At 36.9% G+C, this 288358-nt stretch overlaps 2 protein-coding genes across 6 annotated transcripts; both read right to left on the bottom strand.

Annotated features, from left to right (window-relative positions):
• Positions 1-69569: 69569 nt before the first annotated feature.
• On the bottom strand, positions 69570-108584 carry NEDD1 (NEDD1 gamma-tubulin ring complex targeting factor). Of its 5 annotated transcripts, none has more exons than XM_088141905.1 (16): positions 108350-108584; positions 107184-107413; positions 102885-103031; positions 95953-96047; positions 93033-93149; positions 88971-89111; positions 82923-83152; positions 81783-81984; positions 81255-81444; positions 79308-79439; positions 78871-78918; positions 78456-78679; positions 77474-77621; positions 76888-77044; positions 73082-73148; positions 69571-72599 (listed from the first exon to the last, which is right to left on the bottom strand). In XM_088141905.1, exons 3-16 carry the CDS (start codon positions 103021-103023, stop codon positions 72495-72497), a joined length of 1995 nt encoding a protein of 664 aa, XP_087998031.1. In that variant the 5' UTR covers positions 103024-103031; positions 107184-107413; positions 108350-108584; the 3' UTR covers positions 69571-72494. The 5 variants fall into 5 exon arrangements, with proteins under 5 accessions (XP_025022533.1, XP_087998031.1, XP_087998032.1 ...); XM_088141906.1 differs by having other exon boundaries at positions 107184-107514; positions 108392-108584; XM_088141904.1 differs by having other exon boundaries at positions 108392-108584.
• Positions 108585-113863: 5279 nt separating this feature from the next.
• On the bottom strand, positions 113864-273564 carry CFAP54 (cilia and flagella associated protein 54). Its single transcript, XM_088141903.1, has 70 exons — positions 273365-273564; positions 270825-270930; positions 268314-268460; positions 265287-265458; positions 264610-264668; positions 260606-260749; positions 259434-259547; positions 259255-259356; positions 258244-258442; positions 255422-255505; positions 251754-251866; positions 251470-251641; positions 249959-250044; positions 248093-248227; positions 245281-245425; positions 237740-237807; positions 232858-232986; positions 230648-230795; positions 225979-226053; positions 225777-225898; positions 224727-224897; positions 223620-223712; positions 222736-222921; positions 221809-221951; positions 221049-221196; positions 218474-218629; positions 217493-217615; positions 211078-211221; positions 207252-207348; positions 204464-204547; positions 203150-203276; positions 202553-202655; positions 199477-199580; positions 195927-196154; positions 192089-192228; positions 189680-189877; positions 188637-188797; positions 185921-186148; positions 181189-181412; positions 180964-181096; positions 179957-180041; positions 176082-176234; positions 161828-162037; positions 160745-160832; positions 158822-159028; positions 157546-157612; positions 155086-155268; positions 153879-153965; positions 152280-152402; positions 151832-151885; positions 147677-147893; positions 144754-144854; positions 141308-141477; positions 140141-140237; positions 139671-139821; positions 138653-138810; positions 137933-138112; positions 136537-136663; positions 133737-133892; positions 132893-133001; positions 132566-132677; positions 129692-129784; positions 128829-128970; positions 127470-127652; positions 125531-125739; positions 123138-123320; positions 122552-122658; positions 120696-120861; positions 115396-115473; positions 113864-113986 (listed from the first exon to the last, which is right to left on the bottom strand). Exons 1-70 carry the CDS (start codon positions 273562-273564, stop codon positions 113867-113869), a joined length of 9627 nt encoding a protein of 3208 aa, XP_087998029.1. The 3' UTR covers positions 113864-113866.
• Between the last annotated feature and the right edge of the window lie 14794 nt (positions 273565-288358).

Raw genomic sequence — 288358 nt, 5'->3', positions numbered from 1 at the left:
GTTTTCAAAATATTGAATAGAGATATAAAACAAAATGAGAAGACTGTGGATGTAAAGATTTAAAAATCATACAAGTTGAGAGCTTTTGCAGATGACTTGGTTCTGGTTTTGGCAGACACTTTAAAGGGAATTGAACTTTTAGTAAGTAAATTAAAAGAATTTGGGGCATTAGCATGTTTCAAGATTAATAAACAGAAGTCAAAGATGTTAACCAAAAAAATGAAGATATAAGATCAAACCAAACTGATGAATAAAATGAATTTTAAGATTGAGAAGAAGGTAAAATACTTGGCTATAGCTATGGCAAATATGAACTTATGTTATTTCAAAATAACTATGTTATGATATGGAATGAAGTTAAAAAAAGATATGTCAAGATGGGACAAGTACAAATGTCACTGTTGGGGAGAATTTCTGTGATTAAGTGAATACTATTCTTGTTTCAGACAATACCTGTTTTGACAACTGATGTACCATCTAAACAATGGCAGAAGGATATATCTAAATTTGTATTGCAGGGGGAAAAAACTCAAGTTAAATATAAGGATACTACAAGATGCAAAGAAAAGAGAAGGATTGAGTCTACCAGATTTGAAATTATATTTTGCTGCCTGTTGTTTAGTTTGGATGAAAGTGGGTGTTGTTAAGAAATAGAAGACTATTGGAATTAGAAGGACATGTTCTGAGATAGGTCCACCAGTAGCATGCTTTTTACTTTAAAGGCAATTACAGAAGGAAGGTCTGATTACATATGCCAACATGATACATTTAGACTCAAGAAATAGACCAAAGACACAATCATTGCTTAATGAAGGAAGAAATCTACCATGGTTAATGTATTTGCAAATAACTGGAAAAATAAAGAGTGATCTTACAGAAGGAGGAGGGTCCCTGAGAAAGATGACAGAATTTGAAATATTTACACAGAATTAAGAGCATTTATTAGATCATAGTTACAAATTGCTACTTAAATATGATACAGGACAGAACAAATAAAAAATTGTATGATAAAATGGATGCAAAATTTCAAAGAAGCAGTAACAGTGGAACAATGGGAAGATCTATGGAAAAAAATGAATGAAATTTACACCAAGCTACAATCTGAGGGAAAATTGGTACAGATGTTCTACAGATGGTATATAAAATTTATTTATCAACAATTGCCAAGACGGATAAATCATATAACAATATATGTTGGAAATACCACAACAAAGAAGGAATGTTTTATTATATGTGGTGGTTATATTAAAAAAAAAAAAAAAAACCTTTCAAATGTACTGGAAAGAAATACAACAAAACATTCACAAAATTCTGAAGAAAATTGAATTAAAACCACAGATATTTTTATTAGGTATGATCTCAGAGAATATTAATGAAAGTATAATAATTTATTAATTGGCAAGAATCAATCTGGTACAACATTTGAAAAGAAAAACCTTGCCATCAATACAGGACTGGGAGAATAAAATTGAAGTATATGTGGAAATGGGAAAACTGACTATATATATTCACAGCAGAAATCTAACCAAATTTAGGCAGGGAATGGTTTCCTTATATACAATATGTCACACAACAAGGGATGCTAAGACACTTAGAATATTTTTTTTTAAAGGAAAAAGAACTGTTTAAAATAATAATAATAATAATAATAATAACAACAACAACAACAATAACAACAACAACAACAATCCCCAGTGAGGCACTACCTTGATGTGGTTGTGGGGCTTGTGTGCCCCAAGGAGGATGAGAGCTATGCCAGAGGTTCAACCATACTGGACAGGTCTCATCATAGGAGCCAGACGAAAAGTATCTCTCCCATAAACAATATGGTGAGACATAATTTACAGAAACCCATCCCAGATCGATCGTCGTCTGGGTCAACAAGGACTGTGCTAGGTGTTCTAGTTCCTGGACATCTAGTGACAAGTGGGCTACAGGATTCAGGACTGTTGGCTGAGCAACCAATGCCAGCAGCTGTAGAACTACTGGAAGAAAAGTTGTTTACCCGCCGCAAATATTCAAAGACTGAAAACAAAGAAATAATGTTTTGCTACTACAAATCAAGTCCAACAAGAAGAGACTATCTGAAAAGAATGACCAATTCTAGAAAGAGCAACATCCAGAATCAGAAATAACAGAACAGAGAGGCTTCTCCTCAGAAAGAAAGAACAAAGCCCTCTAACTAAAAAAAACAAGAGTAATTGAAAGAAAGAATAACCGAGCATCTAGGACAGCACAAAAACAACAGAATAAGGTTGCCTGCATTGAAGTTTGTTACAGAGAAACAGCTGGCACAAGTATTAAATGATGCCAATACTGTAATATCAAATATACGCACCAGCTCACTGCAAGAAACAAACCAACTGATGTACAGCATCGCTGCAGTTACAATGAATACCTTGGATACAAAATCAACCAACAAGAAAAAAAGCCAAACAGTGCACCACCAAAATAGAAGATCAGGTTAGAAAATAAGATCAGCATGCTAAGATCAGATGCAAGCAAGCTAGAACAGATGAAAGAAAAGAAGGTGAAGAACAAAAAGACCAAAGAATACCTGATCAAGAAATATCACCTAGAAACAAGGAGGATCAAGGAAGCACTGGAAATAATAAAGCAGCAAATAACAGCCATAGCCAAGAATATCAGCAGATTAGAAACTCGAATTGCACAATATAGGCAGAATCTCCAATTTCAGTTTCAGATATTTCAGAATCAGAAATGTTTCTAAAAATCCATTAATGAAAAGACTGCAATGAACTAGTCAGCACCTGACAAAGAAGAAACAGTGCAGTTCTGGGCACAGCTATGGGACAACCCAAAGAAATACAACAAGAATCCAGCTTGGATAAAGGAGGTAGACAAGAATAAAAAAGAAGCTCAAAAGAAAGAACTTGTAATAACAGCAGAAACTGTGGAGAAAAGGGCAAGGAAGATCAAGAATTGGTCAGCACCAGGTGAAGATGAACTGCATGGTTTTTGATTGAAACATCTGACTGCTCTGAACCCACTCATTGTCAAACAGTTTAACAACATAATGGTAAAATTGAAGATTGGTTAACATCTGGCAAGACCTACCTGATAATGAAAGATCCAGCAAAAAAGGCAACACCAGGCAGCTACAGGCCAATTACCTGCTTACCAACAACTTTCAAATTGCTAACTGGTGTGGTAGCTGATGCAGTCCAACAGCATCTAGTTGAAAACAAGCTCTTTCCATCTAAGCAGAAAGGAAACCACCCAAACAGCAGAGGGACAAAAGATCGGCTCCTAATTGACAAGATGATTTTGGAAATTGTAAGAGAAGGAAGACTAACTTGAATGTAGCTTGGATTGATTACAAGAAGGCATTTGACTCCCTGCCACATGATTGGATAATCAAGTGCCTAGAAATAACAGGAGTCAGTAGAAACACCAGAAGCTTTGTGCAAAGATCAGTGGCACAATAGAAGACACAGTTGCTGGTCAATGGTGATAAACTGGGAGAGGTTAACATCAAGAGAGGAATCTTTCAAGGAGACTCACTATTACCACTACTGTTTGTCATTGCATTGATTCCTCTGTTAACAATACTGAACAATTCAGGCCATGGCTATCAAACATCAAAAACATCTGCCAGGCTATCCCACCTCCTTTACATGGATGACTTGAAGCTGTATGGAAAAACACCATCTGAAATGGAATCACTGCTCAACACGGTCCAAATATACAGCCAAGATATTGCAATGGAGCTTGGACTGGACAAATGTGCCACACTTACCATCAGTGGGGAAAATAGTGAAAACTGAAGGAATCAAGATGTCCAGTGGAAATAACATCAAGAGTCTGGATGAAGAAGATCACTACAAATACCTGGGCATCCTTCAAGCTGACAACTTCAAGCACACTAAAGTCAAGAAAAAGGTTGATAGTGAATACATCAGAAGAGTGAAGAAGATCTTAAAGTCCAAACTCAAGTGGCAGAAATACCATCAAGGTGATTAACACCTGGGCAATTCCAGTCATTAGATATACAGCTGGAATAGTGGACTGGACTCAAGATGAACTAAAACCCCTGGATAGAAAAACCAAAAAAATCATGCCCTTTATCCATGCAGCAACATTGACAGACTCAACTTACCAAGCCGCATAGGTAGGTGTGGAATGTTACAAGTACACCAAACAGTTGAAGAAGAAAAAAGGGCATTGGAAGAATATCTGAAGGACAGTGAAAAAGATGCACTGCAGCTAGTATACCATGAAGGTTTACTGAATACCAAAGAAACCAAACTGACCTATAAGAAAGACCGAATGAAGAATAGAAAAGAGATATGGCAAGGCAAAGTATTACATGGCCAGTACACACACACACGGACACACACAAACTAGCAGGCAAAGGAGATAACAACAAGACCTGGTAATGTCTAAGAGCAGGAAAGTTGAAGAAAGAGAGGGGGGCTAATACTGGTTACATAAGACCAAGCCTTAAGAACAAATGCATATAAAGCCAGAATTGAAAAGACAGGCACAGACAGCAAATGCCACCTCTTCAAAGAAGCTGAAGAAACAGGGGACCACCTAGTCAGCTGCTGTAAGAAGATCACACAGACTGACTACAAACAACGGTATGACAAAGTAGCAACAATAGTGCATTGGAATATCTGCGAGAAATACCATTTGCCTGCAAGCAAGAACTGGTGGGACCACAAAACAGACAAAGTAATAGAAAATGAAGAAGCTAAAGTGCTCTGGAACTTTAGAATTCAGACAGACAAGCACCTGCCACACAACACCCCAGACTTAACAATTGTTGATAAGAAAGACAAAAAGATCTGGATAGTGGACATTGCAATACTTGGAGACAGCAGAATAGAAGAGAAAGAACTGGAGAAAATCACAAAATATAAAGACCTGCAAATAGAAGTAGAACAATGATGGCAAAAGAAAGCAAAGACAGTACCAGTAGTAATAGGCGCCTTGGATGCAGTTCCAAAACATCTGGAGTACCACTTGAAGACCAACAACATTGACAAAATCACCACCAGTCAGTTGCAAAAGGCAACTTAACTTGTAAAAGCTTACATCCTGTGATGTAATAATTTCCAATGTTTAAAAATTTTCAAGTAGCAATTAGTGGGGAGGGGAAGAAAGAAAAAAAGTGGGGAGGGGAAGAAAGAAAGAGAAGGGCTACTCTTTTTATATTTTTTTAAAGTCATTTTTTGTTTGTTTTGGTCTTTTTAACTTTTTTTTCAAATCTTTCATGTATGTATATGTATTAAAATTTTAGAAAAGAAAAAATTAAAAGCTATTGGTCATGCACAAAAAAAGCAAAATTAAAGATGAATTGACAGACATCTGCAGTTGTGGTCTGAGACATTTGTGGCATGTTGGTCTTCTTACTGGAACAAATGACAAATACTGTATATGCAGCATGCACACTCATAGCAGTGTTCAACTCTGAAACTAATGATGGAAGCAACTCTTCAGAAATACCTCCTCCCCATTCAATCACAGGAAGAAGTCCAATGAATGAGACTAATATTCAGAAGCAAAAGACAGAAATTATTCTGCACTACTGGAACTCAGAAACAACTTTCTGAGCCCTCACAGAAGAAGCAGGCTCTGAGCATTCAAGGAAAGGAAAAAAGATAGTGCAGAAGAGGAGGGACACCAGATCCCTAAAGGACAGAGGGGATCAACTTTGCCCTATAAGAACACAAAAAGAAGAGATGGTTGTCAGGTTTCACCCAGCTGATTAATCAGTCTCAAAGGCTAGCAAGCATAGCTTCAAGAACACAGCTCTTTAATAAGCTAGTTTTATTACAGGACCTAGAAAAACCATAATAGAGCACAAAATCAGTAACTGCCAACTACGTGCCTCAAGTCATTTGTACAGCAGTCCCAAAGTTCAAAACTTACATCTCTTTTTTCTGCCTGCAAGCAGGTCATTTCTCGGTGGAGGGAGCAGATGGCATTTGTACCTTGTTATTGTAATGGGCCTGTCAGGTCTCAGACTTTTGGTGTCCGTCCTTGGGCCTTCTAGCCCTTACAGTGGTAGCTGGTGACTCATTTTTACAGGAATCAAAAGAAATGTATGTCATTGGCTTATGAAATATACTGTCTACGAGGAACAAGAATCAGGTATGTGAAAAAACAAACTCCAAGACTTATTAAGTCCATTGACAAATGATGCAGACAAAGGATACTATAAAGAACAGTCAGAAACATGTCAGCATGGACTTTAAAAAACTAAGAAGGGGGTCTCAGGAACCTTGGGGATCAAGTGGCATTCTTATCCATCCTTTCAATCCATGGAAAAGCATTGAAAAGGGAAAGGATAATACTGCAAGTGACTGATTGGCTGTGAAAATGGTGTCAATAGGAGAAACTTGGTTTCTGGACCATGGTCTGAATCATCTAGGTGATGGAGTGCTGGCACAACATGGATTACACTTCAGAAGGATTGATCAAAATCTATTTGGCTGAAACATGGCAACTTTGATTTTTTTTTTTTTAATCTGCGCTCAGTCATTACCGACTCTGCAGTGACTGCTTGGACGAGTCCTTGCAGTTTTCAAGGCAAGGTGTTTCGGAAGTGGTTTGCCAGAGCCTCCTTCCTAGAGCAGAGCCCAGCTGGCAAGTGCAGGAGGCGGGGTTTCCGTTGCTTTGCGCCCTTTTCGGCCGAGCGCGGTTCCGTGCTTACCGGCAACTGCTCCCGACTCCTTTTTGCAAGGCGCCGCCAGCATTTTTCCTCCCACCGGTGTGAGAGTCCCCATTTATCTACTCACGTGAGTTTTCGACCTGTTGGGTTGACAGGAACTGGGGAGGAAACAGGAGCTCACCCTGTTAACGCGAAGGCTGGACTCGAACCGCTGAAGCGTCGACCATTTCTGGCCGGCAACTTTCAGCGTCATTAAACCGCTGCGCCACCACGTCCCCTCAACTTTGATTAGGAATCCTTTAAGCTGAATCTTGTGGGGGCTGGAAATGAAAATCCTGAAATAAGGACCTCAGAAAGTGCGCTAGAGAAAATTGGAATGCTGCTGAAATGGGGCCTCTTCCACAACTCAATGAGAAATCAGAAAGAACATTGGCTCACAATGTTCTTGGCCTATATGCTAATACTCAGAGTATGGGAAATAAAGCACAGCAAGCAGGTATAATTAAATAGTTATAATGGATACCTTTGAGAGACTGACTCATGGCTTAATCTCATTATTGGAGTATTGCAAAATGCTCTATGCGGGACTGTTTTTGAAGACAGTGTGGAAGTTGCAGCTGGTGCAGAATATAGTAGCCAGACTGCAATTAAAGCAGTTCAACTGTTGCAGAATTTTATCTGTCTTGATGTCACTGAACTGGTTGCTGGTAAGCTTTCAAGCACAATGTGATAATGTGCTGGACATTACCATATAGTCCTATATGGCATGATAATATGATATATCCGAACTGCATTACCAAGCTTAATTTGGCCATCTGATCCAAACATTGAGAGAGGGTGTGCTAAGAATCCTGCCCCCAAGTGAGGTAAGAGTAGGGTGAACTAAGAGGCAAGCTTTTTGGTAGAAACCCAACGATTATGGAACATACTGTACTGCTGGAGGCAGTATGATTCGCTCCAATACTCCTTACATTTCTGCATCTTGAAAACAAATTCATTTCAAAAGTCTTTGGTTCTTAGTGTAATTATACTTTTGTTTAATTGTATTGTTATGTTATGTTTGAATGAGATGTTGTTAATAATCTTACTTTTTTTTAATTTTGCACCATCCAGAAGCTTTTCTGATTAAGTTTCCCTTAAATATAAGATGAGTTTTCAGATGTGTATCTTGGACTTCAGAAAAGTGGATCTTAATAATTTAAAGCAATGATGAGTAGAATCGATGACAAGAGATGTGGGGAAAAAACAGTTTAAGATAGATGGGAATTCCTTAAAAAGTAGATACTTAAAGCACAGTTGCAGATAATTTCAATGAGGAAAAAATGAAGGATTGGAGAAGAAACCACGTGGCTACACAAAAAGCTTAATGAAGCTGTGAAAATATAAGGCAGGACACGTAAAAGAGATCTAAGGAAGACCAGGTCACTAAGGAAAAGGACAGTCAACCTTTATGTATTGACTCATTTATGTATTTGATGATGATTTCAGGCAAAACTCTGGAACAGACTATTAAGCATTTAGAAAAGAATGCATTGTTTGGCAGGAGCCACATGAATTTATCAAGGAGAAGCCATGCCAAGCCTACCGGATTGCCTTTTGTTTTTGCAGAGGAAACAGTTTATTTGACCCCAGGATTTTGATTTAGCGAAACCACTGATAGTCACGAATGAGATTTTAATAGAGAAGATGGCAGATGAGGAGCAGATTATATTACCATAAGGTAGATACAGAGCTGATTAACAAAGCTGGCTAGAAGGAACTGTCAAGTGGCATTCCACAGGATTCCATTATAGGCTGTTTAACATGGATATAAATGCCTTGGATGAGTGGTTAGAAGGACTGTCAAATTTGCGAACAACACAGTCATAAGGGGGAATAGCAAAAACCTTTGGAGGACAGTAACAAGATTCAGGAGGATCCTGATGAGCTGGAACATTGCACAAAACCTAACAGAGTGAATTTCAGCAGGAACAATGGTAAAGTTCTACATTAGGGCAGGAATGATGAAAGAGAGGAGTATAGGTTGGGAGGGACCATACTGAGCAGCAGTACAAGCGAAATGATCTGGGTGTCTTGGTCAATCACAGGCTGAACATGGGCCAACAGTGTGATGCAGTTGCCAAAAAAGCAAATATAATGTGGGTCAGCATCAGACAAAAGAACAGTATCAAATCAAGAACAGGCATAATTTTTCTCTATTATGTTTTAGTCAGATCACTCCTATAATACTGTGTCTGGACACAGCTGGACACAGCTGAAATTAGTCCTAAATCCAGAGGAGGGGGGTAACTAATAAACACTAGGCTATCTAATTTGAAAATAGAGCTTCATATTTAGATATTAAAAATATAGTTAAAAGTTTGCAGGATAGGAATAGATCTTTCAGGTTGCACTGCTTAAAATATTTATGAGCCTGGTCAGACACCCCTGTATAACAACAGCATACATAATGCCATTTCCAGCCCTGGATAAGTATGTAGGGCTGCGAAGCCTAGGACTCTGTAAACATCCTGAAGTCGGCACAGAATCAACTATGGCCTGTGTGGGTATAAATAATGGTCTCCTTAGGACAGACTTTATCAAGGTCCATTGTGTTCTGTGTTCTGTGTGCTGCAGCACAGAATTTTGCAGTGAGATTAACACTTGGGAAGCTTTTACAGCAGATAATAAAGAGATCGATTGGTAAACCATATGGATTTGTCGACAACAGTTTGCCAGTATTAGTATACTGTGGGCTTGCTGTAGATGTAATATACCTTGATTTCAGTAAAGTATTTGAAAAAATGTGCCATGACATTCTAATCAGCAAGCTAGTTAAGTAGGGGCTGATTGATATCACAATTAAATAGATACACAATGGCTGAACAATCATACATAAAGAGTACTCATTATGGATTCCACATAAAATTGGAAAGAGATAATAAGTGGGGTACCACAAAGTCCTGGGCCCTCTGCTTTAAAATATTATAATTAACTACTTAGGTGAAGAATTGAAGAAATAAGCTGAAAGTAACAGAATGAAACTGAACAAAAATAAGTGCAAAGTTCTTCGCTTAGGAAACAATTTCAAATACACGTATATTGAATGAGAGATATCTGGCAGTACTAGAACTGGAGCAAAAGATGTTGAAATTTTGATTGCACTGTAATGTTAATCAGCAGTGTCAATCAGCAAAAAAGGCAAACCCAATTTTAGACTTCATCAGCAGAAGTACACTTTTCAAATCACAGGTAGTAATAGTTCTAGGCTATTCTGTTTTGGTGAACCCTTCCTCTCCCACCGGGTCTAATGGACACTTCACTTTAGGAAGGCTTTGGGAAAACTTATTCAAAGAAGAGCAAAGACAATGACCAGAGGATCAGAAACTGAATTCTGTGGAAATAGATGAAAGGAGATGGACTATTCAGTCTTGAGAAGACTCTTTCTCAAATGCCTGAAGGAATATTATATGGAGAAATGTCAAGATCTTCTGTTGTTTAACAGTGCAGGACACAGAATAATGAATATAAATCACAGGAAGATAGAATCCAACTGAATTTTTTTTCAAAAAAATCCTAACAACAGTTTGACAGTGGAACAAATCACCTAGGGATGTGTTAGGCTCTTCTATCCTATGTTTAAACAGAGTCTGGACAGCCATCTGTTGGGAAATCTTTAGTTTAGTTCCTTCTCTAAACAAAGGGTTGGATTTGATGACCTGGAGGGCCCATTTAAACCCTCTGGTTCCGTTATGTTATCAGGTAAGTCCAGTCACTAGTTGTGATCATGAGATAGTGGCAGCAATGATGATGATGTAAAGGGAACAATAATACTGTAATACCAGTAATACCAGTTATCTAGCAGGCTGGCATCAGCTCTGATGAGTTATTCTGATGTATATTCATCCTGCCAGGTTATATGGATCAAAGCACCAGCCTGAGTATGCCAACTGTTGGCTCCGTGGCATGAAAAACCTGATACCATTTTGCGCTAGTGTTCCAGCTACCATCCTTTCTGGACAGAAATAGCCTAGACAGAGATGGTGCTGTAAGATCCAGAACAATGTGTCATGTATTAAGAAACTTTATTTCCATTTTTACATATTTGAAAGTCTTGTGGCAAAGGACACATACAATATAGCAGCAGTTCAGACTACCGTAAGCAGGTGGGAACAGAGAAAAACTAAGTGTCCCCTCTCTGATGCGGTAGTGATAAGCTTGCTCTCATCCACATCAGTTTTGTCATTTCAGTGCGACAGTTGTTAAATGCATTTGCATGGCAGTGTTCACAGAATATGCTAGACCAATCAAACAATCCACATGGCTTAATGTGATGGCTGATTCAAACAACATGCTAAGACAGCTTTGATTGTTAATTTGCCCGATGGTTCAGACTGTTGTGCAAACACAGTCCAGACAATATATACTTTGGACCTAAACGCACTGAAAACCAAACAAGGGATACAAAAACAACCTCTGTCACCATCTCCTTTTTCCTCCTCCTCCTTTTTTATGGGCTAAAAGGAGAAGTTTTGGCAGTAAGGCCATCTGCCATTGCTTTGTTTTTCTATCAGGATGCCAGTCCAGTCAAAAGCAATAAAATGTACTTTGCCATTAAAACATGGATAAATTATGATGAACTACCATTTTAAAATGGCCTTCAAAATTAAACATAGGCTCTGCATAATTATGCACAAGCTCACAGCAGCAGAGGTAAAAAAAAAAAAAAATCCAGCCACTGTCAAATATTTCATCTATTTTATTAATGATGTTAACTCTGTAATGAGATACCTACAAGGAAATTTCCAAGATAAAGAACCTAACCGTCATTAGTAATCTATTTATACCTCAGAAAGTTTCTTTGCTTAACACATAGCAAGTCACAGTATTCTTCTCTCTTAGACAAAGTGGCTAGTGGGCAAAGCTCAAAGGTAGTGTTTCCTGTCAAGTGGCCCTCCAGATATGTTGGGATTACAACTTCCAAAATTTGTAACATATTTGGAGGGCATCAGGCTGGAAATATAAAAATACCAGAAATTAAAGTAAAGAGAATGGAACTGTACATATTTCCCGTGTAGAAATGTTTTATGTGAGGCCTTTCAAATATTATTCATCATTTTAATTATACGCTCTATAAACTGTTAAATCATGCAATGCCTTAAGAGACTCAATCATAATTTACCCATTTTATTCAATCTTTTTTCCTAGAAAATTGCTGCCATAGACTGACCACTATATATCAGGCAGTTTTCAGGGATGGTTTTCCCTACCTATTTATCATTTGTGTAAGCCCTGACTAACAACTGAGGTTCTGCTCTAGACCATAGAACAGCCCAATATAATCACCCTTCACATATAAATTGTGTAAAAGGGGCATTTCACAATTACTCAAATTGGCTTAGAAGCACTGGACTTTCCCTGGTTCAAGCATGCTGTCAGTATCATCCACACCCTCATTCAGAGGTAAATCATAGGTAAAGATCGGCCTATAGATTTTATGTTGGTTTCTTATAATGAGGTCTTACTTGTCAAACTAAACTGACAAATCTTTTAGATGTGTTAGGAAACAAAGTTGGAAGAAGTTTGCTCAGCAAGTATGGTCAAAAATAGCTTTTACTTTTGACTCAAAAAGAGAACATGCTGATCTCTGCATCTGAATAGGCCCCAAAGCAGAATTTCAGACAATTGACAGCAGGCAAGCCATGGGATTTTAATGGAAATTGGGTGACATTGCTACCAACATGAACAAAATCAAGGGTGTTCCTCTAAAAATAATTTGTATTCCTTTATTTTTTCATGTTTTATGTATGTTCTGTTTTATTTTTTTTAATGTGATTCTGTTCTTTTGTGTAGATGGTGGGTACGTGAAGTAAGCTGGTTTAATTTTCAGTACATTGCAACCTGCAGGTGGCAACTGGGAGAAAGTTCCCTGAACCAGCAAAATAAAACTTCTCTTGTCTTAAATTTCTGTCCCACAATAGTCATCCCAACATGTGGATGGCTGAAGGTACACACCCAATAACAGAGAAAGGACATCAGCATGGTCCCACTTCTGGTGATCACATGATCTATTCACAAAGGGACTTGAATCTAATACCATTTATCTTGGACCTCAGAATAATCTCAAAGAAACTATGGAATAAAGTACACTACCTGTTAATTGTATGCATTTAGCAGGTCTTATTTTCATAAATAACAGTCATATTCCTGCAAGGTAATCTTTGATTTTTAAAGAAAGAAAATATTTTATTATGTAATAAAGTATTTCTAGTCATTGTTCATGTCAGTATTGAGAGTCCTTAATTCTTCTAACACAAGAAAGAGGAAATGAGACCTCTCCTGTCCTTCTCCAATAGGCATGGTGAAAATGCCTGAAGTGGCTATTCATTCCAAACAAAAGCTTCCTTAGTATCAATGGCACCCTTCCTGTCACTGGAAATGCTTTATTTATGGTGCAATGCAAAGCAAGCCTAACTAGGACCATAGTCCCTTTCCACTAGGATCACAATACAAAGCTCAAGGAATGCTATTGGAATATCACTAGATTTGAATGTTTGTGTCATAATAAGCCACATTACTCTTTTCTTTCTTTCAAAAAGGACAATGACATTGAGGAGGTTAACATCAGCATACTTTCTTCCCAAAAAATTTGCAGTACTGTTCAGCAGAACACCTGCCAATCAATATTATGGCAAATGTGTTATATGCACAGTAAGGATCAGTCTTCTTTACAAAGAGCAAGAAACCCTTCAGAAATGCACACTTTTAACAAACCCAAGTATGTGGTTATGTGAAAATACTGTATTAACATTTACCAATGTAAATTTAGTATCTCTTCAACTTCCATAATGAATTTTTCAAAACACTGCGAATATTTTAATAAGCAGACAATTGCTATATAATTTTTTGATTAGGTATTCATCTGAAAATCTCCTTAATCAAATACTATTGAAGAAAATCAGTGTTCAGATTATCTGTTCATTTGCAAGGTTAATTTTTATGTTATTCTGAAAACTGTATTTTATTACTGGGCAGAGTACATGGTATCTATGCCTGCCCTGTATATTAATTCATCCCACCAACAATTTCAGAAGAGTCACCCAGGCTTTCAGGATTAAAAATCTTCTATCACAGAGAATTGTAGCTTGATGAGAAAAGTCTTTCAGGCCATAAATATTTCTGCAAAATACTGCTTCATCACTGAAATATTAATCAGGATGCCTCTATTATATGAGTCATAAGGAAAAGCAAGTTGTTCCTCTTGTCATATAATTAAGTGACTCACAACCTTCAACTAATGAAAAACACTAGGTGGTATTCCAAAGTTTTAGCTTTGCTTTAAAACAACTAGAATTGCTCTGAAGTCATTCATCCCTACTCTAGCTACTTCCCCACCCATTTTGGAACCCTCACACAACAGACAGCTAACTATTTATCCATAATCAGCTTCAACATCAATCCTCTTAATCTAAAAAAAAGCAAACTACACTGAATAATAAGGAATTATATACATTTTTAAAATTACGGAGTATTGTAGCAACAACTATGCTTTGAAAAAACAAAAACAAAAATTAAATGCTTGATCTTTATGTTGAAATTTTGGGTCTTATTTAGAAAGAGGTGGTAGCTAAACAGGATTAAGAGATATTACTTCTATTTCCACGGGAATCCATAAAAGACAGAATTTCTATCCCCCCTTCATTATTGTACATGCAGAGAATTAGAACTGCAACATTGATAAGATGTACAAGGTGTTTAGTATCTGGTCAACCCTTAAAAGGTATATTGTACCACTAAAAGAATACTGATTGACTAAAAAATAAAAGTTGGGGGACTCTCTGTTTTGGCCATTTTCAGAAACAATGAGAACCCAAGCACCCCTTCCAAGTCTTTATCCTTAATTCTGTAGACAAGGAAGGAGAGTTGGATTTTACTGGATTTCCAGCTGTTCCACCTTCCATGCAAAAATGAACAATTAGAAATTACTACAGTTAATGCCAATCTCAACAGAAAATCCATTTAAATGAGTTGCAGTATCAAACATTTGGCTATTTACAACTCAAAAGGTTATGGAACACCCTAGAATATAAATAATATTATAGAATACAAAATATGCTGTATTCTATTTGTATGTGCTACTAGAACTGCCATATGAGCCCCAGAAGTGACATGAACTGCCTCATTAAGATCAACTGCATCACTTGCCTGATATAAAGCATCATGTTGAAGTGAAGCACGGCCACCTCGCATGAGCCTGAAATCAGATTCATTGCCTTTTCTTTGCCAAAAATGAATTTTATAAAATACATTGAAATGCATGCTTTTCTACAGAGGGTGTGCATTGCAAGTAATGAAATATAAAATTTTAAATCAAATATATATCAACATTGGTAGCAGAATATTGTAACCCCAGAAGCATCCCGTACATTTCCTGAAGCTGTCTTAACAGTCAAATAATAAAATAAAAAATAAAAATCTTGGCTTTCTGCAGCAATATTTTCAAGGGTATTTTACTTTATATACAGAAGGAAATGACACATAATTGGTCTGGTATAAGAATGGAATACAGTGCAATATTCCCGGTGGAATCCCTTCCGAGGATGCTGCTCTACAAATAACATTTATTCAATTTTGATTCGCCCGACTCCAACCAATTCTGGGTGGCTCACAAAAATAAAGAGCAACCTAAAAAAAACAAAATACAATACAGCGGAATGGAACAAATTACAAAAATAACTCTAAAATAATTACAAGATGGCAATCCAGGCAACATATCAAAACGTCACAAACAAGGGAATCCCGTCCACCCTGTCCCAAGGCCTGGGAGAACAGCCATGTTTTCAAGGCCTTCGGAAGGCCATCAGGGTGGGAACCTTACAGATCTCAGCGGAGGTCTCATTCCAGAGGCAGGTACCATTCCAGAGAAGGCAAACATCTTAAGTTCTGAAAGATGACACTGTTTAATCAAGGGGACCCAGGACATGCTCACCCTGCCAGAACATACTGGATGGGTAGAAACCACAGGAAACAGGCAGATCCTCAGATAATCAGGCCCTGACTATTTATTTATTTTCCATCCAAGAAAACTGCCTCATTTTTTCAGTCTACAAAAAAAAGTTTATGCAACATACAATTTCCCACTAGTGGATAGCTCTAAACTGACAGCCTCACCTTCTCTTAAATAGGAAAATAAGCACCTGGATCCCTTTGAAGTATGCTATAAGCTTGTTGCTTTAATTATAATAATTTCTTGCTCTTATCCCCGATGGGAGCTAATTATCTTGCATAAGCCCTATATCAATTTTTCAGATACTTCAATACAGAACAGTGCGTGAGTCAGAGAGAATGGAAAAGTCAGAAGGATAAAAAATGCTAATAAGCACATTTACACATTCAAAGGCAAGTATAGATATTATATTGATATTTAGATTTACAAAGAAAGCAACATGATCACATATCCAACCTGCAGTTTAGAAATGTTAGTGAAATTCACCGAGCTCATAAGAAGGCTGGACAAAGAGGCTTCCTGGAGCGCCTTCTTCCCCTTCCCCTTCATGCCATTCCTGGAGTCTAGCAACAATCCCCTTTCAAAAGAGGAAAGCTTGCACAGCCCAAGCCTGAGCCACGCTGTTGACCCGAGAAAAACAGAGCTCTGAAATGCTGTCTTGCTCTGTTTCTCTGAGAAAGACTTGCAGCGGCTCAAAGTATGCAGACATTCACGGATGTGCTTCACTTTTCAAGGCCTCAAGAGAAGCGCCCTTCAAAGCAAAGCAGCAGACCACATCAGGACTTGCTTCTTTTCGCCACAATGGAGCAGCCATTACTTCCTGCACTGACAGATAATAACCGCTTTTTATATACACAGAGCACAAAAGCTCAAAAACAACATCAGGGAAGGAGGTTTACCACATCACAGCAGACATGGTTACTATCCCAGTTGCTGGGATCCTTGGGAACCCAATGAAACATTAGGTTTGGGTGGGCTTGGCATGGTGCTACCAGCCTCACCTGAATCCCTGCCCAGCACCTCTGTCACATCCACTTCCACTGAGCCCTAAGCCTGATGCGAATCAGGGTTATGGATAATTCACCACTGGCTCTTCTGTCTGGAGACAGCTTCAGTGGGAACTGAGTTGCTACTTCCTTAACAACACACAGTGATGTAGTATGTCATTTTGGACAAAAATATGGAATATGTATTTTAAAATTTCTGTATTTTTCTTCAACAGAAATGTGTGTACCCCTCATTAATTTTCCCCCTTTTCCTTTTTTTCAAATATGCTCTTTGGATTTGTTATTTATTTCTTTTTTTAAAAAACTGATTTATTGATACCTTTTTCTAGTTTTGGGGGTTTTTTGTTTCATTTTTTCTTGCACAATGAAAACTAAAACTAAAATAAAATGCAGTGTTTGATTACTGAGACAGGGTGCGGCATTTTGGAGAATCTAGGACGGCAGCTTCCCATTGTAGACTGAAGTTGACACAAGTGGCTCAGCTCTCCTTCAAAAATCAGTTTCGAGAACAAACACTGAAAAAAGGGTTATGGACTTGTGGCAACAGAGGCAGTGATAGTAAGGGCTAAGATAAGATCATTTTGTATTCCGTTTTATTTTTATTTTTTTTAAGTGAAGTTACTTATTCTTTGTCTGAAGCTCTCATCCTGCCACTTTTGCTAATTTCTGTCATGGTTCTTCTCAGGGATGAATCTCTACACACAGTCATTTAAGAATATGTTTTTCAAACTTTTTGATTCAACCTCCTTGTTTACTTTTCAGGGAGGTGCATATCAGCAACACGCAGAGAAGCCCATTTCAGCATATGATGCCTGGCTCACATACATCACTGAGTTTCAGGCCACATAGGCTATCACCAACCATTACTGTTGCTGTGCAAGTGGACTGGTGTCCATTAAGGGAGATCAGTTTCTTCATTTTCAACTTTTTATAAACCATGCTTCTTAATTCTTCTAATGACAGAAATTAAAAATTCCACAAATGATAACAGTCCAGGTCCCCACTGCTGCTTTTCTTGTAATTCAAACATTACTAGTGGCATTCTTATAAGTTAACACATTGCACTAAATCATAAGGAGGCTTTGGTCCACCCTCTCCTCAAGAAACCATTGCTAGATCTTACCCTTCTGGACAATTTTCATCCAGTTTCCCACCTTCCCTTTCTAGGAAAGTTGGTGGAAAATGTAGTTGTGTGGCAGTTTCAGAGGATCCTGGAGGAAATGGATTATCTGGACCCCTAACAGTCAGGTTCCAGGCCTGGTTATGGAACAGAAACAGCGTTGGTCGCACTTTTAGATAATCTCTGGCAAGAGTGGGATGGGGGTAGTGCATCCACCCTTGCTCTTCTTGACCTCTTGGTAGCTTTTGATACCATCAACCATGGTATCCTTTTGAATTGGCTGCAGGAGTTGGGGCTGGGTGGCACAGGTCTGTGCTGGTTCAGCTCCTTTCTCCAAGGCTGAACCCAATCAGTGTTGATAGGGAGCAAGAGGTCCAACCCACAGCCCCTACTTTGTGGGGTGCCTCAGGGTTCGGTGCTCTCACAGCTCCTATTTAACATCTACATTTGGGTGAGATCATCCAGCACCATGGGATGAAGTACCATTAGTCTGCTGATGATACTCAATTATATTTCTCCATCCCGGGTGACCTAAATGATGCTGTGGCTACCCTTTTGCAGTGCCTGGAGGGTGTAGGGGCCTGGATGGGGGACCACAGGCTTCAACGGAACCCTGGTAAGATGGAGTGGCTGTGGGAGTCTCAAGATCTAGGAGTTTATCATCTTTGGTTCTTGACCAGGTCGCACTACCCCAGACAGACCCAGTGGGTAATCTGGGGCTCCTCCTGGACTCACGATTCCTGTTCGAAGAGCAGGTGGCAATTGTGGCTAGGAGGGCCTTTGCACAACTTCATGTTGTGTGTCAGTTACACCCCTTCCTCGATCAGGAGGCCCTCTGCACAGTCACTCATGCCCTGGTCACCTCCCAGTTGGATTGCTGCAATGCGCTCTACATGGAGCTACCTTGAAGAGTATCCGGAAGCTACAGCTGGTGCAGAATGCAGTAGTGCAGACAATTCTGAATGCTCCCGGGGGCCCATATAACACCGCTGTTACGTGAGCTGCATTGGTTGCCAGTTTGCTTCTGGGTCCAATTCAAGGTATTGATTATCACCTTTAACGCCCTTCATGGCACAGGACCAGGTTATCTGAGGAGCCGTCTCATCCCTGTTATATCAGCCCACCCCCCTCAGTCCAACAGAAGAGGCATGCTGCAGACCCCACCAGTCAAGGAATTTCGACTGGTGGGATCTAGGAAGTGAGCCTTTTCTGCCTTGGCCCCCACTCTGTGGAACAACTTACCACCTGAGGTGCGGTGTGCCTCAACTCTCATGGCTTTCAGGAAGAGCCTGAAATCTTAGCTATGCCAGATAGGCTGGGGGCTGGATAGGGGCTCGCACCAGTGGAAGTGGCTTGTGAGGTAATTGATTTTACTTCCCCATCATCTTGAATGTTTTTTGTTTTTTTATGTATAGTGCCTGTTTTTATAGCCTGATTTTTTAAGTAATTAATTAATTTTAATTAATGTGGGTATTTTTTTTTAACTGTTTGTGATTTTACTTTAATTGTGAGCTCCCCAGAGTCACCCACTGGGGGAGATGGGCAGCATACAAATTTAAGAAAGAAAGAAAGAAAGAAAGAAAGAAAGAAAGAAAGAAAGAAAGAAAGAAAGAAAGAAAGAAAGAAAGAAAGAAAATGGTTGATTTACCTTTTGTTTATAGTGTTGCATAAACTCTACTATTGTGATTTATAAATCATGATTTATTATTTTCTTAAAATAATTTTATTAAAGATTATAATTGCAATAATAAAAACTAATGCAAACTAAAAGAAAAAAGAGTAGAAAAAAGAGTAAAAAGTGCAAAGGAAAAGAAAAAAAGGAAGGAAGGAAGGAAGATAGTAAAGAAAAAGGAAATATATAAAGAAGTGACTTCCATGTTCATCACAAGTGTAAACAATTTTAATAACTTTTCACCTCCTCTTAATTTGCAACCAATGATGTCTTCATCCCATGTCCCATCTCTTATTTATAAACAAATCCATAAAGCATCATCATTTCAGTCCTGGTATCAGCAAATGTCCATTAGGGCTTGCCCAAAATAGCAACATATCTATTTTAACCTTGATCAAATAAACCAACTTTATATTCCTTCCTTTTACTTCTAATAATCTTGATCTTTAGTCCACTCAAGTAATGTCATAGAACTTGATTTCTTTTCTTTTCTTTTCTTTTCTGCCCCTTCTCACAAGATTCATCCAAATTTTAACAAACCTCTTTTGTAAATCCAGTATAAAAGAATTACCCAGGTCATTCTCTTGGTTTTCTTTTTGTAATTCCTTTTTGATTTTTAAGGTATCAACTAATTTCTTTTGTACATCCAATGAGACATCTTTTACCATGCCATTCTTATAGCCTGTTATTTGTAGATCCACTTTCAGTGTCAACTCTGTCTCTATCTTGTCAACAAAACTTGTTCCTCTTCTGCCATTTCTTCAACAACATCTTTTGGATACAATCTATCCATAGAAGCAAATGTAGCTATTGTTACTTTTGATATTAACTTCTGATTCCATTTTTCAAAAGCATCCTTCAGTATTTCCAATGTTATAACATTTTGCGTCATTCTGTAGTTGTTAATCAGGTATATGTATTCTTCTCCTTTAATTAAAATCTTTAGTTCCCTCTAGTTCCAATTTTTAAAATTGCTTACCTCTATTAGAAAAAATTCGAAACAACTCCACCTTCCCATGGGAACAATTCTTTATAAATAATTCCAAAATCTTGTTTCAAATTTATCTGGACCTTTATCCATTTATAACTTTATAAAATCAAAGTCTTAATTGGCTTTTTGCTCTTTATTTCAAAAATTTTAAGTTAAAATCTTAAAGTTGTAGTTAAATTTTTATTTCATTAAGGATTAAAGGCAGACTCAGATTAAAGGCAGACGTTGTGTTTTCAGACTTGTCAATCCAAAGGTCTCTAATAGCTGAAAAGTAGTTAACAAGCAATTTCCAAATGTGATTGTAAAAGGAAGTATGCAAACTTAGCATCCTTTTAAAGGCACCAACCACAATTTGAGCAAGATGGCTATTCCCTCAACTTCCAGTGCTCAAAACCCACCACAGATAACTGTCTTGCAGTCTCCTTGTGAGGATCAACTGTCAGGAGATTTGTGGGCAATCGCCTGTCCTCTCTTTGTCCAGAGAGGTTCAAAGAACCTATTTACTCACTGGCTCTTCATTCTTCACCACGGTCATCAGCTCCACTTCAGTACGCCATTTCTTCCTCTGGAAGCCCTATCATGATTTATGACAGATGGTCCAGAATGTGGTGGCGCAAATATGATCACACCTCAGTAAACCCATGTAACACCACTACTGTGTGAACTGCACTGGTTGCTGGTTGGCTTCCAGGTGCAATTCAAAGTGTTGATGATCATCTTTAAAGCTTCATGGCTTAGGGCTGCTTATTTGTGGGACTCCCTCTCTCCAAATGTCTGCATATTTCATAAGATCCAACAGAGTTGACACGGTCTGGGTCTCCACACTGAAAAAATATCCTCTTATGTGACCCTGAAAGAATGTTTCTCTGTCACTGCTTCTACCCTCTGGAACATCGTTCCCCCACACAAATACCCCAAATCCTCACAGCCCTGATGCTGCTGTCCTTCAAGAAAGCCATAAAGACCTAGCTCTTCCAGAAGGCTTTAGGCCTTGGAGTTTTGTGAATCAACCAGTATGTTGTGACTATTTTAATTTTTGTATTTTCTGGAAAGCTTTTTGATTTCTTTTATTGTTATATTGTGGTTTTAACTTATCCTGTGTTCCACCCTCAATTGTTTGACAATTAGGCACCCTTACAAATCCATTAAATAAATTGTAAAACTAGCCAATGTAGTTCATTCAATAAACCATGGCTAAGCAAACTATGGCTTAAGATAGTGTAGCAGCCCAATCTCTGAGTATACACTAAAAGCAATGCTATTAGAAATTATCTGACTACATCCTAATACATGTCAGAACTTGTTTAGTGGTATGGGATATCATTTGGTGTCTCTCCTTTAGAGAATTACCTTGCAGTTACTCTCATATCCAACAGCTTTAATAAGAGATTGACAATCTAACAACTCACATACCTGCAATATATTGCCTGATGTTGACTAACAGATATAGGTAAACCCAAACTTAATTGTGATTCAATTCTCTTGAAAGGAATGAAACAGACTCCCATTGAATTCAAGACTTTGCAGGACTGTCCCCCAAGTTTCTGGAGCAGTGGTGTATACTCTTAACTAGATAACATAAAGAAGTCTGTCTATTTTCAAAACTATCACGTGGGGTTGTGAAAAACATTAAAGACGCTTTTTACTTCATCCAAGTTTCCATAAAAGCAAAGAACCAAATCAAAATGTTGGATTGCAGCGGCTTCACCACTGATCTGGATACTAAAAAGTGCTTCTGTGTTCATGCAGAGACCTACTTCCACAGCAGCAAAACAATCAGCCTGATCAAGGTGGCCTGCATCTATACTTGACCTTGATTTTCTGAATTTAGTTACTGCCTCACATTGGGCAACTCCAATGGTCTAGATCAAGGCAATGCTTCAATGCAGAGTAGAACTGCTGTGTTATTGGATAAAGGAGAAGAAATCTTAATCGGTCATGAGCTCCTTAGAAAAACAGTGAGATAACATTTTAAGAAAATAACTTCACACGTCAAATTCCTTTCATATCACTTTTCAGATCTGCCATTGCTTCAGCATTTTTAATACTACTTAACAAAATAGGTTTATTATGAACCATTTAGGAATGCTATATTAGTATGAAATATATTGGAAGAAAACTGTATCTTCAATTATAGAAATATTTATTAATCCTGCAGAAAAGAAAGCAAAGGTTCATTATTCAAAGTATGATTTCATTTAAAATATTTACCATGACTCTTTATTAAATATGGATTACCTAACATTCCTCTTTCCACCCTCTCCCCCCATGTTAATTCTTTTAATATAATTGCATGTATGGATCTCCAATAAGAGTTAAGCATACTTTGCTGGGCATTAAAATAAAAACCCTCCAAAATTAACAATTCAGAAAGTTAACAATTAAATTACTTGGCCTATTGCACACTTCCAGCAAACATCTTTCTTCCTTCTTTTATTAAAATTTACTACTAATACTAGGCTATTGTGACAGCTGTGTGTTATAAACCAGGTTAAGAAGGAAATAAGGTTTTATTACTTTTCTAAAGACAAATCAGCAACTTAAAAGTAAAGGAAATCTTATCTAATTTCTACCACTTGTAAGGAAACTGCTAGAAGGGAAGGGGGGGAAAGTAATTCAGACAAAAGTGTCAAAAGCAAGAATTTCCTGACATTTTTAAAACAGTGACACTAGATCCACTCTAGGGTAGATATTACAAGTTGACCTTGAATACACCAAGAAGAAAGAGAGATCAACCCAGGCTACAAAGGCTTACAGAGTGCACTAGAAAAGAGCTTCTTTTCTACACTTCTGCTCTGCGTTTTAATTAATATAAAACTGGAAATGCACAAAAGTCAGAGAAAAGAATCCATGATGAGTTGCAGCTAGTCTTATGCTGACACCTACTCAAGGATAGAGCTCAATTTTGGCGAACATGCACAGAATAGAATTGAAAGGCATCTGCTGAGTAAATGGAAAGAAAATCTGGGCAAACTATGTATGAGTGCTTTTTGATGCAAGACTCTAGTGCCAAACTCCATTAACTGTGAGGGTGAAGCAAATACAGGATCAACAGCTGCACAATCAAGATCTTCAGCTATGTAAGGTGGACAGATGATTCAGATGTAACCTGCACTGGAAGGGGAGCATTTACCTGCTTCTTGGTAAATGGTTACTTGGTCCATTCTTTCTTCTATTCAAGGGAATTTGGGTATGAAATCAGATATGTACAGACTCATTTTTTTCTAAGTGCACAAGTCCCTCCTTGACAATGCATAGAAAACCCTGAGACTGCATATTATAATAAGGCTTATTTATATTTTTATATCTATTAGTTGCCTCTAATACTGTATATGCAGTATACAAATATAAAAGTTATTAAAATAATAATAGCAACAATCAGGTTTAACTTTCAAAACTCTAAAAGAACAGAGAGGCTCACTTATTAGGTATTGACCAGGATCTTTTAAACTAAACAACCATCACTCAAAACTTCAGGAACAAATATTATCAAAAAGCCTTACAAATATTAAATAGTCTGTGAACTATCAACGCATTTACAACTAATGTTAAGAAATAGAAATCATGTTTAATAATAAGCTGTTATTTCTGTTAAGAAAGTATTTACATTGACTATCAAAATATATTTATATTTGTATTTTCTCTCCTTTCAACAGCAGCTAAAGGTTCCATGTGGATACATCACTGAAATCTCAGGTTTTCAGTAAAAGTGTTCGTCACTTTTTGCTTCATCTGAACCCTAGTTTAGCATATACGAGACCTCTTGATCTCATACACCATGGCTTAACTGACAGTCTTTTAAATCACTGAGCATATGAACCATCATTGGCTTTGGTTAGATCCTGTGGCACTCTGAGTACAACAAAGCTATGCAATCCCACACAGAGGAAGAACTGTAATAAATATTTCACCTTGTAAAGACAGCATATCCTAAAAAACTATGACTAAATGAGTAACAAATATTACTATAAGTGTTTGATGTTACATATATCCTTCCCAAAATAACTGCAAGGATGTCTGCAGCTGCTGACAGATTTGGAGGACACCTATTATCTTACCCTATTTAGAGGGCCTGATGGTCACCACTTGGGGTGCTATAAGGAGCTATTTTATCCCCAGTGTTACTTAACATCTAGGTAAAACTCCTGGGGGCACCTGTCAGGAGTTAACAGCTAGGTGTGACCAATAAGCAAACAATACTCTGCTCTACATCCTATAACATGAATTAGGAGAAGCTGCCCATGGACTTATATCAGTGCCTAGATAAAGTAATAGGGTGAATTAGGGCCAATAAACTGAGGCTGAAACCAGAAAAATGGAGGTTTTACGGATGGGAAGTTCCTGGGTATGGCAACTGGAGGGTTTAAATGCTCTGAGTGGAGTGAAGTGCCTGTGTGTATGTTCATATAGGTCTCCAGATAGCATTTGTTCCAGAGTTCCTTCAGTTCTGGTAGTATCACTGGATGAATAGTTGGGTGGCACAGGTAAATACAACTGGGAAAAGGTAACTGGGAATTTGTGCTTTGGTTAATGTTTTAAAGCCACCTATCCAAAAAAAAAAAGGCCTAAACGCCCCAGAGAACTGTGTGATGCAATGTTGTAGCATTATTCCCAGGGATATTCAGGTAGGAGTGAGGGTGGGGGAGCTAGCTAACCCATGGGAATAAAGGAATTATCAATATGAACTATGCATTTCACAAAGATGCTACACATGAAAATGAAACTGAAATCATGCTATATACATTACCGAAAAAAAGCTTATATTTGAGCTTACTCCCAAAGGAAAAGTACCTTGAATCTCACTTTTATTTTCAGCCTGCAGTTTAAAACGTCTAAGCAAGCAAATAAGATTTGTTTGCCTATTTAATGCTAAACAAGCTCAATTGTTAAAATGAAGTCATCTTGCTTTTTCTTCTGTTCTTCTTCTTTCAACTGTAGCAATGGAGCACGGGTGTTTTAAAAACAGAGGACGTGAGCCATCCTCCTGTAGGTGTGTGGTAAGGTCCAATTGCACATGTCTCCCTCTGCTCCATCTACAGAGCTGGCAATATGTGGACCACAGAACTGGCCAACCACAGCATACAAAGATAGGCCACAGAAAATGTCCTATATAAAAAGCTCCCTTTCCCATTCATCTCCCAAACCCCAGTTCCCCAATTTCTTCTGCATCCACAGGAAGATGTATAGTCTCCATGTCTTTGTTGCTAAATGCCAAACCGAAATTCAGCAGCAATGCAACTTAAGTAAAGGTTATTCACAGTTGCTTTGTCTAATAGAAATAATTATACTGTACAGGAAGAAGTGATAGAATTCAGCACGTAATTGTAGAATATATCAGAAAAATATTTTTTCAGACTGTATTTTCAGGAATCTTCCTTAATTGTTTAGGGCCAGAGAATATTATTTGAAAAACAAAGTGGAAATGAACTCTATTCTATTCCAGTGCTTTTGTCTCAGCTAAGTTATTTTATACACTGGGGCAACGTGGCATAAGAAAAATGCCTGGAGACGTTTATGACAATAATAAAAAACAAACAAAAATAAATTAATCACAATATTTTGGACATATCAGCATAACTGAAACTGGGAATATTCACTTTAAAGATGCTGCCATTATTAAGCATAGAAACAAGTACTATTGTATATGAAGGGGATGACAACTAATTCAGTCGTGTCCAGATGCAGCTGACACTGGAGAATTTCTTCTAAGGATTCACTTGGTCACCTAAGGAAACAGGAGGAATGCCTGGCTTAAACATGGCACTAATTCCATGTGGTATCTATGGAGACATTTTCCTCCAAAACACCTGAAAAGCACTAACAGCTAGTGATTCTAATATATGAAAGAAATATTTTATCAGTTGCATTGCAAAGCACAGCAGGGATGAGAAGAACTGTGCAAATCACCTAACAGGGACCAACCTGGTCAGGAAAGGTATGAAGGTGGGGAACTAAATGTATACTTATATGACAGCTTAAATGCAGAACTTACAGAAGGATCGATAATTCAAAATTATATACAAGGAAGTTTTGATTACATTCATTATATACAAGTTTATACAAATCAAGGCTATCAAATATATTTATTTAAAAGACTTGTATAGCCATCTATATTATGAACCATATTATATTATGAAATTATATGGTGTCCATGGTATCCTTCTGGACTGACTCACAGGGTTGGGTTTTGAGGCCCACCAGTTCTAGGACTATGCCAACTTTAGGGTTGGGTTGCACTGCCCCAAACAGACCGCATGTGAAATCTGAGGATCCTCCTAGACTCACAACTCCTGCTCAAAGAGCAGGTGGCAGTCATGGCTAGAGGGCCATTGCTCAACTTCATGTTCTGTACTAGTTGTGCCCATTCCTAGACTGGGGGGCTCTACTTACGGCCATTCATGCCCTAGTCACCTCCTGGTTGTACTACTGTAATGTGCTCTATATGGGGCTGCCCTTGAAGAGTATCCAGAAGCTTCAGCTGGTGTTTCTAGAAGAACACAAGTTACACCTCTGTTCCACAAGCTGCACTGGTTACCAGTGTGTTTCTGGGTCCAATTCAAAGTGCTGGCTTTAACCTTTAAAGCCCTACATGGCATGGCACTGGGTTATCTGAGGGATCACCTCTCCCCAATTACATCTGCCTGTCCCACCAGATCCAGCAGAAAGGACATGTTGCTGGTTTCGTCAGCTAGGAAGCTACATTTGGTGGGTCCTAGGTGGTAAGCTTTTCTGCTGTGGCACCTGCTTTATGGAATATCCTCCCCCCCCCCCCCGCAAAGTGAGGCTGGCTTCACCTCTTTTTACTTTCCAGATATCCCTCAAAATCTAGTAGTACCATCAGGCCTGGGAACCCCAGGGGACTGGTGAAATATTGAGGTGCTTCCATGGTTCTTAACATCTGCTCTTTATCCAATATTTCTTCTCTTTTAGCTTTATGCTTTTTTATAGTTTTAACAACAACAGCAACAACAACAATAATAATAATAGTTTTACATATTGTTTTTTAGCTCTGTTGTATGCCCCCCAAAATCACTTGTGAGATGGGTGGCTGTATAAATTTGACAAATAAATAAACTGAAGTTTGATCTGTAGATTTCACTAGGGTGAAAACACGTAGGTTTTAATGTACTATGGGTATTTTTCAAATGTATATTTCTTGTATTCTGAAGCATTTACAACCAAGACAGAGAAGATCTTTTAAACCCACTTTCACTACAATAAAAATTTGACTTTCAAGCATTCATATAAAATCAAAAGCTGTCCACAACAATGAGCTGGTTCTTTATGGGACTAGTAATGCAGACTTACTCTTTTTCTTGAGTATTAGCAAGCCTTTCCCATTAGAAAGCAGGATGTTGACCACTGCTATTCAGAAGCCCTACAGTTCTGTGGAATTTACTCCTAAATAAATAGTTATTTGGAGTCGAACAGCATCAAATTGACTAAAATAAATAAATAAATGTGTAATGTAGATTTTAATATTTCTTATGTCAGTAATAAAGTCTGGCTTCATTTAAACATAATTTGACTTGATTAACATTAATTTTATCCATAATTGTGGGAAAGGGTGCAATCTAAGGTTAGGGCTATTATTTATACACTTCATATAACTTGACAGGTGAAATCAAATACATTTCATTGTGTACATTTGATCAAGTATTTTCATTGTCACAAAATCCCAGGCTCCTTTTTGCAATGTTCAATTTGAAAAGCAGCCATTGTCAGTAAATAATACCCAGTTTCTTGTTCTAATGAGTCTTACACTGCCTTAACTACAAAATTTTCTACATTATTTCCATTCACCAATTTGTGAGAGAAGATAAAATACTGTCAGTTGGAAAGTACTGTATAATGTGATTGGTGTTTAAGGCTTTTTTCCTATATAAATTTTTATTATTGTTACATTTTATGACTTTATATAGAAAACTGAAGCAGCTAAGCATTTAACAAAAAGCAAAAGTGAATCAAAATAATAACTGTAGTTTGTATAATCATTAGCTTCTTAACTTAGAAGGCTAGCCATTATATAAATTACACAACAGAGAAAGTTGGGCTTTAAAGCAGTAGGTTTGTAAATCAACTAAATATCTCTTCCTTTCCTTTCTTTAAAAAGTGTCTTAGCAATTTTGACCTTTTAAATCAGAAGCTGTAATCAATCCAGGTTGATTTTTCGCTTTAATGTGTGTTGGCAACTAAAGTTTAAATGCCAAATGGCATTTCTTCCTTCATATGTGATGGTCTGAAGGACATTTATTGTAAAAGTGCAACAGAGTGACAGCTCGTTCTGGCTGATGTGTAAAGCTGTTGATTGTACTGGCTTACTTTCTCTCATAATAAGCAGTTAATAAAAATTCACTGACCTGCAATGCAGACTTAATTTATAACAAACAAGCAGTTGATTTAATAGGATTGGAACACAGAAGAACAATAGATTTATTTTCTTTTTTAGTTGCACCTCCTGGTGATCTTTAGATATTTTGTCAGTAACGAAAATCAGTCTTAGCACTTGGAAAGGCCTTTGTGACTTTGAATAATTAGGCTACATTTGCAAAGATAACTGATCAATATACACTAAATCATAGCCAAAGAAGAATCAGAAGATGTCTGTTGTTTATTTCTTTTCAGGTATCAACTTTTTCAGTTTGTAGCTCTGGAACTCCATGAATATAGATCACAGAAAGTATGCATAACATCCCAACTAGTAACCAGTAATACCTATTGCCTAATTCAAAAGCTTCCTCCTTCATGATCAGAATCCAGGTGTCAGCCTTCCCAGGTAGATCAGTCAGGAATCATGACCAGATGAGCTAACTCTACTTGATGGTAAGGCTACATTAACAGAATCTTGCAAGTCTGAAAGTACAAATCTCCCGCAGTCTCTTTTACAGCCTGAAAAGTTAGGGAGGTTCTTTTCTGAGTCTCTTTCTCTTCCAGTTATGCAGCTGTGGGCTATGCTCCCTCTTATCTGATCGTTCCCTAGGCAGCATCTCTTCCCCCCATCTCCCAAGATCATTTCCACATACCATTACACCAGGGGAGTATTTCACCCCAGTTGCACACCATTCAAGGAATAAGGAATGCTCAGCTTTGCAGATATTACTCCTCCAGGTTAAGGAAGGCTAAGGGATAAGAATGAAGAAGCAATGGAAGAGGTACCTCTAAGGGGTTCTTCTTTTCACACAATTTAATTGTGTAGGGCAGCATTTTCAACCCTGTTGCCTTCTAGGTACAACAAATTGCAGAATTCTTACTGTACTGGCTGAGAATTCTGGGGTCTGTAGTCCCAGTTTCTGGAGAAGACTGGCAAAGAGAGGAAATTTTCACTTCATGTTGTTGCTGACATTTTAAAATAAGATTTCAAATTATGCTAGAGTTTGTTCATGAGTCATTCAACTTCAACCTCATTTAAAAAAAAAAAAACTTCAGACTCCTTGCACTATTAACATGAGAAATGTCAGCCTGTGAAATATACCTTTCAAATATGAATGGACTGAATATTTTACTCACTCTTAAAGGTTGGCATATGGTTTGCTTTTGAACTAAATTGCTCTCATTCTTACTCATCAGTTGTTTAAATCCATTATTTTAGATCCAGGATCATTCGTAATTAGCCAGGCAAAAGAATATACTAATTATATATTTTCTTTGTACTTTTGATTAACAAAAAGCAGGATGGTACTGAATCTTCTTTTCTCAGCATTATAATAGATAACTATTATATAATACATTAGAAGATAGAAAAATGGTAAGAAAAGGGTCAGAATAATAGTCATATTGGTTATGAAGCTGGGCAAAATACAAAGATCTTTTTGTGAAGGGTTATTTTGTAACATGTTTCTATCTAATATTAACTGCAGCACTTCCAGTGTAATGATTTTGGCACAATTCACCAGAGCTGGTTATGCTGTCAGTGTTGTTTGCTTAAACATTTACAGCATTCTTAATAGACCCAATGCAAAATACCTTTAAAAAACTATCCCTTTGTTCCGAAACAAGAAACATCCATCCTGCAGAAAAGGACCCCAATCTTCTATGGCCGTATAAGGCTGTAATATAGGTAGCTGGATCTGACTAACTCCCTTACTGTAGTAAGTTAGGAGTTGTCTCTTTCCTCTGCAGCAAAGCAACAGCAGCAAATGGAGGAAACAATAATTCAGTGATGGAACCCATGTTTTCAGCATGCAAAATATCTAGGTTGAATCTCTGGAATTTATGGGCCAGGCTAGGAAAGACTTCTAGCTGCAACCCTGCCAGACAGCAAAGAAAATTTTGAGATAAAATAACCAGTGATCTCCTCAGTGTCAGAAAGCTTTCTGTAAAGGTGCAACTGTTCAGTTTAGAAGAATGAACTTGCAAGGAAATGGCTTACAGTTGGAGTGGGATTATTCTTCAAAATTCCAGCTGTATCCTACAGCCTCCCAAAATGGTTCGCAACTCCTAACTTGTATAAATCCATCAAAACTTCCAAACGAACAGGTTTTCAGGTCCCCATGATGATGCCAAAGGGAGAAAACACTTTCATACTCGAGTCATGACACGGCACACAAGTGCCTAATGGATGGCATTTGTATCACAACATTGTGACAAAAGTCTCATTGCTTTCTCCCTCCCCCATGGATACCTTTAGCTATCAATCAAATGGCATTACAGCAAGTACACATAAGGGAAGGCATGAGAAAGATATATAAAATGGCATGGAAAATACAAAATGTCTCTCCCTCTCTCACAATGTTACTTCACGGTTATCCTCTGAAACTAACTACAGGAAATTCAGGATCAATAAAATTCATAAAGCTAGTCGAGACATATTCACTGCCATCACATGTGATTATGTCCATCAATCCCTTTTTAAACAGACCTGGACAAACTAATGAAGATCAGGCTATCAATGGCAACTCTGAAACACAGGCACAATATCTTAAATACCATTTGATATATAACAGCATTGGAAGAGGGCAGCCACCCTACTGTGACACTTGGGAGTTTTCTGAAACCAACTGATTGATCTTTGCATGATCTAGAATACTGGGTAATAGACCATCTTCTTGATCCAGCAGGACTCTTACGTCCCTCTTTTTTTCTCACAAGAAAAAGGCAATTGGTGGGAAATGGATTTAGTCTCCTTCCACTCAGCAAGAATGAGATGTAGCAATTGCATAATGAACATTTTTTCTTGAAATACTCTAAAAATATAGCACAATTTTTTTTAGTATTATATTCTGAGATCTATTTATTTACCTACTGTATGGCCAACATAGTGTAATGTAGCTTATTTACAACACTCCTTGTTTTCTAGCAATATAGTGTACCATGTGAAATGGAGCTAATTATAAGTCCTTGTTTGATTTAAATCACTAATAAATATTTTGTCCAGTTTCATTCCTGGCATGGCACAAAATCTCAACTCTCCAGAAATACAATCCCACCTTCAGGAACTTGATTACAGAAGAGCAGAAACGTCACAGACATGACATGGTTAGATAAATTGCTTGAGTGCAGACAAGACAGAAGCCGTATATATGCAGAAGCCATATATATGCAGTAGCCTAAAAATCAACACAGAAACCAGGCCCTATATATAAGTCTGCTCCAGAATTCAAATTCTAGGCCTTTTTAACCCCCCTTTTGAATCAACTGAGGTTTGGAAATTGTCACCCAGTCTTAAGGGTGGGGACTAACTGTTCAGCATTTACAAAATGGTTTTGTTTACCTTGAGAACTGCTTGTTCTCATCTTGCCAGCTTTCCCTCCCATTTTTTTTTTTTTTCATTTCCCTTCCTACTGAGTCTCAAGGTACCTGGCCTGGTGTATCCTCCCTCCTGTCATGGCTGACTGTACTTGTCCTTCCATTTCTTTATTGGTTGGAATTGATGGAATTTTCTTCCTTTAAACATCTCTACCTCTGCTTCCTCCTGCTTGAGGATCTCAGGAAGGGGAAAACTCTATTTTTTCTTTAGCTAAAACTAGAGAGATTTCCCTCCTACTAGGTCTTTCTACCTCCTTCCTCCTGACACCAGACAGCAGGAAAAGGGGGCATTTCCATCTCTGTTACTTCTCTATTCTACAACATTCCCTCTCATCATTGGGGAGGGGGGAGGGTCTTCCATTCCTTACTCCCAAAACAAATTACCATGGAGACAAAAGAGAATAAAGGTGTCTTCCATTCTTGATCATATTCTGCTGCAGTTCCTCAAGTTTTCTATCAGTACCCAAGCAGGCCCAGAATACAAAGCCTCTGGGGTGGCTGACAAATGAATGTGTCACGTGTTTCATCTGATAGTCTCTCTGTAAACAGTCAGGTAAGCTTCTTTCATTTTAGCCCACCTCTTGAGCTAACAACTGAAAGTCAGCAATATATTCCGACATGACAGGCCCAACCTATCACACTCAGTTGTTTAAAGGTTTTGTTCATGGCCTTTCTCCCTCACCATCTTCACTTCCATCCAAAATATCAGCATAATATAAATTCTTCCATTTCTTTCCATTCATATAGAACTGTCAGCCAGTAAAGGTGACTGTGAAACATAGTTGGTAGGTGCCCATCAGGACCTACATGCTGTTCTCACTAATCAAAGACAGACAACAGGAGAAATGGAGCCCCACACATGGATATGGACGGTGGGACTGAACTATAGAATCTTTTAAAAAATCAGGGCTATACTGAGCTTGAGCATGCCACTAAAATCTGGAGTTTGAATATTTATTTGGTAAGTTTAAGGTTTAATGTTTTACATTTTTAATTTTTAAAATGTGTTTAGTGGATTTAATAGACATAAATAAAAACAATACAATAGTGATAATACAAGCAAAAAAGTATACATAATAGTTATAAACATAAACTAAAAAGTGGGGGAAAGATCCATGTGATATTAATATGCAACTAATAAGTCTTTAACGTTATTAAATCTAAACCATGCAGAAACATAATGTTCTCATTTCTACAGTATAAACACATGTCTTGAAATATAATGTTTTACCTAAGCTCATTTCAAAATAGGATTTTATTTAAATCAGCCTTTCCAGTTCGGCTCCTTCCAGATGTTTTTGTCTATAGTTCCCAGCACTCCTAGTGAATAAACTAAAATGTCTCCTCCCCTTCTCACTTGTAAAATTAACATTAAATTACAATGATTGGTGATAGCTATAGTCATTCACTAACTATTGATCTAGACATGTCTTGATTTTGCCTGTTGCAGCAATTACAGTAATCCTGTGAAAATGTTCTTCTCTTACATGTAAATAGCAGCTTCATGATGTCATTCTGGAATAATATCCAGGGTCATCTGCAGCAAGCTGAAATTTCATCCAAGTGACAAATTACGTCTCATGATATCACCACACAAACTTCATCCCTTATGCATGTGTGCAACATTGTGATAAAGTACAAAAGGGGTGGAATTTGTACTGTGATGTTGCAACATATTTGCTCCTCTGCAGATGACCATGATAACGTCCTGCTACCTTTCTAAGAACGTTCAGATTCATACTATTTTGCCAGAAATAAAAAAGCTGGAGAAAAAAACACAAAATGTGCTTCTTAACTTTAAAAACTTTATTACTGAATTCTAGGAGATAAATGCAAAGAGTGTTTTTTAGTTCTTGCAACGATGGCTGCAATAATTCAGATAATGAACAAAAGCGATACTTGGTTATGTAAGGGAATGTGTCAAGTAAGTCCAATTTTACAGGAATGGATTACTTATCAAGCTTGGAGTGTAGCTAAAAAGATAATTTGGCATTGTTGGAAAGAAAGCACCACTCCAGATTTAAAACTCCAGATTGAACAAGTATGTTTACTCTCAGACTTTGAACTGGCTTTCTATCAGTGGAACGACAGAATGGAATGGAAGGACTGATCAATATGATTCTTTGTGGGCAAAGCATAATTCACTTTTTAAAAAGGATATGCTTTAATATATCTAGTATGTATATGTCTGTTGTGCATGTATATATACATCTTTCTTTCTACTGGGAATATTTTTTAAGGATTTCTTTACATTTTGTTTTGCAGTTTTCTTTTTCTCTTTCTCTCTTTCCTTTTTTATGATGGATAATTAGACTTTCCAAAAAAGAAGTATGTGGTAAAACAGAGATAGTCCAGAGTGATGTGAATGATATGTGCTAAATGGATGTGAATTGTTAGTGATCGTATGAAAGAAATACATTAGATGGTTTGGTTATAGAGAGAGAATGAAAGAGAATCAAATTTCAAAACTAATATGGAGGAATAGGAAATGGGTTGAGAGAAAAGCCAAAAATGTATACTTGGATGGAGTTGATGAGATCCCAAAAAGAGAGAGATGAGAAGTTCAAAAAATAAAAAGCAATGTATGATGCAGTATATGAATGTAGTGAAAGCAGTGTATACTTTTCGGGACATATCTAGGACCTTTACAATTGATGATACAGCAATTTCTTCCGGCTTACTGACCCACTTGGTCCAATTAAAATTACTAGCCATTCTGACTGACCATCTTCCAGAAGAGTCATATCTGAATTTTCTGAGATTTTTTTTCTTTTTTGCCTGGAAAAAACTAATTTTTCAAACTTGGTGCTGAAGGTACGACAAGATGATCCGAAAACCAAAGAAATGAACCATCTCTACACTCAGTTCAAAACTTCTTCTCCTTCTTTGCTGTACAGCATTTTGGACCATTATAACAGAAACGTGCAGGTATTGCAGCCAGTTTTAACTATCAATAACTTACAGAAAACTCAAGAAGTTGTTTACCACTCAAAAACCTGGTTTGATTGGGATTTCATAAATGCCAAAAGAATTCTTATTAAATATATCAAACACACAGGCACCATCCATGATCCTCCCCCCCCCCCCCCAGCACTTTATATACCAAAAAAACTAATATAAACAGCTGTTCAAAAATAAAAAGAGAGAGGCTGTGAGGATGGCTTGGCAGCAATTGACTGTTGCAACTCAGTCCTAAAACACAGCACTTTTCTGATGTGGGATTGCCTCTTACCCATGCATCAAACTTACCCACCCCAATCTAACTGCCTTATTCCTGCAGTTGTGTGCGTGGACATAATCAGGCATTATGTAAGAGAGATGAAGACCCCATTATTACACTAGATCTGGATTGTCCCCCAGAGTGTCCACTGGTGACTTGTACTGAAACAAACTCCCTGATAAAGCAGCTTAAACCCAGCAAAGCCCCTGGAGATTATTGTAACATCAGAGGTTAATTAGAAACTTGGAATACTGGGCCCCAATTCTGGCTTTTCTTTTCTCTTTCATTGACTCCAGTGCATGTGTCCCCAGAGACTGGAGGTGGCATTAATTATTCCAATACATAAAAAGGATGGGGAAAACCTCCCCCAAACTATGGGCCTAACCCTTTGTTTAAGTGTAGTCCACAAGTTGCATGCCAAACACCTGTACAAGCAATTAGTGAACTAGATGGATTCCAGAAATATTCTGGTGGAGCAATAATGACTTCCAACCAGATCTCTCCATTATACATTCAGCCTTTTTATTGCATCATCTGGTAGACATTCTTCTAAGCTCAGGTGTGCAGCATTTATTGATTTCAGATAGACATTTTACTTGATCTCAGGAGAGAAAGGCTGTCCTGACTCTTTGTCTTAACTATCTTTAGGTGACCAGAATGACACCTTCCCCTATAATGTCACCAAGTTCTGTTTTATAGCCAACCAGTTTTGGCAGAACCCCACTAGAAACAGTTCAATTTGATTGATCTTGCTTGAAATTTAGCAATAATTACTATTATTATTACTAACCCACCTATTTATCTGTTTCTTGTTACAGTTTATGACTTAGTGCTCCTGAAGTCTTAGTGCTAACAGCCTTAGTGCTTAAAATACAGACATACCTCATTTTATTGCGCTTCACTTTATTGCACTTTGTAGATATTGTGTTTATCAGAGAGCACCACATGCTACAGAGAAATCTTTTGTGAAAGGAAGAGTCAATTGATGCAGCAAACTTCACTGCTGTCTTATTTTAAGAATTTTTTAAAATTAAGGTACGTACATTGTTTTTTTAGACATACAGTAATGCTATTGTACACTTAGTAGACTACAGTATAGTGTAAACATAACTTTTCTATGGGCTGGGAAACCAAAAAACATTGTGTGATTTGCTTTACTGAGATGGTCTGGAACTGAACCCGCATTATCTGCAAGGTATGCCTGCAGTTTCTCTGATACCAAGAAAATTATCTGTGGTGGCTGTGTTTATTTAATCGTACTTTATTTTTATTTTATTTTCATGTTATTTTAATTAAGGCTGGTCAACCACCAAATTCAGTAATTTCAAAGACAGTTTGCCTGTTTAATCCCTTATTTATTTCACAGTGTTTATATACCATGAGAATCATCAATGGGCAACTGACAATAAAATATACCATCACAAACACATAATAAAATGATAAAAATCAGGCCAAACCCTAAAACAAAGCCACACCACCCAATACCACACGTAGCAGCCATAATAGCCCCCAGTCTTGCCCTAAAAGCCTAGAATGAGAAAGTCTTTACTGAAAGAGAGCACAGAAGAAGGCATCCACTTTGGGAGGAAACAGCCTGCCTTGGTGCTTCCATCCCCCAGATCACTCAGGGATAGGGACTAGAGACAGACATTCCTGGGCAGAACGCCCAGGTCAGAAGGACGGCTCAAAGGAGATGGTAGGAACAGATCTGTGATTTCTCTTGGACTCATGGCTCCTGGTTGAGCAGCAGGTGGAGGCCATGGCCAGGACAGCCTTTATCCAGCTTCAGCAGAATATCCTGGCATTGGTCACCCATGCCCATGCCACTTCACATTTGAATTACTATAATAGGTTCTACTGGGGCTGCCTCTAAAGACTACTTGGAAACTAAAATTGGTTCAAAACACAGTGTCCTGCCTAACATATTGGCATCAGCTTAGCAGCAGAACACCTATATCGCTGGAGCTATACCTAATGCCAAAAGGTTTCCAGGTACAATTTTAAAAGGTGGCCATTTTGTGTTAAGTCCTTTATGGGTTACTTCCTTTTCACTTGGATTTGTTTCTGTGTTCAGTCACAATCATTCTTTGTTCTCATCGCCAATGCTTTAGGAGTTTCTTCTGGCACTTCAGCTTCCAAAGATCATGTGTGAACCATGAAATACCTTTGGATCAGTACACGTGTGAGGCCACCTGGGGGTAATTTTGTCCAGATGCCTTACCAACTCCATATTCCAGAGACCAGTGATGTATGTGGCAAAATTGCCCACCAAATTCACAATTCACAAACACTGGCACAGTTTCAATAAAAAAGAAGAAAGTCTAAAAATCAACAAAACCTGGCTACCAATCCTGAAAAATACAGCCTGCAAAAGGTCAACGAACTCAGCTCAACCACCAGGACGCGTGAATAATTCACACAATGAACATGCTAATCACCCTCAGCAGCCACTCGTTAGCAACTCAACACAAAAACCAGCCTATCTCCAAGAAGATACACACATACGTTGATCACCAAAACAAGCAGCCACTTGTTAACCCACAACCCCTCTTGCAGGCACCTCATTTATCTCCATAAATACCCACAAAAAGGGTCACATCATCCTGGGCACAGAGAGAACTGCTCCTGTCTGTGCTCCTGCCCTCTGAAGATGCCAGTCACAGATGCTGGTGAAACGTTAGGAACCAAACTTTCAGAACACATCCACACAGCCTGGAAGACCCACATCAGCCACTGTCCACCAAATCATTAGGAAAAATCTCAAGTGCCCACTGAAAACCAATAAATGCCTTATCTGACACAAAACAGAAAGCCAGGCAAATACAAGTCTGAAAGGCTTTATTGCCATGTCATAAACTTTCTGATTATAACTGGGAATTGGGTGAATAATTAATCAGAAAGCACTTAAGACTTAGAAAAGTCAAAGAATCTGTAACCTGCCTTATAACATGAGACATAGTGACCTGCTAGCAGGAGATGCAGAGACATAAGTCCAGGGTTTGAATTCCACAAGCTGCTCTGAATGTCAAGCCTAGGCTCAGAGCAAGGAGCAACAGTCTGGAGTTAAGAGAGTTGTTTCTAGAACCCAGGGAACATTCTTATATTATATAGTCCCAAGTACTGGCATGCTTGATTAGGGATATTGCTGCCCTCTGCTGATCACTTTTGTTCAGTCCTTTATAACTGCTGCTGTGTTCTTGGGCTATGACCCCTGCCAGAATCTGGCCCCTCATTGAGTTTCACCTGCTCAAGCTCATTTTTTGAAATTGCCACAGGTGCTTGATTGCCCACTAGCTCTGCAGGCTGATGATCTGTCTGGTCTGTCTCTTCAACCTCTGACTCAAAAGATTCAACCAGTATAACAACAACAGGATCCAGAAGGCACCTGGGATAGGCCAGCCTAGTGGATTCTCTGTCCCTGTGAAGGTCAGCAATGTTGACAAGTTTCAACAAGATCAGAAAGTGATCTGACCATTACAGAAGAACCTCTGCCCTCTTCACACATCCAGACTGTGGAGGAGTATTGCATCTCTTCTTCTCTCTTTTCTATCCTCCTTAACTAGGATTGTTCTCTAATGTAGGTATTGTAACATCCCTATCTTCATCCACTTTTGGGGGGGAGGGAAACTTTGGTGGATGCTTCTGCTTATTCTATTTTTTGTGCAGTATCTTTTCTTTGTCTAAAATTATTGAGTATATTGTTCACTCTCCATCTTTTATTTCTTAGTGAATAATCTTACCAACCCATTTCAGTCAGGGTATCATGTGGTTCATTCTACTGAGTCAGCACACAGTGATTTGTAATAACTAAGGCAAACCATCATTTATTAGTCTTGGTGGATGGATCTGTTGGTGGCATTTGACAGCACTGATCACTAGATTTTTCTGTCTTCTTTGAGTTCATTAGGTATTGATGGTACAGTATTTCTGGATCTAAACTAAAGGGCTTTACAAGCTATTGCAATACTTCCATCCATAGTCTATCTATGAAACTTCAAACCAAAGTACAGGACGTGAGCTCCACTGCAACCCTCCAAATGGCAATTATTGGAGTGGTAAAAGAAAGGCAGTTGCTCTCTCTAATTCCAGGGAGTCATTAGCCACTGACAATGACCTTGGGTGCCAGCTTCTTCCTCCACTCATTTGCAGTTGCAACTATGATGTCATCAACCCATTTTCTGGCAGGATATACCAGCCCCAACTGCTTTTGTGACAAAGACATCTATTACAGCATAACAAAAATATGAAGTATTACTATATCTCAGAGGAAGGAATGGAAAAGTATAGTGAATGATACTGGAGCAAATCAGTTTTAAATATATTTCCTTTTCTCGTCTCATACATTCAATTTCCTTGAGTACTATTTTTTACTCTTGTTCTTTTCTCTATATCATGTTGTTTACATTTTTAAAAAAGAATAGTGTGAGGGGTATGTCCACATTTAAATAAATGCTGCACATTCCTTTTCAATCTCCCTAGGGAAAATATTTGATTTTTTATAATTGAAATAAGTTGCCCGGCTTGTTTATAAATTGTGTTTATTGCTGAAGAAAACAAATAGGATTATCTCCATAAGACATCTTGTTGCCCACATCTGTAAATTTTCTTCAGTAATATATTCAAGGGAGATTATGATGAAATTCAAGATAAAATAAATAGCAGATTAATCCCACCTGTATTTAGAGCAGACGAGGGGGAGGAAAATCCACTAGCAGAACAATCACCCAATCCATAAGCCTGCAATTCTTCTGTAGCTAATACAGTTCAGCCGGCAGACATTTTTCTACTTCTTAGATCCTGAGGTCAGCTACAAAGAAGTGTATGCATGTAAGAAAAACTTTTAAAATGTAAGGTATCATACATTATAGAGAATAACCCTTCAGCTGATTAGATATCTACATAGTAAAAAATATTTAACTAACTCCTAGTGATATGTAAATGCTGTCAATATGTATCATAAAATTATGTGTAAAATAGAATTCATTTATGCTCATTAAATATAAGATATTTTCTACAAGTTATAAAAATGCTGGAAGGAAAGAAGGAAATAATGAAATAATCTGGTGAGATTGATTTTTCTCGGAAAACAAAGTAATCAGTCTAGGAAACAGTAAGAATAGAATGACCATTACAAGAGTTGATAGAACATGAATTATTCCTCAAACTACCTTTTATTTCTTGCTGTAATGGCCTAGGTTCTTGATACTAATTCTGCAAGACAGCAGTAGGATATGACCTGCCTTCCCACTGTTTGATATAAATCTCCACTGATACAAATTGAGTTCAGCTGCAGCGAACTTAAATGCTAATACTGGAAACATAAGACAACCTGCTGTTTATTACAGGAAGTTTTTAACAATGCCATATTCCCACATACTCCTTTTGTGGTACAAATCAAATTGGCACCACACATTGCACACAAATATCTAGCAATCTGGACACAACATGTTTTCCTTCCCCTCCCACCATTTCTTAAAAAAAAAAAAAAAAGAGTTTCTAGGATTAGTGTAATGGATTTCATACTTCCCAGTGTGAACGTGCCAAACCCGGAAGTGTGGAATTTTGCTGTGAGTGTGTATGAACACATCCCATACTGTGTGTGCTGGACCAAAGTTCCCAATACTCAGCTTTCCCAGTCTAACTTTCTGATACAAAGCTGTAGTTTTGATCTGACCTGATTTTGTTCATAGTTTGCCTTTAAAGCAAATTTACAAGAGAATGCTTTTCACAAAACATCAGTCATTATTATTAGAATCATGATTATTTCTAAGAATTTAGCCCTCTTACCTGAATTCCTCAGTAGGCTCTCCATGGATTAGCAGCAACTTCCAGGGATCTTTCAAATCCTACCTAGAGATTCCAAGACTTGAGCCAAGGAGACAAAGTATATCAGTTAAATATTTAGTGGAGATCAATGCTGCTGGACAGGCATTGCAGCTATGCTATAACGACTATAAACAGACCCTGTGCAATTAAATCTCCCAACATTTTAAAGAGGAAAATAAGCTATTAGGGCATTCACAGAGAAATAAAACCTTTTATTTTATTTTATTTTATTTTATTTTATTTTATTTTCTCCTGCTTTTTGCTCTGACAAGCAATGGAATGCCAGCAGAATGGGGCAGGGCAGGCTCAGGGACAGCATGCAGAACCCGGTTCCTCTTGTGTGCATTTATTGGAAGGATGTGCTTGAAAAGAATTTACTTGTCCATCTATTCCCATGTTTATTTCCTAGCATGAGGGACTAGGGATTTAACATGTGATCTGCATGCAAAGCAGTCCAAGCATTGCTCTCAAGCTGAATAGGGAGGATGCTTCAACTTGGGACCCAATAGCTGAAAACAAGCAGTATGAGCTCTACAGTTTGTGTATCTGTCTCCTGTTTATTTAACTGTAGAATATATTTCTAGCCAGAAAGGTAAATTTCCATTACAACTGTTCTTCAGATTTGTTTGACTGATTCAGACAAATTAAGGCTGAAGATGTTCTGTACCAGGAGGATAAGTTATGGAAGCATCTATCTATAGGATGAAAGTATTCAGAGGTGGTAGATTCTAACTAGAGAAAATTAGGAAAAATATAAGTAAATAGCAGTTGACCCAGAGTGTGCTTTGACCTTTAAAATAAGCCATTTGTTTGAAGTATTATCTTTTTTAAAACATTGCAGAAACAAAAAATTGAAATCTTATTTCAGGCTGGATTGCAAGAGCATTAAAGAATAGCTTCTGGGAAACAACAACTATATCCAATTAAATGTAGATATTACTTATAACCAGTCTAAAGCCCATAAAACCCTAAACAGGTTGCAACTTCTAAAGAGGAAAGACATCAATTGCTTTATTATTATTTTCAACTTAATTTCTACCTAGAGCTAACTTAGAGCTAATAAACAATGGATGCTGTGAGCACCTAAATATATGCATGAAGCCTGGAGGCCAAACCATGAAGGGGGTGTACCAATAGTGGGAAATGTGTCTATAGTTAAGGAAGGACTTTTTAACAGAGGGAGCTGTTTTTTTCTATACAGAATGCTTTAAGCAGGTAAGAAATTAAACCATTCCATTCTGTCTAAATTCTGGAATACAGTGGAACCTCAGGTTAATAACGCTTCTGTTCACGAACTTTTCGGGTGACGACCAGCTCCGGCCGCAAAATTTTGCTTCGGTTCGTGAACTCCGCCTCGGGTCATGAACAGGATCCATGGCCATTTTCCCTCCCGTGACACGGTTCGCAGCCATTTTCCCACCCGTGACACATGGTCCGTGGCCATTTTTCCGCCCCTGACACGTCCGCAGCCATTTTTCCGCCCCGACACGTGGTCCGCGGCCATTTTTCCGCCCCTGACACGTGGTCCGCGGCCATTTTTCCGCCCCTGACACGTGGTCCACGGCCATTTTTCCGCCCCTGACACATGGTCGTAGGGAGGGGGACTCTCCCTCCAAGCAATAGCCACCTCCCTGTCCTCCATGCCAGAATGGATTAACGGTAATTACATTGAACCTTATGGGAAAATTTGCTTCAGGTCGCGACCAATTTGGGTCGCGACCGGAGTCACGGAACGAATTAAGTTCGTGAACCGAGGTTCCACTGTACTTCTAAATGGCCATGGAGTTCTCTGGGTTGCTTAAGTCCTCCCCTTTCAAAATATTTGGTTCTGAGCAAAGGAGAGCTGGTCCAGACTCCATACTTTCCCTGAAGTACATTAGTTCTTTCATTTGTGGCATCTGGCCCAGCAAGATGGAATAACACTGTTGTCTCTCAAAGCATAGTATGACCATATATTATCAGAGCCTCCAAAAGTAGTTTTGGAGTCTCTTCTGTATCATTCAGAAACCAAGGTTTACATCTGGCAATGTCTGAGAATGAAATGTTAGCCATTCCTCAAAAGACAGGAGGGCATCTTGCAGTGCCTGAAAGCAGAACCAAGAATCTAACATTCTTTTCTTTTACAGTAGCTCTTCCCCTTTAGCTTGCCAAACAGCATCATGTTCATGCATGATGCTGTTAAATCTATATTCACCCCACTGGCAATCATACGTGCTCCTTATTTTGAAGGGCTCATCTATGTTAAATGTCTCTGGCTTATTCACCTTGATGGGCTTCTTTCTTTTGCATTTCTATTAGGAAACTGTCAGTCTGATACAGAGTATGGCAAAAGCAGATCTTACTATTCCTTTCACTAATCCCCCGGGTTGCAACCATATACACCTGCCTCTCAGTCAGTTCTTCTTCAATATGTCATCTTGACTCTTTTCTATCTCCCCGACAGATTATTCTTTTTTATGGTATTTCCTTTTTTATATTTCTGCCCATTGCTCAAGTTGTCATTGATGCCCTTCTTACTGTTGTACTAATGATCATCACCCTAACCTTTACTCTTATTTCTTTGAAATTATCTTGCATCTAGTCCTTCTGACTATATTCTTTTCTTTTCTTTTTTCTCCCCTTATTCCTAATTCCAGCTTCTGCTTACCATTGCACAACAGAAAATGGTATCATCTTCTTCTGCTAAAGGGACCAACTTGAAATTGTATTTTTTGCATGGTTTAGCACTATGTAGCTTGACACCAATGAAAACTTTTCTCCAATAGCAAATTGTAGGTACAGGATACGGTTGCAATTTAATTGACACTGCCCTTGGGGCTCCCTCCCCTCTGTCACCTGTTAATGTAGAAAATCTGCTATTTAACACCAAACATATGACAAACATCTAGTTTAGCACTATATTAGAAGTCATTGTTTCCTGTGTCACATTAATATTAGCATGTTACATGAACTGAATACATCTCAAGGGAGAGTTTCTATATATGAAATAATAGGAAGCAGAGCCTCCTCACATTTGTTAGGAGTGAAGTTGGAATGCATGGGAAAAAAAAGATTTTTTGAATTTCTTCAAATTAAAATTGTGATTTCCCCCCCTCTCTTCCCTCTGTCAAGGTATTTATTTATATTTATAGATGAGATTTATCTGCCACTTCAAACCCAAGCTGACTCCTATACACTAAACAAAACCTTTCTTTTCAGTGGCAAGTTCTCCTCCAAGTCAAAGACAAAAACCCATCTTTATGATAGTTTTAATGGGAAAGCTTTTGCCTTAAGCTAAAGGTTACTCAGAGCTAAGTTTCCCAAAGAATATATTTAGCAGCCATAAGCACCTGCAGGAGGGCAGAAGAAAGTGGTGAAACATGTCTCATGGTATCATGATGCAAAAACCACAACTCACAGGCTGGGGTCAGACATCAAGATGCAAGTACACACAGAAAGGATTTGCATCATTACTTCACCATGTTTATGTCATTATTTTGACATAATGTTGGATTGCTCTAAATGCCAATGTTAGTAGCAATAGTCCTTGAAGCCTCTTACATCATCCATACTTGTTAGCTCAGAATCCTATTATTAAATGAGGACAGTGATAAAAGTAACTGATGTACCTCAAAATGACTGACAGAATAGAAATAAACATCAAGCCTAGTTTATAAAACCCAAACTTGCTGTGATGCATTAAATTTAATGAATTTTCCTACAGAGTAAATAAGATAAAGGTATAATATTAGTAGTCACTCAATCTTCTAAGAAAACCATGTGAAAAGATACATGTGGTGCGCCCCCATTGGCTAACCCAGCACCAGGCTTAAGTGGTTTTCTCAAGCTGCAAAACATACCAGATTACAAACTTTCAATGGCATTTCAAAATTAACTTAATATGGGAACAATTTGCCAAGTTAAGTCCATTATTAAACAGAAAAGCTTAGCTGAAACTCCTTGAAAGAAGCTGGACTTCATAACATTTCAGTGATCAGTAACCTGAATGTTGAAAAAAACAAAACAAAAAACAAACCTTCCACTGAATTTGTCCTTCAATAATAGAATTATTGAAGATCTTAATCATGCAGGTTCCAAAACAAGACATGTTATATATGGATTGATCAGCACCTGCATATCTATTATTTGATGAAACTTTCTGACACTTAACATGGCTTCCACTGACTATTATTGTGAGCCACATATAGTAAGCTATCTCACTATATGTGTGACCTATAATATCCATGTCATTGTTTGAAGCCATATTTAAAGTTCCATGTGGGAATAAGTCCTAATTTTGACCTCTAAGTTCTTGACATTGGCTAAGTTTCCTTTTCTCAATCTCACACTGCAGTCCTATGCCCACATACCTAGAATTAAGTCCCATTGATTGATTGATTATGTGTCATCAAGTCATTGTCAACTCTTAGTAACCACATAGATAGATTTTCTCCATTATGATCTGTCCTAACCTGGTCCTTTAGCTCTTCCAATGGTGCACTCATCACTACTGTAACCGAGTCTACACACCTTGCTGCTAGTCGTCGTCTTCTTCTCTTTCCTTCTACCTTTCCCAGCACTAGAGCCTTCTCCAGAGAGCTCGGTCTTTGCATAATGTGTCTGAAATAGGATAGTTTGAGCCTGGTCATTTGTGCCTTGAGTGAAAACTCTGAGTTGAAAATCCCATTAAGTTTAATAGATTTCAGACTATATCACAACTATAGTAATTTTGCTTGCCTTCAAACTTAATCCCATTTTTTTCAAATCTTGCATCTTGTTGTCAAGTTTTCACCTATAAACAAGCATACAGCTTGTGAAACAATATTTTCCATTGTATTTATGCAGTTTTGTAGGTATCTTTCCTTAATAAGTGCATTTTTGTAGATAGTGTTCATAAAAGCTAATTTTTAATACAATTTCTGGGCTGATAGCGCCATCACGAAATCTGAAAAAAGTGCAGCTTGAAGAATACCTATATTCTGATCCATTTTGGAACATACAAGAGCAGTCAGTTTCTCAAAAATACAGACCCAAAAAAAATTCTCCAGCATTCCTGATAGGATTGCATTGCTAATCACTGTTTTCTACAAAATAATTTTGCATTGTCTTTTCTATCTTCTATTTCATATTCTTCTACTGTTTTATGCAGCTGCATTTCCTAACTAATGCTTTTGATAGGCTAAGATTAAAATTTTACTGTGGTAGACTGGCATTTCCAAAGAAAATCAATTTATGATTTCATAATTATTTTGAATAGTACAGCATCAATACCAGGCATGGCCAAATAATGTAAAATCTAATTTGAATTATCAGTTATCATCCAATTCAACTTGACAGATCAAATTGATTCAGAAAAGTGATCCAATTTTATCTAGATGTTCAAATTGAATTTTCAGATTGGGTCAATTTATTTCAGTTATCCAAACTGATTTAGAAAAAGACATTTTTGTGTACATGCAGAAGCATCCAAAATCATTCTGTTTATTTCAGAGGTATCTGATTTCATTCAATGACTGGAATCAACTTTTTGATTCCATTTGAGAAGTTGATTTCATTTGGAGATTTAATTTAATTGCCTTTAAACTATATTTTTGAATAGAATACCTCTATACTGCAGAGTTTCTGCTCCACTCCCACTCTCATTATCCTCTTTTCTGAATATCTCTCTGTGGGATGAAATTAATGCTTAGCTATATTATATAGAAGAGTAGAAAGCTACTGTTTTTCTGTGACTTGGTGAAAATACCAATCTAAGCACATGAAGATGCATTAAGGGGAAAAGCAATACTCAAAGAAGAGTAGTGGAAAAATAGAAACTCATTCAAAAGTTATCACTTATTTATGCTCCCATAGAGCGCTCATCTTCCAACTGTCTCTTAGCAGCCTGCCTAGAATTTCACATTGTCGGACACCCGGGAGACCTCTGGAATGGTTAGACCTACTTAAATTCAGCAATAAAACCATGTTGTGTTTCTTCCAACTTTTTTCCCAGTCAGGGTTTCGTAACTTCATCCTCAGGCAATTTTCATCCCCAAACAGTTTTTTGTTTTGTTTTGTTCTGTTTTTGTTTTTGTTTTAACTAAGCTACTAAAAGCAAAATCTTAAAACATTTTGGTATTATAATATAAAGAATGATTACACTGAAATATACTTTTCTATTACAGGAGGAGGAGGAGAACACAGTTTCTGCATCACTTCTTCAGTATATTTGTGCAAATATAAAACACAAGCCCATCTAGGTCAACGTGTCCAGCCTAGTTGGCAGCTATTCTTCAGGTTTAAGGGTTTACTTTTCCTGCTCCTAAGGCATTCTCCATTATTGCTGATGTTCCCTACACAAGAGGTAAAATGAGCAGATTTAGGTGAGCCTCAAAGCTTGCAGGAATACTCAGTTTTAATTAGACTTTTGTTGCACATCCTAATTAGGCAAGTATTATCTTATTTCAGTCCTGTCACTCCTCAGTCAACTTCCCTTTTCTAAGAAAATCACTTCTGGCTTTTGAATTTACTGTTTCTGCATACAAAGTCAGCCTCTTGAGTTTCTTATTATTTCTTCCTTTGCTAAAAACAACCGTTTGAATTTCTCTCTACAGCATAATTGCCTACAACAAAGTTTGTAGTTTCATTTGATTTAGCATAAACATGATATGCTCCATATCTTTCCTTCTTCCTTTGTAACTCTTAACCTCCACAGTATATTTTCGAGCATTCCTGTGTAACTCTACTGTTTTCCTCCTCAAAAGGGAAAACAAAAGAAAGGGAGAAGAATAGAGAAAGAAAGGTGAAATGTGTTATTTAACAGAGGACAGAATTCCGACTTGCATTTAGTTCTGTAACTTTCGGAATCAGCTGCATTAGAAAGGAGTTTCTAGATCCTTTCCCTTTATTTGTTTGCAATATTTTATGCCATTCTAAGGACCTCAGGAAAAAACAAATGTTCAGCCAACGGTAATCAAATAGATGAAGCTTAAGTCAACAACCATTTGATTTAACAAAATCTGAAAAAAAAAAACTAAACTAAAACCAATTTAGACTAGATCCAGGAGGAAGATTCTTGACCCTTTTGATGTTGTTGGATTCCAGTTCCAACCAATCTCAGCCCACTTAGTCAGGATGATGGGAGGTGTAGTACAACAATATCTGGATGGCAAAAGCATCCTAAGCTTGCACTGGATGATAAAAAGCATGAGCAAGAACAAAATCTTCACCTGAGACAAAAATGACTTTCTTCTTTGTGTTGCTTTTCCCTTAAAAGTTGTCTCCTTTTCAATAATAAGTGCAAAGGCAGTTTGAAAAAGGAACTCTTCTCCATTTCTGCAGCGGTCTTCTACCAAACACTGGGTAATGTTTTAATACACTATTGTACCTAGCTTATTAACTACTTGAATAGACAATAATATATATTCATTTATTCAAAAAGAGAGTAGACCATCCTGTTACATTTGGGGATCCATTGCAGGGATTCTGATGGGAAAATGTACATTAAAAATTGCATCTAATGTGCAGCTTGTTTCCCAACCCCAACATTGAGAGTAAGCCTACTTCAGGTGTGAAGAACACATGAAGAATAATGATATCCAGGCACAAAGATATTTTCCTTATTCATTTCCATTTTAATATAGAATCATACATAAAGGAGAAGAGGAAGGACGTGTGGAAGAGATTTTTTAATACTGCGGCTCAATCTTATTCTAACTGCAACAGGAGTGACACATCAGATCTTATTTAAAAACCTGTTAACATGCAGATCACACAAACACTAGAGATAGAATATATACAGATAAAAAACATGGGCGAGAACACTATAGATATGTGGTTAAAGTTCAAAGATAGAAGTAAAAAAAATGAATTTAAAACAAGAGGTTTTGTATTCCAAATCTAAATTCTGAAAAACAAGATATGATTTGCCCTATATCCAAGGACTAGGACATCTGTAGATGAACATGACTTTGCCAACAATACCAGTAGTAAAAATGGAAATCTTCTAACTTTGAGTTATTCTTAACAAATATTAGTGAAAACCAGTCAGCTTCATAAACACATTGGCTATATTCATACATGGTTTGCTTAACCACTGTAACCACAGTGCATGCTTTTAAACAGCATGTTTTCAACCCTTCAAGGTAGGCCAAGTCACGGAATAGACAATGAAAGAACTATGAGAACTTTAATGTTTTTGGGTATGAGGACTGAATCTTGAAAGTCTGCCAGAGTTTCCTTCTGCCCCTTCTTATACCAAACCAAATCAAGACGGGGTTATTTTGAGTCTCTTTCTTACACTCTCGTTTCTAAGGACTGAGTTGTCATTTACTTTCTCGTAATGGTTCTTGTATTTTTTCATCAAAGTTATCTTTGTACACCTCTGCACCACCTCCTCATCAGACTCAGTCTCCCCGTCTGACATATGAACAGGGTTCAGGCAAGTCACTATACAAACTAACTACAGATTCCCTCTCCCCACCCTCACTTGGTAGCTCCCCAAGGTCAACAAACAAGTCTTACCAAATACAGTCAGATGGATCTGGAAAGTCTTCCCTCCCTTCTTCTTGCATAGCAACTGACACTGGACAGTCTATTGTGGCGGGCAGTGCAGAGTCCTCTTCATCCTGGAGCTCACTGTTTAGTGATTATAGTGGCAGGTTCTCTATAGATGGGGCTTGTGCAGGAATTCTGCATGGAACTAGTGCACAAAGTGTGAAGTGTTGATCATCTGTTGTGCTCTCCCATGACTGCTGAGTTGCAAGGTAGACCTTCCAATGAATAAGATATTCCAAACATTCTTCCTGCCTCTAGAATCCAGAATACATTCCACTTCATATTCTTCTTCCTCATCCACCATCTTGAACTTAAGGGACAGGAGGGCTCCTCACAACAATGACTGATAGAATATCAGCTAATCTTCAACCTCAAACAAAAGACCACTGAATTAATTTTCTGAGTAAGTGGGAAAGGGCCAATAAACTTTAAGTCCAGCTTTTTAGACAGGTGGGCAGAAAGTAAAAACCTAGTGGAAAGCTCCATCAAATCCCCCACTACAACCTTGGTGCTCTCTTGCCTGTGTGGATCTACAGCAAACTTGCTAAATATAACTGTTCTTTTAAGAAAAGCTGAGCAGCCTGTCTTTTTTCCAAAAATTCTAATGCCAGGATTCTGGAAGGCAAGATGTAGCATAAACTGCCTGAGTGGAACACATGCCTACGGAGGAATGTGGTGAGTTGTTATAGGCAAATTCTGCAATAAGCAACAGTTCAGCCCAGTTGTCATGCTGATAAGAGACGTAGCATCTTAAGTATTGTTCTAATAATCAGTTCACTTTCTTCTCTTGTTTATTTGAAGCTGGATGGTGCGAAGATGACAAATGAATCTGAATGGCTAGTAGCTGAAAGAGGACCTTCCAAATCTTGGATGTAAATTGAGATTTATAATCTGAAATGGCATGATTTACTATGAGTCTGTACCTAAAAAATGTGATATAGACAGAGTTATACAATCTCCTGAGTCAATGGAAGGCCTTGAAAGGAATGAAATGAGCCATCCTGGTGAACAAATCCACAGCCACAAAAACATTTGTGTAACCTTTGGATCAGTAGTGAAATCTATTGAAACAGAATCCCAGTTTTTCCATGCTCCCAGTGAACATCTGGATTATGAGTTTTGCAGCCAATCAATGGCCAGCACAATGAGGACATGTAAGGAAGATATGACATAGAGTAGAATTCTCTATGATCATTTATTGTCAGTTGCAAAGGTGTTGCCAAATAGTTGCAAAGATGTTGTGCATTGCAAAATGGGACAAGTTCAAAATACTTGCCTAGCTGTTGTTTCCACAGCATAGCTTTCTGTAACATTTGTGTGGGCAATTTAAACTGTCACAGTGTGGCCCTATCTATGAAATTGACTGGTACACCTGAGTCTACATGAGTGGAAAGTTGTATTTCTCAACCTGAGATTGAACAAAGAATATAGACAGCCACACAGACGAACTTGGAGAAACTATGCAGCAATAGTTGTAAAAAAAAAAAAACATGCTTTAAGCCCAGGAAATGAGGAAAGCATAAAGAAGAAACTCAGGTTGTCTTTTTCTAATTCCCTGGGATATAGGAGGAATGGAAGGAAAGATATGTTCAGGTTTAAGATTCTGTTACTTTAGCCTATACCAATAAAGTAGTATTCTAGTCAAACTGTGGAGTCCATTTTCTGACCTAGGCTACCTAGAAGGGCTAACGCAGGGATAATAAAATGCACTTCCCTGTAATCAGTTGCTTGAGCTCTTCTTAACTGCCTAAGGGCTTCCTGAGAGCAGCCTGCAAAGTTTCCTGAAAACGAAGCTTTGGAATGATTCAGAGACTTGCTTCTGCATGGCCCACAGTTCCACAGGTAAGGAACTTTGCAGATGACTCAGAGATCTGTACATTGGCAGTACAAGTCTTGGCTAGGTGTTCTGAGCATTCACAGTAGAAATATAAACTGAAGTCTCTGTCTCTTTGCTAATGACAGGGATCTTTTTACTGCTCCTATTTGGTACAGGCTCATAAGGACCCATTATAATTTTTAGTACCTATAAACCAGCTGTAATGTAACTCCTGACATGCAGACACACCACCTTTTAGCCAATAAATTATCCAATCCCCGCTATTTGCAAAGCCCCTTTACCTCTGATTTAAAGCTTTTTGAATAATATAACTCACTAGGAGTAATCCAGGATGTCTGTTTTCTTCTCTTTGAGCTCATCCTCACATTCCCTATGAACATGTCCAGAACTGTTTTATATGGTATGTCTTCATGCTGCTGCATTCATCTCATCCCACAATCGAGGCAGCTTAAAGACATTTTTAGCTGTTCCAGCTTTAAAGTTCCTTACTACTTTAAAGGCCTTATGAGCCTGTACCAAACAGAAGCAGTAAAGAGATCCCTGTCATTAGCAAAGAGACAGAGACTTCTCCTGACATGATTTTTGCCATGGATACAATCTAGGATGATTTGTCAATTACGTGGTTGATACTGTGTTCAAGGCCTGGGATCTATCTAGTTTCTCTTGGCCAGTGTTGCCAGTTGGGCAGTTTTCCCACCCAATTGGGCTAGAAATCAGTTGTGGGAAATTTTTGGTGTTTGCGGGTGATGGGGGGGTGGTTTGGCTATTTTGGGCTATTTTAAGGGCGTGTTGCGCTATAACAATTTTGGGCATCTGGCAACACTGTTCTTGACCACTTTAGGCTGCTGTGGGCATGACCCCCCCCACCCCCCCCAGTCCACAGGCACTGTTTTACAGGTCCAATCTGTTTTGGTAGCAAGAAAATCTAGATTTTTTTCAAACAGGCCTCTCCCCTTGTACCCATCAGGTCTCCATATCAAGCCCTGCCTTAAGGACCTGATTCAGCCAGGACAGAAGTCATTTCTCTTCCTCTCTGCTACTTTAGGCCATAACTCCCCACACATACACACACACACATACCTGTCAGCTGTCAGTAAAAACTATTAATATCTATTGCCAGGACTCCAATGGCAGGATAAACTGGGAGACATGGCTCTTTATCTGACAGGTGTCCAACTGCACAGGTAAAGAACTACCTTTCCTATATTTTCCTGCCACTCTGCCAATCTTGTGCCAAACCTGTGTTTAACAATAGCTTAAAAAACAGCTGGCAGGAACACAAGGTGGCAGTGAGAGTTGCTGTTGCAGGTACCTCTGTTAGTTGCGGGCTGAAAAGCAGAAGAATTAGAATGTGGGGGTGGATTGAATGAAGAAGGAGTGACAGAGGGAGCTAATGGCATGGATAACTTCACAAGAGGAAAAAAATGTGCTTCTGGTTAAGGAGGATGTTTGGAGATACAGATGCACTAAACAAATGGAAGCCTCAGCTAAGTGAGCAGGGCTTCCGATGGAAAAACTTATTAGAGGGCTTATTGATAACTCTGTCTGAATGTTTGGCACATGATTCCAGGAATGAACTCAAAGGTATGCATACATGTGCACACACCAGTCAACCTTGCTCAGACTACACAACAACACACATTTCTGAAGTTCTTTCCCATTTAGGAGGTTGTGTCTTTAAACACCTCTAGACTATTGACAGACTAAGCAAGCGGTTGGAACAATTGAGTTTTCTGAAACAAATGATCAAAATAATAAGTTTCCCTATCACAAAATGGGGAACATGCATATAAATTCTAAACAGGTGTGTTCTTAGAGATGAACTATTTCATACATGTCACATTTTATGCCCTTAAGTATATAGATATAGAATGAGGAATAGAACATTCACAAAAAGGATGGGGGAATCTTACATTTCCATTCCAGTTCTGTATACAAGGGCATGAGTCATAAGTTCCCATAATACTCAACCTATTCTATTTCTTCTTTGAAATGGTAGCAAGGGGGAAATTCAACTGGGGGGAGTTTTCAGTGGTAGTCAGGAATATCAGCCAGATAATTGGACAACATCTTCATATTTCTCCCTATTTAAAGAGAGGCAGACTTTACAATGTCAGGAAGAACCTCAAAGTATTTTGCTGCTCAGAGAGGAGAGGAAGCGGTAGCCCTTTCTCCACAAGACAAAGTGCAGAGTTTCCAAGCCATCCCCCTCCCCCCTGCTTTTTTTGGGGGGGATGGCGGCAATTCTGACAGGATATTCCAGAAATGCTCTGTTACTAAACTAAACTTTTTAGTACTCAAATCAACACCTGCAACAGGTATTTCACTCTGGCTAAGTGAAGTCAAACCTGCAAACCAGTTGCAAACAAAATTCAAGTTTCAAATCAAAGTTATTCAAAATAAGTTTCTGCAACCTATACCTATACAAGTATTAATATAATAGAAGAAGCTGATTATTCATTTGATTCCAATGGTAAAAAGCGGTTTAATACAACTTTCCTCCTGCACTTCTCTCAATTTTAGCAATACAAAGCTGCACATATTAAATATGACTGATTGCATATAAAATTGAAGAGACAACTGAATATTTTATATATTCAGTAGCTTTAGTGTCATCCGACACATAAGCAGGGAATGTTGTTATACAGTACATAATTTAAGGTGGCAATGTAATCTGAATCTTTTATTTACTGCTTAGTTTTAGTATATGTATGTGAAATATTGTGCACAGGATTATTCAGAGGTTTCAGTGCAGAAAAGCTTCCCTCTCTCCCCCTCCCCTTTATTCATTATCTAGAATAAATCTCATGCAAAGCCTTCAAACATGCTGTTTCTTAGTGTTCCAGAACAATCGCCTAAACAAGAGGATATATTAATCCATTTCCATTTTTTACAGAGTTGATATTATGTTATTGTTTCCCAAAGTCACAGGCTTGGCTGCACCTGAAACTTTCATTTATTTAATATTTAGACCACCAGGTTAAAAAATATCAAGCATTAGGGAGACAAGAATAAATTACAGGTTTCCCGCTTCTAATGCAATATTCAAAATGCAAATCTTATTGCCTAAGTTTACACTATATCCTGTTCTTTTTTCCCCTGATTTTGCACTCCTGTCAGGGCATCCCAGCCACTTACCAGAAAGTCCCAGAGAGCAGGGCTGTTTACAAGACTTTGGAAAAGCATTTCAAGATCTGGTAAAATTAGCAATGAGGTGATGCTCCAGAATCTTTGGTGCTTGACCCAAGCAATACCAAGCCTCACCTGATGGAAGATTTGTTGCTGCTATTGCTGCTGTTCTTGTTATGCTCTGCTCTGGTTTTAATGCTTGAAAATACTGTTTATTTTGCATTTCTAGCCCAATCCCAAAGGAATCTGAGCAGTGAACAGCAAAACTAAAGGAGAAAAAAGCAATTAAAACAAACCCCAACTAAAAGCAATTAAAACAAACCCCAATTTCACCCCCAATTAATCTTTTCCTCCTCTGTTCAATTTCAAATAAAATAGACTATCTAAATAAAATGAAGTATTTATCTGTCAAATGTATAAGGCTTTCCAACTATATAGTGACTCTGGATGGCAAAAAAGATTAAATTGAAAATAATATAATAAAGAGGAAAGAACAATGATGTCCAAACAGAACAATAAAACATACTATCTAACATACATATTTCCATAAGAGCCCTGCCACATACCCTAACCCAAGGCCTGAGGAAAAAGTCATTTTTAAGGCCCATTTGAACAAGGGCAGGGTAGGGTCCATACAAATTTCGAGGGCAGGTACTACAAAAGGTACTTCCTAAGTCCCATCACTTGACACTATTTGAAGATGGGCAGAAATGATTGCAGACAGCAGCCCCTCAGATAACCAGACTCCATGCCATGAAGGACTTCAAACATGATTACCAGCACCCAGAAGCCTACTGGCAACCAGTGCATTTTACAAAACATTGGTGTTATATAGTGATATGCCCATTACTGCATGCCCCACTGTATTCTGGACCAGCTGCAGTGTCTGAGAGGTCTTCAAAGGCAGTTCTATTTAGGACACTTAGAAATAATCTGCATACAGTACAAGATGACCAAAGAATAAATGGAGGACCTCTCTGTCTCTTTGAGCAGGAGCTGCAAGTCCAGGAAAACCTGCAAATTCCAATCAATCCAAAATAGAGTAGTACAATCCCATTTAGAACTAAAATGAAAATTCTCCAGGACTAGGTGGTCCAAATACACACAGCCACTCACTGTTGCTAGGGATGATCCTGAGCCTATTCCTTCCCCAGATACTGGGCAAGACCTTGACACCACCATTTGATCAGCCTGAGGTCAGGATATACAACTAGGCACCATTAGCATACTGGTACCTAATCTGAACCAATGGATTACCTCACCCAGTGGTGTCATATGCATCAAACCCTCTGAAACTGCAGCCCAACCATCTTCCTTTCCTAAAAAGGGATGGTTGGAGACTGGATTCCCTTCATATCTTCCTCTGCACATACACACATGTACACAAAATATACTATAGCATTATTTACTGTGTTTTCATGTACCATGACAAAGAGGCAACAAAAGCCTTTTGATGTGCTAGCTTTGATTTGTTCATCTGTTTTACATGTTTTGTCATAAGTAGTTAGCTTGAATTTTTCTGCAAGAAAGTAAGGAAACACTGGAGCATAGAGAATAATAAGAATAAATAATAATTTATTAGGTTGCCAAGTCAGAAAGACTGAAAGCAATGTACAGAGTTTAAAATATCATACAAGTACACAATGAATTACAGTAATACTAGCACATTGGGAAACATGCAAACAAAATTCCAACCGCTTATCATCAACCAGGCAGAATCATAGAATGCTCTGGCCTGTTTGAAAAGCCAGATGTCAAAGTTTTCCTAAATGACAGCAGAGTCGGGGCCAAATGAACATCAGGGTGGAACAATATTCAGAGGGAAGGAGAGCAACAAATAAGGCTTGCCCCCAGGATCCCAAAAGATGGCACTGTTTGGTTGATAGGACCTGGAGCATTCCCGCCCTGCCTGATCTTAAAGGACAGCCAGAGTCAATTGAAGAAAGTCTGTCCTATAAGCCACCTCATTCCAAGCCATGAAAGGTTTTATAAATGATAATCAGCACCTTGAATTGCATCTGGAAATCAACTGGAAACCAGTGCTGCTTGCAAGTTAGAGGTGTCAAATAGGTATAGTGAAGCTATACCCATAACTATTCGTGCAGCCACATTCTGGACCAGCTGTAGTTTCTGAGTGGTCTTCAAGGGCAACCCCATGTAGAAAGCATTACAGTAGTCCAGATGAGAGGTGATTATGGCAAGAGTCAGAAAGACCACAGAACTTACCACTGGGTTACTTTGGGCCAATTACTTTGTCTCAGCCCAGCCTACCTCTAAGGGCTGATACTGTATAAATGCATTATATAAATAAATAATATGAAATGGATAAGCATTTGAGAATTTCATTTTGTTGCAAAGTGGGGAAAAAAATAGAGAAATAAGTGACATAAAGATGAATTCCATTCCAGGCTGACAAGATATTGCTATTTTAAACCATTTAAGTGAGTTACGATCAAAGAGGAAGTAGATACAGAGCAATAAACAGATCCTTGCCTGGAATTTGGAAGCAGCTAAACAATCAATATCATTAAGTAGATGTCCTTTCCTTCTGTAACTCCCAACCTGATTTGCACTTTACCTTCATATTTATTATCTACAAATTTAACATGCTATTTAGCTTGTTTTCCCAATCCTAAATAAATATGTTAATTTAGAAAATCAATCCCTGATGCTCTCTCTGGATACACTACAATTTATAATTAACTTATTTATTTTCAAATTCATAAATCAAATACTCATACTAGACTCTGTGAATTTAGATCAACAGGTTTTCAGCACTGCCAAGGAATGTTTACAGTTCTTCATTAGTTTTAATTCCATGTAGTAATCTTCATATCTAAGCCCATTTGAGTTGCCTTTTCCCATGAAGAATGCACTGAGTGTATTATGAAAATAATTTAATGAACACCAGACATCTGTATCAGAAGAAATACTTCCATAGCTTTAATCTTTTTAAAATGAAACTGCTTCATCAGTTATGCAGATCTTTTACATTTTGCACCAGTAAACAAATGGATCATAGTAAGTGTATGATTTCTAATAAAGTGGTAGGTAAATGCAGACATTCACAAAGGTTGCAAGTTTTTTTCAACTTTCAATTTTAACATAATTCAAGACCACTGGGATTATGACAAATTTGCTAGAGCTTCATCTTTTGATCATAAGCTAAAAACATAATTGTGTATAAACATACAGTTATGTGGAAGTCTTATACAGTAGATATGCATAGAACTGCATTTTTTTAATATCCAGAAAATGGCTTCAGCTACTGTTGTTGGCTATTGTGCTTCACAAAGCAAAAAAAATAAATAAAAAATCCCAAAATACCTTCATTCATCCTTTTGAACATCTATAGAAAAGAGTAAACCAGTAAGAGAAATAACTTGCAAGCCAACTTCAGAACCTGTACATTTGTTGAATGAAGTACATTTAGGGTAAATTTCATAGACTTCCAGCTCAGTGAGTTTTATAAAATTTCCTGATACAACTGACCTTTCTCATTTCTTTTTTTGAAAGTGAAGAAGGCTTGATTACATACACAAAATATCATGCCTTTAGTTAATTTATTGTGAACATTTGAAATATAGACATCTCCTTGTAGCAGCTTTATGAAATAATGCTGAATAAAAACACCAAGAAGAATTTTGGGGCCTGCTATGTCACCCAGAATAATTAATACTATGGCAAATTCTTTTGTTGATAAATATTGTAGCACATCAAGATTTACACTTTATTTGTTTTCATATTCACATAAGGACAGGAACAGCAAGAGCTTTCACTCACAGACGTGAAGTATCATACAAACAAGAAATATTATCCTACCAAGCTCCCTATTGTTACAGTTATTCCACAACTGTTGTGTCCTTACTTATGATGACCCTGCTTCTTAGCTGTAAGCACTTTCTAAACTGTCCACCTGAGATTTCATAATGGACAAGGCCAATCTTTAATCTTTCTTATGCATCTTGGTCATAAAAATATTTTGTACTTAGAAGATAGAAAAAATGGCCATATTGAGATACATATCTGGTTATTTATTTTGGTTGGTTGGTTGGATGTATGTATTTATTATGTAGCAGTGAGCCTTAGGCTCCTAGGCTCCCATTCCTTTTTTCTCTGTCCTTGATGAATGAAAGAAATAATTTAATTCTTTTGTTTATGATTTCTGCTTCTGCCAGATATGGAAATAGTCCTTCTGTGAAGCCATAGTTAACAAACCAGAGTATTAAGCCACAGCTTGGAATCAGATTTTGTCATTAATTATGGCTTATAAAAAAATACATGTTTTTCTACTGGATTGAAAAAGAAAAACACTGTTTATCAGAAACCTTGAATAGAAATTTCAAATTTCCATCCATCGTGTTGAAGAGGTGAGAATTCACTGCAGGAGCTCCTAACATACGTATTGTCACATCTGATTGTGACCTACATACACTGAAATTTCCATGGCAGTCACTTCAAGGTATATTAACTAAAGAACAGGCAGAACCACACTATATGTTCAGAACTACTGTATATCTAGCTCCAGTTAAACAGTAATCACTACAAGCTATTTTCTTAAAGCTGAAAATAACAACCTTAAGAACCATTTGGAAAATGTGTTTCAAAAAACACTAAGCATTCTTCTGAGACAGGTATCAACAATGTAAGCTTCTATCAAACTCCAAATGAATCATACTACCTTCCAAATAAAGTAAAATAATAATTTTTTAAAAAATTAGAAATGATCAAAATGTTGTGATATCACTACATCTCATGATGTTTTGCAGATTTCCCAGGAAACCACTATAATTTTCTGAGATTTCAGCTAGTTTGTGTAAATTTACAAACATTTCATGAAATTTTGCAAAATATTTTGGTACTTTGGCCATCTATAAGATTACATAGTGATGCCAAAGTTTATTTTACCCTAACCATTTGGTATCCTAGGTACCTCTAACAGCGTTAACCCCAACATCAAAGCTATAGAAAAGTAAAAGAAGAGCAACCCACAGACACGTTTTTGCCATTCTTAAATTACCCATTAATTATAGTGAGTAGGGTCTATTGTCATGTGAACAAAACTAGAGGACAGTTATTTTGTTCTCCTGACTCCTCCCTTAATGAGAAACTTTTGCTTCTTTCAGTTGATCACAACTTATTATTACATTCAAACCTGAATGTGGATAGATTCAGATTCAGAGAAACTGAAACTTGTTTTGAATATGCTTTCTTTCCTATAGTTAAACTAGAAGTGTTTTGTCCAGCTCTTTCCAATGTAGGGAATTCCATTACTATAAGATTCCTGGTAGGTTGCCACCCATCTACTGCTTGAAAACCTGTAACAGCCCAAGGAAACGTGTATTACTGTTACATACTTTTTACCATCAAGTAATTATTTGCACTGTTAAGCTAAAATCTTATTTTTGTAACATGAATTCACTAGTTCAGGTCCTACACAGTAGATGTTGCTGAACTATAATTCCCCACCAACATGGCCAGTGAAAAGGAATGCTTGGAATCTAGGATATCAACTTCAGCAAGACCACAGGTTCTTCACTCATGATATGAAGCAGTTGAAAACAAATCTTCTTTACCAGTAGCCATTCAAATATTTGAAAAGAAATGCTGTAATACTGTCTCTTGATTGTCTCTTCTCTACAATAATCATACTCAACTACTTCAACTTTTCTCATTAGATTTGAACACCAGTTTCTTTGTTATATTTAGTGGTGATTTCCCTCAACCAACATCTTTTAAAAACAGTGACATAATACTACACACTAATCCATAAAAATCAGAATAGAAGGGTGCCTTCATTTCATGGGATCTGGATTTTGATGCAATCTAGCATTGTATTTGCCTTTTTAGCAACCACATTGCATTTCTGATTCCAGTTTAAATCTCAATCTCTCTCTCTCTCTCTCCTTTTGCATCTGATCATTCTTACCTGAAGACAGAATTTTAAAATTATGTTTATTGAAATTTATTTTACTAGTTTGGTCTCAGTTCTTTAACCTGTAAAGATACTTAAATATGTGTTCTAAAATACTTCCTGTTCCAGCCAGTAAATATGAGCAACTTTTTTAGTCCTTTAGACAAAGGATCCTGTTGCAACCTTTTTTTTTCAATAAGGAGATGGATTTTTTTCTGAGCAACCAGGAACAATTAATTACACCCTTAGAATCCTAAAAACCAAGTACACATCTGCTAACGGTACAATTATATAACTGACATTTTACTTGTTTACCAACAATAATATTATGGGGAAATTTCTTGCTAAAACTGTCTTCTGCCAATAAGCTGTTAGGCTTGTTTTGAAGGACTTGTAAGATAGTAGCTCCCTTTAAAATAAGCAGGTAAGGATTATTTGGCACAATTTTCCCCAACATATTGAGGAAGCAGATCCCTACTCCTTTTTGTATGACAAAGATAGTTACCAAATCAATATATAGTACATTCATTCTAAATGTTTATTATTGCAGCACAGTGACATTTTATAAATTATCCACAATGTGTGCCAAAATTCTCACCTGTTCATGAAGGTAAGATGATTTATTCAGCCAATGTTCTGTATACAAAGCCACATTATGCTAAGGCTGTTTTAAGAACCACCTACATAAGCATGCTAAAATATTTAATAGGTACATAACCATTCACTCTTCTAGCCAATTGGCACTGTCTTCAAGAGTAACCAATTTTGTATGTTGTAAAAATGATATTTCCCATTATTTTTTAGTTTTAGAGGCCAGATTTTCCTCATATTCCAGGTGAGTCCTATTAAAACTTTTTTTAAAAAAAAGATTCTGACAAAAGACTGCAAGAAGGAATTACAAGGAATATCTCCCAGTTCTCCTGACCAAATTATTGACTTAGATAAAGTCAGAACTTAACTGTAGAAGAGAAAGAAAAATCAATTGAAACAGTGTGTTTTTTAGGTTAAAATTACACTTCTTAAAACAAATATAACTGGAGACTTGAACTCCAGGAAAAGGTACCTCTGTAACAATTGAATTTGGTCCTAAATCTCTTTTACAGACACTATACAGAACTAGCAGGAATTGAGCAACCATCAGTCTCCAAGGAAAGAAAGCAAACAGGAACATCAAGGAGAAAGATGGTGGGAACCTGTCCTGCCTATCAGCAAGAGTCAATTCCCCCGATGAAGTCTAATCAACTAGCCATGCTGTTGATTCCATTTATAGAACAAGCAGTTTAAATATCTCATCCCAAAAGTGAATCAGAAAGCTTTCATTACAGCTGTCATTTGGGAAAGGTTGTAAGATACATGTTTGCTGGAATAGTTTTTTCTGTTGCAAGATTCAATTATTTCAGTGGCTGTGTTTTTATTTGATCTGATTGTACAATTTTTCACTGTTACTGCAAATGATTTTAAGCTTTTCAGAAAAATGTCAGGCTTTTCTAAATAAAAGGTAAGAGCAAGTCAGGTTAGGCTAATAGAGCCTGGCTTTTAGGTTGCTTCCAATCTGTTTTTGATAAAGGCAGGCCTTAGGATACCTGCCAGTATTGGGCACAATCACATATATACACATCCAACTTTGAAAGAAGTAATTGTCATAAAACTGAACACTGATTGAACACTTTACTATTATAGAAAAGATCTACAATGCCCCAGAACTGGCAAGAGAGAAGAAGAATCCCAAGAATGTTAAATGGAATAGTCATAAAATTTCTTTTCACAACTTGAAAAAATATAAAAGTGTTATGAACACATAGAGGAAGCAGAAGTGGTACCCAAGGAAATAAATAGCAGGAAACCGGATTTCTCACATTTGCAATTAACTCTTTTGTGAAATGAGTGAAGGGGCAGGAAGAGAGGCTATTGAGGTTTCAAGTAGAGCATGCCATGCAACCTGTTCTGAAATGCTCCTAAGTTAGCCTGCTGCTTTCACATGCAATGAAGGCAACGATTCTGTCACCACAATTGAAATAAAGTGCATCTGTCAGACCGGTTGACATTTGTATGTTGGATGGAAGAGGCATTTTTTTTTACTTTGGACAGCTAAAAGTCTTAGATTAGCTCTGATCATGCACATAGACATTTTAGGAGGAAAGCCATATTACCCTATGGTAGCAGCTCAAAACTTATGCCTTTAATAACATTTGTTTGTCAGAAAAGGTGCTACTAGAATCTTTCTGATAATGCAAGTAATGAACTCGCATGTTCCAGCAATGAGGCTCAGTTGTAGAATAGAAAGCAGTACTGCAATGCATGGACTCCACTAGCACCCATAATTACTGAGACAAAAATATTACTAACAGCAGTATATATTTGAATATTTGCCTTTATTTTATGGAAAGCCGCATATTTTAAAAAGCATATTAGAAAAAAAATGGTTTAAAACAGTATTCCAACACCACCACAAGAGGATTTGGAGGGAGAGCGTTTTCTATTTTTATTGTAGAAAATTTGGCAGAATGGACTTATAACTGAATACCTACAATACTGTCATGGTTTTAGAATGATCCTAAATGGAGACACATATTCCCCACCAGCAAGAATTGTACATTAATCTCTCCTATTAACTGAATTTCAGAAAAATAAATTAAATGTTCTTAAATTATGGGTTAGGTCTGCTCTCTGCTGGAGGAACACCATCATAATCAGCAAAATCCCACAGAAATAAAAGCTTTTGGGAAAGAGTTGAACATTTAAGGTTTTTTTTTAAACTTTATATAAATGGTTCAATAAGTTATCCTTTAGTGTATCATTTTCAAGACACTCAAATATGAGATATATGTAAAACAAAGAAGATTCTGTTCAATCAACTACTATGTGTGGGAGGAACGGCAGCTATGTAACTCAGCAAGTACAGAGAACATGCAGCCTTCCAGTTATTACAGAACTGCAGTGTCCAGCTGCTTCAGCGAGTATAACCAATAGTGAGAGTTACTGTTGAGTTATAGCCTGCAATATTTCAAAGATCACTGATTCCCTGTCACTGCTGTGCAGATTCAGAGTAACTGACCTTCTACAACAAATATCCAAAGCTTCAATCCAGTGCCACTTACACGAGATTAAACCTCAACGGTGGGTATGTATGTCTATATATAGAATTCTGTGCCAATTGATATGGCTACAAACGTATGACATATCAGTGCATATTTTAAAAAGTTGGTCTCCCAAGCTATGGAAACTTTACTTAGGGACTGTACTTCCATAGAAAGTGGAAGTTTCTATATTGTAACAGTCGTTCAGCACAAACTATTTGCCATCAGCACGTGCCTTGTATCCTCCTGTGTTAGCCGTGGCAACAGTAGTCTTGTTCCTCTCTTCAGATTGTTCCCAATGGCAGTGGTATACATCTGTTCCATCTGTTGAAGATATCTCAGGTGCAGCATCCCCTCATTTAATGAAGAATGGCTCAAGTGGTGAAAAACATTCATGCAAGTCTTCTCTGTCTCATGCTCAGAGGCATTAATACTGTTTTCAGTCTTCCTCCACCTTTTTGCCATATGCAGACACATTCATGGTCATAGAGAACAATGAATCAAATTTAATGATAGGAAGAATCTGGCACCAGAGATTTCAGTTTAGAGCTAACAATTTCAGGATATCAGTAATAAACTTGGTAGTATCCAGAGAGGCAGGGCAGGGAAGACAATTTATGAGCCCAATCAGCAATACTTTTCTTCCTCTGAATGTATAAACACATCACTTTAAAGTGATGCCAGAAACAGTTGCCTTGGGATAATTGCTCAACAATGGAATATGGTGTGTTTGATGCCAGCCACGCTGTTTCCCAGGATCCTCTGGGCATCCTGTCCCCATGAGTTGTCATCTTCTTCACTCTCTCAGCAGTCAGCCACTATTCTATCATCACTGAGCATGCTCAGTCCTCTTTGGCCTTTTCTGGTGTTATACTCCAGATTTCGCACCCCCCCCCTTTTGTAAATTTGTGGTTCCCGAAGCCTGAAAATACTTGTTTGTGTGTGAATTGTGTAACATTGGCTACATAAGGAATCAGTCTTGGAGACTACAGGAGCCATTTTCCTGTGAACACAGGAAGCTGCTTTAATGGAATTAGCCTACTGGACCATACAGCCTGTGACTGGTGACACAATGACAATAACAGTCCAAGCTCTCAGACAAGAGGTTTTTCCAGACTGGCCTGAGGAACTGAATCTGAGATTGCCATTTTATTGATGAAATATGGTCCTTCCGCAGTGACTTTTTTCCATGTAAAATAAATATTCAAACCATTGTTTGAAATCTCCTTGGTTTTACAATAATCTGGTAAATGATGATATTCTATCTCACACCATTATTCCAGGCATTCGAGTTTGTTTTGAAAAAGTGAGGTAAATGGGATGTGTATCTTCTCATTTGAGCTCTTTTTAAAAAGTAAACATTATTTTTAAAAGTGAAGAGCCGTTCCTAGCAACCCCGAACACACTCCACTGCTTGCCTAAGCTTGGTGCCAGTAGTTTAATCCCAGCCACAGAGAAGGAAGAACACTTATGGACCATTTGGAAGTTAAATATTTTGCTTGCACTAATCTTAATTTTGTTGCTGTCACACAAAACATCCTTCAATCTGTCTAGCAGATTGATGACATTGATAAATCAATTTATTGTTTGTAGAAGAGTGATCCTGTTTGTTTTTAACCTGGGCATCTTTATTCTAGGGAGCTATGGAACCCATTGTAGGGTTGCACTGAATGCTGACTTTTATACCCAGCTACAGTTGGTGGCTTCACAATAATAGAAACATTAAACCATCCATACATTTTAGTAAGCAATATGACTTGTACTTGCAGAAAAATAGAATATTTGGGCCATATGTATTTTAAAACTCCTTATTCATGATCATACTAGACAGTTTTGGACCTTTATCACTTTTCTTTTGAGAATTTTCCTGGAAAATACTTACCAGCAGCATGCAGAAAGTAAGAACATTGTTAAGTAAAGAGATAGTCTTCATTGCACAGATCTTGTAATCATATTTAAAGCACATTTATGTATTTGTATTGTTTTTGTTCATGTTATATTTTAAAAAGCGTAACTAGACACCTGAAACCATGAAAACTTACAAACAACTCAATACATGCATCTTACTCAAGTATCAGATTTATTTGTAAGGACGGTAAAGGACCTTCTCTGGATTTGTGGGATCATCAGTATGCTTTCTGATTAGCACAAAGAGTAAGGATTCCCATAGCCTGCTTCTTCCCATCAGTCCTCCTAATAATCCTGAATAAGGATTATCCTTATTCAGGGTAATCCATGGATCAAGGATCAATAATATGAGTTTGGTTTAGCAGAGGAATTTTGTAGCACAGAAAACACCTAAAAGGATGTTGTGTCAGTAGTGGCTAGGCTTTAAGTGAGCAATTTTCTGACCATTTTTTGGCTTCTCACTGTGCATTCCAGATACTTCTGAGTACTTAGGCAATTCTGTATATAGAAATAACTTCTTTGCTTTTTCTTGCTTTGGTTTACTTCTAATTATATATAACCACCTGTTATTCACTGAAATTGGATTTACCTCATTCTTCAGCTCTGGGCACAAACAGTATACATATCCCTAAAGTAACATGACCACTCTTCCTTTAAATGCAGAGGTCTAAAAACAGAATTAAGTGAAGTCAGAGTGCCACCTCATGGCAGTTAACAATATATACATGATGTTGGTAGCTACAGAATTTTAACACCCAACCACACCCACACAAAATTAACTTCAGTAAAATATGTGTATTTAACAATCAGTAGTATCAGTCTTCATAGCCAGCCATTTTATAATGGGCCAAGTCCTAGCATTGTATCATTTCATGAAAAATATACTGCAACATCTAAATGAGCCCTACATATAGAACTTGTAGATGTTAATCAGGATTCTGACATTCTTTATGGAGAAACCTATGGCCTCCCCAGTTACCTTTCTCTCACTTATAAGCACATCTGTCAGAAACAGGCCTACCTGGGAAGGGAGTAAACCCAAGATCTACTTTGCCTCAATACTATTTAATTTTTATAATCAATTCAAAAATGAGATATTTAGACAAAGTGAAATACCATCCCCATAAGCTAGCAAGCAAGCACACAGCAATTCTGTTATAGGGATCCCAGTAGGGTTAAGGAGAGTTATGACGGACTGTGACAAATTTAAGCAGGGCCAGACAGGTTATTATTCAGGAAATCCCAGGCCTATGGGCTAGACTGGGAGGTCAAAAGACATCCCAGAAGAATGCAGTGGTCACTTCCAGACTGATGCAAAGAAAATTACATGTCCATGGAATCTCCAAGTGGGAGGATTTCTCTTTTCATTTTTAATAAAACTCATATCCTAACCTTTACAAAAAGTCCCCAAAAGGTAGTCTGGAGCATCAGTTAGCCTAAGATCAAACAAATGGTGCATTTTAAATAACTACATGTGACCTTCCAAGCCACAAAAAGTAAAAACCCTCTATCATCATACACTTCTGAAAATACTCAAAAGTAGAATATTAGCTATTATGATATGCTTTTACATGATGAGCTGAATACCTCTCTGCAGCTATTAAACTATTTGAGATCAAGGTGCTGCCTACTATATGTCTAGGAAGATGAGGATGTTCAGTCTAAAGAAGCTGTTCCAAGCCATGTGCTATGTCTGTATGCAGCACTCTCTATTAAAAAGGGACTGACCTACAATTGAACTAAGGTGAATTGATTCACTATATTTAACATTTTGCCCACAATGTTTGTATTCTCCTGAGTCTTGGGCTGATGTTGGGCTACAAACAGGCCAAGGTAAAGCATACCAAGGATTCCAGTTATGGGATCTTGCATTAGCTGAATCCACACTAAAGTTAAACAGTCTTAAATCAGGTACGTATCTTGATCAACTTACTGTATCTAAATATCAGAGTCTTTACGCTACTGGACTTTAACATGTTACTCTCAAGCAGGCCTAGAGGGCAGATTCAGAATTATTTGGTATACTAACTGAATCTATCCTTTTGGATCCAAACGCCATACTATACTGTGATTTTTATAGAAATCCTTTTCTTAAACATTTTCTTCAACAATCATGTGAAGTGTGTTAACTTTTGTCTGACCAAGACTCAAAATTAATTTCCTGTGATTGTTGAGTTTGCTTGCAATTAACATCTGGTTAATTCTTCTTAATTATCTTAATCTTAGCTGACAATCTTAATATCTGACCATAGTCCTGGCACCATAAACTAATGTCAGTTGGCTTATTTCCATTTTTTTAGTGTTTTATCATTTCTCTCATGACTATACAAACTGTTGTATTATATTTGTTATTTTTATAGAATTAGTTATTCTATATAACTAATCTTCTTGGTGGGATACAAGTATGGAAGGAAGAGGTTAACAGATCCTATAAAAATCTGATTTTTCAGAGAGAAAATGATTTAGAAGAAAGATATAAGCTTTTGTCTCTTGAAGAACAAATATTGCTTTCCCTTTATTCCTATCTCAGTGACTTGTGTCATTTTGTACCTGGAATTTTGCTCTCATAATTTCCAACACACACTAGTTTGAAGAAAGCTAAATTATTTTGCCTTGCAATATGTCAGTGCAAGGATAAGAAACAAAATGCCATATTGCAAAAAAACTAACATCATTTTTCTTAAATATGACATTTCATGGTATTTAGCTACCTGCAACAAAGCAGTAAAAATAGTATATATTAAAAGGTGGCTTAAAAAATAAAAGTATTAAAACAAGAATTCATGTTAGGAAAAGCAATTTAAATTGTAATTATATACACATCTATTCAGAAATAAACCCCACTGAGTTCATTCAGTGGAGCTTACTGTCAGGTAAGCATGCGTAGTGTTGCAGATTTTAAAAACCCTACATTCTTTGCTTTCATCACTAGCTCGCTAGAAATAACTGACCTTAAAGGCTTCTAAACTTTGTACAAAAAAGTCTTAAGGGGCAAAACAGCAACACCAGTCACGTTATTCACTGTTCTTGCAACAGCAGATATTTTGATCAGATTCCTTCACTTGCCCAGGCTGCCCCAGGCTTTCAAACCATTCTATATTAAGCAATTGTATGTTTTGTTTTCACAGCAGAGGTTAGTGATATCCCTGCCACTTAGATCACTGTTTCTATGGCAACAAAATATACATCAGAAAGCAGAGGCTTTCATTTCAGTCCTGTAAAAATAAGCAGAAAACCCCAAAAGGAAAGCACGGATGTTGGAAAAAGTTCAGTCCCACTTCAGGCTCACATAATGCTCCAGAACAACAAAAAGAATCCCAATAAATGTCAAATGCTTTGCTATATTTTGGATAATATCCATTTTCATTCCATTTTGAAGCTGCTTATTTCATCATTCACTCCATAGATTATTCCTTTCTGAAAAACATGTCACTATGGAAACAATGGCTTTAATTTAGAAGCATGTAAAAGAGGAAGTGTGAAAAGAGAAACATAGTTTGTACGTTGCACTAAAATATACTGTGGTTGGTTAAGTTTGGGTTTAGTATGATGTAGCGCCCAAACAGTTATCCAATGGAATATGATTACGTAATATGTGAGCCCAGTCTGGGTGTATGCGTGTGCAACAGAGACACTCCCTTGGCTTTACCTTGAATGTGAAATAAATCAAATGGAAACATCAACCATTGAGATTAACAACTTAACCGCATACACTTAGAATTAGAATATGAGTTAAGTAGAAAATCACCAGCAGAGATCATTGTAATAATTTAAAACTGCTTTTGTGGTCACATGAAAACTACTTTTCATGGACATTAGTGTATGCCATTATTATATTATTATTAATATTATATATTATTATAATACATACATACATATATATATATATATATATATACACACACACACATATATATATATACACACACACACACACATATATATAATTATATTATATTATATTGACATTAGCATATGCCATTATTGATTTTTATTACAACATTTAAATCTCAAAAGTGTTTCAGTTCAGTTTAATATATTACTTTTAATGTAGGCATAACTGCTGTCCATATAAGAAGTCTATTAATTCTAATGCTTTCTTCTCAACATGATTTAAGAGCCACACATTAAAATATTTCCATCCTTCTTCTAAAAGAATATTCACCAATTAATTTTATCTAGATAAAAATCTTTCCTCTCTAAAAAAAGGAACAAAGTCCAGTTATTTTCTTCCCATCATCTTACACCAACGTATTTATGTTTTCTGCCTTGAAATCCATGCTATAACAACAACATGCAACGTAATGGTACCAACCATATAGTTGTGATATATGGCAATAAAAGAACAATATTTGACTTAGAAAAATATTTTAAAAGATAATTGGATTGTATTTATTATATGATATCACACAACACTTTCTCTGTTTAGTAAATGAGCAAAGAAAGCATATTAATCTGAAAAATGGACCAGCATCCCAAAATTCACTCAGAACAGAAACCTGTGGATTTCACAGTAGGAAATTGGTTCAGTAAATTAAGAACTCACCATGCTTTCATTCTGGCTTCCACTCACCAAAGCCAGCATACCCATCAATGTACCCCATATATTGCTTGTCACCATGTCTTATTTTTAAAATCCTGGCTATCTTTCAAAACAAGTTTTCAAAAAAAGAAAGCTATCACAGAGCTCCCATAACAATACTTAGCTGAAGATTTTCCTTTCCTTTATGACAGTATGGTTTTTAAATATACATTTCAACATTTCAACTTTCTTCCCCACAGAGCCTTGGAAACACTTCTATATTGCAGGAGAGGTTCACAAAAGAATATAATAGGGTTGCAGTTTTCTGTAAATGATTTTAAGAGTTCACATGAAAGGCAAGCACCTTCTGTGCCAGATTACTGGGAACAGAAAAAAAGTCAGATCTTTAAGTCAGATATACAAGCTCAAATGTACATATTAATTGGCTATATTGGCCTTGCTGGTTTATAAAGTCAAGAGTTTTTAAAGTAATTTTTATGCAAAAGCACTGAATAGGTTATACTCTGTGTGAAAGCACTTCTTAGTTTTACATTTTTAAACATACTGTGAACAGTCCAACGATTTTGATCTCTGCAGAATACAAAAGAAAGTGACATGTCATGTAAGTTCTCTTACGTCTAGTAAGAGACTTGAAATTAGCAGTGCTTTAGATATTGGAAAAATATAAGAAAGGAAGGAAGATAAGCCCAAGGTTTTGACACATTTTCCAAGTATTTTATATCTTCTGCCAAAATAATATGCCTTACCTGTATAAGAAACTAAAACTGACTCATGCACTTAAACACATTGCCTTTCACAGTACTGTAATTCCCTTAGGTTCAATTTCGTATCATCATCACCAATTTCAGTTTAGAATATCCATCTGCTACAAGTCCCTTATAAAAAGTATACAGTACCACTGCATGCTATTTTTCTGAATACTGTAATTTTCCTATTTTGTGGTGCGAATAGGGAAAGAAAAGGCTTTGATTGAGATGTTTATATTAAATGTGGGACATACACAAGTCTGAAATCAGAACTTTCTTTCCTAAAATCACTGTACTTAATAAATAACTATGCTAGATTATAACAAACTAAAGGACATCTGGAAAAGCAAATTCAAGTTGCATTACTCATATTATTAAAATATTGAAAGCTTCTTACGTTTTGTGGAACTTACTCCAGCACCTGAGGCAGACTATCTTTCAGAAATGTAGTCCAAACTTCCTGTTGGTGGACAAAATCCATTACTACAGTATCCTGAAGCTATCCAATTTGGGTTAACAAAGCTGTAGTAAGTAAGAGGCTGCCACTTTCCAAGGCAGCCTGTTTTTATTCTGGAACGGATTGTATCACCATGTACACATTCCTCATGGATAAACTAAACATTTTTTTCCAGAATTGTACCAATTTGGAACACATTTTTAAAAATATATCACCTGGACTATCAGAAAACAATTTCTTCATCATTTACATCAGAGGCACATGTGTCTGTGATGCAAGTTGCATTCTTTTAAAAAATTTGGTGGCTGGGGTGTGCAGGGGTTAGAATCATTATATAGTAACGTTATACCAGTGTACAGGACATATTTTTCCCATGGGATAGCTAAATAATTTTAGTTATTTTGCTTTGCAGATTAAATTCTTTTAAGCCCATTCAATTCTACAACTGTAACAACAAAAACATAACAAACAGCAAAGTCAAACTGAAATAAACGAGTTTGACTATGGCTGCACTATATACCAACAAATCCATACTGAAAGAACAGCTTGAGGAATTGCTGATTTTTAGTATAGTAATACTCTTGGGTCAGGTATATTTAGACAAGACTACACAAACTGTTTATTCAAACTGTACTCTGAAATTATATAGAGATGCTGAGGGTCTTTTGTTTACAATTGAATTACATATTAGAGTTGCATTCTACAGTTACAAAGTAACCATCATAGGAAAGATAAGAGCTTTCAAAGAGCATGTGTAATATAAAAATCAAGAGTCAGGCACTTGCATTTTTCAGGCTAAAAGGAGAGAGCTCCATCAACAACACACAAGGCAAAGAAGGTTGATGAATTCTTATACAAAATACATTTCCTGTTTAGTTCCCTTTTTTATAAAGGCACTTTATATACAGATACAGAACTGGTTAATAATCCTGTTAGCTTCAGTCTTCAACCAACTTCTTACCATAAAAACACTTTGATACAAACATTAGTGCATTTTCTGTATTAATTAAGTATCTATTGCTTTTCTACATATTAAAAATATTTGGTACTGAAAGAAATACTGAATTTACACTCTACTTCAGAAATGGTCAGATGACATCATGATGTCTTAGCCACTTGGAAAAAAAATTCAACTTATTTTCTTCACATGAATAGGAACCTGTCAGAAGTGGGTTTGCAGTCTTTTATTTTCTTCACGCAGTCTCTCAATTTCTGCTACTAAACTGTCATTTATAGAATATCTTTCAAGTAAGGCATGCATTTCATTCTAGAGAGAAGAAAATAAAGTCAATATGTAAGAGAAGAATATTAAATGATCATTCATATGAAATTCTAACAGCAACATTTTAAAAGTACATTAGATTCTTCTAAAGAAAGGTAGGATTTGCAGTTCTCTAAAAGTAAAAAACCAACCAAAATAGAGTAATATTGTCACATTCCTTACTTTTTAAGTAAACCACCAGCCTGGAACGAGGCAGTGGTGTGCCTTCTTCTCAAGGGACCATTGCTGGACTCAACAATCTTGGACATTTTTTGTCCAGTCTCCAACCTTCCCCTTTTAGCCTGTTGAGAAGGTTTTCCTGATGTTTGGCTCCACGCTCATTATGACTAACAGCAAAGGATCAAGGACTTGTATTTTAAAACATCTGGGTTGCCTTCCCCAGATTTAGGGTAATAAAACATTAAGCACCGTAATGAATAGAAAGTTTGTCAACATATATGTACACCTCTTTATATTTGTATACATACCAGCTGCACATGAAACTGTTTGATCATTTCTACTTGCAAATTTACAATGTCACGATGACAAGCTTCCCTGAGGGGAGAAAAACACCAATTTATGTCACAAGTCTAGTTTTTTCTCTCCAACTCAGAGATTTACTACTACAGAGGTAATTTCAAAATGATAAACTATCATCCCACTATATCCCCTCACTTCAGTGTTAATGTATTTCTTTGATGGAACCTACTAGAAATAAGAGGCTGTTAGGAAGGAAACCATTTCTCCCCATCCTACTGCATTTCCAGTGTCAAGTACCCAATATGACAGCTAATGCATCAGGCTTCTAAATTACTCTGGTAAATGAAATACAGAGAAAAAGTCTGTTTATTTTATTACTTAAGTGTGCAAAACTCTCCTGTTGGAAAACTCTCCTATGGGAAATGCTACAAAATATTACCAACAGGACAAATGTAAGGGAGAAGTTAAATCCATTGTCTTCCACATCCCCTATCAGATGGGCCTTCCAGTCCACTTTTGTAAGGTATAAGGTGGAAATTGTTTTGCTGTAGGGACAAGCTACACATATGTTTGTGTGCACGTGCATGCATATGTGTGTGCATGTGCACAATCCAGCTAGCTGAATCCAAAACTGGAAATTAGGCAAATTGACTATTTCATTTCTTTCCTCTTAGGAAACATGCTGCAGTGTCCACACTGTTTTTCTTCCACCTCACATCCTGTTTTGTATCTACAAGTACTAAGTAATCCCCTAAATTAGAAGTCCTCCTATAGATTAAAAAGTGCACAACTCACCTACAGTACGTGGGATACTCAGTACCAGTGTCTCTATACTAATTTTTACTTTAAAAAGATAGGGAAGTACATTTAATGCACTAAAAGAGTCTATTGTATTTATCTTGAATAAGATTGGATATAGAAGTCTTGCCAACTGTTTGGATTGCTATTACTTGGTAAAATACTGTAATCACACTGCCTAAAATATTTCCTATACATTTCCAAAAAGACCTGAAATAATTACAAATAGAAAAAACTTCTTTTAATTCTCAAGTTTTCCACAAGGCAACTTCTTCTTGATATATGTCGAATAGAAAAATTGGTTGTCTTCTTAATTTTTGTTGCATTTGATTACAGTGTCCGCTTGTTTGCATTGTGCTTGCCTAGTTTATACAGTGAAGCCATCAATGAATGCATGATGTGACAAGGGGTTCTTCAGCTGGTTTGTCACAGAGCATGATACTGTTCTGTGGCCAACAGAGAGAGATTGGCCCAAGGTCACTCAGTTGCCTGCTATGCCTAAGGGAAGACTAGAACCCGAATCTCATTACTCCTAGTCCAATACTTTTACCACACATACTAGCTCTATGGTCATTATATATGTAAAAGCAATATATACCAAATAATAGAAATGAAGTATTTTATGCATCCAGTTTCCATAAGCCGCTACCAGGTGAGACAATGTGTAATACGTAACACAAAAGGAGTTGTTTATACTTTGATATGGCAATATTTACTTCTGTATCTTGACAAACTTCTAGAAAATTGTGAATCTAGGTAGAGGAACATAAAATATTGAAGAAGCAAGGATTGCTCTATAGATAAGGAAAGTCACTATCAACCGCAGAGGAAGACCTTTGATTAAAGAAGCATCTGCAATGCTTTATATGAACAATGTGATATAAACCTATTAACATTGAAGTATTTGTAGTAGCTTATTATATAATGCAAGTAACTTTATTGATTATTCAATTTCATGCTTTGCATTTTGTTTTTGAAGTAAGTGGGCAAAAGCTAAACCAGGCTGGTAAAGAAACTTTAAAAAGTGAGAAATAGAAGAAAGAAAAGGTAAAGAATCAGGCAAAAACAAACCAATTTTTGAAATGTTCTATATTTCAGAATCTAGGAAATACAATATACAGTGGTACCTCGGGTCACGAACGCTTCTGCTCACGACCAATTCGGGTCATGAACAGCACCGTTCGCAAAATTTTGCTTCCGTCCGTGAACTCCGCATTGGGTGATGAACAGGATCCGCGGCCATTTTCCCTGCCGTGACACGTGGTCGTGGCTTCCTGTAGAGAGGGGGACTCTCCCTCCAAGCAATAACCACCTCCCCACCCACCTTCCTGTCCTCCACGCCAGAAGTTACCTTGAGCAAGGTTAGCATTCTCTCTCTTCGTACTGCACTGTACTGTATCTTGTTTCATATTTTTGTGGTTTTAAAAAAAAAACACATATGGTTCAGAACGGATTAACCGTAATTACATTGAACCTTATGGGAAAATTTGATTCGGGACGCGACCAAAATCGGTTGGCGACCAAATTCAGAGGGGTCAGAACGGATTAACCGTATTTACATTGAACCTTATGGGAAAATTTGATTCGGGTCATGACCAATTCGGGTCGCGACCAGAGTCGCGGAAAGAATTAAGTTTGTGACCCGAGGTACCACTGTATTCACATAGCTTAATGCTCTATTTACCATAAATCTCCCAAACTGTTCCTAACAGGTATTTTTATATTTATGAACTAAGATAACTTAATTGCTATGTACGCAAAGCTAAACAGATTCCTGCTAATATTTTTCATTTGAAATAATAATTAATATTATGACCTTACAGATGCACCTATAGATTCTGACTCTGTGACAAAGTGAGTTTGCTCATTAGAAAACAGTTCAACTCATAGTTTTAAAATGTATTATAATGTCAATTGAATGTGTTTTCAATATGTGCAGGAAGATTTTCAAGACCATATTCAAGTGGCTTTCCTATTCCTTCAATTAATTGTAATTCTGTTTCCAATCACTGTACAATAACAAGAGAAAGTAATTCTTTTGCCAACAGCAAAGGCTGGCAAATACCTCAATATTCTGTGATATCATTAGAGCAAAAGAGACATATGAGATACAAATGCAAAGCTTCTCCACTGCCTTTTTAAAACATATTCTGACTACTCAGTCAGTTTTCCTGCGACAGAAAAAAGGAAGTTGAAGTGTTTGTGGACATATTGTGGACATAGCTTTCATTGGAAAGCTATGCTTGATGAAGCACTGCATTGCTGCCTCCTCTTTTTTTCTGGAATCCTATGGATCAGGTATAGTAGAGCCTGAGCAGATTCAGTAGTGGGAGAATCTGAGCCCCCCCTCCCCTCCACCAATTACTGCACTACAACAATTCTCTATCTCCTGACCTGACCTATCTCTGATCTCCCGGCCATACTGGCTATGGCTGATAAACTGGAGTCCAACACCATCTAAAGGTGCATCATTTCTCCAGTCATGCTATAAACCTTTTCCAGATTCATCACCACTGCAGGAACCTGTGCAACCCACTCTTTTTTTGGGGGGGGGGAATCCAGAAACTTGGAGCAGGCATATCATAAGAATACCACAAATATTGCATCCCTGAGGTCTTTCCTTATTTCTTACTAGTACCATAGTATATTTAGCAGCTTTCATCTTCAGGACATGAGGAATTTTCTGCTATCTAGCAAGTTGGAGCAAAGAGGAGACACCTACTGATGCAGTGAATTCCATGAGTGAGAGACCATAAATGTTATATGAGGATAGGGAAAAGATAGCTAGAACGTGCTATGAAGGTGTTATTAGCAGCTGTTTCAAAAATGACACACAACTTTATTAAAGCAGCCATTTCACATTCAAAAAAGCTGTTTCACTCTTGAATCAGGGCACACCAAATTCAGAATGGTTCAATTTTGAAATATTTTGTATACAACATCTACTAAGTAGTAAAACTCATGAAAAATAAATATCTAGAAAAATATAGTAGCATTTGGATACAACCATCTTTACCTGAAATCATCCAGAGTTTCTTGTATCATATTCTGAATGAAATGAATTTGAACTGATGATAAAGGCGCATTCAATCGGCTGCTTCCAATAGTATCTACTATTTTTTCAGATAGTGTACTAGCAACTCCAGAAGTAATATTGGAGGTTATCTTTGGACCTATGCAAAACAATCAAGAACATTTCATTTTTACAGGGGTAAGAAGAAGGGCAGCATCCTGCAAATTAGCATATAGAGCAGACATCTATATCTACTCTTACCATATCATTTCTCATCACCGTCTATACTGCAAAGTAAGTAAGAGCTGTAAGAATTCCTCATTCAGCTTACAAATTTAGAACAGGCTTATGACCAAAATATTAATGATAAAACCTTGAAGAATACTAACTGAAGTCACTATCTGGAAAATACACTATATTCACAGAGTTAGAAACTTATATTGTGTCATATTACCATTCAGCTCAGCAGTGTAGTAGTTAATGATTTTTTAAAATATATATATTTTAAATTACTGTTGAAATATATTTGCATTTTTTAAATTTGGGCATTTCTTGGGTATTATACCACAAAAATGTGAGTTATACATACTTGTTGAGGTAGTACCATTAACTGGTGATTCATACATAAGTTGTGTCTGGATATTCTTAATAAGTCGTTCTCTGGAATCAGGACTCTTGATTAAATTGGCAACAGGTGGAGTATTCAGACTTGAAGAATCAGAGCTTGAGGAGCTCAACTAAAGGGATAGAATAAGCATGCATTAACATCCCATAATAACGTAAAAAAAAAGGAGAGGAGAGAACTGTCAAAGTACAATAAGTGATGAGTTTTGCTACCAACATGGTTGCAGCAAGATAACAATTTCTCTCTTATGTGAAGTTTACTGGAACAGCCTATCAGGTACTGGGACCCATTTGAGATCCAAGTCGCTGGCAGCTCTCAACTGCAAAAGGTACATTTGACCTGTTTATTAAAATTTTCAAGGGGCTGTATACAAGGTTTTTGGGTTGTATCTGCTTATTTTTAAGAATCCACATCTGTTCTTAGCTGTCCATGCAATATCAGTTTCTTTATATGCAGTAGCATCTATAGGGAGGTGAAAACAGGCAAGATCAGGATGCAGAGTTACCAAACAGCACCACCCCTACCCCCATTTTGTACCACTTGAACACCACTGTACTGATAAACTGTCATATCGTGACAAAGTGCCAAATAGTCTAGGAAGCAAGTACCATAATTCTGGCATGTTAGAATCATTCAAGAAAACAAGGGCCAGCTGTCTTCATCGTTCTTTTCCTTCTAGGACCCAATGCAGATACAATAGATGATAGTTCCAAAATAAAAAGGAAGAAAAAGATTTGCACATAGTCACAGTATTCCTGATCTATCTTGGTTACAAAATTAATGCATCTTGGTTACAAAATTGAATGATTCAATCTTAAAGGGTGCTCCTGTAAGATTATATGACATAAGATGTAATAGCTTTTATGTTTTATGCAAGGGGAGAGGAGTTGAAAGCAAAATAAAAGGCAAATTTCTTAATTCACTCACAACTATAATCACACTGTACCTGTTTGATGTGCTCGCTTGATTCTTTTCTTCCATGATTTGTTTTCTTAGCATCAATATCTGGATTCTCATCTTCCTCTTTAATGGGGGATCCAACAAATATATTAAGTGGACTTGAATGAACAATTTGTGAATGTGATCCTGCCTGACTTTTTCTTGCAGGTAAAGCAGTATTAAACTGAGACAGAAAATCCACACTTAAAAGATAAGGCTGAAAATCCAAACCTACAATGCAAAGTAAAAGAAAACTAAAAACAGTCCTGGAAACATGCCTTACACATACAGATGACCTGCCACTTCCCTGATGCATATTCACAATTCTTTTGAAATAGTATTTTACTGCTACTTCTAAGTTTCTGCTATAGCACCGCTACTGTTGTTACTATAACAGAAAGTGTATTATAAAAAGTACTTACCATCACTCTTTCCTGGAACATCTTCATTTGCTTTACAAGCTATAATATCTAAAACAAATAAATAGATATTGACAGTAAAAGAAGAAAAAAACCCTATCAGCCCACTTCTAACATAATTTTATACAGAAATTCTGTTTCTGCCCTCTAAATTATTAGCTATCCCACCCACCTGCAAATGTAATAAACATTTCCTCCATCTCTTCATCCAAGTCATTAATAACAATATTGAAGAAAAGAGGACCCAGATATAAACATTAGTATCTCCCTCCAATTTGATGAGAAATAGTTGATGAACACTCTTCAAGTCAGCTTTGGCTCCACCTAATAGATATGACTGCAGAATGACTGTAATATTCTAACTATAGGAGCCAGAGTTCTAATGCAATAGACAGAGTTCTTACCAATAAACATACAGTTTAGTTTCAGTATCAACCTACCATCGCGAAGTGGAGAAAATAGGTCACCTAAACTATTTCTTCCCAAATCATCAAAATTAGTTAAATTAGAAGTATTCCCATGATCCATTTCTTTGGAAGGAATTACATCCAAACTGCTGCTCTGAGGGAAACCTATAAAGGGAACACGTTTTTTTCAATAAAATAATTGTTTTAACAATAAACTAAACTCTCACCCATACCAGCAACTTCTGTTTTCATAAGCAATTCCATTATTTAAAAGTCACGGCACTAATAAAACAAGTTCAGCAGATTTCAGATAAGGAGTTTAGAGATTTACGATGAGAAGTTGACCTTTAAAAAGATGGAATGCTGCCAAAATATAATTGGGAGCATGTTCCATTAAAACCAATGGGGCTTATTGTTGAGGAAATATAATTAATATTGAGATGCAAGCAACAGCCATAACCATTATTAAGCCAAAGAACCCAGGATACAGTAGAACTTGTTAATAATTTTCATTATGTGGACAGCGAATATTAATGAATTTTGTGCCAAACCACCCACAACACTGGTAGAACGCTATTTTCTCTTAGGCATTAATTAGCAATACAGGAAGGGCTGGCAGAAACATTTGTAGTCTGAATGAAGAACTACACCCATCCTCCCATTCCATGTGCAATGTGTAGTTGAGTATTTCTTCAACATGAGTCATGTGATAGTATCTGCCAGGGCACCTAAAGGTTGTACATTAGTTTATGGGTGCTAACTGAAATGACTATCCCATTTATCCCTATCCCATTTCCTACTGGTAATACTGGCCTTGAATATAACAGAACTTCTTGACTGAAAACATAGTTTCTCTATATTCTGTTATTCAAAACAAGAAAAATACATTAATAAATATCACAGGATAAGTTTAACATATAAAAAAACCATTATCCCAACTTCCAAGCATTTGAAATTAAAAATGCCCAGAGGGGGGATTCTATAAGCATCCACAAGCTTACAACTTTTTGTTTCTAGCCACCCCTAATTTTATTTGGCACACTGAGAAAGTTCTCTAAAATTGCCTGGAGAGCCAAAGTCAGGGTTTAGTTATATTCTATTATGTACATTCTTTTTAAGGTTGTCTTTAAAAAAAGATGCATTTAAAAAAAGAGAGAAGATACTGGTGAAATTACTTTTATCAAAATAGGGAAAAAAAGTTCCAAATAAGCTACCTTAAGAGATAAAGAACCTTGTTTTTATGTTTATTTAGAGCAGTGTTTTTCAATCTTGGCAATCCTAAGATGAGTGGACTTCAATAACCAGAATTCTCCAGCCAGCATTCTGGGAATTCTGAAAGTTGAAGTCCGCTTATCTTAAAGTTGCCAAGTTTGAAAAACACTGATTTAGAGTAACATTCTTGATTCACTGAACAAACACAAAAAAACTCTCACTGATGACCTTACTGCTATGTTTGTCTTAATAGGCCAAGAGTCTGGGTTTATGCAGACTTTCAGTTAAGATGAAAAGATACAATGAGGTTGCTTGACTAGAAGACACATGGTTCTTGAGTTAATAGCCCTGCTCCAATAGCCTCTGGAGTCCTCTCTTCATCAGACCACTATAGTTTTTTGCCCAAATTACCCAAATTAGGCCTTGTGTTTCTGTGTTAAGCCTATGCAATTTGGATGAAAGTAGGGTTATACATTTTTAAGTGTGTGTTGCTTATTCTGTTTTCCCTAGCCCCAAGATGGTCCTGATCTTTTTTTGCTATAGCCCAGATGTGATCTGAGTGAAGGACTCAGTCGGGGAAAAAAAGGAAGACCGCACAGCCCCTGCTAGAGTGAACAATTTTGTACAGCAAAAACAACATTTCAGTGAGGTTACAGAAATGTTAATATGAAATAATGAAATAAGAACTTATATTAATTCTTTGGTAGTTTTTGCATAACGGGATTTTTTTTCCCAACAGCTTTCAAAAGTCCTGAATTCTTTTTTTACCTGATTTATCTGGAATGGCATCAGCTCCTTTAATTTCAGATGTTGGCATGGACTGGGACAGGAAAGTAGCAGGTACATTAGAAGTAAGATTTTTAAAAACACCAACATTCTGAATTCCTCCAGTATTAGTTGTTGATTTGACTTCAGATTTTTTGCAAGTCTGCTTACTTGAATTTGTTTTATGACTAGACTAAAATAAAAATAAGTATGTCAGAAATACTCTAAATAAAACAAAAAAACAGCTACAACTCTGACTAGAATGCTAGTATCAACTATCCTGACATTTGTAATACTGTAAAAATAAAGCATTTAAACAAATATTTTCAAACTAAATAAATGTCAAACCAGTGTGACTGAAAATATCAGCCATTTCGTAGACATACTGTACAATTTGAATACAATTAAAATATTAGCACATTTCAAAACTTAATAAATGTGCATGGTTTATTTATTAGTATTTACCATAAATGGCAAATATTTTTCTTTTTTTAATCAACATTTCAGCAATATATGCTTAAAGTGTTTTACCTTTGAAAAGCTGTTACAATTCTGCAGCGTTATGCATTTCACAGAGGTTTTGTGAGCACTGACTGATTTCACAGGTGCTGTCAACTTTCTTAAATCATAATGGTATATTTTTCCACGAGAAGAGCCAATAGCCAGTGAAGTTCCTTCCGGCATGAATTCTACTGCAGTTAGAGGAGATTCTGCTACCAAAGTCCTCAACTGCCTTTATATGTCAAATAAAGATATTGAACACAAAGTGAGGAAAGGAAAAGAAGCCACAACGTTACATACAGTTTTCTAAATAAAAACTCTTTTTATCTTATTCAATGAGCTTTCTGTAAGATTAGATCTGGTTAAGAGTGTACATCTGGCCCAATATTTTTCAATGGGCTTCATGGTCAAGATGAGACTCAACCTCACATTTTCCTGATACATGACTATCTCTTACACCCTTTTTATCCTTTTAGTTTTATTATTTGGTCATACCCTTATTTATTAATCTTATGATTAAATATTAAAACATCAAGTTAACACACAAAGGTCAGCATTCTTCTAGTGGAAATATATCCTGAATACTGCTGATCATGGTAGCTTCTCAATTTTGACAAAAATTCAAGTATGTGGCATGGGAAAATTGAATTCCCAGAGTCAACGTCTTATACCTAATTTGTGGCTTCTGCTTCTTTTTAATATATATAAATAGAATATAATTTAATTAATTTTTTTTCTCATACACTCTACCATCGGTTTATAATAAAGAACAGATTTTAGGTTTTTACTTGTCTGGGCCTGTAACTAACTAACTAACTAACTAACTTTAGGGCATCAACACTGGATTTTCTCCATTTTCCCCATTTGATTTAATCTAACCTAATGAAGAATTCCAGAGAACTCAAAACTGAGAAGTTTTGACATCTGAGTAATCATTTTCAGGCTATGATCAGGTTATCTTAACTCAAGCAAGCGTTTTATATAAGAAATAAAACATTATAAAAACAATTTTCACAAGCATACATCTCATTTACCTGTGAAATTAAAATGATGTTTAGTTTCATTAGATGGTTCATGATCAGTGTTTCAAAATATTTTTGGCTTGATGTAAATATCTGCTGAAAGCAATATTTATTCTGTAAATAAGTACTCTGACAAGTATATATTTACCTTTTACTTGCTGTGTCATAGAGAATTATTCTTTTATCTAGACCAACAGTTACAAGCAGCAACTCACTGACGGGAGAAAAACAGATTTCATAAGCTGGAGCTTTATGAGCATTTTCAAAATTATGGTATGGAGTTTGATTGTTGACATCCCACAGGGTTACAGTTCCGCTGTCAGAGACACTGCCCAGTAATGCTTTTTTAAAGGGAGAGTATTTCAAATGTCGTATGGGCTGTAAGAAAACAAACAAACAAACAGTATTCCATAATTTCTATTCCAATTGAAGTCTGACTTAGTCAAGATTCAACTCTAAAGGTTTAAGTCAAAATAATTAGCTGCACATATTCATAATGTCTAGTGGGGGGGGGGGGTAACAAAAGACTTATATTTTAAGCTGAAGTATACTTGTGTTAAATGTACATTTCCAAGATGTCTTCAGATTTTCTTTCTAATCCTATTAATGAAAGAGTTGAACTTTATTTTTTTGCAACAGCTCAGGATCAAATAATCAGCTAAAGACTATTTAAGATCTCCAGATACTATAATCACATATGCAAGCAAAGGAAAGTGGTGACGCACATACATACAGCATAAACTTCTGGAGCAGCTTATAAAGTAGCTGTGCAAGCCTGGAGAAAGATGCTTTTTTAATTATTCAAAAAGAATTGCAATATTTATAGATTCCACAGGACCTCTTTCAAAAAACTGGCAAAACTTAACATTTATTAAGAACTGAAAGCCTTTAAGGTGAGACATATTTTCTATTTCAATCTCTACTTAACACGTTTTATGTGATGTATTATTATAGTAATTCTAATTTAGAAACAATGGTGCATAAACATTGTAATATTTCATTAAATGTGTTTCTAAACAGAGCTATTTCATAATCATCACCCATTTAAAGAAACAAGCAACATCTCTTATGTTACACATAGGAGGCCAGAAATTCTTGTTCCAATATAAAATCTATGGAAGTACAGTACACAAGAAGTTCCTGTACAGTCTCTGATTGGAAAAAAGCCCCTGGTACCTTTGCAAAAGGACTTTCTCTGTAGATTATTCCCACTTTTACATATTATGGAAAATCATGAATCCTAATTTAGCCTTTTAATAAAAATTCTACCCTCAGATGTCACCAGGAAGGAAGGGGGCATACTAAGGATGGCTTGTATGGAAGCATTGACTACCTAACTGTCTTTCCCAAAGATGGTGGTGTTTTTATTTTTTCCCAGGATTCTTTTGTCTGCATTTTGTTGCCAGATCTGGCCTATTTTCAAATTCCTTCTTCTGCCAGTTTCTTGCCCTGCACAAAATCTGGCCTTGTTTTATTCAGCGTTATCCTGCTGAACAACAGAGAAAATTCTCCCCTCCTTTACATAATGACTTTCCAACATTCTGCTGAGTTGAAGAGAATAACAAGTTAGGGAAAACATGCAGAGCATGACTTAGTATTTATGTGATACGCACTCATGTCAAAGCACAAGACCCATGTTTTCTCTCACAACAACAACCCGAGAGAGAACAACTGGGTAATGCAAACAGAAAGAATGCGGGGGGCTTAGAGTTAGAGGGGCCAACAGCATTCTGGGCTGCTGCCCAGCTGTCTCTTCCACAGGGATGCACCGGGAGATTTTTTTTTCCCCTCTTCAGACCCAAATCAGAATAAGTCATTTTTTTAAATGTGATCTTTCTTTTGATGGCTTTTGCCACCACACAAATTTGGTTCCAGTTCTCAGACAGAGTTCTGGGCCCTTTTACATTATTTATTTCCAAAATTCTGTTGGGTTGGAAACAGTAAAAACAGTGGGACTGGTATGTGGTTTTTCACTAAAAAGCATCTCCTGTTTTGGTTCAACTCTGTTTGAGGTCATACAGTATAGCACTCAGCAGAGAAGAGATTGAATCTGACACAATATCCAGTAGCGAGAAACAGAAAAAGTAGTACCTGAAAAACCTTTAACTGAACGTCAGCACTGATACCACATCTTTATTACAAGAGCAGCCCTTTCAAATGTTTAGTCAGCAAGTCTGCCATCTAAGCTTCAGTAGAGTGACATGCAATTAAAATTTAACAACTTTTCCAAGGTAGGCAATTCTGCAATAACAATAGAAACTTTTGAATCCTGACAAGAGTGCCAAGCTTAGTGTCTCCTCTTTATTGCTAAGTTTTTTCAAGACTGAGGCTGTGATTCAGCAAGATATATTGAACCTAAAATGGATGGAATAATGGGTTTTTAAACTGAATGCGTTCTTTGTTACCATGGAACATACTTCTAATACGATATTTTCATGATCCTTCATACATTAGGCATTTAGCATGCTCTGAACACACATTTAAAAAGTATGCAAAAAAGCTAGAAGAATATATGGGGGGAGAGGGGGCTGCCGGATTCTCTATACCTCCACTAAGACTGTTGACCACCTCTTCATAATTAGAGGGGGGAAATGTTTTTATTTTATTATATTATTATTAGATTTATATCCCACCTTTATTTAATTCACAGTGGTGTACACGATATCCCTGCCTCCTATTTTCCCCACAACATCTGTGTGATATGGATTGGGCTGAGAGGGAATAACTGGTTCAAAGTCACCCAGTCAGCTTCCATGCTTATAAGACAACCAGAATTCAGTCTCTTGATTTCTAGTCCAGCATTTTAATCACTACTACATACTGAATCTCTAAATATACATATACAGTGGAACCTCGGGTTACGAATGCTTCTGTTCACGAACTTTTTGGGTGACGACCAGCTCCGGCCGCAAAATTTTGCTTCGGTTCACAAACTCCACCTCGGGTTATGAACAGGAACTGCGGCCATTTTCCCGCCCATGACACATGGTCCGCAGCCATTTTCCGCCCGACACATGGTCCGCGGCCATTTTTCCGCCCAACACGTGGTCCACGGCCATTTTCTGCCCCTGACACATGGTCCGCGGCCATTTTTCCGCCCCTGACACGTGATCCGCGGCCATTTTTCCGCCCCTGACACGTGATCCGTGGCCATTTTCCACCCCTGACACATGGTCGTAGGGAGGGGGACTCTCCCTCCAAGCAATAGCCGCCTCCCTGTCCTCCACGCCAGAACGGAATAACAGTAATTACATTGAACCTTATGGGAAGATTTGCTTCGGGTCGCGACCAATTCGGGTCGTGACCAGAGTCACGGAACGAATTAAGTTCGTAAACCAAGGTTCCACTGTACAGTGCATTTGGAAAGTATTCAGACCCCCTTCACTTTTTTCAATTTTGTTATGTTGCAGCCTTATACTACAATCATTCAAATTCATTTTTTTTTCTCATTAATCTGCACTCAGTACCCCATAATGACAAAGTGAAAATAGAATTTTAGAAACGTCTGTAAATTTATTAAAAAGAAAAAACTGAAATATCACATGTACTTAAGTATTCAGACCCTTTACTCAGTACTTTGTTGAAGCACCTTTGGCAGCAATTACAGCCTCAAGTCTTTTTCAGTACGGCGCGACAAGGTTTGCACACCTGGATTAGGGGATTTTCTGCCATTCTTCTTTGCAAATCCTCTCAAGCTCAATCAGGTTGGATGGGAACCGTTGGTGGACAGCCATTGTCCGGTGGCTCCAGAGATGTTCAATAGGGTTCAAGTCAGGGCTCTGGCTGGGCCACTCTAGGACATTCACAGAGTTGTCCCTAAGCCATTCCTGTGTTGTCTTGGCTGTGTGCTTAGGATCGTTGTCATGCTGGAAGGTGAACCTTCAGCCCAGTCTGAGGTCCTGAGCGCTGTAGAACAGGTTTTCATTGAGGATATCTCTGTACTTTGCTCCATTCAGCTTTCCCTCAACCCTGGCCAGTCTCCCAGTCCCTGCTGCTGAAAAACATCCCGCACAGCATGATGCTGCCACCACGCTTCACTGTTGGGATGGTATTGGGCAGGTGATGAGCGGTGCCTGGTTTCCTCCAGATATAACATTTAGAATTGAGGCCAAACAGTTCAATCTTGGTTTCATCAGAACAGAGAATCTTGTTCCTCACAGTCTGAGAGTCCTTCAGGTGCTTTTTGCAAACTCCAAGCAGGCTTTCATGTGTTTTGCACTGAGGAGACACTTCTGTCTAGCCACTCTGGCAGAAAGCCCAGATCAGTGGAGGGCTGCAGTGATGGTTGTCCTTCTGGAACTTTGTCCCATCTCCACACAGGATCTCTGGAACTCAGTCAGAGTGACCATCAGGTTCTTGGTCACCTCTCTTACTATGGCTCTTCTCCCCCAATTGCTCAGTTTGGCCGGGCGACCAGCTCTTGGAAGAGTCCTGGTTGTGCCAAACTTCTTCCATTTGAGAATTATAGAGGCCACTGTGCTCTTGGGAACCTTCAGTGCAGCAGAAATTTTTTTGTAGCCTTCCCCAGATCTGTGCCTTGCAATAATCCTGTCTCTGAGCTCTGCAGGCAGTTCCTTTGACCTCATGGCTTTTGCTCTGATACAGTATCCATTGTCAGCTGTGAGGCCTTCTATAGAGAGGTGTGTGCCTTTCCAAATCATGTCCAATCAATTTAATTTACCACAGGTAGACTCCAATCAAGGTGTAGAAACAGCGATCAAGAGAAATGGGAGGCCCTCGAGCTAAATTTCAAGTGTTGTTTCAAAGGGTCTGAATACTGATGTCAATGTGATAGTTGGTACCGTATACCAACATATGCATCTCTCAGAGGATTCCTGCAGACTATCCACCTCTATGCAAGGCTAAAATGAGCATGTAGCTGTTCTAGAACAACTATACAATGAAATCTGAAGAGTCAGACTAGGTACATGTTACCTGTTGAAGAAATGGTGTGTTCAACACAAACATGCACAAACCCCATTTTAAATTAGTTTACTTCTTCAGAGCTTTATGAATCATGTGTAAGGTTTATTTGGGGAAGCAGAAGTCCTAAAATATTCTGTTCCACTGCTCTCATGTCCTATTATACAAGATTCTTCTTTCCCACTTTCCTATGTTCCATTTTATAATTAAAATAAATAATTAATTCAGGTAGAGTTTCAAATAAACAGCAAGGAGAAAATCTGAAATCTTTAATGTTTCTACTCATAAACTGCATTGAAAAGAATGGATAATTTCATTAGCATTATATATTTTATATAATAACTATTTAAATTTCATTTACCAATTTCATCATAAATATCCGTTTCAGCTTTAGAATTTTCATCTCTGAAGTGAACCATAAATCCCTATATTTTACATTAATACTGATCCAGATTTAAGAGCAATTCAACCTTTCTTCAGCAGTCTATAATGAAAAGTTATAAATGGCAGAACAAACAGCAGCCAGGACAAGAATTTAAAGTACACACAGAAAAGTCCAATTAATGTAATCCAGCTATATATGTCTTTTAGCACCTTATCACTGAAACTCCAATCCATCGTCCCTACTTTCATTGCTTTGGTCTTTAAACAAAATCACATTGTCTATCAATAACTGTCAGACACAGTTTCTCAAATAAGCCACACATAAAGCAAGTGATGACAACTTTATTAGCTCTGCTATGAGGTGGCTTTTTAAAAAAGAGCAAACTGACTATTAAAAAGTTTGCATCAATATAACTGTTGGATGATAACAATGAATCAAAAACAACAGTTTCTTCAAACTGGGCTTTTGCTTTTAATGAACATAACGTCACTATCATATCTTTTGCAAAGTTGTGCACAGGTAATACTTAGTTTATTCAAGTTACTGGAATCGAAAAACAACATTTCTTGTAAAAAAGATACCTAAAAATAGGTTATACCATTAGCACCTGACCATTTTTCCCTGCATTTCTGCTAATGATGTTATGTATCAAAAGGATCCCCCATTTTCATACATATTGTTATGCAAGTTTTATTCAATTAAAATAAAATAGAATAAAATTACTTTCCAGTTAAGTACTTAAAATTATCCCCTTCTGTCACACATTAGAATATGATAGCATCATTTGGGGGTATCAATCTTGGTGCTCAAGTTGTTATGCCTTCTGTCAGATTATAATATAATCCATTTATGCCACTAGGAACAGATTGCTGTGTCACAGATACTTACCTGAGTGCTTCCATGGCCAAATGGAGCGCTGGATAAATTTGTAGCAATACTATGTAGGATAATTTCACCACTCATAGATCCTGAGGCAACATAGCAATCATTCCAATTAAATGACACACAAGTTATTTCATCTCTATGATCCTGAAGAAGAAAATATATGGCAATATATTGTTTAGTACAATACTCATGTGGCTTTAAGGAAATTTTGAGATTACATAATCATCATTTTAAATAGCAATAGCCTCTTTCATGGGAGAAACCTCTACAGAACCCGATGGGATTTATTTTTTAGGTTTTTTATTGTCAATGTTTTTTAAAATATTTGTCACATTTATATAGCTGCCCATGCAAGAATTGCTTTACTATGTCTGATTTTTAACAATCCACATTTTTTAGTCATCTGAATTTAAATTTGTCAAAATCAAGCTAGGGCAGAGCACATACCCTGTGGCCTCAGGATCAAATGTAGATCCTGAAACACTTCTTTGTAGTCCCCAATCCTTCTGTGACCACTATTGATGAAAACTGATGACATAATTTCTCATCATTCTGAAGAAGGAAATATATTAAATAATTGTGCAAATCCTACAACAGGCTTAAAAGAGTTAAACAAAAAAACAATCAAAAGGTAACCCTATCTTTCTAGTGTTATTCTCCCATTGCCTGGAGCTCTTGGGTTCCCCCCAGAAATGTTAAATGCAGCCCTCAGCCTCTAAGAGGTTGCCTACTCTACCTGCCTGTAATGGTTACCATTCTCTATTATAGCTTACATATTCAACCAATATATTTGTATATGTTTTCTCTCAAAGATTATTAGATAGTTTTAGAAAATTCTTGTTTAAATTTCTAACTGTCCATTTCTCCAAAAGCTGAACTTCAACAGGAATAAGACCTGCCCAATGTATTCTGAGCTGGATAAAGGATTTTCCCAAAGCTATAATACAGAGGGAATTTCCTCCCATCAGGCCATTCTTAATTGCTCATATGGTGTCCCCCACATCCCGCTTCTTTAATCAGAGTACCTCTGAATGCTTCCAGGCTTTTCCCATCTCTCACTAAGAGAGATGCAAATTAGATACCAATAAATCCTAGGGAGGAGCCAATCATTCTTTTTACTATGATCTCTGCAGGAAGAGAGAGACAGGGCTTTGATCCCTTTTCCCTCTTACACTACTTAGGGAAGAATCCAGCTCTTGGGTTCAAACTTCCAGATCACCTTTCCTATACTGCTTCTCCATACAAGTAGGACACCTATATGATTGTCTATACTACTGTGTCTGATTATAAAAATCTAGCTTTCCTCCTCACATGTACATTCACTGCATTGCACAATACTGAAAGCATATAATACCAAATAGATTATATTCAGCTGGTATCCCACCAGTGATCATTCTTCATTCTGACAGAAGCTGCTCTTGGAAGTACATGACAATTTTCAGTGATTCTCTCTTCTCTGTAACTCCAGATGCCACCCAAATACTTCTGAAGGCTTTCTCATATCTTTGGAGAGGTGCAGGGAGGACACAGAGATAAAGGGGAACTGTATTGTTCTTCTCATGATCCCAAGTGGTTGGGATGATATGACCCTTCTCTACTGTGGCAAATAGGTGGTGGCCCTGCCTCTCAGAGGACACACTAATTGTCATGTCTTCCCTGCTTGCTTATCTTTTAATTTGATTTGAAATATTTGTCTCCCTTGCAATTAATATATAGGTATATCTTCAGGGAAATTATTTGCTGTAAAGCAGTGTTATCAAATGTCTGATAAATATCTGTAATAGTGTGCATTCTGATATACAGAATAATCCCAAAACAGCATACTACAGTACACACTGCTGTTCATCCAACAAGTTATGCTAGAATCTTTTTGGGGAACAGAGAAATGTCTGATGTCTACCAAATTCTGCTAAAGCAAACACATGCACTAAGGATCATGTTGCTGACCATAATAGCATTTTTAATTTTTTTTTAAATTGACACTAATCTTCAGGATAAATAATGAAGATGGTTAAAGAGAAAATAAGAAGGCAAAACATAAGCATCAAAAGTCAACACAAACCCATAAAGATTCATCTAATTTAACCAATACCATTCAACAAAAGAGAAGATTAAAAGGAATTAGGAGCTGCCTCTGAAGCAAGTGATAGGAATGACTATTGTTTCATATTTACCAATCACCTTTAGCAAAGAATTATCTAATAACCATCAGTATAGTGATGGGAATTAGGCTTTATCAAAGATACTATTTGCAATATCTAGTTATGGTAAACTTCGCTTTTCTAGGTAGTAATGAGCTTTACCCTCAAATTACTGAATGCTTCACTAAGATCCCCAGAGGCCCATTGGCCAGACCCTCCAGAGATATCAAAGGCTAGGCTGTTGTAGAATGGGACAGATATTCTAACTACTTCAGCCCCAAGCTCTTCAGGCTCTAAAAGTTAACAATACTTTGAAATAGAACTGAAATTATGCATCAGTAAAGGAATATGCACATATATACAGTACAATATTGCCATTCCCAGAGTTTACATAAAACATTCCCCAACATTTTGAAAAGATAAAAATTGTATTTTAATAAAGTGCAGTTGCAGGAACTGCTTTTCTTCCATGGAAGAGTTTTGTGTTATTAATGATATTTACCTAACAACTGTCAGTCTTCTCCATAATCCTAAATTTGCATACACATAAATGTCAAAGTATTATGTTCTCAGACAAACGCAGTTATTTAAGGGGAGATTCATTACCATTTTGCAATTATAGAAATCAGCATAACAACTAAATTCCATAATCAAGGCAAAATAGGTATACAGGGATTAATAACAGATTAGGATGATTAACTGCCCCCAAATCCAGTAGACTGTAGTTAAGCTACTATAATTTTGCTATTTTTCTTTGCTATTTTTCATTAATTGTTTTTCCATGCCAACCTTATATTTTAATTAAACCACTTGGAACACTTTATAAAATATACATAAATAATTAAATAACTTTCATTCTTGTGTATTAATATATCCAATGAACACTTTTCATTTATTTATTTGTTAGGTAAAAAACCTTTCTTCCAAGCAATGTAAGCTGCCTAGAGTCACTTGTATAGTGAGATGGGCAGCGTATAAATTTAATAAATAAAATTTAATTTAATTTAAAAAAACAAATAAATGTAAAATAGCACTCCTTCCTCTCATTTCTCTCTGCCCCCAAATCCAGTAGACTGTAGTTAAGCTACTATAATTTTGCTATTTTTCTTTGCTATTTTTCATTAATTGTTTTTCCATGCCAACCTTATATTTTAATTAAACCACTTGGAACACTTTATAAAATATACATAAATAATTAAATAACTTTCATTCTTGTGTATTAATATATCCAATGAACACTTTTCATTTATTTATTTGTTAGGTAAAAAACCTTTCTTCCAAGCAATGTAAGCTGCCTAGAGTCACTTGTATAGTGAGATGGGCAGCGTATAAATTTAATAAATAAAATTTAATTTAATTTAATTTAAAAAAACAAATAAATGTAAAATAGCACTCCTTCCTCTCATTTCTCTCTGCACAATAACTTTGAGGGGTAGGCTAGGCTGAGAGAGAGGGTGACTGGCCCAAAGTCACACAGTGAAATTCTGTGGCTGAGGGTCAACTTGAACCTGGATCTCCCTGCTCCTAGCCCAACATCTTAAGCACCATACTACACTACACTACACTTCACTATATCACATTAGTACATTTGCATTTATCTCACTCTATGGTGTGAGAGATTCATTCAGTTCAAATAAGAATATCAAGATCCATTGAAATGGATGAGATTTAGGCTCGAGAAAGTGGATAACTTTTCCATCTCTGCAATAATCAAGATCTACTTGGTTGTAAAGTCTGTGCAATATAATGATTTAGCACCACTGCTAAATAGCTATCATTCTGCTAGCACAAAAACATCTGTGATGTAAAATATGAGTTGCAATTTGATATTTAAAGATTGGAGTATAAACCTAAAGATTTACAGGTGAGATTAACCTCATATATATTAACTGACAAAAAGCCATAATAAAATATTTTATCTTACCTTAAGAGTTCGGTGAAGTTTTCTATATTTTAAATCCCAGATATTAACAGTGCTATCAATTCCTCCACTTGCAATGTACATTGAATTGGAACTCAAACTTATACATGTTTGTTTTGCCTAGTTGGCAATAAACAAATAAATTAAAAAACCATCAAGATAAAATCAACATAAATTTTAAATTAGGATAGAAAGTTAATACAATCTGAAGCAGTAATATAGATCTGATTAAAATCAATGAAATTCTGCATTTTAATGAAATGAAGAAAACAATGTTCAACAAATATGACATAGAAAAAATAAAATGAAGTTATGGTGATGGAATATTCCACATATAATTTGAACTTAATTTACCAACAGCATACCCCAAAATTAAAGTTAGCAGGGGCCTAATGAAAGCCCATTTTGATATGTTTTTCCTTGAATATAATATGCCCATTTTGAAATGTTTTTCCTTGAATATCAATTCAATTAATTAGACTTATATCCTGTTTTTCCTCCATGAACTTAAGGCAGCATACACTGTACTTTTTCCTCCTATTTTTTCCACACAGCAACCCTTTGGAGTAGCCTGGCCTGAGAAAAAGTGACTGGTCTTAATCTACTCAGCAAGCTTCCATGGCTGCGGGTGAATCTGAATTTAGTCCAACACCCTAACCACTTTACTACTTTTAGCAGGAGGATTAAAGAGGAATACAGTAATTACTTGCTCTTTCAACTATGTACTATGTAACTGATCAGTAATAATCGCTTTGAGTGCTTTTTAAATAGAAAAGCAGGATCAAAATATTTTAAATAAATAAATGAAAAAGGATGTCTGAAGTGAACAATCACAGACCGCACAAGCAACAGCCTGTCTACAAAAGTGTACATTAAGTGGCCCATGAGTAGCTTAATTTATATTGCTGAATAAATCATTTATTCTCTTTCATTGCTTTTCCCTGCAGCCTTCACACCACAAAGAAGTTTGAAGCCAATTATATACTTCCTTTGATGGATGAAACCACACTGCCTGCATTCATAAAAGCAGACACCACGTAATTGTACGCCAGTCTGGAAACAAGTCATTTTCAAAATCAATAACACATGTAAGTAGGTGAGTACAGTCACAATATGGCAACACCAAGCTAGTATTGGCTAATCTCAAAAAAGCTAAGCAGGGTCAGATGTAATTAGTGCTTAGATAGGAGGCCAGCAGGAAATCTCAAGGTTGTAGACTGGAAAATTCTCTTCCTCCAGAATATTTCTTTTCAATGACAAGCAAGTTCCACAATGTTGTGTTAATAAAATTACCAGGAGCTGAACTTGACTCAAAAGAGCCTAGATGTCTTTCTACAGAACTGAAGTCATTGTGGATATAACAGAAAAGGATATTACTAAGCACTGCTTTTGAGAATATCACTGGCAAACTAAAAGAACATTCACTCTCAAACATGTACCAGTTTTAGATCCTATCAGAAAGATCTTAACACAAACTAGAGAAAAGAAAAGAAAATGTTATAGTTAATAATGGGGACAGGTTAATTTTTGAATGCAGCATTATTCATTAATGCAGTTCAGAATTCTTGTAACACCACAGGTAATAATAGCCAATAAACACAGATATGCACAATGGGGCTTTCTTTGAAAATTATGAGAAGAGCTGCAGCAAGTCCTGAGTTCTTATATTTTCATACATGCTGAAGCTCCAGAACTGCAAAGAATTAAGAAAACGTTGCTTTTAGATGGGCTGTAACTTAGTCTGATGTCCAGTAAGAACAAACTATCATAAATCTTATATATGATTTGTTTAAAAAAAGGTTCAAAACAGTTTAGAAAGCTGACTTATTTCAGCCATTCATAGCTGAGACTGAGCAAACTTTGTCTAGGTGTGGACAACATGCTAAACTGCAATTAATCTAAACTGAAGGAGAACTTTCTAATCTCTTCTAGTACTCAATGAGTAATGAATACAGTATTAGGAAACAGCAACTTGCTTCCAGGATTGTTTACAATATTTCCTTGATTTAGATTCCTCCTCAGATGTTACAGTTTCAGAGTACCAGATTTTGTTCCTAGACCAATCCCAATGAATTAGCAATCCATCATCTTTGCTGCTATTAGAGATAATTCCTACATACAAATATGGATCATATTTCATTTTTTCCATTTGGAACATTCTGTGCTAAGACCAGCAGGACTTTTACCATTACTTTGTATTTTGGTGAGGAAGAGAGTGAATGAAACTGTCTTATAGATATAAGTATTAAGTATCTTACATCTTTGGATCTGATTCCAAAAAAGGTGCCTGGAAGTGCAACAGTGGTACCTGTGTGCACTCTTTAAAGCAGCCACATTTTTTTCAGGCCCACACAACAACTCTCTGCTATTGCCATGTCATTCGGGGGTGCGGGGGGGACACAGCTACTATAAAAAATTGCAGTCAGATGCTACATTTGTGACCCTGTGTACTCTGAAGCATCTTTCTGGAACCAAATCCAAAACAGTACTATGAACTACAGGTAGTCCCCAGTTTAAGAACGAGTTCCATTCCCAAGGTCTGTCCTTAAGTCAAATTTGTATGTAAACCAGAACAGTATTATTGTATAATACTGTATAAGTAGTATTATATAATGAACACGAACCATTGTGTATTTAACTCAAATTTTGCTACAGTAGGCTCTGTAAACCAGGCGTTCTTAACCTGGGGACTACCTGTAATAGAAATATTTCAATAAGCGTTATATATTTTTGAAATACAGAACAGATAGTAAGTGCAATACATTTATTTGTAAATCTTATGGGCTGAATCTAGAGGGGATTTACTCCCAGGTTAGCAATGGATAGAATATCAGCAATATTATGCACTGGGAGTTTGGGATTTTGAGCAAATATATATAGCAATGCACTACAAGACTGACTTAAAAAAGGCTGTTCTACTTACCCCGTCAGCTAGTTCAAAGAGCGGAACTGGTTTACCTTTACAATTTGAAACCACTATCTTATCACCAACAGCTGATGTTGTTACAAGAAAGTTATCTGAAACAAGAGTCATGGAACACAGCACAACCTTTTGTTCATGCAAAGTTGTTTTAGTTGGGAAGAGAATCTCTTTTAACTAGGTAGTTTAATCACATACATTTCCAATTAAGAGAACAGTATGTTTTCAAGAGTTGCTTTAAAAAAAAAGATATACGATGGAAAATATGAGCAGGGAGGATTCTGGAATGGAACTTCAAGGTTGCCGGGAGGGGGAGGAGAGGTTCCAGGGAAAGCACCTCCTCAGCCCCCAGCTGGAGTGTGGGAAAGTCAAGAGGAGGAGACTAGCCCCTCCCTAAGGGCATCATGGTTATAGTTGCTGTTGTTGGGGATTAGAATGAGTCTGGCGAGATTCTGTCTATTAGGTGTAAGCTAATAAAGGAGCTGAACTGATTCTGGACTGTCTCACTGTTGTTCTTGGTCTGAACCTGACAAGATGCAATTTATTTTGACAATGACCAGAAATTATGAATAGGTTATGAAAACATTCCGTATTTTAAAAAAATCAGAATGATGTGTCATTTGGCATTTTATCCTTTTTCAAGAGTTTATGATTAGCTGATGATGTTTACAAATTTTATATACAGCCCGATGAAATCTGTTCGTGCCTTCATTTTACTATCATTCTCCCAACATTTTAAAGCAACTTCTAATACATTTGTAACCATGATGAAATATTATGAATGTAATAAACAGTACACTGAAGCACTCTAACATTTATGATCATCATGTTTATTATCATAATCATAGAACAATGAAGGCTCATTATACATTTTAAAAAATAAATAATCTAAACTATCTGGCACATGCAACAGGTTTAGATGTTCTTTCCTGTCTTCCTCTGAACAGATTCTCTATTTCTTGATCTGAATAATTATGCTATACTGTGAAGTCCAATTCATGTAAATTAATGCTAATTATAATCAGAAATTCAAAATGTGTCCTGAAAAGAATCCCAGGCAAGTACCAACAATTTCAATAAATGATTAATCTGAGGATTCTATATACCATATCTGAATTAGGTAATACATACATCTCTCCTTTTCTAATCAAACAAGTAAAATAAAAATTTTATTTTTTATTTTTTACCAGCATAAAAATCCTGTCACAGCAGAAACTAGCTTACATTCAAATCCAATGGCTTTTAACAACTATTGTCACACAATGAAATTTGGCCACTTTTCTGGAGACTTTATAATACTCCTCATTTAGTAGAAAGCACATAGTTCACTCTTGAGAACAATCTAAATAATCTATAATTAGAAAGGAGATTAGTCCTCCAAGAATGATCGATAGGGCATTTCAGGAATACATATATAATTGTTTCAATTTGGTTTCCAATTATGTACATAGGCACTCTTGGTAGGGGATATAATTAGATTTCCTGATCAACAAAGTTGAAGATAGAATCCTAAGTGTACCAGTGTAAGCACCCTTCTATGCGAGGGCACAAAAATATGGTAAAAATATTCAGGGATGGTAAAAGGCAGATATCTGAGCTCTTTATTTATTTATTAAATTTGTATGGTGACTCTGGGTGGCTCACAATTAAGGTAAAACCTGAAAACAGTTAAAAATATAAATATCCACATTAATTAGTTAAAAAGTCAGACTATATAAAAAGATCATATACATAAAAAGACTAAAACATTCAAGATGATGGGGGGTAGAATCAATTACCCCACAAGCCAATTCCAATGGTGTGAGCCCCCATCTGGCCCCCAGGCCATCTGGCATAGCCAAGATTTCATGCTCTTCCTGAAGGCCATGAGAGTGGGGGCACACCACACCTCGGCTGGTAAGTAGTTCCACAGAGCGGGGGCCACAGCAGAAAAGGCCCTCTTCCTAGACTCCATCAGTCAAAATTCCTTGACTGGTGGGGTCCGCAACATGCCCCTTCTGCTGGACCGAGTGGGCGGGCTGATGTAACAGGGGTGAGACAGCTCCTCAGATAACCTGGTCCTGTGCCATGAAGGGCTTTAAAGGTAATAACCAACACCTTGAATTGGACCTGGAAGCAAACCGGCAACCAATGCAGCTTGCATAACAGAGGTGTTATATGGCCCCCCTGGGGGCATCCAGAACTGTCCGTGCCACTGCATTTTGCGCCAGAGGTAGCTTCCGGATACTCTTCTAGGGTAGCCCCATGAAGAGTGCATTGCAGTAATCCAACCAAGAGGTGGCCAGGGCATGAGTGACAGTGCAGAGAGCCTCCCGATCCAGGAAAGGGCATATATTATAGCAGAGATTGTGGTATTGGCTCTATCCCTTTGCACATCAAGATATATAATTCTCTGCATAACCTTCTCCAAGCTTTAGATAGGTGAGCATAGATCAGCACAGATGAAGATGGGAGGAGGTGGAAACCCATAATGAACAGTAATTTCATTTTTCCATTGGGAATGATATCTATCAATATAAGTTGGGCCACAAACAAAAGATTGAGGATTAAATTTAGGAGTTTTCAAGACATGAAAGAACAAGGTGGACTGGGCTGCACCCAATTTAAACTATATTATCAAACCAGCTTTTTGACTTGGATTACAGATTGAATCGTATCACCATATGGCTGAGAGACTTCAACTGAAGGAGAAGGCTTGCATAAACATCTTTGGTTGGATGCAAAGATAAGTGTCCAATCTATAAGAGATTACATGATTATAAAGAGTATAAAAAGTATGAGATAAATATAGAAGAGTAAGTCCATATCAAATGCCCATTGCTTCAATACTAAATATTTATTTTCATTAAGGAGAATGTACAAAAACATTTCATCAGTGGAGAGAGAATAATTTGTATAGATTGTTTTATGAAGGATTAAATCTTGCAAAGACTAAATCTTCTTGCAATAGTCAGAAATGCCTCAGTATCTGCAGATACATAGCATAGGTCAAAAGGAATTATAAAAGCAAGGTGGAACATTTAGAGATCTGACTGAATTTTAAAAGTTTATTGTACAAAATTCTGAACACTTGTTGTGGCTTATTTGTAACCTGTTATTAAAATAGGATTCAGAAACAAAACAAGCCAAAGATAGTATGATTAAATGGATTACAAATTTAAAGAGGACAACTGATATGCAGGAATGGGAATGGAAGATAACTATCAAATTTACTGCATATATTACACTCAGAGAAAATTGTACATGATGTTTTTTCACAGATATGTTACACTGATGTTAACTGCCAAAATAGATAATTCATATAAAAAATTGTTGGAAATGCAACTATCTAGGTGGAACTTTGTGTGTGTGTATGCGCGCGTGTGTGTTTGATGACAACATCACAAAGCTCAACAATCCTAGAACATGCTTCACTGTAAAATGAAAAAAAGTCTTTTTCAACTTTTTTTTCTTAACAGCTGTTTTTTTGTTAAGCATTACTAAACCTCATATCCCTACAAAGTATATAGAATTGGCTCTGTATATGATAACAGCTGTTAAGATACTTTATTTTTCTTATTGGAAATATTACATAATTACTTTCTTAGAATATAGCAATATGCTTCAATGTGAAAATCATATTTAAAAAACAATCTTATGCTTATTTATCAAAAAAACCATTTATGGATTATAATTTTGCACATAAGTTATACTACATCTGAAGCTTGGGTTTCTCCTAACATAAGGCTTTTTAAAATATTAGATTTTGCCTGCTTCATTATAATGACAGACTTTCTCAGATTAGATAGGAACTCCAACTGTTTATTGTGATTGATGATTCTTATTAGAATAGTTGCCTCTGCTAATTACTGAATATTGTTTTGATTTTAATAATGGTTTCAACATGTTAAATTGATATAAATCACTTTTATATGTGGCATTAATCTAATGCTATCTCAGAAATTCTTACTCAGTTTTATACAGCTTATAAATGTCTTTGATTTCTCTTTTGCTCTTTTTTCCTTGCTTGCACTTTCAAATATTTATTAAAATTAAAAGAAAAGGGAAAAAAACTGAGTTAAAAATTTGTCTCCTATATATTTGTTTGACCCAATACTTTAATAGCAGATCCTCAAAAGAGACACATCCAAGCTTTAACTATGAAGTTCATTGGTGAATGGGCAAAGGACTCCAAGCACAGACTGCAAGAATTAGACCACACTGTTTCTAGCTCAGGGATATCCTTGTAGACAAAGCATTGTGCACCATACCACAAGAGGCTTAGAACTTCGGCTTTGAATCATTTAACTGCTGGAGGCACACAGTTATTCCCCTCACAGCTTACATATCTGGTTACTGTATTGGAAACTTTTTGCACCCACAGTGTGAGATTTGAAGATTGACATTTTCAGGAGATAGAGAACTGAAAATAAATGCCTCAGCATTTGAAGGCCTTTACCTTCTCAATTTGGTTGTTTTTAATTTTTCAGATATGCAGGTGATCAGTATGCTGCCTAGTTTTGTGTGAACACTGTAACATACTCTATGTTGGACTACCCTTAATACGTGTTCATAAGATTCTGTTGATCTAGAACACTGCAGCCATAACACTGAACCCGGAAGGTTTGGAAAGCACATGGGTCTTCTGACAACCCACTTATTTCTAGGTACCATTCACTGCATTCACTAATTTCAGCATGTTTAGCCATCCCTAATTCTGCACAATCAGGCCATCTTTGACTTAAATATGCTATATTCTTGTTCTCCATTAGTTAACAACAACCATTTAGCAGTTCAGGTATACAAAGGAACTAGAAAATGTCTGGCAATTAAGGAAGCAGATTAATTCCAGGTTGCTTCTGCTGGGCAAATAACAAAGGACAGAAGTTGGGAAAGCGATTCTAAGTAATGAGTCACAGAAAGTACAGGACTCATTGCCTTAGGTTTATGAATGAACCTATGAACCTTCACCTAGCATGAAAAGGATTCCTACATAAGTTTTATTCAAACCAGATAATAAAAATGATACTGCAAACAGAAATATTTAATTTGAATAGCTAAGAATATTCTTCTCATTCATAAGAAACAACAAGGTTGTTGTGAATGACATGAAAAGCCAGACATTATCCAGACAAGTCAGTTCTATGCTTAACTGGCCATCCATGCTCTTCTTTGACATCACTACAAAACAACAGTAGGACTCTATCAAATATGGCTGTATAAACCTGGCAAGTAACATTTCACATAAATGCTCAAATTAGAAATGTCCATGAAGAGCTGAAATGAAAATTGAATTAATCTTTTATTTATTCATTCATCCATTCATATATCATTTATCTATTCTATTCTATAGCACAAGTGCAAAGCACTTAGAAAGGTTTTTTGTTACTGTTAATGCCAATACTCTGTTCCCAAGGTCTTCATAATCTAAAGTAATTAGTTTTGCAGGATAACAAAAGCAAATGATTCTGTAACACTGAAAACATCAAATCTGTTTCAAGAAACACACATCCTAACATATGTGCTTCTTCAGAGCTCTGACCAGGAGTTAAATGGATATACAGGTAGTTCTTGAGCTATAATGGCAATTGGGACCAGAATTTTCATCCCCAAGCGATGCAGTTGTAAAGCTTGACATCAAGTGACCACACTGCTTAGCGACAGCAATCCTAGCACTCCCCGTTGCCATTGTTAACCAAATTCCACCAGTCATTACCCAAGGACCCACCCCAATCCAAGCCATTCCCAGCTTGGTCCCTCTCAGCCCCGAGCCTCGGTTCTTCCAAAATAAGGGACTGCCTCCCCTTCAATTCCCCCCAACTGCCTATTCTCCCCCATCTCTGCCCTTCTGGCCACCCTGCACCCTGCCTTGGGGGCAGCAAACAGCCCCAAAACCATGCAGCTCTGGGGCTGCTTGCCACTTTGCGGATCAGGGGCTTCTTGGTACACTATGGCTCTGGGGCTGCATGAAGCCTCTGAGCCGCAGCGCAAAGCTGCAACCATCCCAGGAAGCCACAGCTGCCTCAGTGCGGCCCAGCAGTGCAGCATGAAGCCACAGCCACCCCAACCCAGCCCAGCAGTGCAGCAAAAGCCGCAGTCACCCCAGCCCAGCAGCGCAGCACGAAGCTGCAGCTGCCCCAGGAAGTCCCAGCCCCCCAGCCCAACCCAGCAGCGTGGCACAAAGCTGCAGCTGCCCTGGGAACCCCCATCCTCCCCAGCCCCAGCTGCTGTCACCACCCTGCAAATCAGAGGCTCCTACTATCCTATACTCCATCGCTCCAGCTGATCTTTACTGTCCTCTTGCTCCTGCTGATGAGGTGCGCCCGGCCTGGCCCTTCACGAGGCAGCTGCTGCCACGTGAGTTCTTCCCCAGGTCTTGCAAGGAAACCACCATGCATAACCTCAGGAAGAAAGTCTCGTGTGGCCAGCAGCCACCTCATGAAGGGCCAGGCCAAGTGTGCTTGGCTAGCAGCAGAAGCAAGAATATGGCAGCCAGCTGGGGGTGGCAGAGCACAGGGCAGCAGGGGCTGCATAGTGCAGTGGGCCAAAAGGGGACAGAATTGGCGGGGGGGATGTTGAAGCACCCCTGTGGTCATAAGTGCGACCAGGCTGCCAAGAGCCTGAATTTTGATCATACGCCTCAGGGGCATTGCAATGGCTGTAATTTTGGGGACCAGCATAAGTACCCTTCATTCAGCATTGCCATAATTTTGAATGGTCGCTGAATGAATGGTCATAACTCAAGCACTACCAATACTTTGAAATTTCCCCTTAACAGGAGTTTCCACCCCCACCCCCCACCCCCCGTGGCAGCATCCCAGTTGTGGAATTCCCCGTAGAAAGAAATTTGAATGGCTGCATCTCTGATGTGTCATAGGTAGGCAATCAGGACAATTGCTGCTAACAAGTACACTATTCAGAAATATAGCTACAGATACTGAAACAGCAAAGGATACTGTTGCTACCCCAGCATACTGAATTAACTGGGTGTGAAGATGTGTGGGGACTAAATTGGTCCACAACAGTTATAGAAGAAGAGTCCCATATTTTAACATCATCATCTCCTGATGAAGCAAAACGGACACCTTCCTGCATCTCTGCAGCTGTAAAGGAAAATGAAAATGAACTTCTGATTATAAATTAATTAGAAATATATTTCCATTAAATATTATTCTACTTGGCAAATGTGGTTTGTTGCACTTGAGAGAATGATAAAGCTAAAGTATAAAATAAGATTAATACAAGCTATGGCAAACATCTGTTGCCAGATATTGTCAAGAGACATGCTTTTTATTGCCATGATATAGCAGGGCATATACAATTATAAACAAGTACAGTAAACCTAACTTAGTCATCATCATTTCAAATTAAGAAACCCAAACATCAATGCTTATCATTCATAACAGAAAGAGATAAGTCAAATATTCAACAAAAATATTTATGATCTTAAGTTTTGTTAGTTTTCAGTGCTTTCAAACTGTAATTTCTAAAACAGTTAGTTGAAATAAATGAATGAAAAACCTTTGTGTTGGAGACAAATTTGATAGCTACTGAGACATTGCTAAATCTGTCAGGAAATACAACATTTCCAACCTGATAAATTGTGAGGCATCAAAAAGTTCCAGGGGAAAAAAAAACGAACAAACAAAACAAAACTACAAAAAATCCACAAAAATTCTACTCATTCTGCTATTTAAAAATGTCTATCCTTCTTCATAAACAAATTCAAAACAGTTTACATAATTATTAAATAAATTAATAAAAGTTCATTAAAACCGTGACTGAGTTTACATATAATGCTAACTCATGGTTTATTTCTATGATTTGTTGAATAATCCATAATTGTCCTCATTCACAAATTATACTATGTCATAAAGCTTCCTTTTGAAAGGATAGGATAACCATGAAGACTTTTGTCATAGAGTAAAGGCCCAGAGCACAATCATATTGGGTATCCTTACATCAGTTGCACTCATCTGGCTATTGCTCTAATATAATGTATGTGATGGAACAACAGCAGTGTACAGAACAATACTACAGATGAAACACCACTGGCAACATTTCCTACTTTAGCTCTTGATTAAAGCACAGACATATTTCCCAATAAATGGATATGAAGGGATGGCACTCCTCCTATAAGTGCAGGTCAGTGATTTGGGGTCATTCTGAACTCACACCTAGTGTAAGTCGAGGCCATGGCCAGAGGCACTTTGCCAACTCTGTCTGGCACACCAGCTGCAGTCTAACCTGGGGTGAATTACCCTTGCCGCAGTAACTCATGCACATCACATGAGTTTGCTTAGATTACTCAATGCACCCTACATGGGGCTGTCCCTGAAGACCACTCAGAAGGTGCATCTAGTTCAAATACAGCATCCAAAGTCCCTATAATAATACGACACCTGCCTTATGGTGTTATACTGCTTACCAGAAGTTTCCAGATGAAATTCAATGCTGGTTTTAATGCATGAAGAATACATGTCTTGGCACTGAGATACTTAATAATCTACATTCTCATCATGGAAGCAGCCCACTAAACGTGGCACATGTGCTATCATCATCTTTTAATGGCTCCCCAGGTAGGTAAGGTGAAAGGAGCAGTAGCTTGTAGACAATGTTTTTCAGTTGCAATCCCATATAATAGAATAGAATTTCCCCTAGAAATTAAGCTGGCACCCTTGTTATTGGCGTTCTGGAAGCTATTAAAGACAAAAATGTTTTGGAAGGCCTTTTGGGAATGAATGGTCATCATTGTGCAAACTATATTACAATAAAATTTTGTTTTAATTCTGATTTTAGATTTTTACTAAGTTTATGCTTTTATAATATAAACTCCCATTTTGGTTTTGGCAGTATACAAATACAGTAAATAAATACTCAATAATCTACTTTGAATTTAGACTCAAACATGATACAGTCTATAAAACCTAGTTTGGTAGTATACTACAATGGCAAGGCCATGATGCTGTTGCACTAGACTCTGCAATCAAAAACTTGTATAAAAATTACAAGCTTGACCTAAAAAAAAAAGATGTAGGGCAGATTTATTTATTTATTTATTTAATTCAATTTGATGCTGCCTGACTCCAAATGACTCTGGATGGCTCCCAATATAAAACAATACAATAAGAAACAACATGTCAGGTCTAGCCCAAAGAACTCTATTCACTATCTTCTGGAATGTTTAGGGATGCGCCAGCATTGTTCTGGAGACGAGAACACCGTTTTCACCCCCCTTCCTCCATTCCAGTCCATCACACAACAAAACCAAACTGGAACATAAAAAGAACAAGCCAGTGAACCCAGAACCCCAAAACATCCCACCAACATCTAATATTCAGCAGAGGGAATTCCAGATACCCTAGGCCAAGGCATGACAAAACAGCCAGATCTTTACGGTCTTCTGTAACCCCGACAGGCTGGGAGTCATCTGGATTTCAAGAGAAATCTGATTCCAGAGGGCAGGGGCAGTGACAAAAAAGATATGCTTCCTTGGGTCCCAATAGATGGCATTGTTTAAGCAAGGGGTCCTGCAGTACATCAACCCTGTCAGCTCAAATCAGCCATGCAGACACCACAGGAGACAGGCAGTCCCTCAAATAACCAGGCCCTGTGCCATGTAGAGATTTATAAGTCATAACCAGTACCTTTAATCACATCTGCAAGCAAACTGGCAACCAATGCAGCTCATGGAGCAGAGGTATCATGTATCATATTACTGCATTCTGGACCAGTTGAAGCTTCTGAGTGGACTTAAAGGGCAGCTCCATGTAGAGCGTGTTGCAATAATTGAGCTGTGAAGTGACTAGGGTTGAGTGACTGTCTGAAGGGCCTCCCAATCCAGGAAAGAGCACAACTAGCACACCAGATGAATCTGTGCAAAGGCCTTCCTGACCACTTGCTCATCGAACAGGAGCTATGAGCCCAGGAAGACCCCCAGATTGCCACCATCCTTGAATGGGAGAGTACACCATCCAAGGTCAAAGATGGAATATCCCTGGAACCAGGTGGCCCCAATACCCACAACCACTTGGTCTTGATAGAACTGAGTCAGAGATGGTTCCCCTCACTGAGTCCATGAAGACCCCCAGACTAAAATGGTTTAGCAGCGCAACTGAATTGTGTTATTCCATACTTAGTCCAGAAATATGTGCTACATACCATGAAAATTTGGGAATTTCTGAAGCATGGAAAGAGGTCAAATGATGAAAGACACTAGAACTTTAATGAAAATTGCCTACACAGTGACTAATAGCCTTCCACAAAAAATGTTAATTTCAAGAAACAGTAAATGCTTTTGAATGTAAATGAGTGGCTTTCCAACCTTTCAATGAAGGGCATTGGTGCAAAGGCACTTTACACTTCAAGCAATTATTCACAAGTATAATCCTCTTCTAGAATTCTTTGATCAAAGATAACTAATTTTTAAAAACTGCTACAAAAAGCTTTTAAAAACCCGGAACACTGAATAATTTACATGCTTTAAATGATGTTTTGTCAGATCTGACTTTATTATTAATGCTGTTACAAAATGCAGCCCAAAGTGTGTTGAGGCATTTCATCTTGCATGTGGAAAATTGAACAAGATGAGAGGACAATGCCTCAGTTTCATGCAGTAATGAAGTTAATCCTGTTCTAGATATCTCAAGAAAAAAAAAATCATATGCCATATCCATTTGGCAGACAGGTTTCCAGAGAATGAAGTCCAGGAATGGTTTGTTTTTGACAGCACAATAATAGCACATTGTGCTATTTTTGGAACTGAGCAGGCTAATTTTATATATTTGAATCAAAGACTTTTTGGTTGAAAATACTATTATAGTCAATCAGTACAGGAGCTTCACATTTGCAGTAGGTGAAAAAAAATTAAAACCAAATCAGTTTCACAAGTTATCTAAATATAATGACCTCTGCATATCCGAAACAATAGTTTCAGGATTTGGCAAACATTGGAGGTACATACAGTGGTACCTCGGGTCACGAACTTAATTCGTTCCATGACTCTGGTCGCGACCCAAATTGGTCGCGACCTGAATCAAATTTTCCCATAAGGTTCAATGTAAATACGGTTAATCTGTTCTGACCCCTACGAATTTGGTCGCCAACTGATTTTGGTCGCGACCCGAATCAAATTTTCCCATAAGGTTCAATGTAAATACGGTTAATCGTTCTGAACCATATGTATTTTTTTTTTAAACGACAAAAATATGACACAAAGTACAGTACAGTACACTATGAAGAGAGAGAACGCTAACCTTGCTTGAGGCGTGGAGGACAGGAAGCCGGGTGGGGAGGCGGTTATTGTTTGGAGGGAGAGTCCCCCTCCCTACAGGAAGCCACGACCACGTGTCACAGCAGGGAAAATGGCCGCGGATCCTGTTCGTCACCTGATGCGGAGTTCGCGAACGGAAGCAAAATTTTGCGAACGGTGCTGTTCATGTCCCGAATTGGTCGTGAGCAGAAGTGTTTGTGACCCGAGGTACCACTGTACTTAGCAACCAGCACAGAGAGTGAATGTGGCTTCAGTTGATGTATGTTAATGAATTATCAGTTTCATGGAAAATTAATAGAGCTGAACAGTTTATTCTGCATGGATAAATTCCAAAGACCACAGAGAAAAATAAGGTATGTTATACTTTTCTCTCTGCAGTATTTGACCCATTACATAGGCTGTCTTAGTAGACCAGAGTGTACCTAGTGTAGCTTATTTTGCCTTCATGTACAATCCATAAAATGTTGTAAAATTATGCTTACCACAAATTAAGAAAAATGTTCTAAATTCTATACATCATTTGCATTATATTCATCTGGATACACTTGCCACACAGCACATATATTTGAATTCTGGCTCAAAAAGTGTACAAAAGACATTTGTTGCCCACACAGCTTACCAAAAGTCGGTGGAAGGCGTTCATTTTAACTGTCTGCCTACCTGTCAGGTGAACCCCTTCACCTAGTTCTTCAGTGGAAGCATTTCTGTATAAGAAATGCGAGGAAGCCACGGCCAGACTCCTAAGCAATACTGAGCCGCGCTGAACTCGTATTTCTAAGGATAAACCCCACTGAACTAAACGCAGCTTAGTTGAGACACACATATAATTGCAAAGAGAAGCGTCTGCTTAACTTGCGAGGGTTATCCGGTGCGTTATCTGGCACACAGGAGAAACAGCGAAGGACACCTGAGATACTTTCCAGCGGGGAGGTGCAGGGTTGCTGCCTCACGCATAAAGCGCCCTCCCATTCGGGGACCCCAAGAGGCCAATCCTCCCCGGTCAGGGTCCGTCTGTCCCCACAGGCACCGAGGAGAGCCAGAGCCAAAACTCCAGCGAGGGGCCAGGGGAATGGCAGCTGCCGGATAGCACAGCCGGCTCCAGGACGAAGCAGAGGGCGTGCCGGGCTCGCAACAGTAAGTCTATTATACCTATTCCGATTCTGACCACGAGAGATCTCGCTTCTCCCTCACCTTCCCGCTTCTACGGGACACCCGGATAACAGCCTTTTAGCCAGTCCGGATCATTTTTTCTTCCCACCATCCAGCGTTGCCCTTCTACAAACCAACACAACCAGCACACTCGCCCTCAACCCGAAGCGCTCCGAGCGGAGTTTCCGCGCTTCTTACAACTTAGCAGCCCGTCCCAACAGCCACCGCGAGAACCCACTACCCACCCTTTTTACGGCAGCCGAGAAAGAGCAAAACTGCCGAGGCGCGTTCTTTCTCCGTAACTGGAAAGGGAGGGAGGGAGAAGGAAGCCAGGAGGCGGGGCTCACTCTGAAAATCCGGCGCCCCGTGGCGGTGTTTCTTTGCCAGTAGCGGGTGGCACGAAATGGGGCGGGCGAGTTGGAGAAAGCGCTTCGCAGCACGGAGTTCCTCTGAAGACTCGGGTCTCCTAGTTTTCAAATTCTTCTCACCTTACATCTGTGCTCTGGAGAAAGCAGAGCCGGCGTGGGGGGGGGGGGAGAATTCGGGGGCACCATAAAAACTAACGGATTCGAAGAACTAGAGTTCCTTTCATCAAATGTGCGAATCATTGTCTGTGCTGAGTCTAGCCGTGCATATGTACCTTTCAGCAGGTTTTCATCGCGGTTTCTTCCGTTTCTGTTTTATGCCGCTCCTCGTTCCATTTTCTTTAGATGCACTGTTGCCAGCGGAGGACGCTGCTGTATGCAGCTGGGGAACTCTCATTCACAAAATATGTAAGTTGTGATACATTGTAATTCTTAAGGGTCCACAAGTTGGCTTTGTGTGACTTTTGGTTTTTGCCTCCTCAGGCCCTGGTGATGTGTCATCTTTGACTGGATGGGATTGCACTTCCCCAGACTGAGCTGGTGCACAATTTGGGGGTCCTCCTAGACTCGTGGCTCCTGCTGGATTTGCTTTGTGTGTGAGTTGCACCCTTTCTTGGACCTGGAGGCCTTGCTCAAGGACATTCGTGCCTTGGTCACTTCCTGCTGGGATTACTGCAACACACTCTATGTGAGGCTTCCCTTAAAGACCACCCAGAAGCTACAACTGGTCCAGATTGCACCAGCACGTGGTGGTGGGTGCCCCTAGGTTCACCCATGTTAAAACTCCTGTAGTACAAGCTGCACTGCCTCCCAGTTTCCTTCCAGATGCAATTCAAGGTGATGGTTATTATCGTTAAAGCCCCACATGGTACAAAACCAAGTTATTTGCAGGACCGCCTCTCCCTGAGGACGTGCCTGTCCCACCAGATTGGATAGGGTACACATGCTCCTGGTCCCATCCCTTAAATGCTGCCATCTTAAGGGACCTAGGAAGTGTGCCTTTTCCGTTGCAGCCCCTGCCCTATGGAACACCCTCCCCCGAGGTATGGCAGTCCCCTACTCCTTTAACCTTCCAAAAAGCACTCAAGACCTGGCTTTCACCCCAATCACTGGGATAGGGTGAGATTGACATGGGACGAACTTGTGGGCTACATGGAAAAGTTTAGCTGTGGTGCCAGGTCTCAGCTGTTTTTACATTGTTTTTAATTTCATTGTTGATATATATTGTTTTTATTTTGAGGTTTGAGCCACCCAGAGTTTGGCTTAAGATGGATGGCCATATGTTTTAAATAAATATTGCACTGTTTCATATTACTGAAGAGGTTGACAGAACTTCCTCGATGATGCATCTCCTGGGGCTGAATGCAGACCTGCTGTGCCTCTCCCTACTCCCTCCCTTGAATTCTGTAGGAGAAATTAGGCTCAATTTGTTGCCCCAATAAACTGGCACTATCAGGCCTGCAAAATATCAGATGCTCGATAGATGGTGGCAAAGAGAATTTTTGGACAGGCTTTTTGCTTATGAGCAGTTATTCAAAGTGAGAAGTATGCTTTGATATATATGAAATTTTGCTTGAGTTTTATGTTTGCTACAGTTTAGATCAATGTAACTCCACACGCAGATGGTGTATGGTAGAATCTGTGATCTAATATAACTAAGGCAACAGAACAGGGAAAAGGGCAACCTAAGATGAATAAACTTTTATTGTAGGCAAAAAAGGGGGGGATGGGCCTTCACTTTAGTCTAGCACCTTGCAGAATTTAATATTTTGTATTGTTTTATGGTGTTTTAATAGATTCTTGTATTCACAGTATTGCTTTGAATGTATTATAATACACTTCATAAAAAGATGGGTGTAAGTGCAGTTTTGTTGCCAGCATCACCTTTTTGTTTGAACAACAGATTATTTATTGGTGACTAATACTTATGTTTAGTCTGCAGAAGAGACCACTTAAGCTAGAAATGGGTTGAATATACAGGGATGTAGATATATTACAGGGAATTTCCTGATGGTAAGAACTAACAGTCTGTAGAATATGTTTTTTCATGTAGTAATATATTCCCTTTCACTGGAGGTCTTCAGAGGCTGGGTAGTCCAAGAGGTTGGAACTGATAACCTTTGAGGTCACTTCAGAATTTTGATTCTCTGACAGATACATTTCTTCCAGTTTTAGACTTAACATGCCTCTCAGTATCATTTGCTATTTTAAACATGTCCTGCTTGTGATTGTCCCTTTACAGTAGCTGACCCACTGTAGCAACATTACATGGAAGAAGATAGATTTTATTTGATTCAATACAGCTACAAGTAGCCCTCACTTAGCAAACACAACTGGGACTGGCAACTTGGTTGCTAAGTGGAAAATCGTGTTACTGCGACTGGGCTTATGACCTTCTCTTTTGATTGTTAAGTGAAGTGACATGGTTGCTAAGTGAAAAATCACATGACGTCTTATGATTTTACTTCCGCCTTCCATACTGTACAGTGTTACCTCTGCTTGTTGCAAGTGAAAATGTGTGCCAGTTGCAAAGTATGCAAATTGCAATCATGTGACTGAGGGACACTGTGATGGTCATAAATGCAAGGATTGGTCACAAAGTTATTTTTTTTAGCACTGTCATAACTTCAAACAGTTGCTGCACGAGGCAGTCAGTAAGCGAGGACTACTTGTACTGTTTTCATCTCCCAAAAATCCGTACATGAAGCTAATAGTCTAGAAATGCTATTTTCTGTATCAATATCTGGTAGCAGTATAAAGAAATGAGTAAATTTCTGAACATATTTTCAAAAGCAGTTCTCTAGTTTATTCATAAAGTACATTACAGTGGACTAATTGGATTATAATTTTAATCTGTGGTACTAGGGTCAAATTTGACAATCTCCTGGAACAAAGTTGGCATACTAACCTTCACCGCGCAAAACCAAGTTTTTATGACCACCTAAATCAGTTTCATATAGTATCCAGAAGGAATAAAACCAAAGGAAATCAAAATCTTTAGGGCAAATATAAACCCATTCTGCATAGGTTATTGTTCCTTACTCTGTTAACCTCTGGGTTAAGCTTCAATGTATTGTTGCGGTTAACATGTTTATTAATATACCCCTCTTCCTCCCAAGAGAGTCTAGAGCAGTATACAGATTAGTAAAAGAATCCACAATCAAACAACTAAGTGCAGTATTTGCCTGAACAACAATAGTTGAAACAAATTAATTTAATAGGTACTCTGGGCCTGGAGCAATTATCCTACAAATGGCTAGATGAAAGCATGTCAAGATATTGTTGGAAAATGGCAAGGATGGTGAGCAGATGCACTTCCCCTGGGAGAGAGTTAGATAATAGGGTGCTAATGCGCAGAAGGCTTTTCTCCTAATTACTGCACACCAAATCTACAGGTGAGACTGGAGTAGGGCCTACTCAGCTGATCTTAATACACAGGTTGATTATTACTATGATACCACTTTTGCAAAGAAGATTGGCATAGTAAAGAACACTTGCTCTGAACTGTGTTATCAGTTCAATATCCTATTGCAAAGATCTTATTGCAAACCAGAAAGAATGGAAAATGTCATTGTTAATATGGAGGCAGATTAATTCTGTATTATTGATTAATGTGTTTCAATTCCTTTAACTCCATAGGTTATATAAGCCGATGTGTAATCTGCACATGCAAAATAGGGTTTGATTTGATTGTGAGAACCAATTGCAGCAACTGAATTCATATTCAATTTCATGCAAAGAAATTGTGGTTCTAAGATGAACTGCAACTTGGTCTGATGTCCAAAAAGGATAAATTGTGGTTAAACAAGTATGGTTTATTGAAAAAATTCAAAACAGTTTAGAAAGCTGACTTGTTTCAGCTGTTTTCAAAGATGAGAACCAAACTCTGTCCAGATGTGGACAGTACACTAAACTGCAATCTAAAATTGAAATAGACTTTTCTTATCTCTTCTAGTACTCATTGGGTAATAAATTTTAGAAAACAATAACTTGCTTCTATGATTGTTTAGGGCTGTGCAGTGCTTCATATTCAGTTCCAAATAGGTGCTTGGGAATGTGAATACAGCATCTCTGTAATTTTTTAAAGAACTGTATATTTTCCCAGAATCAGATTGCTACCGTATGCTACTGCCACATAATCCTAGGCAAAAACACATCTACCTTAAAAACCACAGTCAGTTGCTACATTTGCATCTCTGTGGGTTCTGACACACATTTCTGGAATCCAATCTGAAGTGCTGCACATTTCAAATATATACTACTTTTCCAGGTTTAGTCTTAGAAACAATCAGAGAAAGGATGAGAGAATTTTACACATCTTTTAAGTCAAGAGAGTAAAGTACTGGTTCTCCTGCTTCTTACTGAATCTTTGAAAACTAAGTTGATATATAGATGTTAATGTGAGGTATTATCAGTTTTGAATGACTTGTACTCTGCATTTATGTCAAGTGCACTGACAGGAATTTGGATTTATATCTTTCTTTAATCTTGTAGTCTGCAGGTGCAATATCAGGGCAAAGATCTACCTGTTTACAGCAACTAAGAAGAATATAATGTATATATTTCTAACTTGCAAAATAAATATTACCAAAAGTAGCAAAAATTCCATAAGCAAGATTAAGGAGGTATTTTGACATCCTAATTCTAACAACATATAATGTATCTAGGATTACAAATCAATAAAATATTATTCAGTGACAAGCTGCAATTCACTGATGTCTACTAGAAGTTGATGGAAGAATATCATATCTGGTGCTAAATAATTACTTTTAAACAGGGCAAACAGAAAAAATATTTTATACAGTTTAAATGGAATGACTTTCATTTAAGAATGCGATCAAAAGGCTGCATAAATAGCTTTCTTTTCATTATTTTTAAAGAAAAAAATGAAATTGAAATAATATTGATGTTTAAAAACCAAGCATCAAAAATATTCTGAACCAAGAGCAACAGAAATTGCAAAAATTAACAGAACATGTTTATTACTTAAATTAGTACTGCCTAAAATATTTTATAAACTTAAAGATTTTTATGGACCAATTCTAGGTTTCAAGTAATAGAGAGTTCCAGCGGTTTCAGAGTAACAGGATGCTGATCCTAAAAGCTGTCAAACTTCAATAAATGTATGTCAGTTTTACTCCTCAAAGACCACTCAAGTGAGCAGAGATACTATCCAGTTGAAAACACTTCCTGCCATTATCACACATCCATTAGTTGGATCAAACAATTTGCTTAAATTCTTTATCGATGGTAGAGTGATGTCAAATGGGATCTGAAAAAAAAGAGAGAAACTGTTGACTAAGCAATATGTTTGTATTCCCATTAGGTTTGTGGCTGATCATCTTAGCTAAAGATAGGGTTTGTGAGGAACATTCTCAATTAGGCACAATTGTTTCTCAGCCATTTGATTAAGATCACATGTACTATCAAGAATCATAACTAAAGAAAATTGAAAAAAATCTGCCTAATATACATACATGGTCTTTAGTAGAAAAAAAAAATCAATTGGCTTACAGGACCCATTAGCAGAAAGAGATCTGCCTGTCACCAGTTCCCCAAATTGGTTTTGAGTAATACAGTACAGGTAGTCCTCAAGTTACAACAGCCATTTGGACCAGAATTTCCATCACTAAGCAATGCAGTTGTAAAGTGTGACACCTTCTTTGTGCCTTCTTTCGCACCTATGCTGCTGGGGTCTTATGCCTTGGCCAGGACCCCCATTTGCATGCCAGCCAGGACCCCCGCGTCCCAGCCAGGGCCTCCATTTGAACGCCAGCAGGCACACAAAAGAAAGCCCCAGCTGTGACAGGGCAAAACAAGGACCCTTCTAGCCAGGTCCTTCTTTCACGAAAGAAGGCCCTGGATGGTGCGCAAACGGAGGCCCTGGCCAGGGCAAGAATGGAGATCCTGGCCCAGGTACAAGAGAGGCCCCAATGGCCCTGGTGCAAAAGAAGGCAGTGCAAAGAAGGCCCCAGCTGACACAGTAGTGGCACGCAGAATGGTGGGCGTGGCAGGGACAGCCAAAAGGCAGTCGTAAATGCGGGTAGGTCCAAGTGGGCCTGAATTTTCTTCATAGGACCATGGGGGCACTGCAACGACCGGAACTTCAAGGACTGGTCATAAGTCCTTTTGCTCAGCACTGTCGTAATTTCAAACAGTTGCTGAACTACATACTACCTGTAGTGGACTTAAAGCAAGGACTACCTGTAGTGTACTGGGGGGAGAGAATCCAAGAAAAATACACAGTGCTATCCTTAGAGGCATCTCCACTATAGCATGTCCTTCCCTTATGATTCAATCTTACATGTTCACAGGAAAAGAAACAACTAAGTTTCAAGTATGTTTTGTGCTTTGCAAAAGCATAGGTATATCTTTTTATTATTTTAGACCATATGAGAAGGAACCAAGCATTTTAATACAATAATGTGTTTCATTAAATTATCCACTAACCATTAATATAACAGGTGACAAACATATACATATTGTGTAATGTATTATACTCTTTTACCTAAGAAGAGCTTATATTCCATACAATGAAAACACTTATAATCATGCTAATACAAACAACTCCCTATTTGGAATGTAACAAGGTATATTTTCCAGAATACTAATAATGATAGAAACATATCAGAAGAGAGTTACGACTGGGAAAATATATTTTTAAAAAACCAAATAACATACCTCTGTAAGTGGTGCAGACTGATCTGTGGTGATAGACAACAAGGCTTTTATTTCAGAAAAACACACTTCAACCATTTCCTAAATAAATAAATAAGAAAATAAGTGCTACTCTGTTATATAATTTTAACTTCTCATATCATACCATCAACATGTTTGGCTGAAGTTTTCTTGAAAACCAAAGGATTTTTTTTTTAACTATTCAATAGGAATCTTTAGGTGGACCATGCCTCAATATTCCAAGCAAAATAAAAGTAAAATAGAAATAAGACATTGCAGATGCTGTTTTTAATTGAAATTTTTGTTCCTGATCATGAATTGTAGATGTGTAACATTTCCCCCCCAGAACTGAGACAACTGACATTACAACTCTCAAGTTTCATTAGTCATCATTTTATTAAAGAAAAGTATAGGATAACATGATTATCTAATTCCTCAACTGAAACAAACACATAACTTATGATCCCTTACAAAAAGGATAATGGACCTGGTGTACTCAGCAGCACATTGAGACAACATCTGGGCTACAGACTGCAACGTAGATGCCAAAGGTCTTCTATGCAATTTGCTGTGTGTTACCCCACTGTTGCTGCCATCTCCTTGCATTTTTCTTATTTCACTCCCTGAATGTGTTATTTTCCCCATCTCTCCTCCAGCTGCCATGAATGTGCTGAGGAAAAGGGCATTCAGGGCATCCCAAAACAGCTGTTTCACAACATTATAGTCTGCTAAGTGATGGGTTTTTGGAAATAAAATCTAAATATGGAAATAATTCTTTCGTATGTCTTCTCAGTTTAAATTATATATCTCCCACCCAACCCAGCTGATTAGAAGCAGCAGGAGGCACCAAATTATATTATAACGCAAAGCAGGAAAGTTTAAATCTACCTTTTGTTTGTGCCTGTATATCTAGGTGACTATATGATATGCAAGTGTGTATATGATGATATAAGTATATATCAGCTTGCTTGAACATTAGTGCATGCAGAGGGGCAGCCCTCGTTAAAAGCTCATTGTGACATATTATCTTCAGGAGCACAAATATTGCCCATCCCTTCCCCTTCTCAAAGTACATTTTGTACTACATTTTTTAACATATTGAAATGAGTACAGTTTATGATTTTACTATCAGTAAAATATACTGTACTCTGTTCACTGAACAATTAGGCATCCATAGCTAACAATCATTGGCTAAAATTTCCTGATAATTGTACTTTAGGTATACTTTCATTTTGTCCAATGAAAACAGTGAAGAAGTATATTATTTCTAAGACATCCATCTTGTAAGAAATTTAACTCATCTACAACTCCTGTTCCCTCATATATTAATCTTGGGATTTTTTCAATAACTTTACAAAATAAACTAAAATATTGTATTTCTGTTTAATTTCTGAAAATCTAAATCTAATATAGCAATAAGTCTTAATAATGTAGCTATGACTGAACAGAAAAAAGCACACTAAGACTTTATCTCTTAGTCTTTCATTAACACTGAAACAATAAGAAAAATACTAAGTTCATAAATGTTGAATTCAAACACAAACATGTTCAAATCTGGGAGACTTGGCTGCTAGGTTCTTGGTATATGCTTCAACTATTTCATCTAAAATAAATCTATAGTACCAGAACAGTAAAATATAAATTATATATAGAAATGGAATTGTTCCTAAGACAGCTGCAAATTTGTAAATATAATGAGAAATCCATTTTCTAATATTTGTTACTATTTGTCTTTGTACAATGTTAATGGCTTTTATAGTTCAACAATGAAAATTCAACCATTCTTGACCTGGCAAACCAGTCCCAAATATTTGCACCCACATAATCATCTCAAAATCACATTATTTTCAATGTCAAAATATCTGAATATTCCACTGTCAATTAAAAAAGCCTTTACAAAATAATACTGCCATTTAAATTGACTATATTTATAATATTGTCTGAAATATTTGTCATCCATTCAAAACACAGTATTTTAATAATAAAACAGAAAACTGTTGTCTGTGCTGTCACAACACCCATCAGATGAAATGCCAACCCATGCCTCATTAATCATATCAGAGTAGATATTGAAGAAAATCTGTCACATAGTAAATGTCTTTTCCTTTGAAAATAAATGTCTACTTTTCTTTGGCATTCATCAACCAGCAAATGTTCTGACAATGCTCAGGCCACAGATTATCAGTAAAAGATCACAAGGAAATTCCTTAATTGACTCTGCTGATTTTGATTTAAAAAGCAAAGTTTATTTAGCCATTGATAAAATGTCTAAAGAGATGGTTACCTCCCTCCTCCATTCCTTGTTTTTCTTCCCTTTCTTCAACCATTGTCCATTTTTTACTCAGAATGGGAAGCAGTTTATAGCTGGATTAATAAACTGAACTTTAACCCAGGTGTTTCAATGGTGTATGCTTGCCCAGTAAGATCAGGTGGAATAGGAGTGCTCCACTCAAACAATGTCATTTATCAGGACCTAGGAAGTGCACCTTTTATGCCACATCACCTGTTCTCTGGAGCTGCATCCTCCTGGATATCTATGACTCCCACCTTACACCAGTTCCAAAAGTCTCTGAAAATCTGGCTTTGCTCCCAGGATTGGGCTAGTTTGTCAGGCCTCCCTGTTTCTCAGGCCTCTATTGGTTTTTTGTTGGTGTATTGGGTTTGTCTTTCTCCAGATATTTTTTTTTCTTTTTCATTTTATTGTTACTACTTTTGAAATGAAAGCCACCCAAAGTCATCTGGGAGTCAGACAGCCTTTAAGTCCAATGGCATGCATGCATGCATGCATGCATGCATAAATACATACATACATACATACATACATAAATGGTGTTTGGTGAAAATCTGTAATCTGCTTTAAATGGGATTTTCCTTCTCCAAAGTTCTGGAATTAGTTAATACTCCTGTGCTTAGTACTGTGCTTAGATATTCAAATAGGCAAGTTGCTCCAATACCTTTTAGCAACTGAATTTATATATGAATTGTGCCCTTCTTTAAGGAATAAAGATCAAATATTCATGATTATCATTTCCAACTTAGATTACTGTAATGTAATTGACATGGATCTGCCTTCTAAAACAGTCCACCAAGCTTGAACAGACTAGAAAGCAGCCACTGAAGTTTTCTTCATTACCAGGATATCAAATTCTACAACTTTTCCTCTGTTTGCTTCTGGGTTCCTGACTGATGCTTCCTGTTCTTTAATCAGTACCTAAACCACATAATCATTCACCTTATTCCATTATTACTCATGTTGTTTAGGACTTTGTTAAGAAACAGTTTCAAAACTTTTCTGAAAGTCCAAAATAAAGTGGGCACCATCATATATGAGGATTTTATGCCAGTTTAAAAGCAGTTCCTGCCCTCTATGATTGTGTGATATTGGCAGTGTTTGATAATTAAGCCAATTTATATCTGGTTCAGCTGTGATATATGGAAAACTTGAACAAAGCTAGTATTTCCTTTTTCAATCCTCAAATTCTGAACTTGTGGGTAATCTGGTTTCTCCACTGGTGGGAACCCTTGCCTTGCCATGCCTCCTGGTTCCTCCTTCATGGGAATCATTACTCTCTCTCACCACCTCCACCAATCCTGTTTAGAATACATTTCCCTGGAACTTCCTTTGAAAAGTAGTTGCTATAAAAATGAAAACAAAACAAGTGGCAGCCACCTGAAGAAAGAAACAGATGGAGCACTTATCCATTTTATCCCTAGAAACTTGCCCTGAACTTGAGAACAGTTGCTTGAGAACAGTTGCTAGGATCTGAAACTATCAAAACAGCTAGGATCAACAGCACCTCAGTCTTGCTACTGCAGTAGCAAGCAACTACAATTACAGCTATATTGTTATAGCTGTATACTATATACTCAACAGTACAGGCAGTCCTTGCTTACTGACTGCCTCATTTAGCAATTGCTTGAAGTTACAACGGTGTAAAAAAAAGAACAGCTTTGCAACCAATCCTCACATTTACAACTGTCACAGTGTCTTGCAGTCACATGATCACCATTTGCATGCTTCCCAACCGGCTTGCAACAAGCAGAGTTAATGGAGAACATGGAAGTAAAATTGTAAGTCGTGGTCATGTGGTGTCTCGCTTACCACCACAGTGATTTGCTTACTGACTGAATGGAAAGTGACATCATAATACTGCCATGGTCATGTGATTTTCCACTTAGCAACGGTGGCACTTAGCAATGGAATTGCTGGTTCCAATTGTATATCAAAATTGTATATAAAAAGCGACAACTACCTGTATATAATACATACTGTTATAAGAAGTTTATGATTGCTGACATGCCTTCATAGGTTACATGGGCTTTGAAACAGAAAAAAATAGTGCCTTTGCAGCCAGGTTAGTTCTCCTCATAGCAACTACCCAAATATATGTAATATATTCTGAAAATGCATTAAATACCCCACAGTGTCTGTTGAGACCTTTTGAGATTGCCTGAAACTTTTTGAAGTATGTGAGTTCAGCAATCTCTCTCTCAGTGGTGCTGCTGAAATTGACACAGCACCATGATGATGCTGTTAAAGTAGAGATTTGATTGATAAGGTACCTGTAATTTGCCTCACATATACTTGCATTTGCATAACAAAGCTGTCTTTCCCTCCCTCACCCACCCCCACCTCATTCCAATTTAAATGTTACATCAATCTAGTCACTCCATGCATCTGATGAAGTGAGCTATAGCTCACGAAAGCTTGTGGCTTTTTAATAAAATGTGTTAGACAGAAAAGGTACTACCAGGATTCTTATGGTCTATGTAGTTCCTGATCTTCTCAAAAAACTCATAAAGGATCAGTGAGGCAGAACTTTGCAGAAATCTTGCTGATTGTAAGGCTCATTCAATTGTCAACAAAAAAATCAGTATTTGTGGGAGAATCAAAACACAGCAATAATTCTAAACAAACAGAATAATATCAACACTATACAGTAGTATAATCAATATATTATATAGATATAAAATAAATATTATCCCTTTGAAAAATAACACTAAAACACACCCTGGAATAAGATTCTCCTCTGATTATTAGAAGAAAAAAACATGGAGAATTCCAAGCACACAATTTAAACACACCTTTAGTACAAGAGATCCCTTAACCTTGGGTAATATACTGCTGCTTTTTTCATAAAACAGTCTTGCTTAAAAAAAGGAACACTTAAATCAAGTATTTCCTAGAGTCCCTAGAGATAGTTTATACATGTGTATACTGTACGTATGTGTGTGTGTGTATTTTTATATAGACAGATATCCATGAACTATCATTTCTGATAATTTGTCTTTTGTTTAAATACCTTTGTGTTTTCATCCAATGGCACTTTTGCTGCATTAGTTCTGAGTCCTTCTGAAGGTGAACTTTTCTGTATTTCAGTCTGTTCAGTCTGAGAAGTCGCCAGTGACTGTATTAACATTTCAAGCTGTTGCTTTAAATCAGACAATTTTTCACGTACAGCAATAACTCTAAAAGAATATAATAATATGAAACTATATAGTGGTATCATAGTTATATTGTACATATATAAAATAAAATGTATCTTCTTGAATAATAAAATTAAGACTTGGGAAGATTTTTTGCCGTTGTTGCCTTTTCGACTAGGAGAGAAGCCTTTTAAATGTTAATGTTATGGTAATGTTTCTGCAGAAACATGGTTGTGGTCTGATATATAGCCACAATATGAAAAGATTAATTACAGACAATGATGAGGAATAGAAATGCTAATATTCCAGAATATAAGGAAGCAGGTCTCAGAAGAAGAGGAAGAGGAGGAGGAGAAATTCAAGAGGAAATATGTGTAAGACAAGAAAATGGAGATGAAGAAGCCATCTCAATAGAAGTCACAGAGTGCTTGTAATCAGCTGGTGAGGAGAAAGCAGCAAGGGATACAGTATAGTATCCTGGCTAGGAATGGAAGCAGAAATGTGATATAACAGAGCAGCAAAATATGTAGGCAAGGATAGGTCAGTATTTCAGGAGAAGGTATACTTCAGAACCATAGGAGAACCAGGTTACTATTTACAAGTTGAACATAATGCAATGCCAAGCATGTAAAGACTACAGTAAACTATTTCTGCTACATATGCTGGAGTTTTCTAATAAGAATGTAATATGCAACAGTACAATGTAGAGCTATCTCTTCACAGGCAAGAACTGACAGTTTGCTTCACATAAAATACTTAAACACAGAACAACACAGGCAGGGCCAATTGTATTGAGTCTTTCCCAAATTGCTTCTTTCCTGCTCAGATGTTAAGTCTATAGAAACACCTGCTTCATCTGTGTAATTATAATCTTTAACCTGCAGAAAAACAACTTCCACAGTGCTGGTGTACCACATGAATGCTACTACATTTGATGGTCATCTAAAACTTTTACACTCTAAGAGTTCTCATATTCTACAGTAACTATTTCTGTAAATGTAAATTGAAAACATTTATAGCACAAATTTGGAAAAATATTTTTACTAGAAAATGATTGGTACTGCGGGTTGTTTTTTTTTGTTTTGTTTTACTATACTGTAGTCTTAAGTGTCAATTTCTTTCAGGTTATCCTTTAATTTTCTGACAACTTAGATTGTGTTCAATATTAAAAATATGAGTATTTCAGACTGTACTGCTGGAATTAATTATTCCTCCAGCAGATTTTTCTGCTGATAAATGATCTGGTTTCATAGATGCTACCAGTGCTTTCTTATTTCCTATTTGATAAATGTCATATTCTGACACTTGATCTCTAGACTAATTTACTTATTCATTACTCCTAAATTCCCCAATGTAACACCATAGATGTTTCCTGAGTATTTATTGGCTGGAATCCAAAAAGTTATGTTTGGCATTCTGTAGATAAACTACTTAATGCCACCTTCCCATGGCATCTTCTCATATCATCCTAAAAGTTGCCCTTGGTGATCAGATAACAGCATGTCTTGGGGCACTGGCAGCATGGCTGGAGAAGAAATAGAAATTACGATCCTTGGAGAATGTGCCGCACATGTGCTCCTGCCCAGCATGGGTTATTTGATTTTGGTTACTGCTTTTGATCATTGATAAATGGCTGTTTTGACCATGGTTGTTAAACCTGACCACAAACTATCAATAATGCACATATTTTATATGAAATATAACATACACAAAGCAAAGTGGATTAAATTACCTATTCAATGGGATCCACAAATAACCACAGTATATGTTGGCTGAATTGAAAGAACTGATGTTCATAATTTTGACAATTTTTGTATTGTAAGCAAAAATGAACAAAACCTGCACAAAGGAGAAATACTTGATATTATTATTATTAATAATATTGTTGAAATAGCATCCTTTATAACAACCACAAGATCTAAATAAATTTGTTATCCTTCTGAACTATATATAGTAATACACTGAAAACTAAAAAAATGTATATATAGGTTTATGCTTATATGATTGTCCATCCAACAGACGTCTTCTGCTGGATCATATGTGAATGATTAAAGTGATATCAAATGGTCAATGACCCATTAACCTTGGAAGGATTCAGATGACGCTTATGGCAACTGGAAAGGGGCTTAAGCTCAGATTCTCCTGAGAAATCTGGCATCCTACTTGAATAGCTGATTTTTTTTGCTTGTATCTTTTTTCTTTTAATCAATTTTATCTGTAGTAGAAAAACAATGTGGTATCAGGCACCATGTACATGGACACTTTATTATATACGCACAACTGTCCTTTATATTAAAGCATTATATTTGTAACCATACCATAGTCTCTTCTTCATTTGCTGATTTTTCCAAAGAGGGAAGGTACCACTGCACACAAAGTTCCTTGGTGGGAGCATAGGTTGCTTTGTTGTCTGAATGCATGTCTATGTTAGAAGTAAAGGTATTGGAAATTATTTTCATAGGTGATGTTCTTCGAGAAATTCCATATGATCCTGGAGTTGCCTAAAAGTTATATAACCATATATAAGAATATTTGATTTTAAAATATTTTTAAAACTATGAATTCATTTTAGGGAAGCTGCATAATACTTCAATTTTGTTATAACTACTATACATCCAGGGTATGCTTATCCTTTTTGTGTTGCTTGAAAATTATATATTAATACACTTAGAACTTCAAAACCTCTTGTACAGATTGATTTGTTTGACATGAACTGTTGCTTATTATTTACCTCATCTTCTGCTTACTTTCAAATCAAAATAAAATAAAATCTGACAATTAGAAATAAGATGGTGAAAACAATTTGCTTCAATATTTAAACCTCTTTTATAAGTTAAAAGAAGCAAATTTCAACTCAAAACTCAAGTTTTGAAGAACACTAAGTTTATGTGTTCAAGGTTTATGTCATCCAAGGTCCCTTCCAACCCTATGGTTGGATATTCTATGATATGTGCTATGATATGTGCTATGATATGTGCTATGACTTAAAGTTAAAATTAATCCATTAAAAGATTGTTTTCCGTGTCTACTGGATGCCATCTGGAATGTTTCATAAAGGAGCAACTGATGATTATTTATGTTGGTGCTGGAAGACATTTAAGGGCACTTTAACTCATAAATTATGGCCATACACTTCCCTACATCACTTTTGGAGAAATGTTATACAATACATTGACAGAATTACTGAGAAAACTCTAATTTTTAAAGACATAAATAATGTACTACCGACTACTTGGAATTTAACATGTTCAGAACAAAGATGGGTTTTTCCTGCTCTAATAGTACCAAAAAGAATAATTTGCAGGAGATGAAAATTATAATTCCAGATACAAAGTATTGGATTTCAGAGATGTGTGAGAAAATTATATATTCAGTTAATCAGGACATTTCACATTATCTTTCCCTTTGAAAAAAAATTCTTGGACAGGCTTGATCAGCATTGAAAGCTTAGGTTTTTTTTTAAGACTTACAAGATCAGGTAAACTTGGTATATAGCTGTAATCACTATAACAAACATTTTTTGCTTGTTTGTTTGTTTTATGTATTTTTTGTTGAATAATGTTTTTCTTTCCTTGAGGATTTGTGTGGTAAACTTTTATTTTGCATTATTTTATGTTTGTTTGAAACTGGACTAATAAAAACTATTAAAAATAGACTAAAAAAAGAATTAAATTTCAGGCTTTTAAAATACAATCTATATAACTAGAAGTATTATTTCATAGGATGGCTGGTGTGGGTCTTCCGGGCTGTGTGGCCGTGGTCTTGAAGTATTGTTTCCTAACGTTTCGCCAGCACCTGTGACCGGCATCTTCAGAGTGCAGGAGCACAGACAGGAGCAGTTCTCTCTGTGCCCAGAGTGATGTGACCCTTTTTGTGGGTATTTATAGAGATCTGAGGGGGGGGGAAGGAAGGGGGGGATTGGGTGTGTGTGGGTGGGGTTGGGTTACTGAGTGGCTTCTTGTTTTGGTGTCAGTATCCTGACAGTATCCAGTCACCAAAACAAGCAGCCACTCAGTAACCCAACCCCACCCACACACACCCAATCCCCCTTCCTTCCCCCCTCAGATCTCTATAAATACCTACAAAAAGGGTCACATCACCCTGGGCACAGAGAGAACTGCTCCTGTCTGTGCTCCTGCACTCTGAAGATGCCGGTCACAGGTGCTGGCGAAACGTTAGGAAACAAAACTTCAAGACCACGGCCACACAGCCCGGAAGACCCACACCAGCCATCGTATGCGGGCCGTGAAAGCCTTCGACAATATTATTTCATAGTCTGTCCCCATTTAGATGGGAAAGCAATCCTAAAAGGTCAAAATGTCTTTCTCCTACCCTCCCCAAAGAAAAAATGGTAAAAGATAAGAGTGTAGTTCATATTGCTAAAATAATAGATTAAATCTTCACAGCATAGGCAAATAATGACCACATGGTAATGCTTATATCAAAATAAAAAGAATTATACTTTCTTTTCTATCATACATTCTTTTCATTATTTATTATGATGGTTTTAAAAAATTTATTAAACATATTTCTATCCTGATGCCAAAAAAACAAAACCCTTTTGGCAGCTTATATAGAATAAATAAAATAATCTAATTATTTTATTAGGCATCTTACATATTTTACAGAAGAATGGAATATAAATATCTATAATAAAGATATAAATATGTATAATAAATACATTTTAAGTTATGATTAAATCTCAAATTACCTTTCCAATAGCACTCATACTAAAGAAAGGCTTCTCAAGGCCATACAGCTGTTTTGGAGGCTCTTGAAGACAGCAGCCAGAATAAATGGGCAAATGGTTTTTTAAAAAAGAATGGAGTTTTGCCAAGCGCAGGGCAATTGTTGTGTCAAACACGGAAGTGTACAGCACGTCTTCTTTAACAAATAAACCTTTTCCTGCCTTTGGGACAGCTGTGGAAAGAAGTAACAGTACAGGCTTTTTTTTTTTTTTTTGGCTAAAATTCTATAGCAATATGTATGAACTATTATAAAAATTACAAAATAACACATCTGCATTTCAAAGAAGAATTTTTCAGACATTGCTAATCAAGAGAAATACATCAAAGTAAAGATTTTTCCATAATATCTCATATGAAATTAAAGAATGTACTAACTGCCAGGCCTGGCATCAGTTTTTCTTAGGTGTTGGGACATTTAGAAATATTAGTGGTAGGTCCTGGACCATATTCTTTCTTAGAATCCTTGATTCATCTAGATCAGATCTATTCACCCTCTCCTCGTTTAGAGACTGAATTCCGTTCCAGCAACTTGGTTGTTAAGCGAAATGGTCACTAAGTGAACACGTGACAGAGAGGGAGATGCTGCAAAGATCACTAGTTGCTGCCATCTCATTCATATAAAGTTCTCTTGTACAGCTCACCAGCATTACTCTCACTCTGGTGTGCACTGTCAGGTGTATGAAATTTGGTTGTAAATGCACACATTGGTTAGAAAATGAATTTTATTAGCACTGTATTTGCAACTGGTCGCTAACCAGGGTACTTACTAAACAAAGAGTGGGTATATTAGTCTGCGTTAACCAGCAGGAGTTCCTCTTATTTTTCAGAGAAAAGCTTTCCACAGAATTATCTGGAGAAGCTAGATGTTGTATTTGGAGGGCTAACATCTTTCTTGTGCAAAACATCAATTCTACATTGAGTTAAGATACTGCCCAACACTACTACCACTGATACTCCACTCCTATTACATACAGTAATCTAAGTCTAAAGCCTCCAAACAGGCCAAAAGTAGAGGGGATACTGGGGGATTGCATGACTTCTTAATGTTCCTAGGCATTCGTGTACAATGGCTGAATTAAGTGGGAAGTAAAATAATATTCCTTTACAAAACTGCAATGGAGCACTTTCCAATTTTGAGAATTTTTTATATAACTATAATTCCTTTTTTTCAACTGGATTATTTCACTATAATTTTTATACAAGATTGTCTGTGGATGGCTTTATGTACTTCACAAATGGCCGGCCAAGTTATAAATTGATAGGAGATTTTCAAAAACTGACAGTGTAATCCTTCACGTTTATTTAATCCTGAAGTAATTCCCTTTATGTTTAATGGAGTTGACTCCCAGGGAAGTATTTATAGGCCTGCAGCCTTTATTTTGCAAATGTATATGATGGATCCATTCATCCATTTGTACATTCATGAATCCTTCCATAGAAATTGCTGAAAACAATTCTGCCTGTTTTTATAGCTCTTCAAGCTGGAGTTTGGAATTAAGCCATCAAATTATATCCAGCATTGTTGTTAACAGATGTATATACTGTCATAATTGCCTATTGGATAGCAGTAGGAGGGAAGGCATTGTGATAATTAGCACATTTTTCCCTAAAAACCACAATGCATTTTTAAAAGGGAAACAGGTTATAGTTCTTATTTTTAGTACATGAAAAGATGGATGGTAATTCATACATTTAAAAGTGCAGTTTCTTTTATGAGCATGATTAGGAAAACAATCAAACGTTAAAGCTAGCCTCCTTCCTCACAACTGCATTTGTATAATTTATCAAGAAACTGATGCTGGAACATGACTATACTATTTCAACAGAAACAACAGACCTGACTGTAGCACAGTATTAAAAATCTAAGATATATTACTCCTTCAACAGAGCAAAGCTTCCTACCAGCCAAGGGGCTCACGTTCAAGAACCTGGTTAAGTATGTATGGTAACGTAGTACATGAAGCCAAGGTATCTTCAGTTTGCCCTGGCTTTCTTCAGAAGAGATTTTCTCATCTCCATCACTTTCTGATTTTGTCTCTTGTGCAGAACACACCATGGGAATTTTATAGGTAACTTCATATTTTTCTAGAGTATGAAATATTAAAAAATCTTCAATAAAACACTGTAACTAAGTAATTTTTAAAGATTTATACTATGCTAAATTTAACATAAATAGAATTAGCTGTAATACAGATGTTCAATGCTCTGGACAGAGGTACAGAGCTGTAATACAAAGGTAGTTTTGGATCATTTTCCTCAATGAATAAATGAACAAGTATAATGTTTTTGACTCATTTGTTTAACTGGGTTCTCTTTATCTAGTTTTAGGACTTATGTGGGAACACATCATGTTTTAGATCATTTTTATGCAGAAATACTTAAAATTCAAAAGGGTTCACAAACTTTTAAGCACCACTGTATCTGTTCCTGTAAGCACATTTTGGGTAGCCTACCAGTGTCCATTGAAAGAATCCTCTGTCAATAGTTGAAGGCTTTAATTATTGCATGACTATCTTATGGTTATGGACTAGTCTGGTTTCAGGCCATTTCCTTCTGATCTTGCCAGAACTAGCTATCTCACCTATTTCTATGTGTAATGGGAGAGAGAATCAATTTCTAATTTTTGTATTTATTTAGCAGTGTATATTCCTCCTTTCTATGACAAATCATTCAATATCTAATGACTTCTGTGTGTATGTGCTGTCAATATAGCATATTGGTCTAAATCCTATATTTTGTAGTATACACACACACGTGTAAACTGATACCTTTGTTACATTTTAAGCAATAGATTGCTTTTTTTCTCTAAGTTTGATAATACAGTTTCTCATTTGCTATGTATTTTAATGATTGCTTTATTTCACTAACTGCTATCATTGTGAAACAGCTTATTACCAAAATGCATTATGAGCAAACACTTATGAAGTTTCAGATCAAGAGCATAATAGCATTCTACCTGTACCATTTAACAACAGTTCTATAGAGATTACTAGCAAATTAATTGAATTATCTCAGTCAGGAAAATATTTAAAAACCAATGTCTGCAAAGAATATGATTGAAATTAGATTTGTATGGCTTTATTTTGGACTATAAGAGGCAAAATTTTCATCTTGCTATTTAAGAACAAGAAAAATACCTATTTTTTGTCACTGTGGCTTTTCTTTTTCCCTGTTACCTTAAAGAGACAGTCATGAACGCTCTAATTTTCTACTGTAACAACATTTAGACCATGAAACAACATAATATAAAAAAGCAAATACCAGACAAAAAATCCTTATAAGAAGAACTGAGATCCAGAAGAGCAAATTCAGGCATAATTTGTTGCACTGTTGGTCTCATGTGATACAATTTAACAGTCTTTCTTCCAGTTAATTGCTGGGAAGTCAGAATTGCTTCACTGACCTAGATTTAAGATAGTAAGCTTAAAATTAGAAACACATAAAAATTACCATACTGTACTAACATCTTCTCATCAGTGTCAAATATTGAGGTGAATGACCACTGTTAAATATACTACAGTGATACAAAAAGAACATTTCTGATTCTGATTCTATATTGAAGAGAAGCCTTGAAATACTTAAAATTTGCAAATCTTAATTAGTAAACAAACCATTAAAATGTAAAATAACTTTAACATAAATATTATTGAAATAAGCCACTGTGCTTTCATAAGTTTTAACAGTTACCTTAATGATACAAAGAATAGTCCTAAGGTTGAAATTACAAAGGCTGTCTAATACAGGTAATCCTCATTTAGCAACCACGATTGGGACCGGCAACTCGGTCATTAAACAAAGTGGTCACTAAGTGAAACCACAACTGTGCTTATGATCTTGGTTCAGCTTTCCTTTGCTTTACAGACCTGCGAAGGTCATAAATGCGAGGATTGGTTGTAAAGTTACTTTTTCATCACTGTTGTAACTGTGAATGGTCACTAAACGACACAGTTGCTAAATAAGGACTACCTGTTTATAAAATGATACAAAATACTGCCTTTATATCCTCCCTTCATTCCTTCCATTGTAAAGCATAAATTCCTTGGGGTCTTTTTCTCCAACAGAAGGCTATGTAAAAAAAAAATTAAGCAAAGATAAATTAGATTTAAAAAAAAAACAGTACACACCTGTGCAGCACTTCTTACAGCAATCCAGGCTTGTACTCTGTACATTTCAAGAACAGTAATTTCCTCAGAAATACTTGAAATTCTACTATTAAACTGAATATAATAAAGATTGATTCAGGTTAGTACAAAACAATAGTTTATGAGAAAAAGCATCCATGTACACTTAAAAAATTACACTACTGGAAAAACTTCTGAAATGCTATAAAAAATAATTATCCTTAATGGTTTCCAATGCAAACATACATATCTACTCTGAAGTAAACTTCACTGATTTACTCAAAGGTAAGTGCATAGAATATTACTACTCAGTTGGTTTATGTTCTTTTTCCTTATTCTCTTTTAAATGGAACGGCAATTTTGTTTGCTTGTTTCAGAAAGGGACCTGATTTTCATTCAGTCCTCAGCAATTCTAGTACTGTATAGTTAAGAAGCACTCTGAAACTCTGGAGAAGGTTCCTCAGTATGATGCTGATAGGTACTATTGTGTCTGCAAACACTTTCCCAAATGTCCATAAGACTCCTTGTCTCACCTGACTTTAATTTTTTTTAATTATTCTTTTCATTTTAGAAAAAGAAGTCAGCATGCTGCAAACTGAAAGATGAACATCAATTTTATTTCCAAGAAGGCCTCTGAAATCAAAGTCTTTCTTAGAATTTAAAAATGTTAGATAAATGCAATGCAATACTTCATTTGGAAGTACGTTTGCATGTCTACTCCAAATAAAATGAGAAGCTGGAGGTGGTAAGGAGCATCTAGGACAGAGAAATGATTAATAATAAATATGTAACATATTTTTAAGCCAAGTTACAAACCTTCCAAAGTGCTCTATGGTATTAAATAATACACTTATCTAAATACTCAACCACTAATCTCAATTGAATATAGTAAAAACCCAGCTTTTTTCTCTCCTGTTGTAACACTGGTTGAACTTTTGTATAATTATTCTTTTAACGTGTTGGGCCAGTTCATCAACTATTTTACCCATTGATCACTACATGGCAAACAAGAGGGGTATTTTGTATTTCTTGGCTGCCACCCAGTGGTTGTCTGGATTTGTGACGCCAAGACACAGCCGGTGGTTAAAATGGTGCTGAAAAGCTGGAGTTTGAGAAAGGGGGTTAGTTGTGAGGATCATTGTGGTATTGTGGCCAAAACCTGGCTCATCTATAGCAACCCAATTTTGAGATACAATAACATTTTATTAGCATTCAAACAATAAAACAGTGAACACTGGGCTCCCAGCAAAGCATTGGCAGCTTGTTGAGCAGCCCTGAGCAAAGGTAGAACCATAGCTTACATACCCTTGGCCTACTACGTTGCAAAGGCAAGACAAAGAAAAAGGCAGTCACAGTGTAAATTACAGCATGACATTGGAATGTTTTAGATAGACCCATCTGGGTGACCTTTTATTATTTATCCCTTCCTACTGAGTCAGCATGCTAGCCATACTATCTGATATGCGGTTGGTGAATAGAAACAATTTAGTTTACTGAGTCACAGGTCCTTGACTGATTCTTTTCCCTGTTGCCACTCAGGGTCAATTCATCTTCCTGTGAATTTTTTCACAAGGGGACTTTAAGCAGTTCACATGGGGGGGGGGGCGGGGAGGAGAATTTCATAGATTTGGTAGTGAATGCAGCTTACATGTGTATTGGAGGGGCATACCTTTTACTACCATAATGGGAACTTAAACTATTCTAAAAATATAATGTCAGGAGTTAATGTGAGAAACTGAGACTTCCCTGGGAACAGCAGCTAATGAGAAGTGAATTTCCTGCCAGGCAAGCTACAGAAAGTCTTAAGTCTTTTTATTTAGTTTCAATTAGATGTGTTAAGCCAGGTACAGGCTGGTCAATTTCATGGCTTCATGCTGGATGATCAGTATACCAAACCATTTAAAAACAAAACAGCTGCAGAAGGCAGAGTTCTGGTCTCTCCTGCAGCCAAAAGAAGACAGATGGATGGGTGAAGAGGTCAGGGACCTGACTGAAGGAGGTGGTCCCACAGGAAACTAGCAGAACCAATTGGAGCTACAAGATTGCTTACATGGAGCACATCATTTCAGGCCACTTCTGCAATGCCCATCAGCACATCCTACATTGCCTACACACAGCATCTTGAGGTGGGGTAGTAGGGGAAATATTTCCAAAGTGTAGCACTCCAACTGTTCTTGGGCTGGCTGAGTTGTGGGAGGGCACAGATCAAGACAGAGGCCTAAAGGCATGTGCTCATGGACTTATTAATGGGTTAGGGCAAGGAAGCTATGTGGATTTGCCCTTAGATACTCCAAATCAATATTCTGGGGTCAGCATAAGGCAGTGATTCTCAAAGTGAGGTCCTTTCAAGGGCTCCACAAAGTCAAATAAATAAATATTTTTAACATTTCTCAGTTTTAATTTCTAATATAGTACATCTCAATAAATGTAACCCACATAAATCAAAGCTCTTTGGGGTCCTCAATCATTTTTATAAATATAAATATAAATATAAAAAATACAAATCTTATGATCTTATGTCAGCTTTCCTTTGCTTTACAGACCTGCAAAGGTTGTAAATGTGAAGATTGGTTGCAAAGTTACTTTTTCTCACTGTTGTAACTGCGAATGGTCATTAAATGAGGCAGTTGCTAAACAAGGACTATCTGTCTATACAACACTGGTGCTTGTACAACAGTGGTAGGATTTCAATCATGCTGCCTTGACCACTATCTTGACTTTTTGACCCTCCCATCAATGCAACCCCATACAAGCCAGATGCAAGAATATTGCACAAAGCAGTAACAATGTCTATATTCAGGCAATGCTTCCTGCATCTGTAACATAATATTAAAGTTGGTGCTTAATTATAGTTTGCCTAAAAAAAATTATACATACCCTTTGCTTAAATATTCTTCCTTTCACAGAACCTGAAGTTGGAGACTCCTCCTTGTTTGTACATAAACAGAAGTACAGCAGTGCTATCTCCATGTATGATCTTCTTATTAATCTGCAAAAAATAAATTAAAAAGCAAGGAATCCAAACATCTTATGTTAGCATTTTGCAAATATTTATTTTATATTATGTGATAAGTGAATAAGTTTTATCCAGGCCTTTTAAATGTCTTATAGGCTGAACTTTTCAGTGTAAATTCTATGTTTTAATTACCATTTTCTTTACTAATACTAAACTAAAGAACATAGGGGGGGGGAAACTCTGCTCACCTGTAGTGCTGGTAACTCTTCAGGCTTACATTTATGGCATCCAGCAAACTGTCAACAGCTAATTCTGATTTATTAAGACCTAATGAATCAAGTTGTCGTTCTATTCTTCCTAAAAATGACACATATGAATTTATTTTTATTTAAGAGATTTGCTTTTCCTGATAGAGTTAACAAAACAGAATACTGTTTTTAAATGATATTTTCTTAAGAACTTTTGAAAACAGAAAAAGAAAAGACAGACAAGGAAAAGAGAAAAAAATAAAGAAAAATTAAACACAAACTAAGGAAACGGAATTTACAAGTATCATGGAATTAAGTTTAAATGTTCAATATTCCATTAATTTTAAGTAACCAAACATATTGTTTTGAAAACTACAGATCACTGTTAAAATCCAAATAATATATGAATATCAACAGTAGGATCTACACAATGTAAATCATAAAATAAGATTAAGAATAACAGTAAATTCTATTGAGCATCTGAAAATGTATTTTCATCAAACAGATTATTGAGAGCTAGAATATTAAGACTTTATGTTAAGAGAAACTCAAACTTTGGATGTGGTACAAGTACACATATAGAATTGTAATCCAAAAATGATTTCCAAGTCGAGTTAAATTCTGTGTCAGATTTACTTTTAACATGCAAAATTTAATATCAAGGCATATTCCCATAACTTAATTAGCCATTCTTCTGCAGAGGGAACTATACATACTTTTCAGTAGGAAGCAAAGAGTGTACAATATTATAAATTGTTAGGGAGCTAAATTGCCAAGTCCCTCTAGGTCTCAGATGCAACATGAAAATACGAGTAGTCCTTCAGAAAAAAAAAAGAGTTATTACCTTTTCGAAAAAGAAGTTCTGCTTCTAGATCTAAATCTTCTGTTATTGATCCTATACAGAGATCTAGTGCTGTTTCTGTGTATTGTAAGGCTTGTAGCCACTGTAACTCACTTTGTGGTTTGGATTGACATGATAATTCTAAAGTTAATGTGTGTCCTAGAAATCAATTTACAGGAAACTATTTCACCAATTATTTCTAAAGCAAAATAAAAATCAAATATTGAATTCATGAAATATAGTCCCTTAACATAAGAATTGTTGCAGGCATATACATTACAATGGAATTTAGAAGCAAATACTGTACATTTATCTAAACTACATACAGGTAGTCCTCGCTTAATGACCCTAATTGGGACCACCAACTCTGCTGCTAAGCGAAGTGGTCGCTAAGCGGGAAATCACATGACCTTGACTGTGCTTTCCTGCTGGAAAGAAACAAGACTAGTCAGTTTCATACCTTCTGCCTTTGTTTGCCTCCTAACAATTCCCCGCCCTTTGGAATGCTCGAGTACCTGTTTACTGCCTTGTACACATCAAAAACAATGTGATCACATCAACAGCTGGGGGCTGGGAGCTGTGGGTGTGCTACGCAAACAGCTTACTCTCTTGAAACCTCTTCCTCTCCAATCTCTCTGGTCTGTGGGTGTGGGGGGGGGGAGAAAAAAAAGCAAGCTATTTCTGTAGGCAATCTCTCCTTTGCGTGACCCTTCCCCCCACACCCCCCTGCAGAGCAGAGAGATTGGAAAGGGATTTCAAGAGAGCGTAAGCTGTTTGCTCTTCTACACCTCAAAAGCAATGTGATTGCACTGGTAGCAGGAAGGGTCAGGCAAAGGAGAAATTGGCTACAGAAATCACTTGCATTTTTTTCTCCATCCCACCTCGGAGAGAAGAGAGATCAGACAGAATGAGATTTCAAGGGAGTATTGTAAGCTGTTTGTATAGCATGCCTGTGGCTCCCAGCCCTGGGTTGCCAGCGCAATCGCATTGCTTTTGATGTATAGAAAAACAAACAGCTTACTTTCTTGCAACCCTTCTCTCCAATCTCTCTGCTCTGAAAGGGGGTAAAGAAAGGAAAAAACACAGGTCAGGCACAGGACAACGTGTACTGACTATAATGGTGATCACATGACTGAGGAATGCTGCGAAGGTCATAAATGGACTGTAAAGTTATTTTTTCAGCATCGTCGTAACTTTGAACGGTCGCTGAATAAATGGTCAGTAAGCGAATCACAATTGACTCATTAATCTAACATGTGAATTGGAATGATTGAAAGTCAATTTATCTTTGAAACAAATACTTTTGCAAAGGGTCCTCCATAGAATGCTGGTTTTAAATACAAAATCATATAACTTCCACTTGATTCACACTTTCCTTAATTCTCATTCCATTGTATATCATTATTCCCTCAATATCTTTTCATTACTCAAAGGAAAACATTGTAGTTAAGCAGCAAAAGTTACAACCAGAGGCTGTAACCAGAAAAATCTGGTAATCATGAAAGGATATGCTGAGGAAAGAAGAAGCAATTCAATCAATTAATTACATTTTTAGTTTCTGCAACTCTGCCTTTTAGAAAAGACGTACTGCAGCTCAAATGAAAACTTTTCATCATACAAAAATGAAAGCTTTAGCTAGCTTCCTAGGTATTGCTTCCAAGTTTGACTGAAGAATTAGGAATTCTGCCTCACTTGATGAAGATTATTTTAATATAGGTACATTAAACATTATTCTGTTTGTTTTGTACAGGTTATACCTGCCATAAATGGTCAGAAGTATGAAACATAAAATAGTTGTAGGCATAGTAAGTCATATATAATCATCCTAATTGTTTTGCTTTTCAATGAATTTGCACGAACTGATGCCAGCAAAAAATGTATGTCCTTAAATACAGACAGTCCCCTACTTACGAACAGGTTACATTCCAAGAGGCTGTTCGTAAGTCCATTTTGTTCGTAAGTCCAACCAAGTAAAAAGTACTGTAAAAAGTAAAAAAAAAAGAGGAAGAGGAAGAGGAAGAGGCAGGAGGCAGGGCAGCGGTGTGGACAGAGGAGCCCTGTCTTCTGCTGACAATGCAAGGAGAGATAGCCAGTGGGGTACGGTGCGCTCTGTTGCCAAGCAAGGCAGGAGAGGCAGTGATGGCTCCCTAGGCAAAGGGGGCAGCTGTGCAGGAGGCAAAACTGCTGGTCCTTCACAAGGTCTTGCAGGAGGAAGGCTGAAGACTGTGCAGTCTCCCAAAGCGCATTGTAAACTCCATTGCAAACTGCCAATCTCCCAGAAGGTGGGAGAAGGCAGGAAAGAGTTAGTTGATGGCACGCCGCATATGGGAGGTTGGATGTTTGAATTGGAGTTCCTGGAAAGGGTTAGTTTATGTGGCGCTCTTGTCGCTGGGTAAGGCAGGAGAGGCAGCAGTGGCTCCCTGGGTGAAGGGACGAGCCAGTGGGATGCGGCACGCTCTGAGGCCAGCAACAGCCACCGCCATCTCTCCTGCCTCACCCAGAGAGCGCACTGTGTAAACTAACCCTTTCCGGGAACTCCAACTGCAACACAAATCTCCAACTTCCTGGAAGGTTGGAGAAGGCAGGAAAGGGTTATTTTGCAGTGCACTGGAAAGTAACCCTTTCTCTCCTCCTGACTTCAGGTCCATCTTGTTCATATCAGTGAAAGTTTGCAACTCGAAAGTTCACAAGTAGGGGACTATCTGTATGAAATTAATGGAATTCCACATATCTTAAACCACTTAAGTATATTAAATGATCTTCAGAAATAACAAAAGTTTGTACTGTATTAAAAAGTCTTTACCAATTCTCATTTTGACTTTTGCCAGTAGTGTGATATGTGGCAGGTATATGTTCATCATAGGTTCTTTCAGAGTTGTTAAAGTAGAATCTTGTGCATGTTGTCCAAGTGATTGCCCCAAAATAAATAGCTGTTAAAAATATCAAACTTGTAATAAAAGATATGTATATTATCAAAATATCCTAAGGGACAAATCATTCAGCCCCATAATAACTCATAATAGCCCAATGGCATGGAACATCAATTTACTGACTGGGGAAAAATACACAAAGGGAAGGGAATAGCTGGAAAGTAAAAAGACACATAGATATATCTCATTGTCTAAATAGATCATTTCCTGGTTCATACTTAAAAGCTTTATTAAAGTGTCCTCAAGAATAGAAGGAAGAACTTTCTCTAAAAAATTTACAAAAAATCCAGGATTTAATGTATCTAGAATTGGTCATCTATGTCTTCTGAGCCCCGATATCAACACAAATTAAAAAATATATTTTATATATAGGTAAGTGGAAGTGAACCCTCAAAATTCCCTAATGAGGGTTCATGCTCAGTTGGCCCAGAACGCTAACTAACAGTTGGGAGAGAAAAGAAAAGAAAATCCAACAGAAGGCTGTGGAATGAAGAAAACTCTATGATGCAGTATTTGGTGAAGAGGCTAAGCTTACTAAATACTTACTATTTTCAACTAAATAAAACAAAGACTTGTAATTCGTCTTTGTGTACTCAATTCATAGATTTCAACTATATTCCAAAAATAATCCATTCATTGTAAATCAGTTTCAGCAAATAAGAAATGACTACATTTCCTTCAAGGTGGGCAACTGAATAATAAGCTGGCAAATCAAGAGCCAATGATAGTAAGATGATTTGGATCAGGGAAACCAGGATCAGATCCATGGACCTGACAGTAACTTGTGCAGCTTTTCTACATTCTATCTATCTATCCACATATACACACACTTGCACTTACTGAATACAGGGATAAAGGGAACAATTTTTTTTTCTAAGAGTTTGAAAGGCAATTTATTCATAGAGCATAGTCTAGTGTTGAAAATGCAAAAGACCAAAACAATAAAAGGTTCCTGCCACACAATCCATCTCAATTGCACCCATCCCTTGCATACTTGACCCAATTTAAAAAAAATAAATGTGATTTTATTCCTGGCCCAGTTTTAAAAGTCAAGCTACACATGACATTAAATTCATTTTTGCATTTAACATGCATTTTTAAACTTAAAATTGCATTAGCTGAGGATGAGACTGATAATTAATGGAATAAGAACAGACACAGAGAAGAACTTAAGCCTTTCAAATGATGCTATGGCCAGTGCTATTGACCATATATAGGCAGCAAACACTGAAAAAATATATTAGTATTCAATTATTAGTGTATACTTACCTGTTTAATTACTAGTGCATGTGCCTGAATTAATACATTCAGCTGGTCAGTTTTAGATGATTCTGAATTTCCTTCTGTTTCTGTTCTCATTATGTCAGCTAGCAGAAGCATACTTTGTACTAATATTAAATTAGCTGGCGGAGAAATCAGTGTCTTTTCCTCAAGCAACTTGATTACATTCTGTATGAACAGAAGAGGATAGACAGACAGACAGATCTACACCTTCAGCTCTCAAATTCTATGATCAAAAACCCATTTTCTAAATTTATCCTGTTTTCTATCACTACCTCTCCTGCCAATCATTAGTCCTGTTTTATAGATGAATATACAGAATTTTTGACTGCAGCATCTGTAGAGTATAGCAATAAACCTCTTAAGACTATGCAGAGTTTTGAACAACAGTGACTCTTCTCACAATTAGCTTCAAGTTAGCAGAATGGTTGGGAAGCACTTACTACACATATTTAACATAGCTAAATTATAATCTTCCTTCATGCGGTAATCGCTCCACACAAAAATTATGTGAATACCACATGCCTGAAAATTTTATTTCTGCATTCTTCTTAGGAAATATTGAAACATTTAGGCAGTGATATGAAAATAATTAATCTCTGGTTATTTTATAGTAGAATACTAATTAAATTATGAAAAGCATCAAAATTCATTTGTTTCATAAGAATGATACTGGGAAAAATTGATAATTCACTTTTATGTTCAAACCTGTAAGCAAAGCTTAATATCAGCCACTGGTAGTCTTTCTTGAAGGCCAAGCATGACAGCTTGCATAGTAATTTCAGCAAGAGTCTCAACATCATTGAATGCTTCAGCTTCCATTTGTACTTCATTAATCAGACGAGAACACTCTGTTAATTCATTTTCTTGAAGAAAACGTAATAATACAATTCCATCAATAACAATTATGATACAAATATCAGTTTATAACTTTTTTATTATTGTAACTGATATTAAAGATATCTATAGCACTTTCAACTTAATTTTTTAATATAATTTTATCAGAAATATTAACAAAAGTAGTACTGTGTCCGATAAACTTTACATTGCTTTCATTATCTCAATATAGTACAGGTAGTCCTTGCTTAACTATGGTAATTGGGACCAGAATGTTCATCGCTAAGTGATGCAGTTGTAAAGCACAATGTCATGTGACCACACTGCTTAACGACAGCAGTTCCGGCAGTCCCGGGTCATTGTCATTAGGTAAATCACTCCAGGTCAAAGCGAAGACCCCACATGATTGCAACTTCCAACGTCCTGCTGGTTTCCCCACTGACTTTGTTATGATCTTGCAGGGAAGGTCACATATTGTGGGACACTGCGAAGGTCGGAAATCTGGGCCATGATCACATGACTGTGGGGGTACTACCATGGCCAGAACTTTGAGGACCAGTCATAAGTACCACTTGTTCAGCACTGTTGTAAGTTTGAACGGTTGCTGAATGAATGGTTGTTAACTGAGGACCACCTGTAGAGATTTACAAAGTTACCTGAATGCTCAAGAGGACTCAACGTCTAATTATGATAATTCACATTGGTTTATAGTGCCAGCAAGATGCAACAACAATCAGCTTCTACAAAAAAGAAGTATTTCTGGACAAGGTAATAATCATGGCAAAACATGCTTAAATATATAAATATATCTGAAGGGATAACACAGATAGTTTGAGAATTAAATATTTATGTATTTAACTGACTTTACGTACCACTGACTACTGATTACCTTTCATCGCTTCAATGCCTCGTGCCTGTGCTATACTTGCAGTCACTAATGCCAAACGACACTTTAGCCATACATGTATATTCAGATGTTCCCGTGCTGTTACATTGTGAATTAGATTGGAGTCCTCAGTATAAATCCCTCCATCATTTCCCTTATCAAAAAGGAAAAATGAACTGGATTACTAGGTTCAGTGTTCAATTGTTCTGTAATTGATTAGTGCATTTTTAACATATAGAATGTCTCTAATACAGACAATTACTCATTAAAATGTTCTGTTTGGTGTAAAATATGTAGATTACAATATGCCATACTCTATAATATTTCTGTATTAAACTAAAAATCCATAAAATAATAACATAACAGAATAATTTAAAACTATTTTGTAATATTCATTATAATTTTGATGCCCATAATGCTTTCACCACTACCTTCCCTCATCAACTTAATAAAAGATCAATACTGAAATATACCTTATCTGATTTCTCTGCATCTTGTTGAGAATTAGATGTATCTATGAACACATCTGCATCTTGAAGAAGTTTTATTGCAGAAAAAACCAATGCAGCACTGTAACAAAAAAGCACAATAAAACTTGTGTACATTTTATATATTCTATATGCTTATGCAATAATTCTACTTACCGGTTTCCACTCATTTATTTATGAGACTTGATTCATTTGTGCAAAAAGAAGTGAGCCTCTGACAACAGGAGCCTATTCCAAAGGATCTCTCTCACATCTTAATGGTCAGACAGGTTTGTAATTGGAGAGGCAATCCTTTAGATCAGTGTTTCTCAACCTTAGCAACTTTAAAATGTATAGACTTACTTAAAGTCCACACACCTTAAGGTTGCTGAGGTTAAGAAACACTGCTTTAGATATGCAGGCTCTAAGTTGTATAGAACTTAAAGTTCAATATAAATTTCTTAAATTATGTCCAGTAAGTAATTGGCAACCAGTGCAAATCTCTCCATGGAAACATCATGTCATGCCTGCATCTTGTATTGGCTGAACAGCCCCCTTCCATATTTACACCAATTGCAATTTCTAGATACTTTTCAAGAATAGCTGTACCTACAGCTCATTGCAACAATCAAGGTATAAATAACTGTTGCCGTTATTTAACAGCTCAGGAAGAATCACAGCTGGAACACTAGCCATAATAGTGCAAATGTGCTTCTTGCCACAGCCACCAGCCGTGAATTTAGTGACAAGTTAGGATCAACCAGTACTCCCAAGCTGAGGACTTGCTCTTTCAGAGGACTACAGCACCACAAAAACAGGCTGATGTTTAATCCTGTTTTCTTACTTATCAGTGCCGTCTTGTTTATATTTAATTTCAGCTTCTTCTTCCTCATCCAGCTCAGTACTGAAATTTAGCTACATCCAAAGGCACTGATTGTTTCCTTGGAGGTGGATGCATATCTATTAATTAACATTAAATAACATTATATTATAACCTTATCAATAAACCACTGCTTTTCTAATTTTTCAACATTTAAAAATGAAGTTAAAAAGAAAAAAAAATATCAGCATAACATAATCACTCATGAGGCACTGTTTTCAGCAACTGTTTATTTTATTCCTAGTGTAAAAATTGGATTTATTCAAAATAGCTGAAAAACTTTTTTTATTCACCTGAAAGCTGTTTGGAGCCTCTGTTGAGCAATAGCTGCAAGCTGAAGTTTAGCTTCAATGACAATCTCCAGTACTACAGCTGAACACTTATATATCAGTGCACCATACTTATTTTGTATGGTTTCAAGAATTAAACTTATCCTTTCTTCAGCTTCTGTCAATAAAATTCCCTAAAATAATTGAAATGATATCACTGATCAAGTAGTAAAATGAAGGATTTTTTAAAGAAACACAACTATTTAAATATGAGCAAACAACACCATTAAGAAGCAGGTTACCTTCATCTTATGTGAATTAAACAGATTTAAACATTACAGAATACAGTGGTACCTCTACTTATGAACGTAATCCATTCCATGACTCTGATCGCAAGTCAAGTTGGTCACAAGTCGAAGTAAATTTTCCCATAAGGTTCAATGTAATTACCGTTAATCCGTTCCAGCGTCCATGGACCACGCGTCAGGGGCGGAAAAACAGCCGCTGACCACGCGGCAGGGCAGAAAAATGGCTGCGGACCACATGTCAGGGGCGGAAAAATGGCCACGGACCACGTGGAACGGACGGAAAAATGGCTGCGGACCATGTGTCAGGGGCGGAAAAATGGCCGTGGACCACGTGGAACGGGCAGAAAAATGGCCGCGGACCATGTGGCACGGGCGGAAAAATGGCCGCAGACCACGTGGCACGGGGAAATGGCCGCGGACCACGTGGCACGGGCAGAAAATGGCCGCGGACCATGTGGCACGGGCGGAAAAATGCCCGCGGACCACGTGGCACGGGCGGAAAAATGCCCGCGGACCACGTGGAACGGGCGGAAAGTGGCCGCGGATCCAGTTCATAAGTCAAGGCGAGTTCGTAAGTAGAGGTAAATTTTTGGGGCCGGAGCTGATCGTATCTCGAAAAATTCGTAAGTAGGGGCGTTCGTAAGTAGAGGTACCACTGTATAAGTTTTTGCATTTAAATTCCTGACGTTATATTTATGAATATATTTGTTGATATTGTATTTGTGAATATTATTGAGGCATTCAATGTTATTAATATTCTATTAATAACTAAAACTAAATATAATTAGTTTTACAACTGGTAAATTAGTTATTCTATTAATAACTAAAAAACTAAATATAATTAGTTTTACAACTGGTTCTTCACTCACATATACAAACACACACACACACACACATATATATAGAAACAAATGATTCTATGCCCATCTCAATTATGCAATTGTCAGCGGCTAACAGAGAAATATATAATATATTACAAGAATTAAAAATAATCAAATCAATTTATTTTATTTTTCAAAATAAAAAATAAAAGAAGAAAACCAAAAAAGTTGTATATGCAGATTGACATGAGACACATGAACTTAAGAAGAAAAACAATTTAAATTTAACAATTTAAACATCCACATTTAATATTTTCTACCCAGTAAATACAGACAAAGGTAATCTCCTAGGGAAAACTTCGTTAATATAGCTAAGAAATGGTGATGAAATTTATATAAACTTGTTCTTAATTGTAGGATAAGCTTCTGGGTATTGATTTAATTTTTCAGGCAGAGTTTTTCAATATAACTTTTCAATACTTTTCAATACAACTGATCCAATTAAGTATTTATCTTTAAGAGTTTTGTGATAAATTGAATCAATTTCTTGTGTTGCATCAGAGTTTAGGAAAAATGAACAGTAAGATAAAAGTAGGTTTCACTGTCAAACCTTCTTAGGCGTTTGCCTGCCAAAAAGAATAATCGACTGGTCATTTCCACCAAAGATGGTAATATTCATCAATTTGTTTACAACCTCAACTCCCCTATCTTATACTCATGTCTTTGATTTTTCAAATGTTCAGTCACTGAATTGCTTCTGGTTCTTTGTGACCCTGATAGTCATCACTTCTGTATTCATCTAATGATATTATGTCCACACACATTTTGCCATGTTCTGCATTAAAATCTCAGGAAATACTTTACTGAATGCTTTTCAGAAGTCAACGTACATTATATTCACCACATTACCATGGCCAACTAAACTGGTCACTCTATCAAACAAGATAGGGAAAGCGTGCAGAGCATGTTTCTAAAACTCTTTCCAACCCCTTAAGAATAGTTCTGCTCTAGGTCATGTGACCAGGAAGGAACAGGGCAGTCTTAGAGTGGAGGACCCATCAACATTTGCAGTGACTGCTTAGCTACCTCTCCCATAGGGGAGCACTGGGGTAATGTTTTCAGTTTTTGTTTTTTTCCCCCTGGGCAGCTCTAACCCATTTTCAAATCTGACTTTTCTTTTCCCATCTTAGTCACCCATACTACATTTGGTTCAGCTCTGTTCAATTTTTAAGTTACCCTGCTTACAGATAGACAGATAGTCTTAAGAGCTTTTGTTATTTTTATCAACATTCCATTAGATTGGAAAAATATAAAAAGATTAGATTGGTTTAGCATGATTTATTCTTGATAAAACCTTGCTGCCTCCTGCCAAGTAGAGTATTCTTCTTTAAATGCTCAAAATTGATAGGTCAATAATCATATCCAAAGTTCTGCCTTGTATTAACGTCAGGCTGACCTAACTGTAATTACCCAGGCCTTTTGACCTTTTTGAAGATACAACAAACCTCCATAATGTCTCCTCTTCCATTTCCTACAGATGTCCCTTTAAATTATTAGCTCAGTCAAAAGCTCCTTATAGTTTCCTAAAATCTCTCGCTGTTATTTTTTAATCACTGGTATTGTGTGCAACTGTACTTCCAGTATCTTACGTATCAACTGTACTTATCCAGTATCTTTTCAGGAGTTCCCAACCTTCCTATGCTCCCTTTGACCCTAGAATTTCTGTTCATGAGATCTTATCTAGTATTTCTCTAAGCTTGCTGAAATTTCTTCTGAAGTGTAATGTGCATGTGCAATGATGTTTCACTTTCTCTATCTGAATTAGCTTGAAACCCAAGATGACATGGTCACTTCCTCCCAAAGTTATCACTGTTCTCTTCTCTATCTATTAGTATCAAATCTAGGAAGGCCAATCCTCCTTCAGTCTTCTGGGAAATGAAACAATCAACAAGACCAATGAGAGGAATTTTGAGACCTTGCAGTCTTGGCCAAGTTGGTTTTCCAATAGAAGTTAAGGTAGCTGAAATCTCCCACTATTATTATGTCTTTCCTCCCTGAAAGTTCAGTAATCTGGTACAGAAGGACATTTATTCCAACCTTCAGCTTAGTTTGGCAGCCTGTATTATATCTCACAATATCTTTGTCATTTCCTATTCCTTGTATTCTTATCCATCTGCCCTTCAATAGAAACCTGTGCTCACATTTCTGGTTCTCAATACACGTGTGTACTTTCTTGTACTGAGATCCTTTAGTTTATATAAAATAAACTGCTTTTTGAAAATATGAAAAAAATATTTTATTAATGTTGACTGTAGATGTTCATTTTTAAAAATATAATTACCTTTAGAATAGCAGTATTTAATGAGTCTTTGTTCTTTTCAAGTTCTACAATCATGACAGTCTCTCGTTTTCCACTTGTAAATGCTGGAGGTAATATAAAACCTTTGTAAAAATAAGATACATGATCAATTCCAATAGAAGCACCCAAAACAATGTATCTCTTAAAGTAGCAAAAAGGCCTTATTGAATTATTCCTGTGCTGCTCTATAGTATATTCACTATTCTCATGTATCATGTCAAGGATTCAATATATGAGGTGCATGAGGGTGTGTGCAAGAGGCACCAAATGGGTCGGGGAGGGTACACAAGGGTGTGAGGGGGTGCACGAGGGTGCGGCGCAGATTGGGGAAGGTGTGCAGGGGGTAAGCGAAGGTGCATGGGGGTGCAAGAGAAGTGTGGCAAGGGTTGGGGAGGGTGCGCAGGTGGGGGAGACTTACCCCAGTGACTCGTGACCTTCCTTGCCAGCTTCCCCACTGACTTTCTGGGGAAGCCATTAGGTAAGGTTGCAAATAGTGATCATGTGATCTCAGGGCACTGTAACCAGTCATAAGTGAGAACTGGTTGGCAAGCACCCAGATGGCGATCATGTGACTGCAGGGTGCTGGGACGGCTAGAACTCTGAGGACCAGTCATAACCACCATTCATTCAGCAGCATCATAATTTTGAACAATTGCTGAACTAATGGTTGTAGGTTGAGGACTACCTGTATATGATAATCATTGCCACACAGTACTCCCTGCTTCATGTATGAATCAGAATAGCTGACTGAGAGATTTGATTGGAGAACTCTCCATAAACAATTTAATTAGAAAACAAAAATAGGTTTGCTGCACGAATACTTTTAATGAGCCAGAAATACACAAAGAGGGAAGAGTGTTATTTCATCTGCTTCCTATCTTTCATGATAGTACTGGATTTACCCCTTTTAAAATAGCCACGGGTCAAGACTTCAAGAATCCAGTGCACGATAGTATTGGATTTACCCTTTTTAAAATAGCCATGGGTCAAGACTTCGTACCAATTCCCAAACTTCCATGTGAAAAGATTGGTGTCTTGTCAGCAGACGAATGGGTTAAGCAGATGAAAGACTTATGGCCAATTATAGAAAAGGCATTGGAAAAGGCAAGAGAAAGTTACAAGAAATATGCAGACCGAAAGAGGGCGCCTGAAAAGAAATGGAAAGTTGGCGACAAAGTATTTCTTTCAACCCAGAACCTGAAATCGTCACAACTCTCAAAGAAACTAGGACCTAAATACCTCGGTCCTTTGGAAATTGGAACAGTTATTAACCCAGTGACTGTTCACTTCAAACTGCCTAAATCATTAAGGAAGATCAATCTTGTGTTTCATTATAATTTGCTGAAGCCTTATATAGAATCAACATGATGGCATGTGGCTCCATCAGTTCCGGAACCTATAATGGTTGAAGGTTAGCAACATTTTGAAATAAAGGAAATATTAGATGGCTGGTGTGGGTCTTCCGGGCTATGTGGCCGTGTTCTGGAAGTTTTGTTTCCTAACGTTTCGCCAGCATCTGTGACCGGCATCTTCAGAGTGCAGGAGCACAGACAGGAGCAGTTCTCTCTGTGCCCAGGATGATGTGACCCTTTTGTGGGTATTTATAGAGATCTGAAGGGGGGTTTAGGGGGGTTGGGGGGGTTAACGAGTGGCTGCTTGTTTTGGTGTCAGAATATGTGTGTATGTATGTTACACACATATTCTGACACCAAAACAAGCAGCCACTCGTTAACCCAACCCCCCAACCCCTAGTCCCCCCCTTCAGATCTCTATAAATACCCACAAAAGGGTCACATCATCCTGGGCACAGAGAGAACTGCTCCTGTCTATGCTCCTGCACTCTGAAGATGCCGGTCACAGATGCTGGCGAAATGTTAGGAAACAAAACTTCCAGAACACGGCCACATAGCCCGGAAGACCCACACCAGCCTTCGTATGCTGGCCGTGAAAGCCTTCGAAATATTAGATGTTAGGAAATATAAGGGGGAAATGCAATTTCTAGTCCAATGGAAACATTTTCCAAAGTCTTTTTCTGAATGGGTAGCTAGAAAACATATGAAAGCTCCAAAACCGATTAAAGAATTTTATAAAAAATATCCTGATAAACCAAAGTAAAGTTATATTGTAACAATAATAATATATGCATATATATGTGTCTATTCTATTTTCTTTGTTTCATGCAGGTCTTCGAGAACCAGCTTTGAAGTTAATTCTTCTGTATGAATTTTTTTTTTAGGGGGGCGGCATATCAGAACCTCCAGCAAGCAATCTATCAGCTCATTAGTTGCTTGCTTCGTTTCTGCCATTTTCCATTAGGGGGAGGGGGGAACAAGGAAAGTGAAACCGTTAACACAGATGGACTGTTATCTGGGGCCAGGAATGTCCAAGGTCGTACCAACATGAGAACTGGCCGGAGAAAGGGGGGTGAGAAGTAAGGGTAAAAGTAGAGTGGGAATGCGCAGGCTTTTTAGTTTCAGCAATGCTTTGAAGCTGCATGTACATCTCAATAAATGAATTTCTTTTTGAACTTATTATGAGTTTCAAGAGATTTTTCTTCGTTGGGATTTGAACATCGTAGTTCTGACACTGAAATAGTAAGCATTCTACAATGGAATAGGAAATGAGATGATAATTCAAGTTCAGGTTTAATTATAACATCTAAAATTTTTGAATCTTAAGATAAAGACCACATTCAAGCAAAGTTGATCACATGTGGAAAAATGTAAGCATAACATTTAGATGACTTTCATTTTGAAGGATACCTACTCTCTAACAAGATGTCTTTGAGCAACAAATAGTGGGAATATTATATTAAGCAAGCACAACCATTTTCAAAATATTTTAAGATTCATATACCATACTAAATTAAAATAAAACTTTTAGTTTGTCTTATTGTTACCAATACCTTTTATGAATGCATCAGTATTTCTTCCTGCCTTCCTTAATGTTTCAGAGTCAGTAGAATATGTTGTCCTCATTACATTTTCAGGAACACAATATAATGTTGCAGATAGGCTAATTATAAAATGCATTTTAGCTAACATAAAGTTATCCATGATTCTTGGTTCACATGCTACAGTCCATGCTGAATGTATAGGCCTGTTAAATACATCTTCTAATGCCTTGTAAATTAAAAAAAAACATATTTTAAGACTAACAATTTTCCTTTCAAGAATATGCAAATAATATCTACTTTTGTAAGTAAAAGAAAATTACCTTTGAGGCCAAATTGAAATCTAGCAAACATATATGGAAATGAAACGTTTTCATACAATTTTCATCTTCCTTACATGAGATCTACTTCTTCCATTTAAAATATAACCTTATATGAAACTAAATCAAACTCATTTGTGCTGAAACCCAAAGAGTCAGAAAGGTAACCACTGCTATCAGTATTGACTTAAACTAATGTTCAATGTATGAATTATAAAGAATCTTATAGGCCATCTACCCTTCTCAGTAAAGGAATCCACTAAGCATATCCAGCCCATTTGAAAACCTCTAGCAAGGGGATTTCATTGCTTAACAGCTTTTATTGTCAAGATATTCTGCCTAAATATTCCTTCTTTTAAAGTTTCAATATATTGATCTTTGTTCTGCTCCCAGTTTCAATAAAGAAGAGTCCATCCCTTCTTTTTAAAGATATTTGTAGGCAATTATTATATCTTCTGTTATGCAAGCTAATATGCCCAACACAAAAGTGTCCTATTAAGACTAGGTTTCCAGATCCCTTATTATATAAAGTTGCTTGAATTCATTCTCAGTTGGATGCTGGCCTTGTTACAGGTCCCAGGGAGATGCCTGGAGCAGTGTCTGGCCCTGTTATCTGGGAACAGTTTGAATCTGTTGGGCCTGAGGAACTGGACAGGGTCCTTATCACTGTGAGCTCTGCCACCTGCTCTTTAGATCCATGCTCCTCCTGGCTAACTAAAGCTGCCCATGGGGTGTTGTGTATGTGGGTTCTAGTGGTGGTGAGTTCCTCCTTGAGTGAGGTTGTTCCTCCACCCTTTAAGGGGGTGTTGGTTCCCCCCCTCCTTAAGAAACCATCACTGGATCCCACCATACTGGACAATTTTCATCCAGTATCTAACCTCCCCTTTTTGGAGAAAGTGGTAGAGAAGGTCATGCAGCAGCTTCAGAGGACTGGATGAAATGGATTATCTGGACCTCTTTCAGTCAGGATTCAGGCCTGGGTATAGGGCAGAAACAGCATTGGTCAAACTTTTAGATGATCTCTGGCAGGAGCGGGATGGAGGTTGCGCATCCATCCTTGGCCTGCTTCACCTCAGCGGCCTTCGATACCATCGACCACAGTATCCTTCTGAACCAGCTCCTGGGATTAGGGGTGGGTGGCACTGTATTGTGCTGGTTCTCCTCCTTTCTCTGGGGTCAGTACCAGTTGGTGCTGATTGGGGGGTAGAAGTCCCACCCTCAGCCCTACTATGTGGGGTTCCACAGAGTTTGGTACTCTCTCCACTCCTATTCAACATCTACATGAAACCACTGGGTGAGATCATCTGTTGCCATGGGGTGAAGTATCATCATTACGCTGATTATACCCAATTATACCTCTCTGTCCCAGGCAAACTAAGCAATACTGTTGATGCCCTATCCCAGTGCCTAGAGGCTGTGAGGGCCTAGATGGGGAACAACAGGCTTCAGCTGAACCCTGAGTGGCTCTGGGTTTTGGGACCCTCCTGTTCAGGGACCTAGCCATCTTTGTACTGGATGGGATTGCACTGTCCCAAACAGACCTGGTATGCAACCTGGGGTCCTCCTGGACTCACAACTCCTGCTTGAAGAGCAGGTGGCAGTCGTAACTAGGAGGGCCTTTGCACAACTTCATGTTGTGCACCATTTGTGCTCATTCCTGAGTTAGGAGGCTCTCCTCACAGTCACACATGCCTGGTCACCTCCCAGGTAGACTACTGCAACGCACTCTACATGGGGCTGTCTTTGAAGAGTATCCAGAAGCTTCAGCTGGTAGAAAATGTAGTGGCGTGGGCGGTTATGTGTACCCCTAGAATGGCTCATGTTACACCTCTGCTTCAGAAGCTGCATTGGTTGCCACTCTGCTTCTGGGTCCAATTTGAGGTGCTGGTTTTGATTTTTAAAGCCTTTCATGGCCTGGGGCCAGGTTATTTGAGGAAACACCTCTGCCCAATTACATATGCACATCCCATCAAGTCTGGCAGAAGAGGTATGCTGCGGGTCCCATCTGCAAAGGGGTTACATCTGGCGGGACCCAGGAGATGGGACTTTTCTGCCATAACACCTTCCCTATGGAACATTATTCTCCCTGAAGTGAGACTGGCCCCATCCTTGACATCCTTCTGGAAGTCCTTCAAAACATGGTTGTGTCAACAGGCTTGGGGATCTCAAAGTAATGGTGAACTAGTGAGGTGGCTGTGTTGTCTATAACATTGAATCCTTTCTGCTAATCTGTTAATAATAAATACTGATGGATTTTTTTTAAATTGTAGAATTTTTTTTAATATTGCTTATTTTATGGCTTGTTTTTTATTGTATGCTGCCCAGAGTCACGTTTTATGAGATGGGTGGCTATATAAATATGATGGATGGATGGATGGATGGATGGATGGATGGATGGATGGATGGATGGATGGATGGATGATCTTGAAAGCTCTTCTCCAGCCTGTTCCAACATCTTCACATCACTTTTAAAATGTGGTCCCCAGAACTGGACAGAATACTCCTACATCCTTCCCACACACACTGCCACCAAGCTGTGCTATCCTATAGCTATGCACTTGATTTCTTTTATCCATATGTAGGATTTAACACTTCTCACAGCTGAACATTTTCCTGTTGGATTTGTCCCAAAGTTCAAATCTGTCAAGATGATTTTGAATTGTAACTTTTGTCTCTAAGGTATTATCCCATTCACCTAGCTGGTAGGAGCTGCAATTTGATAAACAAACCATTCCAAATACTAGATAATTTATAAAAAATTGTAATAACATTAGGTACATGTAACTCTGGGGGAGCCCACTTTATTCTTCCCGCTTGGATTATAAAAAAGATTTAAGAACACATTTTATGTGTGGTTGTTCAAACAGTTGCACATTACTGGTTATTAACTTGGTTAAATACAGAATTCACTTATAGTATAACAACAGTAAATACAATTTGTGCTGTATTAAATTTCCAGGTATTTTAATTACATACAGGCAGTTATTAAAAAGGGGTTAAAAATTCCAAACTGAAATTATACTGAACTTGTTTAACTGCAACAAATGTACAGATTCCTCAGATGTCATTTTCTGTGAAGTCTCCCAAGTCAGAAGTTGCATTTTAGCACAAAACAGTAAATCTGAGATACTTCTTGTGAAGTAGCAGGTTATCATGTAAAATAATGCATGGGTTTATCTCAAATACCTCTGCAATAATACAAAGTCTCTTATTTTACAATTTACATAGGGCGGCTTTTGAGTTACAAGTTGGTAGCACACAAAGCAACACGTATGACCAATACAAAATGACAGGATTAGTAATAGTTGTCTGAAGAAACAATGAGTCTGTCTGGCCAAGACAAAGGCAATGTTACTGTCAGAATTAAGCTGTATCTTACTGCTGCCATTCTGCAGCATTACAGAGGATATCATCTCTGTTTTGAGGAGGTTCTTCAATTGTGAAAAAGACTAGATTCCATTGGATGTAGAACTGAATTTAGATGTTTAAATGTAAGCTTCAGGTAACATTATACCTGAGGAAATCTACTCCCAAACTGGCTAGTATTTATATCACATTCTTACTACAAAGGGTATGTTCTCCTCAACTACCTTAGAACATGTCAATTAGGTATGTCAGGCCTTCGAGGTAATCCAGATAAGAAACCAAAACCATGAGTACTAACACTACCTTTACTGTAGTGCCTTTACTTTCCAGAGAACTAGGGAGGGTCCCTTCTAAGATGCTTTCCACTTCCCCATTCCTTCTGACATATCTTTTGTCTGACCATTGTCTAGGCTATGGTTCCTCCAGTTCCTGTCTCCCAAGCTTGTTCTCATAGCCCATTACAGATATAATATTTTCTTACCTGTAGATTTCCATTTGTCAAGAGGTTTTGTGATGAATCAAAAGTTGAAGAGGTCTAAATTTAGTAAAGAATAACAATATAGATTATATACTAAGAAAGATTGGAAAACTGAAATAATAACACTATGACAGAACATAGCTTTAACTTCAATTCAAATTCATCAAATAAATAAATACACCTTTCTGTACCTATATTAATATTCCATTTTGCTATGACATTGTTTCTTCGGCTTTAAATTTCCAAATGTTCATTGTTATGGTAGATAATAGGTTGCTTATGGTCTCAGAAAGAGAAGAAAGCATAACCTTTTATTTCATTAAAAAATGAAGACAACAAAAAACAAGCCAAGTGCTATAAACCCTCACTGGCAAAGTATCCCAACAAAGTAAATGGAGGAGAGTTTATTTTCTGGCATTTTAGGCTAAGAGAAGAAAATAAATATCTTTACCCCAATTTTTGTAGTATGTTTGTATATGGAAGGCAATTTCCAGGGAATTTTCTCTCCACGATTAATAATACAAAGTTCACGAAAGGCATCAGAGAAAAATCCCAAATCTGTAAGTACTTTAATCTAAGAATAAAAAGGATAACTAATTAACATTCATATATATATATGTCTGTAACACTGAATGCTATTTCTTGCACTAACTTCCATTGGGCATGTGCAGCCAATAATGTGATTAATTTTCTTAGCTGTGGAATTGCTCTTAAAACAATTAGTGGTGATTCAGCTTCTTCTCATAGACAATTCCCAGAAGAAATTACGCTGGTATAGAAAGAGTTGTAACAAGTATTTCAATGTGATCTTGTTATGCTATGTTGTTATTCCCAAGTTATTAAAGAAATGTGAGAAGCTACCACACTATTACAGTAATTCAGAGCATATCTTTACATGTTCAGTTATGCATAATGCAATGGGATAAAACCGTTTATTAGAGGAAAGCACCACATTATAAAGGAGTCCCTACAATCCCCTACAATTCAAAATGTGAAGACTGTCTATTCACATTTCATATGGATGAGCTCCATTCTGAAAACAACATATATTTTAGCTCTACCTGGTAGCTCTGACAATATCCTACATCCTCATCACTATAAATTTTGCTCAAAATTCATGTAGTTTCTGTATTATAAAGTAAGTATTATAGGAATATGCAGATAAAGGAAAAAATATTTTCTTGCTACAGCCAGGTAACAGCCTTTTGCCAACAATAGAAGTATATCCTTTTTTCCAGTTTACTTACACAGATAGCTGCTGTAGCTCAGCAAAGGTTCAGCACCGCTTACAATCAGCAACAATAGTAAAGAATACATTTTTCTGGCTAGCTCTTGCAGCCTTTTCTCTTACTAATGCATGAATGCACAGTGTACAACTCTGTATTAGTTATCTGCCAGAAACACTCCACAAACAAGCTAAAATAATAGAGTCTGAAAATTCAGTATCAACAACAGTACGTGCAGACGGCACACACTAAAGTTCAACAAATAAACAAAAGCAACATAATCTTTCCATTTAGTATGCACAAAATGGTCAAAATTTAAAAAAGCATAGATATAAAAATACATCTCCTGATAATTTAAGTATGGAAAGTCAGCAACGGAACAAAAGTCCACAATTCCATACTCAATGAATCACCAGGACTCCACAACTGAATACTTCACACTTATGTACAGATGTATTCATACATTAAAAAAAAAAGTCAAAGTAATGGGATAAGGAGGACAGTTTGAATATCTGTTCCTAAAATATAGCAACATAAGTCCTCATAAAAAATCATCAGATCTAAAAGCTGAAAGTCTGAAAGTCTGGAGAACTGTTTTCTCCATCCCTCACTGAATACAGAATCTTGTGTTAGCACTCTTCCAAAAGGGAAAAACAAATATTGAACAGTATTCAGAAACCACAGATAATATGGGGATTTCTTGGCTTTAGCAAACTTTTTTCTAGTTCAACAACTTAATGGCCTCATGAAATAGCAGAATTTAATAACCAAGTTGCATTAAATTATTTTTAATAGTGTTGCTCAACTTTTTTTATTACATTTACCTTGAGAATCCTTCCTTCAATGCATTTAATTTCACTCCGACAAATTTCAGAAACAAAGTACTGGTATAATGTGAACAATGGCAAAATCTGCAAAAAAATAAGACGCTATAAATATTTATTTATAGGTACATATTACTTTCTTCCCCTTTTATGGCACAATTCAAAACAATATGCATCCAAAACATGAATAGTGGGCCTGTGCAGATTGTTCAGCAAGGCATTTTGCTAATGTGCAAAGCAGATCAGAATTTTCAAAGGGGCAGAGAAGATACTTCCATCAAAATAATATTTAATGCAATAATCCCAATAGACCAGCTTGGTTGTTTAAAAAAAAAAAAAGTTTGTATACAGCAGATTCCAAGTTTAATCACTTGCAAGTGAAAGCTGAAAAAACCTCTGCCTAAAACCTAGAGAGTCTCATTACTAAGTTAAATAGACCAGTGACTTGGCATAAGGCAGCTTTCCATGTTATTGAACACAGCTCAAATAACTTCTGAATTAATATGCTTAGAATTTTGATTATAAACTTTTTATTTGTACTTTATAAATATAATTTTGTAAATGTTGAGTTAGCAATACAAAGCAATATTTTCCATGAAGTTCCTTCACATGACATATAAATATGTATGTGAAAAGTCTATTTATCAAATAGGATAAAGAGGAACACTGAATGGATGAACATTTGGTCTTTAATAGTTTGGGCTATATTTTAGTGATATTATATATTAAAAAAGTACAATCTCCTTTAAGTGAAGCTCAGTTCCTGCTGACTTCATGGACGTGTCCATCTTGGCAACAATACAAAAGCAATTTGTTATTTTCTTCTTGGTTTTTTTTTTTTTTAATTTCCCAGTCTAGCCTACAGTCCTGATATTTCCTCCCACCCAAGAATTAAACAGGCCCAACCCTGCTTAGCTTTCCAACTCAGACAGACTGATCTGCTGAGACTATATACAGATAGGGGAATGGGCAAGAAAGTCAGTTCAAGAACATATTAGAGAAAATATAGTCTTATATGACAAATCTTACAAACTTTATGATTTATAAACTATGTCTACAGCTTATACATATAATCTTGTTTGTATATTTAGTTGGTAACAAGTGGGTCTGTTCTAAGTAAGCATCCGTAGGATCAGGTACATAACTAAAAAAGATGCATAGCTGTATTTATTGACTATATGGTTACCATATCCCTTATAATACTTACTATTAGATTTTGCCTTCTGCAATGCAATTCATGCAGAACAAAACTGAGACTTGCTATAACTGTTGCAATATCAGCTCTATAGTAATCCACAAATAAATCAACGCCAGGAATTAATATGTCTGTTTCATATTGTGCAAAGTCACAATCAGCTTTAGGATGTGGTAGTGAAGCTCTAAACAAAGACTGAAATTAGAATAATTACAATGTTTAAATTCTATATAAGTTTAAACACATTTAATGAATTTCTAACGTTTCAAATGCCTTAGATGAAACTGAATATAATACTGAACCTACAATACATGGAACCAAGGCACTTTATAAGACTGCTTTACTTTCCAATTATAAATTATTTTTATTAACTAACTATGAAATCAAAGAGGTTTTCAAAGGCTAATCAGTTAATACAACTATTTAGTTTCAAACATATATTAGATTTCTACTAGGACAGTGCAAAGCATCTGAAAGAAGTGTTTTGCAAAGTGCATTTGTGTGAACAAAGCACCCCTCCACAAAAATGTTGGAACAATCACATTCCTTGAGAGGTTCGTGCAGCTACCACAAAGACTATATCTTGCTGTCTGCACATGCATGCCCTGGGAACATCTCCTGGGATCTTCAGAAAAACAAAATGGCTGGGCATCCACATTCACTCAAACAGTGTGAACTTCCAAGCTGCTGCACAAATCTTCCAATTACTTCAGAGTTTCCAAAGGAGGTGCTTTGCTCTCATTAATGCACTTCACAAAGCATCTTTTTCAAACACTTTGCACATCCCTATTGCTGGTAACTTTCCCCTTCAAAGATCAGAGGAAGGTATAAACTGATCAGCTACATGTGACCTGATACTAGCTAGTAGGAAAGACATAATCAAGAAAGTGGAAAAAGCAGGAATACTGGAAGAAAGTAACCAGAGAATGCTGGAGTTATTGATTTTAAGGTAAACTGAAACAGATTGTAATCAGATTGATAGCTTCATTATCAAAACAAAGATAAGCAGAATTATTGCCAAAGAAGCTAAGATAGGCATTTAATTTTATTTTTAAAATCCTAACTATAGACATAACTAGAAGAGAAATGTCAATTTAGGAATAGGTCAGGCAGGCAGGCAGGAAAAAAGGCAGGCAGGCAGGCTGGCTCTCTGGAAAGGCTATTCCAAAAGTTAAGACCCTAAAACTGTGAAGGTCTTCCCTTGGAGCCATCCAATTAACTTCAATTGGCAGGGCATTCAGGGAAAGGCCTTTAAGGAAGACCAGAGCGCCCCAGGTTGGTAACTACAGAATATTATTGTGCCTTCAGATATACCAACTCTAAGTAATTCAGGTTTTTAAAGATCAGCATCAACACCTTGAATTGGGCCCAGAAATAGTCTGAGAGCTAATACCCTGCAAAATAGTACCATATAATCATATCAGCCAGTCCCAGTTTATAACTTCATAACTGTATTTCAGGCTAACTAAAGTTTCCATATCTTTTTCAAAGTTAACCCCATATACATAGTAGAAATCCAACAATGAGATTACCAGAGCACGTGTAACTGGTGGCAGAAAAGTGTATCATTTAAAGCTCATAAATGGATGCTCCCAGCCACCAAGGCCACTTATAAATGGAAACCGCATCCCTGATCTTTCATGAGAGAAACAGGCTGAACTGTAAGTATACAGTTAGTATACTGTAAGTAAACTTTAAGTATATACATATACTTACCTACCTGATCATACTCTCTGTATGAGTAACTCCTGAGGAAGGTTCTATAGTCAAAAACTTTAACATCAATCAATGTAAGATTTCTCTGGAACCCCTTAAAGACCATATCTTGGTAACCTGCCCAGTTTCAACTACCACTTTATTGACTTTTATCACCATCTGTATTACTGTATAAGAATCTGCACAGAACATGTATAAGTCCTGCCCATTTCACAATATCCTGTGGAGCGACCACTGGAATCCCAACAGACTACTTGCTGATCCATGGATTAAATCCTGCAGTGGACTGAAAAGTATATACTGCACAACAAAGCGAAGTACTAAGCAAGTGATCCGTATTATCAGCTTTGAGAGCACCAATATTTGTTTGTGAAAGTATTCTACATTCCTTTCTTCTGTAATAGAGAATAATGGTTGATTCCTTCAATTGGTCTATCTATTGACTTTGCATATACAAACAACAGCATATTGCTTAAGAGATATTTGGATAAGAATTATGATAATAACTGCTTTATCTGTAATGTAGCTCCATGCTGGTTACCAGTTAATATTATTTGATAGCAAAGTATTTTCCTGCTTTTCCATAATAAATAAATTTAGGTAGACTTACAATAAATAGTCCCAAGCATATCAACATCTATCTGTATACATCCACATTCACTGTATCACAGCATAATTCTCTATTTGCAGTTCAATAACAAAAGTTTATCTACTGATTACTAGATAATGTCTAATTTTAATACATATATTAATTACCTTGAAGAGGACAGCAGACAAAATGCAGGATTTTGTTCTTAGTTTAACATTATTTTGCAATGAATGCCTAAATAAAAACCAAACAATATAGTTAAAACAGTATAGTCTGTGGCTGATTTAAAATACCATACTTTTTTTAAAAAAAACCCTTCTTTGAGCTTTAAAATAAAGATATTTCTCTCACAGATTTCATCAGATATTGATGTATAATAATTGGTCAGTATCTTGGTTCCATATAATTTGTAGTAATTAAGATCTCTGAATACAATGCACATAATCCAGGTGTCAGGTCTATGATGTTCAAACCCCAATACAGACAAATCTCTTGAAATCCAAAGTAGATTCAGAAAAGATTTCATTTATTGGAGGATACATGCAGCTCTAAGCAAAGCATTGCTAAAACTAAAGCCCGTGTAATTTTCCCTCTACTTTTACCCCTGTAGTCCCCCCCCCTCATTCTAGGCACCACTTTTGGGTTCCCACAGAGGTGTGACCTTGTGCATTCCTAACTCTGATAACACGTCTTCTTCCTGGCCTTCAATCTTCCTCCGGGTCTGTCTTCTTTCACTCCCCTCCCCCACCAATGAGAATGGCAGAATCAAAGCAAGCTAAGAAAACATTCCCTATAATCAAAGTATACAAATGGCATTTATTATGCTGATAAAACAGTCCTCTAGTTGATATATATTTTGATTGCTGCAGATTCTGACACCAGGAGATGCTCAGGGACTGTGATTTGGGCACAGTCACATGACCATGGGGACACTGTGATGGCTGCAAGTTTGAGGACTGGTTGTAAACCCACTTTTTCAGTGCCATTATAACTTTGAACAGTCACTGAACGAGGCAGTCAGCAAGTGAGGACTACCTGTATATTTATTTATGTATAACATCTGTATTTATTTATTTTATGGTTTTGAGGACTTCAGCTGCATCTGCATTCTGTTTCAACTTACTATTTATATATCCAAACTAATTATTTATATTTCCAAACTTACTATCTATATTTCTTTTTGATGGAAATCCATGATGTAAATTTAACATGTAAACATTTTATTTTATTCTGTCCACCAGGAATTTGTATAAAAACATGTGACAATGCAAGGGTACAATAGGAACATAACATGAAGTATGATTGTAAGATGACTTTTTTCTGGTTAGAACAGAGGAAGCCCTGTACTCATAATAAATGGCATATATATGAATCACTGGTCTGAATTTCTGTGAATTAAGTGAGAAAATTAAATTATAGATCAGCAAAAAGTAGAATACTCACTGAGCTATTTTAGCTGCTAAGATTGCTCCTTGTAAGCAACCCCAAATTCCAGCCCGAGAAATAAACTTCTCAGAGTAAACTTGAGATGTTTTTGACAAGTTACCAGTGGCTTTCTCTGATGAGTCATCTAATTCTTGCCAGTGATGTAGTACATCATCCATTTTGAGAACTGCATCAAGGCCTTGACCCCAGCATTTGAAAGCAAGTCTGAGATACATTAAAAATTGTATTACTGACATTCAAACGGAAGGCAAAAAGACAATATTTTATTTTGCATCAAATCTCTATGGTCAAATGTAGTGTGATTAAAAATGTGATAGAAAACAAATAAATTAAAACAAAATCTGGATCATCAATTTTGCTGATCTCTAAATAAACTAGAAAATATTACACAGGCAAACTGCTTATTCTATCTCATGTGTTCTTTCAGGTATTTGAGTTATATGGAATGCCATGTTTTCTTCTCCATTTATTTTAAAAGTAGTAAGAGTAACTAGAAGGGGAAAAAACATTCCATTAATATTTAATATGTTTATATAAAAAAACTTATATCAATTCTAGAAACAATAAATCTCTCTTAAAAATTGCTCACTGCAATCAGCTTTATCTTTTAGTAGAAAACTATGGGCAGCTTAAGAAGGATGGTTTTTAATCAGAATAATAACCAGAGAGGAAAGGAAATAAATAGTTGCTATTTAATCAATAGTCACAGCTTTTAAAGTAAACGCTAAGGAACAAAATAAAAACACAGAAGTCTATGTAACACAGCTAGAGAGGTGTGTTACACCTTTACTTAAAGCAGAGGCTCAAATATGTAACATGGAACAAATGCATCATTACTTCCAGGAAGAAGAAAACTGATAGGTGAACACTGCATTTTTCTATAGCATCCACTAGTATTTCCATATGAACTTTCTAGCAGTGGCAATGTGTTTAAATAGTGTTATTAGGATAAGGAAGCAATTTGATTTTAATTCATATAGGGATATTGAGAGTTCTGGTTACAAACGTTTATATAATTTTGGATATTTCAAAACAGTATTATCATTTTGCTACACTCTGTAGACTGCTTTAAATAAGCTGACTGGCTGACATATGATCTTCTGCTACATTCTTTATTTTTTAAATACAAGATTGGCCAAAGAGTTAATTTTCAGTGTTTTGTGAAGCTACACGTTGGATAAACACTCTGCAATTCCTCTGTGGTCCAGGTGAATTACTCTGTACACTTAAGTGTATTTATTTATGACATTTATCACCACCACTCCTCCTATAGCTAATATCCCATCAACTATGTGTCACTAAACATTTGGTCATTAATTCATTTCTTCCATTTGCAAGTGCCAAAATAGTGTAATCTAAACACAAGAGGAAGGTATCAGAAAATGTTTATGAATATTTGCAGAAGAATAAAATTCTTTACAGAACAAAAAAACCCTAAAAAGTTATAAACAAACATACAAAACAAGCACAGTCCAAGACGATAAAGCTCGCTCAATAGCTATAGAACAAAACTCAAAGAAAAGAAACATGGAAGGAGAAAGGAGATGACAAGGAATGGAGCTGGGTTACTGCCTGGCAGGTAAATGAAAGAATGAGCTTGGAACAGTCCAACTATCGGACAAGCAGGAGAAACTAGCTAGGGAAGAATGTAAGAGCATAAAATAGATAAGGAGAGTAGAAAATGAGTAGTAGTGTTTTTTTTTCATTTTTTTAAATTCCTCTTTCACTCCTTCAAAGAAACAAACAAAAGAGAATGGGAGAAAAGACATAGAGGAATTTAGAAGAGTGAAATACTTTATAATTCTGATGAAAATTGTGACTTTGTAGGCCCCATTATTAGATAATTTCTTTACAACCATTATACATTTTACTAATTTTACAAGATGTAGATTGAAATGGAAAACATAAAAATGTTTTTACCTTTTGTTTCCTGTGAAAAAATGCAGATTTCCAAGTTCATGAAAAGCCTGGACCATAAGACCATGCTGATTATTTGTCCGAAGAGTTTCTGTTTTTCATCAATTTGAGGGTAAAACATTTGAATATTTAATAGTAAATATATTTAGAGAAATAAATGTGTGTTTGGTTAAAATAAATTGCTGTGTTTCTTCTATATTATTTAGTTTACCATTTTTGTATACTGTCCAATCACAAAACTCAGGGTAGTACAAAACAATTTTTTTAAAAAGCAAGTAATACTCTATCCTCAGTTAAAACAGTCATAAGCTAACCCCATAGTTGCCACAATCACCCTATGGGCCGAAGGCTCGCTGAAATAAAATGGTCTTCAAGGCTTCTGAGAGTATTCAGGGCCCACCATTCTTTTAGGGCAGTGTATTTCAGATCAGGGGGGACTATTACAAGCATTTTGCAATTTTATTTATTTATGCATGCATGCATGTTCTGTAATACCAAAATACAAAATACTTTAAAGTCAACTATTTTGTATTCAAAATGTTCCATTTCAAGTTTGAAATAGTGTAAAATAGGGGGAAAAACCTCTTGAATTTGTTTCAATAATTATTGTTTCAATAATTGTGGAAGCGTTTTAAGCTTGAAACAAACCTATTTTGTTCCTGAAACAATTCCACAATGATTAAGGTGGGTGTTTTACGCTGTAAAACAACTGTTTCAAATTAAAAACACTTGTTCTGAATTTAAAAAATGGTTGAATTGGAAATATTTTGCACACCACTAGAAGTACACTTTTGTAGTGATTTGGCTGAGAAGCCTGCTATCTTTGTCTATAAACTACTGTTAGATGAAACTGAGCAGTAGCTATTAAATCAAAAAACAAAACAGGGGGAAAAAGGAAAGTAAGATAATTTCTTATAAGTTACTGGAACTCTAATATCAGTCTGCTGAAACACCAGCTCCTTACTGTCTTCCTCTCTCTGAACTATTTTAAAATGCTAAAATCTCTGCAAGCACAACATGTGCTCAAGTTTCCTATCAGACTACATGGTAAATCAGTGTAGGAAAAAGAATGGATTATAAACTTACCAAGTGTTCGTTCATATGAAGAGATCACTATTGGCAGTTTTGACTGGGGAATGGAGTTGCTTTGAACCATACTGAGGCAACTAAAATTTTCTTCTGAAAGATCAGGTGGTTCTGGTTGATATGTCAACTCAGCTCCCACAGTAAATCCCACTTTTCCACGTGAAGACCTCTGGTTTGTATTTCTTGCTGTATTTAATCTTCCAGAAGATTCTAGATTTATAAAGTAGATTTAATGAAAATATCTTAGCTGTCCTTACAGATTAGAAATTCTGAACATAGTATTAGATATTAGTTTCCAGAGAGATTCTTACTTAAAGCAGGTTCATTTATAATGTACAATTGATTTTAATTAAATTTAAGGCATTAGAGAACACCTATGCTATCATATGTTCCCTTCCCTATCTCTTCTCTTCCCTCATACAAATTTTCCTCATTTGTGGAAGAGATGATGTAGCACTGTTATATACATGAAAAGGGAGTACAGGTAGTCCTTGCTTAATGACCTTTCATTTAACGATGGGTCAAAATTACGACAGCCTCAGAAAGGGTGCTTTACAGCCCATAAAGCACTTCTGGCCATCCTAAAACATTGTGCCACCTCCCCCCCCAACAGTCATGTAGCTGCATTTCAGGGGCTGGGCAACCGGCTCGCATTTATGACTGGTTGCCAAGTGCCCCACAATCATGTGATCACCATTTGCAATCTTCTCTGCCGGCTTCCCCATTGGAAGCCAGCAGGGAAGGTTGCAAGTGGAGGGGACGTGGCGGTGTGAAGGAACAGACTTCAATTCTTCAGAATTTGACCTCCGTAAGTGCCCAGCACTTGGAGGTTTCCCCTCCCCTTTCAGCGCTGTGCAGTCACAGACCTCAAATCCTGAAGATTTGAGGTTTGCAACTGCCCAGCACTGAAGGGAGAAGGGAAACCTCCTAATGCTAGGTAATCACGGAGCTCAAATCCTTGAGATTTGAGGTCCGCGACTGCCCAGCACTGAATGGGGAAGTTTTTCCTCCCCTTTCAGTGCTGGGCAGTCACGGACCTCAGATCTTCAGGATTTGAGGTCAACTTCCTATCTGGAATGCTGCGGTGAGTGCACATCTCCCATCTCCCTCCTGATTAAAAGGCTTTCAAACTTCTGTATTATCGGACTGTGTGGGTAAGGACTTTCATTACATTATTTAATTTTTAACAAGCTATTGGAATGGCAACTAGACCTAAGCATTCAGCATCTACACCAATTTCAACTACGCCACTATCTGCCAAGCCAGGCAAGATGGCAAGGGAGGATTCTTTTGTTACTTTATTAAAAGAGATCCTGGCTCAGGTACAACTTTTGAAGCCAATCCAACAAGATTTGGCAGAGCTTAAATGTGATTTAAAAGTGACGCAAGAAGAAATGGCTCACTATGAGGATTGTTTAAATAATCATGAGACTATAACTCAAGCCAGTCATAATATTTTGGATAAATGAATTACTTATCTGGAGTCACAATAGCATAGGAAAAACCTACATGTGATTGGTACTGAAAACCTTCCAAATCAATCAAACCTGGCTGAATTTATGGAAGATTTTTTTCAAAAAGCTCCTGTCTTTGGGAACACTTTCCAATCAAAATTGATCATGTGATTAAAATTCCTATAATGAGAAGGAAGACTGGAACTAGTTCCCATATTATTATTGTGCAATTCCTGTGTGTTACCACAAGAGATGAGATTTTACATATATTTCACCAGAAATCTGTAAAGTCTCCTTTGAAGTGGGGCTCTAGTCAAAGCAAGACATCAATTTATACTGATTTCACTAAAGAGGTTACAGAACAAAGAAAGAAGTTTACAAAATCTCAAAGCCTTGCCAGATCAATACAACTCCAATATTTTATGCATTTTCCAACTATATTCTGCGTTAATCATCAAAATCAGATCCACAAATTTGATAATCCCCTGGGTGCAGAGGCCTTTATCTTATCCTTAAAACTTGCAGATGGACAAGCTTGATGGTGTTTCATTTTATGGAGTCTGCTGCAAATGAAATTGGAGTTCGCCTACAGTAAAAGCCTCAAATTAAAAGTCCACATGCCAATTTTTTTTTTCTGCACTTCAATTTGTGTTTGTTTTTCTTATTCCTATAGAGAGAATCTGGGCATACTGCCAACTCTATTGCTTATTTTTCAACACACAGTATTCTTTTCCTTTTTCCTCAATTAGTAATGTTTGAAAAGGTTCTGTAATTTTCAGTGTAAGGAGAGAGATGAAATTACCATGCCTTTCCCTCTGAGAAGTCATTAGCTTCTGTGATCTTTTCCCCCTTCCTTATATATATCTTCTTTTTCTTTTTTCTTCAAGATTCTTAATTTTTTATGTCACTTGTTTTTTTTTATTTTTATGCACATAATCACATTTTTTACTTTTTTCCTTAAATATAGATTTTATATACACATAAATGAATGTTATTTGAAGATTAAACTGAGTCTTTATGGAGGTTCTATGTCTTTGAGCAATACTAGGAAATATATTCAATATTTAAATATAGAAAAGTTATATTAGATACAGTGGTACCTCGGGTCACGAACGCTTCTGTTCACAACCAATTCGGGTCACGAACAGCTCCGTTCGCAAAATTTTGCCTCCGCGAACGCCGGATCGGGTGACGAACAGGATCCGCGGCCATTTTCCCTCCCGTGACACGTGGTCGCGGCTTCCTGTAGGGAGGGGGACTCTCCCTCCAAGCAATAACCGCCTCCCCACCCGCCTTCCTGTCCTCCACACCAGAAGTCACGTCGAGCAAGGTTAGCGTTCTCTCTCTTCGTACTGTACTTTGTGTCATATTTTTGCGGTTTGAAAAACAAACAAACATATGGTTCAGAACGGATTAACCGTAATTAGTTCATTAAGTTCATGAACCGAGGTACCACTGTATTTGTTAAATGGTACAGATCATAAAATGAAATTGTACTGAAAGAATATTGATAAGTGGGCCAAAATAAAATTTATCAATGAAGTTAGTTACGAGAAATGTAAAAGGGTTACGAGAATCCAAGAAACAAAATACTATCTTAGTATATTTAAAATTGTTAAGGGCAGATATTGCTTATCTACAAGAGACTCATTTAATGGAACAGGATATATTTGTATTAATGAAACATTGTATGGGACAGGTTTACCTTACAGATACTTCGATGAAAGTTAAAGATGTGGTCATTCTCGTTCGAAAAGGATTCCCAATTGATGTACAAGTTATTACTGATGTAAATGGGCATTATTTAATTTTGTGTGCCAAAAATAGGCAAGACTGCAATAGCTATGGTAAATGTTTATGGACCTATTATATTTTATGAATGTTTTCAACACTTGAATGAGTATATTTGTGATAAACTGATAATAGGAGGAGATTTTAATGAAATATTGAATCCTAAGCTTCATAGAAATACACTGGCATGAAAAAAACAATCATTAGTGAGGGAAACAATTAAGATTTATATGGAAGAGCTGAATTTAGTAGACCCCTGGTGTTTGATGTATTCAACTAAAAGAAAATATACATTTTATTCAAATGTACATCAGAATTTTTTTAGGCTTATTTTTTAATATCATCAACCTTAAATTCAAGAATGTAACTTTGATGTTTGTTATGTATCTGATCATAGTGCAATTACTTTGAAATGTGTGTTTCAGAAACTGGTTACAGTATCAAGAAATTGGTTATCTTAATGTTTCCCTTTGTACAACAAATGCAAGTAGAGACTTTACAATATTTTGATTTGAATTCAGAAACATCAAGTGCCCAAATTTTTGAATGGGAAGCATATAAAGCATACACTAGAGGTAGGATTAATGCTTATGCATCACATAAAAATAAGTTTAAAAATAAAAAGGGAAATAATTTGGAAGATGAATTGAAACATCTATGGCACAGACGGTTAGATGCCCATTTACAGTATTGTACAGAGAAATACAGAAAAAGAAATATGAATTAACTATGATAATATCACAGCAGACAGAATTTATGCTAGCATGTTTACAACAGAGATATACTGGGAGAACGGCGAAAGACCCGGTAAGATCTTGGATAACTGTTTAGAGAAAAAAGGGGGGGGGGCAATGATTCCAATCATTAGAAGTGAAAGAGACAAAATGTATAAAACTTCAATGGATATTGTCAATTTTTAAATTTTAAAAAATGTATAAATCTTCAATGGATATTGTCAATTTTTAAATTTTATTCAGAATTATATAGTAAACCAGAGGATGTACTGAATGAAGATAGACTTCTTAAAATAAAATTAACTTGCCCCAATTAGATGATACACATAAACAACTCTTATTTGCTCCACTATCTGAGCTAGAGATTAAACAAATAATTTTAAAAATGGCAAATGGTAAAACACCAGGATTAGATAGATTTCCTATCAAGTGGTACAAAACATTTATAGATCTTTTGGTGCCAAAACTTTATCAAGTATATGAAGAGATATTTGATAAGGGAATTTTATCACTGGCATTTAATCTGGCTTATATTACAGTTGTACCAAAAGCAGGTAAAGATCATACTCAGTTTGTGAACTATCTTTTATTTCTAAACCTCATACTACTATTCCAGTGTTGATGCAAACAACAGATACCTTTAGTAAAATAGCAGGATACTCCATTAACTGGTCCAAATCGGAATTGATGCCAATAGGTGAAAACTTGCTTATCCATTCATTTAAGAGATATCAATTCCATATGTGTACAAAATCTATTAAATATTTAGATATGTCTATACCAAAGAATATAACACAGCAACATGTAATATAAATAAAGTATATAAAGAGGTTTCTTCAGATAACAATAGGTGGGAGTCATTAAACCTCACCCTTTGGGGAAAGGTGAACACTCTCAAAATGAGTATTATTCCCAGATTCATTTATATTCTGAGAGAAATTCCAGTTTTTATATCTGGAAAATATTTTCAGAAAATACATTTTTATTTAGAAAATTTCTATGGGGTTCTTCAATTCCAAGAAGATCTTTACAGAAAGTGCAATTATCAATTAATGAGGGAGGATTTGATCTTCTGAATTTGGAGCTATATCATCAAGTTTACCTATTATCAAGTATTAAATACTGGAAGCCAACAAGTGGTATTAATTTTCTGGCCTGGGCAACTTTGGCATCTACATATATAACACTTTTGGTCAGATGGACAGTATTAGGATCAACATACACTAAAACTCTAATATCTCCGGAAACAATTTCGTCAGCTATGGAATGGAATGTCTAATAAAAAAATATTTGACCCTTTTTCCCATGCCATACTGACTTATGGGGAAACCCAACTTTAAAAATTGGGAAAAAGATGGTGATATGGAAAAACTGGATGGAAGCAAGGATATTGACTCTGGACCAACTGATAGATGAAGTAGATTGTATTGTATTGTATTGAACTGATAGATGAATACAATTTTTAATGTATGCTGTGTTAAGAGATAAATATCATCTATCAGATGTAACCTAATGACAATATTTACAATTACAACTTATGTTAACAACATTGTTTGGACCAGCAGCATTTTCAGCTTCTGAGACACCTGAGATATCAGAACACCTTGTTAAATCCTTTAAAACTAAAAAACCTACTGTTAGTTTGTATAGATATTTGTTATCAATAAATCAATTTCATATGCAGATGCTAAGGGATGAGTGGAATAAAAAACTTAGAGGTTTCTATATTGCCTAGACAACGGGAGAATATCTTAATTTCTATACCAAGAGTGTCAATGGACCTTAACTTACAAGTCATACAACAAATAATAATATTTAGAATTTATTGGACTCCACTATGTCTGTATAGAAAAGTTACGTGCTATTTATTTAATTAATTCCCAGGAACTTAAAAAAACAAATTCCAAAAAGCTTCCCTGGACCCTTTATCCATTTAAAACTTTTGTAACCCAAATTTTTACCATGCTTTTTGCTGCAAGTTAATTTTTATACATTTCTTGTTCTTTTTCTGTTAAATATACTATGGCCGTAGGAACACTCATCGGATTGTCCAGTTAAAATGCCACTCTGAAGACTAAGGTGGAACTGGAGGAAATGCAGGAAATGCAAATGGAAGGAGTCACGCAGTCAACATCCCAAGATGCTGAGGAAGATACTACATTAGGCACCACAGACATAGACTTTTCAAAATGTATAAAATAAACATGAAGCTTAAATGCCTAACATGGAATATAAATGGGGAAAATGCCTCCCAGGAAAAAAAAGATATTTAATTATTTGAAGAAACTAAAGCTGGTTTAGCTGGATGTAATTAAAGTTGGATGTAATTTCTCTACAAGAAGTACATATAAGAAAGAAGGATGCAAAATATTTGATTTATAAAAATTTGGAAGAATTTATTTCAGCTGATACAAGTACGAAAAATTGAGTTGTTTTGTACATAAATCCACAGTTTCAACCAAAAATGTTCTTATGTTCTCTGTGAAGAAAAAATATTTCACAGCAAGTTAAACTTCGACAGCGTCAACTCTCTATGCTAATAGAGAAAGAGGTGGAAATAAAAATGAACTTTGTTAAACTGAGGAACTCTGAGTTAGCAAATAAGCCAGGAAAATGGCTGGCTTATAGACTGAGAAAGGAGAGGGAAAAGAAAATATTAAAATTACAAAATGAGAAAACTACAGTGACTGATAATGTAAACATTCAAAGAATATTTCATCGGTATTACACAAAGTTATATAAAAGAGAAGAAATTTCACTGGCAAGGGCAGATGAATATTTAAAGAAACAAAATTTACCAAAGATAACAGATATCCAAAGACAAATGATGAATGGACCTATAACAATAAGGGAAGTTTGTGAAGCTATACAGAAGATGAATAAAGGTAAAGCCTAGCCCAGGTGGACTATCAGCCTCTTACTATAAATATTTTGAAGATGAGCTTTTACTACCTTTGCAAAAAATGATGAATTCCATTCTACATTATGGGAAGATACCGGATAGCTGGACAGGGGCAAATATAGCATTGATTTCCAAAGAAGGACAAGATTTGACTTTACCAAAAAACCACAGACCAATATCATTACTGAACAATGACTATGAAATATTCAAGATGTTTTTAGCTAAAAGGCTGAAAAATGTTTTACAAGATTTTATCCATGAAGACCAATGTGGTTTTTTTACCCAAGAGACAATTAAGAAACAACATTAGAAATGTACTTAATACGTTAGAATACTTGGAACACCACAATGAAAAACAAGCTGCTTTAATATTCCTTGGTGCAGAGAAAGCTTTTGATAATTTAAATTGGACTTTTTTGTTTAGAATTTTGGAAGATATGGACTTGAAGCAAACTTTATTACATGGGTGAAATTGGTATATACTTCACAAGTGGCACAAATAACTATGAGTATGGAACCAACTAGGCCCTGTGAAATACAGAAAGGGACGAGGCAGGGATGCCCACTTTCACCGCTGTTATTCATTCTGGCTATTGAAGTTTTGAACAGAGACATAAGACAAGATGAGAGAATTGCTACAGTAAAAGTCAAAACAGTAGTATATAAGCTAAGGACATTCAGTGATGACTTTGTTTTAATTTTGGTGAATTAATGGAAAACCTAAGAGTGCATTGGCTGGATTTAAAATTTTATAAGGAGAAAACAAAGATGTTGACTAAGAATATGAAGATGGAGGACCAAAAAATATTGTCTGTAAAAACCGGGTTTCAGATTGACAAAAAAGTGAAATATTTGGGTATTACTAACATGAATTGTACATTATTTCAAAATAATTATGTTAAAGTACAGAATGAAATTAAGAAAGACTTATTAAGTTGGGAAAAGTTACAATTACCATTGTCGGGAAGAATTTCTATGATAAAAATGAATGTGTTACCTAGGATATTGTTCCTATTTCAGACATTACCTGTTTTGAGAAATGATGCATCATGAAGGCAAAAAGACCTATCCAGATTTATATGGCAAGGGAAGAAACCAAGGGTTAAATATAAGATTCTCCAAGAAAAAGGAGGATTGGGATTACCTGATTTTAAATTCTATTTTGCTGCCTGCTGTTTGGTTTGACTGAAGGACTGGCTGTTGTTAAGAAACAAGAGACTTTTAGAACTAGAAGTACATGGTCTGAGGTTTGGGTGGCACTGTTATTTCTGATATGATAAAGTAAATGTAGATTTTAAAAAAATTATATCAGGAATGCCACATTACAAATATGAAATAGGTACAAACCCAAGCTATGTCCCAAAATACTTCTGTTAGCTCATGAAGCATTTTACAGAAAAGAAGCAGTGGGCAAAGAAACATTCTTAATACATAAATATTTGCTAGTACAGGAAAATGGAGAGCTTAAGATGAAGTCAAGAGAACAATTGACTGCTGAGGGATTTAGGGTTTTTTCATATTTTTATTAAAGTTTATATATATAAAAGCTAATACAAAACGAAAAGACCTACAGACAAAAAGAAAAAAGGAAGAGGAAAGAGAAAGAAATATAAAAGATTACTTCCATCTCCCCCAAACAAGTAATATTACAGAAAAAAGCTCTCTTCATCCCCTTTCTCATCACTAAACAATAATCAAATTATAAAAAATATTCAACAATCAATTTAATCAGCAAAAGCATTAAGAGTGCCAGTGATAATAAAATATATATTTTAAGCTTAAACAAATAAGTCTATTTTGCATTTTAACTTCTAAATTTTTTCTAAAAAATAAAACATAAAAGACCTCTCCCCTTAAGTATACGAAAGACCAATAATAATAGCATATGTATTTTAAACTAAACCAAAGAAATCACTTTTACAGGTATAAATCGTCTTACAGTCCTGATCAGAAAAATAAAATTCAATATTAACAATCCAAGATCAAAACTTATACAATTTAACTTTGATCTGATAAATCCACTTTGAATTTCTTTCTCTTCTTTTTGAAAGGGTCAATCTTCAATCTCTCCAAATAAAGTCCCAGATAGTAATCATTCTCCCCCTATTTTCAGAAAAGGTTTCAGAGATTTGGTGTTTCCCTTCTGTGGGTTCAAACTCTCAAAGTCACTCTTCTGGTCCATTACAACTTCTTTTTCCATATCATTTTCATAATTAAGCATCTTTGAGTCCATCTTCAGGTCCACAGCATCTTTTTCCATATCTTCCATGTCTCTCTTATAATCTGGCATTTCTTTAAAGTCCATTTTAAAGTCTTTATTCAAGTCGTCCTCAACTTCTATTTTATCCAATGAAATCTTTTCGTCTTCTACAACCTGTTAGTCCCAATTTTAGAAATAGTTCCCAGACACACTGATTCCAAACAGCTAAAAATTCTTCTTTGAAAGAAGGATATTCCGCCATTGTGTTAAAAGATATATTTTAATTGTTCTTTGGTTCCTCTGGTTAACTTTCAAAGTTCAATCTTATCTAGTGTTTATTTTCAGAAGCAAAACTTTCCCAGGACAGATTTTCTTACAGCTAAATCCAAACTCACTTACTGTATTTTCTTAAGCATTTAAAATAATCCTTTAAAAAGCTATTTCAAGTCCATCTACCTCTTAACTGTCCCCAATCAGCATTCTTAATTTCCTTTCGCTGTTTCCAAAAGTTAAAATATTTCTTTTTGATCTTTAAACTTACTTTAATCTTCTTTCTCCCAGGATAGAAGGAAATTCTCAATGTACAGCAACTTGCTTTTCAGGAGGTTTTTAATTTCTAAGTAAATCACAAATAGGCAGTTTCCAATGTTAATTAAAAGAGGAAGTGAAGGCAAATCTAGCATCCTTTGGAAGCTCCACATTGCAGTTTCGGCTCAATGTTTCCCTCGACTCCCAGAGCGTTCCACCTGCTGGAGATCACTAGACTGCAATCTCTACATAGGGAGCATCTGTAAGGAGTGCCTGTGGGTAATCCTGTCATCTCCTTCATCTGGAGATGATTCCAAACAGCCGATCTGGTTGCCAACTCCTCTAGTTACCGCAGGTGTTAGCTCCACAACAACAAAGCCGTATTCAATCCGTTTCTCCCCCGGAAATCCCAGAGGAATTTAGTTTTCAATAGTTTTCATATGTACAGATAAGAGAAAGATTTAAGGTAGATAAAAAGTACCAGGAATAGAATATGATAGAACAAAATTTTAAAATGAATTATGTAAAAATAATGAACATGTTATTGCATTTTAGCAATAATGTGTTCATTATTTTTACATAATTCATTTTTGTTTTTTCAATATAAACTTTGCTGAGATTTGAAACGGAAGAAAACCAAGTTACAGAAAATATGGTAAAATGGTTATAAACTTTGATTATAATATTCAAATGGATCAATAGAAGATTATGTTGTTAAAAGATTTGAAATTCACTTTATCTTACAATTTAAAAGAGAACTTTTATAAAATGATGTACGTTGGTAAATGACACCAGAGAAATTGTCTAAGATGTATAAATGTACTTCTAATTACTGTTGGAAATGTGAACAACATGAAGGGACATTTTATCATGCATGATGGACTTGTGAAAAAGCAAAAAGATATTGGACACCAAATACATATGGTGATGCAGAGAGTTTTAAAAATTAATATGCAGATGAAACCAGAATTTTTCTTATTAGGACTTATGGACAGTCAACTAGAAAAGGCTCATAGACAATTGGTTATATACATAGTAACTGCAGCAAGGCTATTATATGCACAAAGATAGAAGAATACAGAAATATAATGGAGGAATGGATCATGAAGATGGCAGAGCTTGCAGAAATAGCTAAATTGACTTGTTTGATTAAGCAGCAAACAACAATTACTTTTATTGTTTATTGAAAACCCTTTATGGACTTTTTATGGATAAAAGTGAATTGACGATTTTGAGATTTATTGATTAAAAAGATTTGTTTATGGGAAGAAGGGAACCATGACATGTCACTTGGGAGGGTAGAAATGGTAAAAATTATGTTTATATCTGCTGCAAAGAAGATCGGAAGTCGCTTCTTTATATATCTTTTTCTCTTTCTTTCTCTTTGTTATCTTTCACTTTTTCTTTTACTCTTTCATATTCCTTTTTTCTTTTCTTTTTTTATATTTCTGTAGTTTTTAAATCTCATATAAAATTTTCTTTCAATAAAAATCATTTATATATATATATAAATAAATAAAAAACCTATTTTATCTGCAGCTGTCTATTTAGTCCATTATCTATATCTATGCATCATGCTTATAGGTACATTTATTCTTCTTATTTTTATTATTATTGCTAGAGCTACATTTAATAATGCAGATAACCAGCTATTGTAATTGGTCTTTTTAACTCTTTACCTTTTAAATCATAATTACTCGTTTATATTCCACTCTATACTACATTATTATACTCCCTTTAGGCATAAATATACATATTATTTCTATCTTTCAGCGATACAATGATTTTATATTTCATGCAAGCTATTTTTATTACTCTAAGTCATCACTCTATAATTTTACCAAAACTTTAAGTTTTAATTATATTCACTCCTGTGTTTAAAATCTTAAACTTATAATATTAGTTGTATTGATATCATGATTTTATAGTGTGTGCTACCGATGGAAACATTTTAATTAATTTTTGACTTCTGGCAAGGAATTAATGGCAGTCTAGTCATCTTCAGGAAAGTGGAGACGGCATCATAGCAGAGAATTGGCACCCAGAGGGCCAACACTGGACACCAGAATCTTTCTGGATGAAGGAAAGAACATGAAATCAATCTGTTCAATCTCCAGATGGCTGCTCCCCACAGGTAAATTGTACAGATGGAAGTTTCTGTGGTACACTTGCAAGTTGAGTGGCTGGGAGGCACGGGACCCCATTCACATTCTCAGTTACAGTGTAGTCTGTAAGGAAAATACGACCTGCTGCCCCATTTCTTAGCCACATTTAGAAATAAGTACTTTTTAGCCTAAGGTTTGTTTGTTTTTTTTACAGCAGACAAGTGTTCCTCTTGGTGAGTCTCTTTTTTTTATTATTATTATAAAAATAAAAGATTTAAAGATTTACATTTTAAAAATATATTTGGCAAAGAACTTAACAAGGGTAAATTAAGAAAGTTCAAAATGGATAAAGGGAAGAGTTGTTTTTTTAAAGATTAACTTTTTTATGAAAGTGTATTGCAAAAGCTGTAATTGAATTAAACAACTGAATCAGACATCCCGTGGGAAAGTCATTTGTTTCCATCTAAAAGACTGCAGCCAATTGGTTGAATTTGCATAACAAGAGATAACAGTAACTGACTGCTTATTTGTAACCATGGAAATGTAGAGCATATTGACAATTTAGTCTCAAATTACAGCATCAAAGGCACAATTTGAGAGAGGGGGAAAAAGGGAGGGAAGTTGTCTTTTATTTTCTTCCTGAGTGAGCCTTTTTTTGGATTATAAAATGACAACTTGGAAAGCTACAGAATTGGAGGGAAGTAGGGGCGCCCTGGAACAGCAGCCAGAGAAAGCAGAGAAGGCAATTCCAGCTGACTTATCTCAGAGTATGTTTGATCAATTGCTCAACTTGCTGAGATAGCCAAATTGACAGCTTTAGAGACAGGACAATGTCTAAGTTTAACACTGATTGGAAACCCCTGATTTTTTGCGGAAAACAGAAAAAAATGAAATTATGATATATGGTTTTGATGATTAGACAAAAAATAGATTATAGAAAAAATGTAAACAATGTTGTAACCATAGAGTAAGAGGTCAATTTACATTTATACTTATAACTGCTGTAAAAGTAAATCAGAAGACACTTCTTTATATTTTTTCTTTTCTTTGATTTCTGCACTTTTGTCTTTGTTCATTTCTTATTCTTTCCTTTTTTTCTTTCTTTATAAATATTAGTTCTTGTTAGTTTTTAACTTTTCTTTTAAAATTCTAATAAAGTTATTAAAAAATTTTTAGTCAATTTGTATAGTACATAGGTTACACTATTTCAACAGGACAGCTGTAACCCTATTTGTCAAAGCTTTGTTTTCCTGGTCAATAAGGGAAATAAAGAGACTTGACTTTTGATGCAAGAGTACTGATAGGAACTGGGCATTATGAACATATGTAGTCCTTTAGGATCTTTATTGGCTTCCAGTTGGAAAGAACATAAAAAAGCCTTCACTGAGTTTTATTCATGGTTATTAGGTACTCCTATACTATCTCTCTGAAATGCTAAGGGCTTTTGCCTATAGACATCTCTATAATGTATATTATTTTATACAACTGCCCCAAATATATTTGAAAATATTTTAAACTAAATCCATTCAATCGATGTATAATTTTTAAATAGGGCACCTTTATATTTTATATCAGGTTCAGAAACCAAGAAAACATGCAGGTCCTTTTCTAGAAACCCAATCAAAAGACTGCTCTTTCTTTAAAGAAAAAAAAAAACTATTTCATAAGAAATTTGGCAATGTTAGAAGAGTTTATTACATGTAAAATGGAATGAAAATTTCAAACAATTTCTTTGAAATTTTCATTAAATTTTTCAAGTAATAAAATTACCACAAATTTCCCTTTTTAAAATGTCAAAATTTGAAGGAACCTAATATTTTCCTAAAACAATACTTGAGGAATTATAGACCTCCAAGTCTTTCTGTAAAGGAATCTGAGAGCTGTAACTATGTAAGAGCTGTGCCATGGGATGTACCGATGGGATGCATTTGGTTATATCTTTTAGGAACATCAGTTTAAGTATAAACCAATTTACTTCTTTCTAAATTGCTTTGTTCCTATATATTTCAGCCAATACCTTGAAAATTGGTTTTTGGAGGAAACTGCTAATTCAGTTTAATTAAGAAAACTTTAATTAAGTTTTCTGAAATTATGTTTCTCGTTTTATACATTTATTTGCATACTCTTTTTAAAGGTCAGGATGTGAAAACAAACTTGATTTCTTTGGGATTCTTAATTTCAAATAGCGCCAATGTAATTTCTATAAACATGCAGTAAATAGGATGTTCTTAATATATATACGTATATGTATTAAATCCTGATTGTTAGAAATACTTTAGTTTGCTTATCTATAAGAATGTGAAAACTCATTTATCAGTGATCATACATACATACAATCATATGTAGCTAATGCTTTATTACATTTCTAATAATTACATAGATGTGTGAACTGTTATAAACAGAATAAATATAAATAGAATAAACCACACAATTCAAATGTTCAATTTGAATTACATACATTTCAATCATTTTTTCAATATTTGACTTTTTAAAGTCAATTTACAATTATACACACATCCTATTGCTAATGAGGTACTCACCTTGCATGTGAGCAAGAAATAAAGAAAGCAATTTCCTGCTGTATTTAAGGGCTCTACTGTGGTGCTTTGATTTTTCCAGACTTTCTCTGAAACATTTTAGTGTATCCACCAGATCCAGAGGAACAGAAAACAGTGATTTTGTTTGACTGATACCTAAAATGAAGTCACAGTTATTTTACAAAACTATAAATATGTTTAGGTAACAAAGATGTAATATACAAAAGTAGAATTGCCATTGTACACTGAGTAACACAGGTGAGGGTACAATTTTCTTGCATTAACATGAACTCTGTCAAACTTTATCTAAACTTTGATATCGGCTCAGTAGATGTTTTCTGGAACAACTGCACAAGGCAAGGCCAACACAGAGTATTTGCTCAAACTTGTAATAGTAATATCTTTATTATGGTCATGGATCAACTTACAGCGGTTAAATTTAGACACATAAGCATGGTTCAAACTGAAAAACACTATAAATATAAGTAGTAGAATACAGGTAGTCCCCAGTTTAAGAATGAGTTCCATTCCCAAGGTCTGTCCTTAAGTCAAATTTGTATGTAAGCTGGAATAGTATTATTGTATAAGTAGTATTGTATAATTAACTCAAACCATTGTGTATTTAACTGGAATCATTGTGTATTTAACTCAAATTTTGCTATAATAGGCTCCATTCTTAACTATGGGTCGTCTGTAACCCGGGCGTTCTTAACCTGAGGACTATCTGTACTCAAAATTGACTGACTAAATTATAAAACTATTTTGTAAATAAGATGCTAAAATACTAAACTACTAAGTAAATATGTTTGTATACAATTTTTAATTTTTTTTAATTAACATAAAAAATAGAATCAAAAAGCATGAAGAAAAAAATAAGAAAAGCACAAAGTAAATAAGTTTACAAGCATCATAGATTTAGGTAAAATAAGTAAAAATTCTCAGAACAGCATTTAGTTCTATGAATACCAAATATAATTTTAAAATGACAGATCATTATTAAAATGAAGTTAATTATGAGTTTATGACTACTTTTATTGTCGTCAGTAACCAGTGAGATGTAACATACAGACGTAAAAACAAAATGGCACAGCCAGCATACGAAAATGTTATATATATATTCTTTCTTTTCATTAGATTTTTACAGCTTCTTTTGAGATCTAATAATTTATTCTTAATGATGGAAGAGTTGCTGGATTTGCAACATTTGAAAACTGTCACTAAATCAACCTTGGCTTGCATGCAATCTAAGTCCAACTCAGGCTTCTTCCTAGGATGAGATGACTTGCTCATACAATGCTGATAAATTGATAGTGATCTTAGAAGGTTATATTAAAAAGCATTAAATGAAGCTAAAGCCTCTGGATAATTTGAGAATTAGGAACTCACATAGTTCAAGGGACTGGTCTAAAGCAAGAAATCACTGCATCATTCTTGTGGCCTTTTTGGACCATTCCTAGAAGTAAACTAAACTTAACCATGACAAAGCCTATATATTTATTCCTAACTTAGGTGGAACAGTCCACTGAGTAATGGCCAAGTCCCAGGTGAAGTAATAGTGGTGAGTGGTCACTATCTCACCACAGGTTAACTTTAAATGAAATTACCATACAAAGTTAAGATACAATTGATTGCACTGGACCCCTAGGCTCCCAATAGGTGAGTTGACTATTAAGGTTACCCTCTGCTACACCATTTACTATACAAAGTCTATATCTTCTGGCAGTGCATAATAAACATGAGGCTGCTTTGCTGATACCCTGATCCAGTGGTACAGTTGAACTCCAAGGTAGCCTTTGTGGAGAGAAATACGGCTATTAAAATAAGAGGACAGAACCTAATTGTTTCTGCCAAGTCTGATGTTAAGGTCACCTGCCAGCATAAGGCCAGCATCTGGATGCTCCCAAGAGAGTTAAGATAGTTCTCCAGTTTATCCCATCCAGTATTTGTTAAAGAAAACAATATACTAGTGGGAAGGTAGACATTTATAATTAGAATATTTGGCTTAGAAGCTAATGCCATGTGCTTTTTTTTTTTATCCACACTCAATCGTTACCGATTCTGCGGTGACTGCCTGGATGAGTCCCTATAGTTTTCAAGGGAAAGTGTTTCAGAAGTGGTTACATGACTCTAATCATATAATTAGGCACAAGAAATTCTTTGTTATCAGTGTAGAAACACCTTCTCAGACACATCCTCTTGTGACACTAGAAATTGCATTAATGGAGTATGCTAAGTAATCTTGTACTATCAGGAGTCTACAGATTAAGTCTTCTATAATAAAACAAAATCAGATTTACACATTAAGTCCTAGAAATATCAGGATAGTTCTTTTTAGCCTTCCAATCAGCAATGTTGCAAGAAATCAGGGAGGACCTCCTTTGTCCCTCACTGCAAAACTGGTCCAGCAATTATGGTGAATGAGTTTCAACAGAATTACAGTATGATCTACTTTAGATTGGGATTGGGCTTTACCCAGATGATCCTCATTGTGTTTGAAAATTAGCTTGGATGCCCTTAGGAAGCTGTTTGAAGAGAAGAAGTGGGAGGCTTCAATTTGTTATATATCCAGAGGACATCCAGGCCAGTAAAAATGAAGTTATTACAGTAGATCAGGTGGTGAATATGTGATCCTCAGTGAAATCAGCTTGAGAGCTATAACCAGTGTCAATCTGTCTGGAGCTGGAATTTGTGGCAAGAGTAAATGCATCACATGTGAAGGGAACATCAATCTTTGGTAGAATGTCTAAGGTTTGATTTGGATTGATCACTGAAACAAGTTTTGAGGCATAAGAGGGAGGAGAAGAATCTGCTGGGCCAAGGTGATGCATCATCTGTGATACTACATACTGCATCTTAGTTGCCTCTCCCAGCTGTGGCATGTTTCTAGTAATGTAAGAATGCTTGCAGGAGAGTTCAGTTGAACCAAATTAGTGCTAGTGGAATGTAGAATTGATGGATAATTCATTCTGTTTTTAAGGACAACTGTTCGCAGCATGTGCCCAATTGTTAGACAAGATGTCCCCAGGATTCCCAATGTCTACCAAAAGATCAAAGTTATCTTTAATTGATGGAGAGACAGTTCCCTCCATCTACACATTCTTCTGATGTATAAAAACAAACATTCCCCCCCCACCAAACTCATTTGCTCTTTTAGCTAATTCAGTGAGCTCTGGGGTGCTGGCTTCCTTATATGATACCTGAAACTGCCTCAGTTAAGTCAGCAGCAAGCAATGTTCCAATCACATACAATGGGCAATCAGCAGCATTTGGGAAACAGTCAGCTAAAATGAGTCAACATTCTCTACCTCCATGGCACTTCTATTCTCTTCTTCCATTTCAGTCTTGCCTTTTCTCTCTCTTCAACTGAATAATTTGCCTGTTAGGGCAAGGGTAGCTTCCACTCTCATGGCCTTCCAGAAGCTTATAAAAACCTCACTGTATTGAAAGACTTGAGTGTAGGAATTTTTATTAATTGTGCTTTTTAAAGTGTAATTATATATTGTATTTCCTTTAATGTATATTACTGTCCCTGTTTAATTGGCTGAAGCTGTTACTTTTGTATACAATCTAGAATCACCTTGACTGAATCAGTTTTTAGATAGATAAATGCCTGATTAATTAGCATTATCTCAACAGCTATAAATGTAAAACACCTACATAATCGGTTTTTATAGGTATCTTATAAGTGTAAAATAATATATAAATAAATTTTATTTGATACACCAAATCTCTGAGACAAATATGATTGAAGCAAAATTATTTATCCATAACATTAAAAACATCATCTTAATAATCCAAAAGAACACAAACTTTTAATAACTGAAAAGAACATGAACTCTGAAATTTTGAAGAAAAATATAACTTGCATATCTTCAGACCTGAATAATCAAAATGTTCATCAGTTGTTCTTTTCCATTTTGTAACAGCATACATGTTTTTTGCAACAAAGTCTCTGCAGCATACCTAAGAGAGTATTTTGACAGTTAAGAGCATTTTCAAATTAAGGTGACCAAATAGACTAGGTTAGTCTACTTAAACACTTAAAATGAGACATTTCAAAACATTGAAAATCCCTCACTATGATTCACAAACATTTTCAAAAAGCAAAGAAATAATGAAAGCCAATGTTCATTATCTAAAATGGATTATCTTCACAATAAAAACTAAATAAAAAATAGGACATCTTATTAACAAGACACCCAAATAATCCCTTAGGACCAGGCTTCTCAGAATTTAGTCTTACAAACTTTCATACATAGTGATCTGATCTGAACCTCCCAGACTAATCAGAACTCACAAGGCAATCCTATCACTGTAATGCTCCTATTGTGTCATCTCTCTCCACTATATCTAACCTACTACCTGGAAATCATGGTGATATGCATGGTCCCAAAGGAGTAATCTTGTTGCTTAGCACCAGAGCATTCTATCCCCACAGGGTGATATGGAGGATAGTACTGCCTTTCCCAATGGAGAAAAACATTAAAACAGATACCTGTTAGCTAATTCTGTTCTTAGAAGACATTTGAGGTGAGGGGAACAAAAGAAGTTTTATTAAATAATTAAAAAGGACAGAGAAAGAAGTTGGAGTTCCTATTAACCCTGCCCCCTCTACTCACTAGACAAAGTTAGTCTGAGAAACAGGATGGTTCTTCTTCCTAGAAAGGCAAAATGAGATTTGGAACCTACCCATTTGATCCAGGAAAAAGCCTTTAAATTAGATATCATTTTTGTGAAGTTGGGGGGAACTCTAATTTGCCCATTCATAAACCTTTTTCAGGCAGTCTAACACATAACTGAAGACTATATTCTTATATATTTTTAAATTTTTGACCCAAATTCCAATTGCAAGTTTTTGGTTTCTTTATCATCTAAAACACTTCACCTTATCTCCAATACTAGTGTTAAGTTCTTCTAAACAAGGCTGTGGATTATCTGAGTCATGGAGTTGTTTTTTTTCATGCAGTTGTCTCTGGGCAAACACCAACACAGGAGTTACTTGCTCTGTATATCTCTCACTAGAAAAAGTCAGACACATTTTCAAATAACACATTGTTAATATCTCAAATAAAAAACCCTTCCTTTCCCAAAGACTGTTTATGTTACTTACTGTGTAATTGTGTTAAATTGCATAGCTATATATACTAATGATTCCCACTTCTTCAACTGAAACAGAAACTCAAGAGTTTGCAGGATGAAACTGCGTATTCCTTGCAAATCAATAATATTCACATCATCAAGGGGATATTCAAAAGAAAGGTTAGAACCACCTTCATCATAAGTAATGCCTCCTATGCAGCTTGGAACACAGAAATTTCCCTTGGGCTCAATAATCTGTAAATTTAAACAGAGATCATAACATTGATACATCATTTTTGCAGATCTTCTTCAAAATCACCCTGCAAATATCAAGCACCAACTCTTCCTACTCAACTAGATTTCTAATTACTCTGAATTTTCTTTACAACATTTCAAGTTTTAATAATATTGTATGTGCCTGATTTACATTAATATAAAATCTGTAACATTTTGAAGCTTTTAGGAAATGGAAGACAAAATGAGATACAATTACAAGTCACTATGATTTGAATAAAATACTATATGTGATCCCCGTGTCTTTTAATGATGGCCGTTGAATGGAAAGATTCCTTCTAGTTTAATCTGACATAGCCTTCAAATGATAGGTGAAGTTAACACAGAGAGATCATGTGACTAAAAATCTGACTGCAACACTGAATCTCCATTTATATTCCATGACCAAGATGAGGAAACCCAAGTCAACCAAAGCAACCGGGGGGGGGGGGGAGGAAAAAAAAATGCTCTCATCATATCAAATTGGAAAAAGTGACCAATCTGCCATTAATTGTAACATGTGAGAAAACATTTAATGAAGGATAAACATATTAAAAAAAACTTTTTAAAGATTTTTAAGATTTTTTTGTTAATGCTCAAATATTAGGAGAATTTGCTTTAACACTCATCTCCCAAACCTGGCCTCAGAGAAGGTATAATATCTAATTGCTAATATTTGTGACCCAAACTACAGTGATGCTTAAAAATTTGTGAACCCTTCTGAATGTATTGTATCAAATCAAATCAAATCTTTATTATGGTCATAGACTAGCATAGGCAAAAGTATGTGAACTTTTGCTTTCAGCAACTGGTGTGCCCCTCTTGGGGAACAATAACTGGAACTAAATGTTTCCAATAACTGTTGATCAGTTCTGCACATCGCCTTGGAGGAATTTCAGCCCATTCCTTCTTTCAGAACATCTTCAACTCAGGGATGTTGGTGGGCTTCCTCACATGAACTGCTTGCTTCAGGCCTTCCACAACATTTGCAGACTTAACCATAGTTTCAACTGGGAAACAGCATCTTGTTGTTGTTGTTTAGTCGTTAAGTCGTGTCCGACTCTTCGTGACCCCATGAACCATATTGCGCCAGGCCTTCCTGTCCTTCACTGCCTCCCTGAGTTTGCTCAGTTTCATGCTCATTGCTTCAGTGATGCTATCTAACCATCTCATCCTCTACCGTCCTTTTCTCCTTTTGCCTTCAATCTTTCCCAGCATCAGGGTCTTCTCCAAAGAGATCTCTCTTCGCATTAGGTGACCAAAATATCTGAGCTTGAGCTTCATTATCGATCCTTCCAATGAGCAGTCAGGGTTGATTTCCTTTAAGATTGACTGGTTTGACCTCCTAGCAGTCCAGGGGACTCTCAAGAGTCCAGCACCACAGTTCAAAGGCATCAATTCTTCGGCGCTCGGCCTTTTTTATGGTCCAGCTCTCACAACCATACATTACTACTGATACGCACTGAGATCATTCTGTCGTTTTTGAGGTTGTGCCCCATTACTGCCTTTCCCACTCTCTTATTGACTATGAGTGCAACTCCATTTCTTCTAAGGGTTTCTTGCCCACAGTAGTAGATATAATGGTCACCCGAATTAAATTCACCCATTCCCATCCATTTCAGTTCGCTGATTCCCAAGATGTCGATGTTCAATCTTGTCATCTCATGTTTGACCACATCCAGCTTGCCTCGGTTCATAGATCTTACATTCCAGGTACCTTTACAATATTGTTCTTTACAGCATCGGACCTTCTTTTCACTTCCAGATACATCCACAGCTGAACGTCCTTTCAGCTTTGGCCCAGCCGCTTCACTCTTTCTGGAGCTACTTGGAATTGCCCTCCGCTCTTCCCCAGTAGCATATTGGACACCTTCCGACCTGAGGGGCTCATCTTCCGGCGTCATATCTTTTAGCCTTTTAACATTGTCCATGGGGTTTTCTTGGCAAGGATACTGGAGTGGGTTGCCATTTCCTTCTCCAGTGGACCACATTTTGTCAGAACTCTCTGTCATGACCTGTCCGTCTTGGGTGGCCCTGCACGGTATAGCTCATGGCTTCACTGAGTTACGCAAGCCCCTTCGTCACGACAAGGCAGTGATCCATGAAGGGGAACAGCATCTTAGACCAAGCTAAATCCAAAAATGCGAAGGAATTCCTGGAAGCTTGGTATTCAGACAAGGCAGCCATCAACAGGCACATAGAGTTAAACAACATCTACATACTCAAAAGAAGCAATAAAAAGAAAACAAAAGACCAGAGTACTTCCTCACCAGCAATCATCACCCAGATAAGCAGAGATTAACACCAAGATTATCACCAGACAATCATGCAGTAAACAATACCCTAACCAAAAAACTACTAGGAGAAGAAAAAATTAAAAATAAACCACCACCACTGGCAGGGCAAGCCACTGTATATAAACAGAGAGCAAACCCTACTCCATTCTAGCACTGAAGATGTTACCTAGACGGGTAACAAAATATTTGCCAGAAAACAACCAAGCTCAGAGAACCCCGAGGACTCCACAGTTCAACACTGAGCTACATATATTCTCTTCTATTTCCTTCTGAGTTGAAAGTGGTCCTTACCTTTAAAGCCCTACATGGCCTGGGACAAGTCTATTTGTGGGACTGCCTCTCCCTGAGGGTTTTTGCCTGTCTCACTAGATTGGATAGGGTGAGCATGCTCTAGGTTCCTTCCTGAAAAATTACATCTAGTGAGACCTAGGAAGTGTGGTTTTTCCATGTTCCCCTTGGCAATCCAGCAGGCCTCCACCCTCTTAGCCCCCTGAAGACCTTCATAATCAATGTCCACATGTATTTTTGAAGGAAAGATTCAAATCCTGAACATATCCTAGCTGTACTTTAGAGACAGCTGTAATATATTATTCTTTCCAGTTGCCTTCTATACTCCACTTAGGTTACAACTAAATTAGGCTGTAGTTTTATACTGATGTTATCATAATGCACATTATTTTTTACCCAACTAAAGGTAATTTTCAAATTTTATTTGTTATTCTCTGTATTATTTTATGGTAGTTTGCGTCCTTAGAATATATTTGAATTCTTATGTTTCCCCTTTCCTTTAACATACTGACAATAACCTGGGGGAAAGTAAAACCTTATAGTGCCTTCTTTGAGTTAATATAGTCTATTCATCTGGGAAAAAGAACAGATTTTTCCTGTCTTTGTATCAGGTTAATTGTAGTTATTAATGTTGACCTGATCAGACAGATTGTAAGGACATGTTCATGTGTAGAAGATGGATGAGAACAAGGGGAGCTCAAGTATGCCATTATCAGTACAGTTCTAAATGTTTATGCACTGCTAGGTTACAATTGGGGGCTGTATTTTGAATAGGTTTATTGTTGGATATATGAGAAGTGCTTTTAAGATTCAGTTGGGGTTTGCCTCTCCTAGTCTGAGGACCTAATGTACATTACTGTAACTATTTGTAACAAGAGAACACAAATATCCTACTCAAGCATATGATCTTAGCATGTGGGGTTTTTATATTGTTAATAGTATCATTTTAATATAATGTTCTGTATTACTTGTGTCTTGTTAAGTTTCTTAATATTCAGCAAATATATATAGCATTCACATGTATTTCCTCAGTTTGAATTTTGGACAAGACTACATTTGACTGGCAGTTAGCAGGAAAATGATTTGATACAATTCCTATAGCACCCATACCTAGTCAGAACAATCTCTCCCAAAGTGTATCATGGTATTAAAAGACACAGAATTAGAAGATGCATTTCATCTAAGAGTGTATGGATCTGATCAGCCATGACATGCTGTAGCACCTTGCCCGAGACGGGGATGTTGGCCACTGGCTAATAGTTATCACTGTGATGGAATGTGTCTATGAAGGGGGAGGTGATGTGATGGACTACAGTAATGCAGCAGGTTCTCAGGAAGGAGGGAGCACATTCCAGGAAGGGGGGCAAGACAAGAGACAACACAGTCCAGAGCTGGATCGTGAGAAGAGGAAGAGATTTAGGATAGCCATTCCCTAGAATCTCCCAAAGTATATCCACTAGGTTAGAGTAATACCGATTTAGTCTGGCAAGATTCTGTCTATATGGTGTAAGCAATAAAAGAACTGAACTTGGCTGGACTGTTTCTCTGTCATTCTTGAGCTCGGCCTGACAATCATAGATTTAAAAAAAAACCTCCCCTCTGGGAACATTCAGAATAAACAAAATCTAACATAAGAAGACTGCTGCATCAGACTTTCAGCAACACAATAAGCCTGCTTGAGAAATGAAGGGGGTGAGGGGACTTAACCCATTTCCATTTATACTAAATAAGAAAAAGAGCTTTGTCATATTGAACATAAAGTATTTATCTTTTTCTAAATAATAATCCTAAATGTAAAATGTACACAATTAAAATGAATTAAATATTACTAATCTTTGTTTAGTTGTTTCTAAATATAAAAATAACAATACATTATGTTAATCACATAAGTAAAAATGCATTTACCTTAACATAATTGCTATCTTGAAGCTCAACTATCATATCAAGCAATGTATCTGATGCCATATAGTATGCTAACCAAATGGTCTTAAGAAAAATCTCCTTGTTAAAAGGAAAAGGTGCATGAAAAGATGCTGAATGTTTAATAATCATTTGTATTTCCCGAGTATAGTTCCAAAGGTCTCGGCATGCATTCTGAAGCAATGTCCAGTGGCGACCTCGATGGGCAATAACCTGGAACATATTTATCAAATCCACAATTAACAAGTGGGGGTTGGATATCACAGTGATTTAAACAGCAAATATAAACCATATTTTCATTTATTAAAAGCTTCAAAATTAAGCATGCTTATTTGTGAGAAATCTACTGAAAACATTATTTCACTTTCTTGTTTAAGATACTAGCCAGTATATATTTCACATCAGAATTCCAAAACTTTAGATCATAATTGTTTTGCTAGAACTGCTACGGAGAGAGATCTAAAGCAGCTTTGAGCAAGTTATTTATTTACAGAGCTTATAAGCCACTCCAGTCAACCAAGTCTGAGCAACATACAATTCCCCAAATTCATAATTTGGACTAATATAGATAAAACAAATTGACAAAATCAGTATAACATTGACAATTAGAAACCAATTAAAATTAAAAAGCATACGTTATAATGCAACCATACATATACTGGAAATCAAAACATTCAAAACATTCAAAGCCAAGTAGAACCAATTAATCAGTAGAGGAATAGGTATAGAAACCATGTCCCCAAAGCTTAAAGAAATAATCAAATTTCTCATCTCTTTTATCATGTATCTAGTGCCACAGTTTAGGAGCAATCTTTCCTAATAAATTTCCACCCAGCACTTATTATAGAAAGCTTAGCAGCTTACCATAAAAGCTTTCAGATATTAAATTAAACCACTTGTGTCTATGAATACACTATAACCTTGGAGTGAATGCTACAAACCATCATGAATTTCTAATCTGCATTATGGCTATTATTCATTTTTCCATATGGTTTAGCCTCCTCTATCAGCTATGACTGGGTTAACACATTATATAAAGTCAGGTATTTTTAAAACTATGATTTGTTGAACAATAATAGTCTGGGTTGGCTTTAATATTAATCGACATTGAGCGGCTTAGCACACCATGCTGTCAAAATCAAGCTACACCGCAACTTTGTGTTAAATATACATCGGATTCCTTGATTTCTTTTCCTTAGTTTCTTTTGCAATCAGCTATCTAGAAATTATTTCACCCTTCTGCTGATTCCTGCACCACTACCAATCAGTAGATCAATTAGCAATCGTGACCATTTAAGAACTTCCAGGAATATATAATATTGTATTTTTAAAACTCTGCTGTCTTTTATTTTTATTATCTATGGTGGGAAAGAGATCTGTTTAAAGATACCTATTCCAGTTGTTCACAAATTCCTCCTCATTGTATTTAAGTTTTTAAAAAGAATCCCTTGCAGGAAAAAAGCGAATTCATCCTACTCCACTTTACCTAGCAAAGGCATCATTTCCCATATTTCCTACTATTCCAAAGTATCACTGAATTAGTTTAAGCCAATAATAAATTCTACTTTTCAACCCTCTTGGGAGGATTCTGATTCCCATTCAGAAGAACCTGTGATAGATAGCATGAGCGGGGAAGATTCTGGAATGCAGCTTCAAGGTTGTCAGGAGAGGGGAGAGACATTCCAGGGGAAGCACCTCCTCAGCCCGCAACAAGACTGTGGGAAAATGAAGAGGATGAGGCTGGCTCCTCCCTAGAGCCTCACGGGGTATATTCTGTAGTAGCTGTAGATAAGTTTAGTCTGGCGAGATTCTGTCTAATAGGTAATAGTCAATAAAGAACTGTACTGCACTGGATGGCCTCATTGTGGTTCTTGGGCTGAACCTGACAGAACCTCACTAAATCACGCCTACTTTCATCCCTCTCCCATGGCCTTTCCTTGAATCAAAACAAAAACTAATTCATAGCTTTGCTTTATGAGAGACAATTTGAGATTTGGGAAGGCCATACATTGGAAACTCTCCTGTTCTTTTACCCAAAATAAGTACTCAATTGCTATAGGCCCTCATAAAGATCTAAGATTCTAAGATCTTATTGTCTCTAGAATTGAAAAATGTGATGTTTTATCTCTTTTTGTAAGTGCCAATTTCACTTACTTATTCTTCATTACATTCCAGGTAATGGAGAAATGCCTTTTATTTACATTTTGAGTTTGCTTTGCAGGGACTACATTCCCAGCCACTTTACAAGATGACATCTTTCTAGATTCCATCCATTAATTTCTGGTTTTTGTTGTTTCATATGAACTCTTTGTGATGTAAACACTAAATATATTAGTGTTATATCACAGCCTTATATCTCCAGCCATGAAAAAAAAATCAAATCATTTTTGTAATAATAATGCAGCTCCCTCTTGCTCCAGAAATAAGAGAAAGAGCACATATGGAGATGGATTTAGTTTACACCTGACCAGTAATGACTTCCACGAATCACTGGAAAAAGAGAGCCAATGAAATAAAAAATAAAGTTTAAAATGATCCTATCTCATCTTCTTAAAGAGTTCTTGTCTTAAAAACAGAATAGCAGTGCAGCAAGAAGCTAGAAATTGACAGAAATAGGTTCCTGACAACATGAAAATATTATTTACTCAGTGAAATCAGTAGACATTTTTACTAAATATTGTAAATATATTGTTAGCATTACCACAGCTCTTCTAAAATGAAGAAATATTTTAGTGAAATGCTCCAGCACAGCAGAATAACAAATTGCTTTTTCACGGTCTTTAACAGAAATATGACCCTGAGGCAGTCGAGGAATGTCTCTATCATTCAACTTAGCACTACGCTCAGAAGCAGCAGTGAGTTCTAAAACAAAAACAAACAAAATATCACTGAGTGTAACTGACAGCAAGTTCACAAAGTAATTGTAAAAACAGATTCTAAACTTCTTCTTAAGAGAACAAAGTCTATACAATAGGAAGTAGTCTTTCTAGTCTTTAGTTATCCTGATTTATTAAAATAAACTAGATTTTTTAAAAAAGAAAAGAAAAATGCCACAGAATGTTCTATAATATTCACATAAATCTCTTGTAAGATTGGGTTTTAACTGAATAAACATCACACATTTCAAACTAATATGTTTTAATCAGTGAAAGATGGTTCTTGGTACAATTTGAGTTACTCTTTGTCTTGTGGAGAATATATTCTCCACTCTGCTTTCTAAAAGAAATATATATCAAACGCTGCGGTGCACATGTTACATTTCTCTGGTTCGTTGATTCAAGAAAAATAACTGAAAGCATGTCAGGGCAGATATAACAAATCTTTCAGCTGACCTGTCCAGATGATACTAGGGAAACCATTAACTTTCTTTTATAATATTCATAAATGCTGTGTGAACTCCACATTACCAAGAAAAACCAGTTGATTCCTTCTCAGTTCCTACCAGGTTATTCTTCCTTTTAAGGCTCCTCAGTATGTCTGTTCTGTCTTGCCTTACATAAAGACTACCATTTTCCTTTGATTATTGACAACTACTCTTGTTCTGATATTTTATCTGCCGACAAACCTGGCCCCATCCATATGAGACTTCTTAGAATTTTTTCAAGTTCCACAGATAGAGCACTTGGCAATAAATAATGAAAGCTTAGCTGTGAGTTAGTATTTCTTTGAAAGTAGATCCATAATTTGAGAGGAAATGACCTGTTCAAAAATTGTCAAATACCTGACAAGCATGTAGCAACCCACCTGAATCTTGGCCTGAAGTTGAGAGTTGGGTCTGTTCAGTGGATTCACTCATGTCATCAATTTCAGGGGAGAGACAATTATTGTGGTCAAGTATGCTTGAGCTGGAAACAGTGCCTGAAGAAATACTTTGTAATGTAGGGCTAGAAGCAGGCAAGGAAAGCCCATTGTCGAAGACAGGGGAAGTAGGGTCAGGGGTGTCTGAGCAAAGAAGAGCAAGGAAGGTTATATTCATTGCAGATGAGCTGTTGGCAGCAGAATTTTCAGGGAAGGTATTTCTTAGACTCCAGAATTTCATAACTGCTCTCAACCTAACAAAAGATCAAACTAGAAAAAAATCTGAAGAAATATTTTTCAGGGTTTCTCTGATAGCTAGTCAGGAGCTACTGTATTTGATTACTTAGCTGCTAGCAATAAAGAAGATTGATGGTGCAAGAGGAATTAACAGTTACACATTATATTGTAGCTGTCAAATGATATGGAAAGGCCATTCTGTTTAAAGATATGTAGGAGAAAATCATAATGTCTTGTTTCCATTTCCATTAGTCTCCTTCCAAAGTCTCAAGAAGGAAAAACATACAGCACTCAAAAGTAAAAACTGGGAAAAGTACATTTAAATAAGAACTGCAGACCTTTCAGGGTAAGCAGTTGCCAGGATCAATCATGCCTCAATATGAACTGTATTTGTTCCACAGAAATATCTTTAAGTCACTGAATTCTTTCAAAACATAACTTCAAGACTTGCTGTATAACAATTGTGTACACCCAAACATAAGCAATAAACAAAATCATAAACAATAGATCCATGTAAGTTATATTCTCTGGAATCAATTATAAGATCTTTGCCCTGGAATTTATAGATGCTCAGAGGAATTCATCAAGCCTTTTTTGAAGTTAACTATCAAGGAGGGCTGATTTATGCTAAGCCATGTGACTTCCTCAGCTTCCAAAGAGAAAATAATGTTTGACATCCACCTAATTCAGCTAAACAACACCAAACCCACATAATAGAATGCTGTAAATCACAGACTTCACAGATTAGCAAACCAGCACTGATAGATCTTAAAAATTGCCCTTAGTTTTCTTACTAGACATATACTGAAAGATGTTCTAGGCAACAACAAATGTAAGTTTCAAATAAAAAAATAATCAAAGTTATATTCAATGGACATAGGAATAGTATTTCTGAAAGCAAAGTCAACAGTGCAAAGCACTGTTCGTAAGACTAGTGAAATTATCAACCCCCATATTCCATACATATAAGTATTAATTTGCAGGTAATGTGTTTAAGCTATGAGATAATATGTTGGACCAGACAGAAGAAATGGTAGAATGAAAATAGATGTGTTCAATCTAGGAAAAAGACTACTGAAATAGAATAAGAGGAAACTATGCAAAGCATTTTCAAATATTTTCAGAGACAGAGAAGGGGAAAAAATGTTTACCTACCTCATAGGGACAGGAAAGATCTTTCAAATATATAAAACTGAGAAAAGTCTAATTCTAAAAACAGTACAACTACTGTTTAAAGAGCTATGGAAATCTTTCTGGAGATATTAAACATTCATTGTATCAATTTTCATTAAAGATTTGACTGCAATAACTCTGGTTTTTAAGATGCAACAAATGGACTGTTACCTATTCCATGACTAACAAGAATCTTGTTTGTGGCCAGCGTAGATTAAGATCAAATGTCCATCTAGAATAAAATAAATACTTGAGAGAGAGAGAAACAGCAGAGCTTCTATAGTGAGCCCAAGGCAGGTAATTGGAGAGAATCAACAATCAGAACTCATTAAAATCCTGGAAGCAGAAAATGTGGAGGAGGAAAGCGAGGGAGATGGGGGAATAGAGAGAATGACGATTGAAAAGATAACACACATCTAGAACAAAGAATCCAGAAACAAGTGCAATTATGGTACAAGATACAGGCAAGACTACAGAATTGAAGATAAAATGTATATATGTATGATTAAGCTTTAGGTAACAATAGATTGAATAATTAAGATGTTGGCTATGAAAGAGTACACACACACTGGAAATGTTCCTTAAGGAATTGGAGAATCTGCTATATTTACCATAGTAAAATGGTAAAATCAGAATTAGGGCACATTTTCAGTCACTTCCAAAATCAAAATTCAGTGATTGCCTCAGAAGCATTCAGTGTTAAAGCATTAATTGCCCCATTAATTCAAACCTAGCCACCAAAGGTTAGCCACTCAAAAAAGATCTTTTAAGATCATTCCAAAAGAAGTCAACATGCAAGAGTGATGCCAATTTTATTATTCCCTGTTCTAAACTTCTGGAAACAAGGGTACAAAATGATTACTATGGATACCTTAATGCATTTTAATAAGCAACTGCATAAAACAAAATAATTGCAAATTCACTGTTTATTATCTATACTATTACCGGTTTTTCGACTGATTTTTCCTGAAGGTGTTCCTTTAAAAAGTTGGTATTTAAAATCTTTGGTTTCTTCCTCTTTAGCTGATATTATGATTGTGCCTGAATTGCTTAATGAGAAGATTTCAGGGTTGAGATCATTATAACTGCAAAACAAAAACACCCCCCAACACAAACACATACTTAATAACTGAAAACAGATAAAGAATAGGTGTCAAATACATTAATATTACAGTTTTGTTATTATATATCCTTGACACAGAATAATTGGTCTAAAGTCATGTTAACAGTCCTGTGGATAGTTTAAAGTGTAGCAACAATAGGATAAGCCTAGACTATATTAGTTAATGTTCTGAACTGCATCTTCAAGAGCAAGGTGACTGAAATCAGCCCTTCTTAAACAATTTAAGATGTCCAACATAAATGATAGTTTCCTACAATTTTAAATTTATGTCACTATAAGCAAGACAAATTTCAAATTTAAAGCAACATTCTGCTGATTTATAAAAACATAACATTTGAGTTTGTTTATTGCAAAGGTTATAGTAGCAGTTGTAGTATTGGTAATAATTTATTTTGATCAAAAACCAGTACAGCAAAGGTTGTATAAATAATTTACATCATTTTAAACAAATTATAATTGACTCTCATTTTAATGGACTAATTGAGGGAGGGGTGACAGTCACAAATGTCCTTTAAATTGAAAAGCACATCATGTCAAGGACATTTACATCACTTGTGTGATATCATTAAACAAATTTCACAAATTGCTATTTTTCATTAATTGACATAATTTGCATGATACCATCATTACACAAATGATACAAATCTCCCAATATCTGAGCCATCAGACAACTACTGGAAACACTAGGGCATTGACTGAAAACTGGACAGCATCCACAGAGAAACCCGTTAAGAATTCCACTGTTTGGGTGGGTTTGTTGATGCCCTCACTGAGATATCAAGATTCTGCTGAGACTTCCATGAATAGAACCCAGCTCCACAACATCAAAGCCATGAGTATAAATGAATTTACTATAGCTGTACTAATAATAAAGGTTGTTGCCTTATGTAAATGCTGAAGAACTGCCTTGCAAGGACTTTCTCCATTGCTTCAAGGTCTTTCTTCTGAAACTCTCACAGCCTTAATGATCTGCTATGCCATACTTTTTTCAAAAAAACTGGCATACAGATGTAAATCCAAAATATGGCCTCAACAAGGGACACTAAATAAAGGAAGTAGCTATCCATGGTGGTATCTCTCATAGCTCAAGTACTTGCAGAATGGGTACTACGGATTCAAGATTCTCTCAGGAAGGTGAAATAGCCGTAGTCACAGTCCACTGGATATATCGCCAAAATATATATAAAACAAGTCAAAAACATACTTGTTCGTTTATTCATTAAGGAAAATGATCCAACACTACATATTTGTGTGTGGCAAAAGTATGTGAACCTTTTCTTTCAGTAACTGCTGTACCCCCTTGGGCAGCAATAATCTCAACTAAATGTTTTGGATAACATCAGTCCTGCACATCAGCTTGGAGGAATTTTAGCCATTCCTCCTTAGAGAACAGCTTCAGCTCAGGAATATTGATGGGCTTCCTTGCATGAGCCACTCGCTTCAGGTCCTTCTACAACATTTCTCTAGGATTAAGATCAGGAATGTGACTTGGCCATTCCAAAACATTAGCTTTCTTCTCCTTTAACCATTCTTTGGTCATATAACTTGTGTGTTTTGGGTGGTTGTCTTGCTGTATGACCCACTTTTTCTTGAGCTTCAGTTCACAGATACCCTGATATTTTCCTGTAGAATTTTCTGGTACAATGTAGAATTCATAGTTCTATCAATGATGGCAAGCCATCCTGGTCCAGAGGCAGCAAAGCAGGCCTAAACCATGACATTGTCACCCCATGTTTCACAAATGGGATAAGGATCTTATGCTGGAATGGAGTGTTTGCCTTTTGCCAAACATGCTTTTCATTCAAGCCAAAATGTTGTAATTTGGTCTTATCCATCCACAACATTCTTCCAATAGCCTTCTGGCTTATCCATGTGGTCTTTCACAAACTGTAGATGGGCAGTAGTGTTCTTTTTGGAGAATAGTGGCTTTCTCCTTGCAACCCTGCCATGCACACCACTGAAGATCAATGTTCTCCTGATGGTGGTCTCATGAACACTGACATTCACCAATGCAAGAAAGGCCTTTAGTTCCTTAGAAGTTACCTTGGGCTTCTTTGAGACCTCCCAGCATATTACACACCTTGCTCTTGGTTAGTCAAACACTCTTGGGGAGGTAACCATGGTGTTGAACTGCCTCCATTTGTATATAATCTGCCTCACAGTGGATTGGTGGAGTCCAAACTCTATGCAAATAGCTTTGTAACCTTTTCCAGCCAGGTGAGCATCAACAACTGTTTTTCAGAGGTCCTCAGAAATCTCCTTTGTTTGAGCTGTGACATACTTCCCCATACCTGTGTTGTGAAGATCAGACTTTGATAGTGAATACTTATAATTCTGTTGTTTAAATAAGGCAGGACATCCCACGCTTACACCTGATTATCAATGCATTGATTAAAATGCCTGACTAATTTCCCCTTCAAATGAACTGATAAACCTAGAGGGTCATATATTTTTGCCACAAATATTAGCTTTGGATCATTTTCCTCAATGAATAAGTGATTAAATGAACAAGTATAATGTTTTTGACTCATTTGTTTCATTGGGTTCTCTTTATCTAGTTTTAGAACTTGTGTGGAGAACAGATCCCATTTATGCAGAAATACTGAAAAGTCAAAAGAGTTCACAAACTTTAAAGCACCACTGTAGAACTAAAAGATTAAACTGGAAGAAACAGTTGCTTTTCCTCAACTTTGCACTGATAGCACAGAGGAGAAATATTTTGATGTTAGTGCTATGGCAGTTGAAATAAAATTGAGGGAAAAGGCAGGAATTGGCCCAGGATCCTAAGCAATGAGGAAATGTTTCCCACTCAAAAATCTACCCCAGCTCTAGAACATTCTAACAATGGCCTTTGTGCGGCAGGTGCATCACCTAACAATGTGAGGCAGGAACCATGAAGAAGAAAATTCATTTTTATAGGAAGTGAAGGAAACAGATAAATGAACGGCAGTTTCCCAAGTGAGGTTGTTTGTTAAAGCATCGTATCAACACTTGAATAGTGTTCTGAACTATGTACGTCCCGTGATTGACCTGCATTTTTTAATTAACAACTGGAAGAGAGGCTGCTTAGACAAGCTATTCCTATTTACTCCTGAGAGCTAGAAGATAACAAACATCCAGCTCTAACCTCAATTAGTAAATTATTGTCATAGCAGGCGCCCAACGCCTGCTAGACACTTAATCCCCATTCATATCTAACCCTCCCTTACTGATGCCTAAACTAGGCAACTCCAGGGGTGGAGGGGGAGAGAGAGGTTGTAGGGCGATAAAAGATGCTCAATAAAAGCAACCCCTTTGTAAGTCGAATTCCGGAGATCATCCCTACCACTTGGAATCACTGTGGCAATTGGGGAAAGACCCTCGGTGCTGTAAATAATTAATGGGTACAATTTAAATAAAAATTATTCTGTTTGTTTCGGTCCTGGCACCTCTTTTAATGTCTTTGATATCCTGCGTCAGTATACATCCTGGAAATTCTAAATTAGCCAGCAACATACAAATTTCAGAAAAAAATATAGCACATTTTGCACTAAAATGTGTTCGATACTATTTTGGGAAACAGAAAAAGAGAAGTAAAACAAGACATTTCTGAAGAAGAAGTTGATACAAACAGTTAAACTGCTCCGTTAGTGATTATTCTTTTCATTTATCACATTTTACCTCTCTGGATTTTGTACAGAAGTTTCAGTATTACAGAGCTCCTGTATCCGTTTTTTAAAACAAGTATAGTGAACAATTGCCAGATAAATGTTGAGCTGAGATCGCCACGGCATTTCTTCATTATACAGCCGACGAAACCTTCTTCGTCTTATGTAGACATCAGAACATATATTTAGCTTAATTATCAGGGTTTGAAAAGCTATTTTTCTTATTTCTTCTTTTTCATTCCTAAATAAAATCACAGGGACAACACCTTGGATGATAAGCAGTTACAGGAGAAAAACATTCTGAGACTACAGAAACAATTACATTCCTGATATATGTATATATACATTTATATTTATTTATTTGAAGCTTACTTCTTTATAGATATCTGTATCTACAAAGAACTAAGTTTCATTAATTTATTCTAAAGTAAACATATGTAGCAGAAAAGAAGAACAACTTCTAGAAGAGGGACCAGCTTGCTCCCTAGGCCAGATTTAGGGGCAAGATACCATATCACTCTATGAAGCCCTCTCCACTTGCATTATGAAATTCCTAGCAAGCAATGTGTTCAAGGCATAAGGGGCTCTTTAAAACTGTAGCTTCTGTTAAGCTGACTTTGTTTACCTTTAGCTTTTCATGTAGGAAAGTTTTGAAGAAAGCCAAGTCTCTAAAAGTCAGCACTTCAAATATTGTCTCTAACAGGTTATTTCACGTTACCCCACTATTCCCTATTATTTTCTATACTAAGTAATTTTCTATTATTTTCTATGTGTAATTAGCCAGTTTGCTGTAGTGGTTAAGGTACAAGGCTAGAAACCGGAAGACTGTGAGTTCTATTTTACATATTAAACAAGTAATATTTTTTTTAAATTCTCAAATGGTCTAACAAGCACCTATGAATGGCTGTACAGAATCTAAAATTATCAATTGAAGAAAAAAAAAATAGGAATGGGAAGGGAATTAGCTTATTCAGACTCTAAACTTTCTTATTGTAACTGGAGAAATTGAATTCAGATTTGGAGGAATATATGTCTCAAGTTTAAAATGCCCCTCTCTATACTGTATACATGAGACCCAGTTTGTGGTAGTGATTAAGGCACCAGGCTAGAAACTAGGAGATGGTGAGTTCTACTCCTAGCTTAGGCATGAAGCCAGCTGGGTAACCTTGGGCCAGTCGCTCTCTCTCAGCCCTAGGAAGCAGGCAAGGGCAAACCACTTCTAAAAGCTTGCCAAGAAAATTGCAGGGACTTGTCCAGGCAGTCACCAGGCGTCAACATTGATTCGAAAGCAGGCACGCAAACACACAAAAAGTAGTGTACACATATAGTCTCTCAAGTCCTGCTATGCTGCTTCATTATGGCAACAAGGGGTGTTCCTGCGAGGGAAAAGCTAAGAATTCTGGGAGTATACACCAGAGTATATACTCCCAGCAGGGGCACCCAAGGCATGAAGCTGTCCAAAGAAAGCAGACAGACACCTGTATCTAGCAACAGTGATAAAGGACAATGCCGAAGGCAGATTATCACTTTAGTGACAACAGCAAAAGCATCATTTGATACTATGTGGGAGAAGGCAATGATAAACCACTCCTGTATTTTACCAAGAAAACCACATGGATAGACAAGATAAAGTGATTAACAGTATAGTGCTGAATGGTGGGCCCCTCAAGCTGGATGAAACTTAATATGCTACTGAGGAAGAGCTGAGGATCTTTTGGACAACTAATGATGTTTATGAAGTGCCTAAATTAAATTCCTTGAGACATCTAGCTGATGTTGCCATGAAGGAAAAGGAAATCCAAAGCTGCAAAGACAGAATTACAGTGGGAATGTGGAACATGAAAACATGAACACAGGTAAGCTCAACACAGTGAAAGATGAAATGAGTTGACTACTTACTGACATTAGAGAATTGGAATCCAGTGGAACTTCAAACAGAATATCATAATGTTTACTATTCAGGACATGGAAAACAAAGAAAAGGATTTCCAGGGAGCAATGGCAGGCTGCAGACAGCAAAGCCAACGGCTGCAGTGGAATGGGAGGCCAGCAAACAGATCGGCACCTTGAAATTCCTCTCCAGATAAAAGGGAGGACCTGGGATCCCCCATAACTGCTCCATACAGAGATTCCCCACAAGGAGACAGTAAAACAATGGTCTCTGGTTGGTTTTAGAGGTCTGGGAGCTGAGGGAAAGTCAGCTTTGCCCAAGCCACGATTTGTAGCCTTCAAACAACCACTGTGTTTGCCCACTTCCTCTCCTACTCATTTCTGGAACTTGCTTGTTAACTGCTTTTTGGATATTAAGAATCTTCAGAATGACAAATTTCATCACACTGGGTGATTCTCTTTCAATCCTCAGTAAAAGAAGTTTCATGTAAGTTTAAGAACTTAAACAAAACCTTTTTATTCTGAAATAAACAGCAAAAGAGTGATTAGAACATTTACTTTGGAAAGTTATAAACAGACTAAGGGGCCAGATGGATTGGAAATAAGATTTTGAAATTAATTAAAAGAATCCTTCCTGTGGCTTGTTTAAAATCCTATTAAAATATATGAGTAATTTGAATCTAAATGTAAGAAATCTTCCTGTGGGAAAATGTGGATTAGAGAAAAATACGATAGGAGACTTTGAAAGCGGGATGCTAGAAGCAACCAGAAAGAACTAAATATTATAACTGAAGAAGAGACCCACTAATACAGAATGGAGAAAAGTATTTTAACTTTGGAAGAATTCAAGGATATTTGGGAACAATGCACTCAGAAATCTCTTTTAAGACTGCCTGCTACCATAAAAATGGGTTTAAAAGAGGAGATAAAAGAGGATACAACTGAGAATCAGGTTGTTTTGGATTTGGATTTAAAAATGACAAATTACAAGAATGATATGGAAAAAGATGTTACATTGGATTTACAAATGAAACTGGCTGATGTCTTAATAACCAAAAGGGACACATACATAATAAATCAGAAAAGTGACTTGGACAACTGTCTTATCTTGGACTTACAAAAGAAATGTGTTATACTCATGAAGAAGTTCCTGAGAAAAGACAAAGATGTCTTCATCGAAGGTTATGGGCCATAATCTATCCTGCTCATATAATACAGGTTGATAGACAGATGCTTTTTGATTTCCCACTTTATGGCTGAGAGAGAGTAACTGGCCCAAAGACAAGAATTCTGTGCCTCTGGGAGGACTCCAGCCTGGGTCTACCAATTTACCCATTACATCAAACTTGCTCATATATGTATAAAGATAAACGGTAAATAAATAGATAGATAAATAAATAAGCAGGCAAGCAAGATGCAACTGAATTCCTGCCAATTAGCTGTAGGACAGATTCCATTCTGTTTTGGACTGCTCAGATAATTTAAATATTTTCATAATTTAGAAGAAATCCAACTATTTCAAGCCATTTCACATTCAGTCTGGAAGTTTACTAATTTTAGTGGATATTAATGAAAACAAAAATTATCCAACACCCTTTTTATTTAGTTGTAATATACCATAAATCCATAAATACAGATACAACTGTAAATTATAGAACAAAAAATACAGTTACCTTTTTGCCCCAATTCCTGTGCCCCAGCCTGATAATTTCGTTGAATGTTTAGACAGACCTTTCTTCTTGGAACCCTTTTTCTTGGGTGTTGGTGACTCTGTCACCTGTATAAAGAAATCACTATGTCACAATAATCATAAATGTTCAAAACACTAATTTCAGTTACCCAGAGCCCAGTAAGAGCTCAAACAACAAATCTGCATTAATTTTATCCCAAAATAAGTCCTAAGAGATAGCTTCTTAAAATAAAACAAATTCTGTTTTATAAATAAGTAAAACTATTCTGAAAATAATGATCACAATGAATTGTAATAAAATTGGAAGCATATAAATTTCTTAAATACATACGTATATACGAACATAGTAGGAAGATTTCTTTTCTCCTGAAGAATTTTTTTTTTTCTGGAGAATCTATTTCCAACCTGGTCATTCAGGTCTTCCAATGGTCCAGCCATTACCATAGTAATTGAGTCCATCCACCTTGCTACTAGTCATTTTCTTCTCTTTCCTTCCACCTTTCCCAGCATTTATAGACTTCAAAGAGCTAAGTCTTCATATAAAATGGGTCCAAATTATGATAATTTGAGCCTGGTCATTTGTACCTTAAGTGAGAACTCTGGATTGATTATTCTTTTATAGCCTATCTATGATATTTTCAGGAGTTTTCAACACCAAATTTCAGAACGTCAATACTGTTTCTATCTTGCTTCTTCAAAGTCTATCTTTCACTTTCATAGAGTATCACAGGAAAAATCATTGCTTGCATGATTCTGATCTATGTAGATTTCAACACAAAGGCCTTTCTATAATCAATAAAACACATACCAACCTCTTTCTGGTATTCTTTGGGTTTCTCAATTATCCAGCTTGCATCAGCAATGCTATTTCATGTTCCTTGGACCTTCCTAAAGCCAGCTTGAACATCTAGCATCTCCCTCTCTATGTAGGGAGGGATGCTAGGATGCTAATTTGTATTGGATGATCATAAGCATTATTTTGCTAGTGTGTGAAATTAAGGATATTTTGCACACACTGTTAAAACTCCATACTTTGACACTGGTATTTAGACTGATTTCTTCCAATCTTTTAGCCACTGTTATGCTCCAGATTTGCTGACATAACTTGGTTAGAATTTTTACTGATTCTTCTGTTGTTTCCATATTTCAGTAGATATTCCATTAATTCCTCTAGCCTCCCAAGTTGGTAATGGCCAGACTGCTGATCTAACTTCATCTTCTAGTAGCAGAGGTTCTAATAGGGAATATCTTCTATGGTATCTTACATGGTGACATTTTTTACTATACAGAATTTCAGTCTACTTCCATCATTTTGATGTTCTTTGAATCTTTCTGTCCTTTGGCATCCTTTAGCATACCAATTCGAATCTGGAACCCCCTTCTGATTCCAGAGATCTTTTGGAAGACTTTCCTTATTTTTTCATGTCTGTTTCCATCTTCAATGTTTTTACAGATGTTGTTGTAATACTGTTTCTTGTCAGTTCTAACAGCTCTCTGAAATTCTTTATTAACTTCCTTCTGAGATCTTTGCCTTTCTTGGTTTGGCTTCTCTTCTCTTAGAAATTTCTACAGTTCGTTCTGACATCGTTTTTTCTTCTGTTTCTTGATCTTTTGCAGTCATTTTCACATTCATCCTTAACAACTTTTTAAAGTTTATTTCACAGTTCCTCTGGCTTCCTATCAAGGAGATTAAGGACTTCAAAGTGATTCATGATGTTCTCCTTAAAATTGGTGGGTATGCGCAAGATCATATTGTAGAAACTGTTTGGCTTTCTTCTTTCACTTTTAGCTTAACTTGGAGCTTACATACAAGGTTTTTGTAATCTGTTCAACAGTCAGCCCCTGAACATGTCTCTGCTGTTATAACTGAGCTCTTCCATCTCCTTCTACAAACCATATAGTGAATTCTATCCATGTGGTTTTCTTGGTAAAATACAAGATATTTTTTCTATACTTCCCACAATTTCAATATGACTTAACATTCAAAACACAACACATTCATTAATTGTATATGTAAGATCCTAAGATTTTTTCCTATATGCCTTTACAGAAAGAAGCTGTATAGAAGGGGCTGGAAAATGCAAACTCTTCCTTCATATGAATGTATAGAGAATAGCACAGCTGTAATAGATTGGAAAATTGCAATGTTTTCCCCCGGCTAGTGTTTTGAAGAGAAACCAAACTTCTGAAATAAGTTCTCTATACATTAGATTCACAACTGCTCTAGAAGAAACATGAGTCTCTATTTGTTCTCTGTCTACTTGCCAGCAATTAACTAATAAACAAAACTCAGACAAAGGCCAGGGTGGCTGGAAGGCAAGATTGCTAATGGCTGGGTTACTGAGTTGCTTGTTGGCTGGCAGTGCTAACATTCTAGTGGAACTGGAAGTATTTGAGACTAGAACATGTAGGTTTGTATAAATAACACAAAATATATAAGATAGGGAAGAGAATGACAAGAAACAAGAGAAAAACTGAATTATCAGAGACTGACAGAAAGAAGTAGAGTCACCTGAGAGCTATGTGGAAGCAAAGGAGAAATAATTTAAGGTCTGACATAAATGGTGAAGTTTACTTCTAAGTGTTTCATCATTCTTGAATCTCCCAGAGACAGAAAAGCAGATATCCTATTGCTTGAGCCACATGAAGCCAAAAAAGCCTCAGTAAAGAGATTAATGCAGTAAACTGCATTTCCAGAATCTATATTGTGTACAATATAATTAGAAAATGAATTCATGCATATGGTCTCATATGCATCTTCCCAACATTCAAAGTGTTGTGTCAGACCAAATACATAAATAACATCAATACATACCTCTTCATATAACTTACATGAGTCAAAGAATAGATGGTAAAATAGGACATATTCTACATGGAATGAGACTATTTTATATGGTTTTCTCTTTCCACTGGTACAGTAGATTATTTCCAACAATTATAATTTGTGACTTCAAAATTTGATTTTACACTCAGTTATGACAAAAATGATAATTCTTATTTACTGGATTTTAAGTCAATTAACCAAGAGATCCCAAAATCTTAAAAAATATTGAATTAACCTTTGAAACATCTTGTGTTGCAGTTTTCTTTGCATCTACAGATCCATGAACCTTCTTCCCCTTTTTTGAAATTTGTTTGATACCAAGAAGAAATTTATTCCGTCTAGTAAACAAAAACAGCTAACATTACTATATGTTAGTTTTTTCAAAAAGTGGCAGCAGCTTTCAACATTTACTTTCAATATTCAGAGCATTACTTTACTAATAATTCTTATCATGTTTTTTTAAAAAATAGAGTCTTCTTTAGGGGACACCCAATTTTAATAAGAACTGGAGTTCTGTGCTTTAAAACATTCTAATCTAACTTCATAAATGAAAAGGTAAAGAAAGAGAGTTACCAGTATGAGATGTATAATAAACAACATATACAGTAATAAAAGCAGCTACTGAGATCTTAGTCCAATGATTATTGCTATAATAATTAACATTCATTACAAATTGTAGAAGTATGTCTAAGCAGCCATTTTAATATGCAAAGATATTTTGGTATAATTGAAGGAAGAACAAGTATCGCTACAGCTATAGTTTCTGCAACTGCATGGCCCATAACACTGACAGAATTTTGTCAGTAAAATGTTCAAAACATTTCACACTTACTTTTTAAGATACTCTTGAACCTCATCAGCCCAGTTCACTATTCGCAACAATTTATCCTCATTTAGTGCTCTGAACACAAGCATGACAAAATATTCAAGGAAACGGGAGTTCTTCTTAAATTTCAGTACTGTGTAAATGTAAAATACATGTAGTTATTCCATGCCATTATATGTGTAGCACTTTCAGCTTTTAATTACTGCTCTTGATAGAAGACTCCATTAATCAAACTAATTTATATTATTTTAAAAGGGATTAACATCTAAAAATAGATTTCTAAAATTTAAAGTTTTAATCTACACTATACTCCAAAACAGAAATTAAAGCTTGACATTAAAAATAATAAAATAATGATGCTTGTTATAGAGAAGTAATTATTTACAATTATTTATTAGATATATTTTTATGATGACAACCATTTGGATACAATCAGATCTGACATGTGCCTGGGTCGCAGAATAACTGGCAATTCTATGCTAGTTGAGGAAGGTTGTTGGCATGGCTTCAAAAATGTAAGTTTGCACAGTTTTGCAGAAATCAAAGCTTGAATAACAGAGAATCTAAAGAAGACCACCTGTAGCAGTGATTTAATAAATCAAGGGTAGTGAAGTACAGAAATACAGTGTATCTAATTCCTCCCTAGATTAATCACAGAAACTAAATTGTTTTGAAATTTGAAAGCAAATCAACAAAAAGTTATCATCAACCCTCAACTTGCAATTACTGCAACATTCTGTAGATTACTCTGTTCTGGACCTTCAGAAGTTATATTTCATCAATAATATGGCAACTAGGCTTTAGGTTGATTTCTAAAAATTTACAGCACATGATACCATTCTTACTTTAGTTATGCTCCTGGAGCAATATAAAACTGTGCTTAAGACCTTTAACATCCTAAACAGCTTTGGACCAAAAAGTCTGCCTGCTCCTGCTCCCATATAAATCTCCAGGCCTATAAATGCAACTAGAGGGGCTTCTATCTGAACCCATCGCCTTCTGCAGAATAGTTTTTAAAAAGAAGCAGGACTTTTTCTGGCCATTCAGTTTTTGAAAATGCAGTATGTTTATCTCCTGGCACTAAACAAAACCCTGCTTCCTTCACAAGATATACAGATTCTTACAAACTGTGCTCCAATTTAGCAGAACAACTAAGGTACCAAAAACAAAAGATTTGCCTTGAGGTATTTTTTTTTAGAAAACTATTTGAAAGGTACACAGGCTTCTAGTTAAATTTATACTTCATTGCATTTTCAAATCTGTATACATATAGTGAAAAAAATACCTAAAATCCTAACAGTACACTTTAAAAATAATTACCTTCCTTATAAGCATTCTTTGATTGCCAGTTTGAAACTACAGGATACAAGAATAAAGGATCTTCTTCTCCAGTAAGTTCTTGTCCTAGACAGAGCAGATACAACTAAATTCAACAGAATGAATAACAATGTTCAGATACATTGGATACAATTCATCAAAAAGTATCATAACTTTAAAAAACTTTTCTGTTTTTAATATGCTTTTACTTTTTTCTTGCTACATACATATCCACAGACCACATACATTTGTTCTTTTTTTTTTTCAAAATTTTAAAATATATATTTCTTGAATTTTAGCCATTTATCTTATCTCTATTCGTTTTGTGGAACATAAAAGGTTTGTCAAATATACATCAGCGGAAATTCAAGATCACTAGAGATGTAATAATTTTGATTAACACATGCTCAAAATTTGTACAGGAACAAGAAATAAATGATTCAGAAGGGTATTTTTAATCAAATGTTTTAATAAACATATTTCATTTATTCATTATTATGGTCCTGCTACTTTTTACTTTGTTGTAGATCAGAAAATTATGGCCAGAGTTTTTAATCAAGTTGTATATCCTTTATTAGACTGGAATCTAATAAAGTTGATAATTAAGTTGTATATCCTTTATTAGACTGGAATATTACCCCATTTAAATCTAATTTTTCTACACTGAAAGTATTTTAAACTAACACATCCAAGTTTAATTTAACTTGGAAAATATATGGAAACTTTTAAATGTTTTGCAACATTTAATTAATTTTAATTATTTATATGGTATTGTTTTTTTAATGACTTGGGTTTTTGGTTTTAATTGTGAGCCACCCAGAGTCACCCGTTGGGGGAGGTGGGCGGCATACAAATTAATTAATTAATTAAATAAATAAATAACACTTTGTTTTTTCAATTCCATATCTAAGTTATTCTCAACTAGATTATTTATTGGTATTTCAATCTTCAACTGAATGGATTAATACATGATTCAGTTTCAGTACAAAATACAAATTATACCATAAATAACATACCCCAATAAACAATAAAATGCCATTACTAAAAATTAAAATCCTAACATCTTTATATATGTGAATATACATGTACAGTGGTACCTCTAGTTACGAACTTAATCCGTTCTGCGACTCTGGTTGCAACTCGAGTTGGTCTCAAGTCGAGGCAAATTTCCCCATAAGGTTCAATGTAAATACGGCTAATCCGCCCTCCGAATTTGGTCGCACCCCGAGGTAAATTTCCCCCATAAGGTTCAATGCAAATACGGCTAAACAGTTCTGAAGCATATGCATTTTATTTTTAAACCTCAAAAACCTTCCAAACGCCACAAAAACCTTCCAAACGCCACAAAACACACCACAAGCCTCACCGAACGTCTCCTTGCTACTGCGATCTCGCCCACAGGAAGCCGCGACCGCGTGGCAGCAGAGAAAATGGCCGCGGATCCGATTCGTAAGTAGAGGCGGAGTTCGCAAGTAGAGGTAAATTTTTGGGGCCGGAGCTGGTCGTATCTTAAAAAATTCGTAAGGAGGGGTGTTCGTAACTAGAGGTACCACTGTATATGTATATGTATATGTATATGTATATGTATATGTATATGTATATGTATGTGTGTGTGTGTGATAGCTAAATCAGCAACAAGAAAGGATCATCCCACTATTTCTAGCTGAAATTTAAATATATCTTTATTAAAGGATCCACTTTTTTATAAAGCATATGCAACACAAGTTTGAAGGTTTTTTTTAAACAGACAATTTTGTGAACATTTTTAATGATATTCCTTATGCTTCAAAAAAAATTAAACAAGTTAAAAAGAAAATATGGGAAAAAAAGGGAAATTTGGTACACATATCTGAGATGACTTATTCAAAAACTACATAAAGTTTTTATGAGTGCTAAACAGGAACTTAATTCCCCTTCATACCCTTAAAACAAAATATTCATTGAACTATGTAAAGCAAAGGTATTGGGAGATGAGAGACCTAGTAAATTACACACCCCTCTGCTAAAGAACTGATAAATCCCTCCTGATCTACTCCTTGAAGCCACAGAGCAGCTGCAGCCACTCAGTTTGGTCCATCTATTCAAAATCCTACCAAGTCCATTCTGCTACTCTACTGGAAGTATTGCCTAGAAGACCATAGGCAAGCCTTGAAGCACTTGCATCAAATGGTTGAGATTGCTCTAAGGATTCAAGAAATGCATCCAGAAGAGATCCAAAAGTGTCTAACTGAATGATCTGCATAGCTCTATGAATAACAATATATTTCTGCCCTAGCTAGAAAGAAGTAAATTACTTTTTTCCAAAAACTGGAGTTCTGAAGAAAAATTGTAATTATACAACAAGCTGCAGATACTGTGCTATATGTTTGCATAGATGTTTATGTTTTAAAAATCACTTCTTCATTGATAACTGTCTGAAGCAATGCACAATATAATGTGAACAATACATATATCACTTCAGAAGCTGAGTATGTTTACTGATATTATACTAACATTTAGGAAATACTTAAGTAGAATCAAGATATTTACATTATTTTGTTATCTAAACACAGTTTCTTTGAAGAAAGCAGTTATGACTGTTAACTAAAAATGTTGTACGAAGGATATGTAGGAAAAAAATCTGCTTTGCAGGTTGACAGATTTTAAATTCCATATTTAAAAAAGAAATAAATATACCTCAGATGTTTAGGATATGTGATGAAATGTTTAAGGTGCTTAACATGTTTAAATACGTGATTATCTTAATGGTAACAATGGATTTAGGACTAAAATATACATATTAAAAACTTACCTGCCTTTGTGAGTCTGAGAAGGATGCTTTCCAGAACTTCTAAATTCTCATTTACTTTTTCAACTGCAGCCATTTGTCCTTTCAGCCTTTTAGGAGACTATAATAATACATTAATTTACTATTTTATATAGCACTTAGCTAGCTGAAGAATTAAGGCAAAAACTTCAGCAGATCAATAATAAACAAAAATTAATATTTCTATTTTGTTTTAATTTAACTTCAGAACACCAGCGTGTTTCATCTGAATTCTAGATCATATAATAGCGAAATCAATAATGCACTACAAAGTTAAGATTTCCGCCCACTGTACCGAATATTTGCTTATAGCTTCATACCAACCATTAAGAGTTTTCTGGCATTTTATAGACTAACAAATGTATTATGACATGACATTTCAGGTACAACACTTCCCTTATCCTAGCATGCAAATGAATATAGTGATAAAATGTTGAATTCCAAGAAAAATAAAATACAAATAATATAGAGAAAGAGATTAGATTGTCAGACCATGCTAAGCTTTAAAATTGTTTGATTTTGGTGTAATGTAATACATGTACTCAGCTAACTGTAGCTGACTTCATAAACCATACATTATGACAATATGTGAGCCCAACCAGAGTTTGTAACAATTGTTACAACTTAACAATAATAAAGTTAGACAAGATGTATTAACACTTTCAGAAAATAGATACAGTGGGGCAAAAAAGTATTTAGTCAGCCACCAATTGTGCAAGTTCTCCCACTTAAAAAGATGAGAGAGGCCTGTAATTTTCATCATAGGTATACCTCAACTATGAGAGACAAAATGAGAAAAAAAATTCCAGAAAATCACATTGTCTGATTTTTAAATAATTTATTTGCAAATCATGGTGGAAAATAAGTATTTGGTCACCTACAAACAAGCAAGATGTCTGGCTCTCACAGACCTGTAACTACTTCTTTAAGAGGCTCCTCTGTCCTCCACTCGTTACCTGTAGTAATGGCACCTGTTTGACCTTGTTATCAGTATAAAAGACACCTGTCCACAACCTCAAACAGTCACACTCCAAACTCCACTATGGCCAAGACCAAAGAGCTGTTGAAGGACACCAGAAACAAAATTGTAGACCTGCACCAGGCTGGGAAGACTGAATCTGCAATAGGCAAGCAGCTTGGTGTGGAGAAATCAACTGTGGGAGCAATAATTAGAAAATGGAAGACATACAAGACCACTGGTAATCTCCCTTGATCTGGGGCTCCACCCAAGATCTCACCCTGTGGGGTCAAAATGATCACAAGAATGGGGAGCAAAAATCCCAGACCCACATCGGGGGACCTAGTGAATGACCTGCAGAGAGCTGGGACCAAAGTAACAAAGACTACCATCAGTAACACACTACGCTGCCAGGGACTCAAATCCTGCATTGCCAGACGTGTCCCCCTGCTTAAGCCAGTACATGTCTGGGCCCATCTTGAAGTTTGCTAGAGAGCATTTGGATGATCCAGAAGAGGATTGGGAGAATGTCATATGGTCAGATGAAACCAAAGTAGAATGTTTTGGTCTAAACTCAACTCGTCATGTTTGGAGGAGAGAGAATGCTGAGTTGCATCCAAAGAACACCATACCTACTGTGAAGCATGGGGGTGGAAACATCATGCTTTGGGGCTGTTTTTCTGCAAAGGGACCAGGACGACTGATTTGTGTAAGGGAAAGAATGAATGGGGCCATGTATCGTGAGATTTTGAGTGAACACCTCCTTCCAACAGCAAGGGCATTGAAGATGAAACATGGCTGGGTCTTTCAGCATGACAATGATCCCAAGCGCACTGCCCGGGCAACGAAGGAGTGGCTTCGTAAGAAGCATTTCAAGGTCCTGGAGTGGCCTAGCCAGTCTCCAGATCTCAACCCCATGGAAAACCTTTGGAGGGAGTTGAAAGTCCGTGTTGCCCAGCGACAGCCCCAAAACATCACTGCTCTAGAGGAGATCTGCATGGAGGAATGGGCCAAAATACCAGCAACAGTGTGTGAAAACCTTGTGAAGACTTACAGAAAACGTTTGACCTCTGTCATTGCCAACAAAGGATATATAACAAAGTATTGAGATGAACTTTTGATATTGACCAAATACTTATTTTCCGCCATGATTTGCAAATAAATTCTTTAAAAATCAGACAATGTGATTTTCTGGATTTTTTTCCCCATTTTGTCTCTCATAGTTGAGGTATACCTATGATGAAAATTACAGGCCTCTCTCATCTTTTTAAGTGGGAGAACTTGCACAATTGGTGGCTGACTAAATACTTTTTTGCCCCACTGTACTTTACTGTGATTGAAGGCAATGATGACAGGGTATTTATCTAAAAGAAAGATACTCCTTAAATTAAGACAATCCCATCACCAAATAAGAAATTATAAATTCTTTATAAGCATAATGATATTATGCTTAACTGATCCCTGTATTTTACTTTGTTAGCTAGAGCTGCCAACTTGGTAAGGGCACTTTATAAATAATTATCATTATCATCACTGTTTATTGAAACAAATCCTAGAGATGTTTTTTCCCAACAAAAATCCCTTCCCTTGAATTGAGGACTGTTATCTTGAAATTGTCTGTAAAATTAGGCACTTCATTTACAATAGTAATTGCTCCCGTGTGCATTATCTCACATATAACCTATCCCTCTTCCTCCTCCTCCTCAACAGAAAAACTGTAGAAATGTGGGCTCAATAAACATACATCTATGCAGGTTTATTCTGGAAACATAAACCTATGCATATCTATTTCATGCTCTTACCTCCAAGTATGTATGTATAAGCTACTGGTATGTTGGGGATGGATCTGTTTAGCCTCATTTACTCTGTATAAACTAAGCTTCTAGTCCTGTTCAGTCTCCATACTAACCTCATTCATCTCTCATTCCCCTCCACAAGCAGAGGGATAATATCCACAATAAAGTCTCCTAATCCACTGATTGTGGATCCTAGTTTTCCAGAGTCCCCATTTGTCTATCAGTTTCAGCAGGGAGCAACACTAGCCAATCTTATCTAGCCTCCCAAGCTAAATAGGATCAGACCTAGTTAATACTTGAATAGGAAACCATCATGGAATTCCAGGCTGTAGGCTAGACTGGGAAGTCAAACTATATCCCAGAAGATGGCTATGTTAGACCATTTCCATACTGTTGCCAGGAGAACTACATGGATGTAGAGTTAAGCTCTATGAGTTGAGCTTAACTCAAAGGCAAGTTTACCTTTTATCATTTGTCTAGAGAACTTACATGGACTGAAGAAATTCTTCACTGCATTCACCCTCTATCCAATAAAAGTGGCAAGAGGGTGAGCTAGTGTCCATCCCCCTTAAAAATGGCTTCTCTATCCTACTCTCCTTTCAGCCATTTACTTTCATTATTTGCTCCTCCTACCTGGTTGCTCACTTTTAACAGGATTTTCTATTACCATATTCCCAGCAACAAGGGCTAGTATACTTCTCCCATTGTAAATATTAACTTGATTTAGTTAAATGGAAGATAGACAAACAGATATCCTACAACATCCTTGATTATGTTACCTTAAATCATTAAGGTTTTATGTACAGTTTATGACTCAACAAGATGGCACCACATCAGACAATCCAAGCAGAGCCCTAACCCCATTTTGATTTTTCTGCTTGCCTCATATTACAGAACACTAAACTACTAACAGGAGAGAGGGAGACACAGACAGACAGACAAATGGACAGCTACTGAGTTTTGTTAAGTCCTTGAAGACTTAATCAGTTCACCTTTTCCTTCTACCAGCATATATCATAAAACAAATAAAAAGAAAGAGAAAGTGAAAGTGAAAAACAATAGAAGTTACCTCTTCTAGTACTTCATCTGCTCCTTCTCCAGTTATAGCCACTTGGGATGTTGCTTGTGAGCAATCCAACAACTTTTTTCCATAGTTAATAATAACTATTGCTAATTCATATTCTTTCCATGAGCGTAGTATCTATTAAATATATATTATATAATTCTATATAATATTCACAAGTTCTTTTTTAAAAATCAGAAAATCTTGTGCCAACTTATAAAATAAGCCTTAGATCCAAAGAAGCTGATATATAGGGATTTGCGGGGATAATGATCAGGAGAATTACTGCCGGAAGAGCAGTAACCAAAAAGGTTTCTGCTCAGTTTTTCCCCTCCAAGTATATCCAAACATAATGGGATGGGTGCTATTTTATCACAAGTGCTTAGCCTCTATTTGCCGAAGCCGTGTGACAACTTTTTCTTCCATTTTGATCTTATTCAGCAATGAGATCTTACTCTTACTTACTAATGGCCTGTTGCCATAACACAGCAAGACCATGGGGGTGAGGCCCTGTTACCATTGTAATTAATAGTTGAAGGGAAGAAAAAGAATTCTCATGATGGTTGGAGACAAACTGTCAGTATGAAGGGAAAAGAAAGTGCAGAAAGAAATATAGAAAAGGAATACAATTCAAAGGACAAAGTCAGAATCCCACAGGAGAAAGGGAAAAAAGCAAGAGACTTTTAAAAGGCACAGAAGTTAACTGGACTGACTGGAAGGGCATGAGATAACATAAGGACAAAGAAGAGAAAAAAGTAGTAGATGACTGATCAGCAAGTTGGAAGAACAAGAAGTTGATCCCCAGGCAGTTGGTGATAGAGAAGTGGAGGTCAAGGTGTAGACCACAGACTTGGCAGTGCCAGATGGCAGGAAACTAAGGGGAGGACCCCCAGACTGAAAAAGCATGAAGGAGGGCCCCTCATCCAAATTAGGGCACTAGTGAGTGTGGGAAGAGTTTTAGATGAGCACTTGGGTAAGTGTGGATGGTACGATGGGGTCAGAAGTAGTGCTTGGATAGACTATGACCCCCAAAGTGTACTGAGAATATTGGGGGGAGGGGAATAACCTATATGGCTTGGGGAGGCAGAAACCTTGACCTGGTCGCAGTCACGTGATTTTCATAACTTAATGTTATGATTAGCATTACACTTACATCAAGCTGAATGCTATTAACAGTACATTTTAAGTCAGACCCAGAAACGTTCTTCTTCAAACTATGTTTTGAATCTAATTTACAAGTTCTAAGAAGGGAAGGAAAGAAATGCAGGATATTGAAGGAAAAGAAGAAGAAATAAGAGATATACAGTACACTCACAAAACTTAGGGAGGTCTTCCAAATATAATACAGTAAACATAGTTTAGTAAGTTTTACAATACAATACAAAATACAATACAATACAATACAATACAATACAATACAATACAATACAATACAATACAATACAGCCAGTTTGGTGTAGTGGTTAAGGCACCAGGCTAGAAACCAGGAGTATGAGTTCTAGTCCTGCCTTAGGCAGAGCAGCACTGAGTGACCTTGGGCCAGTTATGCTCTATCTCAGCCCTAGGAAGCAGGCAATAGCAAACCACTTTTGAAAAACCTTATCAAGAAAACTGCAGGGACTAGTCCAGGCAGTCACCAGGAGTCAAAAGCAGACTCAAAGGTGCACACACACAAATGTAATTTTACAATGAGAATATGACGTTCATTTTTTGATATCATTTAGCAAAGGTTGATGAAGATTCTCAGTCATCCAGGTGGAATTATCTGGAGGTTGAGTCATGGCAACTGGACTTCTTTTCTTTTGGTTTGATACATTTCGCTGCTTGTCCAAGCAGCTTCTTCAGTCTAGAAAGTTGGTTGGGGGGACCCCATAAATGTCTTCCAGGGCGGCTGCGTTTCTCACTAACATGATGGGCTCGTTGAAGGGACAATAGGAGATGTGATTAGTAGAGTCTTTGGGTTGTGGATGAATCTTTGGGATTAGTAGAGTCTTTGGGATTTAGCAAATGCTACCTTGATTTTTTTCAGAGCAGAGAACTTTAAATTGATATGTATAAACTGCCTCAACAAACTTATAGCTGATGAAACTGAGAAAAATCACTGTTCTGACATACTGATTCTATTACAACTTTAAAAAATTAATGACAATTTTGTCATAATCTTCGTATGTGATTCTTTTCCATACAGTAATCAATTTCATTAAACAAATATATGGTTTCATAATTTAAAAATTATTTTAACATTATTTTTTGTGCAGTATGTTTCATGAACCCCATATATAATGGATCCAGATGGATTCCAGTGGGAGTTTGGGGCATTTCCCACTGATATAGCAGGCATTTCTTTCATCAAGGGCCCGGTTGACTGCTGTGACAAGAGGCTGCTAGGAGCCTTGATGAGATTGCTGGCCAATCCCATTACGTTCCCTAGTTCACTAAGGAACTACAGGAGATGAAGCAGTAGAAGAGACTCCTAGAGCATCAGTAGAAGAAGATGAAATAAGAATCTGACTGAACATCTGACAATAAAGGAAGTTAAACATCTTCCCTTCTCCCTTACTGCATCACCAGGCTGTCAACCACCAACCCTGGCAAACTAGCTTTTAAGGAGAAACCAATAAGATCCCTCCCACTGTGTTAACTTGCATAGTATTTTGCTAACAAAGTTATTCCAATTCACCTGAGTCTGGACTGCTCATAGGCAGGCTCCAATGTGATGAGAGGGGCAACTGACTATATTATTTGGGATTCCTTCTGGCCTGTGAACTCCAAGGAAGTGGTTAGGCTGCCCTCTGGTATGACTACCACAACCAGCAGTCCAGAAGGGTATGGTTGATTGGATCTAAGAGACACGTCAACTCTTCTCTTTGGGAAAGAACTTTGCCAGCAGCCTTGAAAGAACCCATGGTATGTCCCCTTTTGAAGAGACCCTCCTTAGATTCAGTCATTCTTAACAACTACCATTTGGTTTCCAACCCGCTCTTTTTGGGAAAGATTGTTGACACAGTGGAAATGGCTCAGCTAAGGAGTACCCTAGATGAAATACAGGTAGTCCTCGAGTTACCATTCTTTCAGCGACCATTTGAAGTTACATGGTGCTGAACAAAGGGACTTATAACTGGTGCTCGAAGTTCCGGCCATTGCAGGGCCCCTGCAGACATGTGAACAAAATTTGGGGGCCTGGCAACCAGCTTATACATACGACCAATTGCAGCATCCCATGGTCACGGAATCATCATCTGCATCCTGCCCTGCTGGCTTCCCCCAAAGTCAAAGGAAAGCTGGCAAGGAAGGTCGCAAGTCGCTGGGGTAAGTCTCCCCCCCCCAGCCTTTCTTCGCTCACACACACCGCGCCCTTCTTCCCTCCTTCACTTGCACACACCCCATGTCCTCTTTCCCCAGCCTCCCTGCACTTGCACACGTGTACACACGCATCCTGCACCCTCCTTCCATGGCTTCCCGGCAATCACACACACACGCACCCTACACCTTCCTTTCCTGGCCTCCCTGCACTTGCACACACACGCCCCACATCCTCTTTCCACAGTCTCCATGTGATTATATACATGCACACATGTATTCTGGGCCCTCTTTTCTTGGCCTCCCTGTGATTGCACACACAAATGCACCCCGCACCCTCTTTCCCTGGCCGCCCTGCAATTACACACACCCTGCATCCTCTTTCCTCAGCCTCCCTACACTTGCACACACGCACTCCCACATCCTCTTTCCACAGTGATTGCACACATGCACACACCCCATGCCCTTTTTCTTTGGCCTTCCTGCAATCGCACACTTGTACACATGCACCCCATGCCCTCATTCCCTGGTTCTTTCTGAGCTCATGCTGCACCGAGCACCTCCTTCCCCGATTTGTGTACAGCCTGCCCTGGGCCTCCCAGGGCCTCCCCCACCCCATGCAGCATCCCCACACTCCTTACATGGGACTCCCTCTGCTTCCCCCTTAATGACCCATGCATCTTGGGTTATAAGCAGTCGGGACTCCTTATATTACCATCACTAAGCGATGCAGTCACGTGATGTTGCATTTCCGGACCACATCACTTACCAACAGCAATCTCTGCCCTAATTGCAGTCGTAACTTGAGGGCTACCTGTACAGACCTTTTTTCAGTCAGGTTTTAGACTGAATTGAGATGGCCCTGATAGTGGATGACATTTGTTGGGGCTTGGCCAGAGGGAGTGCAACCCTCCTCATCCTTTTAGACCTCTCAGCAACCTTCAATGCCATCAGTTGTGGTATCTGTCTGGATGGTCTACAAAGGTTGGGGATTGAGGGCACTGTCTTGGCATGGTTCTGCTCCTTCCCCCATGACCACCAGCAAACAGTTCCAGCTGGTGGTCATGGGGATGGAGAAGTCACCCTTTTGGTCATTCACTCGAGGAGTGCCATAGAGACTGGTCCTTTCTTCCCTACTCTTTAACATTTACATGAAGCCACTAAGAGAGGTCATTCAACAGTTCTGGGTGCAATATCATCAATATGTTGATGATACCCAGCTTTATATAGCCACCCTGAGCTGGACTGGAGATGATGTGAAGGTCTTTTCCCAGTGTCTGGAGGCTGTAAGTATCTGGATGGGGCAGAACAACCTGAAGTTAAATCCTAGTAAGACCGAATTACTATTTATATTTAATGGGGGCATCTTATGCATCCAGTGTTGTTTCTTAACAGAAAAGTCCTACCTCTGAAAGAGCTGATGTGAGACTTTGAGAGCTGATATGTGACTTTGGGATCCTCCTAATAAACAGCTCCTAATCAAGCAGCAGGTGGAAGCCATGGTCAGGAGGTCTGGCAGTTACAGTTTTACTTAGGGCAGGGGAACCTAACTGCAGTGATTCATGCCCTTATCACCACAAAACTGGACTTCTGCAATACATTCTATATACAGCTACATTTGGCCCAAATGAAGTGGGCCAGCTTCTGAACAGCACCTGTACAGTGAGGAGCAGCTGGCCCTTTAAATAACAAACCAGACTTAAGTGCCCAGAAGTAGGTGCCTGATCCCTAAGAATTAGTAAAGGAAAAGAAGGGGGTTCCGTCAGGTTTTGGGAAGGAAGAGTTTTTGGATTTTTTGGAAGTGGCTGGCATCCTAGATGAGAAGGGTTACTTCATGCAAGGCTGGCAAATGAGAGTTGTTCTATTACAGGCTAGAATCGCATTAGGGTGTTTGTATTTGACTCTTTTTATTGAGTAAATAGAACCTTATCTTCTTTGTTACCTTTAATAAAGTTGATTTTTTGAATCCTGGAGCTGACTGATTGCCTTCTATCTTGGCTGAGCTATCATCTCCCAAAACTTGTGTTTGATTTCCCTTCCTATAGTTTAGCCAGACCGAGAGTGGAATGAAGATTTCCCCTTCAATCATCTCCTGGTTCCCTCAAAGGTCTGGTAGGGAAGTGAGAAATTGGCCTGTAACAAATGGGTGGCGGTAGCAGTAAGGATACCTAATTTTCCAGTCACTGTTTACCTGTAGATGCAGGTTATCTCAGAACTGAAGAATCTCAGAGGAAGGGGCTAGTTCTACCCTGGCACACCTTATTACAACCTGCCATTAGCAATATATGATATCTGTACTTCAGGCCTTACACTGGCTCCTGATTAGTTTCCAGGCACAATTTAAAGTGCTGTTTCAACGTAAAAAGCACTTCATAGCTTGGCACCTAAGTATTTCCAGAACAGCATTTTCCAGCCTTCTTGGGAAAAACTGCTACTGCTACTCCATTACCAAGAAGTTTGGGGACTGTTACCAGGAAGCAATGCTTTTCTATTGTAGTGCCAAATCTATGGACCAGCTTCCCCATAAGGCTCACCCCCTCTCACAAAATTCAGGAAACAACTAAACAAAGCTGTTCAATAGGGCTCTTCCTTAGTGTATTGATGCCGTCAGTTTTGTTATTGTTACTGTTTAATTTTTAAATTTTTAAAAATATTTTACACATACCATGGATGTTCTAATGCTATATTTGTTTGAATCCTGTTCCTGTAGATGTTTTACTGTTCCTTATGGTGGATGTTTTATGTTTTTGCTGTAAACCGCCATGAGCCAATTTATTAAAATTGGCAGTATATAAGTCAAATAAGTATGCCACAATATTTAGCAGTCGTACTTAATTGACTTTGGCTGATCTTGACAAAGTCAAACAATGTCAGTTATGCTTAGATGTAAGCACATCAAGAAGTCTTAGTTGTAAACCAGACTGGAAAGTTAAAAAAAATATATCCTGGAAACCATTCCCATAGTGCTGCAAAGAAAACAACAAGGACATATCCTTGTAGACACCCAAAGTTGAAGGAGACTTCAATTATATTGTTCATGTACTCTAATTATTGAGTTCAAATATTTTAAACTATGTCAATAATATAATATTGTAAAAACAATAAATACCTTTGCTGTGAAAAAGCAAGAACAAGCTATCATGTGCTGAATACTGTCAAAGCATTCTGTTGATTTTCTCTGCAATATAATAGTCGGGATTTCTTGAAGAACAGTGAGACACTTAATAATGATCTGAAAATACAATAACAAATGTTTACCATTACAGAGCACTACTTGTATGAATAACTAAAAATGAATCCTTGTGCTGTAATTAAATGTAAGGATTTTAAACTATTACAGCTCATTTTTAATTAAAAAATAAAGTTACGTAACTCGTGTTGTCTTAATTTCCTGTTAAATGTTTCAAAGTCTAAAATACCTGTTAGTGTGCTTCAGTACAGATTATTATTCTCTGAAAATCTTGCACATTCTGCTATGGCCTGTAAAGGGACTCACTTTATCAAATATTTATGCATCATTCTTTGAATCAATATGGTCCCAAATCAAATCAGTCCCAGGACTTCAATACAGTCTTACAACAGTCTTTATGATTCATAGAATCTAATTCCATTTTTGTAGCTTCCCAGCCCCAGTTTTGCAGCTCTGGGGCTCCCTGCCATAGGACTATACTATCAAAGATGGACAAAGAAATGCCAAGTTGCAATGGTGTAATTTATTAATATTTCCTTTCTTTTCTGTTTGTTTCATACCTTGTCTCTATACTTCAGTATAATTTCTTTACAATCCAAGCAGTAAAATAAAAATGTGAACTCAAACCTATTTTTTGTGACTCCCTCCAAGTTCTTAAAATAAAAAAACTAGTCTTTCCCACTGTTAGAAGTAGCCACAGGAAAAACAAAAAATCCACCCCTACCATAAATGTTTTAATCATACCAACGCCCCATACCTTTGATGAGTCTTAGTTTTGACACAGAAACCACAATGTACTTTTTCAACCATTTGTGTCAGGTATTTTACTGTCCCTTAATTACTTTTTTATTAGAGCACTGAAATAAACATTATACAAGCTTGTTTTTTAAGAACTCTTACCTGAATGATAGGTTTGGAAGGAATCTTGTGATAGATCAGGGGAGCTATAAGGCCATAACAATTAACAACTGACTGCAGAGCATAATGAACATCATTTAGCCAGTTACTAAGTTCAACTGCCACCAGCATTCGCCCACATTCGGCTATTCTAGCAACCTAAAGAGAAAGTTTTCATCTACATATTTTTGTTGCAAAACAGGAATGTGAAAAATATATTTGCCAACTGAAGCAGCATATTATATTGGGTGCCTCATTTTTAGATGCTTCTGATGAGTTTTATGATTATTTAAGATTCAGATTTTATTGCACCAGCTGATTAAAATGCAGTATCACAACAAAACTGCAGTTTGGAAAATTTTAATGCAATGTCTACATAATGACTAATGAATGAGTGAGAGTAAATGCCATCATGTTAACTTCTGCCCCTGCATTTTTTTTTCACGAAAATAGGCAAACATTTAAATATAAAACCAACACAATAATTTGCAGATCAAGACACAATTATCCCTCAGATGCAACAGTTCTTCAAATGTTGTGATGCAGTTTTCAACTCAAGACATGCCCACACTAATGTTTGTGCTAGGTAAAGCTGTTTTTAAAAATAAAAAAGGAAAAGATGAAAAAAAATAAACATAAGGTCCTTTTTTAAATATGCAGAATATGAGCATTTGACCAAAGAAATCCATACCACATCCCTATTATATTAGTAATTAAATTTAAGGTATAAGTTCTGTGAGGACAGGAATGAAATAGAATGTTCCATCACTTCTTTCTTCCTGCTTTCCTTCAAATGACTGTTATGAGGCAGGGGTATCCAATGGAAGGGTCAAAAAAGTCAAGAAGGTGGTCATGACTGTGCAACTGAAGCCCATCTCTTTTTACGTGTGCTACAAAAAGCAATGGAGCTTCAATTGTGCAGTCAGAACTGCCATCTTGAATTTTTTTACCCTCCTGTAGATGTCCCAGTTATGAGCTAGCAGGGCAACCAGAATTAAAGTTCTTACAGAACCAAAAAATATAATCTACTGAAATGGATAAAATAAGTAACTGTAAGCCATTTTCAGTTCAAACAATTTCAAATTTGAAAATGTCATGTTACAAGTTCAAATGCCTGCTTTTGGTGCAAAATCAGCAGTCTCAGTGACTTTGAAAGTGCCTTGAGCATAAAAGAAGAGTTGTTTTGAACTCAAAATGCTTTTAAAATGAGTTAAAGAACACATTTCACAAAACAGGGCATTCTTAATTCAAAATGCTTTAAATCTGAAATGGTTACACACCCCTACAATTAATGCATAGGAAGTATAAAATATAATCTGTCCAATAGGGAAATGCTTACTGGAAAAGTGGGTGCAAGAGGCAAAAGCTGAATGGTATGTTCTGCAAACTTGTTCATTCATTTGTAAGAAAACTGAACCACAACTACTTTGAATTTGTGCATAAGAACATGAGCATAAAAAAGCCTACACTGAACATAAATTAAAGCCTAATTAGCAAGAATTTTGCTGTTACAGTGGAACTTCTGAATCCAAGCAATGGGTATAGATAGGTATCATACCTATAATACAGAGGTTTATATGTAACTATTGTGACTAGTAGTTCCCTTCTTTCAAAGTCAGCCCTTCAAGATAAGCCAGGTCAGGAAAGAACTACTAGAACTCTACTTTATTTCTGTAGGTTATAATAACAGAATCTTGAAAGCCTGATAGCTTCCCTCTGTGACCTCTAATAGAGGAACAGGATAGAGATATCTTTCTCATGCTTTCTTCCTTACCAGGGCTAAGTAGATGTTTATTTAACCATTCTTGCATTCCTTCTTGGAGATTAGCTCCATACTCTTCCACATTCAGTTCTACAGAATGCATACAGGTAGTCCTCACTTAACAATCATTCACTTAGCAACCATTTGAAGTTACAATGGTGCTGAACAAAGGGACTTACAACCAGTCCTCACATTTACAACTATCCCAGTCACGTGATTGTGATCGGAGCACTTGGCAACCAGCTTGCACTTACGATGGTTGCAACGTCCCAGGGTCATGTGATTGCCATGTGCGACCTTCCCAGCCAGCTTTAGGCAAGCAAAATAAATGGGGAACTGCATGATTCACTTAACAACCACATGTTTCACTTAATGGCCACAGTGATTCACTTAATGACTGCTGCCAAAAAGGTTGTAAAATTGGGCATAACTTGCTTAACAACTGCCATGCTTAACAATGAATTTTATGGTCCCTATTGTGATCGTTAAGCGAAGACTACCTGTAAAAGGAAGCTGGGTCACTTCTGCTCATTTCTAAACATGGTCACGAACATACAGAATCATTCAAAACCTTCTGGGTAGAGCTAATTATGTGCAAACCTAGCAACTTCATAGCTTCAAGGCTGAAAATTATCTCTCTAAAATAGTATTGAAAACATAGTATTTTCCATTAATGCATATTTCAATAATGGAAAGTTAAATGTAAATTTATCTTTCTCCTATCTAATTGTATAGGTGAATTTTATTTGTGATAAGAATATCAAGAGCAAGAAAAATAAGATCACGCCAAAAATATTAACGTTGCACAACACATACTTGTTTTTTATACTTAAGCTCATTGAAACAAATAGAATCACAGAAGAGACCTCCTTCATTCACACTGATGTCACTGATAATAAAAATACTCCTCAGGAACATATATAAGAGGTTTGGAGATGCTTGAGGCAGAGCTTCAAAATTTAGTCTACAAAAAGAAGTCAAACAAAAAGCCAAAAGAGCACAGTATAAAAATGCAGTAATAGCAGATAATAACAACTAAAAACAACAGAGTAACTAACTACAATACCTCAAAATGAAAGACAATTCTAGTTCTGTTATGACTGGCAAATCTTTTGGATGGCAACCTATTCACTAACATACTGTTCCCCTGCGCATTTCTGTGCAATGTAACATTGCCATTGTAAATGATATGATGATGATAATGATGGCTGCTGCTTATGCAGTTGTATTGATCAATGTTGTCATATTAAACATGGTATATACTAATTTACTGCAAGTTGTGAAATAATGATGGCACACTGTTAACCTATGTAGTTTTTGGCCAGTATTACTAGCCTTAACTTGTTCTACAAAAGCAATATTTATTCCAGAAAACTACATTATTCAAAATGTAAGCAATGAAGAAATTCATTGTTATTAAAATATGACTGTTTTTTAAAGACCCTGAATGTTTGGATAACTACCTGTCTTGGTATTTAGAAACATTTGCCAAACTGTATAAAAATGATATAGTATTCACTATCAAAAATAATAATTTAAATTGATTAATAATTTGAAAAACAGCTCCGTTGATTACCTGTTCTGCGGTACAGTCAAAGTGCTGCTTATAGAAACAATAGTGACATCAGTAACAGGAGTACAAGGCACTGAGACAAAATAATCCCAGAGTGGTTGAAATGTTTTTCTGCATAATGCATAGTTTTCAATCTGAAAAGCAGACTAAACATACAGTTATATTTTGAAATATCTTTTCTATGCTTATTTGAAATTATACAATGTAATCAGTGGCAAAGCTGATTAATGCATCAATAAAAATAATCATTATTTCCTTGACTTTACACAAACCAAAGCAAACACATCATATAAGATAACATTCCCTAAAACAAAAGAGGAAGTTCTAGTAGCGTAAGGTAACAAGATGGATAGGTTCATCCATTTTGTATGTCTTACAGTGGGACGTGTTGGAACAGAGGCAAGACTTGATGGTGGAATTAAATGAAATAAGTCACAAATCCTAGATTACTGTAAACCAAAATACTTCACACTGTTTTATAATCTGAAGAAATCAGGGACAGTGGGGATATCTCACAAGCTGAATGTCTGGGCAGGAGGGAGAAATACAGTAAAAGATATAAGATACAGACAAAACAATGTGAAGAATGTAAAGTTCAGCAGGTTTGGCTGCTAAAAATTCTTTCAAGGAAATTTTGAAGGATGGATAACTTCAATTCAGGATCATGCAAAAAAATAAATCAGCACTTCATATAAAAACTTGCAACAATGTTTAACAAAATAAATGTTAAAATCTACTGGTTTTGCATTCAATTAGGACCACAAAAATTTTAAAACAAACAGTATATTTTCCTCAACAGCAAAAAACAAAGTATTTAGAAATATTTCACTTTAGGAAAAAAAATCTTGTTTTAGAGGATATGTATCTTGATATTGAGAGTCAGATTACAAAAGAACCAAAGTTATCAAAGCCAAAAATAATATATATTACCTGAATCAGGTATGTTCGGACAGTAGCAGCAGATAGAGGAGGATATGCAAGAATAGGCTTAGTTGTTTCGCCAATGCTATCGCCAATAATTTTTCCATCTGAGTCATAGGCTGCAACTGCAAATACATAATTTTGATTGGCCTCTAATCCTTGTACTTCTAAGACACAAGATGCATCAGCTGGTATCTGATAATAAAAAATGTATTTGTTAGGATAAAAATAAAAAAAATATACCAATTAATGCCAAAATAAATAATGTCAATATCTATGATCTATATTTGTTGTGCTTTATGCTACTCCTCTGATAAAAGCCTCAAAACAACCCCATGATTCCTGGCTAAACAGTTAACTTGAAATTATTATATGAAATATGCCAATTCCTCTCTACCCACTCTCAAATGTTTTAAAATTAAAACCAAGATAAACATACATCCTCCTCATGGGCATCCTTTTTCCCCCATTTAAAAACTTTTGTTCTCTATTATTGTAATATTAAGCTGATGCTAGTTCAAGTTTGCTAAGTCTCATGAAAGGGGGGGGGGGTCCCTCTCTCACTGAGATTACTCTAGCTCAGTAAATTCTTTTTGTATAGTAATTGGCAGAAAGGAAGATGGGGATTAGACTACTGGCTGCTAATATCACAGATGCTCAAGGGCTTACTAAAGCAAGAAGAAACAGAGTTAATTCTTTATGCAATTTCTAAGGAGAAAAGGAATTTAAGATGGCCTCATTCAGATAAAAGTCCATTTTCACAAAACATGATTTTTTATGTTCTCAGACCACTGCTCATCCCCAGCAACAGCTTAGAAGAAAAGACAAACTAACATCATCATCATCATCATCATCATCATCATCATCATCATCATCATCATCAAAGACATTACCGCTTCTGCTGTGTTCTTGAGACTATAATTATTTAATCGAGCTTTTGGATTGCTTCCTTCTGCCACACACCCAAAAATGCTGTACCAAGAAACCTTAAAACATAAAACAAATACACAACTGTTCTTAGTTCTGCAGCTGCAATTCTATGTGCAATTAAAAACTGTCTAAAGCAGTAGTTTCAAACTCAGAGCCCATGGGCCAGCCATATGTCATCCTCCAGCATATTCTGTGTGGCCCTTACCTTATTCACACACAGGAGGATGGAAGTTGTGCAGCAGCTTAACAATTCCTAGGCAAACATAAAGTGAAGAATGGCTCCATGCCTGCAGGACAGGCCATGGGGCAGCTGTACCCCTACCCTCACCCCTCAGAGACATCAAAATAGTTAGGGCTGAACACCTGCTTCCTTTGCCACCACTGCAGATCTTCCATGTTAAAGAGGAGCACAGCTCTGTGCTCAGGCAACAAACTGGCAGGACTCAGGCCAGTGGCTCAGTGCAGAACCTGGAAATCAGCTGCCCCTCAGCCTGTCCTTACCAGATGCAGAGTTGTTGCTCAGATACTTAAGCCTAAACGTAAGGCTATGCAGTATGAAGTGGTAATTGTCCAAAACCATACACTCCCTTTAATTATAATAATTTTTTTAAGACAAATTGAAACACCAAAATGTTATTTTTATATTTTTACACTTTATAACACCAGCCAAAATATATTTTATTTTCTAAAAATTACCGCATTTTCAAATATACCATATATATGTAATTTTAAAAACCTCTTGAAAGAACACTGAAAAACGATTACATTCTACCATCTAGTGGTACATGGTCTACATTTTATTTTTTTTATGAAAATGTGAAAAACAGCAACATATGGTATGTGAAGAGCAATAATTTTCCTTTCTTAATACCTAATGGGTACACCAAAATAATCAATAAATTTTAAATGTAAAATGCTTCAATTTTGGATGAAGATCTTGTAGCTTATATTAAAAATCTAACAAATATTTTCAGTACAGCACACAAAATATATCTCTATATAATTAGGGCATGTAGCTCTCTAGAGTAGAACAAGTTGATTAAATATTATACATTAAATCACAAGGGTACCTTCACGTCTGAAACAAATGGTGCTGGCTTAAATGCCATGGAACAATTTGTTCTAAAAAGTAGTATTGGAGCTGGTGGAACTTTGGTTTTCACGTTAGTTGTGTGATTTGAGAAAGTGGAGTATAATGCATTTTGTTCTATTTCAGTTTTCTGAATCAGGGTAAATGCTTCCTGAAATTTAAGAACAAACCCCAAGAAAATATTATTTCATTTATATTTCTTTCACATGCAATGTATAAACAAACAGAATCATGTGGTTAAAAGCAAGGACAGTTCAGGGTATAGTATTAGATATTAGATTTATCAGACTATTTTTCAAAGGATCAGTTATTACATTTCTGGAAGACATGATATTTCATAGTCTGTTTCTGTTCGTTTGGTTTTATTTTTTGTAATATTTGTATTTTATTAACAGATGCAGAATTTCATTCAGTTTTCCTGAACTAAAGTCTTGTTCTTTTCTTTCCAGATACTGTTTGGTTCCTTCTCTTTTAATATCCTATTTATTTATGATGCTTAATTTATACCACTGAATTTCTGCCTGTATTTTGGGAAGAATTAGAAAACAGTGCAAGGGTATACAATGTCCCCTTGTGCCTAGCTTGCAAGGGGCTTTAAAATTTTCAGAACGGGTGATTTGCAGACCTATAAGGCTTCAGGCACCAATTTTGTCCCTTAAATCCCTCTAATTCTATACCGATTACAATGTACTGTGTGAACTAGCCCATAAATCACTATTATTGCTTTATAGTAATGTAATAATTCAGCTTGCATTTACAGTAATAAAAGAAGTTTTTATTTTTAAATGCCTTTAAAAAGGAAGTCCTGGGATTTATAAGTTATTTTATTTTACTATTAAAAATATTTCTATACTGCTTCTTGATATAGAAAATCCTTATGTTATGAAAAGAATTCCTATGACAATTTTCAGGAACGCTGAATTTCTGAAGAATCTACAATTCGTAAGTACTGCTCCAATAAACAATCATATCAATGAAAAATAAGAATAATGCACAGAATTTCCATAAATTGACAATATAATTTATATACCTCCAGGAGCTGATCTGGGCAAGAACCAGCTAATCCCACTGGAAGCATCAGGGTAGCCTTCTGCATCAAGTAGAGTGCTTTGGATAACTTATTCTTTTTTATTTTCTCCATTATCTCTAGTTCTGTAAAACATTTTTTTTAAAGGTAATACAATTTCTTCATATGAAGTTTAATGCTGCTGGCTATTTTTACAAATACATACCTGTTAGACATTTTAAACGGTTTACATGCTTTGCAAGAGCCTTGACCTTAGGACTTTTGTCATCACCTTGAATGTCTAGGAAAAAAAAAAGTATATATGTACTGTATGTGTGTATATACTACTGTATATGCTTTATAATTATACAGAAACACAGGACATGAAACAGTAGTACAAGTGGTCCATGCTTAACGACTACTCATTCAGTGACTGTTCAAACTTGTGATGGTGTGGAACGAGCAGTACTTACGACCAGTCCCCCAAGTTCTGGCCATCTCAGCGTCCCCACGGTCATGTGATCGCAAGCCAGGCCCTCAGTGCCCGGTTCACTATTACAACATTGCAACATTGCAGCGTCCCACAGTCACATGGTTGCCATTTATGACCTTCTTTCCCAGCTTCCTACAAGCAAGGTTAATGGGGAAGCCAGCAGAAGGTTGCAAATGGCGACCACATCATGTCCTCACTTAATGACTTGCGGTGATTCACTTAATGACAGCAACTGGGAAGTGCCCAAACTGCTGTTGCTAAGCAACATGGTCATGTGCCGTCGCGCTTTATGACCGTGTCACTTAACAATGGAAATTCCAGTCCCAATTGCAATTGTTAACCAAGGACTACCTGTATACCTTTATCAAGTGTTGCCTTTGGCTTTCTGATACCACCATAGATTTTGATACTTATCTCTTCTGATCATCTGTATTCTTCTTGCAAACAGAAGCCACAGATTTCAAAATCAGTTTCTGTTATATGCACTCAAAACAGATCTAGCAGATTAGCCAAAATGTTTTTAAAATAATATCTAATATTAATAGATAATGGTCTAATATAGGGAAATATTTTAAATCAGAGACAGAAAAGGGTTGAGCTCTATATTTTGATTATTCCCATTTGAGAATATGTGTCAAATGTCTGCTGCTTCTCAAACATAAAATAATGAAGGAACCAAATCAGCTAAAAATGCTTCCAGGTGAAGACCTATGGCAGGTTAGGCATCCCTGCAAATGGCTCCGTGAACAGAGACAGCACCACAGTGAAACTGGCAGCTAGGAGACAGGTTCTGGCTGACAAAAATCTCTCTAGGGAAAGGAGTTATTGGGGGATTGCCCAGTTGTCCTCATGAGGAGACCACAGGAATTGAGCTTCTTGTGGCCAATCGTGAGTTGAGCTGCTTGGGAGCCGAGGGAACATCAATGTGCCCTTAATGGCTGTACAGCCTTTATGGACACATGACCAGCAAAAAACTCATTTTCTTAAATACCTTTGGATATAATTAATTTATAACCTACTCCGAATGGCAGGGAAGAACAAACTCTCAGTGAGTTGTCTTCTTTTTGGAATTAAGAAGAGGGGAAAAAATGCTATCTTAAAGGATTTTAATTTAAAAGCAAAAAGCTTAACAAGATTGTGATTCAAGAAGGTTTTAAATGGATAAAGGAAACAGTAATTTTAGAAAACAGTTGTTTTTTTTCTGACAAAAGTACCTTTGAACATAGTAAAATTAATTAGACAAACAGACCGGACCTTTGTGGGAATGCTGATTATTATTAAAGAAAGTAGATAATTGGTGGATTTTGCAAAATAAGAAGATAAGGGTAACATGAGACAGACTGCGTGACTGTAACTACAGAGAGCTAATTGGGACAAAAGTGTTAAACATAGGGAAAAGCAAAAACAGAGAGAGCACTCAAAACAGATCTAGTAGATTATCCAAAGATTTTTTAAATAATATCTAATATTAATAGATATGATCTAATATAGGGAAATATTTTAAATCAGACAGAAAAGGTTTGAGCTCTATATTTTGATTATTCCTACTTGAGAATATGTGTCAAGTGTCTGCTGCTTTTCAAACTGTAAACATAAAGCAATGAAGAAACCAAGTCAGCTAAAATGTCAAATAAATGTTTAAGTTGTACAGAGTTATTTCAGAACAACTATAAAATAGATTTCCTTCACTATCAACAGATTTGTCTTAGCTCCAGGTTAACATTATTACCACAAAGCTTCAGCAACCTGAGATGAACTGAAAATAGTGAAACCTTTCCCTTTTTTAAAACAAGATTGGATGAATGTTCTAGATCTAGTTATCTACTGTGAAACATAGTAATATATAGCTTGCTATATTAACAATTATATGACAGAAACATATAATGATACCTGAAATGTAACAGTTTTGCTGTCCATCAAGGCTTTTTTCTTTTTTTTTTTCAAATGTATTTTACACTTGTAATTTGGTATTTATTCTGGTTTGTATTTATTATAACCTATCCAGGAAACTTTGCGTTGAGGAGTTCCATCCAAACATCATAAATAATCTGGACCCATGCTTGATTGAATCTGGTCCAGCTTTATCTGCTTTTCCTCAAGAAAATTTGACTATGAAAACAGACTAATCAAATAAGCTTATAGACTGAAAACATATGAATTGAAAGTACTGGTAGTTATTTTGTTATGTTCCTGATACTGTCCTAGTTTTCTTAAGTCAGTCACATCACTAGCTTGATGGAGTGGGCTGTCTAATATCCCCCAAACATTCCATAATTGTAATACCCCTCCTAATGGCAGGCTTTTCCAAATCTTTTAGACAAAAATAAAAGAAAATCTCCTGTTTCACTGGAGTACATGCTCGCACCTTCCAGTGTATCTTTCTGGCCACTTTTTCTTCCCCTTTGCTAGGCAGACATCCTTTCCATTCAAAACTCATCTTGTTCTTCACATGGCATCAACTTCTTTCCCAACCTAGTGCCAAAGATATCCAATCACTTCCTCAACTCTGATAGCATACTTTGACCCAATTTTGTTCATTGATCATATAATTTTTGAGTAGTAAGGGCTGCAGCTGAACAAGATGGGCACTTTGGTTACATGCAGTCAGGAAAAAGCAATGAGTCTCCATTATCCAGCTAGATTTATATATGTATGTGTTGTGAGACTAGGCTGAAGCTGCCATAGCCTAAAGATGAAGCAGGCATGTAAGCAGAGAGGACAAAAGCCAGGAATCTTCTCTATGAGATCCCTTTGGGGAGATAGATAAGAAGAAAGCAAGTTGTTAAGGAAACAAAGGAAAAATGTGACCTGATCCAGACAAAAGAAGTTGGGCCTGAGCACATGGAAACCCCAATCCCATCAACAACTGCCAGACTTGTGAATCAACAAAGCAAGGACTTTTGGGGATAAAAGGGGTCCCAAAGCCCGCCCACTCTGAGTCGTCTGAGTCACCTAAGCCGAGTCATCTGAGTCATCTTTGGATCCAGACTTGGCGGCTTCCATCCCTCTAGCTAGTGCCTGGCAGCCTAGTTGGGAAGGAAGTGGGTAAGTGTGGATGAGTGCGTGTGTATGTATGAGAAAGAGCAAATGTACCTTGCAACCAGTAAAGTTTTGCTGTTACTTTAAATTCACTGGGTCTCCATGTATTACAAAGAATCTCTTGTGCCTCAGTGTTCGGTTGGAAGTGATTTGTGTGTGTGGGTTTTTGGAAAACCCAGGTAGAAAGCAAGGGGGGGCTGACAAGATCCGCGTGCCTCAACAGGCTGTGAGTGTGTGAGTGAGTGACCATAAGCTGAACCTGGGAGCAGCACGTGTAAGTGTGAAAAAAAAATTAAAAAGTATCTTTATAAAAGAAAAAGAGGCAAATTTATTAATTTCAGAGTTGTGCAGGTAGTCCTCACTTAACAACTGTTCATTTAATGAAAGTAATAAGTTACAACAGCCTCGGAAAGGGTGCTTTAGGGCCCATAAAGCACTTCCTGCCATTGTAAAACTTCACGCTAAGGGGTTTCCCGTCCCTTCTCAGCGGTGCAAAGGAATAGATCTCAAATCCTCAGGATTTGAGCTCCGTTCCTACCCAATGCCAAGTGGTTTCCCCTCCCCACTCAGCAGTGTGAAGGAACAGAGCTCAAATCTTCAGAATTTGAGCTCTGTTCCTATCCAACCCCAAGAGGTTTCCCCACTCCACTCAGCAGTGTGAAGGAATGGAGCTCAAATCTTCAGGATTTGAACTCTTTTCCTTCACACTGCCAAGGGCTTTCCCCTCCCCACTCAGTGGTGGGTAGGAACGGAGCTCAAATTCTGAAGATTTGAGCTCCATTCCTTCAGCCCCAGAAAGGATTTCCCTTCTGTCCAAGGAGGGGAGGGCAAACCCTTCGGCAGGCTTTAGGAACATTTGAGAGCGAAAGGCTATTCTTTCGTTCTGTCCGCTTAACGACCCAGGAGATCGCATAACAACTGCAACAGGGAGTGCCTGGATTGCGGTCGTTGAGCGAAGCAATCATATGGGTGTCTTGCTTAACGACCGCTTTGCTCAACAACCGAGATTCCGGTCCCAGTTGTGGTTGTTAGGCAAAGACTACCTGCAAACACTAAGCAATAGAGGCCATACTTGCAATTCTGTAATATGAGGCATAAGCAGAGCCAAAAATTTAGCTGGGTAGAAAAAGCTCATTTTTTACAACTTTACACTGGAAATATGTAAATAATATTCAGTGAGAATAGTACCTTGACAGAAACAATCTGCATCCATAAATAAACTATTAAAAAATACACAATAAATGAATACTAAGCTTTTTTAAAAATTATATTTTCATCTTTGTGACACATAATAAAATTGGAATGGTCCTCCAGTATGAAATGTTGTTACCAGAAAGTAATTATTTCACCTTACTTTACCTACCTTGTGTTGTGTTAAGTAGCTTAACTGCTATTCGGTGCTGAGCCTGAATAAGTTCAATATGTAAATCCATAATAAAATTGTTTCCTATTGCTGATCTCTCATTATCAGATGATAAAATGTTATTAAAATTCTGCTCTTCTGTAGTCATCTGATTAAAAGAAAATCTGCCAATTCATCTTTATATATTTTAGGAAACATTTTTCAAAATGACTATTCAGCATTCTTTTGAAATGTGTTATTGGTTCTATTAAAGCAGGTAAAACAGTAAAGAATAATAATTAGTATAACACAAACCACAGGTATAAATAAAAACAAATCATAAGGTTTAGGGGGAAAAAACTCCCACAAAAGGCAACAGAAAAAAATATTTTCTAACTCAGATAAGTTATTAAGGTTCATCATCATCATCATCATCATCATCAAGTATCCCACATTTCCTTTAATATACTGTTCCATAGAATTATTAGAAAGGCCATTTGTATACTGCAACTGAGTCCAACTTCCCAGTACAGGAATTCAAACTCAAGCATCCTGGTCAAATGTATAGATGTACACAAAATTTCAGGCATTCCTAGTGAAATGATATGCTTCAATGAATTTTAAGCTGAACAGAAGCTGACACAATCTCTAGACAGTGTAAAAACAACTTTCTGCAAACTGAAATATATACTTATTATTTATGTACAGTTGTTTACAGATTCAATTTTTTAAAAAACTGAATACAGCAGCTATGGAAGTTTGGACAGGCTTCCAGGCAGTACTTACTAACACTGCCTTAGGCAGATACAACAGCTTTCCAAACATTTTCTATAGCCCACTAACAGTCTTTCTATTCTTGCTTTCAGGATTTCCCCCCCACTCTTTCAGAACTCTTCTAGCACAGAAATATTCTGAGGTTGCCTTGCATGCACAGCATATTTGAAATCTCCTACAATTTCAATAATACTCAAGTCAGGTAATTCCAAAATTTTTATCTATATTTCCTGTAATGACTGCATGGTTAACTAAGGGGTTGAATATTTAAAATTTATTTCAAACATTTATGGAATAAAACAAATGACTACATGAAAGAAAAAAGAAGAAAGTGAAAGAGGACATAGTGGATGGAAAATAAATTATCAGCAAATAAACAGACAACTTACAATTGTCATAAAATTTGAAATTCATTATATGAAACTAGACTTATTATACCATCTTGAGAAATGATTAAAAATCACTGTAAAACTCTAAACATTAGTGTCACCACTATTTATCATTATCTACAATACATAGACATAACCTGATAAAAAAATGAAAAATGAAAAACAAATACTAAGAACAATCAGTAAAGACAATATTAAGTTCTAGATTATCTCCCATTGTACCCGACTAGTGATTACATCAAATTATTTATAAACATTAAAACTGCTTCTGGTTACTATTTTTACATCAAATATTCCCCCCCTAAAAACCATACTCTAAGTATCTGAGTCTGCCTTGTTGTGTGACATGTAATATATAAGGAAGGCATTCTTGCTTAGACTTAGTCAAACTTCTGTTCTGGATGTATACTGTTGCTATTACTGCATATTCCCCACGTTTGGTTTCCCAGTCTAACATTGTCAGCAAAGTATCTCTTTTCCAATGTTGGGCCAAATTTGCCCTCGCAGCCATCAGATATATATTAATAAATTGTGGTAGTTTTTATTTGTTCTGGAAAGATTCCTACTAGAAAAAACTGAAGTTTCCCTTTGAGCTTTATTCTTAATTTTTTAAAAATAATGCTGTGCATTTCTTTCCAGTACTTTTGATTTTTTATATGACCGTAGTTATCTATGCTTTAGATTGTTGCCTTGCTTCAGCTTCTTCACTGGCTAGGGGAAATTAGTCTCCAGGATATGCTGCTATTTAATTGAATCCATTGCTTCTTCCACCTGCAGTACATTTCCTGTGCTACTGCCTACCACACAATCCCAAAGCATAATACAGCTAACCCGTGTTTAATAGTTAGTATTAATTTCTTAATTTGTGTTTCATCAGTTCATAGCATTTTGCTTTAAAAATGGCTGATCAAGGTTTTCCTTTGCATACCCTTCTGATACGGTTAGAAAAAAAGGTGTTCTTCTCACCATGCTGCCAAAAACTATAACCAATCTGTGGACAATTGCTCCAGAGTCAGTAAAACTTTTCAACTAGTCATGTGCAGTGATCTGTTACTTTGCATTGCTTACCTTTTTACAATAATTATCAAGCACTGATGCTCCATCAGGTAAAACTGTTAGCATGTGAGCTCGATTAATTGCGCTAATTGCTCTGTCAATATACTCATAAGCCAAAAATAATTGTTCTGGGGGAGATTGCTGAAAAATATGTACACATTTGATTAGTGACAAAATCACAAAAGTGAAAGAAAGGCAATTAATTTTTGGTTCTAAAACTTTATTTTAAGAACTACAGAGAAAACCAAGGAAACAAAATGGCATCTATTAGGATGTAGTCACATTTCTAGTTCCCTTCATGGATCACTGCCTTGTCGTGGCGAAGGGGCTTGCGTAACTCAGTGAAGCCATGAGCTATACCGTGCAGGGCCACCCAAGACGGACAGGTCATGACAGAGAGTTCTGACAAAATGTGGTCCACTGGAGAAGGAAATGGCAACCCACTCCAGTATCCTTGCCAAGAAAACCCCATGGACAATGTTAAAAGGCTAAAAGATATGATGCCGGAAGATGAGCCCCTCAGGTCGGAAGGTGTCCAATATGCTACTGGGGAAGAGCGGAGGGCATTTCCAAGTAGCTCCAGAAAGAGTGAAGCGGCTGGGCCAAAGCCGAAAGGACGTTCAGCTGTGGATGTATCTGGAAGCGAAAAGAAGGTCCGATGCTGTAAAGAACAATATTGTATAGGTACCTGGAATGTAAGATCTATGAACCAAGGCAAGCTGGATGTGGTCAAACATGAGATGACAAGATTGAACGTCGACATCTTGGGAATCAGCGAACTGAAATGGACGGGAATGGGTGAATTTAATTCGGGTGACCATTATATCTACTACTGTGGGCAAGAAACCCTTAGAAGAAATGGAGTTGCACTCATAGTGAATAAGAGAGTGGGAAAGGCAGTAATGGGGTACAACCTCAAAAACGACAGAATGATCTCAGTGCGTATCCAAGGCAAACCATTCAATATCACAGTCATCCAAGTCTATGCCCCAACCACTGATGCTGAAGAAGCTGAAGTTGACCGCTTCTATGAAGACCTACAACACCTTCTAGAACTAGCACCAAAAAAAGATGTCCTTTTCATCATAGGGGATTGGAATGCTAAAGTAGGAAGTCAAGGAGTAATCGGAATAACAGGCAAATTTGGCCTTGGAGTACAAAATGAAGCAGGGCAAAGGCTAATAGAGTTCTGTCAAGAGAACAAGCTAGTCATAGCAAACACTCTTTTCCAACAACACAAGAGACGACTCTACACATGGACATCACCAGATGGTCAATACCGAAACCAGATTGATTATATACTTTGCAGCCAAAGATGGAGAAGCTCTATACAGACAGCAAAAACAAGACCAGGAGCTGACTGTGGCTCAGATCATGAGCTTCTTACTGCAAAATTTAGGCTTAAATTGAAGAATGTAGGGAAAACCACTAGACCACTCAGGTATGACTTAGATCATATTCCTTGTGAGTACACAGTGAAGGTGATGAATAGATTTAGAGGATTAGATTTGGTAGACAGAGTGCCTGAAGAACTATGGACGGAGGTCCGTAACATTGTACAGGAGGCAGCAACTAAAACCATCCCAAAGAAAAAGAAATGCAAGAAAGCAAAATGGCTGTCTGATGAGGCTTTACAAATAGCTGTGGAAAGAAGGAATGCGAAAAGCAAGGGTGAAAGGGAAAGATATAAGCAACTGAATGCAGATTTCCAGAGAATAGCCAGGAGAGATAAGAAGGCCTTCTTAAATGAACAATGCAAAGAAATTGAGGAAAACAATAGAATGGGGAAGACTAGAGATCTCTTCAAGAAAATTGGAGATATGAAAGGAACGTTTAGTGCAAAGATGGGCATGATAAAGGACAAAAAAGGCAGGGACCTAACAGAAGCAGAAGAGATTAAGAAGAGGTGGCAAGAATACACAGAAGAACTATACAAGAAAGATCTTAATGTCCCTGATGTCCACGCTGGTGTGATCACTGACCTTGAGCCAGACATCCTAGAGAGTGAAGTCAAGTGGGCCTTAGGAAGCATTGCTAACAACAAAGCTAGTGGAGATGACAGGATTCCAGCTGAGTTATTTAAAATACTAAAAGATGATGGTGTTAAAGTGCTGCACTCAATATGCCAGCAAGTTTGGAAAACGCAACAGTGGCCACGGGATTGGAAAAGGTCAGTTTACGTTCCAATTCCAAAGAAGGGCAACGCCAAAGAATGCTCAAACTATCGCACAATTGCACTCATTTCACATGCTAGCAAGGTTATGCTCAAAATCCTACAAGCTAGGCTTCAGCAATACATGAACCGAGAACTACCGGATGTACAAGCTGGGTTTCGAAGAGGCAGAGGAACTAGAGATCAAATCACCAACATTCGCTGGATCATGGAGAAAGCACGAGAGTTCCAGAAAAATATCTACTTCTGCTTCATTGACTATGCAAAAGCCTTTGATTGTGTGGATCACAACTAACTGTGGCAAATTCTTAAAGAGATGGGAATACCAGACCACCTTACCTGTCTCCTGAGAAATCTGTATGCGGGCCAAGAAGCAACAGTTAGAACCGGTCATGGAACAACCGATTGGTTCAAAATAGGGAAAGGTGTACGACAGCTGTATACTGTCACCCTGCTTATTTAACCTATATGCAGAGTACATCATGAGAAATGCCAGGCTGGAAGAATCACAAGCCGGAATTAAGATTGCAGGGAGAATCATCAACAACCTCAGATATGCGGACGATACCACCCTAATGGCAGAAAGTGAAGAAGAACTAAAGAGCCTCTTGATGAGGGTGAAAGAGGAGAGTGCAAAAGCTGGCTTGAAACTCAACATTAAAAAAACTAAGATCATGGCATCTGGACCCATCAATTCCTGGCAAATAGAAGGGGTAGAAATGGAAGCAGTAACAGACTTCATTTATTTGGGCTCCAAGATCACCGCAGACGGAGACTGCAGCCATGAAATTAAAAGACGCTTGCTCCTTGGGAGGAAAGCTATGGCAAGCCTAGATAGCATATTAAAAAGCAGAGACGTCACCTTGCCGACAAAGATCCGCATAGTCAAAGCTATGGTTTTTCCAGTAGTAATGTATGGCTGTGAGAGCTGGACCATAAAAAAGGCCGAGCGCCGAAGAATTGATGCCTTTGAACTGTGGTGCTGGAGAAGACTCTTAAGAGTTCCCTGGACTGCTAGGAGGTCAAACCAGTCAATCTTAAAGGAAATCAACCCTGATTGCTCATTGGAAGGATCGATAATGAAGCTCAAGCTCAGATATTTTGGCCACCTAATGCGAAGAGAGATCTCTTTGGAGAAGACCCTGATGCTGGGAAAGATTGAAGGCAAAAGGAGAAGAGGACGGCAGAGGATGAGATGGTTAGATAGCATCACTGAAGCAATGAGCATGAAACTGACCAAACTCAGGGAGGCAGTGAAGGACAGGAAGGCCTGGCGCAATATGGTTCATGGGGTCACGAAGAGTCGGACACGACTTAACGACTAAACAACAACAACACATTTCTAGTTATTACTTTTGGAAAATCATGAAACTTTACATCTTAAGCAAGAGAATTACATTCTGAGCAGCACCACTATATTAGCTGTAGCTGAATTGGTTAAAAATTATAGTGAAGCAATGTGAAGAACCTCAAGATAAACAGATATACCTTAAAGGCTCAATGACATAAACCCTTCCTGGACAGAGGCACATAGCATATCAAAAAAATGCCTTCTATTTTCATATAATAAAATGACCCTTTCAAACAATTATTTGCTAATACAAAAATATATCACTCTGAAATTGTCTTTTGTACTTGTACACAGCTTCCAAATCACAAGTTTCCTGATGATGTAAAACTAGTTAATATTTGCTAGAATTGCTAAAAGTCTACACACGTGACCTTTATTTCTAGTTCAATAATCATGCTAGCAATTCATAACGTATTTCATACTTATTTCTAATTTTGTATGTCTCTGTGCCAAGATAGTGTTTTATTTATTTATTTGATTTATGCAATTTCTATAACCACCTATCTCAATTCAAGTGTTGACTCCTGGCAACTGCCTGGACTAGCCCCTGCAGTTATCTTGGCAGGATTTTCAGAAGTGCCTGCTTCCTAGGGTTGAGAGAGAATGACTGGCCCAAAACACCCAGCTGGCTTTGTGTCTAGAATTCAGTCTCCCTGATTCTAGCCTGGTATCTTAACCAAAACACCAAACTGGCTGTCATTTTTAAATTTCAACTGTTACATAAACAATATTTGGCTCTCGATATGGATCTAAATACAAATGTTAATTCAACATACAGGAATTATATATACCATGGAATTCAGGAATTGTACGTTTTGTAATAAAGTGTGAGCTTCCCCTCTCCTCAACATTTTTGCATCAGATCGGCTCAAATTAGAGAAGGATAAGCGTTCTTTTGTTCTTGTTTAATGGAAGATAATTCAATTTAGATTTAGCTGTTCCAAAGGTTATGCTTAAAAACCCTGCCAATGAAGGAAGAGAGTAAAATACCTCTACCTCCTCTCTTCCCCAACCACTGGAGTTGTGGGCTGTTGTCATTACTGATCCAGCACGTGAAGTTCTTAAAGGAAGAAACTGTTGGGATATAATCTGGGAATTCTTCTCTACTTTGCGTTTTCACTTGAGTTAGAAAAAAACCGCACATATCTTGTAATTTTACTCTTGACTCTTCTTTGAGACTAACATTTCACAAGTTGAATTCTCATTCTGGGTTGAAACACAGCAAGTTTTCCCAGCATTTGCAGTATCTTCTCTTCTTTGGAATGTACTTTGTTTTCTATTACAATTTTCACTTTGTATTGTGAGTATCAGTGGCTTTTCAAAATTATAATCAGCTGCAAATATTAATCTAGTTGTTAAGGGAAAAGTACCTGTAATAATGAAGGAATGTCACTGGTACAGTATTCTGAAAGCAACAGAGAATCGTCTTCTGCTAAAACTGCAGGAGAGGGAAAAGTAAAAAAGGTTTTAAAAGTACTGTATTAAATCTATTATACTAACAGACCAGCAATAAAATTATCTGGTTTTTAATCTTGTTTCCATACCTGAAAACACATACCGTACAACTTAAAAAATGGCTTAATACATGCTGCTCAAAACTCAATAACCACCATTTAATTCCAAGGACAGTTTTAACTGAACATCACGTTTCACACAGGTTAAGAGTGAACATATTATAGACCAATAACCACTCAAAAGTTATTTCCTTATTTGATATTTAATTGCCAGTTAGCAAATGTTAAAGTTTGGAAGTCAATCAGTACAATGCCACTCGTTCAACCACTGCCTAACATAAAACTAATAGAATTGACAATTCCAAAGAAGGGCAATGCCAAAGAATGCTCAAACTACCGCATGATTGCACTCATTTCACATGCTAGCAAGGTTATGTTCAAAATTCTACAAGCTAGGCTTCAGCAGTACATGAACCGAGAATTACTGGATGTACAAGCTGGGTTTCGAAGAGGCAGAAGAACTAGAGATCAAATTGCCACCATTCGCTGGATCATGGAGAAAGCTCGAGAGTTCCAGAAAAACATCTATTTCTCCTTCACTGACTATGCAAAAGCCTTGGATTGTGTGGATCACAACTAACTGTGGCAAATTCTTTAAAAGATGGGGGTACCAGACCACCTTACCTGTCTCCTGAGAAATCTGTATGCGGGCCGAGGAGCAACAGTTAGAACCGGTCATGGAACAACTGATTGGTTCAAAATAGAGAAAGGAGTACGACAAGGCTGTATACTGTCACCCTGCTTATTTAACTTATATGCAGAATACATCATGAGAAATGCCGGGCTGGAAGAATCACAAGCCAGAATTAAGATTGCGGGGAGAAATATCAACAACCTCAGATATGCAGATAATACCACCCTAATAGCAGAAAGTGAAGAAGAACTAAAGAGCCTCTTGATGAGGGTGAAGGATGAGAGTGCAAAAGCTGGCTTGAAACTCAACATTAAAAAAACTAAGATCATGGCATCTGGACCCATCAATTCCTGGCAAATAGAAGGGGTAGAAATGGAAGCAGTAACAGACTTCATTTATTGGGCTCCAAGATCACCGCAGACGGAGACTGCAGCCATGAAATTAAAAGACGCTTGCTCCTTGGGAGGAAAGCTATGGCAAACCTAGACTGCATATTAAAAAGCAGAGACGTCACCTTGCCGACAAAGATCCGCATAATCAGAGCTATGGTTTTTCCAGTAGCAATGTATGGCTGTGAGAGCTGGACTGTAAGGACGGCTGAGTGCTGAAGAATTTATGCCTTTGAATTGTGGTGCTGGGAAGACTCTTAGGAGTCCCTTGGACTGCTAGAAAGTCAAACCAGTCAATCCTAAAGGAAATCAACCCTGACTGCTCATTGGAAGGATTGATACTGAAGCTCAAGCTCAGATACTTTGGCCACCTAATGTGAAGAGAGGACTCTTTGGAAAAGACCCTGATGCTGGGAAAGATTGCAGGCAAAAGGAGAAGGCAGAGGATAAGATGGTTAGACAGCATCACCAAAGCAATGAACATGAAACTGATCAAACTCCAGGAGGCAGTGAAGGACAGGAAGGCCTGGCGTGATATGGTTCATGGGGTCACGAAGAGTCGGACACGACTTAACAACTGAACAACAACAACCACACTTATTAACATATTAACACAGAAATGTAAAATCAGTAAGAGAAAAGATAATTAGTGCCAAGACCTAAAATTCACAGCCTAAAAGAACTTGACCAATTAAAAGGCCCAAAATATCCCACTTATCATAATAATGGTAATACACAAATTTACAGGCAGAAGCCATCTTTATACATTAACACCAGCACTCTGAATTGACCTGAACAGGATAAGTGACAAAATACTGGTTTGAAAGCACAGGAATTACAATAGCTATAAAGTAATATGTCTGTTAATAGGAACTGATAGATATAAACACTTCTAGATGGTGAAGTGAAAGGACCTTTTTATTAGCTCTCTCTGCTGCCTTTCTAAACTCCCTATTTTATTATTATTTTATTTCACCAGATCCTGAACTTAACTGTGTATGATTAGCTTTTATCCTTTATAGGCCACATATTTTATCTATACTCCCTGTTAAAAGAAAAGATAATATAATGAGAAAAAGAAAAAACAACAGAGAGTGAACTTTGGAATAAAAATGTTACACAAACCATCCACACAACAAAAAATTGACAATCTCAAAGGACCTAAGAAGAGGAATTATGATGTAAGTAATAATAGAAATAATAACAAAGCTAATATTGGAACAAGACTAGGGCACTGGTTAACAAATATAATGTGCTGGAGTGGGACTTGAAAACTGAGAGTGTGTCCCAACTAACAGCCCAATTCTCTACTTTCTACCATGAGGAATCTGAGTCCCTGGGCACTCCAGATTCAACAGCTCCTTCTCTTATGGCAACTGCTGTTCCTTCTGCCACAGCATTCACCACAAAAAGCTGCCAGGAAGAGATCCTTAATAATGACAAGGTTACATATTTTGTATCCATTCAGTGCTTATTGAGTGCACAGACTGTAATTTCAATCTTTGAATATTTAATAGGGAAAAGTGGACTCACTGAAGAAGTCCTTTGTTGTATTCACTCACTCCTATCATGCCAAATTAGCAGAGACTGCTACAGAACTAAGTCCTGGATCTAAAAATGAGCAAACTACCTTTATCCAAAAAAAAAAAAAATCTGATCTTAACCGTGAATCCAACAAAATGGGTGATGAATTCAGAAACAGCCTCTCCTTGGTTCATGAAAGACAGGAGTCTGGAAGTAAAAACAACACCTTCCAAAATAGCTAGATTTCTTTACCAATCATTCTTGATAGATTCAAAAGCCTGTGGGGTTCAAAGAAGCAATTTGTTTCTCTGTAAACTAGTTACTTTGCTGTCTTTACTATACAACTGATCTGTTAGAGTAAAAGTGGCTGCCCAGCAAAATGTTTAAGCATCCCAGGGTCCTAAGCCTGCTCTTTAAAATGAAGTCTTTTGGGGCACTTTATATTTCCAAAATATATTTTGTATTTTGTGAGGTACAGATTATTCACTCTTTGAATTATACCAAGAAGATGCTGTCAGTACTTCAAACATGAAATGTGGCAGCTACAGATAAGCACGAAGACCAAACAAGCAGTTTCCTTGAGAGCAGCCTCCTTGATAAACAACCTTAGAAAATGACAGGAAGACAGATTGCCATTGACTCTCTAGGGGCAGAAGTAACTGACACTTCGGGAGCCTTGCCAAGTTATAAGCAGGAGGATCTACTAAAGAGACTGGGTGATCTCAAGCAAACTTTATCTGCAGTGCATGAAACAGCTGCTCAATTAACCAATTTGGATGGCTGCAAAAATGGGACTGCACCATCCTTCCCTAGCACTGAAATAGAGGATTCTGAAGCCCTACCAATCTGCTCCTCTTGTGGACTGAGGCACAACACAGAGGCATGAGTCTAGCCTTGTAGAATTCAAAGAATGTAAAAAAGGCTTTGAAGGCTTCTATTCCATCCTCACTGAGAGACAACTGACAACTATAAATGTGATGTGGGCTATAATGGGCCTGGAGTCTCTCATAAAATATCTGTAGTGATACCCTGACCTGTTGAAGCATTCAACTACAGCTTGCCCCCTGGCTCTCATACCCTGGGACACTGGAGAGTGGAAAGCCAGAAGAAAAAATCCACCATTTCTGGCATACATTTTCAACTATAACATAGTCTTCTTTTAGGAATGCGGGCAAAGTGCTCCTAAAGAGTTCAAGAAAATTATCTTGGAAGCTGTGCTTGGAGCAGTTCAAGGGACACTTTGTGGGGTTTAGGCATGCTAATTTCCACTTCCTGCAGGTTCCTATATTCAATCTCCAATCACTGGAATGGTATGTAATGGCAGCATTGCTTAATTAATTCCTGTTTTTATTAATGTATATATTCCCCCCTCATGCTACAGTCACAGATAAAATTTCAGTAAGGTAAAATAATTGTTGTACGCTGCCCAGAGTCACCTTGTGTGAGATGGGTGGCTATATAAATATGATAGATAAATAAATAAATGGAACGTATATAAAAGAGTTATGTAGTACGCTCAATATTTGTTAGTTATTTCAATGTGAGAAATTGTGAGATAAATTGTTTCTGCCAAACTTCATTGCCAGTCCACAGAATGTTCCCACTTTTACAATGTCAATCTAAAGAAGTGATTGCGAATTATAAAGGCCTCTGTCTTTTCCAAACTTCCACAAAATTGAATTTGACAATTTGTAATGGGCCCACAAGTGATGACCTTCCAATCAAAAATGTACATTGGGCTGGTTCTAACTTTTTGTTGATAGATTATATTGAGATATTACATGCCATAATGCCTACATATTTAAATTTACTTTAGACAATTGACCTGAAAGCAATCACTTCCCAGGAACTTTATTTCTGAGAACCTTTGACAGGTAGCACTTTCAGCTCTGACATACCACAATTGTAACTGATGACTTCTGCCTCACTTGGGCTAAATGGTCCAAACTGATGATTATCGGAACCAACTAACTTATTCCATTCAGCAATAGTGGGAGGTGCACCAGAATTTAATTAAGTTGTTTCAGCTGATGTTGACCATCTTACAATCCCCTACTGTCAGGAGGCACACAAATAAGTACCACACCTGGTTTGTTCATGAATGCCAAAACACTAAGAGTCAATATTTCAAACTGTATAAATAGAAACTTGTTTTTTTGTTCAATCAGTTACTGAAACTAAACAAAAACAGTATAAGCAATTGATTTGTGAGAAAAGAAGGAAAGCTATTAGGGAATCCTGGCAATGTATGATAGCAGCAACCCCCACAAAGAACCTGCCATTCTCTGGAATTTTATAGTCCCATCTCTCTCAAATGTCTTGTCCCTCCTCTCAACATACCTACTGATATCTGGGAAGATAATTTTTCTCCTTTAGATTGAGGCCCCCTCTGTGGACATGGATTGGATGTGATCTCCTTACCCCAGTGGTCCCTAGTTTCATACTCAGAAACTGAAGACATAGTTAAGTAGCTTAAATCAGGAAAAATTGCAAGTATGGATTTCCTTACTTGTGAAGTCATAAATAGTAATCTGGACTGGTAAATCCTAGTGCTGCCTTCTCTTTTTATAGAAAGATTGTTCCACCAAGATTCCGAAGTTCTGGGGCTTGGCTATTATAATTCTGATTTACAAGAAACACAAAAGAGATGATCTCACTATTTATGACTATACCATCTTGCCCTAACTGAAATTCCTATTACATTTTATAAGGCAGCTCTATAACCAACCCACTGCAGCAGTCCAAATATCTTTCTCTAAATGCTGCCACTGCTGGTATATCAGTTGATGCTGAAAAAAGGTGTTCTGCATCCTTGAGGCCACTGGTATTTCAAGAACTCTTTGGGAGAGTACAATTATACACAGAACAGATCAGCTACATTTAACTTAACAGAAAAAACAACCCTAGTGCCTCCATCTTGTCTGGATTCATCAAGTCTATTAGCATATCCAAACACCAGTTCAAAATACCTATCTAATCAAAATCTTAGAAACAGAAGAAAAGCTGGGTGTTATTGGTGACAAATACAGGTGACACCCCGGCCCTCATCTTCCAAATAATCTCACTATTTCATGTAGAAGTTGAACACAATGGGGAATTGAATAGAATTGCAGGAGACCCTTATCACACAACTGCAAAGCAGCAGCAGCATTTTCTGAAATTGACTATCCAACAAAGTGTGGAAGTACTGAAAATGCTATGTTGATGTAATAGTTGTTTTAGCAGATGAGTAGGATTAAAGGATTACATTTCTATCTCTTTATTGATTTAAATATGAGAATTTTAGATAATTTCTTTTGTTAACATCTTTTGTTATTTTGAAGAATGTAAGCCCTGAGGGGCTCAGGAAGCTGAGCAGTCCACTATCCCTGACATATATTTGTCATTCGAAAGCTACAGTTGATGCAACATGCAGCTATCTACTTGTTGATGCTGCATTATTGCATGAGCTGCACTGGCTTCTAGGTTCAATTCAAGGTGCTGGTTATTACATATAAAGTTCTTTACAACTTGGGTTTTCACCTAAGGATCTTCTGTTCCAAAAGAACCCACTCATCCAATACACATTGGCCAAGAGGGCATGCTAAAGATTCAACTCTCCCAAGTTGTTAAGGGAACAGGAGCCCAGAGACAGGCCTTCTCAGTCATAACACCCTTACTCTGGAATAACCTTCCCCTGAGGTTAGATGACTCCCTCAATGTTAACATGCAGGAAGACCATTAAGATTATGCTCTTCCATAAAACCTTCAGTGTGGAGGATGCCAAGTAGCGATTGGATGTAATGTGGCTGATACCATGCTGTTTATTGATATTGTTTTAATATATGGATTTATTTATTAATGCAATTTCCACACCACTTCAATAAAAACAACCCAAAATGACTTACAGTCCCATATTACAAGCAACTACAAAACCCATAATATTGAACAAAATCACTGACACTCAGTGATTCTGTTTCAACCCTCAGTCCCAGAAGGCTCTGTGGAACAAGATCATTGCTAATTTCCAAAATGTTATGAAGGAAGGAAATGATCCTATCTCAGGTATAAGCTGTTACAGAGGAGATGGTCACCTGTGGGGAACACTCTTTTCCAAGTACCTTCCCACTACATCTCATGAGAGATGCAGATGGTCTCAAAGATAACTAGGTGAATTTTATAGGTAATAATTAGCACAAATTTCACCTGGAAGCAAATTGATAGCCTATGTAGTTCCCACAATAAAGGTCTACTAGGTTTCCCCTATTATCAGAAAACAGCCACATTTTGCACAACTTGAAGTTTCTAGGTGGTGTTCAAGAGCAGTCCCATCTAAAGTGAGTTACAGTACTCCAGTTGTGAAGTGAAAAAGGCACTTCCTGTCCACCACTTCCACCTGCTCTTCCAACAGGAGCCATGAGTTCAGGAGCACACCAGATTCCACATATGCTTTTTTACTGGGTATACAATGCTATCCAGAGCCAAAGTTGATACCATTTTGAAATTGGCCAGTTTTTCAACTATCAGCTACTTTAACTTGCTTAAGTTAGGTCTGACCTTGTTTTTCCCCATCCAGACCTTTACAGCCTTCAGATACTGCTCAAGACTGCTAATGCATCTCCTGTTCAGCTCCAATTAGAAAGTGTAACAGTATGTGGCAATGACCTTGGGACTTTCTGTCAGTCTACCTCCTAAGGCTGACAGAAATAGATAGCTGAAATCATTAGCATACTGATGATACTTCATCCCATACTGACAGATGGCCTCTCCTAGCAGGTTCATATAGATGTTAAATAAAATAGGGTTAGTTCAATATTTTATAACACTATATAGCATTATGTGTTTTCAACCAAATTTTAAAAACCATGTACCTGATGTGTCTCCAGATTTGAAGTCTGCAATATTTTCCATCACTGATGTTAGCCGTAATGATACTTCAGCTATTAATACAGGATTAATGTTTCCAAGATTAATGGTGTGAATTACTTCATTAATTATATAAAGAATGTGAAGCCACTAAGCAAACAAACAAAATTAAAAGAAGATTTTTAGAAATTTACTACAGAATTTACAAATAGGAAATATACAGAGATGAACAATACATTGCCAAGAACAATGCCAAGATAATTTTGTTTACTATAGCTGTTTGTCAGATGATCAATGCAATCACACATACCAGTTCTCACTCACCCAAGGCAACATTTGAAATGTTCTAGAGCTAGGCAAATGTTTTGGTAGGAAGTTTGCCCACCAAATTTCAGTTCATATATTCACATATTCACTGCTTCCACAGCAGCTATTTAATGAACCATCAAGGAAGGGTATTTTAAGCATCCATCAGTACACTGCATGTACTATACCTCTTGGTTGGTAGGATAGTTTCAAGGTGGTCTTTGAGAGCCTAGCTGTCATAGAATAATGTCAGCATGACTGGGATAAAACTGAGTTTGGTTATACATGTCATATACTAGCCAAAACGTGCCAAAACTGTGTTATCATATCATTACTAAGGAGTGCCGAATGTGATACCGATAACCAATCTACTCTTTTTGTTCCTTTCTAAAACTGTTACATGAAAACTTTGCTTGCCCATGGCATGTGGAAGATTGTGATTTGAAGTACAAGAGGAGAACATGGTAAAGAACATGAATCAATGAATGAAATATAGAAAAGAAACACAAATATGTTATTAAAAAAAGGGGAAGGTTGCAATAGATGTAAATGAAATGTTCCGTTTTATGGAGTGGAATTGATAAATACATGAGAAGAACTGAAGCTATATACTTAATTATGAATGAAAGATATAAAACACATGTCAGAAACTATGAACTGGTATCATTTAGAGTGATGTGGCTATGTATGAAAATAGGAATTCATAGGTTGGTGTCATGATAACAAACATGAAGGAGTTTTGAAAAGAACTGTACAACATTCTGAATTAATGTCATCCAGATCAAAAGTTACTCTGTTAAGTCACATAAACTGACAGGTGAAGACAAGGCAAGAGAATTATCGGGCCCTTTGGAGACCCAAAAATGGGTCAGAATAATGCCTGTTAAGTACCAGTTAGTTTTGAATGCACAGTTTGAGCATGTCTATTTGTATCTACTCATGGAAAAGGAATGAAATCTAGAAATTTTATTGATCTGATTACAGTACAATGAAAAACTGAGGGGATTAGTGAAGAATAAAAGCTTGATGAAAGATTCTATATTTAGAATGTTTAATGAATAGTTCAATATTGAACAAGAATGAATTCAAAAGTGAGTCACCATTATAAAAGAAACATGTTGAGGTGGTCTGGTCATATGCAGAGTATGAATCAGGACTAAACTGCAAAACAAGTATCTTTATATGAGAAGTTCATATAAAGCAAAAGGCATTATACGAAGTGGTATATGGATATGATAGAAGCAACAATATTTTGCAAGAATAGAAATATATGAAATATAGTGAATGATGTTGATGTGAATTAGATTTAGATTTTTTTTCTTTCTTCTGTTACCCCTTGCCTCCAGTTTATCTTGTTTACTGCTTTTCACTCTTTTTCTGCAGTTTGCATAATATTGCTTATCCAAAAGGAAATAGTTATGATACTAAGGGCTGTGATGAGCCATTCACTATCCCTATCTGATGAAATGTACCCATTCTATAATCTTCAGCATACCAGAACAAGCCGATATCATGCCCCCCACTCAAGATGTATCTGCTGCCACAATTTGGAACATTTCAAGAAAAGCAGAAATGAAACTTCCTCCTAATATAATTGCTATGCAGGAACTCAGTGGGAAGGCAGGAGCCATTTCCCTATGAGCATGCATACTAAGGACTGAATGCAGACAAAACATTAATATTAGGGGCCTTCTATAAAGATCATGGAGAACACAGTGGCAATTTTCTAAAAGTTTCATACCTCGCTGGTTGAGTCACATTCTTATGGTCTAAGAATAGAAAATAAGAAAAGAAACCTATCAAACAAGTCTACACTATATGAAAATGGAGAGGCTAAGGGACTGAAAAATCCAGAATATGGAACAAGGAGAAGAATATTAAGATCCCAGCAAAGTGACCTGTTTTACTGCTTTTTCTACCTGTTGCTTCCTTACCATTAACAATTGAACTATTCAGCCGTCATGACTATTTTAACTAAATGCCTTTAAAACAGGAGAGGAATAGCAAACAGTCATCATAATAATCTCAACAGTCTAATGTTTGAATTAGTATTCTTATTGATAGTAATAAGCTGCCCTGATAGCCTGCTTAAAAAGAATTAAACATAAAACATAAACATTTCCCAAATCTCTTTGCTAATTTCTTCTCTGCAAACTGCCCATAACAGCTTTGCATCTTTAGTTATTCTACCTTCTTCTACTTCTTCCATCTATCATTCCCTAAGGGCTACACTGTGCATCTCTTTTTAAAAAAACTTGGAGTTCTTCTATGTCCATCGCCTTCTTCATGCTCAGCTTTCAGCTGATTACATATGGTGGCCTTGCCTTATATGGCATATCATAAGCAAACTGAACTTCATTTTCCTTACAGAAGTTATCCTAGTTATACTAGGCAGAGTTTAAAAAGCAAATATCAGTACCCACTTCAAAACCAGTAAGTGAACTGTTTACAGATAGGTAGGTTCATGATACTCTGTAAGTTTATAAGTATAACTTTATGGTAAAGGATTACCTTGGGTGTTTGGTATTTATGAATGAACTTTAAGAAGTTACTTCCACTCATCTGGATCTTTTGAATTCCTACTTTACACTTTTGCCACAAAAACATAGTTGCATCAATTATCATTTCTCTGTCTGGAAGGTGAACCTGAAAGAAAAGTATTTTTCAAATGCTTCTTAACTAATAGTTATCAACAAGCCTTGCAAATATCAAAATACATTTTTATTTGACATGTTAATTTTCTCCCAATGCCTGGTCCTGTATTCCTTCAGTAATTGCAACTTCTACATGGTTGCATCCTACACAAAGTCACTTAATATTTAAAATTGGGAGACCCTGCAAGTAAGTTAGCTGTCACTGTTATTGCAAATGCTAACATTTCCCCTTTTCTGTTGGCCAATAGTTGTAACAATATTTGTTCCCCACTAGCTCTATAACATAAAAGAAAAAAAATTAGACCCAAATAGTTCCCTTTCATATCTTTACTTTTTTCCATTTCTGACTGAGAACCTGAAACTATGAATCTACTTTTTAATTCTAAAGATGAAAACACTGACCACTAAAAGAATGAAACAGAAAAATAAAATGCTCAGTCTTTCTGTACAACTGATACTGTTACTAACTGAAACCAAACCAATGACTACTCTTTCACTTTTTTAGGGGCAGTGCTAAGTTTTACATCATAGGGCACTATATATTTAAATACAATCCAGATATCACTGCCTGCACATAGCAGCTACAAGAATATAAGTTAATTTTTTATATTATAGAATTAAAGCTATTAAATTAGTCCAAATTAGAAAGCTGTTACAAAATGATAGCTATGTCTTCTTCATAGGAAAAAATCTTAGAAGAACAAGATTTTTTAATTCATTTTGTCCCATTTTGTCATATACTTATTTACGGTATGCTTATATAAAAAAACATTGTTTCATACATTAAGCTCAAAATGTTACTCCAGTACTGTGTAAAAACTTCAAACATACTATACTTCAATAAAAGTCCTCTGCATTATTTTGATTTGCATTATGATTTTGTAATATCTGTGAAACATACAATATATTTCAACTTTAAACATAATTATTTTTCTTATTAATTTTAGATGTACTTGACATACATGGAAGTGCTTTGCTATCTGAAGCTAGCTAGCTCATACAATTTCTTTCAAAGAGATTTAGTGGTAAGCTCAGTGCATTCTGAGAAAATACTGAAAAAAATCAAAACACTTTCAGGACATGAACACTGGTATTGTCTCCTGTCCAGACTAACCAGCTTAAAATATTGTAGGAGGATCATTACTTATCTTGAACTATTTTCTTTGGTAGCAAGGAAGAATATAAATCCAACAGAAAAGAATATATGTAGCTCAAGGTTGAACTGCTGCGTTTTTGGTGCTCTCTGAGCCTTGTCATTTTCTAGCAGAGGTTTCATTACCAGGTAAGGTAGTATCATCAGTGCAACGAAGTATAGGGTTTGCTAGCTGTAGTAGCTCGCCCTTCAGTCTTGGTGGGAGGGGGCTTCCTTGATAGTCTCTTAACTATGGTATTGTTTCTTCCCTGATTGCTTATCTGGTGCTGTTTCCCACTTATCTGGGTGTTGCCCTAACCCAGAGAGGATGTTTTGTTTCCTAGACTTTTGATTTTATTTTTTAAATGGTATGGAAAATCAAGATCTCCTTAATCTCACTACACATGAAAGACTCAAAAACAGTTTCAGCCAGGAAATTGTTTACATTTTAGATAAAGCCAAATCCAAAAATGCTAGGGAATACCTGGAATCAGCCATTAACAGAAACATAGAGATAAACCACATTTACATCCCATTCATTTAACATTTCCATTTCATATACTTCATACCAATAGCCTAATCTTACTGTACCTCTTTAGATGTGCAGACAGAGGAATAAAGAGTTCTTGCCAGCAGAAAAAGATCATCAGTAATTTTTCCTGGTTGTACCGATCCTTCTATAGTTGTAATTAAATTAAAAAATCAATCAATGTTCTATTAAGATGTTAGTTAAATTCAAATTCTGAATTAGTTTGGGTTAGGTTGAAAATGAGAATTATGAAAATGAGTATATATTTATATATTTCTATATATAGAAATATTTATATATTTCTTTTTGAATAAAACTAACAAAATGTGGATACATTTATATCTGAGAAAATGTCAACTGAAATTAGAATTCATTTTTTATGTTTAATAACAGCAGATACAACGTATAACAAATTAGCAGCAAAAGTATTCTTTTTCTTCCAAGCTTCTTTATTTCTTCTTCTGAGTGTCTAACTGAAAATATGAGTCTAGGGCAGTGATTCTCAACCTTTTTGAAGCTGCCGCCCCCCTAAGGAGCGGAAAATTTTTCAACACCACCCTTTGTGAAAATCCTGTAATTTAGGGTATGGGGAGAGGGGGGAGAGTTACTGAATTATAAAAGGCAAAATTTTAAGTAATTTTTTTCAGTAGACTTACACACCAAATTTGTTCGATTTAACTCGATACTTTTGCCCTGGAAGGTAATTGCATTCCTTTTATTAAAATTAAAATGACTAATGCAAAAAAAAATGAAGCGAACGAAAAGCAACTCAAGAAAGACGGGTCAAATCAAACATTCATATTGAAAGGACGCTCAACGCACGCACTGCGATTAATCGCACGGGAAGACAGCTGACGCACGCACTGCGATTAATCGCGCGGGAAAACAGCTGACGCATGCGCTGTGCTGGTTGGGATCGGAGAAGAATCGTAGTGTCGAGTTCTTCAAGGTCATCCTACCTAGAATACAAATTCGTCTCACCGTTCTTAGAAGTGCGTGAGGGCAGCCATCGCATAAGTTCGTTTTATTGCTCGTACAAATGGTGTAAACCGGATAATCGATTTAATAATTTTTTTGGGGAGTTTTAAAATTAAGTTCGAATGCCAACACATGCTCATCGCCCCTCTACCTCCCAAAACATGCCCACCGCTCCCCTACCGCCCAAAATAAATTCACTGCCCCTCAGCATCCTCCCACCGCCCCCCGGGGGGCGGTGCCGCCCCCGTTGAGAACCAATGGTCTAGGGTTTGTTTGGTTTTTTTTAACAGAATGTAAAATAATAGGTTGATCAAAACTAAAGTAATATCTGATCTTGTTGTGCCATCAATTCAAGCATTCAAGATTTAGAGTAGCCATTACTGCAGCATATCTATACTATTAATGCAATTTACAACAGCATTGCAATAGCAATATGCTAGTACTGGAACCAGGTCACTACTGCAATAAATTAATTTAAAAGTGTTACAAATTTTAGAAATACCAAATAACTGATTATTTTATTTGACAGAAAGACCTTGAGTTAGCTAAATTAATGAAGTACAGTTAATCACTCCAGTGGTAATCTGGAACCCACCTAGAAATGCTATGTATTTTTTCCCTGGACTACGAAAAGCAGCTGTTTCTCGGATATTATCTCCTTGAATACACAAACCATGCCTTGCTTTTCTTGTAGACAACAAATTCTGCATTACAAGTAGTAGTCTGAGTTCTGCTTCTGCTTTCTTCCATCTTGGATTACTCTGATTCTGATATTTAAAGAAATAAGAATTAATATATAGCTTTTTAAAAAAATAATAATGAAACTACAGGGTCTATGATTGTGTTACAGAATTGAATAAAACTAATGAAATTCATTACCTGAAGAAATGAAAAAAACAGTACAGCTGCATGATCAAATGAATCCCATTCCTCATAACTGAAGGTTATCTTAATAAACCTCAATGCAGCATCTGCAGAAATACCATTTTTCCCTGTAAGAGTAATATAAATGGTTTAAGAATCTTCCACTCTTCATAAACTGTAATAAAAACCCTCAGAATTTTTTTAAACTGCTATACAGTATATCCATATTACTAATTTTGTTGCAATAGTACGTCTTTAACTGTTTTCATTTAATATAGCATATCATAATCAAATCAAACTTTTATGCAAAAGATATATATGGGAGGAGAGGGCATTCAAAGTCCTTGTAGAGGAAATAATGTTCCTTTAAGGCCTAAATTAAAAATAATATAGAAGAAGCATATAATAGGCTTTGGACATAGGTATATGAAACCCACATTCCATTCCATCTTATTTCTGGTCAATGTTACACATTACAAGTTCTGGAGAATGACATCTTTTCTGGTTATTAGTGATTACCAAATTTCAGCTGCACCACTGGCATTTTCTCCACTATTTTTACATCCAAGGTCCATGTACCTTAGAGAGACTGGCTTCACAAAATATACAAAACCAACATGTGGCTTGCTTGGTTCTAGTATTGCAGATTGTGTAAATCAGCCATGATGGTTTATACATTTTTGTATATGGTTCTTTGAACTATCCACTTTAAAAAGTGTTTTATGCATGTGCAAAAGCTCATCTGCAAATTTGTAGCAAAAAACAAAACCAAAATCACTGATATGGGAAAACCTTTATCACATATACCAAGGTCTGGTCTGTAACTGTGAAAACACAGAACTGCAAATAATGAGACAAAGGACACCTGTACAGGTAGTCCTTGACTTACTATCATCCATTTAATGACCATTTGAAGTTACAACATCACTGAAAAAGGCGACTTACAACCGGTCCTTGCACATACGACCATCACAGCATCCGCACAGTCATGTGATCAAAATTCAGGCACTTTGCAACCAGCATGTGCTTATGATGGTTGCAGCATCCCAGGGTCAGGTGACTGCCATTTGTGACCTTCCCGGGGGCTTCCAACAAGCAAAGTCAATGTAGGAAACAGAATTTGCTTAACAACTGCAGTGATTCGCTTAATGACCGCAGCAAAAGGTCATAAAATTGAGTCCGACCAACTTAATGACTGCATCACTTAGTGATAGAAGTTTCATTCCCAATTGTGGTCATAAGTTGAGGACTACCTGTACTGTTAATAGGAAGAAACTACTGTTGGAGACCTGCCAAATGAAGCTTCAGCTGAGACACAGATAGTGAGCCTATGATGGCTAATTAAGGATGCAACAGAGGAGCAAACAGTCATTCTATAGCTATATGGATCACATGATCGATTCCCTGGCAAAAACAAAAGTGTTAGTGGAAACAGCTAGTGATAAAGCCTCAAAATACCAGCCTATTCAAGTCTGGGCAGCAAAGTATTCCTAAAACTATGGTTATGGAGCAATACTTAATGGAGGCTGGTCTTGGCAGGCACTAGGAAGGAAAGCACCTGACTCAGATATGGAGGATGAATCTCACCAAACCTCAGGAGTGCAGACTCCTGAAGAGTATAAATACATAGAGCTGGAATAAGAAAAATAGTTGGATTGCAAGGTACCTCAAAAATAACCGAACAGAAGAAAAACCATGCTTGCAAACAGTCACTCTAACTAGTTCAGTCAAACATCAGCAGATGACTAGCTAATGACTGTGAACAGGTTCATGTTTGAATTCCTGACTTTTTTAGCCCTACTTTATACTGTAGATTCCTGGTCCAGACTCTAGCTGGATTATACAACACAGTAACCAAAACATGGTTGGTTAGTTTGTAGTGCAATGCACTGTCTATCTCTGTGGTTAATTTATGATCCAGTACTATCAGCCCTTCAAGGTAGGTCAGGTCAGGAGACAGCATCACAAGAAATACTACAACTCTACTGATATAGGCTACAGGTAGTCCTCTGGTTACGATGCCAATTGGGACCAGGATTGTCATCACCAAGCAATGCAGTTGTAAATGCAATATCACATGACCACATCACTTAGGAACAGCAATCCCGGGCAGTCCCGGTTGCTGTCATAACCCCAAGATGTGTAGGTTGTTAAGCAGGAAGAGGCGGGAGTGTGGGAGTGCCACAGGGGATGGAGGAAGCCAAGGAGGGCCTGGGAGGGCTGGCGCAGGCCATGCACTAGTTGTAGGAGGCCAGGAGAGGGCCTGGGATGGCCAGTGCAGGCCACAAAGGAGTTGCAGGAGGCTGGGGGCAGCCTGGAAGGGCTGGCACAAATTGCACATGAGCAGCGGAAGGCCAGGAGAGCTGGCATAGTCCGTGCTGGAGGCTGAGGGAGGGCCAGCAGAAGCTGTGCATGGACCAGGGGTATATTGCAGACAGGAGAAAAAGCGGGGACAACTTACCAGAGTGACTTGCAAACTTCCCTGCTAGCTTCCCCACTGAGTTTGCTTGTGGGAAGCCTGCAAGGAAGGTTGCAAATGGCAATTACATGACCACGGCACCCTGAGACATCATGATCGCGAGCTGGGCACCCAAGTGCCTGGATCGTGATCACATGACTGTGGTGGTGCTGTGATGGCCAGAACTTTGAGGACTGGTCATATGTGTATTTTTTCAGCACAGCCATAACATTGAACAGTCAGTGAACGAATGGACATAAGCTGAGGACTACCTGTATAATAATAGTATCTTGAAATCCTGGCCAGGTTTCCCTTTCCCTCCCTCTTCTAACAAAGAGAGTCAAGGCGGAGTAATCTTATGTCTCTTTCTCATGGTTTTGTTTTTCTAAGCTAAACTCATATTTTACTAACTAGGCTAAACTTTACTTTACTAACTTTACTAGGCTAAACTCATATTTTACTAACACTCACTATATACTTCTCCCAAGGTTATTTCTATGCTCCTCTACAAGTATGTTGCATGAATAACAGAGTTGATTCACTGAACATAGTTTAGTTAACCTTGGGCTAGCAAGATGCGCAAATACAGCTTCAAAATGACTAACATCTATGCTCTTAGTTTCTGACCTTAGTTTCATTTGCACTGGATATTACTGGAACTAGATATTACTGTTCCGATTTTGTTAGTTTCTATGCTGCTATAGATGTATTTAACTCATGGAATGCATTTTGATCCTTCAAATCTTGACTGTTGATTCTTGAACTACTCTTCTCTATGTCAGCAGGACATACAAAGGGGTAAGTGTAACACTTTTGTATTACTGTTTCAATATACACTCAAGAGTGCAGTATAACCCAAGTAATTCAACCCATATTTACTGTTGTCAAAAGAGGCTTAAGCTACAAGCTGGGCACAAGGCATTTAGGAAAAGAGAGATTTGCCCTACCATGAGCCAAATTCAGCACCTATGCTCCAAATTACTAGCTTTGCTTCTACTGACCTGCTCACCACAAGCAAGTTAAGAAATATATGGCCATCTAAATTGTCAAATTAACTCGTTAATTTTCTTTTAAAAAGGGGGTTAGTAGAAGTTAATTTAACAGGTGTCAAAACATCTTTATCTGTAGTAAAACTATCATTATTGTGACTTGTCTTATAAAGCACTGTCTTGCATAAACATTTCATCATTTTAATTAAGCACTGTAAAATTAAAAATGTATATACCTGCTAATATCTGCTGCATAAGTGGTGATGTAGTTATTGCTGAAGAAATTTCAGAAGTGTTACTTGGTACATTGACGCCACCACCTTAAAAAAAAAGCCATAAACCTTTTTAAATACTATATATTATTTATTATCTGGTCAATTCCTTGACTTGACAAACCTGCTGCAGGAATCCCCCTCCCCATGCAGTTGCCAAGCACTGCCCCACATGGTCACTTTAGCTTTGGGTACAAAAGACTGGACACCTGGCTTGCACAGTCTATTAATTCTTAGGGGTTAATGGGAATATCTAACTCACAGAAGGCCAAATGCATGTTGGTGGACAGAGAAAAGTGCTTGTCGGATAAGGAGTGAGCTCACAAGCATATCAGTGGAGGTCCTTCCCAGCTTAGTTGTTTGCTAGCTAAGTTCTTCCTGCATGTTTTAGGCCTAAGATGCCCAAGTTATCCGCAAACGTATAAGCAGCATAGGGGGAAAAAAACACACAGAAGCCCCAGAATTGGCATAGCAACTTAAAGATCAACTTGAGGAGGGAAGGATTCTACTGGTCTCTTGAAAAAAGGGAAACTAGATCTCAGGAGGTATCAATCTTTATTCTAACCCAGGCAGATCTATGAACTGGTGAAATGGTACATCTTAAGTCCAATGAATCTTAGAGTGCCATCAATGAAATAAATGGAACTTCCATGGCTATTAAAACGGTTTCATAGTAGTTCACAAAAAGCCCATTGCTGGGCCTAATTTCTCATTAATTATAGGGGCTTAGCAGCTTCATCTCTAAGACCCCACACATACCAAGGAAGACTTGTTCAACACTGTAGCAGCCAGTCCTGAAAGATAAATCTGTAGGACTTCTGCCAAGGTGAATATCTTCTAGGTTGTACTGTAAACTGGTTCTTGCTAACAGGCTTGAGGACAAGGCTCGACTTGGACAATGAGATCATTTTCCCAATAAGCACCTTCTCATTCTTCTGTAAAGCAGTAGTTGGAAGCCAAAGGGTATATTTCAGGTCTGATTTGATTTTGACTCTTTTTTTCCTCTCCCACAGAGGTGGAAGTTAGGTTTCAGCCTCCCCAGAATTCTAGTAGGCAACACTTATTTAAATGTTAGGTGCCTCAAAAATTATTTTTTATCCTTTCACAACTACTACTACTTCTGACTTGTCTACCATAGAATATCGATCTCTCAACCTTCCATATTTTGGGCAGTAGAGAGACTGATATTCCCATGGCAGTAAATGCATAAATAGAAATTATTCCTAACCAGTAAAACCCTCAGAAACATTCCAGCTGCCTAAACCCTAAGAAAGGCATGGGATGAAGAGGGCAGACAGAGCCCAGAATCTCCCAGCCCAATCCCACCATGCATTTTGGAGAAAGACTGGCAGTTGGTTTTTCTCCGAGTAGCTATCCAAAGATGGGAAGGAAAATTCACCAATCCCTGCCCTGAAACTATTCAATGTTACATTATGGGAGAAAAGCAACTCTGTTCAGCTTCATTACTGAGACACAGTAAAGATAGGCTGCATGGGGCAGCATGATTTAGGCTGACATATTTTCCTCCCTACTCAAGGCAAACAATACATTAAAACAACTGTTTTAAAAGTTTAGCTCAGGTTTAGATGAGCTCTTTATCTATGAAAACATTTTGTTCCGTATCAAGGAGCAGAACAACACAGTTTAGTCATACATCAAGAAACCAGATGCCTACTTCTAAAGAGATCTGAACTCTATCAATAGCTAGTAAAAAATGGCTAAGCTTCAGCTTTATCGTTTAAAAAAATAAAATAAAAGGAAAATACTCCTGCTGGAAAAAAAAAAAAAACAGGATATAGGGGCAATGGTTTAAGTAAACAGAATTCCATCTGCTTTACTTATCAGGACTTTTGAATCTCTGCTTTTCTCTTGACAAACCCTTTGGAGCTTGTATGTATGTATGTATGTATGTATTTATTTAGAAGCAACATTTCTATACCACCCTATTTAAACAACTGAAGACAGTTTGCCTAGAAGAAACAAAAACAGAATAGAATACTGTAACAAATACATCTGCAGAACAGTCATATCATAACAGAATAGACTTAACAGCTTTGGGAAATGCAAGCAAGATGGAGGCTTGCCTCTCAGAGCATAAGGTATTCCATAATGTGGGAGCCACCATCAAAAAGGTACACTATTGGGCACCCAATCCTTTTATCTTTTGTGGATTGGGAGCTTGGAGCAACCTTCTCAGGATGAATGCATAGGGCAGACTAATTCTGGCTATAAGAGACAATCCTACAAGAACAAAGGTGCCAAGTCAAATAGGCTTTTGAAGGTTAAAATCAGCAGCTTAAACTGGGCCAAAAACTTACTGATAACCAAGTATACAACTTACTTCTTAATTACAGACCAGACTTCAACCTGTAGTTGATGAGAGTGCAACTGATGTCCCACTTAACCACACTCTGTCATTTTAATGACTTCAGAGATTATTCCATTTTATGATCAGTTTTAGTGGAGTAGAATTCCCTTGTATTAATAATGTACTTATATATGCACAGAATTATCTGCTATTTTTGTAAATTAAAATTAAAGCACTTGTGTTTTTATCATGCTACTTTTCATCATACTACTCAGTCTCTACAGCAGCCTTCTTCAGTCTGTTTTCCCTAGATATATGGTCTTCAATTCCCAAGCCAACATACTGCTAAGAACCCTGGAAACTGAAGTCCACACATCTGGAAAGTGGCCAGATTGGGAAAAGCTGTCCTATGCTAATTCTGTATAGAGCACTGAATTTGGGTTTTTTTTCTGTCATTCTATCATATATATTCAATTACCATCAAGAATATCCACGCCTGCAAAACAGAGTTCTGAAATAATATCACGCACTTCCACTTCATCAGGAACAGGAGGTCCAGGGATCAGGGTCCGTCTGTTTTTATCAAATAGAGCTTCCATAATGGCAAAAAAAAGTGAGGAATTGCAATCAAATATTTCCATCAGCAACCGTTCTGTGATGGTACGAGGCCAAGGCAGCTGAAATAAAATAAAAATATCAAGGATCATGTTATATTTCAAACAAATTGAATTATAGTAATAAGTTCCTATAAAACAGTGAGTTACCATGACTTCTGAATGATACTCTGTGTTATATTGTAGAATTCAGTGTGAAGTGAAACTTGGCTGCCTTTTTTCATAAACATATGAAGCAAAATGTTATAAAGCATGATTCTTAAAAAAGGGATTACTGGGAGGGAAAGATAAAACATGCTGCAAATAGTATGTATATGTGTAACTAGGACTGTGTCACTGAATTATTAAAGGTCATGACTCTGACCTTTATATCAGTGAGAGAGGCAAATAAGTAAGATTCAGAAGGCCAGTAAGCTGCAGTGGCCAGGCACTGGCAGCAACTTTGAGTTCTCAGTAGTTTCTTTCTGGAGACAGAGCCTTCTAAGCCAGATTCCCCAGAGAAATCTACACATTAGATTGCGGTTTCAAACATTTTAGTACTTATTGGCAATTTCAGGCAGCACAAAAAAACAGGACCTGACAGAATGGAGTGATAGGTTCCAATGCAAAGATCTCTTTTTAAAGAGCTCTATTTTTCAAGAAGAGACAGACTCTGGAAGCACTAACTTAATTAAATGATATAAAGCCTCAGTTGAACTCAAAATCTTTTCAAAACAAGTATTCTAATGCTGCAATCTTGTATCTACTCACCTGAGAATAAGTCTCGCTCAAAGTGATTTATTTCTAAGTAGACTGACAGACATAAGATATGAAGGAAAGCCACCTTCATGAGCTCCCATTCCTGGCCAGGACAAGCCAACATTCCTAAAACTTACATGCTGTGCATCTTTCAGATTAGCTTTTATTCTTGGTCTCAGAACTCCTTTTGGTCGCCTTCTTGGTTCAAATGCTGTTCTTTTAAAAATCATCACTGCCATCTGGCCCAAAGTGAAGAAATGCATGATTATTATATTATTTGTTTTTAAATATAGTAATCTTTATGAAAAATATATACCTTCACAGTCGCTTCTTTGAATTTCTTCTTTGTTTCTGTACTCAGAGGTGATGAACTCATAATCTCCATTTGCTTTAGTTCATCAATTTTAATCAAACCACGCCGTGCAAATACCTACAGTATAATATATTCATTCATTTAATTTATTATATGCACACTGAAACTCTCACATAAAAATATTTTTAGACTGTTCCCTTTTTAATAAGGACACAGTAAGTAGGGGAGGGAAATGGCAATACTGACTGTCCCATATTAACCTAGAAGTCCAACTGACACTACAGGTAGTCCCCAGTTTAAGAACGAGCTTTGTTCCCAAGGTCTGTCCTTAAGTCGAATTTGTATGTAAGCCAGAACAGTATTATTGTATAATACTGTATAAGTAGTATTATGTAATGAACTCAAACCATTGTGTATTTAACTCAAACCATTGTGAATTTAACTCAAATTCTGCTCCAATAGGCTCCGTTCTTAACTATGGATCATCCATAAACCGGTTGTTCTTAACCCGGGGACTCCCTGTATATGCAACACTCCAAACCCCATCATAGAGTCAGATTCCAAATAGTAAAGGGAACAAAGCTGAAAAAGGATCCTGGAAACACTCACAATGCTTGGGATGTAAATGTCATTCAATATTTTTGCTCAAATGTCACAACTGATTTTGCTCAGTGGATAAACAGACAGAGCAAAATTGGAAACATGTTAAAGAGAATACACTGGGTGTATAACAAGTAGTGAATGGAAAAAAGCAGATGACAATTAAACCTAGAGGCAGGATAGAGAAAACTTACTTGATTGGTAATACCAAAAACAATTGATGCCCTATAGTAGCAACAAATTTGAATGGACAAATAAAAATGATGGTCCTACTAATTTAGAAATGTAGTAATAAGTTGGCCATGTACAAAAACCAAATCTGGTAACAGTTATAATTCAAAAGATTGGGAAACAGAAAAAGGAAAAATGCCAGAGGCAGTTAATCAATTTTTTATAAAGTATACTCACCAAAAGTATGGTTAGCTTGACAAATCCCAAATTTTAATGTAAACTATTCCTATACTAAATAAGGAATATAAAGCAAAGAAACTCCCTTTAGCCATGATTTAGAAAGAGAAGTTCAAAGAGCAGTGTCTTTTATATCTTTTAATCAAAGTTAAAATAGGAATTATTACCTCTCCATGAATACCAGACTGGCAATCATAATAACATTGACAAACAGCAGCATACAGAGTGGCTCTCCATGTCAAATAGTGCACAGCTAAAAGTGGAATTGATGATTCCATACATACTGATGCCCACAATAAATATTCAAGCACCTATTAAAAAAAATCTGTTTATTAATCAAGCCAGATGTTTTAACAGCTATTTTATTTATTCTTTGATATTGTTAATATATGTATTTCAGGTTATGTAACACAGATCAACAAATTTTGAGTGCCTTTGGCTACCAAGCCACATTGATTCTATAAATCACATCCCTCCTTCAAGAGTTGTTTCTACCCTTGCATTCTACTTCTGAAATAGAACACAACATCACAGACAATCCCCCTTCCCGGTTTCAAGCCTAAAATTAGGGAGTAGAGTTTTTCACATAAAGTAAAGAAAGTCCTCAAGTCATATCACAAACTTCAGTTTGGAACTGCAGGGAGGGACTGAAGGCTTGCTTTATTTTTGTAATAATTAGGCTCTTGGAGTATCTAGAATACATGAGTATACTTATCCAAATTCTTCACTCTGAGTTGGTTACTGATAGTGGTAATCTTCAGCTTATCTTTGTACTTAACTAACCTCTTTATAAATACAGACAAGCTGATGCATCTTTTTTTTCTTTTTCTAATTCAGAGGCAGAGAAAGCAGAGGGGGTAGCTTGATTTTAACTCTGCACTGGTACGTGGCAAAACAAATTCCATGTTTCTGCTTAACTCTTGCTGGGGAAAGGTTGGTGATTATCATTGTCTCTTGTATCTCCTAAGTTGGGAAGGACCTTTGGTTCATCAAAATACAGTGGTACCTCGGGTCACGAACGCTTCTGTTCACGACCAATTCGGGTCATGAACAGCACCGTTCACAAAATTTTGCTTCCGTTCGCGAACGCCGGATTGGGTGATGAACAGGATTCGCGGCCATTTTCCCTGCCATGACACATGGTCGTGGCTTCCTGTAGGGAGACTCTCCCTCCAAGCAATAACCGCCTCCCCACCCACCTTCCTGTCCTCCACGCCAGAAGTCACGTCGAGCAAGGTTAGCGTTCTCTCTCTTCGTACTGTACTTTGTGTCATATTTTTGTGGTTTAAAAAAAAAATACGTATGGTTCAGAACGGATTAACCGTAATTACACTGAACCTTATGGGAAAATGTGATTCGGGTCGCAACCAAAATCGGTTGGCAACCAAGTTCGGAGGGGTCAGAACGGATTAACCGTAATTACATTGAACCTTATGGGAAAATTTGATTCGGGTCGCAACCAATTCAGGTCGCGACCAGAATCGCAGAACGAATTAAGTTCGTGAACCGAGGTACCACTGTATAATGATAATATAGTCATGGCAAATAAAATTGTCCTGCCTGGCCAAGAAAACTGCAGAAACTTGTCCAGGCAGTCACCAGGAGTCAACACTGACTCGAAGGCACACACACACATATATATTAAACATTATTAAATGGTCATGCTTTTCATGAAATAATGATATTATGGGGAACAGAGATTGAACAGAGAAAAATACTAATTCTGCTAGCTTTAAAATATAATTTGAAGAAAGTTAATTTAATCTCCATGTACAAATTTAGATGCTAAAAAGAGAAAAATGTATCAAGTTTGTAAAGAGCAATTGCCTGGCCCCCAAAGGCAGGTTAAAATTTAGGTATTGAAAGGGAACTGTTAATATTTCTTTTATGATGAAAATTTATTGTTTTGGCTTATGTTTCTGCAATTAATCTTCCTTGTTTTAAATTATTCTGCATAGTAATGGAGACTACAGTATCTTTAACTCTTTGCAAGTTAAAGGAAAACATCAGTGAAAAATAGCCACTAGACGGCACTAGAGTTTAAGCTAATAAACTCATCTATATCACCAACCCATGTAATTTTTATGCTGCAAACACAGGGAGTCCTCAAATTAGAGTGCAATTGGGACTGGGATTGCCGTTGCTAAGGGATACAGTCGTAAAGTGCAATGTCACATGACCACATCGCTTAGCAATGGCAATCCAGGCAGCCCAGTTGTCACCATAACCCAAGACGCATGGGTCATTAAGTGGGAAGCAGAGGGAGTCCCAGGTAAGGACCACAGGGATGCTGAAAGGGGGTGAGGGTGGGAAAGTCCTGGGAGGCCCAGCACAGGCCACACGCAAATGGAGGAGGGAATGTTCAGTGCGGTGCAAGCTCAGAAAGCTCAGAAAACCCGTGGGAAGAGGGTGCGGGATACGTGTGTGTGTGTGTGTGTGTGTGTGTGATCACAGGGAGGCCAAGGAAAGAGGGTGTTGGGTGCATGGGATTGCAGGGAGGCTGTGGAAAAAGGGACTATGGAAAAAGGGCATGCAATCACAGAGAGGCTATGGAAAGAGGGCGCAGGGTGTGTGCGCGCGCACACATGACTGCAGCGAGGCCATGGAAAGAGGGTGCGGGGTACATGCACGTGTGTGTGATCACAGGGAGGCCAAGGAAAGAGGGTGTTGGGTGCATGCAATTGCAGGGAGGCTGTGGAAAAAGGGCATGGGGTATGTGCGTGTGTGTGTGCAACTGCAGGGAGGCTGTGGAGAAGGGGTGCAGGGAGGCCGTGGAGAGGGGGCGGGGTACATGCATACAAGTGTGCAAGCACAAGGAGGCCAGGGAGAGAGGGAGCGGGGTATGTGTGAGCAAAGGGGGAAGGAAGGCATGGTGAGTGCAAGTGAGGAAAGGTGGGGGAGAGACTTACCCCAGCGACTTGCAACTTTCCTTGCCAGCTTCCCATTGATTTTGCTTGGGGAAAGCTGGCAGGGAAGGTCACAAATGGCAATTACATGTCCATGGAACACTGCAACTGGTCATAAGTACGAGCTGGTTGCCAGCCACCTGAATTTTGTTCATGTGACCACGGGGCACTATAACAGCCAGAACTTTGAGGACCAGTCATAAGTGCCCTTCGTTCAGCATCATCATAACTTCAAACGATTGCTGAACGAATGATTGTAACTCAAGGACTACCTGTAGCTGCATTATATATTCATATACTGTTTATTTTGAAAACATATGAAAATGCAAAATATTAGCAAAATATATGCAAGACTGTATATACAGTATATTTTATAAATATTCCAGGATCACATCTTTATAGTTCTGAACTCATCCTAGTTCTCACACTCTTAAAGCAAGTTTTATTCTCTTATTTTATTTAAACTTCATGATTTGCTTTTGAAACTCCCCAGAGCTACCAGACCTATATGGTCTAGTCAGCACAAAAAAAAGGAAAACAGATCATTGTTGTTAAAGAAAAGGGGATCCATAGGCCAAACAAGGCCTTTTTGTTCAATATATAAACACAAATCAAGAGGGGCAAGATAAAATATTCTGAGTCAGGTTGTTCCACAGCCTTGTTGATAATATAAATGCTTTCTCCCAGCATGAAGCATGAACTCTCCCAACAATCGCAAAGAACAAGCATATTATAACAGAAAACAGCATCATCTTGGTCACAAGTCATTTAGCACATTAAAGAGCAATCCAATGATCCACAGGACCCTTTTGCATCTTTCCTCTAAGTTCAGATAATGTATATTTAAATACAAAGATAGCGTAGATATTTAATAGTTCATACATTAAAATGACAGGACAGCCACTTTGAAGAGAGAGCTCCAATTTTCTCACCTGTCTCCAAACCTGGTCCCTGCCAAAGCCCCCCCCCTTTTTTTTAACAAGTGAAGCTTCTCTCTCCTGGAAGAAACACATCTCTCTCTTCCTAATTACCTCTATAGATGTGTGGGTTAGAAGTGTCCTATTAGAAAAATAAATTTTGATGTCTTATTATTGTTTAAGGAATGCATTTTAATAATACATATTTGTAATGCAAATAAAAGCTTAAACATTACCCAACACAAAATAAACAGTAGTTTTAACAAAGCATTTTGTTTGCTTTTTGACAAAAAACATTTTGACAAAAAACTAGCAGACAGATAAATGCTTATACTTTATTTTACATACCTTAGCAGATTGGCCTATAGTCATCAAATGCCTACATATGGTATACATATGTACTGTGCCTATAAGAAAAAATATTTTTAAAATATACACACCATGCAAATCCATGCAAATGAGTAGTTATTTATTATATTTATTATGAATTTTGTGAATAAATTAGAAACTATCCTTACCTCTACTCTACCTCATGTTTATTAATGAACCAACAGTATTCAATTAAAATTTTGCAATGTTTTTACATCCCAACAGTATCATTTCTACAGTTGAAAGATCTATGTGAACAATGTAGACAAAACTTATAAATAATAAAATCCTTGATGCTATATAATGTATAATCTTCTTAAAATACCTCAATAGTAAATAGTTTTATGAATTTGTTTCCTAAACTTAGGAACCCAAAAATAAGAACTATCCTCTCAGGTTTACATATTTTACATACTAGCGTTAATTTATTTTTTTTAAAAGTATCCCATTACATTTCCATCTACATTAAAAATATGATGGCTAACATGGAACAATTTATTAAATTTAAAGAGAAATATGAAATCCTTCATCAGATTATTTAACTATTTTTTTAAAAACTCTCAAAATGGAAACTTCTTCATAATTTTAAGAGATTGCCCAATATGGGGCATAAGACACTATTTAAAACTGCATTTGTATTTTTAAAAAGTGCATACCATTGTAGACAATCCAACATAAATGTTCATGGGGCAAAGTCATCTGCATGATGAGTTGCAGTACAGCTAAGATACTAAAACATGTCTTCACAGAGTCTTGATTCAAGAGATCACTGTCTTTATCACATACCATTTTGTAAAGGCAAATATTCCTTGCTTGCAGAACATGGAACTAAGATGAAAAATGAGAAATTACCGAAATCAGAAATATATTATCAAAATGTGACATTCTGACCACTACCTCTTTTCCCAATTATTTTATTTATTCCCACCAATAGTACTCAGATCATCCCTACACAATTCAACCCTTTTCTTGGTCCTGTTTTGCAGCAGCCATCCTTCTTTCCTCACTCTTCTTTCAAGATAGTTTTGCTTTTTTTAATCGTTCAATATTTAAATCCTACATTATTAGTCTAATGAGCACTTTGGCATCATTTAGTGCTTGATTTGAGCAATCGTTTTATTGATCTGCATTTAAATGTAAGCAAGGACTCACTAAAACAGTGGCAGCAATGTCGGTGCTTTGGAAGAGCCTCCCAGCAGAGAACAGGCTGGCTTCTTCCTTGCTGGCTTTTCAGGTGTTAAAAATATTTCAGAAGGCCTTTTCTTAGATTTCTACTTCGTGCCATCTTGTTTTTGTGTTTTCTTCTTCCCTTATTTTTATAATTTGTTTTTCATGGTTTTTGTTTTGGGGTTATTATGTTTTTGTTGTTGTTGCTGTTGTTACTGCAAATGGTTTTGTCTGTGGGTGTTTTAATTTTTGCTTTATTTAATTTGTAAGCCACTGAGAGACTGTGGAAGACTGTGGAAGAGTGGAAGTCCACTGAATGAATAAATAAGTAAATGAATGTATGGTCTATGAAGTTCTTTAGAGTCTCTGAAATTGTGGGGTTTTTCCTTAGGCAAACCTATGTTCCAGTTCCAACACAGTAAAATCAATGATTTAGGTTTGTTTCAGTTTCTTATCCAATTATTTGCTACATGATCTCATTGTTTAGCAACAATCCTGACAGTCCTGGTTGCTATCATAACCCCAAGACGCGCGGGTCGTTAAGCGAGAAACAGTGGGAGTCCAGGTAAGGGCTGGGGACCACAGGGATGCTGCAATGGCTGGAACTTCGAGGACTGGTCACAAGTACTACTCATTCATCGCCATCACAACTTTCAGCGGTTGCTGAACAAGTGGTTGGTAAGTGAGGACTACCTGTATTATGATCAGTAACTGCATGCCTCTCCCAGATGCTAACTACTGATGGGAACACTGAATGTTCTCTCTTCCAGTAGTTTTGCATCTTTAAAAGGTGACTCAGACCAGTTAAGTCTATCACACAAAACAGCAGATTGTCCTTTGAGAGTCCTTTCTAATGTAGAAAATATGGCCACTGCATATTGAGGATATATATATATATTCTTTCATAGAATGTTTTGAAGCTATAGCATATTCCATTAGCAGAGGCTATTTTTAAATAAATTGCTAAATTGAAATATGTGTGCAATGGATAAGGGTATCGACAACTTCCTTGGAATTGGGTGGTAAGGAGCTATAGAATTGGGGTCTTCAGCTAGTACAGAACTCTGGATGACTTCTCCCAGTGTTGGCACCACAAATCAATAACCTTGGTATCCAGTTATAATTGGCTAGCACCATCTTCTGGACACAGTTTGATAGGAAAGACAGGAACCATTGTAAAACAGTGCCACCCTTCCATGTTTAGTCCTGCCAATGGCCCAGAAGAAGGCCATGGTTGATGGTATTGAGGTATAGAGGAATTGGGAGGTCCTCACTTTTCCCCCCAATGTCTTACGTTGCTCACCCAGCAAGGTGATGAAAACAATGTCAGAACTAGATCCTAGCCAAAAACCTGATTGCAATGGATCTATTCAATAAAAAAGGCAGTGTGAATTCTGAGCACTCACTCTTTTCTGTTGGAGTATAAGCTCTAATATATAAAAAATATATGGAGACAAATAATTTTGGGGAAGAAAGTGCAATTACAGGTATACCTCACCTACCAACTGCCTCATGCAGTGACAACTCAAAGTTACGATGGTGCAGAAAAAATAACTTTGTAACCACGGTGCACATTTACAGCTTCACAGTGTCTGTCAGTCATGTGTTCGCTATAACAGTCAGTTAGATCACACTGTCCTGTGCCTGTTTTTTTTTTCTTTTTTCCCCCCCTTGCAGAGCGGAGAGATTGCCTAAACAAGCCATCTCTTTAGGCAATCTTTCCTGTGCCTGACCCATTTTTTTCTTTCCACCCCTCTCAGAGAAGAGAGATTGGAAAGGAAGGGATTACAAGAGAATAAGCAGGCATACAATGGGGAATACACATTGAGAGGAATGCACTAGCGCTGGCTGTTTTCCCAGCTGCACGTTAGGCAAACAGCTGGCACTAGCGCATTTCTTTTGATGTGTATTCCCCATTGTGTGCCTGCTTACTCTCTTGTAATCCCTTCTCACCAATGAATGTCAATACAAACATTAATTCCATTCTTGCTAATTATCCAAGCACCGGGGTGAGCATTCCAAAGGGTGGGGGAGTCAGGAAAAAGGAAAGCTGAAGTAAAATTGTAAACACAGTTATAGTCACATGATTTTCCTCTTAGCAACCACATCACTTAACAACCGAGTTGCCAATCCCAATTGTGGTCACTAAACGAGGACTACCTGTAATCAAAGATATGTTGCTGTCAAAATCCAGAAATTAACTATGGGAAGGAAAAAGAAAATTGCATTTCTGATACTTTGCTCTCACAATTCATGAATGGACTTTAGAAAAGAAATAAGACATTAGAGTTATAATGACTTTCTGCTCTTATTTCTCTAAGCTTGTTCCTAGAATGGGAGAAGTGTAATCATCTTGAGAAAAATCACTTACTTTCTTCCCTTCTCATCAAATTATTGCATTTGGAATATAATATAGACCATATTTATTACTTATTTCATGAAGCCTGACTAATGCCAAATTATGAAAACATTAAATAACATAACAGCTGTTGTAAATCTTTCTTTTATATACTCACTGTTCGTGTAGCACTTTGATCTCTAAATCCATTTGGGAAAAAAATAGACTTGAATTGATGCACATCTAATCCGTGTTTGTTTATATTTATACCACTAACTTGTTGAAGATACTGCTCATAGCAATACAAGAATGCTAGCTTATATTCCTGGAAAGAAAAATAATGCATTTTACATATATCTACATTTTTATTTTCCATAAAATTTTAAAAGATACTTTAGTTATAAAAGGCAGGATAAAAATCTAATAATTATTATTACAATACTCACTTACTTGAAAATGAATTCCAGTGAATTCTGTTGTTATCCACACTTATTGAATTTTTAAATTTAAACATTTGAAGTTCAGTAAACATATATAACAACTGAATCCATTGGAATTCATTTTCAAGTAAGCAAGTACTATAAGCTAGAGAGGAAATCATACTGATTAGTGCAGCTGATACAATACAAAATACTATTTTGTTATTTATTTAGTGGTTTTAAAAGTAAGTTCTTCTTTATTCCAAATAAGAACAGTCCCAAGTAAACTTTTTAAAATACTTCCTTTGAAAAGAAGAATCATTAATACAGACTAAATTAGTAAAATTAGACCTACTGCTCATATTTCACAGCAACTGATACTGGTTGAGTACACAGTACTAGCTGTCACATGGTCCGTTGGCTTTGGATCAGTATATTGTGTGAACTACGTTTAAGTGGTTTATAATCTATGACTTGGTGCTGCGTAAACCCAACCATTCGAATAAATAAATAAAAATAAATATGATTCATGAGGTGAATCACCCTTTCTTAAGTAAATACTCCAAACTGATTTCATACAAATCTGTTTTAAATATCAAAAAATATGAATAAAAACATAAATATAATAGCAGAAAAAAACAATAGATTTTAAAACAGCAATAGATTAATACAAGTATCTTTAAATAATATTAAATATATACAGGTAGTCCTCAACTTACAACTGCAATTGGGACCAGAATTTCCATCGCTAAGCGATGCAGTCATAAAGCACGACCGCATCGCTTAGCGATGGCAATACCTGCAGTCCTGGTTGCCATCATTAACAAAATCCCACAGTCGTTAGGCGAGGCAACTTTCTGCTGGCTTCCCACAGTGGGGAAGCCGGCAGGAAGATGCAAGACCCAAGGCCCGCAGGCAGGTAAATGGCTGCTGCTGGGGTAGGGGAGGGAGCAATGGGATGTATAGGGGGCAGGGGAGACACAGTGAGGATGTGAGCGACAGGCGTAGCACAGGTTGGGAAGGTGCACAAGGGTATGTGAGAGTGGCCGTGTGGATCAGGGAAGGTCATGAGGGGGTGCATGAGAGGTGCGGCTTAGGTCAGGAAGGGTGCGCAAGGGTGCGTGAGAGGTGTGGTGTTGGTCAAGTAAGGTGTGTGACTGTGTGGCATGGGTCGGGGAGGGGGTGTGAGGGGGTGCACAAGAGGTTCAGCAAGGATCAGGAGGGTGAGTGAAGGTGCAGCGCAGATCAAGGAGGGTGCATGGGGGTGTGGTGCAGGTTGGGGAGGGTGAGTGAGGGTGCACAGGGTATGCAATTGGCCAGTACGGTGCGAGCGCAGAGCAGCTGGGGAAGGGTGTGCAGGTGGTGAAAACTTTCTGGGGAAGCCAGCAGGGAAGGCTGCAAATGGCGAATACGTGATCATGGGGCACTGCAACCAGTCATAAGTCCAAACTGGTTGCCAAGTGCCCAGATCACAATCACATGACTACAGGGGTGGTGGGACAGCTAGAACTCTAAGGACTGGTTCATAACCACCACGCCATCGTAACTTCAAATGATCACTGACCAAATGGTCATAGGTTGAGGACTACCTGTAAACAGAATGGAAAAGACAGGGCTCAAGATTGGGAATACAAAAGCATGTGGTAATTCTGCAACATGCACATCACAGAAGACTAGACTAAGGCAATTAAATCAGCCTTAGGATTATAAAATGCTGAGTGAAGGCAGTATGATGTAAAATTATTTCAAATTCAAAACTATTTCAATCAACACTTGTCATTTTAAGATACTGCCATTGCTGAAATTAACGCTTAAAATGTTACATTTTAAATTAATTAATTTTTAAAAAATAAATTTAAAAAATTGCATACAGTATGTTGAGCTAGATCTAGAGTTTCATTTTTGAGAAGGAAAGGGCTCATTCCTTTCAAGAGACCAAGATCTGTGGAAGCACTGATTAAAGAAATGGGGTGAAGTACAGTAATTTTTGTCAATTCCCTCTTCTACTTGCAGCCTTCTACCATTACTCCCATCTGTTTCAGACTTCCCTGACATTCAATAAAACCTACCTCCCTTTTCAGAATGATCCTGATTCCCTTTCCCAATTCCTGCTATGTAAAAACTTAAAGATCCACCCAACTGAAAATGAAATATTATATACTAAGCATAATTTTCCAAAACTTGATGAACACTCATACAGATATTGGAATAGAACACTCACATATGTAAGGGAAATTTGATAAAAGTGATTCATTAGAAACATTACTTACTTTCATTTCCATAAGCTGATCACCAATTTTCACAAGTGTTTCATTGTAATACCAAGCTGGGAGTCGAGGCCTGTAGTTGTTCCAGATATTAAACAAAGAAGTGGCTCTAAATAAAAATCACCACCAAAAAACACTTATTGGGATATGGTAATAATCTTGTCAGATTAATATTTTTAGAATGGCAGTAAGATCATAGTGCTATATTCTTCTGGATTCCCTAAGTTTGCCAAGAATGAAAACTTAACATAAATATTTATAAAATAACAGGTCCCTAAGTCATATATATTAAGACCAGTTTGGTGTAGTGGCTAAGGCCTCAAGCTAGAAACCAAGAGGCTGTGAGTTCTACCCCTGCCTGAGACACAAAGCTAATGGGGTGACTTTGGGACAGTTGCTTTCTCTCAGCCTTAGGAAGAAGGCAATCTGAAAAATGTTGTCAAGAAAACTGCAGGGACTACTCCAGGCAGTTACCAGGAGTTAACTCTCACTCGAAGACCAAAAAAGTCATGAATAACTGTAACTTTTATCATAAGATATCTGAAATGGTTTAACCTATTAAAATATTTAGTTGTTTGATACAAGTTTTAGACACCATGAAATACAAAAATACTATTTCCATAAACTCTCCTTGAGATCTAAGTAAATAATAGATTGCAATGGGGAAATCTTATTGGGCTAGAATAATAACAAAAGTTTTAAAAAAATATCAGAAGCAATCAAACAGATCCAGCCCAAACACACTGCTAGAACCCTGAAATCAAAACAGATACTATTTTATGCTGACATGCACCCCACAAAGATTAAACCAAACCAGGAAACAGAAAACAAAGATAAAAAGAGAATAGCAAATAAAAACATGCAACATCTAAGTCACTTCCCAATTGGATTACTGCAACGTGCTCTACATGGGACTGCCTTTGAAAGGGATCATGAAGTGGCAACTGGATGAGCAGTTCTGGGCACTCTGCAGTTCACCATCTTACACCACTGTTGCATGAGCTAAACTGGTTTCCATTTGCTTTCCAGGTGCAATTCAAGCTGCTGGTCATCATCTTTAAAGCGCTACATAGCACAGGGTCAGGTTATTTGTGGGACTGGCTCTTCCTGAGGATATCTGCCCATTCCATTACGTTAGATAATGAAATGAAATTAAAATAAAAGAGCTGAATACTTTCTGAAAGCTTTCTCAATCTAGCAACATCCATATCTGCTGGACAATAATTCCCAACAGTTTATGGCTATTTTAGAATAGGTTTCCACAATTGGTCTTCCATTTCTAAAAGTTTACACATTCTTCTATAAGCCAATTACTTCAACAACTCCTAAAGTAAAAGGAATGAATACAAAAAGAAGCTGCTAGATATCAGTTTCATTCTAGTGGTTTTGTACACTCTGACAATTGATGCAAATGTTATTCCAACCAGCTTACTCATGCAAAACCTGCTGATATGAACAAACAACTAGCATGAGCAGAATGTCATGGGAGAAGTTTACAGAAGATCTAGAAAAAAAACTGTAAACCATAAGCAGGAGACATGACATTCTGTGACCCCATTCCTCATTGGCCTCACAAAAGTAAACTTATCAACTGAACAACTTATTTGCATGAAGAAGTCCTTGTAGTATTATTACAATTTGTTAATTCACCTAATTCAACTCTTCTGTACATTTTTATAGTTTATACCAGGAAAGCATTCCAGTCTGTTGTTTGCAACTTCTATGAAGAATCCAGCTTCTAAAAACTAAAAGTCTACTTGTTATTCAACAACAGATGTGGAAAATAGAAAATATGTCTGAAATTAGATTTGTGAAAACTGTATAAGTCTTCATGTGTAAATATAGCCAAAACTTAAAAGAAATACCTACTGTGGCTTTGGTAATGCTACTGAATGTGGTAATCAAGTAATTTAATTTTAATAAGAATTCAAATTAACTTTCCTCCATCCACCCCTTATAAACCTCCTCTGCCTTTAAAAGCTTCACAACAGACTCCACCAAAGCAGCATTTCTCCAGAATGGAGATACACTGATGGGAGAAACATCTTTTGATAAACTCCTCTTACTGCCTGAAGATTCAAGACAGGAGAGCCTAAGAGGAGGGGGTAATGGCAACTACAGTATTACATTAGCAGAATTGCTGTTTTCCATAGTGGTAAAGTCTCCCTTGAGTCATGCTGATGTTTACCTAGACGTTTTCTTGGCAACAATAAACGGGTCTGCTACTGCCTTTTTCCAGGAGGTTTTTCCCCTTCCCAGGATAACTGGGTTGTTTGGGACTTTCCCCCCCGAGTACCAACGAGGTCCGACCCTGCTTAGCTTTTCGACAGCAGCCACAACAGGCTCGATGCGGCGGCACAGTCGGACGTAAAGTAAAATACAAATACAGATGAATTACTGTATGTCGAATCCACCCAGTAATGAGAAATTGCTACAGGGAAGGATAGAGGGAGGGAGGAGCACATGGGGAGAGAGGATGCGAGAGGGCTTTGGCCGCCCTGGACAGAGTGGGGAAAGAAGCAGGAAGTCCCTCCCCGCTTTACCCTCGCCTGTGCAGCTCCTGATCCCTGGAGCTCGCGCCCCCCGCTTCCCGTTTCTGCTTCAGGAGGCTCAAGCAGTCGCTCAGGTCGGTCTCGAATCGGTGAACCACCGGGTTTCTCGGATCCACGGAGCCATAGAAAATGGCGGGAGCCGGCTGAGGCAGAGTCGGGGATCGCGCTCTGCTTTTGAGAAGTAAAGACATAGCGCTCCATCCGCTTTCGGCCCTTCTGCCCAAGCAACGGCACGCGGACCGTTGCTAGGAGACAGTCCAACAGGCCGAGCAAGCGCGGGGGAGGCGGAGGCAGGAGGATCCCGAGGGGGAGGAAGTAAAGGGAGGGGCGGGCGCTCGCGCTTTCTTTGTCCTCCCGGCACGAGCGTAGGGCTCTTTCGGTATTCTTGGTATCGCGTTCCGGCGTTTCAAAGTATGAGTGGCGGAGGAAGCCGACTGGCCCAAGTCTTTGTCCATGGCATGATCGTCCAGTGGGCTCATGGCAGCGGAATGGTTGCCTTCCCACCTTGTGTGAGAAATGCGAAGCAGCGTGTTTCATTTATGAATTGCATGCTGCTTCAAAAGTTGCTTCTATAAATGGGATTTTCAGTAATATATGCCAGTGTATCTTCCCCACTAATAGGGCATAGGAGTAATTCTTTTTTGTCCTTTTTTCTAGATTTTCCCGAAGATGACACTCAGCTCCAGAATTCAGTGTTAAAAGTTAGTGGGGAAAAGAAATCTGGTGTGTAAATGCATTACAGTCAAATCAGAGATATGTACTATATTTGCTTTGTTACTGGTTCTAAAGCCTTACATTGTGAAACACTCTTAAAATATTTACTACAGGTCAATCCTTATAAGCAGGACACAGGTGAGAAAGCAACGACAGAATGAAATGAAACAGTTTTAATCTAAACATCCTAGATGGAAGTCTGCTGATGATGAGCAAGCAAATGTTTTTGAGCCACTATAGAGAAAACTGTAGTGTAATATTATCTTTTTAACTAATAATAATAATAATAATAATAATAATAAATAGAACGACACTGTACTGAAAGCACAATAACCCCGAGAAACACAGGACCAAGGTGGTATGATTTTCATAGGATCACATCTTTGTGTGCCCTCATTTTTCCAAAACATGCACAAATGTCCCATGAGTCAAATATTCTTCTTAGGCAAAGAACCAGGTCTAGTATGTAGAGCTAATTGCCACCAAGAGGTTAAAATAGTTTCTTCTTACCCAAAAAGGAGGGGAGAAGGATTCTGAGAAAAGATAATGGGCTGTTGGGACATTTGATGGATAGAGGGGAGACTGGAGCAAAATTAGCTCTGGTTTCAGGAGGCATTTTGAATGAAGAACCATAAATGTAGCTATTCCAGAATAGAGGGTTTTTTTTACCAAAATAAACTTTTGGTAAAAGCATTAGATGATATTTTTGATTAAGTGCCTTTCAGATGGATGTACAGCAGCACATTTTCTTATATAATAGGAAAGTCGTCACTGTACAATAAAATAATATTTTTGAACTTTGAATTGCTCATTGAAGACTAGTGTTTTGCATATACCATAACAGCAAGGACCAGCCATTGGGTTTTCTATTATATTGTACAGTAATCACAAGTCTGAAAATAAAATATAAAGAATGTTTTCTTTTGTTCAGGTTGGGTGACTGACATACATTAAAACAGACAATGGCAGCATATAGTGCCTGCAAAGAACTGTATCGATAACTGGGATGGCATCTCTGCTACTTTTGATTGGCCCTTGGCCAGAGAAAAAGCTAGAAATTCTGGGAAACCCAGAAAACAGGTGGAGTGTGAGCCGGAGAACACGGGGTTCACTCTGATACAGGGGATACAGGCTTTTTTGCCTTTGGCATTTCAATAATATGCCAATAGTACATTCCATACTGTGGATAAAGGCAGGACCCAAACTAAAATTTGATTTAATTTCATTTAATTTTAATTAAAATCAATTCAAAATAATATGATTACTCCCTATGTATTTAATAACTTCCCTATATCACTTTAAAAACTTTCGGTGACTTATTCTGCATCCTGTACAGAGTTTATCTAGTGGTATGCATATTCACTGGAGAGAACCAGGGCACTAAATGGCATACTTTAAGCTGAAAGAAAGAATTGTATATTCAATCAGAAATTAGGCCTGAAACCTTTGCTAAAAACATGTCTAGTCAGCCAAAGGTTTAATAAGTACTATATATTTCACAAAATAGTAACTATAAATAGTAAGTGAGTTAGACAATATTTATGTATCTATAAATATAGGGAAACAGTAAATGGCACAGACACTTTTGTTTTGGTTCATATTACTGTTACTCTGCCAAATTTCTTCATTTCAAAGTTAGTTAACTGAAAATATGTTCTACTGAATTATGAAGATTGTTTTGAGCACCAGCTGGACCTTGGACTAACAGTTCTTGTATTCTTAAGAAAACCATGCAAAGCATTCACTGTTTGAAGATGCTAAAGCATTTATCCACAATTATTTTACTGCTATACAGAAATTATAATAATATTTTATTGGCTAGAGTCAAACATTGCAGTAAGTCATTACATGGTCTGTTTAACTTTGGCACCTATTATGTTAAGCTGTCAACCATGATTTACAAACTGCAATGTCTGGGTTTACACAATACATTAAGCCCGTATAGTATACTGGCTAAGGATTGGACTAGGAACGTTCCAAAATCCATCATGGAATTTCACTAGGAGGACTTTGGGCCAACCACTATCTTTTAGTCCAACATATCTCACAGAGTTATTATTTAAATAAAATTGGAAAAGGGAGCCCTCTTTTTGCCACTTTGTATTCTTGAAGTAAAAGCAAGATATAAATCTAACAAAGAAATAATTAACAGCAACCAAAGAAACTATATTAGGGCTTAATGCAATGTATGAGTCCAATCAGTGTTGAAATAGCCTACATGTAGGAGACATATAATTTATTCTAAAATTATACCCAAGAAATTATACCCTACTTCTTGGAATATATCTTGAATTAACCTACAAGTAAGGAACCAGGCAATTATACATATTCATTTGCATATCCATTTTCATTAAAATAAATAAAATGCTTAGAATTTGGGAATACAATCATAAAGTGCTGCCTTAAAACCAAACTCCTAAAATTTTGTATGTTGATAAAAACACTTTCGTTAAGAAGGACCCCACTGAAGGATTCCTAATCAAATGCATTTTTAATCACAGCACTCAGTCTTCAGCAACAGCTGGAGATTAACATTGTTACCAAGCTAGGCACAAAAGATTACTAGCTAAACAAGTAATGCCCATGGATATTTTTTCTTTTTTTTTTTTTTTTACATAGCATAGATGTAATGTTAGACTTAGCATCAGACACAGCAATAAATCTCAGTTCTGCAAAAATTCAACCTCACATTCAGCAGTATTTGCAAGATCTTGCTGCTATCATAATTCTGAATGACAGAAGCAATATTGCACTGACCCATGGTTTAAATCCCAACCCTTTTCCTAGGATTCAAGTCAATAGACTATAAGCCATTTTTTTCCCAATCTTGAGTCAGAGACATCTGTTCTATGTTTACATAATGGTTCTGGCTGGCCTTAGCAATGCTAATTCCCATCTCACCAGCTTCAGCTCTTACAAGTAACTGAACAATTGTTTAATTGCTTTAATTTACCAACTCCAGATGAAGATACCAAAAAGGAAATACATTAATTATTAACTCTTTTCCTAAGACCCTGAGTAATACTATGTTGTTTTTCTAAGTTATTATTTATTTTCCAATAGTCATCTTGTACTTTCCTGCAGCTGCAAAGATTTACTGGAGGTGAACTGTGTAGCATGAAAGGGCCAACAATGTATAGTTTCCAAGCAGTTTGTAGATGGCCATAGGAAGGAAGGAAAAACTGGAGGCACATAGTCTATTGTTGCTGGAGAAACAGAACCGTGATTCTCTAAGACAGATCTGTGCAACTCATGAATGGCAAAGATGAGGGCATTAGCCATGTATTATGAATTGCCAAATATTTGACAACTACCACTTGATAGCTTTTTTTTTTTAGTTCCAGGCAAGCGTCAAGAACAATGTTTGAACAATGGAAGGCTGGTGGGATACCGAGATAATGGGTAGAAAGGCCTATCTTTAGAATCTAAAGACTTCTTTGCCTTTTAATCATTTCATGATTAAAATAGAACTAAAATGAGTACAAATAATAAGCTGCCACTTTACTTTCCTATCATGATTTCTTCATTTCTGAACCCATGGATATAACATAGTATGCATATTAAAGCTGTACAATTCTATAAAAGGCATGAGTACAAAGGAAATCAGAAGCTCCTTAACAAAGGTAGATGAAAGTGCAGGCAGCTTCCCACAGGAATGCTCACAAGCTTTTTTGGCAGCAGGCAGCTTATTGCCTGGGGAACATGGCATATCAGGCTGTGAAAAAAACCTGGGTAAGGAGGAATGGGCTGAATTGGATTGCTTTGTAATCAGCCTCCTCCAATATGACAGAGGTGAAGGGAAACTTCAGAAATCCATACTTTTGCTTCATATTTTAATGGCACAATCTGATGCTTGAAAAATATTCAGATAAAACAGAAGGAAAAAGGTATGTTCAGCCTGTCTACCTCAACTGCTGCCGTGCAAGCATAACAGCTAACACATCTCTCCTCTGTCCCTTTGAAGTTGTAGATTAACTTTTAAAAAATGGCATTAATTTGGTAAGCCATTGGCCTGCTTTTTGCGGGGGCTGGGAGGAGAACTAGTTGCATGATGGAGTTTATTTCTCATCCAGTCGTTCTGAAGGATACTACTACCCAGTGCAAAAACAGATCTTTTCGAGGTGTAACATTTTTTTCACTGTATCTTAACATTCTGTTCATCTGGGATATATCTTTGGTAATGAATAGAGAATTTAAATAAGCAATCTCTGTTTCTACCTCTGTTTAGACAAACATTTCTATATTGATAATAGTATACCAACGTGCAAATATTCTGGTATGGATATAAATAAAAATATTTTAATAGTGCTTCAAAGATAATATTTTGAAGGATACCAGCTGTTTTGTATATGACATTTAGTTCTAAAATTTCCACACGTGTTTAAAAAAAATCTGTTTTGCTCTCTGAACATTCACAACAATTAAAAGCAAATGCATTATAAAATTAATTTAATTATTCATCCAGTAGAAATACTTGCATTGTGAGCTGTTCAGATAATTTGTGTTATCGAATAGTTAATATAAATATAGTTGTAAATAGGATCTTATCTTGGATTTGAAGGGCAGACCAGAATATCTACTGTACAGGGCTTGGTAAATAGATGTAGTCAAGCAGAAAATTCATCAGGTGTGACACTGTACTGAGACTTCTCAGAAATTTGGAAGAATCTCCAAGATCAAGCACCTTTTCAGCATTATAGAACATGGCAATAGGATCAAAAGTAAAGACAGCTTGCCTCCATTGAAGAACAGAATTTGATTGATGGGTAAGAAATGTACAAAACAAGCTATGCCAGAAAAATAATACAGGCTTGAAGTATGTGCCCTTGGCAAGAGCAAGAATGCATAGAACCTAGAAAAAATTCTCTACTTGAAAGCAGCAAAAGCCTTTAGCCAGTGCCATCACAGAAATAAAGAATGATTGCCTTCTGTTCTATTTTACTAATGGAAGAAAACCAATTTGACTAGTTTTTAAAATAAAATTTGCAATGAATTGTACTGAGAAAAATAAGCCCTGTTTAGAATATTTCTTGCCTGATCATTCTAAGGAAATGCATTCTCAATTTTTATGGGAGATACATTGTTCAACTTCTTTTGTTTTCATTTCTGCAGCAAAATGGAGAAGAATATTTTTGTTATTGTTGTTTAAGCTACTGATTAAAAGTAACAGTCCTGAATTACTAAATTCTGAGATATTGGCTGCCTGAGACATCCCTTTCCAATATTTATTTCTTATGGCAGAGAACAAAGTCTTTATTCCAGATTCTAGCTGCCTGGACATTATTGCCAACATAAATATTCAGTGGAGAACAACTGAATGTCTATCATCTAATAAAAAGTGAACAATTACTACATTTGTGTTATATAAAAATAATCTGGTAGCCATTCTTCTAACAAGGAGGTTTTTTCTCATGTCTCAAATACCCAAATATTCAACAGTGGGGGAAAGCTATTATCCACATAGCCCAGTACTTTGTGTTCTGAAGCGCTATCATTTTAACAATGTTTAAGGGTTATAAAGTCAAAATTCTGGCTGAAGATATTTTGTCTCTGAACCAAAGAAGAAATGGATGCACCCTTGCACCTACGTTAAAGTGCACTGTATCCAAAATTAACCAACTCATTTTGGACAAAACATCTCATGAACAACTCTTTACTCCTGCTGACATAACATGATCCCGTATCTCCTGTATAAGGCGGCTGTTTCCTTCCCTTATTGGTAAGGCTGTGCCTGCTAATGATTAGAGAAGCAACTTTATCCTTGTGCTTCATTCTGTTTTGAGACAATTACTGGTAAACCCGGCAGCTCAGTACTAAATCAGAATATTCTACTGAATTACAAACAAAAGAAATTATATTAGTTTAACTGATAGAAACATATCGAAGTGACTTTTCATTGCCCAATATACTGTACCTTCATAGCAATAAAGAAGATAAAAACAAAAGAATATTGAAAGTGTTTATTTTCCATGCAGTTTTCGTAATGGTTCTCACTTACCTTTCACATATGGCTGTCACTGCAGCCCACACACTTTCTGTTGCTAAGTGCTTTAGACTGCTGCCTGCAGTACATGGTTTCTGAAGCTCACTGATTTCCAAATAGTGTGTGTGAAAAAATGTACTTACCCTGCAGGGAGCAAGGGGTTGCATATAGCCAGGAAGAGAACAAGTGGGTTACTTAATTGACTTATCAATCTGTTGACCCCAGGCAAATGGACAAGATCAAACTTGTACCATAGAGAAGCTGTAACATATATTATGAAGATGGTTAGGGAAAAAAAGAACTTTGTCTTAGAGCCTGTTCCAGCTTTTGTAATACAGTCAACTTGGCACAATCATTCCCCATCCACACCTATATATGACCATTTTTCAACTGCAATGTTTCCTTGGTTCTTTACTAGCTGTATACCACTGTGGTTTCCTGCATAGAAACAGAACTTGTGATTAGTACATTCCTGCCTAATTGTTCTATAATCAAGCATTTGAGGTTCAGTGTGTTGCTGGTTTACCAGTTTTTCTTTTATAATATACATACTAATCTTTCCAGAATCTTTATCTTCTGTTCTCCACCTGGTATTACATATGATCCTTACATCCCTATTTCCAGAATTTTCTTTACTTATATTCATCGAAAATATAATCGCCCTCATAATTTGGGAGGATTTTGGATAAATTTGCAAGAAATTAGATACAAAGCTGTGCCCAGTAGTCATGGTTCCAACAACTTTTACAATATAAGTAAAGATTAAAATTTGAACTCTTTTGAGGATGTGGCATCTAGTGTATGAAATGTCAGGCTATAGTCCCATTGCTAATAATGAGCAACGATGAAAAGTCTTGAAGTTGAGATAAGAAAGTTTTGATGTTTTTAAAAGCTTTAAAAAAAATTATAAGGAAAGTAAGGAAATTTCAGAAAGTAGATCAAACATTTTTTTAATGTGTATCTATTATCCCCCAACTCTCTTTGCCCTTTCAGTAGGAAATCGGCATTGAAAGGACACAAGCTGTGTGTTACAGAGCTCTGCTACACCACCATCACTTCCATTTGTGAGCCATGCCCAAAGCAGCATTCCAAATGCATTAGTTACCTGATAACCACTTTCCGAGCTTCCAGCACTTCATGAAAACATAAGCAGCACTTCATTAATAAAAGGAGAAATAAATATATTTATGGTATCCTCTGCTATAAACCCATGTGTTTTGGTACGACATCCTGTACTTTATATTTCTCTGTTTCTTCTTATAGGGGCCTTCTCCCCAGACTGGACTGGGTGAGTACAAAAAGAAACAGGGGGTGTGGCAGACTATCAGGCTAATGAAAACTCAAAGCAGAGGAAAAACACATATTCAAGCTGGCATTGAAGCAACAGAGAGAAAAAGAAGCTAGTTTTATGGAAGCAGAATTTTCCAGTGTTTACAACGTGCCAGCACTGTTTTGCGGCCAGCACAGTGTGCCTGTTGTAAGTGTGTCCAGCAACAAACCTAAGGCATAATATCAGTGTAGTACAACTCATTATATGCTAGCAATAGTTTGAAAAATATAAAGTACTCCAGAACATTTAGTATTATATAAAATGGTATTTCTGAAGTCTTTAGAATTACAGTATTTCTTAATATAGTGTCCATTGATTATATTTCTATTCTACCTCCATGTCCCTATTGATTTTTTTCTACATCCCTTCCCTTTTACTCAAATCCTATTTTCTATTGAATGATCTAAACTATTTATGCAACAAAAAAGGCCAGAGAAGAATGCAGGAACTGAAATTACTAAAGATATGAAAGGAAAAAAAATATATGGCTACTAGCTGAGTCTTATTCATACAATCTAAATTCAGATGTAATCACAAATTGTTCTGAAATTATAATTGTGATGACGACAATGATGTTTAGACATATTCCTATTGCAGTTCTAGAAATAGCCAGAGTAAAAAGACATATGAGTGGACCTGGCTTTGGGTTAAGTTTCTCTTTGTTCCTACCTGATTGAATTATTTTATGATTTCTAGAAAAATATGCCTGGTTAAACTTCACCTGGTTAATTAAAATAAAATTGATTTGATATTGATTTTCCTGATAGAAGTTTTATGTTAAAACACATATTAACAGCTGTGTTGGGGACAAATTCAACAAATACAATGTTAAGTTGCATAGAATAATGTTGGGTCAGATATAGGCAAATAAGAGTTTCTACTTGGAAAAGCATAAAATAATATACTTAATTATCATTCTGGACTCAAATAAGACCAGGAAGAAAGGTGGATGACTATCTGGATATAATGTTTTAAAACTGATTTTCTAAATAAAAGCAAACAATTCTCAGTCATACCAGTTTAAATAGAGATTTCCAGCAATGCTGTTAACCTCACAATGCTCTTCTCTTTGGAAATGTAAAATAAAGAAAGATGTCAGAAACTGTTACAAAGAAATAAAATCTTGACTTAATTGAACATGAACTTCTTAATACTGCAGTTTAAATATATTATCCCTTGTAAATATATATATTTTAGAATGAAACTTTGAAAATGGATAGATTTTTAACCTTAATTAAATAAGTCCTGAATCACTCAAAGTTGGGATAATTCCATAATATACTGTATAAAAGCAAGATAACATGGCTATTAATCAAACAATGGATTTGCTACAGAACTGTAAGCACCATCATAGCAAAACAGAGTAAAATTAATGACAGACGTTTCATATTGTGAAAGTTCCTCCTTTTATAAAAGGCTTAGTAGTCGAAAGACAGAGACATTGCTACTATAATTTTTTTGTAGTGTTATGACATAATTCTAGAGTAGTAGCAGACAATCTTTTCAGCTCCAAGGGCCACATGCCTTACTCTACATCACCATTTTGCACATCACACAGACACTTCTTCTTCTTAATGCACACTTTTACCAGTCACTGAAAAAAAGGATGCCATTCAGGATGAGGATGCTTTCCCTTCATCCCAATGATCCTCCTAGATCACTTGGCATACTATCCCCTCCGCTCCCTTGCAATCCACTGATCAGCTCCATTAGCAGGCCACTGGGAAGCTCTGCTATTGCCCAGGGGAACTTCCTCAGTATGAGAACACTCCCTAGCAACCTGCCAATCAACTGAATGGCAAGGTGCCAAGGAGCATAGAACGGAAGCATCAGCATTCACAATGGGTTGTACAAAGAGCCAACCTTGCTCTGCGGCATATGAAAAATTAGAAAAGCAAAAAATAAATAGAAAATGTAGGACAAATGATATGCCTCTGACTGCCTGCAGGCCCCCTTACCTCATCAGCGAGAAACCAGTTTGGTAATACTACTTAACATCTTGATACAGAGTTAGATTTAAAATTATTGCATGCACTGATGCATTCCATGACACACCTCTTCAGTCTATTCTTGACATGTTACTAAGATACAGCTGTTTCTATAGAGAATTTATCGGCAGCAATAGCAGGCAGATTAAACTACAACCACTTGAAAAAACAATTAATTAAAATGCAAATGAAATGTCAGGACTGAAAAATGTTTAAAATTCCTAGGTAATGGCATCATATGTCCAGAATGCCTAAACATTTCAATCCTTAGCTATATTTTGGATAGATTCCTTTTTTTCCCTGCCCCCATCTTGAGTGGATTAACTTTCCTAGCTGGGTATGGTGCAGTAATCGTAGGTTTTGAGTTTCGCATATTGTTCTAACAGTTTTTGTGAACTTAAAATTTAAAGGCTGGTTATAAACTGGGAGCTCTACAAAAGAATCAAAAGAATATGAACTGCAAAATGCAATGGACTGAATAAAAGTTACTTGTTTTGAGTGCAATGAAATATTAGTATGAAGTTCTGACTACAAGAATTGAACAGTAGAGATAAAAACCGAAATAAGTGAAAATTGCACTCTTATAAGTGGAGCAATGCTCTACATTATTCAAAAGGCCGTAGTTCTTCTTGGGACTCCAAAACCCCAAAGACCCAACTACTTTACTATCACCTTAACCTTTCTGATTCTTCTCCCAAATTCCTCTCTTCCTCTTGCTCTCATTCAAATTTTTTCTACCTCTCTCTCACTGACTGCATTCACACATAGTGCTAAGCTATAGTCTATAGATAACTATTTCCTGGTTAGGTTTGATACAGGACTTCAGCTCATCTTCTGTCTTTTGTCAGTTGCAACTGTGACTGAGTAAGCCATTTCTCTCTTTCATGCTGGGAACTGTCAGGATTTACATATAAATCCTCTAAAATTATTTAGGCATCTACTTCCTAGGTTTTCATCCTGCTGTTCCTCAAATGCGTCAGAATTGTGTCCATCCATTGTCTTCCTCTATTTCCCATTCCCCCCAGCAATGATTCTTTAAAAGAAGATCCTCTCAGTGTTGTTAATTTGCACTGTGCTGTCCCTGATTCTAACCCAACGTTAGAATTACATTCTATTTCTCATATACTTTTGAACTGAATCTAAAGAATTTAAAGAGTAGAAAAGAAAACGTTTTTCAAGTTGTCCTTCAAATGCTTGTGTAACAGCTTGTTTACAAGTTCATATGTTGCTGTAATAGATGTTGCTGCAATAATTCTTAAGCTTCTGCTTGGGCCACAGATTAAAACTAAACAAAAGACAGACTAAGCCCATTGATTAATATCCTAGTAAGGTCATAAAAACAATTGAGAAAAGAAATAATACAATATTTAAAGGGGGCTATAAGGATTAGGTTGCAAAAGCTTGAATAAACAAAGTGTTCTGCAGATGAAGTTCACAAGACTCAGAAAAAAAGAATCATTCCTTATGTTTGATCCCAAGTCATCCCAAAGGTATGGGGCTTTAGAAGGGAAGAATAATTTTAAAAAGAATGAAATTCTTGGTTTAAAAAAAGACTTAATGTATCATGGAATTAAATAAGAATAAACTGCATACAAGAGACCATACAAGAAAAAGAGAGAGAAGGCAGAAGTAGCATCATGACGTAAATATCAAAATGTTTGTAAGCAAAACGGAATTTAAAATGAGTTAGTGCCATGTGGCTTAGAATGACAGTTCTACCAGAGAAGAGTAACTTTCTGCTAAAAGAAACAGCATGGAGGAAAATGTTAATGGTTTCCAAAAATGACATAATCCCTGTCCAGATAAGGGTTGTTTACAGCATTTTTATAGCAAGGAAAATGACATCAGGAGTTTTCAGTCATCCATGTCACTGAAGGTGTGCCACCATTAGGCACCGCGAGGATGTGCCTTTGCTTCTCTCCTTTGGAACAGTGATCCACCAAAGGTCAAATAAGTACCAAACCTACTGGCATTCAGAAAAACTGTCAAGGCTTAACCTTCACGGATTCATTAAATGGTAGGTCCCCATCCAGCAGTGATGAATGTAAAGGTGGTGGCAGTGATGGTGATGATAATGGTTAGTTGTTTTGCAGAGTTTCATTCTTTTAGTCTTTTGTTTATCCTATTGGAGCATATGCTGCTTAAAATCATGCTTGAAGTTACCTATATGCCACTTAAATAAATAAATAAAGCTGAAGAAAGAAGAAGAGAAGTTGTTGTACAGCTGCTAAGGAGTAAGAGAAATCTTCACTTATGCCAGCCAGCAGAAGATATCTTGAGAGACATGTCAGACTCTGAGACTATCATATCCAAGGGTGGGGCAGCAAGTCCAATCGCCCCAACAAGACTCACTGATCCTCTTTGAGCTAAAGAAATTTGGAGATTCAGAAAGATTTAAGAAGAATGGAGCTGGCATTTCAGATGGAGAAAAAACTCAAAAGAATAGAGCTGAATTTTTAAAGATTGGAGTTGTAGGGAACAGAAAAGGAAAGGCCTCATCAGTTGGAGACAGAGAAGCTAAACAGCAGCGGGTCTTCCACCACATACTCCCAGCAGTTCTGGTGGAAAGGTACAAGCTTTCAGAATACAAGGAGTTAAAGGTCGTAACCATTTCCTGGACAACTCTGAATATTTAACTGGTTCCCTATTGTCAGTGTCCTACAACATGTCTCAGAGCAATATTAATAACTACACGTTATTTAAGACCAAGGATGAAGTCCCCACTAGAAAATGCCAGAAAGAACTAAAGGACTTTATGGCAAAAGGTTGGTGATTTTGGGCCAGCCACTCCCTCTCAGCCCAACTCACCTCACAGGGTTGTTGTTGTGGGAAAAATAGGAGGAGGGAGTATTAGGTATGTTTACCACCTTGAGTTATTTATAAAAATAATAAAGGCAGGATAAAAAATCTAAAAAAAAAAAAGGTGCCCAATTTCTATCAGGCCTTTGTTCTCAGAATGAAGAGGATGTACCATATGCTGTCTGGCATGATTGTACAGGAACCAGCGCAGTTGAGGAAGTAATTGAGCTGATGCAACTTGAGTAGTTCATGGCCCAACTACTTGACCGGTTCTACAATCAAGTCTTCCTAGCATAAACCAAGACCTTATAAGTAACAGGCTGGCAGGCCAGAAGATGGAGGATTCCAGATTTTGGGTTCAAAGAATTATTGGGGTGGGAGGAAACCCAGCCAGTCAGGATTAACCAGGAGCCACACTACAGCAGCAACAGTATCACATCATGTATCACCCAACCCACCACTGGGAGCAGACTTTCTGACAGACCAGCTTCCAAATGCTTCAGATATAGAGAAAATGATTGCTTAGGAAACACTTTCCCAAAATGAAGGTTCAAGTGAATCTAAATCTAAAAGTCATGGGCCAGAGAAATTTCCCAGTAAAAACTTCCCTAAATTCAGTATAGATGTGTAGATGTGATAGTGGATGGTATTAGACGGCACAATGAGCATTGATGAGCATCAGTTGATGTGGTATTCTTGCCTCTGTGAAGTAGCCAGTGAACTACTGGGGTTAGTCTGCAACAAACTCAAGTGCACTATCTGAAACGGACAGGAGCTTCAAAGCACTTTAACATGAGGAAGGGTACATTGGAAGTGGAGCAGCAAAATGCACCTTGAGCAGTGCCAGATTTAGGCATAAACCAAACAAGCTGTAGCTTAGGGCCTCACAATCTGCAGGGCCTCACAAAATTTCAGAATATCAGTTTTCTGATTTTGCAAATGAGATCATTATTACTTATATTAATAAAAGTGATCTTGATTACTCATTTTGTCAGCTCTGTGTGTGTGTGTGTGTGTGTGTGTATTAATGTATCTTAAAATTATTTTAAAAATTACATTTAAGTATGGTTTCCAGGGTATACTATATTATAATCCAGGAGAGAGATCATGCCAGCCAAATGATAAATATGTAATCAGTAAATGCATTCATGTGAAAATAATTTGTATTTTTCACTTTAAATACCTAGGTATTAAATAATTAAAAGGCATATATATGTTTTCAATTTTTTTGTGGTGACCCAAGGTCTTGTTTTGGTACGGACCTTAGTGAGACCTTCTGGTGTAACTTTTTAACAAGGGATGTCCAAGATTTATATAACTTAGGACTTCACCAAATCTAAATCCAGCACTGACTGAGGTTGCTTTGATTTTAAGTGGAGGATTAATAAAGGGCAACATCTGTTTCTGCCTTAGAAGTATGTAACCAGCAGGTAATAGAGTAGGACCAGGGCAGCAATATTATGTGCTTCCCTGTCTCCTGGCGTGTTTCATGTGAAACCTTAACTGCCACTAGAGTTAGGTACTGTTCCATCAAACACCAAGTGCCAGATCACGGGAAGTGCTGCACACCTGGCCTGTAGGAAAACATATGGGGGTCAATTAGCTGAAGAAGCATGCACAAAGACCAAGCTGTGGCCTGTCCTGGACTACAGACTGCATGAAATCACTCCAGTGTAGTTTCACGATGGCCAAACTAATGAAAAGCAGCAACCAACAGAAAATACAATGCTGGGTACATCTTGTGTTCTTTCATCTCTCCACAACTGGTCCTAAGGGATTATCACCTGTGAGTGCCCACAAATGTCTGCATGATACAGAAGTAACAATTATTCACAACAGCAGGCTGACATTGCTTCCCAAACCATCAAAGAACAGAGTTTGGGCTGGAGTACCAGTGACTGTACCATGTAACAGCCTTTTGCATGCTTCTTTGGAACAAGGGAGGTCTACAGGGACTATGCACAAATGCTGGACCCACAGTTTCACTCTGGCATGATATTGTTACTCACAAGGGGTGGAAAACATCACTAACATGCAAGTCTGTGATCTCCATCCTCAGCCAATTCCCCCTCTTGCACATGTGCCCGAGGGCCTGCCCACTGGTGTGATGTGAGCTATGGACCTAGAGGAAAGTGTGGTAGCAGATCTGGGTGGCATTATGTGATCCTTAT

Source organism: Python bivittatus, unplaced genomic scaffold, assembly GCF_059951505.1.
Source record: "Python bivittatus isolate LINGU-HERP-01145 unplaced genomic scaffold, Pbiv_v1 ctg000330_np1212, whole genome shotgun sequence".
In the NCBI taxonomy this organism is placed as follows: Eukaryota; Metazoa; Chordata; class Lepidosauria; order Squamata; family Pythonidae; genus Python; species Python bivittatus.
Note: the sequence above shows the minus strand (reverse complement) of the source record. Positions and strands in the feature narration are given on the sequence as shown.

What these genes read in the sequence shown, in the direction of transcription:
- CFAP54 (XM_088141903.1), bottom strand. Translation starts at nt 273,564, where the DNA reads ATGTCTTTACTTCTCAAAAGCAGAGCGCGATCCCCGACTCTGCCTCAG. An exon ending in TAGAAGAGGTAACTTCTATT is followed by an intron (nt 207,349 to 211,077) that starts GTTTTTCACTTT and finishes GTATTATTATAG; the next exon opens with TCTCCTAAAAGGCTGAAAGG. An exon ending in AACTTCAGGCCAAGATTCAG is followed by an intron (nt 188,798 to 189,679) that starts GTGGGTTGCTAC and finishes TTTTTGTTTTAG; the next exon opens with AACTCACTGCTGCTTCTGAG.
- NEDD1 (XM_025166765.2), bottom strand. Translation starts at nt 103,023, where the DNA reads ATGCAGGAAGGTGTCCGTTTTGCTTCATCAGGAGATGATGATGTTAAA. An exon ending in ATTGTAACAGCTTTTCAAAG is followed by an intron (nt 81,445 to 81,782) that starts GTAAAACACTTT and finishes TTTTTATTTTAG; the next exon opens with TCTAGTCATAAAACAAATTC. An exon ending in TGTTCCAGGAAAGAGTGATG is followed by an intron (nt 78,680 to 78,870) that starts GTAAGTACTTTT and finishes TTTGCATTGTAG; the next exon opens with GTTTGGATTTTCAGCCTTAT.